General features: G+C 39.8%; 2 protein-coding genes across 3 annotated transcripts; one reads left to right on the forward strand and one right to left on the reverse strand.

Annotated features, from left to right (window-relative positions):
- Nucleotides 1-2672: 2672 nt before the first annotated feature.
- Nucleotides 2673-103759, forward strand: sema3fb (sema domain, immunoglobulin domain (Ig), short basic domain, secreted, (semaphorin) 3Fb). Of its 2 annotated transcripts, XM_036559443.1 has the most exons (19): nt 2673-3065; nt 11246-11409; nt 71243-71403; nt 71718-71780; nt 73087-73206; nt 74897-74986; nt 80840-80933; nt 84060-84179; nt 84380-84519; nt 88783-88897; nt 91928-91997; nt 92490-92634; nt 93112-93334; nt 98207-98295; nt 98912-98953; nt 100206-100363; nt 100935-101002; nt 101440-101573; nt 102614-103759. In XM_036559443.1, exons 2-19 carry the CDS (start codon nt 11298-11300, stop codon nt 103043-103045), a joined length of 2376 nt encoding a protein of 791 aa, XP_036415336.1. In that variant the 5' UTR covers nt 2673-3065; nt 11246-11297; the 3' UTR covers nt 103046-103759. The 2 variants fall into 2 exon arrangements, with proteins under 2 accessions (XP_036415336.1, XP_036415337.1); XM_036559444.1 differs by lacking the exon at nt 74897-74986.
- A 19769-nt stretch (nt 103760-123528) lies between these two features.
- camkvb (CaM kinase-like vesicle-associated b) lies at nt 123529-234761 on the reverse strand. Its single transcript, XM_036559518.1, has 11 exons — nt 234610-234761; nt 141753-141851; nt 139667-139798; nt 135914-135988; nt 132778-132916; nt 130888-131008; nt 128480-128555; nt 126467-126603; nt 125751-125829; nt 125544-125631; nt 123529-124063 (listed from the first exon to the last, which is right to left on the reverse strand). Exons 2-11 carry the CDS (start codon nt 141845-141847, stop codon nt 123674-123676), a joined length of 1332 nt encoding a protein of 443 aa, XP_036415411.1. The 5' UTR covers nt 141848-141851; nt 234610-234761; the 3' UTR covers nt 123529-123673.
- Nucleotides 234762-288358: the final 53597 nt, after the last annotated feature.

The raw sequence follows: 288358 nt of genomic DNA on the forward strand, positions 1-288358 counted from the left end.
GCAATGCCAAGTGCTGGCTGGAGGGGTGTAAAGTACACTGCTACTGGACTAGTGGAAACATGTTCTCTGGAGTGAGGCATCACACTTCACCATCTGGCAGTCTGATGGACAAATCTGGGTTTGGTGGATGCCAGGAGAACACCACCTGCCTGAATGCAGAGTGCTGACCGCACAGTTTGGTGGAGGAGGAATAATGGGCAGAGTCTGTTTTACATGGTTGCTCATTTAGTTCCAGTGAAGAGAAATCTTAATGCTTGGTGATTGGTTGATTCCGGTGACTTTCTAATAATGTTGGTGGATAATCTAACGTGGTTCATCATTAGGTCTTCTCTGAAGGCCTAGAAGGCTCTGAGCTCTCCTCTGATGTAATATGTATGCAATGCGTAAGTAGCCATATAACAGTATTACTTTAATATATAATATACTGCATACATATGGCACAATATAATAAACAGATATATTTTTCCTGTTTCTTTAAATAATTAATTAAATAATGAAGATTAGATGTATATCAGTATTGGATTTTTCTGTTTCTGTCTCATCACTGAGTGTGTTGACATATATATGAGCTCCCCTCTGTCCTGCAGCAGGTCAGATACACTGCAGAAAGCTGCTTTAATCTTCTGCAGAAGCCTTTCCCACAGAGATGTCTGAGTGACCGTAACACTGGACAGTCCACTCCCTTCCTGCCGTAATTTACTGGCTCACTCACAGGGGGCCTGGTGTGGTCGCATGGGTGGATCTTGGACATGACATGCAGGATACATTACACACCCAGTCTTATTCAGTACTAAGTTCTGTGCTTCTATCCTCAGAGTTTGTCTCCTTAAATGTAAATTACACCCTTGACAATGTTGTAGAGTGCTTTGAATGAGAGTGCTTTAACCTTTGGCATCATTTGTTGGTTTGGCAATGCAACTGTAGCGCACTTGAAGCATTCTGTCCACTGCTAAATTGCTCTGAAGACATCTACAGATCCGGATCGCTCAGCAAAGATGAGAAAAACTCTCTCAGATCTGAGGAAGACAGTTTTTCGCAGCATTAGAGCTGCTATTTTCAGCCTGCAGACATGGTAAGACTTTGTTTAGAGGCTGCCTACTTAGGGAGTTCATGACACATGCATAAGCACTGAATAATGTATTTAATATTCAGTACTTGAGCATACAATAACAGTGTGTGCAAGATGTTTTATGATGTTAATGACTTTATACTGTGGCTTCACAATACTGGACCACAAGACCACTGTGATGTATGTGCTTTCTGCTGTACACTTACGTAAATAAAATACAGTAATCTTCTGTGTTTTTACAGAACAGTGATGCAACTCAGTAGCCAGTAAATTACTGTGAGTTTTTACTGGACCTATAAATGTTAATAGAAAAACAGTATCGATGAACACATTTATTCACCATGTTTTGCATCATATTTGCACAGAATAGCCCAAAAATATGCATATTTTAAAATACAAATACACATATAAATATGCATTAAAATACAAATATACAACAAACATTTTAACTTTGCTTAAAGTTTCCACAAACATTGGACTTGAACATTTAACTTGACTAAAATTAAGTTCCATTTTGTCACTACCGGAACATTACCTAAACTTTACCAAATGTTTCAGTAGAGATTGTTTCGGTAGTGACAATTTTAGCTCATTTTAAGCAGAATTGAAAAACGATGAACACTACATGAACAGCTTTGAACAGTTGTACACACATAAAATCATAATATTTTTCATTAAAACACAAAAAAAGTTGACTTATTTGTAGAAAGTAAGTGTTTCAGTAGTGACAACTCTTTCTTGATTTTCAGATTTGGGACACATTTTCTTCAAAGCAATGGGATCTAACTGCTCACCATGTGGCCATGAGGGACAAGGATGCAGACTCACTTCCTGCTCTAAAATACAGAGGCATATTCTTTACTTCATAACTTTCATCATGTCTATCATCATAAAACACTTTTTCTGTTCATTTAAAGGGAACTTTCACAAAAAAATAAATAAAATACATTTATTTCATGCAGTTAGTGAATAATTTGCCTTATGATTTGGGCATGTAAATTCAGATGGAGCTTAAGAGGTTAAATATATTAGGCAGAAATAAAAACAGACATAAATTAGGCAGAAATAAAAAAATAGACATAAGTTAAAGTATGAGAGAGAATTTATGAAATACATTGTTATTTTACGAATACTGACATAAACTGTTCATAAATCTCGTGTCGTTTATTAAATGCATTATTCAGTGCTTATACAGGTCTTATGAAGTCCTTATGAGGGCGGCATTCAAATAAAGTCAGCGAAGTGACCAAATTGGAATAAATAAATACATTTAACGCAGATTAGAAGTGAAATTAGTGCTTTTATAAATACAAACTCAGAATGACTTTATGCTCCCTGTCTTCATATTAGAACCTGATTCATTTCTTCTTCTTTTTGATCGATTAGTTTCAAACTGAACGAGTTTTCTGCCTGAGCTTTCCCTATGAGAGAGATAGCGCAGAGGGGGCGTGGCCTATGCAAATGAGGGCGTTCCACTTGCAAATACCACAGCGAGCCATATATGGCAGGCTCCGCCTGGTGGGCGTGTCGCACGCAAATGAGCCGACGGCGTCCACCTGCCAGGCGTTTTTTCCCCCAGCAGTCAGGAGCTCGTGCCCCGAGCAGCTTCGCCACTTTCTCACGGAGCAGCGCGCGCGCAGCACGGAGAGCGTCCGCCTGCCGCTCAACTCCGGCTTCAACTTTATCTCTCACTCTCGCGCCAACTTTAGCGTGTCTCGAGCGCCACGTTTCACCAGGGCTGGATTTTACACGCGCCGCCACAGGAGCTGGACGACAGAGAAGAAGCAGAAGAACCAGCACCAGCGCAGTAGCGGCGGAAGAAGCAGGAGAAGCACGAAGCTCAGGTGCTCCTGCCACTCGTAGGAGGAGGAGGAACAGAGCGAAATCGGTTAGAGAGTGAGAAAGAGAGGAGAAAGAGAAGGCAAGAGAGAGAAATCTGACTGGATTTGGCTTTACTTCTCACCGTTTGGACTCCAGGCTTCAGCAGAGCTTCCAGGTAAGGTGATCTGCCACTCTGAGTGGAAGGAGGTTGAGGGTGAGGGTGTTATTTTCTAGATTTACCAACTAAAAACCTAAAACATGCCCATCCAGATCTTATGGATCAACCTAAAGCCTCCATAGATCCCTCAGTGAGCCACATCAACGCTTCTGAAAGTGTAGGATAACTTTAATCTGCTGTGCTGTCAGTTTGAAACTTAGCTTGACTGCTGGTCTTCTACACTGGGCTGCTTTGAAGGTCTTGGACCTGGGAAAGGAGCTTAATTGAACTTCTTCATTACCTTCTTCTCCATGGATGTTTTAGCATTGACATCCATGTAAATTGTAGCAGCTCCTCCAGTGAGAAGCTTCATGCATTTGGGCTTTGATCATATGATCATTAGTGCTTAATACACTTCCAGAAAAATGGTCCTAAACTGTCACTGGGGCAGTTCCCCTCTTGTCTCTGGGGTGGTACCTTCAAGGGTGCACCTCAGTACCTTTAGTCAGGGAACCATAATCCACTGAAGGGATATGTTCTAAGCTGTACTGACTCCACACACCCCGTCTCGTCTCCAGGCTTTTATTTTACTGTTCTGTTTTAAAACATTTGCTTATGAAAAGGAACAAATACGAACTTTTCACCTGGAAAAAACTTATTTAAGGTTCACCACTGGACCTTAAATCCACTGTTGTACCTTTGAGGGAACATTTCCATTGTTTGTACCTTGATGAAGGAAAAATGTACCTGCACAGAACCTTTATTTCTAACAGTGTATGTTTGACGTTCCACCTCCAGATGCTTTAGAACATTCCTTCTAGAGCTGGGCAGGTGATAGTATTTATCGTTACTGTGATGAATTACATGATGATATGTCACAATAAGCTTTTCTGAGCATATCAGTGCTTAAAAATCACGTCCCAACTGCTTGTTTGGTTATTAAGAGAGCATAACTTGTCCTGTTTTTATTTAGTGCTGCACAGTGTTAAATGTTGAATACAAGAAATTGGATTCATAATTTTTGGTAGTATTCTTAAAATGTGGCCTTTACACCAAACATTGTGTATCATAAAACCTTCCTGAAGTATCGTGATATTACGTTCTGCCATATCGCCCACCTCTAATTCCTTCCTTGTGCTTTTGGCATAAATCTCCTAAATCTCTGAACTCAAGTGGTCAAAAATGTCCACTAAATCTGACCGAGAAAGTGTGTTTAGTGGAGCCTAAACGCAGTAGATGGTTTCCTAGCTGTTGTAATAGTTGCACGCTCAGTCTATAAGCACAGCAGGAGCTTTTGGCACTGAGTTTTAAGCGTTCAGAGGGGATCTATGCAAAAAGTAATGAGCACCAGCCCTCATCCTGGACATCTACCACCCTGCAGAGGTCAGTTTTGGCAGCTCTGGTCCAGCTGATGGAAGTTTTCTGCTTAGATTGGTCAGCTGGATCAGGCGTTTCACACAAAAGCTCTCTTTGGGACATTAAGTAAGCTCAGTCTTGGGCTAAACTGCAATGCCAGTGGTGTTTCCCAATTCAAAGTCCTGCTTAGTCTAGACTTGGGCTTAATCTGGGTGTGGGAAACCAACCATGCAGGTTGTAGGTTTCACAATATGGACAAAATAGCATATTTTGATTGTGTATTGCTGCATTATGTGCCTTACAATACAGTAAATGCACATTAATGAGTCGTTAATGGGATTAAAGGTCAGTGTACACTTTCTGTTAGTTTGCATTTGTTGGATCATTTGGATGCCTTGATTCACTGGAACATGCATCTGGGATTAGGAATTGGCAGTTTGCTATTGTAGCCTTTTGTGATACCAGTATAGCAAAAAACCAATGTTGCCATGACGATTAACAAATCATATATTGTGCAGCACTGGTCTATACTACTGTATTTGTGAATACTGAAATGGTCTGGACGGTCCATAAGCCACAACACGTGGTACACCATGCACACTATAAAAGCCTTTCTTTTAAATATCACTGCTGTTGGAAGAAAACGCTGTTTGTCATTTTTTGTCGTTTTTCAGTTTTTATCATAATTTGAAAAAGCCTGTTATCCTTTACATTTTGTGTAAATTTCTTGATGAATGGACCAACAGAATCACCCCAAAATGACTTGGAAAAAAGTCTGGTTCCATTGACTTACATTAGAAATAAAGTACGTTTTTTCCGTCTCCTGTAATGTTACCATTTTGGTGATACAAGGTTTTGTTCCTACAGCAGCGACATGGTATATATACATACGGTGTGTGTATATAAAATGTATGAATTATATATATTCATAACTACATAACTTCTAGATTAGCTTTATTGTAATTACTTGTGTTGATTTTTCAAATTTTATGTTGAGAAAGTCATTCTGAGTGGTTTAATGTGAAATGTTGCATTCCATACATTTAAAAAACAGGGTTCTTCAGGGTGGTTTAGTAAAGAAAATGGTTCTGTATAGAACCATGAACACTCAAAGAACCCTTTGCATGATTAAAGGGTTCTTTGCATCATGAAACGGTTCCTCAGACTGATGAAGTAAGTGTTTTATGGTTCTCTGTAGCACCTTTTTTGAAAAGGGTTCTGTATAGCACCTAAAAGTGTTTTTCTGTTGGTGCTATATATGGCTACAGCACATTCTCCATCAATCTGAAGAACCTTTTAATGATGCACAGAACCCTTTAATCGTGCAAACTGATTGTTTATAGTTCTACATAGAACCATTTTCTTTACTTGGGAACCCTTGAAGAAGCATAATTTTTTAAGTACGTATAGAAAAACTTACTGGCTCTGATCTCTTTACAGCGGTGGTGATAGGAACCAGGGGTCGCCATGACTACAACACAAATATAGCCATAGTGAAAAACCAGTGAACCTACCTGTGTCTTCTGAGTTTATATGGAATGTTGATGATAAAATAGTGATGATTCTGAAAATGATAAGTTTTCTTTGGGGACTATTTTGCGTCACAACACCCTCCTAATTAACTTTCTGTGAGGGAGCTTTTAGAGGGGGACGTCTGGTTCCTATCACCACCACTGTGAACAATCCTGACTCTAAAACGGAGCATTTCACACCAAACCACTCTGAATGACTCTGTTCACATCTGAAACACTTAATCATGCTGAAAATCTGGAAGAACTTCAAGACTGATGAGTGAATAATAAGCCTACAGTTAAGGGGTTAAACAGCCACTGGACTTACAGGCAGTAGGTCTGATTGTGATTATCACTACAGTAAAGTCTACAGTGCAGTTATTGGCTGTGAGCTGAGCTTCAGCTTCGACTTCATTAGCGCTGCGGTTGCTTTACTTACCTATTTGCTATTATATATGCATATTAAATTGCAAGCAGAACTGGGAACACGCGCGAAACCACCTGCCTTATAACAGTTCTTTTAGTCTTAGTCATAGTCCATCATGAAGATCAGGCGCTGTATCAGAATCAGAGCTGATCTTTACAGCTGATGAACAGTTTCTGTGTGTTTACATGGAGGAGTGTCGGCGCTGATGAGCTGCAGTTCAGAGCAGACGGAGTAAAAGGGGGAGAGAGAGGAGGAGAGTTTGTCCTGTTTTCACTCCCATTCTGTCTCTCTTCCATCTGTCTTGCTGTTTCTCTGTTCTCTCTCTTTCCCTCAGTCTCTCTCTCTTTCTGTCTCTCTCTGTTCTATCTATCTGTTCTACCTCTCTCTACCATTCTCTCTCTCTCTCTCTTAATCTCTGTCTCTCTCTGCTCGCTCTCTCTCCCTCTTTCTTATTCTCTCTCTCCCTCTCCTGTTCTCTCCCCATTCTGTCTCTCCCTCTCTCTCATTCTCCCTCTTATTCTCTTATTCTCGCTCTCGCTTCCTCTGTCTCTCTGTTCTATCTCTCTATATCTTTCTCTCTATAGATTTCTTTGTCATTCTCTCTCAGTCTCTCTCTCTCTCTCTGCACTCTTTCGCTCTCTCTTTTTCTCTCAGCCTCTCTCTCTTAATCTCTGTCTATCTCTGCGCTCTCTCTCTTTTTCTTACTCTCTCTCTCTCCCTTTCCCTCTTTCTTATTCTCTCTCTCTCTCTCTTCCTCTTTCTTATTCTCTCTCTCTCCCTCTTTCTTATTCTCCCTCCCTCTTTGTTATCCTCTCTCTTTCTTAATCTCTCTCCCTCTTTCTTATTCCCTCTCTCTTTCTCTTCTATTCTCGCTCGCTCTCTTTCTCTTCTATTCTCGCTCGCTCTCTTCCTCTCTCTCTCTCTCTCTCTCTCTCTGTATCTCTCTCTCTCTGTCTCTATCTCTCTCTCTTTCTCTCTCTCTCTCTCTCTCTGTGTATGTGTGTATGTGTATGTGTGTGTATATGTGTGTGTGTGTATATGTGTGTGTGTATGTGTGTGTCTGTGTATGTGTGTGTCTCTATGTGTGTGTGTGTGTGTATGTGTGTGTGTATGTGTGTGTGTGTGCGTGTGTGTGTGTATGCGTGTGTGTGTGTGTGTATATGTGTGTATGTGTCTGTGTGTGTGTATTTTTGTTTGTGTATGTGTGTGTGTGTGTGTGCAGTTTTGTGGTGTGTAATTGTTGTTTAATTTTCTCGTGCTCGTGTGAAGCAGAAAGGCTGTATATGTGGATAAACAGAGGGACACTTAACAAATTGCCTGCAAATAGCTGAGGTTTGAACAGCTGCTTTCACTCTGCTGAAGCCTCCTCCGCCTGCCAGGCAGCGCTGTGGCGGCCTCTCGCTCTCCTCCTGGGCTTTCTGGGTCCAACTGAAGATGCTCCCGGAGCGGATTTCACTTCTAGGAACAACTGAAATTTGTCTATACAGTCATTTGCAAAGTTTTGGCACCCCTGGCCTAATTCCATGGATTTGTTGATTTTCTAAGTGTAAATAAGTGAACAAGTCCTTCACAGAGAACACACTCCTGCACATTTTAACACACGGTCACTGTTTATTAGCTGAATTTAACAGACTGGAAAAAATCAACAAAACGTCATTATGTTTAATATAATGTTTAATAATAAACGTAAACATCAATTCACACCCAGCAAAAGTAAGAAAACATAGTTCTTTATAGAATCTATTGAAAATCTGTTGTGTATAGTCCTGTAAAGAACTAAAAAAAAAACCTTTTTATATGTCATAGAACCTTTTTGTGGTTCTATGTAGAACCACTTTCCTAAGATTGTAGCTTATTGCAGGGGTTGCCAGATCATTCTTTGAGAAAATCCACCAAACGAAACCAAAACAAGTCTGAATGAGTCCAATCCCAACCAACCAAAACCCATGTAGATAAACAAAGCCCAGTGTTTAAGAGCATAGTCCAGTAAACAAGGAAATAATCCACACAATATAATGTTTATAAGGTCATCTCACTGCTCCAGTTCTAAAACTGACCTGGACAGAGGCCAGTTTCCAGTGAATAGTTGCACTTACTCACTTCAGTGCAGTTTTGATGGATTTGTACCTTTTCAAATATTTTCAAATGATAATGCGTTTACTTATAGAAGTAAATCTTCTTTTAGTCATTTTCTGCTTTATAGGCTTTATTTCATTCTGTTGAGCTGATTCAGCTCCTGGACTGCTTTACTGTTCACTCCTCTCACTTTGGAGCTTTAACATTTTGTTTTTAGGCCAGAAGGAGAAGAACAAACCTGACTAATCTTGAGTTCTTTTGCTGATAGATACTGAATGCAGCTTGTAACTTTAAGTGTTTTTCGGATCTGATACTCCAGTTTGGTTTTGGTAGCAACATTTACTTCTGCTTGAGTCTTTATTATCATTATTTAAGCTCTTTTACCCACATCTGTCGTTGTTTCTGAATAAACTGAATCTATGTAATGTGATGTGGATCAACATATTGGTATGAGGAAATAAGCCCGATTTCCAATCGAAAATTGGTTAATAATTGTAAAAAGTTTTTAATGCCAATATTTATTTTCTGCACTTTCTGAAAAAAAAACAGTCGGTGGGGTGGTACCCTCAGATCAGTGGGGTAGTACCTTTTAGGTCAGTGGGATGGTGCCCTCAAATCAGTTGGGTGGTACTCTCAGATCAGGGGGTGGAACCTTCAGGTCAGTTGGGTAATACCCTCAGGTCAGGGGGTGGTACTCTCAGATTGCCAATATTTATTTTCTGCGCTCTCTGAAAAAAACAGTCAGTGGGGTGGTACCCTCAAGTTAGTGGGGTGGTACCCTCAGATCAGTAAGGTGATACCCTCAGATCAGTTGGGTGATACCCTCAAATCAGTTGGGTGATGCCCTCAGATCTGTTGGGTGGTACCCTCAGATCAGTGGGATGGTACCTTTAGGTCAGTGGGATGGTACCCTGAGATTAGGTCAGTGGGATGGTGCCTTCAGATCAGTGGGGTGGTACCTTGAGGTCAGTGGGATGGTGCCCCGAGATCAGTAGGGTGTTATCTCAGATCAGCGGAGTAGTACCCTAGTGAGGGTTAGTGAGGTGGTACCCTCAGATCAGTGGTGTGGTACCTTCAGATCAGTGAGGTGATACCCTTAGGTCAGTAGGGTGGTACCTTCAGGTCAGCGGGGGGGGGTAGCCTCAGGTTAATAGGGTGGTATCTTCAGGTCAGCAGGGTAGTACCCTCAGGTCACTGGGGTGGTACCCTCAGTAGTAGATGTTCTTAAAAATATGGCATCTCTCCAAAGAACCCTTCTTGCCACCTTTATTTTTAGTGCAGGTGTAAAACTGCTTTTTGTAGTCACGTCTGTCTATACATCTGTATTCATTTGGCTGAAAAAAAGCTACATTTGATCTTGGATCAGTTAAATGTGAGATTTTTGGATCAGTCATACATGATGAGATTTTCGAGGTATGTGACAGCATCCATAAATCCATATCCATAAATCCATGTTTCTTGGGAATGTTTCACATTATGTACACAACATCTCTACTAATGAGTTTATTGCACAAGAGAAATTCACATTCACTGTCTCATCTTATCAGAGGCCTAAAGATAAGACAGCTGAAAGTCTTTAAAGTAAGAAGAAAAGCTCAGAGCTCCAGAAAACCTGTTCTGTGAGAAGAAACTAAAAAATAGGAATTTTACTCTATTATGGTGCACAGTTAATGACGTTTAAGGATAATTACAGGTGATTGTTTTAGTTAGAAATCAGATGCAGTGAAAGCTGAGGACAGTATCATATTTCAGTTTTCTTTACAAAAACAGTCACAGTGTTTGAAAATGATACGAGCGTTCGTTTCTAAGAACAGCAAGTGATTTATATTTGAGAGGGGTGTTTTTTGCGAAGGCCCGGCAGCAGCAGCCAAGCGCAGAGATGTAGATTTAAAGGGATAAGGAAGGTTTTGAGGTGAGAGGGTCAGACAAGGTTCCTCCACTCAGCAGCTGCTCGTGCAGTTGGACGGTTTCAGCCGGGCGTTATGACAGCTCCACTTTGTTTTGGTCTGAACTGTTGCGCCACAGGGTTATAGCTGCGGCTGATGCAAGCAGCTACTTTTTCAGCAGTTGGCTCCTATTTTTCTTGATGCATGTCTTGGGAAACAGAGGGATGCGGTATACATTAGGAGTGCAGGGATGCATCAGTTCATCGTGATGCATCAGTTTGAAAGTGGTGATGCAAATGCAGTGATTTTGGATTTTGGAGTGTAATAGTAATCAAGAAAGTATGCACTGAATTTTTTGGCTGAAATCAAATTCTCAGACTATTTTCAAATTTGTTCAAAATATGAAATTCTGATTGTTCAATATTGTGATTTAAATTCTTTAAATGAAACAGAAGGTCTTTTTTCACTTCTTTTGGCCGTGAGGCTTGAAATTATTAGGTTAAATTTCTCCTCTTAAACCTTGTAAATAATGTAGGATAGAATTTAAATGGCAGCACTTGAGATTTGAAAATTGCAGTCTTTAAAATGACAGTTTCAATATTATATTGTTTAATAATTCAGCCCTATTTTCAAACATAAAAACAAAAACACTTACATTTGTACTGTTTTACTGTCTACATTCTGCTACTGTGCAAATAGCTCTTCCTCTTTGTGTATTAGATGTATTTTCCAAAATCATTTTGAACCGTCTCAAAAAAATGGAACTGAATTTGGTCAAATTTGGTTGGTGAGGTTTGAGATTTCATGATACACTGAATTGTTTTCAGAATAGCAATCAAATTGATTCATTGAGAGTTACTTTTTTCTGTCCTACAGTATCGCCTCGCTCTGAGCGCAGCACCTGTTAAATGCACAGAACGCATGTCTTTGTTATTTCCGCAGCATTCCCAGGAGTTCGTTTTCTGGACGTTTGTGGAGCTGAAGCTGGTGCACCATGCTGTCGGACGGTCTCTGGGCGGTCCGGACCCTCCTGCTGCTGTGTGTGCTGGTCCCGACTTCGGCCAATGACACACTCTCAGCCCCCCGTGTCTTCCTCTCCTTTAAAGGTAAGAAAGTGCACATTTGGGTCACTTACATTGCCTCCATGACCTGGTTCTGGCTTTCTTCTGGTTGGGTTGACGTTGTGGTCTGGACTGTATGTGTGGTCGGTTTTGGTTTATGTTAGAGGTTCAAAATGGTCACTTTACAGGAGACGGAAAAAACATACCTTACTTTTAATGTAAGTCAATGGAACCAGACTTTTTTGCAAGACATTTTGGGTCATTCCTGTTGGTACATTTATAATGAAATTTACATATTAGGTAAAGGACAACAGGCAGTTTCAAATTATGCCAAAAACTAAAAAAATGACAAAAATGGAGATAGAAGGTTTTGTCCCGACAGCAGTGATATATTACCCTACAGCAAATGCTTACCAAATATCATTGTGGCCTTCCAAGAGGCACCAACTCAGCTTTGTGTGTCTTTTAATTATTGATATTGTCTTTAACAGCCTATAATCTACTAGTTAGCATTTGCTTAGCATTGCATTTTGAATGGTTATAGTGAACAGCCACAGTACATCTATTTTTCATTATGAGACTTATTTTTAGAGGGTTTAACTTGTTTTAAGTCATTTTATCTTGTGAATGTGTCTTTTTACATGGGTAGGTAATTTGACCTATTTTGGGAAATAGTATTCGAAATGAGCGATTATCTGCCAATGGAACATGTAAGATAAGCTTGATGAGTGTAATAGTAATCAATAAAGTATGCACTGAATTTTTGGCTGAAATCAAATTCTCGGACTATTTTCAAATTTGTGGAAAATATGAAATTGTGATTTTTCTGACCAATATTGTGATTTAAATTCTTAATATTTCCCAATTTTTGGCCGTAAGGCTTGAACTCATTAGGTTAAATTTCTCCTCTTAAAACTTGTAAATAATGTGGAATATAATTAAAATGGCAGCACTTGATATTTGAAAATTGCAGTCTTTAAAATGACAGTTTCAATATTAAAATGTCTCATTCAGCCCTATTTTCAAAATAACTACATTTACGTTTGTGTTCTTTATTGTCTACATTCTGCTACTGTGCAAATAGCTCTTCCATTTACTCTGTGCATTAGGTGTATTTTCCAAAATTATTTTGAACCGTCTCAAAAAATTGAATTGAATTTGGTCAAATTTGGTTGGTATGTAGGATGTATTAGGACATATTTAGAACATCCACTGTACTGATATTGTGACAAAGCTGATGATTGGCTAATCAGCAGATCCTCGCTTTGTGATAAATGCTTCAGGATACAGTGGAAGAAGTTACAGCGCAGACAGATTCTCCAGTTTCACCGCAGAGAGAGAGAGTGAGAGAGCGCAGATAGAAATCAGGCACTTCTAAATGGTTTCGCTCCTTCTTCCAGCATCCTGGCTGCACTTCACCAAACAGCTGCTTCTACTTGCGAGCTGTGTTAGCATAATTAAAAACACAAACAAAGGCTGAGGAAGAAAAACCGCCAACAGATCGAAACCCTGGGACGACACTCACTCCGAGAGGAGCTTACACGGCTTCGGTTTCACTTGTTTTCTCCTGTTTAAGATCACTTTTTCCGGGATAATCAATGCCGAGCGCGGATCAGTGACATCCCGTTTGCCATCGCGGTGATTATTGCTATTATGCTAGCTCAACACTATACAGGGATCCATACAGCTCGAAAAGCCCCTCACCACAAGACTTTCCCCTTGATTAGGCAGGGCTGTGCCTGGGGAATTAAAGGCATTTCGCAGACTTAAATTGTCTAGAGCAGCCAAGCAGATCGCAGCGCTGGAGCAGATCAGGCCTGTGATTAGCGAGAGGGAGCGGCTATTCCCCTGTTTTCGCTAGCCTGTCCCAAATCAGCCTGGAGAGCAGTGGTCGACTTAATTACTTGGGCCAGCGCGGTCCATTATTAGAGCTTTTTCTTTTTTTTCTTTAATCAAGTCGGATTTAACACACCACTGAGTGCGTTTGCCACTCCTCTCCCATCGCTAATTTTTTGGGGGGCTAATTTGACCTGCGCTGGATTAGCCTGTGCTAGGCAGGCCATCTTTCTTCCTGATCGATTCCTAAGATTGTGCTTTCTCAAGCAGAACAATGAAATTGAGACCTGTTCAGTAGCATCTTAGGGTAAAAACACTCAACCATGTTCAACTATGTCCATGAAACTGAATACTGGTAATTGTAATAGTCATCAATTGATTCTAGATCAGCAATATTGTGTTAAAAACGGTCATATTAGTCATCTGATCATGTATCCAATGAGCCTGATGCTTGGTTGTGTTAATCTTTTCATTACAATCAATGCAAAAGTTGCTAAAGTGCTACAATTGCTAGCCAGGTTAGCTTGCTAGGCTGCTTTCAGATGCTAGTTTGCCCAAATCTGGCTAGTAGGGTTGGATAACCAATAAAAATGTCAAACATATGTCAGGAAAGAGATTAGAAATATGGCACTGTAGTCCACAGATGACCACAGTAAAGCTGGCTAGCTTATTTAAAGCTAGTCAGTTGCGTCCTGTGTCGGGACTGAACTGTGGTTCAGTCGTATCATAGTCACATTACTACTGGGCCGAACTGTGAACTGCTATGTGAGTTAAAATAGAGCTAATGCTTTTCTGTTGTGCGTTTTGGTCTGTTGTCAATACTTTCCAGCGTAAGAAGAAAAAGCTGATGAGTTAGCCTGTTTGTTCTTGGACCTGCTTAAGCTGGACGCAGCACTATTCAACACTTTTCTGCAGCTCTAGTGAGTTCAGGTCAACCAGAGCCTCAGAATTAGCTGTTTTAATTGCTTTTGGAGAACGACTGCGACACCACCTGCAAGCCTCACGCCGCCTTTTCTTCTCATGCTAGCCCACTTCAAAGCACATCACTGCGAATTAATGAATTATTAATCAAAGAAGCATATTGACATTTTGATGAGCTGTAATCAGAGGCCACTTCCATCATTTCTAGTCTATTGTCAGTCTGCTTACATTTAATCACAGCTGCTTTATTTTCCCCTTAAAAATGCTAGTTTTTGAGTAATTGGCTAAAGCCGTTTTTAGCAGAACTGCTCAAAAGTTTGGAATCACTTGTCGTAATAAGTTGATTTTTTCCGTAATCAAGCGTACAGTTAATGTGATTGAACGTAAATGTTATGATTGAATTATAGACTGAAATGTTATTAATTTTTCAGTGAGAAGTTACTGTTACTGTTATGCTGTAATGATATTAATTTTATAATATAATATAATATAATTTTATATATAAAAATATAAAATCTAATATAATTTTATAATTTTATTCTTGAAGCTGTACCGCTTTCTCAATTGCTATAGAATCATCTACATCTCTTTTTAGAACTTTAAAAACATTTCCAAACTTTTGAACAGCGAGTCCAAACTTTTGAACGTAATTCCAAACTTTGATTGCAACTTTTGGAGGTAATTTCAAACTTTTGATTGTAAATCCAGGCTTTTAAACATGATTCCAAAATTTTGAACGGTGATTCCAAACTTTTGAACATGATTCCAGTATTTTGAAAGCGATTCCAGGCATTTAAATGTAATTCCAAAATTTTGAACGTGATTCCAAACTTTTGAAAGTAATTTCATACTTTTGAACGTAATTCCAGGCATTTGAATGTGATTCCAAAACTTTCAATGGTGATTCCAAACTTTTGGACATGGTTCCAGTGTTTTGAAAGTGATTCCGGGCATTTAAACGTAACTCAAAATTTTTGAACGTGATTCTAAACTTTTGAAAGTAATTTCGTACTTTTGAATGTAATTCCAGGCGTTTGAATGTGATTCCAAACTTTTGAACTGTGATTCCAAATGGCGTCTCATTAAACTGTCCCCTCCTGGGAGACGTTAAGTTGATATTTTCCACTGTGTAACACGAGGTGCACCGAGTCAGACCAGACGAGACGCCTTCGCAAATCGATTTGCTCTGTCGCCCCACCTTCAGGTTCGGGGGCACGACCCCTCGCGCTAGAGCCTCAGCGTCCCCCGATGAAAAAGAGCCGCCCCACTCGGAGAGTTAATCAGGAACACCTTAATTGTTCTTTGAGCTTTGCGACTTCCTTCCCCTCCTGTTGCGCTTCGTCAAAACCGTTCCCCCACGGGGACGCCTCCCATGATGCCGAGGGTGAAGGTTCTAAATCAGAAGCAGCTGTGAAGCTGGTGTCGTGTGTCTGATTTAGGGAGAAACGGAATATTATTTAGTCTGGAATGGGAATGATCTGACATTTTATCTCGGCTAAAATCAGGACGATAAGGATCACCGCTGTGGCTGTTTGATTGTATCCAGATTCCAGCATTTAGAGCATCCAAAAGTCATTCTGATTGCAGAGCTGGAATGGTTTCAGAGTGATCATCCATAATTGCCAATTGGAAAAGTGAAAAAAAATGGTGTTTTGAGAAATTCACTGAGGTCTCCTGAGACACAGTGTACTTATATCCTGAATTGTTGGCTGACAGAACTGGACAAGTTTACATAATTAGTTGATTAACTTACAGTACTGTGAAAAGGTTTTGTTTATTTAATTTACAATAAAAACAACCACATTTTTCATGTTTCAATGTCAGAGAAATGCAGGAAACATATATTTAACAGGAAATTACACTTGAGCCTCTAACATCAAGTATAATATCAAACCTATCAGTATTTCATTTGTCCTCTGCTTTTGCACACTCTGCTGCCACTTCGGCCCAAACCCATTTCTTATTTTTACCCCTTTCCCTTGTTTTCGAGTGTCACTTTGTCCCTTAGAACTGAGTTACAAGGGATAGTGGTTGAAATGTTCCCTCTGAAATGGGACCCTCAAATAAAAAGAGCATTACTTCATTAACAGCTACTAGCGCTGCTCTGTAGGCGACCCTGCCAGTCTGCAGTGACATCAGAGGAGGGTAAAGTTCAGCTCCTCACTGCTGGGCTTTAGTTACATTTAGGGAATTATATGACTTCAAAGAGGGGGCAGTTATTTATTATCGTGCACCCCTAATTTTTCAGTGATATGAAGCTGAAGTCAGATATTCATCAGCTTCTTGTTTGACTTTCCGCCTTAAAAGGAGCAGCAGTTACATTTTGGCGCTTCAGGTGTCAGAACTGCTGGACTCTATATATTACTCTTTTATGCAGGATAATCCAGAAAGTGTGTAAAATCTAAACAGATTTCTATCAACATTAACATCGTAACCAGTACCCCATGTGTCTGTTCTCATATCTGTGCTAGAGGAGACGTGAAGTGAGGCAGCGTGGAGAATTGTTAATGGGCTTTAGGGGGGAATCAGTACACACAGACACAAACTGAGGCACATGACGAGCCCCGAACTTGTCGCCAGCAGCTCTCCAGGGGGTCCTGACCCTCCTGTTTAGATGTGTTCTCCTTTAATGGTTACAAGGTTGTCAACCCTCTCTGGTGCATCTTTAACATGCAGTTAGTTGCCACAGACAACCATTTTGATGCATCTCCCTGTACTAAAATCTGAAAACGTATTGAGTTGAAACACATTTATATTAGAAAGCAATGGACAGACACTGAATTACTGGAACAGTGAAAAGTAGTTCCAGTTAGTTTCCCTTTCCCCAGGGTCCTCTGGTATTTGTGTTCTATGAATCATACAGATTTACAGCTGAAGGATTCACAAACGTGTTCGAGAGAAAAAGGTGCGCAAATGTTTACTGACGTTAATCAGCAGCTGCCCATTGACTTCTATTGTAAGATTGTTTTGAGTCATCAGGTTTTCTGTTCTGTTTCATGAGCAGAGAATGCGCTGAAATTAGTAGCTGCGTTCCAAAGCCGAGGCTGCAGCCGAGGTAGGGCAGGTCCTCGGTATGACTGTCCTATGAAGACTCCTCCTCGGTAGCCTATTGGTCACACAAAGGGAACATACCTAACGAGGCTGCGTGGTGACGTCACCAGAAAGGTCCTGTCTGTTGCAGTTGCGGCACAAAACTTGTGAGGGAACTGGTGAGAGAAAATGGAGCCTGTTGCGTTGGGTTTGTTGCTATGGTAACTAATACGCCAACAAGCTTATGTAGTACGATAAACTATGTATATAAATACTTCTGATTAGAATATAATATATGGATGAATGATCACTTTATGAGGTAATGAAGACGAATTTAAGGACGTGAACAAGTTCTGCTCCAAAGGCTTTGTTTTCCAACATTTTTGTGAAGCTGTTTTTTTTCCTTCGTGTTGTCCGTGCGCAGAGAACTGTGGGTCACCGAAGGCCTGGAAGGATAATCATTATCACCTTGAAATCACTCAGAACGTAGGCTGCATTTCTAGGCTGTATACGAAAGATCCTTCACTTTGGAACAGACTTCTATGACGTAGCGACTGAGAAATGTGGCCTACCTCGGCTGCAGCCCAGGCTTTGGAACCCAGCTAGTATCTGTGGTGAGTACGCTACAGATGTGATAGATAGAGATTAGGTTGAAAAACGCAGGAGAACTCCTTTAACGTTGGACGCGAGCGAGACTTGGGCCTGAGGAGAAGAGACGCATAAATCTAGTCAGCACTAATTCCATACGGTTACCTGAGCAGAGCTGACTTTGGAGCTGCTGTTGCCAGTCTGGAACTGCCCTCTAGGCATTTTAAAACTCCAGGAGGTGAAAAACTAAATACAGGCTGTAAAAAAGTAAACTGCACACTCAAGTTTCAGCATAATTAACTCTTTTTTTTATTCCCATGAAGTTTTCAGGCTAGCATGGATTCGTTTTTGTGCTTTTGTGGCATGTAATGCGTTCGTTATATATTTTTTGCCAGAGCAAGGAATACCCCCCAAAATATTTAAGGCAGCTGAACAGAGGTGGTCAAAAGCAGGCAGTTTGCCAAAAAGCCCCCCTAAAGCCGTTCAACGTGACCCCCTGCCACACACCCGGCTTTCAAGCTGCCTGAGGGTGTAAAACCCATTTAGAAATGACAATGGATTTACTCTCTCCCTGCAGATTACAGCTTTTCATATCGCAGTTCATAATGCTGATTAAAACAGGAAAGGATGAAAGAAAAGGACTGTTTTATTGGATTGTTAAGCTGCAGTCTGTTTCCCAGGAGCGGCTCAGCGCTGATGTTTTAATCGGCCCGAGTTGTTATTGCGCGCTGATCCGGGATCAGTTTAATCTGCTTGAAACCCACTTTAAACTCTGATCAGAGGAAAACGTTAAGGCCGATTGGGGAACAGTAGTGAGTGACCGATTCTACAAACAGGTTTTAAGTTTTAGGTTGAACTGTGGCCTTAAATAACCCAGCCGTGGCCTGTTATCTCACTCGGGACACATTTTTTTGTGTCCGAGATAAAATTGCGTGAGATTACCATCCCGAAAATACTCACGTTAATCCTGCTACGGTTGTGTTTGAGCGTAGGTGGGCATACGTGCTGAGATGCATGTCGGCATTGCAATTGCGTATCTGCTCTGATATCAGATGTGCGGTGGTGTCCGTGAGATTTGGATGAAATCTCAGGAAATCCTGGAACGCTGGGAGCAGGCAGTGCTTAGCTAAGTGTTATCTGGTGGAATAACACTGTGAACACTTTACCACACTTCATATCTGTGTCTTCAAGAGCTGTAGTGAGTGAAGGAGCCTATTTTTACTCATGGCCTGTTTTAGCAGTAGAACAGTAAACGGTGGACACAACCCGTCCACTACTTTTTCTCCCTGTTTGATTAAAATTATGTGGTCCAGTGTTAAAAAGGCAAAGCACTGAACACTCTATAAGGGCTAAGTGTGCTTGATTGCCACCTTGTTCTAAGCATTTCGGCAAGATAGCATAATAAAAACATATATTTGGAATCATTCTTTATTGGCTACTGACACAAATTGACCTCATTTCGACTACTGCAACAATGCTAATGTCAGCTAGCACCTCTGTAGCAAGCTCACTGGGGTGTATAGTCACTTCCATTGGGCTTAATACCATGTATAGTAACTCTACCTCAGACATGGACGTCTTAAGGAGCATTCAACTAACATATTTGTTAGTTTTTATCTGAGTTTTACTGTGAATCTTTCAATAAACGCTTTAGCGTACTTGTAAAAACTGCTTGCTAATAGCTAAACCTTTTGGAAAAACTTCGGCCTGTTTAACGCAAAGGAGCCACAGCTTCATATGTTAAAATACGAATTTAAATGATTGAACATGCTTGTGAGAAATGATTTATTAAAAACCACAAGATGAATTCAGCTCAATATAGATCTCTGCATTAGTACAAGGGTGGGAGTTATTGGTTTTACTGGTATTTGTACTGTTAAAGTATACTGGAAATGTCTAAAAAGAACGTTGAAATGAGTTTGCCACATTGACAGATGTTTTATGAACCTCCCATACTTCTCTAGAACACAGCTAATCAGCCATAAATGTGAAATTAAACACTGCCCTGCTGAAAAAAACAGCACAGACCAGCAAGCATTTCATGCTGGTCTAAGCTGGTCTATGCTGGTCTATGCCATCCCAGGTCATGGTCATGCTAGTTGACCAGCATACCAGCATCCAAAACACAACATATGCTGGTTTTGCTGGTGACAGCCTTGCTAGTCTGTGCTGGTTTTTCTAGCAGGGTAAAGATCCTGGTGTGTGGCTTGCAGTAAATGATCCTACAATCAGAGAAAGTATGGTTATTCCTGGGTTTCCTACCACAGTATATCATTAAAATAAATATCCCAAACCTAATTCCAACATCCACCTCTGATCTAACTCGCTAACATTTAGATTCAAGGCCCTCAAAGCCTTGATTAGCTAATCCTGTTTTGTTAGCATTGGAACTAAACTCTGTAGAGTAGTAGACCTCCAAGAACCCTTTTAGGACTAGAGACTGATTGACCAGCTGAGCTGTATGACCTTCAGAAAAGACTTTGAACTGGCCTCTTTCAGTGTCCCAACTCAGTTACCTAACGTAAGGAATCATGTACCATAGCTATGCGAGTTAGCAGGCAGTTCTGAGAAAAAGATGTGATGGTCCACTGAACTTCCAGCTGGTGTTGGAGATATTTTATATTATTTTTTAACAGATTGATCTGATTAAATAAAGAATTTTGCGCTTTGCTTCTCAGCAAACAGTCAACAGGTTGGAAATCTGTTTGCTAATGCTAGCACATATATAGTGTATGGCTTTGCCTCAACAAGAAGGATTTAGGCTACAGGTGTGAGATAAAGAACTGAAACGGATACTTGTTATTCCAGAGGACGGGAGCGATTTGAGTCGCAGTGCTAGGATGATGAGATAGGCAAGGCTAGCTCTTTAGCAAAGCTATGGGGATTAGCGGCAGGGTTGGAGATAAAGCTGGAGGCATTTTACAGCAGAATGATATCAGTTGAGATTAGCGAACAGCTCTGTCACACACGGCCTGATACGGAGGCCTGAATCTGGGTCAGTAACAGTGAACAGACGTACAACTGGCAACGAAGACGTGTCTGAAGTTTGCCTCTTTAGTTTTGCACCAGAGCTACATGGCTAATGTAGCTAACAAGTAACGGAAGCTTACGTAAACTAAAAAAGCTGCGGAATTGCAGACAAACTTGCCTCAAACCATGTAAAGTAATCTCTAATAGACATATAGATAACAGTAGAAACTTTGCTATTACTTTTTTTATTATATTATACTTTTTTTAGTATTTCTTATTCGGATAATAATATCACTGTCATCGGAAGAAAACCTAGTATCTCCATTTTTGATGTTTTTCAGTTTTTGACATAATCTGAAAATACCTGTTACCCTCTACATTGTGTGTAAATTTCATGATGAATGGACTAAAAGAAATGACCCAAAATGACTTGGAAAAAATTCTGGTTCCATTGACTTACATTAAAAGTAAAGTAGGTTTTTTCTTTCTCCTGTAAAGTTACCATTTTGGAGGTACGAGGTTTTCTTCCGACAACAGCCATATGTAGGTTTGAAACCAAAGTCCTTTCGTGGGCTTGTATAGAAATCTGTGTTGTTATGTGTTGTTAAGTGACCCATGCAACCAGACACACTAGTTGTACCAAGTACAGTAGCAACTGAAAGTGCTTGGCCTCCTATTTTAGGCACATGGGGTCAGGAACACCCTCACAGGGTTAACAGCACCCCCCCCTGTAAAGGAATGCCAGAAGCCTTGAAGAAGATCTGAGTCGCCGGTTTCCCATGAATGGATAGGCTATCCGTGCAGACCCTTTCGTGAAATCCAAATAGCCACTGGGGAGATGATTTAGAGACATTGAGATGTATCTTCTCTCATCTTTTCTTTCAAATGGACCCCTTTGTCTTATCATCAGTCTGTCATAAACTCCTGCAGTCTCAACACGGTCCCCCTGTAGATCCCTCGGTGTGCTGCCCCCCTGCTGCGCACCGCAATGTTTAAGCGATTATCACTCCTTCAAGCACAAAGAGTCCAGTGTCTCCTCTGCGGGAGGATACATTAGCGCATGGATCATCCTGAACTAACTCCTGCTCAAATGACCTGATTTTATGTGATGGCGCAGCTTTGCCAGTGAATATCTCATTACCCTTCAGCGTTTGACCAGAGCGCTGCTGTGAGAACTCAGTCTGAGACTTTTCAGCTCAAACTGGACAGTTGGCCTGTGGGTTTTACTAGATACGTGAACTTTTAACAGATGTACATCACAGCGAGTGGAAGCTGTACTCAGACAAACTGTGTACAAAAAATGATAACAAGTGAAAAAATCTTAAAACTAGTCAGTATATCGAATATATCTCATTATTAGGTTGGTGTAAGAATATTATAATATCAGTTGACTCATTTCCTGACATTTTTCTAGTTATTTTATCTCATGAAAGTGTCTTGCTGCATTGCCAGATAAATAATACCACTTCATAATAAAATTACTTACAACAAATTTAAATATTAAAAAAGTAGGCTAAATAATCTTATAATATTCCTCCAACAATGCCATAATTTGAAATATTAGGTACTGACTAGATGTGTTTCACTGTAATTTTTTGCAGTGTGTGACTTTACCCATGGATTTTGCTAGCAATGTGAAATTTAAATAGCTTGTTCAGCCAAGCTAATGTGGGTAACTGTGAGCAGATGCTAACTGAGTATGTGATTTTGGGCTTTTCTAGCATGTTTTGCTATGTGATATTTAAACAGTTCAGCCAAGCTACTATGGCTAACTGTGCTAACTGAATATGTGTGGTTAGTTATACTAGCTATGACAGTTTTATCCAGCTAATTCAGCTACGCTAATATAAATAACTGCCCCCAGACACATTCAGCCAAGCTGCTGTGGCTAACTATGCTAACTAAGTATGTGTATGTGATGTTTTACTAGTTATGAGAATTTTAAGTGGCTAATTCAGCTACGCTAACATAGATAACTGCCCTCAGATACATTCAGCCAAGCTACTGTGGCTAACCATGCTAACTGAGTGTGTATGTGGTTAGTTATACTAGCTATGAGCATTTTAAGTGGCTAATTCAGCTATGCTAATATAGATAACTGCCCCCAGATACTGTAGATATGCAGACTTTTGCTGGGTTAAATAGCTTTTTGAGCCATGCTGTTGTGGCTAACTGTGATTGAATGATTTAGACATGCTAACCATGCTTTGTGCCTTCATACCCTGCTTGTGTCCATTTTCTGTTAGCCGTTTTAGCATTTCTGACTACACTATGCTTTTGCTGTACTTGCGGCTGTAGTTTTCATGTGCTGTCTGCTATGGTGTGCCGCGGTATGTGATATTGGCTTGCCAATTACCAGCCTCGCAACCCACAGATATCCTCTTGCCAGCCCTTAAGCAGGCCTCTGACCACAAACTGCTCTGGCTTCGTCTTAGCTGGGCTGGTACAGAAGCAGGTGCATGGCAAAGAACGCTGTAATTAGCCTGCGTTCAGGCCACCTGTAATAATAATATTACTAATACTGCTGCTATTGCTAATAATAATTGTATTTATATAGTACAAAGTGTTGCAGAAGCATAACCAGTGCATAAAAATGTATTTCTGATTGCTGTGTTGAGTGTAAGGTCTAACAATATGGCTAATCCTAACCGCCACCGTGGCTTGTAACCCAGGCCACATAAAAATATTCCCCCCTAAGCAGATATATTTAGTCGTGGATGCTATTCTGAGCTAACAGGCGTATCTATGAATGGAGCATGTTTGTAACGCGGTGGTTGACTGTGAATGGAGCAGGAAGTGGAGGGTGTAGTAAAGGCTGCCAATTATAGCATGTGGTTTGGGGGGGGGACCAAATTATCCATGACTTTTCGACTAATAACTCCCACTCACTCTCTTTGAATCACTCACTCAGTGGTGGGTCATTTTTGCTAGGTGGCGGGGTTCCAATTATGAGCATGTGTGTGCATGAATGTTCAGAATGTAGATTTAGGGCTGGCACACTGTGCTCTTCAGCAGTGTGTCTTAAGTCATTGTCTTGGACACATACGCATACACACGCTCCCACACACACATACGTCCACGTTTGTAGCAAGAGCAGCACCAGTTGGACAGGAAGGCCCCATGTTGGAGTGAACATTCCTAAGTAACAGTGTTTCCAAAGGAAGAATATGCCAGTTTGGAAGCACGTTTTATCCTCATCAGCTTTGGTCATTCATATAACGAAATGGAAACACGTTTTTGTGTGTCAGGTAGTAGTGGGTCGGAATTCCAGTTGGAATCCTTCCTCAGGTGTGAGTCACAGTGTAACTGTTATACCGATATACCACAAAGTGCAGATAATGCGATGTACAAACAGTGCAAACCATGTTAATGTTATCCCATTTAGCTGAGTGGTTGCGTCAGGGGTGTTTCAGTTCCGTTTCAAATGAAAACGAAAATGCAGCAGACCTGCAATCGCCTCCCGCTGTCTACTCCGTTAAATCTGAAGTAGACCACCTTGATTTTGAGGTAGTGGACATAAAGGAATGGCCTTAGCACAACATGGACACCGGAGCAATTGTTTCCTCTCATACTTCCTGACTTGGTCAGCTGCATCAGACGATGTTGGGATCCATTGTGCAAAACCCACCTGGTGCTGAAGCGTAAATGACTGTAATGTTTTCCAAATTCTAGCAGTGTCTGATGCACGAATGTATGGAAAGCATATAAGAAGCTGAGGTTGGCTTCTTATTCCAATTTCCCATTCCACCTTAAATGGTGCAGCAGTTACACTCAATCTCCTGTACATACCTGCATTTTTCTCCGTATTGCTAATCCAATGGTACCCCAATTTAGATGTTTTATAAATGTATATCGCTGCTGTTGGGGGGAAAAACCTTGTATCTCCATTTTTGTTGTTTTTTAGTTTTTATGATAATTTGAAAAAGCCTGTTGTCCTTTACATTGTGTGTAAATTTCTTGAAGAATGGTCCAAAAGAAACGACCCGAAATGACTTGGAAAAAAGTCTGGTTCCATTGACTTACATTAAAAATAAAGTAGGTTTTTTTCCTTCTCCTGTAAAGTTACCATTTTGGAGATATGAGGTTTTGTTCCGACAACAGCGATATGTATCATCTACTTATTCAGCGTTGGCCCATGGCCCAAGATTCCCATATTGGTGCATTCCTTAAAAATTAGATGTTTGCCTTTGACCTTGAAACGGGAAAAAAGTCAGGAGTGCATGCACAAACAAGCACATAGTAAGTCATGTGTAAATGTAATTCATTACACAGTGCAATTATATGGTTAATTGTGTAATTAGGCAATTAAATTTAAGTAAGCTTGACTATAAATCAACGTATAGCAAAATGAAAGCAATAAATCAGGACTGAAATTAAAAACAGAGATGACATAGTAAGTAAGAAGCATTCCGGGTTGCTGCTGTGTCAGTTTTCCCAATGTTAATCACATTCCTGAAGCTTAGAAATGGATCTAAGGTCAGAATTATTTTATTTTTTATTTTTTTTTGCAAATCTCAAGAAAGACCAGCTTGTGTCTTGCATGTGGACGTGTCAAGGACGTTCTCAGCAGGACACGGAAGTGCGGACACTGAAAAGGAAAAGAGTTTTTCCTGCTAGCGTGTCTCTATTCTCCTCCATTCAGAGAAAGTATCGGAGCTTGAAGCCCTCAGTGGAGCTGAAGGCACTTGGGTGGTCTGCATTTGTCATTGGGAAGTGTGTGTGTGACTGTGTGTAAGTGTGTTTGGAACCATATGGAGAGTTCTGCAGGATTTATGATACTTGTGTGCACATGTGGGTCCAGATGCTTACAATGGAAGTTGTGGTGAACACCTGGCTAAGATGGACCATCTTCCATGTTACACAGACACGCTTTCTTGGTGGAGGTCTATCTTTCTCCTTCCATCTCTCTTTCTCTCCCATCTGACAATGAGTTTGCATGACAATGTCTTTACATTTACCATCATTGGCCACTTTATTAGAAACACCAACCTTACACTTCCACTCATTGACCATTTTATTAGAAACAACAACCTTGTACTTCCACACTGGCCACTATATTAGAAACACTAACTTTGTGCTTCCACTAACTGGCCACTTTATTAGAAACACCAACCTACCTTCACTCATTGGCCACTATATTAGAAACACTAACTTTGTGCTTCCACTAACTGGCCACTTTATTAGAAACACCAACCTTACACTTCCACTCATTGGCCACTTTATTGGAAACACCAACTTTGTGCTTCCTCTCACTGGCCACTTTATTAGAAACACCAACCTTACACTTCCGCTCATTGGCTACTTTATTAGAAACACCAACTTTGTGCTTCCACTCACTGGCCACTTTATTAGATAACACCAACCTTACACTTCCGCTCACTGGCCACTTTATTAGAAACACCTACATTGTGCTTCCACTAACTGGCCACTTTATTAGAAACACCAACCTTACACTTCCACTCATTGACCATTTTATTAGAAACACCATCCTTGTACTTCCACTCACTGGCCACTTTATTAGAAACACCAATCTTGTGCTTTCACTCACTGGCCACTTTATTGGAAGCACCTACCTTATGCTTTCACTCACTGACCACTTTATTAGAAACACCAACCAGTGACTTTGCAGTTATCCCTTTAAGTTATTGTTTATTCTTTCGTTCTTACAGTGATGTACAAGTGACTAAATATGTAGATGTTTTTAGCTCTTCATGCTACAGTTGACAGATTTAGGCCTCGCAGTGCAGTTCAGCCGGTTCAGCCTGTCTGTGTGTTTAAGACGATGCATAATGCGGTTGTTAGGATGTCTACAGTGGCGGCTATATCTGTATCGGAATGAGGAAGGCTTTAAGATTAACCGGCAGGGGTCTCCAGGCGAGTTTGCTCAGGATTAATTAGCCATTGACCTGGACATTGTTTTCAGTCTCCACAAACAGCCAGCGGGCGGCTGTGGAGGAATCTCAGAGATTGCTGCCTGTTGGTCTGTTAGTGTAGCTGTGGGTTATTATGCAGAAAACTGAAAACAGGCCTTTTCTGTGTGCATGTTTTTTGTTCAATAACTAGTTAAAGGCTATACTTAGGCAGTGAGAGTGCTCAGAAAAATCAGATATCAGAGATAATGAGGGTGCATTTCCAGTTTAGAGACACATATTTAATGTGATTTAGTAGATTCTACACTTTGATTGGTTTGATTTTATGCTATGTCTGAAGAAGTAAGCAGCGCAGAACAAAAGTGATTAATAGAGCTATTTAAAGGGCCCATTTCCTACGTTTTGTGCTTTATTTTACCCCAGTTGTGACATTTCTGTGTGTTTATTCACAAAAAATAGTCACAGGCGATTTTTACACGACCATTTTCCAACCTCTCTTTATCCCGTAGACTTAAACAGGCTTTTGTTACTGTTCCTTTAAGACGGAAATTAGCTCTGATCTGATTGGCTGTCCTCATTCTGGGCTGAAACACTCCTTATAACTTCAGCATGAATGGGCGGAGCTAAACTGCCGTAGACTGAATTGTCGGAAATGCATAAATGTGGTGTTTTTTTGTGACATCACAGAAAACCAGGAGTCCAAAACAGATTTTTGAAGCTAAGTTTGCATAAATGGACTGTATGGAGTGAAATGGTAAGTTTTGAGACTTTAGCAGTGTTTACATTCTGTATCATATCGTACGATATCATACCAAACTCTCTCAAAAAAAATAGTAGAAAATTTAGTTTTTCCCGATATGGGCCTTTTATGCGATGGGGTTTTAGGAACACTGTAAAAAAAAAAAAAAAAAAACTTCATAATAAAATCATAATATATTGTGAGATTAAAGTCATATTTTTTAGAGCAAAGTCGTAAAAAGTTACAAGAATAAACTCGCAATATTTCGAGGATAAAGTTGTAATATGTTGAGAATAAAATCGTAATTTAAAAAATATTTTTTTGAATTTGTTTTAAAAATTTATGATTTTATTCTCAAAATATTAGGACTTTTTTCTCAAAATATCGTACTGTATGACTTTTTATCTCAAAATATTACGACTATTCAAAGTCAATTTTTTTTTTTTTTAACAGTGGCCCTAAAAAGCCGTCGTACTTTTAAATGCTGTGTATTAGATTTGTTTTAAAAATATTGTATAACTAATTTAATACCATAACTCCTTTTTTTCTAGGTTTTATTTTACTAGAAGTGTTTCAGAATTGCTCAAATAGGGTCTCGTTACATCAGCGTACATTAACATAACGAAGGTTTTTCCCCTCCCCTGTAAAATCGCCATTTCAGAGATGTGAGGTTTTGCTTTGATATACAAAATGGCCCAGCTCTGTATGAGCTCAGGTCCTGGTGAGTTTTTAGGATGCCCCAGTCCTGTGAAACGTGTGGGTGAAGATTCTCTTCAGAGCTTGTGAAGAGGTCATGACCTCTAGGAGATGGGGTCAAGAGCAGGGACCCCTCTCCAACTAACGAACTCAGCACGTTTAATCAACCTCCTGTCAATCATGCTGCAATTTCTTTGGATGCTTTGACATAAAGTTGTAATAAAACGTCAGATCTCTGAAATGGGAAAAGGAAGGAGAAGGAAAAACATAAAAAATGGATTAATTCGTCATGAAATGCTGGAATTTTTCAAAAACAGAGTTTGAAAAAAGAAAAAACTGGACCTGATATGAAATTGCGTTCCTTTTTCTTCATGGTTCCTCAAAACGCTTGGAAATATTCCACAGAAAACATTCTGCGTTCGTTTCATGTCAGTTTGGACAGGTTGCTCATTTAGATGATGTTAGTTCTCTGGCTTGTTTCTGTTTTTTTGTCCTACTAATGCTTTAAAAAGCATTACATGACATTTCCTTGAAGGCTGAAGCCACTTTAGTAAATTGAGCTGATCTCTATTCAGAGCGCTGTTTAGATCTGAAGTGATTCCTCATGGATTCTCTCCACTTTGCTCTTTTGTAAGTCTGAAACATTCCGTGATAAACTGTGTAGGAAGAACGTTCGAGTGTTCCTGGTTATTGAAGCTGATGAGGGAAATGTGTGGGTTGCTCTCAGTGTAGTTAGAAAAGCAGTGAATGTAATCTAAGCACTATAATGTGAGTTTTCCTCCCTCAGTGTAAAGGATTTAAGCTGGAAGTATGGAAAAGAGATCTCGACCTGCAGATGTACAGGTCAAAGAAAGTGCACTCACTATTTCTTCAGGCTGTCGGCTTCTTATTCACGCTAACCTTTAAAGCAGCTATGTGACTGTGGCCGTTTTGGTGCCACGTTTATTTTGGGGTTCTTGCTAATATGCTATTTTTTTACCAAACGAAATGTAATTTTTACACAAAAACATGTTTTGGAGCCTAAAATTATTTAATTAAATTCAATTTGGCAAGACAAGGTTACACACTCTGCTTCAGAGCCTCAAAGCTGAAGAGTTAGCGATAGCTGGAAAACTAGCTTGGCTAGTTTTAGTAGCCTTAACTGATAGTTGGTCATGTTAGACAGAACATGTCATTCATCACAGGCAGCAGCAGTGGAGAGGTTTGATACTGTATATTGATATTGCTAAGGTGTTGCTGGGCCATTGCTGTAGTATCCCAGGTGGTTGCTAAGGTGTTGCTAGGCTGTTGCTGTAGTATTCCAGGTGTTTGCTAAAGTGTTGCTAGGCTGTTGCTGTAGTATCCCAGGTGCTTGCTATGGTGTTGCTAGGCTGTTGCTGTAGTATCCCAGGTGTTCGCTAAGGTGTTGCTAGGCTGTTGCTGTATGATCCAATTTGGGTTTCTAAGGAGTTGCTAGGCCATTGCTATAGTATCCCAGGTGTTCGCTAAGGTGTTGCTAGGCTGTTGCTATATGATCCAATTTGGGTTTCTAAGGAGTTGCTAGGCCATTGCTATAGTATCCCAGGTGCTTGCTAAGGTGTTGCTAGGCCATTGCTGTAGTATCCCAGGTGGTTCTTAGTGTGCTACTAGGCTGTTGCTGTAGTATCCAGTGGGGTTGCTAAGGTGTTGCTAGGCTGTTGCTGTATCCCAGGAGGTTGCTAAAGTGTTGCTAGGCTGTTGCTGTGGTATTCCAGGTGGTTGCTAAGGTGTTTTTAGCAAACTTTGGCCAAGTGTTGTGGTTTGAAAGCTGTAAAACAAGTAGCATTGCGAATGTTTGGCTGTAGATTAATACAAAGAAGAAAACAAAGAAGTGTAAGTCGTCTTTTTCAAGCCAGATCAGTGATAAAAGCCCCAGGCACACCAGACGAGGCTCTTGTAAAAATATTGTAGAAATCACTAGCGTTCTTTCAGTCTCTCTCCACACCATTCTTTCTTTCTTTCTCCCTTCACCCTGGCCATGTTTGAAGTGGTCATTGGCGGCAGTGGGGCTGTCCTCTTCCAGCCCGCCGTGCCGTGCTCGAGTGGTGTTTGGAGGGCGGTCCGTGTGTTGGAGTGCTCCTCAGCTTTGATGCCTTTATTGAGCTGCTGATTGTCATTCAGTGGGCTGAGTAGGTGCTGATTGTTCTTAAGAGGAGATGGAGACCGCCGTCAGCTCTCAGTGAAGGCCCTGCCAAACCCGCAGCCCACTCCGCACCCCCTACAGCTTCTGCAATGCAGCTTTTTCAGCTGCCCTCTGAGGTTTTAGAGTGGGAAGGGGGGGGGGCATTGCTTTCTCCTTTGTTTTTGTTGACGTTGTTGTTGTTGGTGGTGTCAGTGTCGCCCCCACACTCGTGGAACCCCCCGCCCCACCTCCTCAACCCACACACCACCCATTCATTTAAGTTCATTCTCATTCTGGGGGCAGCTGGCAGGGGGGCACGAAAGTGGCATTGGAACTTTTCTCATTAATGAAACTATAGCTTCCTATAGAGCGCTCTGTCAGCAGGACACACTCATGGGCACACACACACACACACACACACACACACACACACACACACACACACACACACACACACACACACACACACACACAGTCTTCAACCCTCAAATGTTCCCAAAGGTTTATATGTCTCCAAACGTAGCTTATTGAAACTAGGAGAAATTCTATAATTCTATATCATTAATAATCAAAATACAAGATATAAAATATCTTGTATGGTGATATTTGTTTTTTTTTATTTTTTAATCAGTTAATTCATTTAATGCCTGTATGTTTGTCGTGATAATTGAATTTTGTGTGTTTTACATATGCTGATGGCCTTCCAAGTCAAATTTGCATGTTTAACCTTTTAAAATCCCAGGCTTACTCCATCTTATGATCCAGTAATTACATGGTCTACATGCCAACTGTCTGAGTTATTCTTGAGTTGGTCCTGGTTACTTAAAGGTTAAAATCGCTTATAGGTGGGATTTAATGTAGACGTAGCATTGGAAATTATTGAATGCTGTATTGAACAGTTTACTGTGTTGTGTTGGAGAAGCGCTGAGGTCTTTCAGCCCCTCATGAGATCAAAGTAATGAAGAGGCATTAGATAGAGTGAGCCGCTCTGGCTGGTCCATTTCCCCGTGTGTGATATGTGCATACGGCTGTCCGCTCTGTCGGTGAAGCTCTTTTGTAGTGTAAATAGCCCCGAGGCCTGCAGTCTCTGTTTAACTCTGTTTAACTCTGTTTAACTCTGTTTAACTCTCTTTCTCCACTCTGCGCTCTGAATGGGGGTTAATGAATAGTTTATAGCTGAGCTGCTTGTTTGTATCTCACTGAGGGTATTTAATTTCCCCCCTGAAGACAGACCACCACTTTTCCCAGAGTATTACAGCAGCCTCTTTAGCATTTCCTTTCAGAGGGACTAGAGAGAGAGAGAGAGAGAGAGAGAGAGAGAGAGAGAGAGAGAGAGAGAGAGAGAGAGAGAGAGAGAGAGAGAGAGAGAGAGAGAGAGAGAGACAGACAGAGAGAGAGAGAGACAGAGAGACAGACAGAGAGAGAGAGAGAGAGATGGGGGGGGGAGAGAGAGAGAGAGAGAGAGAGACGGGGAGAAAGAGACAAAAGAACGAGGAGAAGGAGAGAAAAGAAAGAGGACCGAGAAAGAGAGGAACAGAGAGGGAGAGAGAGAGAGAGGAAAAAAGGAAAGAGGAAAGAGAAAACGAAGAGAAAGAAGAGAGAATGAGAACAGAAACAATGAAAGGAGAGAGAGAAAGAAAGAGGAGAGAGAAAAGTAAAGAAAGAGGAGAGAGAGGAAAGAAAGGAGAGAGAAAAATAAAGAAAGAGGAGAGAGGAAAGAAAGAGGAGAGAGAAAGAGGAGAGCGGAAAAGAATAAATAAAGGAGAGAGGGAAGAGAAAGAGGAGAGAGAAAAAGAATAAGGAAAGAAGAGAAGGAGGAGAGAAAACGAATGAGAGAAGAGATAGAGGAGAAAAGAAGAGGAGAGAAAAGAATAAGAAAAAAGATAAGGAAAGAGGAGAGTAGAAAAAGAATAAGGAAAGAGGAGAGAGAAAATGAAGAATAAGGAAAGAATAAAGTAGATAAAGAATAAAGATAAAGGAAGAAAAGAGTACTAGAGATAGAGAAAGAAAGAAGAGAGACTAAAATAATAAGAAAGAGGAGAGAGAAAAAGAATAAGGAAAGACTAGAGAGAATAAGAAAGAGGAGAGGACTAAAAGAATAAGGAAAGAGGAGAGAGAAAAGAATAAGGAAAGAGGAGAGAGAAAAAGAATAAGGAAAGAGGAGAGAGAGGAAAGAAAGAGGAGAGAGAAAAAGAATAAGGAAAGAGGAGAGAGAAAAAGAATAAGGAAAGAGGAGAGAGAGAGGAAAGAAAGAGGAGAGACTGAAAGATTAAGGAAAGAGGAGAGAGAGGAAAGAAAGAGGAGAGAGAAAAAGAATAAGGAAAGAGGAGAGAGAGGAAAGAAAGAGGAGAGAGGAAAGAAAGGAGAGAGAAAAAGAATAAGGAAAGAGGAGAGAGAGGAAAGAAAGAGGAGAGACTAAAAGAATAAGGAAAGAGGAGAGAGAAAAAGAATAAGGAAAGAGGAGAGAGAAAAAGAATAAGGAAAGAGGAGAGAGAGGAAAGAAAGAGGAGAGACTAAAAGAATAAAGAAAGAGGAGAGAGAAAAGAATAAGGAAACGGGAGAGAGAGGAAAGAAAGAGGAGAGACTGAAAGATTAAGGAAAGAGGACAGAGGGAACAGAAAGGAGAGAGGAAGGCGATAAGAAAGAGAAAAAATATTTCTGATTATTATTGTTTTCATACTGAGAACCTCTGCTGTTGAATATGTTCTGCTGTCAGACTTAAACTGTAAAATACTGTTTTATGAGCCTCACTGTACTTTACTGTACTTTACTGTACTTTACTGTACTTTACTGTACTCATATAATTAAAGCAGCAGATCTCCCCTGAATCAGACTGGAGTGAGTTGAGCATGTAGGTGTATAAATGAACATGCTGGTAGAGTGAGTCTCTCTCTCTCTCTCTCTCTCTCTCTCTCTCTCTCTCTCTCTCTCTCTCTCACTGCTTCTGACTCATGCATGTGTGTGTGTGTGTGTGTGTGTGTGTGTTTGTTTACTCATGTCTTGTCATCACTCGTTCTCTTGATTTTGTTTTCTTTAATATATAAGCAGTATGCAGCGTTAGCTGATATGATGATCACATATTTTAAACTCTCAAACTCATATTAAAGGAATAATACCTGACAGCAAAAACAAGAAACAACGAAAACAAAGCTAATTTTTCCAAGTTCTGTAGCTAAATACTTATGATAATGCTAGCTGGCTGATCTAACACCTCATGGCCTTCCAGGTCATCAGAGAAGGTCTAATAATTTCAGTGAAAAAAACCTGTAATTAAATGTTAAACATATAGAGTTAACATTGCAGTTGGCCACCCATCATTCAGCATACATGCTAACTGGATCTGCACAGAATGTACTCTATTATATAATTATTACTGCACATCTCCTCATAATAAGAATGTAAAATAAAGTTTAGAAATATTTAAGTAAACAATTGAACAAAAACTCCCAGCAAGCAAAAGCAGTGTTGCAATAGCATAATCTAGCTGCTATTAGCAATGCTAGCGTCTTTAGCTGAGCTCTTTTAGAGTGAAAGGTGAGCTGAATGAAATGTGTTTGAGGTAAGCAGAGCAGCTTTAGCTGCTGAAACGTAGCTTAGAGCGAATGTAATGATGCAGAGTAATTAGCGGTGGAGAGATAAACAGAGAAACGTGGACGCGGCAGCTGTTAATGACACTCCAGGGAAGGAAAGAGCGTAAATACATACACATACACATGCTGGCTGCAAGCAACTGGTCAGTTTCTTAGTGTTTTGTCTATGTCTGGTACATTTGATCACCATTTGCTGGAGTTTAACACAAGATGATGTAAGCTAGTAAGCTAGCAGCAGTTTTCTTGTCCCCTGGAAATCATTGTTTTGGAGATAAAAGATTGTTTATTTGAATCTTGGCAAGATGTTAATGGGCTGTGTAATTCAGACGTGATTAGTTTAGACGGGAGATTAATTTTCCCATCCCTGAAAGGGGCTGTCAGTCTTGCTAGAGTATCTGTTCCTGGCTGGAGGACATTAGCATGGGGTTTCTGATTGGGCTGAGGGTGTGTTAGCAGTGCGACGGCTGTTTGGCAGTGTTTAGAAGAACACGTCAGTTCAGCTTAACAACGTGTCGATTTTGCTTAAGAACCGTCCCAGTACTGTCTCAGTTAATCTGGTAAATTGTGCGTACATGTGTGCGAGAGAACAGACACTTGTGGGTTTCGTTGGTTCTTGATCTTGTTGTGGTTTTTTTGTGGTATCTCCAAAATGGTAACTTTACAGGAGAAGGAAAAACATACTGTACTTTTAATGTAAGTCAATGGAACCAGACTTTTTTCCAAGTCATTGTGGGTCATTTCTTTTGGTTCATTCATCATGAAATCATGACACAATGTAAAGAGCAACAGGCTTTTCAAATTGTGTCAAAAACTGAAAAATGACAAAAGTGGAGACACAAGGTTTTGTTCCGAGAGCAGCGATTATATATAGGGTTAATATATTTTTCATTGGAGGGGCTCAGTTGTCATTAGGAATTCTCAATTTATTAATGAAATTCCAAACCTTGTGTCTCTTCATACCTTGTGCTTACACTCAACCGGGCTCCTCGGAAGCTGGCTGAGGATCTAAAATTGAAGCTACAAAGCAGGAGACGGCTATCAGTCAGCTTGCAGTCTCCGCTGTTTGAAATGTCATCAAGAAATTGCAATTAAGGGGAACTGTGGATGTTAAGGCAAGATCTGGAAAACCAAGTAAACTCTCAGATAGAACTGGCCAGCAAGGCAAAGCGAAACACCCACATGACAGCAAAGGACCTGCAGGAAGGTTTACATCACACAGGAGTGGTGATGCAGCGTTCTACTGTGCACAAACATGAACTGCATGGAAGAGTCACCAGAGGAAAGCCTTACCATCACAAAAGTCCATGTCTGAAGTGTGCAAAATATTTTGGAAACAAGTGCTGTGGAAGTAAAAATGGAACTCTTTAGCCACAATCACCAAAGTATGTTTGTAGAAAAAGGAGCAGCATTTGATGAAAGGAACACCTTGCTGCCTGTTAAGCATGGGGGGTGGACCTGTTATGCTTTGGGCTTGTGTGGCAGCCGGTGACACAGGAAACATTGCACACGTAGATGGAAGAATGGATTCCACTAAATATCAGCAAATTTAGGACGCAAATGTGACACAGTCAGTCAAGATACTGAAGCTGAGGGTGACTTTTACAGCTGGACAATGATCTAAAAACATACTGCAAAAAGCAGCCTGAACTATTAGGTTTCAGAATGGCCGTCACAGTCCTCTGAAAAGCTACAGGTGGATATTGAACAGGTGAGCAGGTGTTTGCAAGTGGTTATGTCCTCAAATGGGGGTGTTAGGTACTGATTTAGTAGGGTGTCCAAACTTAGCACATTTTTATCATTTTTTAGTTTTTGACATAATTTGAAGATACTTACTGTCCTTTACACTGTATGTAAATTTCACAATGAACAGACCAAAAGAAATTGTGCTAAATGACTTGGACAAAAGTCTGGTCCCATTGACTTACATTAAAAATAAAGTAGGTTTTTTGTTTTTCCTGTAAAGTTAACATAGAAAGGTAGATACATAGATACACGGACAGATTGATATTTAAGTTCATTTGAAAAATTATGAGAAAAATCATTCTTATTTGCAGGAAACGTTACTTTTTAAAATGATGTCATTTGGCCAGGGGTGCCAAAACTTTTGATTATAACTGTAGCAACCTAGCGATGTTAAAACAGCTGAACTGGGTGAACTTTCTGCTTAGTCTGTCAATCAAATGTTTATCCCTAAAACCTTGAATCCTAAAATCATAATCTGTGCCAGCAGTGTGGCCTTTCACACGCAGAGCCAGTAAATGATATTAATAACACAGTAAGTTTGAGTATTTTTTGACAAAAACTGAATGTGCTTGAGTTTCTCATTAGGTTGAATGAGACTCTTGCTAATGGTTTGCAAAGCTTTTGATAGCTTTGATAACTCCTTCAGGAATTCTAACCACAATCAAGCCTAATATAAAGTATAAATTTGGAATCAGATAAAATGCCACCTTTTAGCCTCACTCAGAGAGCCTGGTCTCCAGGACGGTGGACAGTTTCCAGACTCGGGCAGCCCATTGGATGCTGTGTTCCAGTTGGCACTGCCATCGAGTTCCTGGTACGAATACGGAAAAACTAACAAACCGTTGTGAGTGAGGCCGCTGGCTCCGGCCCGAGTCTCGTAAGAGTGACTGCAAGGCGACCTCCAGTCTTCATGATTTATGATGTTTCATTAGAGTGGAGCAAAAAGCAGCGGCAGTTTTGTTGCAGGTCAGCCAATCCCTGGACCTTTTACTCCCTCTGCCAATGCCAACAGTGTGAAAACATATCGAGAGTGATTGAAAACCTCGGCGACAGTCTGATTCCTTCTGCAGTCGTCTAATGAACCTCAGGCCTGGCGGTGCTGTCACTCCATCTGATGCTGGATACGTTTTTGGCGAATGAGCTCAAATGTGCTTTTACCGTCGTGGATCATCTGATCTGTGATGATCAAATATGAAACCGGAGAGACGACCCACTTCTTCTCTTTCTGAGGCCGAACACATTTTTATAAAGTGTAATGGTCAAAACATAAAGCTAATGTTTTTCTGGCGTGCAGGTTTGACAGCTGAATTTAAAAAGAGGGAAAATAATCCAAATCTGTCATCCCGCGAACCCCCCCACCCCCCACCTCTCTCTCTAAAGGTAAACGCATTATTCCTGGCTGTGCTATTTGATGGCTTGAGTTTACGCTGTAATTGTGAATTAGTTTTGGCTCCTGTGGCGGAGTGGCCGGCCTCCAGCTGGCGTCCGAATGCCGCTAGGTTTAGTGTCCGCATTCTTTTATTAGTCTGATCTCTCTCCTCTACATGTGTAGAGGTCGCGCAAAAACGTAATGGTTTCAGACCAGTTTTACAGGTCGGAATTTTAAACAGCGCTTTGTAAAGACATGGTTGGCACGATCGTTAGGAGCTGCCATATATATATATATATATATATATATATATATATATATATATGTGTATATGTGTGTGTGTGTGTGTGTATATATATGTCAACATGGAGCATTCACTGCATTAACTATATATATTTAACTGTGGCTAATATTGTATTACTGATTACTGACCCTTAAAAAAACTGATGTTTTTATATTAAATGATTTAATTACAGTTAAAGTGTTATAGTAGTAATAACATGTTTATGATATAATTATTATTATTATATATTATATTATTATTATTATCAATTTCCCTTTTTCCAACGAGTGCTATTTATTTATTTCTTTAACTTCAATGTAGAATCCTTCTGTTCTCAGGCATGTAGCTCGTGTGATGCTCATGTTTCATAACATTCACAGCTGATCACTGTTACTTAATGTGACACAGTGAGAGAGACAGTGAGCTAACTCAGAGAGACCACCACGACCCGCCTGCAGCCCATCTCCAACACTCAATTCACCCCTCTCTCCATCAGCTCTTATATCTGGAACATCACCAAGAGAAATGTTTCACCTGTTACACACTTCTTTACATTTCTTACACCTCAACACTCAGACTGAGAGAGAGAGAGAGAGAGATAAATAAATAAGAGAGAGGGGGGAGAGAGAATAAGAAAAAGAGGGTGATAGAGAGAATAAGAGAGAGAGAAAATAGCAGGATTGAGAGAGAGAGAGAGAGAGAGAGAGAGAGAATTAAAATAGAGTCAGGAAAGTGTGAGGGGAGGGAAAGAAGGCGGGAGAGAAAAAGAAGAAAGGGAGACTTAAGAGAGAGAAGAGGAGAGAGTGAAGAGAGTGAGAAAAAAGAGAAAAAAACTCATTATGTACTAGTGTAAATCTCTCCCTCTCTCTTCCTCTCTCCCTTTCTCCCTCCCTCTCTCTCCCTCTCTGTCAGTTCTTTGCCTGAGGAGGTGGATTAAAGTGTTGCTGTCAGCTCTGTTGGGCGTGTTCAGATTTTGTTGCGTCTTGTTTGATTGTCGGAGCAATTAAAGCGTTTCTTTGAATTATTGCAAGCATGGAATTCCTGCCAGGCGATCTCTCTCTCTCTCTCTCTCTCTCTCTCTCTCTCTCTCTCTCTCTCTCTCTCTCTCTCTCTCGTACACACCTACCTGTTGGTTATCTCTGACGGAAACTGGAGAGCAAAACACAACAAACATGCAGTGGAGTGATTGGAGCTCTCCCAGATCAGTTTAGCCGCTGCTCAGAGTGCTGAGTGAGACAGAAGCTTCGTCTTGATAAGATAGCAGCTCCAGGTGGAAGTGGCCAACACTAACATGTACAAATCAGCGCGGATCGCATGCCTTAATGCGATAAAACACCAAGCCTCTTCCAGCTTTTCACACGCAAGACCAAAGAGTTACCACACACTGATGTGTACAGTGCTTATTTTTAGGAATACTTTGAAATACATGTAGTTTGGAATATATTGCAATGTACGTATTTTGAAATATTTTGTAATGCATGTGTTTTGTAATTTTTAAATAATAGAACCAAACACATTCTCCGTCAATCTGAAGAACTATTTCACTAAAGAACTATTTAAGCATGCGGTGGTTCTATATGGTTCTAAATAGAACCCTTGCCTGCTTAAATAGTTCTTTGCATGGTGAAATCGTTCTTTGGATTGATGGATATGGTTCTAAATGGCACCAAAAATGGTTCTGCTGTTGTTACATATAACAATATATAATGTACTCCGATGCGTATTATATAATATACGTATATTCATATAATATATTAATGTACTAGTTTAAATAAAGGGTGATTGGTTTCATGTTTATAGCGGAAAATGAAGGGCATAAATCTTTGGCCACATGCGTATGAGCGGGTGCTTTATTGAATATTTTTATGGTTGATTAAAATCATAACACTTCTCAGTCTGTGCAGTTCGTTCAGCTCCATCCACATTTACCTCAGTCAGAACTTATTTTGCAGCTCTGAAATATGACAGTGGCGTTTATAAGCGTTTCGTAAGTTTGGCCGAAGTTGACGTTGCAGCTTATTTCCTTCCTAAACTGACTGTCTGCTGTTTTATTGGCATGACTGTATATCAATGAGAGTTTATGAGGTTTTCGGTATTTAGTTGCCTGAACAGGCCGACAATAACACGGCATATTAATCGCTAACTCTGACGCCGGGGTTTTGTCCACGTTTGGCACCGGGTGGGAAATCCATTAATCTCGTCTGCGGAACAAGGGGGCGCTCTCAATGGACGCTGTTCCGCCCATTTTATGCTTCATTCTCAAAACCTCGACACGTACAAAGGAGTGTGAGAAAGAGGGAGGTTCCTCTTAAGTTGATCTCTCCAGAGCGTGACCAGAGACCCAGATAGAGAGATCTTCACACTAGACGCTGAAAAAAAAACACAATTTTGCTCTTTCGGCGGAACCAAATGTCTCATTATTGGTTTCCTTTATGACAATTTTAGTCTTTTAATTGTATCACGCAGTGAAGTTTCAGTATAGAGGTTTGTTTTCAATTTTACTGAACCTGCTGGGTCCCTCATGGATGGTTCTTCAAGGGTTCTTTAGCAAAGGCAATGGTTCCATTTAGAATTTAGAGTTTTGTATAGAATTACTTCAGGCTTAAACAGTTCTTTGCATGGTGAGATTGTTCTTCAGATTGATGTATATGGTTCTATATGGCACCAAAAAGGGTTCTGTTTTTACAAACTCGACAGAACTCTTTTTGATGCTATGTAGAACCATTTTCAAAAAGGTTCTATATAGAACTGTACACATTCTCCATCAATCTGAAGAACCATTTCACTAAAGAACTATTTAAGCATGCAGTGGTGATGGGATTCATGGTTCTAAATAGAACCATTGCCTGCTTAAATAGTTCTTTGCATGGTGAAATCGTTCTTTGGATTAATAGATATGGCACCATCGTTCTAAATGGCACCAAAAATGGTTCTGCTGTTGTTACAAGCTCGACAGAGCTCTTTTTGGTGCTATATAGAACCATTTTCGAAAAGGTTCTATATAAAACAATAGAACCATACACATTCTTCATCAATCTGAAGAACAGTTTCTTCAGAACATAAATTTAAGACTTTACACTTGTAATTTAACACAGAGGGCAGTGACAACACCTGTTTGTATCCTAAAATGTACATACATTTGAATTGAACAAAATGAACACTTATTACATAATTATTACACATTTATTATGTACTTATTAAGCCTTCAAAAATATAAAATGTTATTACAGACAAGCTAAAACTTTCTAAGGGTTCACAGACACCCTGTGTGTTTCACTGGCTTTACGTTTTCCTCTCTGAAAGATCTGGGGGAGTCGCTGGGATCTCTGTGGGAAAACAGCGTCCGCTTTCAGACTCCGCTGCCCCACCTCGTCTCACATGGCTCTGCCCAATGGGCCTGACAGCTTAGGGTCAGAGGTCAGCCACGAGGTCACAGTTTAGGATGTCTGCCCTGTCAGTCAAACACGATTGGATGTCGTGTCTGTCAGTCAGAGCTGACTGGAATGAGCTCTGACAGGTTCGGACACAGCGGATTTTATTGGGGTGGAGATTAGAGCTCAGGTTTGATGGACGTGAACGTATTGGTCTGTCACTCTGGGCCTTTTCTGTTTATCTTTTACCTGGAAAAAGGCGAGAGTGGAGCCTCCGGCCCGGAGCACATCATCTCAACGTTCTTCAGACATTTCTGAACACCAACAAAGCCAGTCCAGGCCAGAGGTCTTCAAATCTCGATTAATCCAGACTGCAGTCCTGGAATTTGAAATCACTGGTAGTTAGTTGTTGATGTAAATTATTGGCCACCTAGAGTCACATTCCAGAACCGGAACCTGTAATCAGCGTCTGCATTTGAAGGCATCTGTAGGGAGTCTCTAGAACGTTCTTCTCCATTCTTATTGGTTCATTTTCATTCATTTCTTCAGGGGGAAGGACTTGAAGTAAATACTGCATATGACAAAAGATTTACTTCCTTGTAAATTTTGCAGAGAATATGATTTACAGGATCTCCTTCATGGTGGTGGAGATGGTCACGGAAGTCTGGATTGGCCATTAGGTGGCTGTAATTTTCTGCATTGTCTTGTCTTGAGACTATAAGATAATTGTCATGATCTCAAGATAACAGCTTTTGTCATCTCAAGACCACAAGATAATTAACATGCTCTCAAGATAATAAAGTTGGATCACAAGACAGTTAAGTTGTGGTCTTAAGATAACAATTCAGAAAATTATAACAGAAGATATTATTTTAAGACCATGACTTAATTATCTTGTGATCTAAACATAGCAACTTTTGCTATCTCAAGACTACATGATAATTGTTATGATCTTAAGATAGCTTCTGTTCTCTCTAGGTCACAAGATAATTGTCATCCTCTCAAGATAACAACTTTTGTTGTTATTACCACAAGATAATTAAAATGTGATCTCAAGATAATAAAGCTAGATCACAAGACAGTTAAGTTGTGATCTCAAAGTAACAATCCAGAAAATTATAACAAAAGTTTTTATCATAATTATCTTGTGATTTCAAGATAACAACTTTTGCTGTCTCGAGACCACAAGATAATGAAGACATGATCTTAAGATAACAAAGTTGGATCACAAGACAATTAAGTCATGATCTCAAGATAACAATACAGAAAATTATAACTACCTCATGTCCTCTCTGGACTTCCGTAGATGGATGATGTGATGATGCTTCACTAGCTGGTCTTCCTCTGCTGCTCTAGAGCTTTATATGTCAAAACCTGACAAATCTCAGCTACGCTCTAAAAAAAAAGATGGTTCTTTAAGGCATCCTTAGTAAAGGCAGCGGTTCTCTGTAGAACCATGACTTCTATATAGAACCATGTCTTACTTACAATTTTCCTGTTGATGGAGAATGTGTTGAATATGGTTCTAAGTAGCTTCAAAAAGGTTCTGCTGTTATTACAATGTGAAGCTTATAACAATAGCAGAACCCTTTTTGGTGCTATGTAGAATAATTTTTTCAAAGGGTTCTATATAGGGCGGCACGGTGGCGCAGTGGGTAGCGCTGTCGCCTCATGGCAAGAATGGCCTGGGTTCGATTCCCGGCCGGGCGACCAGGGTCCTTTCTGTGTGGAGTTTGCCTGTTCTCCCCGTGTCTGCGTGGGTTTCCTCCGGGTACTCCGGTTTCCTCCCACAGTCCAAAAACATGCAGTCAGGCTGATTGGGCGTGCTAAATTGCCCCTAGGTGTGAGTGTGTGTGACTGTATATGTCTGCCCTGCGATGGACTGGCGACCTGTCCAGGGTGTATCCTGCCTTCCGCCCAATGACAGCTGGGATAGGCTCCAGCACCCCACTGCGACCCAGAAGGATAAGCGGTTTAGATGATGGATGGATGGATGGATGGTTCTATATAGAATCATCAACACATTCTCCATCAATCTAAAGAACCGTTTCATCATGCAAAGAACCATTTAAGCAGGCAAATCATTGCTGTTGGAACAAAACCTCGTATCTCCAAAATAGTAACTTTACAACATACTTTACTTTTAATGTAAGTCAATGGAACCAGACTTTTTTCCAAGTCATTTTGGGCCGTTTCTTTTGGTCCATTCATCATTAAATTTACACACAATGTAAAGGACAACAGGCTTTTTCAAATTTGCCAAAAACTGAAAAACATCAAAAATGGAGATACGAGGTTTTATTCTGACAGCAGCGAAATGGTTCTTTGTAGACGGTTCTAAACAGAACCATTCCCTTTACTAAAGAACAGCCAGGGCTTCATACTTATTCAGTTCTGGTTCTCCCTTTAAATTTATATTCAGAAATATTTTAGTGTGATGTTCTAAAATAAATGCTTAGAAACTTTCAATTTTTGCGTACTGTTTTGTCTTTTTGACCCTTGGCCCACCACAAACATTGCAGTTTGGTACCCCGAGGCAAAGTTTTGGCACCCCTGCGTTAGAGCCAAGTTAACGTCACTGGAGGAATTCGCACTGTCAGCATTGGACGTGAATGTGGGTCACGTCAGAAGTGCTTCTTCCTGATTTGTTTTTTCTTCTGCTTAAACTTTCCTAAAGATCTGATAGGTGTCAGATGTGGAGAGCTGGCTTCGCCTGGCAGGCTGAACGTGGTCTTGTGTGCTATGAGGGATAAGACTCGCTGCTGCCCCACGGTTCACCCCCCCTCTCAGTGGATTAATGTCAGCCTCTGGCCCACAGCAGGGGAAAGAGTTTGATTCTATTAGAGCAGCTTTCTAGCTCTTGGGGAACGTGCCAGGGGATTAAGAGTTGAGGCAGAAAGGAAGTGGCCAGTCACCCTCAACCTGGACATGGAAACTGGATGCACGCAGAGTTTACTCAGATATCATCAGGACTTACTGGATCGGCCACTGCAAGACAAGCACTGGGATTACATACATAGATTATAGTAACTGTGTCTGATTTAATCTTAAAAACATGCTGTTGAGGGTTACAGATCATGACTGAGTATGATGCCTGCCATGACACGTTTATGGCTTGGTTATGTCAGTATTGTGTAAGATTTAGGGCAGGGGTCAGCCACATGTGGCTCTTTTACTGCCCTGTTGTGGATCCACTGCAGAATTAGATTCGTAGGTAAAAATAAAATAATCCTCCTTTCAACACAGTTTAACAATAAATGGTCTTAAACTCTGGAGTTAATGTACAGACTGTTGGTCACTATAGCAACGCAGACAAGAATCTCACCTAGCTAGTAGCTAATAAAAAGGTAAAGAGAAAGATTTTAGAACGACGATCAATAATTTGGAGATTAATGAACCTATTTGCATTAATAATCTCTTCAGCTGGTTTCTTGATACATTTAAAACGAGAAACTGTCAAACACTGAAAAGTTGCGAGGCTGAAGTCAGTCTCTCGTTTGCCAGCCTCTCGTTCAAATTTTCCCGTTCCACCTTAAATGGTGCCTGAGGCGCAAGAATGTAACTGCTGCATCAAGGTGGAACAGGAAAATTCGAGCAAAAAATCAGTCTCGAGAACATCGAACATCGAGAGACATTTTATTCTACTTTAATGGAAAAGTTTCCTGCCGGAGATGCGAGAAAAGCGGCTATAGCTGAGCTGAAACTTAAAGCAGAGCCACGTAAGTCTGCGTTTTTGTTTATATTATATTTGTTAGCCTTTACGTGAACATCAGCACATACTGAGACAGATTTACAACCAAGATGGTAAAATGGACATGAAATATTGTGGCTTCCAAGGTGGTTTGATTTTTGTTGAAAGGAAAAAAATGGCTCTTCTTAACATTTGGGTTGCCGACCTCAGATTTAGGGGGCTTTATTAGCAGAAGTGGAATATAGTCTACAAAACCATGTTTTCATTAGTGTTTTATCAGCTGCAGCTATGAATTGTAGTGTTTTCATTATATTAGAATGAGCCCTTTATATCTACATAGGGAGTGGCTCCTCTTCCAACAGAGGTCGACATGTTGCGCTGCCATGTTTCTACAGTGGCCTAGAATGGACAAATCAAACACTGGCTCTAGAGAGTGCCTTTCACGTTTTATCATTGAACTTGATGGCTCCATAGCACCAGTTGGAAGATGTAGAAAGAATAAGAATTAGTGGTTGTTGTCGATGCTGGCTAACAATTTTGTGTTTTGAAAGCCCAAATTTTGACTAATGGAGGATCATAGTTATCATTTAGCAAAGGAAAAAGCGGAGGGTGAATCCTTATCTTCAAAGAAGCGAAAACACGAAGCGCAGGGACAGGCGATGGTGGAAAACTTGATGGCCACCGTAGGTTCTACTACACACTTGGAAAAGTAGGGGTGAGGGAGGGGAATTCAGTTGGTTGCACCGCTAGATGCCAGTAAATCTTACACACTGCGCCTTTAAGGTTAAATCTGAAGCCTTATTAACCTGTCATGCTGCAATTATGGTTGCATTTCATAAGAACTGTCAAACCATGTGAACTACTCTGAACTGGGGGGTCAGTCTATTATAGGGACCCTCAAAAAACACCCATACAGTATACTAGTGGGGAACCCTCAGGGCCTTCTATGCTTTCGCAGAAGGCTTAATTCTTGATCTGGCGTCTTTATGTATGCTATGCTAATGCTATTATGGTAGCAAGTTGCCAGGGTGGTCAGCGGTGGTCGTTTGCGGAATCTGTCAGTCAAATTTGGAGCGAAGAAAGTAAATTGAATGCAGATCTAACTCATTATGTTGTTGGTGTAATTATATAATAGTATAAACAATACAGCAGAAGAGCAGTAAGGGTTAATTCTGTGCCGGTGTGAGCATGTGCATGCATATGCAGGTGTTATCGTCTCCAGTTGGAGGTCAGATGGAGGCTGATCCAGCAGCAATGGTTAGGCTGTTTGGTGGGGATTTAAATGATGAAGCTGTTGGTGGGGGCTGCAACTGCATGCCAACGCTTAACCCGAGGTGAAAAAATAAAAGGCCTGAAGTTATGAGGCCTTTCTAATCTGGGCAGATGTTTAGGAAGATGGATGGAGCTCCAACTCTCTCACCTATGGCCTTCATGAAGAAGCCTTATGAACTCTAAGTGCACTTGGGAGTGCGCTCAGTCAGAAGGGAGTGAACGAGGAGGTAATGGCATTTGGCTTTGTGTCCTAATACCTCCCCAAAAAAGGTCTCAGTAAATTCCTGCTGGAGCTCAGATAAGCCCAAGAGAGTTAGGAGCTCATATCTGTGTTTTGTTATGAGTCCTGTCCTATGGAGACGTGTTATAAGCCTGGATCGCATTGAATAAATGTTGTAAGCCTCAATGGGGGAATAACTAGTGGGTCTCTATCACCCAAAATCTCTACTAAACCTAAGAAAAGGGATCCATATTCAACACTTTTCTTGCATTATGTTTTTGAAAAAAACCTCACTTTACCTCCTACAGTTAAGCAGGCCGTGCCTTTAAGACAGATGTAAATATAAGGCCTCTGTTCTGATTGTTCTAAAGGGGCGGTCTTATGTAAATGGTTTCATGGTTGTGACATCAATTAATCTTTTCTCCCATATTTTCGACTCACATAACTCTGCTAATAGACTGCAATAACAACACTCCACACTGCTTCTTCAAGAATGGGCGGGGCTAAACTGCTATAGGCTGAAGGAGTGCTCATATGTGAGTAGGTTCATGGTTGTGACATCATTTAATCTGTTTCCTCATGTCTTCAACTCCGATAACTCTGCTTATAGACTGTCTGCAGGAACAATACTCCATATCACTTTAACGAGAAGGGCGGGGCTGAACTGCTATAGGCTGAAGGAGCAGTCATATGTGGATAGGTTCATGGTTGTGACATCATTTGATTTTTTCTCCCATATTTTCGACTCACATAACTCTGCTAATAGACTGCAATAACAACACTCCACATTGCTTCAACTAAAATGGGCGGGGCTAAACTGCTGTAGGCCGTAGGGGTGGCCGTATGTGAATAGCTTCATGGTTGTGACATCATTTAATCTTTTCTCCCATATTTTCGACTCACATAACTCTGCTTATAGACTGCAGGAGCAATATTCCACATTGTTTCAGCAAGAATGGGTGGGGCTAAACTGCTGTAGGCTGAATGGGCGGTCATATGTGAACAGGTTCATGGTTGTGACATCATTCATCACTTCCACTGTGCTACAGATTGCCTGCAGGAACAACACTACATATCGCTTCAACAGGATGTGGGTGGATCTAAACTGCTGTAGGCTGAATGGGTGTCTTAGGCAAATGTGATCATGGTTGTGACATCACAAGAGCAGGCTGTTTTTTTTTTCATATATGGACTGTGTGGACTGGGGAGTGAAGTTTTAAAATTGTTTTCAATAAATTCAGATTAAAAAACACCAGTTTTTCCATCATACGGGCCCTTTAATGCTTGAAGTAGACTATTTCAGTGAGAGGGTACTGAATTCTGTGATTTTGCTGGCGTGATTGTTTTGTATAAAGAAGATTACACTGCTCTCCAGTGATTGCTAAACGCCGCTGGGACTTCTGATCAACTCGCTCATGAACTCACTCACCTTAATGGAGTGCATTTATTGATTTACAGAGTGCAGTTTTTATTTATCAGCATTAAAAGGCTTTAGGGCTGCTCAGAAATCGTATTTTCTTTATCTGTCTCGGGACACTGGAATAGAGGACAATGGAGTGTTTTCCCCAACATTTCATCATAGAAAATCAATTTAACTTTGCCAAAACCCCCTGTTGCCTCTAAGCATGTCCTCAAAAGCTGTGCTGGGAGCCTTACAACATCGCAAATGTGTCAGAGATTGATTTCGCCAAAGAGATGCCAGCGCTGGAGCGTCCATTTGTCTCAGTTTTGTTTGGCATTTGCAGCTAGTGTCTGACGATAGCTGTGGGCAGTGTCCTGTTTTCTGGAGCCTCAGTTTGCCGTGGAGCCTCATTATCTGCTGCAGACAGTCTGTATTAATGGGCGTCCGTGTGTTTTGATCAGTCTCTGACCCCCTCTGGCTCCTGAACAGGGCAGCGATAGCCCCTGACCTGGCTAACAGTGCGACACCGCTGTATCAGGATTGGAAAGAACTGCATCAGAAGGAGTTTAAAGGGCAGTGAAAGCAGCGGAGACAGAGCCTGTTACAGCAGCAGCAGCCGGTCTGTACAAACTCCAGGCCTCAGTTTCACAGTGATGTCTGGATTCAGTGCGTCTTCACTGTGTGTCTGAGCCGATATGTCCAAAAGTTTGTAGACACCTGCTCGTCCAATGTTTTTGTCTGAAATGAAGGGTACTAATAAGGAGTTTACCCCCCGTTTCTGCTGTAACAGCCTCTACTCTGTTGGGAAAACTAATGCCAATGCCAAGCGTGGGCTAGAGGGCTATATAAAGCCCCCCAGCATTGGGCTGTGAAGCAGTGGAACTGCGTTCTCTGGAGTGATGGCGCTCCAGTACCTTTAGGATGAGTTGCAGTGATCCAGAACTGATCATCCAACATCAGTAGCTGATCAGTAGCTGAATACAATCAAATCCTCACAACAATGTTCCAGCGACTACACACTTGAAAAAATGGTTCTTCAAAGGTTCTTCAGTAAATGGCTCTGTTTAGAACAATGAATTCTATATAGAACCGTTTTATGCTTAAATGAAGTTCTATTGGTCAGAGCATGTCTATGGAGACTATCTAAGGTGTGTGTGCACCTATTTAACACCTGTGTCTGCTCAATTCACCAATTAGAAGATACTTTTGGACAAATAAACAATACTAGTTTATTAAAATGTGCAAAAATATGTTCTCTGTAAAGGATGTGTTTAACTTATTTTCACTTAGAACATCAACAATCAATCAATCAATCAATCAATCAATAAATGAATGAATGAATGAAAGAATGAATAATTTGACCACTAACTTTTGCATATGACTGTATGTAATTGCTTTATGAATTACATGTATATGTAATGAATTAAATGTTCATTTTATTTAAAGCAGGTTTAACTCTGCCCAGCTCTTTTCTGTTTGCTTTGATGTCATTTTTAGGTTATTTTTAGGATCCCCATTAGCTGCTATCGCGATAGCCGCTATTCTACTTGGGGTCCTGTCGACATACTGTACGTTACAAAATAGTGCAATAACAATCAACGAAACAAGTCACACAAAACACGGTTAAAAAGAAAAGAAAAACAAAAAGAAACTGAGAGAAAACAAAACATGAAAAATGGAAAATGACAATGTAAACATTAAATAACAGTCGAAAGAGGTTTGAAAATGGAAAAATCACAATGAAAGAAAAGGTAATTTGGTATAGCTCACAAAGAACTCTGGATTTTTTTTTCTGTAAACATTACATTGCAAGATTACAACATGCTTTACAGCCCACTGATAAGAAGAGTCATGCAGGTGTGAAGTTGATTCATTTATGTAAAGGTGATTCAGTTGTATGAAATTGACTGATAAATCAGTTAAGAGGTGACTTGTTTGAAGTTGGTTTAGTTGAATGAAGTCGATTCACTTGTTTAAAGTTCATTCAGTTGAATAAAGTTATTTCAGAGCTCATTCAGTTACATAAAGTTGATTCACTGGAATAAAGTTGATTAGGAGTTGGTTCAGTTTCAGAAACTTGATTTAGTTGAATGCAGACAATACTGGTGAATTAAGTTAATTTGCTTGTTTGAAGGTGGTTCAGTTGATTCATTTATATAAAGTTTATTCAGTTTTGAGGGTTTGTTCAAGGTTTGTTTGTTCTGTAAACATTGCATTGTAAGGTTGCAACATGCTTTATAGCGCACTGATGAGAAGAGTCATACAGTGTCAAAATACAACACTCTACAAGTCATTTCTGTGGTAATGTCAAGTAGAATGGCCAATAAAATGTTTGCAAAAGTACAACAAAGGGAAATTATCTAGTTTTCATTCCAGTGTTTTGATCCAGGAATTTACGTTAACACTAAGTTTTCCCGATAAGCAGTAAAAACATGAGCTCTTATTTGATCCTGTTGCCCTTCCCTGAACAGCAGGGCTGATTCTGTCCACTCCTGAGATGCTGTGGCCTCAAAGTGGAGGCCGGAGTGCCTGTAAACCCACGGCCTCTCTCCCCAGCGTCCTTTCCCTTTCTCTGAGAATAATTACTGTGTGTATTTGAGCCACAGCCTGGGCGTGAAAACATTTCTCATTCACTCATCGCCCCAGACCTTGGAACCGGACCTTCCTGCCCGCCTAAGCTGAGCTAACTCAGACTAGCTATTGATCATTATTACTAATGGCCCACTTAAGAGAATCACTTAACGGGGCTGAATCAGGGCCTAATCAATCGTTGCACCATGTTTATGGGGCTAAAGCTGAGAGCTGAAGGCCAGTTTAGGGCTTTAGGGCAGTTTTAGCATTGACTGAGAGCTGTCTCGCTCTGGAACAATGGACATTTAGCATCTCAGAGACTGACTGTACCAAAAATGCTGGAAAAGTGATGCTAATTCTTCCTTACAGTAGCATTCGAACACAAACAAGAATGAAAAATTCCTCTTTCTCCCTTCAGTCGAGTCACCTAGATTCCTGGCCGTACACCGCAAACTGAACGCTGACGAATTGCCTCCGTTCACAGACCTGTTTAGAGTTTAAACATGCGCTGAGGAGTTACTGCCGCTCTGCTGCCCGTTTCTCAAGATAGTATAACAGATGCTGCAGACTGTATCGTAAATTATCAAGTAGCGTGAAAAAATGTCTCATGTTTTCTTTACTTTTGGCCTTTTTTCTACTCAGATTCTTGGATCTATTTTCAAGTTCAGCCTTGTTGCATTACATCTCGTGCACGTACACTCACATTTGAGCACACAGAGACACACACACACACACACACACACACACACACACACACACACATACACACACATAATGTGTTTGTGTAAGCTGTGAGGGATTGAGCTGTAAGCCGTTGTTAATGGCGCCCCACGCAGAGAGTGACTGCACACTGAGTTGGTTGTTTATTAAACTGCCCTTAGGTTACCGTTTTACACAGCTGTAAACATTTATTTATTTATTTATTTATTTATTTGAGAATTCAGTTGAAAAAAAAGCTGATTAAGAGTTGCTTCAGTGGTATAAATTTGATTCAGTTCAATAGTGAAGTTGATCCACTTTTTTGAAGTTGATTCAGTTGTATGAAGTTGATTGAGTTAGTCAGGAGTCAGGTGACTTGTTTGAAGTTGATTTAGTTTAATTTGAATTGATTCGCTTGTTTAAAGTTCATTCAGTTGAATAAAGCTGATTCAGAGTTGGTTCAGTGGTAAAAATTTGATTCTGTTCAATAATGAAGTTGATTCACTTGAAGGTGATTCAGTTGTGTAAAGTTGATCCATTTGTATGAAGTCGATTGAATTGTATAAAGTTCACTCATTCATATAGTGAGTTAGGTGGCTTGTTTGAAGTTGATTTAGTTGAATGAAACTGATGAACTTGAACCGAAGTTCATTCAGTTGAATAAAGTTTATTAGGACTTGGTTCAGTTTCATAAATCTGATTCAGTTGTGTGAAGTTAATTCAGCTGAATCAAGTTGATTCAGTTCTGTAAAGCTGATTCAGCTGAATAAAGCTGATGCATCATGCTGATTCATTTGTTTGAAGATGATTCAGTTGCATAGAGCGGATTCGGTTCAATAAAGCTGATTCAGAATCAGGTCTGTGCCATTCGGGTCTAATGTGGGACGCTGTCTGAGAGTCATTTGGTCATTCGTTTATTTGATCATCATCCTCAGTCTTGTCCTCATCCTCAGTTGGCCTCTCGTCTTTGCCGTGGTCATGCTGGCTTCAGGAGATTACGGACCGCAAACAGGGAGAGGCTAAATCGGCTCGGTGAAACCCGCTGACCCTCTTATCCTATCTGCCTCATCACTTCCCCCCTTTCCTCTCTTTCTTTCTTTCTTTCTTTCTTTCTTTCTTTCTTTCTTTCCATTTCTGGTTTACCATTTGCGTTCTGTACGATTCAGTTCAATTTAAGTCAGTTCAGTTCAATTCAGTTCAGTAAGCTTTATGAGCTTCACCACATATAACATGAATATTACCAATTCATGTTATTTGATGAGAACAGAAACAAAAGACATTTAACAAGGAAGACAGTATCTACAACTCCCATCTCCTCTTCTTTTCTCTTTGGTTTCTATTGGAAATTTGGAAATTCATTGTCAACAAATGCCTTATGTGAGTGTTTTTTCATGCACCTGCACAAAGAGAGTCCAGAAGAGCCGCTGTGTGTTGTGTAAAGGACGTTGTAAGTAGGATTTGGACGGAGCCCAGTCTCCAGGTGAGTAAGCCGTCCCTGCACTTTTTCCCTCCGTCTGCTGCGGGACGGTGTCGCCGAGTTCATTTTCTCCCGTTTCCTCATTAATGTGTCTCATATAGCGGATAATGGGAGGCTCTTTAAAGCTGACGCGTCTTAAACAGGATTATCGATGAAGCTTCTAGCAAAGTCTCACTTCTGATCTTTGACCTGTGCTCCTGGGACAGAGCCGGTTCATCGAGGGTTAAGGCTTACTGTATTAGCTGTAGCTTACTGTATATTGCATTAACGTGGTGGCTTATATTCTTCTTAGCTTAAGCTTTCTGGTTCTCCTGCTGGGACATAACTGGTTCTGGAGCTGTTAACCCAGCAGGACTACTTCCTGGATAGAGTGGGCAAAAGAGGACAGAGTTGACCTCTTAACTTCTCTGGAAGAAGTTATAAGCTATGATTACAGTTTTCACCTCTGATGTTCATATGCATTATTCTGATGTATGTCTGACACCTCATTCAACATCTGTCAGAAACCAGCAGCTGTTAACCTTCTAGGACATGAGTCAGTTCTCAGGGTTCACCCTGTCAACCCTCAGTAATGGTAAAATATGAAATGTGAAGGTATTTTTGTAACCTGCTACGTAACATTGACATTTTTTTTTTTATTTCATCAATTTAAAAATAGAATTAACTTCTGCTGAGTGTTCAGTTCATCTTTATATCATCCAGTACCATAAAAATGTTTTTTATAGTTCTTTAAATATATATGTTGCCTTAAAGCAACATTGTGCAGCAATAGAATGAATGTAAAGGATAATGTATGCAGCCACTTGAGAGCACAGTTAACATTTATTTTTCATTTAGAATTTTTTATTTCTAAATAAAAATAATAAATATTTTTATAATAATAAAAAAATAAAAATAATATAGAACTATAACTGTTAACTGTGGGTATAAGTGATTATTTGGTGTGCAAGAAATCAAAACTTTACTTCAGTGTTGTCATAGTAACATGGTGTCTTTGAAAATGATGTGAAATAGAAATGACTAATTAAGAATGCCACGCCTCAAAGCCTATTTTTTTCAACCATTTTTGCATGTAAAGATAAACAAAATTATGCAGATACTTAGTTTCATTACAAATATTTACTTTTCATGTCATACACATTTCATTGCATTGTCACACAATGTTGCCTCAAGGCAACATACCCCAAAAGCATCACAACACACACTATTTAAAAAAAGTAGATTTTAATAATTTGGCCCATTTAAGCAAGAAAAGTGAACGAAGCGTAAACTCGCTGCTAGCATAGCGCTAATCTGTCATTGATGAATAGTCACACCTGACTCGGCCCTGATAGGGTAAAGTTGGGCTCCACTGTATTTGAATTTGTCACAAATTAAGAATGCCACACACACAAAGGGCCTCAAAGCCTATTTCTTTCAACCATTTTATGTTAAGATAAACAATTTATGTAGATACTTAGTATCATTACAAATATTTAGTGTTTTTAATATGACGCACATTTCTTTCCATTGTCACACAACGTTGCCTGAAGGCAACATACCCCAAAAGCATCCTAGCACACACTAAAAAAAAATTAATATAAAAAATAATCCGTTGTGCCATAACGCTAAACTTCCCAGGATGTTGCTGGTTCTGCATCGGCCTGGTTCTGTAGTGGAGCCCTCGTTGTTTCTGTAAGGGTTCCGTATGGAGTCACCTCCATAACAGTTAACCCTTCAGAACGTCTGATTCTTTAAGGGTTAACACTATGGATCTTCTTTCCCATGGGAGCGTGTGGCGTTGGCGAGGCGGCTGTTGACGAGGGGGCCTGATGGGGTCTCGTTGGACAATACTGCGGCTCTGTTTGTTAGCGGCTAATCGCCTTTCTCACAGACGAGCGCCTCATGAAAGAGACTCGGAAAACGATGAGGCTCGGATGGATGACCCTGTTGACACAAGCGTGGGAAAAAAAAACGGGCCCTCAAACCGTAATCTGACTTCCTTCCTGTCCGGCCTGGGAAATAGGGCAGTGGGAGTCCGAAACGAAGCGTAACCTCGCTGCTAGCATAGCGCTAATCTGTCATTGGTGACTAGTCACACCTGGCTCTGCCCTGATAGGGTAAAGATGGGCTCCACTGTTTCTGATTGGTCAGCTCGATGTGAACAGGAGTGGGAATTTGTCACAAATTAAGAATGCCACGCACACAAAGGGCCTCAAAGCCTGCCGCCCACGGCGGCCGCCTACAGGGCATGGGAGGGAAATGCTGACACTGCTTTCGAAGCAGCCGTTCAGTTGACGGAAAGATTTCGTGCACAATTGCCGCTGTCACAAACTGTGTTCTCTCGAGTGGACGACAGGAAGTGGCAGAACAATCTATCGCCCACTTTGGCCGGGTCGTGACCCCCCAGGGCCGCTGCAAAGATAACGCAGCATTCCGCACTCCTTGCTGGAAAGGACATGGGACACTTTCCCGCCTTTGGGGCCACTTCGGGTCACCGTCCTGGTCCTCGACGGCTGTAAATTCATTCTTTGAGTGTTCAGCTGAGCAAGAGTAGGTACAAAATTCAGGCAAGTGGCTGCTAGTATGGTTGTCCATGTCTCAGAAAGCACATTAGGAAGTCTATTAAAGATTACTGAAAAGAGAATTCTGATTTTTAATCATTTTTGTATAATTGAGTGGTCAAGATGTACAAAGTTAGTCCAAGCGGTTTGTTGGGAAACCCAGAATTGTTCCCAGTGCTGATGAATGGAACCAGACATCGGCCAGAGTTTAAAGCCTCTAAAAGCTCCCTCACAGAAAGATTTTGCATGGAATGATTATGAAAACATTGTCTGATGCTAGCTGATGATAGATTTGGCCTAAAATGTATTTTTTATCCATCCATGGCGGAGAGCTGCATGCATGTTGCTTTAAGGCAACAAAATCCTCAAAGTTATTTTTTTCAGATTTATCGCTACCACCTTCAAGATTACATATAAAAACTCAGAAAACTCAGACAACTCAGTTCACTGCTGCTTTTGGATAGTAAGAAAAAGCGACATCTGTGCTGTAGATATCATAACCCCTCCTACCACCACCAGTCTTACTGTATGTAACGTGTCATGACCAGTTCAGTGTATCTGAGGTAAGAGGAAAGCTGTGTGTATTTAATTTTTCTCTGAACTATTCCTTTAATTTTCTGTTCCTTCCATTCAGCACTTATTTTGCTGTATACCAAACCTGATACAACTCGCATGCAGTTGCCAAAGCCTTCCTGAGCTGAGAGGTCATTCTAGAGCAGGAAACGACAAATGCACAGGGCCTGAATCCATCGGACTTCTGTATGTCCACCCCAGGGATGTCACAGGATATGGTAGAGGGTTTTGGAAGGAAAACTGCTGACTCTGTCAACCTCCGCTGCTCTCCCCAGTAAAACCTGCAGCCTCCGTTTGTACACCCCCACCCCACCCCACTCTCTGACTCAGCTATAGCATCTCTCCCCAATCTCCTCCGCTTCCTCTCTTTTTCTGCCGCCCCGCTGGTTATTCGTGGAGCGTATTGTGTGAATGTTAACAGTGATGTATTGTCCTCTTCCTGCTAAACAATGCTGCCAATTGCTTCCTGGGTAGATTAGTTGTTTTTTCTTTTTTTAAGGACGCATACGCAGACATCCTTCCTCCAATGGGGTGCCAACTGTGGCCTCCCATGCCCAAGAATTTAGATCAAGTTGACAAGTAATTGCATCATTTGTGCTGTAAACATCATACATAATGTTGCCTCAAGGCAACACATTTTTTGTTTTTGCATATTTTGCATATGTAGCATATTTAATAACATTGAAAGGGTGACTAATGAAGAGGTGAGTTTAAATTAACCAATACAAATCTTGTATTTAGTGAAGACAACTTTTGCTGGGCCTTTTTACACCCCTCTCTAGTCTGGATAGTTTAAAGCATTAAAAAAATGTCATTGATCTAAAAATATAATTTGCATTTGTTTGAGTGAGAAGTTCATTTTTTAACGTTCAGAGTCATACAGATGGTATTTATGTTATGAAAAATTCCTTAAATATATATGTTGCCTTAAAGCAACATTGTGCGACTTTGGTTTGGATGTAGATAATAGAAGTTAGAGTGTCACTTATGCAGCCACTTGAGAAAACAGTTACCATTTATTGCTTTATTTATTTCTTAATTTATTTTATTTTACTTAAAATTATTTTTATATTTGCAATTATTTGTGTTTATTCACTTATTTAGTATTAAAAACATATGTAATATTAGATGCTGTAAGGAATATATAGGTGCATATATTTCCCCATATCTAAAATATATGTGCAGTGTATGTCACTATGTGTGACAGCTTAGCACTAAAGTTCCAAATATATTTACTGAATGTCGACATATTATTATATTTACATATATTTAAAATATATTATTCCTCTAAAATGTATTGTATATACATGTATGTATACAAAATATATTATTTATAGTATGTAATGGTGTTCATTTCTGATATTGACATATATGTCAAAAATATATGTGCATATATTTTTGTATAATTAACATGTTTTTAAAACATATGTAAATACATTTCCTTTATGTCACAAATATATGCAAATATATCTCAAAAGTTTTATTGCCATAGATTTTGTAAAATATATGTACATATATTCGATTTTTCATATAGGCTTAAGTGTCAATCTGTTCTTGTAGCAGTTAACGGTTTATTAGTACAGTCAGTTTTGTTTAGAATATGAGAGCCAGATATGTTGACTTGAAAGTTGCTTGATTGCTTTCATGTTTTAACGTGTCTCTAACTGTTAATTGTGGTTTTAAGTGTTTTTTTGGTTTGCACAAAATCAAAACATTACTTCACAATGTTGCATCATGGAAATATGCTTTTAAATATTTAGTGTTTTTCATATCATGCTTGTTTCTTTTAATAGCCGCAATATGTTGCCTCAAGGCAACATACTCCAAAAGCCTCCCAACACACATTATTTTTTTATTTTAATAAATGGGTCCATTTTATGCAAGTAAAGTGAATCTTTGAGTGTAGATTGATCTTATAATGCATGCAGTAGAGAAGGAATACTGCTGGATTTTCAGCCTAATTTCTGTAGCATACTTTGGTTTACCACAAGCTGTAGGGCAACAACAGAAAACAGAAAAGAACAAGAAGCCCGAATTAGAATAGAAACAGGCAGGTGCTTCAGTCAGCAGACTTTCCTGTTTTTTAAAATAAGTAGAGAAATCCAACAAAATTATGGTCTGTGATATTCCAGCATACACGACAGAGGCCTCTTATAGAAAGTTAGGTTCAAAAATACTCAAGTATTCTTTTAATACACTCTAGAGAAACAACTTTCTTTTCTGTCCAGGCCAAGTCCAGCAGCTCTTGGGAATAGAGAGGAAATGTGAAGGACCGTTCCCCATGTGGATTGTGTATAGGAAATACAGTAACTAGGGGAAATAGAGACCCACAGTCTTTGATTTGCAGGAAATGATCCATGTTAAATTGCGAAAATGGGGAAAAAAAGCAAGTCGGTTAATTGAAAATAATGTTAAAATTCATGTTTCCTTCATTTAAAGACCATTCGGAGTACTTTTTGGGAGTGGGTCACTAAATATAACAGCCATTATGCGCTTTCACTGACAGTGGGAATACATTCTCATCATGGTTGGAGTGTTTGGGTTTCTCTGGTCCACCTCCAGACCGCCCCGGGGGTCCAGATCCCCTGCGCACCCAGAGTCAGGCAGCCTTTCAGGGGCAAAGATTCAGGAAAAAAGGGCCTCCACATCCAGGTCTCCAGTATAACCCATAATAGTGGAAGTATTACTTTTCTTTTGCTGGAGTATTCTAATATAATTACACATATTTAATTATAATTAATTACATTTACATTTAATTAATATTCTGTATAGACAGGTTCTGTACTTTCAACACTGTTTCTCTGCTCTGAGTCGTGATTAATGTAAAATCACACCAGGAATCAGCAATAAATGCAACAAGAACTGCAGTGGACCAACATTAATAGGCAATTCCTCTGTTTTTTTGATGTGAAATGGTTGATTGTAGAGACTCTGATTTCTGTACAGTGCTGGTGATAGGAACCAGACGTCACCATGACTACAACACAAATTTAGCCATTTTATTTACTATCCAAAACCACCAGTGAACCTACAGGTCTTCCGAGCTTTTATGTGCAATGTTGAGAATAGTATGATAGTCATAAATTTGAAAAACATACTTTTCTTTGAGGATTATTTTGCCTTTAATGCCCCTCATGTACATCTGAGCCATGAATGGATTTAAACAATATATATTTTAGGATCAAAACTTTATCTCAAAACTGCTGTAAACGTCCTGTCACGACCACTGAGAACAATTATGCGGAGCAAAGCATTTTACATCAAATTTACTATAAATTTGTGTACACCTCAGCAATTCAGTCTTCAGAAATTTTGAAAATGGGTGGATTTGCCCCTTCAACACTAGAGGATGTTATAAGTTCAGTCTTTCGAATATGAGCACTTTTAAAAATCAGTCAAACTAAATAATATTACAAGGTTAGATTCCATTAGTGTCCCTGGCCTCTGGACACGGCTTCATGCTGATTGTGCCGTTTCTATGGAGACGGTCAGGAAAGACTAGGCCGGGGTTAGACCCCTGGGTTCAGGAAGATATGCCCCCTCTATCTCTGTATCTGTCTGTCTCTCATATGTGCTTTCTCACTTTCACTTTGTCATACATAATCTCTCTCTCTCTCTCGCTCACTCGCTCGCTCACTCTCTCTCTGTCTGCCTCTCACTCTCTCTCTATCTCTCTCTCTCTATATCTCTCTCTCTCTCTCTCTCTCTGTCTCTCTCTCTCTCTCTCTCTCTGATTTGGATTCCGCTCCTCACCGCTGTAATGCCTCTCTGGCCAGGAAATCCCAGGGTGCTGATTCTGCTCAGGCCTGGGCAGATGGCCTTTGACCCCTCGGAGGGCTAATCCCGGATTAATCTGCATCTCGGTCTGTGTTGCTGCCACCTCATGACCTCTGACCTCTGTCAGTGCGTGTCTGATGCATACTCTCTCTGACAGCTTTAGTATGCTGTGAGTGTTGTAGTGAGGATTGTGTGTTCTATACCTTAGAAAAGCTCTATACCTTCATTTCTACCCTCATTTTTATCCTAAATGTAGTTGATAAGCCAACACAAGTTCGCTCGGTCTAAACACTCACTGAAGGTCAGTGTGCAAAATGCCCCCTGGTATTCGGGGGTCCCACGTTGGATGGATACTGCAGCATTGGCTGTTCTAACTCGCTTGTTATAGCGTCACTGTTGTTTCATTGGCAACAAAATGTGGTTTGACAGTTCTTCTTCTGGAAGTGCTCTTTTCTAGATCTTAGATCCTCTTCTGTCTTCAGTTTGAGAAATGAGGTACAGTCACTTTTTCCTCCAGTCTCTTGGGAAATCGGGCAAGTTTTAACATTTACAAAAATGCTGTAGCATATCGTGAAGTGTTTCAGAGGGATCCCAGGTTTTGTTAGAGTTGCTAGGCTATGAAGGACCAGCTGGTTAAACCAGTTTGCTACAGCGCCACCCTGAGGCAGACCAGTGCTGCAGCTCTAGTTAGTTAAGAATACCAAAGACAGAAGCTTGCCGACTGTGGGTGAAGCAGCTAACTGACCATTACCTGAATTTGTATTTGAGTGTCTGTTTTTCCCAGACAGCATAATCTCCAAAATGATAACTTTACAGGAGAAGGAAAAAACATACTTTATTTTTAATGTAAGTCAATGGAACCAGACCTTTTTCCACATTGTTTGGGCCATTTCTTTTGGTCCATTCAAATTTACATATACTGTAAAGGGTAACAGGCATTTTAAAATCATGTCAAAACATGAGGTTTTCTTCCAACAACAGCTATATAAATATATATATATATATATATATATATATATATATATATATATATATATATATAAATTTTATCTCAGAACTATCATAACTATCATAATTCGTGAAGCATTTCACATTAAACCATCAAAAATAAATTTGTGTACATCTCAACCATTTCATTTGCAGAAATTTGGAAAAAATGGGTGGATTTTCCCTTCAACACTGAAGGATATTATATGTTCAGGCTTTCAAATATGAGTTCTTTTAAAAAGCAGTAAAACTAAATAATATTACAAGGTTAGATTCCGTTAGTGTCCCTGGCTGCCGGACACGGCTTCATGCTGATTGTGGTGTTTCTATGGAGACGGTCACCTTGTTCCAGGAAGAGCTCTGCAGCCTCAATACTGAAATTCCTGTCAGTCTGAATGTACGCCATTGACCTGAATTGACAAAATCCAGGCTACTGCTGTTATCAGCTATGCTGTGCACTTATGTATATCATGCATATACAAAAATGTCAGTGTCAGAAACGTCCTTCACCAAGTTTTGACTGAGGACAAAACGTATCAGCTTTGGAGCCTTTCAGGGTGATAAAGCGTTAATTCACAAAACTCCGTTCATTTCTTCCATAGTGGAAAACGGCTTGTTTTCTATAGTAGAGGGTTTGGTGTGGTGTGTTTGTGAGTGTTTGCGGATGTGCCCGATTTAGAGGACCCTCTGTGGAGAAGGGCCTCTATCTGTTAAACACACCTGTCAGTATCCAGACCGGCCTGTTCACAAAATTCCCCCCGTCCTGAAAGAAAGGGAAATATTTAAAGTGCAGTGACTTCACAGTCTGTTAGTGTTTGAGTGGAAAACAGCTGAACACTCTTTACCCTCCGTTACAGCCGCGGGTTTGTTCCTGTCGGGACTGGATTCAGTTCAGTTCGGACCCAAAAATCCTTTTACTCTCTTCCTGTCTGTCTCTTTGGGGGAAGTAAAAGTTTAGGAGCTGATCTTTAAATCAGAGAAAAATACAGTTAGTCTTTTTTACATTACTATTAAAATGTAAGCACATAAGTAGTTACATGAAGAATGTTTTTACATTCGATCTACGGTCTGTATCAGCAGGTTCAAGTCTGACTTTTCTGTTTATGAAGCAAAACTGCATGAGCAGCGTTATCTGGTAACACATAGTCGTATTCAAAAGTTTGAACACACCAGTCAAATTACATGTTTTGTTGATTTTTAAGGTGAAAATAACACTTAAATATGAAACGTCCTGCACATTTTAGTGCATTTCTGTTTAACATGTTGGGAAAAAAACAAAATACTAAATGTGCCTTAACTTTTGCACAGGCGACATTTTGTATTTTATTTTCCAGTATAAATAGACGTTGTGCATTAAAATGTGTGTCGTTGTGAATGAGAACAGGAATCAGAAGTGACTGTGAGTGAGTACAGATACTATTAGTGTGTGTGTGACTGTGTGAGTGTATGATACAGTGGTGGAGGAGGGGAGTGATAATGAGGTGCAATGGAGCAAAACATTGACGCTAAATGACATGGAGTGATATGAACACACACTGACACATACACACACACACACACACACACACACACACACACACACACAGATACAAACAGACACATACACCCACCCCCTCCCTCAGAGTGCAGTCTGTCTGAGGGCGTGTTTGAACAGAGGCTGATACAGACTGAGCTCAGAGCAGAAGAATTAACACAGATTCTAACCTACAGCATCAAACTTCCAATACAGCACACACATCTGTACACATCTGGAGCAGCGATACACAGAAGTGAAAAAATATATTGCATTATGTAAAAATTCTAAAAAAAAAATCTAATAATACCGTTTCTCTTCTTCTTCTTCTTCTTCTTCTTTCTTCTTCTTCTTCTTCTTCTTCTTCTTCTTCTTCTTCTCCTTCTTCTTGTTCTTCTTCTCCTTCTTCTCCTTCTTCTTCTTTTTCTTCTTTTTCTTCTTCGTAGCAGTAGTGGTGGTAGTAGTAATAGTAGGGGTCCAAGCACAAAATGCTCAAATGCATCTCAAATAGATAACATCATTGTTATTATTTTTACTGTTATTATTATTATTAGTAGTAGGAATTGTAGTTGTAGTAGTAGTAGTAGTAGCAGCAGCAGTAGTAATATTAGGGGTCCAAGCACTACAGGTTCAAATAGATCTCAAATATATATCCATTATTACATATTATTATTATTGTTGTTGTTGTTGCTGTTGTTGTTGTTGTTGTTGCTATAAAACAGAAATTAGGACTATATAAACATAGATTAGCATTACAGAGAAATGTAACATTTACTTCTGTCGGCTTACAAATGCAATAAATGAATAAAATTACGAGATTTAGCAAAGCAACCGAACATCACCTAAATGTTCTGCTCTTTCAGATCTAATCGGTTTGAAATATCTGTCAAATCTATACATCTGTTCAGTGTAGAGACCATTATGACTCTGATATATTGCATCCCTAAGTATTATTATTATTATTATTATTATTATTATTAGTAGTAGTAGTAGTAGTAGCAGTAATAGTTAAACTAGAAGTGAAAGTAATATTAAATAGAATTGATTGTGGTTTTTGAAACTGTAAGATGTATTTTTATCTATAAATGTAGACAAAAGTGTGTTTGCATTGCCAAAAACAATGAACAGTGATTTTTTTCTGTGCTTTTGTGTACAACGTGTGATGATTTAGACATATCAACATTATTGGTTAGCTGCGTTAACCTTGTAGCTTCAGTACAAATTTAAAGACACCAAACATGTTTTGGATGATCGGCTGCTTTGGGGTGAAGGGGGTAAAATAGGGTGAACATGATTTTTGGCTGAACTATTCTTTGCTCTAGTACCTTTCATTTCATCCACAGCAACAAGTCGTTTTTGTTTTTCCCCCATTTTTCCCAAAGCAGTAGGAATGTAAGTCAGAAATGAAATGAATGCATGTGTGAGCACACAGACTCATTTGAAGCTGAAGGGAGTGGAGTGCAGAGAAGAATGCAGGCTTTTTCAACACTACCCTTATCCTCTCTGCACAGCCTCTACAAGGTTTCAGCACATACTGTAGTGCCAGCTGGACGCTGTGCCTCAGTGGATTTGTGAGATTGCAGTAAACGGCCGTATCTGAGTGGAGCCCCTTACAGATTCTTACTTACAGTGACAGCTTGGCAAAAAAATCTAATTTATCCAGCCCCCCAACCTCAAATGTAGCCCATCAGCCGGGACATGATTAGTGTCTGAAGTTTGCTACTTTACTTTTACACTGGGACAGGTAATGAAAGCTTATGTGCACCAGTTAGCATGGGGCTAACTGCATCACCACACACTTCCCCGAACTGTGTGGAGCTGCTAAATAATCTATAAGATACCTGCTGGTGTTGTTTCTGACACTGTATAACAAACTGGCTATACTATTACTTATTCTATTCTATTCTGTTCTATTCTACTTTAGTCTTTTCTATTCAATTCTCTTCTGTTTAGTTCTATTCCATTCTACTCTATTCTGTTCTACTCATACCTATTCTGTTCTATTCTACCTTTGCCTATTCTATTCTATTCTATTCTGTTTTAGTTCTATTCCATTCTACTCTATTCTGTTCTACTCATACCTATTCTGTTCTATTCTACCTTTGCCTATTCTATTCTATTCTATTCTGTTTTAGTTCTATTCCATTCTACTCTATTCTGTTCTACTCATACCTATTCTATTCTATTCTATTCTTGCCTTCTGTTCTACTTTTGCCTGTTCTATTTAGTTCTATTTCATTTGTGTCTTGTCTGTTCTGTTCTATTCTATTCTACTCTTACCTTTTCTAGTCTGTTCTAGTCTGTTCTATTCTAGTCTTGCCTTTTCTATTCTATTCTATTCTGTTCCAATCTACTCTATTCTATTCTATTCTGTTCTATTCTATTCTACTTTTGCATATTCTAGTTTGTTCGATTCTGTTTTAGTCTTTTCTGTTGTTCTTTTTCCATTCTACTCTGTTCTACTCTTAGCTTGCCTATTCTATTCTATTCTATTCTATTCTATTCTATTCTATTCTATTTTACTCTGGTCTTTTCTGATCTGTTCTGTTCTTTTCTATTTTAGTGTAATTGACTCTTGTCTGGTATGTTTTGTTCTATTTTACTCTAGTCTATTCTAGTCCAGTCTACTGTACTCTTGTCTAGTGTGTTTTAGTCTAGTCTGTTGTAGTCTGTTCTCTCCCCTGTTGGTCTGTGATGCTCTTACATCTTAGAGCCAGTGTAAATTAGAGCAGTAGACTGGTAGACTTCTGTTCTCTGTGCTGTTCTTGTTGTCTTTCTGACTGTAGAGCTTTACAGAAGCATTCTTTCACCACGCTGTCATTTTCTGCTCCTTTTGATCAACAGAGCCAACAATAATGTCGCAACTTTGTGTGTGTGTGTGTGTGTGGGTGTGTGTGTGTTTGTGTGTGTGATGTATGACATGCGGAACACTCCCACTGAGCTGTAGCTGTTAACACCCTGTCTCATTTTGCGCTGAAACCCGATTGGCCGATTAAAAGCAGTGCTGAGATCTGATTGGTGTGCAGATTTCTTCACCTCAAATGAAAACAGCTGTTGAGATACAGATCAGATGCAGCATCCGGAACATTCCAGATAATCTACTGCTGCTGAGCTGCGGAGGAACGTATGAACCCGACCGACTGAACACACACACACGCGCACACACACACACAAGCACACACACACACACACACCTGTCAGTGTTATCAGCCGCTTCCTCACAGGGTTCTTATCTTCTCTTTGCAGGAAATTGAGGTGATAAACAATAAGAACAACAAGCGCATCATTGCATGCAACTGGACCACCGCCATCTCTCTGTGTGTCTTGTGGGCACAACAAACACACACACACACACACACACACACACACACACGCATCATAATGCACACAGTCGTTATGCTGAAGGTGTGCCGAAGTGTGCGCCCCCAGTCAAATCAAATGACATTTAGTTGATTTTCTAAGTGAAACTAAGTGAACACGTCTTCTACAGAGACACACTCCTGTACATTTTAATACACTGTTACTGTTTATTAGCTAAATTTAACATATTGGGGGAAACAAAAACATAAAATCTTGTCTGTGCAAAAGTCGCGGCACATTTTATGATTTATATATTTTTTAATGTCTTAAACTCTGCAAATAAATAGAAATTGTTCCACTCTTGCTTATTCTATTCTATTCTATTCTATTCTAGTCTAGTCTAGTCTAGTCTAGTGTAATTGATACTTGTCTATTCTATTCTATTCTATTCTAGTGTAATTGATACTTGTCTATTCTATTCTATTCTATTCTAGTCTAGTGTAATTGACCCTTTTCTATTCTATTCTATTCTAGTGTAATTGGCCCTTTTCTATTCTATTCTATTCTATTCTAGTGTAATTGATACTTGTCTATTCTATTCTATTCTATTTTATTCTATTCTAGTGTAATTGGCCCTTTTCTATTCTATTCTAGTGTAATTGATACTTGTCTATTCTATTCTGTTCTATTCTGTTCTATTCTATTCTAGTGTAATTGGCCCTTTTCTATTCTATTCTATTCTAGTGTAATTGATACTTGTCTATTCTATTCTGTTCTATTCTATTCTATTCTAGTCTAGTGTAATTGGCCCTTTTCTATTCTATTCTATTCTATTCTAGTGTAATTGATACTTGTCTTTTCTGTTCTATTCTATTCTATTCTATTCTAGTGTAATTGGCCTTTTCTATTCTATTCTATTCTATTCTATTCTATTCTAGTGTAATTGATACTTGTCTATTCTGTTCTATTCTATTCTATTCTATTCTAGTGTAATTGACCCTTTTCTGTTCTATTCTATTCTATTCTATTCTAGTGTAATTGGCCCTTTTCTATTCTATTCTATTCTATTCTAGTGTAATTGATACTTGTCTTTTCTGTTCTATTCTATTCTATTCTAGTGTAATTGGCCTTTTCTATTCTATTCTATTCTATTCTAGTGTAATTGATACTTGTCTATTCTATTCTATTCTATTCTATTCTATTCTAGTGTAATTGGCCCTTTTCTATTCTATTCTATTCTATTCTAGTGTAATTGATACTTGTCTATTCTATTCTGTTCTATTCTATTCTATTCTATTCTATTCTAGTGTAATTGACACTTGTCTATTCTGTTCTATTCTACCTGTGATGTGTTAGTATCACTTAGAAAATCAACAGCAGGTCATTTGAGTGGGGATGTTTAAACGTTTGTATACGACTGTGAATAAACATGCACAACTTTCACAACTTGTAAGAGTGTTTGGTTGATAAAAGACTCTTTTTATACGATGTTTCTGATGATGGCACAAATTCACTGCATCATATTCTCTCTGACCGTCAGGGAGACTTTACGGTCACAGCGAAACATGCTTGCACGCTTCTTGAACTTGGCTCACTTTTCCCTGCTCTGTTTTCCTGTTTTAGAGAAATAAATGCCTATTAAGGTTATAAACTGCAGGCTGTGCTGCCAGCTCTGGCTGCGGAAATGCGAAAATCATAAAGGAATACAGAGCGGGGTCAGAAACTGCGCACTGTAATGGACACTCAGCAGACCAGCTGCCTGCGCTTTACTGTGCCGCGTAAAATCATTGAGAGAGACGCTGTTTATTCTGGCTGTTTGTACGAGAGGCAAATGACATGTTCATGTAAAATATGCTTTATTTGCTAAATTTAACATATTGTGAAAAAAAACAAAACATAAAATCTGGCCTGTGCAAAAGTTATGGCACGTGTTATAATGTTTATATTAGTTGTATTAATTTTTTTCCGATATGTTAAACTGCAAATAAACAGAAATTGTGCACTAAAATCCACAGAAAAACACACATATTTAAGTGTTAGCTCACTTATTTTCACTAAGCGTGTCATTTGACCAGGAGTGTTTAAACTTTTGCATATGACTGTAATAAAGTATCAATACCAATTTTGATGTTTTAACATAATTATAATATATTTATAATATATTTATACTAACTTTCCTATGTTGTTTTGGTACATTAAGCAACGTTAACGTTTTTTTCACATTAAGTGTTTCAGAATGTCCCTTAGTTTCACCTACACGGACGTGTGTGTGTGTGTGTGTGTGTGTGTGTGTGTGTGTGTGTGTGTGAGGCAGCTGTGAGGCTGTAAATAAGTGTATGTGGTGTAACTATGTGAGACCTCTGCTGTAGATTTGTTCACGGCTCCAACAGCTCAGTTAATAGTACAGACTAGTGTGTGTGTGTGTGTGTGTGTGTGTGTGTGTGTGTGTGTGTGTGTGTGTGTGTTTGTCACCCCGTCAGAATGTGTGATCTACTTACCAGGCACACACACCCCCCACACACACCTGATGCTGTGAGGGACCCTGAGAGCAGCTCCAGTTTTATCTTTACAGCCTGCTTACACTCAATCATCCTAATCCTCTCTCTCTCTCTGTCTCTCTCTCTCTCTCTCTTTCTATGACTTTCTTTTCTCTTTCTTTCACTCTCTTATTTTTCTGTCTCTTGTCTTTTTGTCTCTCTCTCTCTCTCTCTCTATGACTCTCTTTTCTCTTTCTTTCACTCTCTTATTTTTCTCTTTCTGTATCTCTTCTCTTTCTCTCTTCTGTCTCATTCTCTCTTTGTTTTCTCTTTCTCTCTGTCTCTCTCTCCCTGTCACTCTTTTCTCTCTCTTTCTTACCCTTTCTCATATCTATCTCTTCTGTCTCTGTAGCTCCTCCCCTTTTGTATCCCTCACTTTCTTTCTCTTTCCCTCTCTTCCTATGCCTCTCTTATTCTTCTTTTCTTTCTGTCCTTCTTGCTCTCTCTCCCTCTATTTCTCTTTTTCTTCTTTCCTTTTTACTCGTTCTGTCTCTTTCTATTGCACTTTCTATTTTTCTCTATTCTTTGCTCCTTCTCCCTCTTTCCTTCCTTGTTCCTCTCTCTTTTTCATTTCTCTCTCTCTCACTCTCTCTCTTCTTTCTTTTCTCTTTCTCCCTCTCCTTCCTTCCCTGTGCCTCTCTCTTTTTCATTTTCCTCTCTTCTTTCTTCTCTCTCTCCCTCTCTCTCCCTGAGGCCGCTCTGGCAGTCGTGCAGTGTCTTGCTCTGTGCTGTTTGGCAGCGTTAGCTCTGTTAATGCACTCGGCCCTGAAACTGGAGGAAAGCGCTGATTTGGCTGCCGGTTTCCTGCTCGGCTGTTTCTGCCTGTTTGTTTTTGTAACAAAAAAGACAACTTCCATTTTTTTCCATGTTTTTTTTTCTCTCATTTCTTTCTCCCAATAATTCTCTTCACGTGAGAAGAACAGAGATGTGGTTTTGAGCTCTGGTAGGCGATCTGGCCTGGAATCTTTTCAAAGTGAAAGAGGGGTTGGGTAACGTTTCCTGCTCCGCACTCACACTGTACTTCAGAGTGAGGTTATCTTATCAGTGCGGCTGTAGGAGAACCTCTTTCCTCCGCCTTTAACACTTTACACTGTTTCTCTACAAGAGCGATAATGAGAGCGAAGGCCTGATGTTGAGCTTCTCTCCTGAGAGGTGTTTGTTTTGGAGATCGGAGTGCTGTCAGATCCATTTATCTACAGTAGGAACAGTCTGCAGGCAAACTGGTAGTGAGGTGGGATACAATGGTTCACTGCTTTATTGGATGAATCTATTTGGTTGAGTGATTTTGCAAGTAGTTAGATGAATCCAATAGATCCAGTGATCTAGTGCTTTGTCAGATGGATCCAGTGCATCCAGTGATCCAATGAATCGTTGGACAAATCCATTCAATCCAATGATTCAGTGCATTGGTGGATGGATCCAGTGGATCCAATGATCCAATGCATTGCTGGACGAATCCATTAAACCCAGTGATCCAGTGCATTGTTTGATGGATCCAGTGCATCCAACAATCCAATGCATTGTTGGACGAATTCATTAAATCCAGTGACCCAGCGCATTGATTGATGGGTCCAGTGCATCCAATGGTCCAATGCATTGGACGAATCCATTGGTTCCAGTGATTCAGTGCATTATTGGATTAATCCAGTTGATCTACCAATTTAGTTAGATTAATCAAGTAAATTTTCAGTTGGATGGATCTGATACATTTAGTGAATCAATGCTTTGTCAAACAGATCCAGTGGATTCAATGCTTCAAAGCATTGTTTTATGGATCATTTGGCTCTAGTTAACCATGATTCTTTAGTAGATACAGTAGATCACATGCTTCATTTAAAATAGACATCTAAATTATTTTGTTGGATAGATTCAATAGATATGGTGATTCAATTGGATGTATCCAATGGATCCAGCAATCCAGCACATTGTCGGATGGATCCATTGATTCAGTTGCATGGATTAAATGAATCCAATGCATTGTTACATGGATCCAGTGGAGGAAGTAGTCCAGAATGTTGTTGGGCCAATCCAGTGGGTCCAAAAATCCAGGGCATTGTTGAATGAATTCAGTGGATCCAATTGGTCCAAAACATTTTTGGATAGATCCAGTAGATTCAGTGGCTCGGATGAATCCATTGGAATCCATTTGAGGAAATGAGTTAATGTAAAGATCCCAAAGATCCAGTACATTGCAGTTTGAATGTAGTGGATCAAAAGATTCAGTGTATTATTGGGTGAATCCAGTGATTCAATTGCATGGATCCAATGGATCTAGTAATACAATGCATTGCTGTGTTGGGCCCATCCAGTGGGTCAAAATATCCAGTGCATTATTGAATTAATTTGGTGGATCCACTGGGCCCAATGCATTGTTAGATAGATCCAGTAGATTGCATTGCTATCAATTCAGCTTAGTAGCTAAACCACCTCAGAGCTGCTTCTGTAGTGTTTACATAGAAAACACACACACACACACACACACAAACACACACACACACACACACACACACACACACACAAACAGTCCACTACTGGCCACGCCCAGTCATCACCAACCATGAGATAAAGATTATAAATAAAGTCGGCTCTGGTGACCTGCGGCCCAAAAAGGTGAATCCGTATTTATCACAGTTCGTCACTCAGAGGCCCTAAATATACACCAGTGCTGTCAATACACACTGATTAACACCGTTACTGCTGTATTTCTACAGTTTGTAGGTCAGAGTTTGATTGACAGCTGTTGGGGGGGAGTTTTTCAGTTAGATTATTTGTGTTTCTCTCTCCTCTCTCTCTCTCTCTCTCTCTCTCTCTCTCTCTCTCTCTCTCTCTCTCTCTCTCTCTCGTCCATCATCATCCCCTCAGTTTCTGCTTGTTTTAGGAGCGGCTCTTGCTGACCACCTGCTCAGCCTGAATGTCCTCTAGCGCGTGTGTGTGTGTAAATATCTGTAACTCGTTATGTTTCTTGTTCAAATCTAAACTGATCATACATGCTGTTGCATAATTAGCCCTCGATTCCTTATGTATTTCGATCACTTCCTGTAACTGATATCAATAACAACATTTCTGTGATTTCAAAACAAGTTTGTTGTTTTGAGGTGCAATAATGCACTATTTTTATATTTCATGGTTTCGTGTTTAAAGTGTGTCTTTTGCGGATTGCTCCTCCTCCTCCTCTTCCTCCTCCTCCTCCTCCTCCACTGGTGTGTATATTTAGCTGTTTGTTGAATCATGAAAACACTTTGTGCTTTTCTTCTCTAATTTTGAACAAAACTGAAACGCTGTGACATGTTTGTGGACACAGTGCTGTAAATAGAACAGAGTAAATACACAGGTACTGTTTTGTTTTAGTGAAAGTGTGTGTGAGTCACATCATCACACTTCCTGACGAGTCGTCCTAGATGGGGGAGCCCAAACTTTTTTACAGGGCCAAAGTTTTTTTACAGGGCCAAAAAGACAAAACCATACCAAAACAAAGAAGATATTGAAGTTTTTTAAAAATATATTTCATTAAAGTAGCCACACTGTCTCTTAAATAATTAAAATACAATTTGAAAGAGAAAAATAAGACTTTAATATTTTATATGTAACTCTGAAGTTTGGCTGAAGTTTGCTAATATCACTATGAAATATGGTCTTAAACCGTTATGTTGACTTGATAAAGCAGTGCTGTGTTATTCCAGGTGGTTGCTAAGGTGTTGCTGCATTATCTCAGGTTGTTGCTGGGCTGATGCTGTGGAATCAAAGATGGTTGCTAAGGTTCTACTAGACTGGTGCTTTTGTATACCAGGTGGTTGCTAAGATATTGGTAGTCCATTTCTTTGTTATCCCAGGTGGTTGCTAAAGTGTAAACGAGTTGTCCCAGGTTGTTGCTAGGCTATTGCTATTGTGTCCTGGGTGGTTGCTAAGGTATTGGCAGAACTTCCAGAAGGACTACCGTGCCTCTTTTCCTTGCAAAATTGGTCTCATTGTAAATCAGAGCGTGATTGGTTGATTTTTCTGTAACTTGCTTATTATTTTGCTAGTTAATCTAACAAGTAAGGCCTTCAGTTCAGCTCCTGAAGTCCTAACCAATTGCAGTTACCAAAGTGGGCACATCATGGCAGTTGAAATGTTTGTTTACAGGCAGATCCAGATTGACAGTTTCTCTTTTTCTCTCTCTTCTCTCTGTAGAGTTGAGGTCCACAGGCACGGCTCATCATTTCTCCTTCCTGCTCAACACATCTGATTACCGGATCCTGCGCATGGACGAGGATCATGACCGCATGTACGTGGGCAGCAAGGACTACATCCTGTCCCTCGACCTGCACGACATCAACCACGAGCCGCTCATCGTAAGAACGACAAATTCCCATAACACTACAGACCATTTAAAGTGGAACGTCACTGGTTTACACAATAAACTTTTTTTTTTTTTGATTTTTCTACAAACTAAGGCTTTGAGGATAAAGGAGCTATAACACATTTATAACTTGCTTATAAGTCACATATACATTTATGAGTTATTAGGTAGTTTATAGTGGATTTATTAGCAAGTTATGAATGTGAATGAGATTAAGTTTAGATTGAGATTTAGTTTAAGATTATTGTAATGACAGTCTCTCTCTCTCTCTCTCTCTCTCTCTCTCTCTCTCTCTCTCTCTCTCAGATCCACTGGCCAGTTTCTCTGCAGAGGAAGACCGAGTGTGTTTTAAGTGGAAAAGACACCAATGTAAGTGTTTCTGGCTTCTGCTTTGTCCTCCAACACTATCAAAATGTAGGTGCACTGTTGCAGTAATGAACTCTCAGCAGTGCCGTTGATTTACAGGAACTCACACTGTAATTCACAAGCACAGAGTGTTACTGTCATCCAGAAATACAGGTTATTACTGTTTTTTTGTTTAACCCTTGTGTGGTGTTGATGTTGATGTTACTCAGTGGTCTGGTGGACCCACCACATTATTGTTTTATTAAATCAATACAGCCATAATAATTTATGTAAAAATACCAGATGTTTAAAATATGACAGGTGTCCAGCGTAGGGTTCTCCTTTAGCAGCTGTAGCCAGTCAGCAGCCTGTTCATGGTGTCCACCCTCACACACACACACACACACACACACACACACACACACACACACACACTAACAGCAGACCATGTAGGAGGAGAACAGAGTGAAGGACACAGCACCTCCACACTTTTACTCCCCGCAGGTTCACCCAACACCACATGTGTAATATAAATGTGTGGGGGGTGAACAGAGTGAAGACACTGAAAGTGGGTTATTTTATATGTTCTTCACAGAAAATTAGCAACGGCCAAAAATCTGAGGTTGAAATAATAATAAATCGCATCATTTTTTTTGGTAAAAACTGAAAATGGGTCCCACAGACCTGAGCACCACACAGGGGTTAAGGAGGTTAAATGTACTGTTTTGACAGTATCGTTTATATACAGCACCGTTGCGCCATACTGCAGTTCCTGTTTTCAGAGTAATACTGTAATTACATCATACAGCGGTCTACTGTAAACCTTACGTCTTGTTTAATTGTTCATAAGATTGATGGAGAATGTGTTGCATATGGTTCTATATAGAACCTTTTTAAAATGGGTTCTATATAGCATCAGAAGGGTTCTGCTATTGTTACAAGCTTGACATCGTAATTATAGAGAATTATTGAGAATTTTGCCATTTTGGATTTTGGAGATGGTCATTTGCGCCATATATATATATATATATATACTTGAATAGCATAATAAAGAAAAAAAAATGTGACGTGTTAAGCTAAAATATGAGACGCGCCGCTCAGGACTATTATTAACTATTAGTTATTAATATTAAAGAAAACAGTAAAGATAAGCTGCACAACTGTAGATTTCTCTACAAACTCAGAAGCGTCCAAAGGGCCCATATCAGGTTAAATCAAAGTTTCCTTGTTCTGTATAATAAATAAAGTAGTTTGATTATGATCATGATGTTCATCTCTCCTCTCTCTCTCTCTTTGTTTGTGTCTCTCTCTCTCTGTTCGTGTCTCTCAGGGCGAGTGCGGTAATTTTATCCGTCTGATCGAGCCGTGGAACAGAACTCACCTGTATGTGTGTGGAACCGGAGCGTATAACCCGGTCTGCACCTACATCAACAGAGGACGCAAGCCCATGGTACCGTACTCACACCTGAACACGCAACATACACAGTCCTCCTCTGTCTACTCCTCTCTCTCTCTACCTGCCTCTGTCTCTCTCTCTCCCCCTTTCTCTCTCTGTCATCTTCTCTCTCACTTTCTCATCTCCTCTGTTCTCTCTCAGTAGTGAAGACTGAGTGAGTGGTCTAGTTTGTAGAGGGCATGGGTCTGTGGGTCAGGCTGTGCTGGCCAGTCTGTGCTGGTCAGGCTGTGCGGGTCAGTCTCCGGCACTGTGATGTCATATTTGCGCACTGGTGTCTGCGGATCTGCATGTTTGGCTTCTCCTTCAGTTAAAGCAGCCGGTGCGTTCCCGTCTCCATATTGAAAGACCATATGTGGTCAGGCAGACGTATTGACTCAGGCTGTTGGCTCTGGACGCTCGCTCAGGTCCAGATGTGTGGACTAACGCTGGGTCACACTCAGACTGTCCCACTGCAGGAAGCTATCATAACACTGCTGCTGTTCCTACCATCTGCTCAAACACACGACACCAGACGGCCCACCGTCCACCACACACACACCACACACACGCACACGCACTCTCTCCAGACGGCCCTCACACACACTCAGCCTTTCTCTGTTTTATTGCTGAAACCACATAATCAGGTTCAAAGCTAATCACGTTCTTTACCAGGTGGGTGTGGGCGGGGCCTTTTCCCACAGGTGGATGGGGGCGGAGTCTTTGCAGGGGTGTTTGGTATTTGTGGTCCCGCTCAGATTTTGTGTCAAGTGAGCAAAATTACTCTTATTTTGTTGTTTATTTGACTTGCATTACTTCATTATTTATAACCATATCACTGCTGTCGTAAAAAACCTCCTATCTCCATTTTTGTCGTTTTTCAGTTTGTGACATAATTTGAAAAAGCCTGTTGCTCTTTACATTGTGTGTAAATTTCGTGATGAATAGATCAAAAGAAACAGCCCAAAATTATGTGTAAAAAAGTCTGGCTCCATTGACTTACATTAAAAGTAAAGTATGGTTTTTCCTTCTCCTGTAAAGTTACCATTTTGGAGATACAAGATTTTGATCCGACAGTAGCGATTTAATTAATTACATAGTTAAAGACAAACTTCACCTAAATAAAAAATGTAACCATCTCTTCATCTGTTGTAAACATGCCTAGTCCTCTTCTAGCAGTGCTGCACTAGTCTCTAGAATGAGATTTGCTGCTTTAAAGGCTAGAAAAGCCCCTCCTGATGATGTATCTTGAAGGTAGAAGTGAATTTTGCAAGACTATAACTGGGCAGTTCCTCAACTGAAGCTTTCATTTGACACAGAGAAAAGTAAAACTGAATGTAAAATGACACAGTAGTCCCTATTAAAATCATGTAAATCATGTACGCTTTGAGTGTTGATTTAAACATTCATGAACGTGTTATGAAGCGTTTATGTAAGATGTTATGAATGTGTTATATAAAGATTGATTCAGCTGACATTTTTCTGTTAGTTTCAATGAAAAAAACTGACAAAATGTCACAAAGTTCAATAGATCGTTTGTTCTTTCTGCAAAACATCACATCAATAAATTCAAATCATAAAATGTCTCCTTTTCTACTTACAAACAATGAAAGGTGGAGTGGATTGAAAGTTTCTCCGCTTGTTTTAATGACGTCAACCAAGGTTAATAATGTTAATGTAGGAACCGTCTGGGTTTGCTCTGTTTTAGACACTGTTGCACCTGCAGACGCCCCTGGCCAGAGGGAGGGCGAGCCGGGCGGCCGAGCTCGAGACTGTGACTGATGAGACAGGACTACAGGTGGGGCGAGGGGCGTGGCCTAATGCCCCAACTTCTGGGTTCAGGGTTTCCCCTCTCGTCTTAGCGCGCTGAGGGGTTCAGCATGCTGCCTCATGCCCGTCTGTCTGTCGTTTCTCATCTCACCAAAGGGCGGAGAGCGTTCGAGCTGACACTGCTGCATGCGTCTTGCATGTCCTCCATTTCTGTGCTAATGCTAATATCTAGGCTAGCATATACTGAGCGCTTTCTATCAGCTGTTGTAATTAAATGACTGTGTTAGGTGAGCGAGCAGGGCGACTTGACGTTTTAATGCTTCTGATAAAATTGAATGCAAAGTCTTCATTTCTACTTTTACTGCATGCACTGACTTTCTGGCTTCACTCTGTTTCTACGTGTTTTACAACTGAGTTTTTTTTGTTGTTGTTGCCTCTTTGTTCTAATCAAGTTCAGTGATAATATATGGTTCCTGCTAATTCTCCATTTTGTGTGGCTACAGTGCATGACTGTGATCATCTAGCATGACAGCTAATTCTCCCTCATTCATAGCTAAAAGGGAGTATTAGCTAATTCATAACTGGAAGTACTAGCTAAGTCATTGTCAAGGATGTACTAGCTAATTCATAGTTATAGGAATGTTTGCTAATTCAAAGCGAAGGGAACTGACTCAGAACTAGGGGAGAGTTAGCTAATTAATAACTGAGGACGTATTGGCTTACTCATAGCTAACATTTCATTTATACCTAAAGGGAACATTAGCTTATTTATAACTAAAGGAGAATTACTGAAATTCATAACTTGGCTAAGAATTGGCTAATTCAGAACTAAGAACGTATTGGTTGATTCATAGCTAAGGGAGCATTAGCTAATTCATAGCTAAGAGAGTATTACTGAACTCACACCTCAGGAGGAATTGGCTTATTCATAACTAAGTTATGAAAGTATTTATTGATTCCAAGCTTTATAACAAAGACTGTGTTAATTCATACCCAAGTAGCAAAATTTGCCTGGCCTGCTTGTGGGCCGCATCCTTTTGGGTTTGTTCTGGCTCCACTGGGTCCTCGGCCCAAATCTGGTCCACACACTGTAAAGTGAGTAGAGCTAACAAATGTGGCCCAAATCTGGCCCGACTACATTGTTGGCCCACAATATTCACACCAGAATTGGGCGACAAATATCGGGAAAACCGTACGCAGCTGTATGGTATCTGGCCCTATTCTGGCCTGCAAGCATAACATTTACCCAGTAATCACCCACCACCATGTGGGAAAGCCAGAATCGGCCCAAAGCTGTCTGCTATCTGGGTAGCTAAGAGAGTAGCTAATTCAAAGCTAAGGGAACATTAACTAATTCATAGCTAAAGGAGTATTAGTCAATTTGTAACAAAGGCTGTGTTAATTCATAGCTAAGGGAGTATTAGCTCATTCATAGCTAAGGGAACGTTAGCTATTAAGGGAGTATTAGCTAATTTATAACTGAGAATGTGTTAGCTAATTCATAGTAAAGGGTGTTTTCATAGCTAAGGGAGTTTCAGTGAATTTCTAGGAGGAAGTAAAGCTAAATCGTAAGAGTGTATTAGCTGAGTTTATCCCTTCTAGAAAAAAAACAGCACAGACCAGCATATGTTGTGTTTTGGATGCTGTTATGCTGGTCAACCAGCCTGACCATACTGAGTGACCAGACAAAACAGCACCAGACCAGCAAACCAGGATAGACCAGCTTACATCTGCAGAAAATCCATTATTTTTCCCCAGCAGGGATAAAACATGCTAACATCGGTCTCTCCTTGTACCGACGACGTCATGTCTTTGAGCAATCTTGCTAAAAAAGGTCTTAATGCTGTTAGGATTGATCCACATCAGCCAGCTTCACCACTGCCACAGGAATTTCCAAGCTAAGCTAAAGCCTCAATGTGGACTCATACTCTGTTCTTCCAGGACAAACACGAGGTGTCTGGGCAGTGGAGTGGGTTAGCGGTTATAGCTCCAGTGCTTCTGCTGTTCACATCACAGAAGGAAACATTTAGCCTGTTTCCAACATCAGCTCTCTGTAATCACACAGCTAGCATGGCTAGCAACATGCTGCAGCTTTTAACAGCCCTGTGCAGGTGGGTCTGCCCTGTCCCAGTGGGGACCCTCCAGTCAAACGTACTGTGTGACTGTCTCTCACAGCCGGACTCTCAATCTGGAAGCTTTTGGCTTTGAGCTGCAAACCTCATGTGGTCCAATCAGGACAGTTTCATGCTAGATAAATACACAAATCCTGCTGTTCTCCCAAAAGTCTCACTCCAGTTCCGCACTGGAGCAAAGGTGATGCGTTGAATTTACTTGATTCGAATATGTGCATCACTTCCACATGAATTAAACACATTACGTCAACACAGGTTAGCATTACGGTTTACTAACACTCTGAAAAGTGGCCAAAAGGGTTCTTTGGAGCCAAAGAAGAGCCACTTTTGGTTCTTCTAAAGAAGTTCTTCTAAAAAGTGCTGTAGCAAAATGTTAACATTGCTAATGCGAGGGTTTACAGGTGTCTTGCAGACTTTTGACATCTTGGAGATAAAGGCTGTTGTGCTACATAACATTGATTTAACCATGTCATAACTGTGTCATAAACATGTCATATGCTATCCTGAGTTGCCATGACAGATTTTGTTCAGTAATATAACTGTCATGTTACCATTATTGTTACTGGTCATGACAGATGACATAATGTTCGATGTGATGGCCAATTTTTGGTGTGGAGTTTGGCATCATAACATTAAACAATATGACATCGATCGTCACAATTAATCATTATTATTATAAAACTAGAAATAATCTGTTATAGCAACTCGTGAAACCATATATAATCTGCCATGACATGTTTATGGCATGATTATGTCAATGTTATGCAGTAAAGTAAAAGTAAAGTGCTAAAGTGTTATTATTAGAAATTAATGTGATAAAAAAAAGTCTGTTTAACAAAACCTCATAAATGTTTCAGGAGAAGAAAAAACATTATTAACTGTTATAATTTCTATTGATCCATTCATAAATAACATGTTCACAGAATGTAAATAGCAGCTGGCATTTTGAATGGCTGTCAAATAAAGACAACAACAAAACATGAATTTTTGATATGACAGTGACGAAGTCAATGAAGAAGTAAAGTTTTCACCAATATGTTGAGGAACATATGCAGCTAACTTTAAAAATCAGGCTGCTGTAAACAATATTGAATTAGCTTATGAATCTCAGTGTTAGCCCCTCTATGAGGCCCCATAGCTACATGGCAGATTTCGTGTTCCTGTCCTGAGGCACATCAGGGATCTGCCAGCACTGTGAGCCGCGTTTGCATAACTGAATTTAATCAAAGCTAAGAGGGAGCCTGTGCTATCTGGACGTTTTGGCAGGAGTCTCGGTCTCCAGTGTTGATGGATGGCATCAGCGATGTCTCTCTCTCTCTCTCTCTCTCTCTCTCTCTCTCTCTCTCTCTCTCTCTGTGGGGCGTGAGCGGTGACTGTATTCTGGTTCATTGTGAGGCTTCGGGGCATGTCAGTACGAGCTGGTGGCAAACCCCAGACCATGCATCCAAATAGCTGTCAAACAGACGCCTGGAGCATGCTGGGATTGGACAGCGTCAGTCACTGCGCTAACACCTTCGCTGCAGTGGATTATTCGGCTGCCAATTGGGCGCTGCTGCCACCGCTGTTGGAAACTTTCACGAATGTTTAGGTTCAAAATGTTTGGAAGAGCAAAACTTTTCTTTACACGATTAACAAGGGCTGGACTGAAATGTGACCAGAAGTCTTACCACCATATGTTTATTTCCATATAAAATCAATAGCAGTAATTATTATTATTATGAAAAAAAAACAAAAGGCTTACGCTGGTGTAGTATTTTGGAAAAATCGTGAGTGGGGATCCTGCAGGACCCTCACAAAAGGAGCTTGTCAACTAAAAATACATGTCTGTAACTTTTAAGTCATTTTTATTGAATACAGTCTTCATGCTTCTTGTATTTAAACTCTGAGAGTATTGTAGTAATACGTTTTGGTTGGAAAGAAAAGGATTAGAACCTTGAAACTTTCAACAGGAAATTGTCCAAACTATTTGGTATATAGGTAGATACAGCAAAGTGAGCTCTCCCAGATAGTTAATAATCTGATAACTGCAGGAAATCAGATTTTGTCAGTAATCCGATCAACGCATTTATATGCACTTCAGTAATCGGATAGTGGGGAAACTCTGCGTCTACATGAGTTAGACAATAATCAGATTTCTGCTTTGCAACCAGCCAGTAAACTCACAGAAGAAGACGAGACGTAAACGTAATGTTAAACTCAAACTAGATGCTGAGGCTTTTTCTTAAAAACATCGCTCCACTTTACCTGAACATATGAACATACATCATCTAGAAGATGAAGAATATTTAAATCCTTCATTTCGTCGAGGATGTAGTCGGTTTCAGCGTCGCTCCAAAAGTGTTCTGTCTCGCATCAGTGCTGCTTACATATTTCCGGTACCGCCGTCTGTTCCGCACATGCACTGACTGAGAAATCTGAAAGAAATCAGAGTAAGAGTTTACATGCACTCAGAAATCTGATTACAGAGCTAAAATCCAGCTATTTTTATCGGATTTCTTAATCAGATTTATAGATCGTAGTTTGGTGTCTACATGACCATTTAAATAATCAGATAACTGCAGAAATCCGATAATGATCGGATTATTGAGTACATGCAAACACACTCATTGGTTAGGCCTTCAGGAGCTGGACTGACGGCCTTACACGGTAGATTAACTACCAGCATAATTAGGAAATGACAGAGGAATCAACCAATCACACTCTGATTTACAACGGAACAAATTTTGTGATAAAAAAAATTACACTCTCGGAATTCTGGAAGTTCTAAGTACATCACTCACTGTGAATATAAGTCATAGTCTAACCAGGTTTCAGTTGGTTGTTAGGAATGGAAAACAGTGGCGACAAGGACCTTTACTGAAAGAGTCACTGTAAAACTGCTACATAGGGCAAAATATAAAACATAGCTTTGAATAAAATGTGTGGAATGGCTTTCACAAGCTTCAAATATCCATGCTTAATCCAAAATGACCAAAAAGTTTTTATGCACAACCTTTAGTTTAGTGCTAACATACTATTAGAAACCTCTTAGGTGTGCTAGTAGAAATTAGAATTTAAAGTGTGTTTTTTTCCTTGTTTTTTAACATTTATTGCCTGAACTGAGCCTTTGCTGCTTATACAATATCAGGGCACAAGCCATAGTCACTTTATTGAAAACCCAAATGTGCATGGATGATATTGAGGCTGAAGCTAAAGCCTAGCAGGCCAAACATGTCTAATTCAATTGAGAAACTTTAATGTAGTGCTAACATACTATTAGAAACCGCATATGTGTGCTAGTAGAAATTGGCATTTAAAATGTTTGTTTTCTCATTTTTTAACTGAGTTTTGACATTTTTTGCCTTAACTGAGCCTTTGCTGCTTATACAGTATCATTGCATCACTTTATTGACAATATCTCAAATGTGCATGGATTAAATTTGTGGATGAAGCTAAAGCCTAGCAGGCCGAACACATCTGATTCAGTTGAGAGTCACCCTAAAAAAGTGCAAATGGAGAAAAAATGCAAAATGGATGGTATACGTACCGGTATAAGTCCTATTTTTACAGCTAGAAACACCATCATGGCTGTATGCATGTCTTCCTCTGTGTTTACTTGTCCTGTCTCACTCCCTGTGATGCCTTATAGGTGCTGAACCACTTGCATGGACTACAGTGGCTGTCTTTCCAACACTAACACGATTCTAATATGCTAATGTTTACACTGTACTGGTTGGACTGATTCATATTTGCCACAAATCTCATTGTAGGAGTACGTCTTCCACTTGGAGCCTGGCAGAGAGGATTCTGGGAAAGGAAAGTGCCCATATGACCCAAAGCTGAACAGCGTCTCTGCTCTGATTAGTAAGTACACCAGAGCACACTGTCTTCCATGTCCTAAGTGAAAGAGCCCTCTCCCTCACTGCAGTGTCTGTGGTTTCTCTGGAGGATACGATTTCTCCCCCTGGACAGCATTTTCTTCCACAAACATGATGCTAAAAAGGGTCACCCACGTCCCCACGGAGCTCATTTAAATGCCCCTTTTGGCCGAGTCTCGCTTTGTTCGAATGTTTTATTACTGATCCGTGGCCTGGGAAGGCCGAGCGGTCTCTGTTTGCGCTTCATTTTTTCCCGGCAGATTTTGAACGGCTGTTTTTCTCATGAGGTTCAACGGCCTTTCGCCAACATGAAGTTGGAGATGGCAAGAAAGGAAGACATAGAACCATTACTGGTCGCATATTTTATCGGTGTAATATCCATTCCGAGATGTCTCTGGGATTCCTGATGGGAAGTGCAGATGCTGGAGGAGCTCAACATTAAAAACAGAGAAGTCAACGAAGCAGATCAAGTCTTTATGAGTCCTTTAAGTATGTGCTCCAGAGTTATAGGCTCGTTAGCTGAGTTATGACCATAATCGGCAGAATACAGAATATTCCGGGGATTTTTTCAGACGTAATTGAATAGCGATGAATCACAGCTACCACAGGTGTGCAGAACTCTAGTCTTGAAGCACAGTTAGGTGTTTTACCTCTGCTAACAAACTCTTCAGCTAATCATTCAATTTACACGTTCAGTTTTGTTCCAGAGGTACAACCTGGCCTTCAAAAAGGCAGCTAGCTTTGTAATTTTTCGTATTTTATCGATATTTTCATCCATAAACTACCCAAAAGTCATACTTTGCAATGACCGAGACAATCATAATCATAAGTGACCAAGAAACAAAGGTACTGTGAGTCAGAAGAGTAATCTAGTCTAAAAACTGGATAGATTATAAAACTTTTAGCTTAAACAACCTGGAAAAGCAGGCTAGCTTGTCAACAATCTATCATAAATAATAACTTGTGACTGAGAGAAAACAATATTAAGTTGTGCTGTTACTCCACAAGCCAGGACTTTAGCATCACTGTTTCATTCAGTGTAATTTGAAATGCTAGACCCAGAAGAGTTAGCTTTAATTAGACATGCTGAAGCTAATTCGGTTAGCGAGTCGACAGTGAATGCTAGCGCATTAGCAACCCGATTTAGCTAGATCTCTGTACACTGAGACAGTTACAGAGCGAAAGCGCAGGCTAAACAAGGTGTAAACATCGTGTTGGAAGCTCCTACGTTTGCACTTTCAGCCAGTCAAACCTCTCTCCACAAAGCGAGGTAGCTTAGCAAAGTCCCAACAATTTGAAGTTAACAAGAATTCGCTTTTCTTCTTCTGAATTAGCCAATAAGTTCCCTTTTTCGCACCGACTGCTGCGAAAAAAAATTGCCAATAATGAAAGCGAGCAACTGTGGTAAGCTAACTGAACTTACTTACTCTCATTTGTCATTAGCATGCTAGCATTTTTTGGTGAAATGTTAGTTTAGTAAACTATAAAAGAGTTTTACCACCCAGTCAACAGCGCAAACATGCCAGTCTAAGCCAAGTGTAGATGGAGGACGTTGCAAAGCTCCAAAACAACAAGACAAATTAGTGCATATGAGCAATCAAAGCCAAGCAAACGAGTTAGCTTGCTAGATTTAATAGAGTCGTCTGCAGTTAGAATTTTAGCACCACCTCATATGTTAGAGTTGTTTGATGGAAACTCTGTCTGAGTCTGACAGTTTGGCGCTTCGCGGTTTCCGTTCAGAATCAACAGCTGTAATCCGCGATCGGAAGAACAGCATCCGTGCCAAAGAGATGGCACCCAGAACGCTCACGGCGAGCATCTGTCCACGCACTTCCTTAACAAACACTGCGAGTTAACCCGGTTTCACCCTCGCTGCACAGACGCAAGCGTGGAGGGGGAGCATGTCTGGGATTCCTGTGAGATAGAGTTAATCTTTGGAGCCTGGAAGGCAGCTTCTTGGCTATGTCTTCGGCAAGCCCCCCACCCCACCCCACCCCCAACACACCCTCACCCTCTCTACTACCTACTGCAGTTCACGCACATTCAGAAGCTTCAAAAATGCATCATGACATTTTGCTATAAAAATGGTGATTTAACTGCAGTGAATTATGATACATTATAATTCATTTTCAATAAAGTATGAACTTAGAATAAAATTTGGCTTGTTTCAAGTGGAAGAAAACTTGTAACGGGACATTATGATCATTTGTAATGCTCTTATTAACCCTTATCAAGCCAATAGTTGCTAATTAACTGGATGCTCATTACTACTTTATTAGGAACTAAGCTGAAACATTTTCAAGAGCACTTTTATTTGTGTATTTTACACCATAATCTGATAAACATAAAGTGAGACACATAAAGTGATAAATCTGGAAAAAAAAGTTTTCTTTGGGGACTATTTTTCTATGTAGTGACCTGAATGTGCATCTCTGCCCTGAATATGTTTTTAAAAATGTTTTAGGCAAAAAGCTTCTGAAAACTATCAGTGTCTCACACTTGAGGCAGCACATTCAGAACTGTTCAGACGTCTGGTTCCTATCACCACCTCTGTGAACAATTCTGACTCTGTACATTTCCCTAGAACAGAGCATTTCACAACAAACTACTCTGAATGACTTTATTTACATTTTAACAAGTTAATTATGCAGAAATTCAGAAAAATTGGTGGATTTTCCCTTTAATAAGAGCACTACAAAGGCATTATAATGCACCTAAATACTGGGGGCATTACCGAAACACTGCACCACTGTGTAAAAAATTCAGTGCATTTATTTTTAAAAATAATTCTGAACTAAATGGAAATAATTGAATCAAACTGGTGAATTCTGAGATTACATGATCTCTTGAATCATTGTCTACAACAGTAATCAAACTGAATCACCCTGAAGGCACACACATACATGCACATAAAAAATGTGGTCAGTGGTTCTGGAAAAGCCTCGTGAAGGTCATGAGTCCTTGGACGGGGGGGGTGGTGGTGGCCGGGTTGTGGGGGGACAGCCAAAGGAAGACAGCCCACCTGCTTTATGCCAGTGAGTGTGGCTGGCATCATATCACAGAGATAGCAAACATGACTCAACTTACAAATCTCTCTCTCTCTCTCTCTCAGATGGAGAACTCTATGCGGGCGTCTACATCGACTTCATGGGAACGGACTCTGCCATTTTCCGAACGCTGGGGAAAAACACGGCCATGCGCACGGACCAGTATAACTCCAGATGGCTGAACGGTACAGCAAACGTCGTTCCAGTCCAGCGCTAATGACTGTAGGCTGGTGCATTTAGCCTCGTGCAAAATGTACTGTTGCATAGTTTTGTGTGCAAATGAGTCAGCGTAGAGGTAAAGTCATGAATTCACTTCCTCCCTCCCTCCCTCTCTCTCTCTCTCTCTCTGTCTCTGTCTCTCTCTCTGTCTCTCGCTCTCATCTAGATCCCACGTTTGTCCACGTGCACCTCATCCCAGACAGCGCCGAGAAGAATGACGACAAGCTCTACTTTTTCTTTCGGGAAAAGTCGTTGGAAATGGGCCAGAGTCCCAAATCGGAGTCCCGTATTGGGCGGATCTGCTTGGTGAGTCAGGGCGGCTGATATAGTAAAAACATACGCCATGCATGAAACATGTTAGGGCTGCACAGTATAGACATAAAATGCAGTGTTCAGTGAAGCTGCTTGATATCGCAGTGATATGAGAAATGATAAATGATTATTATTAAAATAGTGACTGCAAGTAGCAGAAAATGCAAAATTACATCCGCAGCTTTCACTATTGTGCAAAATATAAATGATGAAATACTAAAAGCTTCTTATGTCAGAACTGCAAGCACATTTTTTGTGAGGCTGATCATGGACACACAGTGTCACTGATGTGAAGAACTGCTCTTATGAAGAATCAAAAGCTCTTGGAGAGCTAACGGTGCCCTCTTGTGGAGAATCTGTAGCCTGTGAAATGTGAGTTCCATGAGGAGCTTCAGTCTAGAACAGTCTGGATTCCCTGCACTGCTTTTTCTGTTCGTGTTTGCACTCAGGCAATGAAAACAAATAAATATGTCATTTTTACTTTACATATAGGACTATTAAAACAAATCAATATCTATATTTAATGTCCTTAAAAAGCTCCTTATGGTGATGCACATTTGTTGTCACAGCAGCCATTACAGCTTCATTTGTATATGCATTTTGGGCACTGAGAGTGAGAATACTAATCACATTTAAAGCAGTTTTACAGGCTAGTTGTTCAGGACAGAGTGATTTTTGAGCTGTGCATGCGTGTAGTTTGTTGCTGACTGTGTAGCTGAATGGTTAAATCACGATAGGAAAGCAGGTTCAAGCCCAGCACGAGGAAGCGCTTATTGGGCTTCTAATCGCCTCAAAATCGTTGGCAATGCACATGTAAGAAAATTTGATCTGTAATGTGTTTTTTGTAATGTGATAAAAAATAAAATTTATGGAGCAGTCCTTAAAAAATAGTATTATAATGTTCACTAATCTCTAAAAGACTTGGATGGTCTCTGACATGCTGTTTTCTATAAAAATGAACAAACGTGCTACTTGTTAGCTGCTTTAGCCTCATAGCTCCAGTTGGAGCTAAAGAAGTGAAGTTCTAACTCTAGACACAAAACATGTCAGATTGATCGGCTACACTTGAGGTAATCGAAACCAACCAAAACTGTTGCTTTAAAGAGATTCTTAAAGTTAGAAGGGAACGTTCCACTCTGTCCTTCTCTGAGCTGCGGCTTTGCTGTTTACTTGCCACCGAAGTGCCGAAATCCGCAGATATCTGACCTTCCTTTGCACAATGGTTCTCTCTGTCCATCCGAATCCTGACCCTAAGACCTTCTGACCTCTCAGGTTAGCTACCCTAAACCTGTCGACATACCACAGAGTGCGGATTGGATAGTAGGAACATGTCAGATTTCAGCCCACCGACGGAAACGTCAGTTATTACGGGTGTTTTTCTGTAGTTTTTGATGTACATAAAAAAAAAAAACTATCAAATTCAAATAATAAAAAAAATCTCCTTTTCTACTTACAAACACAAATGTGGTCTGGATTGAATGTTTACAATCTGTACTCTCCACACTGTTTCTCCTCTTGTAACATTGAGTGATGAGTTGGAAACAATTGACATTAAAATACAGGATGCTTCTATTATCGTTAGTGATATCTGTGACTTCTAAAGGCTAATGTATTGCCGCTGGAGCAGGTGGTCCCAAAAGCAGCGCTAAAGTGCAGCTTCCTAATGAAAGTGGAGCCAGAGCGTGGGGGCTAATTGAGCAGAGCAGTAAAAACAAACAGTGGGAAAGCGGAAAACAGTACACTGAGGCGTGGTGCGCAGCCAAGGGCCCAGTTTACTCACCCTGAAAGCCCCGTGTTTATCTACAGGATTATAGTTTCAGTGTGTATAATAACACAAATGTGAATGCGTTTGTGTGGGTGCGTTTGTATGCGTATGCGAACTTAGATTTACGCAACTCTTGTTTATGAGTGTGGGTTCAGTCAGTGACCACCCCGGAAAACACACACTCTCCGACATCCGTTCTGCCCTGGGTCATGTTCCTATTCACTGAACTCCCGAAGCAAAACATACGGCTAAATAAAAGTGTCACATTTCTTATACCTTCAGATAAAATTGCACCGTTGTTGTTAAGTGTCAGATATTTTTAAAAATTTACAGAAAAATATAGCGCCTTTTGTTGTATTTTTCTGTCATTTTTAAAAAATATCTGAGCTACAATATCTGAGCTACATTAGCCTCAACGATCCCGTGCAAAACTAAGCAACTTGTGTCAGGATTGTAATCAGCAGAGATGTTTTTCAGCTGAATATGATGGTAGATTTGAGTTCTGAGCCGTTGCGTCAGCATAAACAAGCAGCATGGCTTAAAACCGGCATCATGTTTTCAGTAGGTAATGCTAGCTAACCTGCTGATGCTAGTTAGGTGCTACTTTTGTTCTTCTAGCTAATAATTGCAGCTGGCTATTCTGTCATACCAGTGCTGGTTTATGAGGAGCCTGGCCTCTTCCCGTTTCCCCCCGTTATATCAAAAACAGGCCTGCACAACAGCAGAGGGCGCCCACGAGCGAGTCCTCAGTGAATGGGGTGAATGTAGCTAAACAGCTAAATATGAAAAGTTAAATAGTTTCTAATCACTGAACCAGAACTTTCCTTTCATTTTAGACAGTAGAAGGATGTATTTCACTAAAAAAAGCAAAGAAATCTCACCTGTATGTTTCCTTTTTTCTACAGCAAACAGGTTTTGGGCAGCAGGACATTAGCATCACTGCTACTGAGTGCTGATTGGTTAGCATTACTGCTACTGAGTGCTGATTGGTTAGCATTAGTGCTACTGAGTGCTGATTGGTTAGCATTACTGCTACCGAGTGCTGATTGCTTAGCATTAGTGCTACTGAGTGCTGATTGGTTAGCATTACTGCTACCGAGTGCTGATTGGTTAGCATTACTGCGTATGTACACTATGATACCCCTCACATTTCTTCCTTCTTGCTAACAAAGCTGCATTTCGCTGCTGTCGGACCAAAACCTTTGTTTTTCAGTTTTTGACATAATTTGAAAGTCCCTGTTGTCCTTTACATTGTGTGTAAATGTAATGATGAATGGACCAAACAAACGGCCCAAAATTACTTGGGAAAAAAATTCTAGCTTCCATTGACTTACATTAAAAGTAAAGTATGTTTTTTCCTTCTCCTGTAAAGTTGTCATTTTGGAGAGAGAAGGTTTTGGCCTGACAGCAGCGATTCGCTACGTCCCTCACAGAACTTCTGTAAGTGCTCACAAAAACGTTCAGGCTGTTTTGCAGTCCAGTGTGAAGCTCACAGTCCTGCACGTCCAGCGGTTAAGATGAAATACGTCCTCAGAGGGAGATTATCAGTCAGGATTTGTGTGTGTTTGTGGGGTAATTATGACAGTGACAGCCCTCAGAGTTCAACACCTCAGACTTAGGAAAGAGAATTAATGACAGCGATACAGAAAACACTGCTAAATCATCCTCTCTCTGTCTCTCTCTCTCTGTCTCTCTCTCTGTCTCTCTCTCTCTCTGTGTCTCTCTCTCTCTCTCTCTCTCTCTCTCTGTCTCTCTGTCTCTCTGTCTCTCTCTCTCTCTCTCTCTCTCTGTCTCTGTCTCTCTCTCTGTCTCTCTCTCTCTCTCTCTCTCTCTCTCTCTCTCTCTGTCTCAGATGTATGTTATTCTGAGTGAATCAGACGGTGTGTTTAGCACTGTGTCTCATTCACAGCTAACTACTCTTCCCCCGTTTGTCTTTCCCTCAGAGCCGGAGGGCTTTATTTACCGTTTTATGCGGCGGCCGAAAAGTGACACGTATGACTTCATCTGACCGTGTTTAGTTTCAGCAGAGATTGATACAGACCGTCTAAACTCATACTGCGTGTGGCGAAACGTCCTGACTCTCTGAAGTGCTTTTTACAGAAGTTCAGTGTTTCATTTTTTAAAATGTCTTTTTTGGTTTTCCGTTTCTTTTTGGTTCCTGAGTTTAAAGATTAGGCTCAATCTCCATTTTTGTCGTTTTTCAGTTTTTGACATAATTTGAAAATGCCTGTTGTTCTTTACATTGTGTGTAAATGTAATGATGAATGGACCAAAAGAAACGGCCCAAATTTACTTGGAAAAAAGTCTGGTTCCATTGACTTACATTAAAAGTAAAGTATGGTTTTTCATTTTGGAGATATGAGATTTGTTCCGACATCAGCGATATATGTACACGCTCCTGTGTGTGATGTTCCTCCTGCCGTCTAATAACAGAGCTCTGCGTGTGTGTGCGTGTGCGTGTGCGTGTGCGTGTGCGTGTGTGTGTGTTTCAGAATGATGATGGGGGTCACTGCTGTCTGGTGAATAAGTGGAGCACGTTCCTCAAAGCCCGTCTGATCTGCTCTGTCCCAGGGGCTGATGGGATAGAAACACACTTCGATGAGCTCCGTAAGTCTGAACTCTCACTCTCTTTCTCACACTATCTTTCTTTCTCCTTTCTCTCTTTCTCACACTTTCTTTTTCCTTCATCTCTACCGCTCTTAATTTCCTATATTCTCTCTTGCTGTTTTTCTTTCCTTTTTTTCTTTTCCTCTCTTGTCTCTGTCTCTCTCTCTCCCTGTCACTGTTCTCTATTTCTCTCTTTTTCTCTCTCTTTCTCTCTCTCTCTCTCTCTCTCTCTCTCTCTCTCGCTTTCTCCGTCTCTCTCTCTTTCTCTGTCTGTGTGTCTCTCTCTTCCCCTGTCTCTCACTGTTCTCTCTCTGACCCCCCCTCTCTCTCTCTCTCTCTCTCTCTCTCTCTCTGTTCAAGTTTCTGGTTGGAGTTTATAGCTGTAACTCAGAGCTGATTAGATTTTACACTCAGAGCTTATAAACTATAACACACACGCAGAGGGTTTAGGTGTGTGTGTGTGGGTGTGTGTGTGTGTGTGTGTGTGTGTGTGTTAATGAGGCTGTAAAGCTGCAGAGTGGGCTGCACAGCTCTGCTAATGAACACACTCTCTCTGCGTTCACAGTGAGTGGAGTTATTATTCCAGGTGTTCAGTGTTTCAGTCTGTCAGCTTCATCACGCTGGACTGCAGGAGTTTATAACAGAGTAATAACTCTTACAGTTCACTCCTATTTTCAGGCATTAACACAGATAACTAATGGGCACACACACAGATATCACTGAGGGGAGGAGATTAGATAGAGAGCTGTAGGAGGTGGGCTCTGTCACACCTCTCTGTCCTCTCACACACTGAGTGTGTATATTATGTGGTATGTTTTATTTGTCACTTTTCAGCCACAGATGAATGTCAGAGTGAGATTTTATGATGCCGTTTAATGCTGGTGTTTTTGTAACGTGTCCAGCTGCCACAGTCACTGCAGCCACACCTCGTATTAAACCACTGAAAGCGTTTATAAATATTACAGTGCGTTATTTAAAGGCTGTCTGGCGCGTATGAATGTGTATGAATGTGTATGAATGTGTATGAATGTGGATGAATGTGTATGAATGTGTATGAATGTGTATGAATGTGTATGAATGTGGATGAATGTGGATGAATGGAGCTGTCGGTGCTGGTTGGCTCAGCGCTGTATGACTTAAGATCAGTTCATTTGGGGTTTCGCCACACTTTGACTGTTACAGACGTCACTAACAGCACTCAGAGTCAGACTCTACCTGAGAGCCATACTGATAAACTCTCACTTTCTGTCTCTCTCTCTCTCTCTCTCTCTTTCTCATTTCCTCTCTCTCTTTTGTCTCTCTGCTCTGCCCCTCTTTTCTCTCTCTCTTTCTCTCCCTCTCTCTCTCTCTCTCTCTCTCTCTCTTTCTATCTCACACACACACGCACATTCTCTTTTTCTCTTTTTTCTGTATTTCTTTCTCTTTCTCACTCTTTCTCTGCTCTGCTCCTCTCTTTTTTCTTTCTCTTTTTCTCTTTCTCCCTCTCTCTCTTTCACTCCTTCTTCTTTTCTCTTTATCTCTTTCTCATTCCCTCTCTCTCTTTTCTCGTCTCTGCTCTGCCCCCTTTGTCTTTCTTTCTTTCTTTCTTTCTTTCTTTCTCTTTTCTTTCTTTCTTTCTTTCTTTTTCTTTTTCTTTCTTTCTTTTTCTTTCTTTCTTTCTTTCTTTCTTTCTTTCTTTCTTTCTCCTCTCTCTATCTCTCTCGTTCTTCTTTTCTCTTTTTTCTATATTTCTTTCTCTTTCTTACTTTTTTGTCTCTGCTCTGCTCCTCTCTTTTCTTTCTTTTTCCTCTTTCTCCCTCTCTCTCTTTCACACCTTCTTTTCTCTTTCTCTCTTTCAGTCTTCTCTTTTCTGCCCCTCTTTGTCTTTTTGTCCTTTTTCCCTTCTTTCTTTCTTTCTTTCTCTCTCTCTCTCTCTCTCTCTCTCTCTCTCTCTTTCTCTGTCTCTGTCTCTCTCTCTCTCTCTCTCTCTCTGATCAGATGCGATGAGTGTACTGACAGTCTGTTAATCACTCTCAGGTGTTCTGCATGTGTTTCATCTGAAAATATCTTTATGATCTGCTGTACAGATGAGCTCTTTAATCTCCAGGCTTCTTTTGGTCTGTAGTCATTTTTGAGGGAGTGTGTGGTGCAAAATGAAATTTTCCCATTTCCCCCTCTTAAACCAATATTTTATTTTATTTTTATTTTTTTCTTTATTGACATTTTTATTTGAGTTAAACAAGTGTATGTTATAAAAAATAAAATGTATATGTTTTTATACACCATAATTACTGTTTTTTTAATGTTTATAGTAATTACATAAACTCATATATAATAATTATTAAATAACAATTGTATGGTAAGTGGTTCCAGACTTTTAAATGATGTTGTATGTTTGTGTCTGTGTACAGTGCTGTACGAAAATCAGAGATTCATTTAATATCCAGTCAGAACAGCCATTAGGTACAAGTTATTCATTTCTCAGTACTCACTTTCAGTTCCTCAAAGAATCTGCAGACACACCTCCAAAGTTCAGTCTTAGAAGCTGGTTGATCATTTTCTGAAGTAATCGAACACATTCAGTGATGTTGAGGTCTGGACTCTGGGGTGGTCAGTCCATTGTTCAGCTTCTTTGTTTGATGTGTCCGTCTCCTTTTCTCAGTGAGGTTCTTCTTGACAGCTACACATCCTTTCAGACCCACAGCGCTGAGTCGTCTTCTCACAGTGGAAGGATGGACAGAAACACCTGTGGATGTTTTCAGATCTGAAAGCAGCTTGATTTTCTCCTCTCTCTCAAAGATGAGAGCTTTAAGTGCTGTATATCTGATGGGGGCAGTTTTGGTGTCTACCAGGTCTTCCAGGTGGTCGTTTGGAGCCCCATTTTCTCTGTAGATTTCAATCATCTTGTATCTAATCTCCTGAGAAATATGAAAAATGAATAACTTGTACTTAATGACCGTTTTGACTGGAAATTAAGTAAATGAAGGGCAGCACCTGACTTTCCTTAGTCCAGCCATTCCGCTGAAGTGCCTGTGTTTGTGTGTGTTTTAGGAGACGTGTACATACAGCCCACGCAGGACACCAAGAACCCGGTCATCTACGGGGTCTTTTCCGTCTCTGGGTGAGTGTGTAGCTGCTCGGAGAAAGTGCTCCTCCATCTGCAGACGCCTCTTTTCATGTATAATCACTCCAGGCTTTACTGACCGTCATCAGAGCCATTCATATGTCATCATCTGACATGTATATTTCTGCAGTATGTGCTGCCCACATGACTACAAAGCCTTAAACAGGAAGTACTCCCCCTCACTTCCCCTGCAGGGGCGCTCTGGCTTTGCTCATGCAGCTGTTTGATGGAAAGCCATCAGTCAGTAGCTGTATTAGCCTTTAGAGCCTCTCTCAGGGAGAAACTCCATATCGTTCACCTCCCACCATACAGAATATACACAGAACACAGAGAAGGTAGCTTCACTATAGCCGTCATTTAGAGAACCACATGAATTTACACTGACAGCTCGTCAGGAAGGCTCCACGTCCACCGAGTTGTGGAGTGATTTTAGTCCAGTATGAATCTGCAGTGTTTGTAACCTGATGTTTTTCTGCGTATCTGTTACAGGTCAGTGTTTAAAGGGTCAGCGGTTTGCGTGTACTCCATGGCGGACATTCGGATGGTGTTTAACGGGCCGTTTTCTCACAAAGAGGGACCCAACTACCAGTGGGTGGCCTACACAGGCAAAATCCCATACCCTCGACCAGGAACGGTAAGAAACCCAGCGATCACTCAGGAAGGAGACTTCTGGTCAAAACTAGCACAAAGCTGACATGACCAGAAACTCATTAGACATAGAAAACATCTATTAATCATAATAGGCACAGAAATCCAATTCATAGTCTGTATTTGGTAGATATTTGTGGTATCGTCCTCTTATAGGCCTAAGAGAGAGTATAGACTCAGTTGCCTAGTTGCCAGTTTATTGGAAACATCTACCTTGCAGCTACATTCACTGGTCATTTTATCAGAAACACACAAGCCTTTCATGACAACATGCATAAACCGACATAAACATTTATAATGCTTATTTATAACAGCATCAGCTGCTTTTTTCAGCAATTTGTGTATTGAATGTGCACTGAAAAGGTCTTTCCAGTGAGGTTTCTACCCTAAATCTGTACCTAGAAGACCAGTATAGGACCGCAGTGGTGGAACCCATTCTAACATTCTTACTGTTCCTCTTAAGTGTCCTGGAGGAACCTTCACCCCCAACATGAAGTCCACGAAGGACTACCCTGACGAGGTCATTAACTTCATGCGCAACCACCCCACCATGTACAACGCTGTTTACCCCGTGCACAAGCGGCCCCTTGTGGTCAGGACAAACGTGGATTATGAGTTCACAACCATCACTGTAGACCAGGTGACGGCTGCCGACGGCAACTACGAGGTGCTCTTCCTGGGCACAGGTGAGTGTGTGTTATTTCCTATAGACACACCTGCCTATAAGAGGTGGAACTGAACTGGACTGACAAGGGCAGGAGATTCACATAGTGCAGTTTGTATTACGGCCACTGCAGTTTGCCTCATAACAAAGCTTTAATGTGACACGATAAAGACTGACTGAATTTAGATTTGTTCAGTCTTCTGAGTGACTCGATTCCTTAAATAAGTTTTTCCAGGTGAACAGTTCGTATTTGGGCCTTTACATAACCGAATTTTTTAAAACAGAACAGTAAAATAAAAGCCTGGAGGCGAGACGGGGTGTGTGGAGTCAATACAACTTATTAAATATCATTTCAGTGGATTATGGTACAGTTATGTTCCCTGACTAAAGGTACTGAGATGTACCCTTGAGGGGACCACCCCAGTGACAAGAGGGGAACTGCCCCAGTGACAGTTTAGCACCTAGTTTTCCTGAGACTGTGTTGTTCAGCTCTAGTTTGGAAGGAATTTTTAGAAAATTGAATTAATTAATAGTGATTTTTATCAACGTTTCTGCATAATTAAAAAACTGAGATGTTAGTGGTTCAGTGTAGAAACTCCAACTCTGATTTCTTTACAGTGGTGGTGATAGGAACCAGGGGTCATGATGTCTAGAAATATAGACATTTTATTTACTATCCAGAACCACCAGTGAACCGACACGTGTCCTCTGAGTTTTTACATTGTTAATGATAAAATAGTGATGAATTTGAGTTTTCTTTCTCCTGCAAGTAATCATTTTGTGTAATGGCATTCGGGGGTGGAGGTTAGGGATCCAGCCTTGTGACCAGAAGGTTGCTGGTTCAATCCCCTGAGCTGACAGTACATGACTGAAGTGCCCTTGATCAAGGCACCTAACCCCCAACTGCTTCCTGGGCGCTGCGGATAGGGCTGCCCACCGCTCCGGGCAAGAGTGCTCACTGCCCCCTGTGTGTGTGCATTCACTAGTGTGTATGTGGTGTTTCACTGCACAGATGGGTTAAATGCAGAGGTGAAATTTCCCCTGTTGTGGGATTAATAAGGGTCATTTGATCTAATCTAATAACTTTCGAGAGGGAGCTTTTACAAGCATTAACCTCTTCGTCTGGTTCCTGTCACCCCCACTGTGAACAATTCTGACTCTGTTATTTTCTCTAGAATGGAGCATTTCGCACCAAACCACTCTGAATGACTTTACATCTTAATGATTGAATAAAGCCCACATTTTGTAAAAATCAGTAGAAATACCCTCTAAAGTTTGTCCATCAGGAGAGAAGATGGCGCTGCTGAGCAGGACAAGGGTCTCTGATAATTATCCAACCAGCAATCACTCATATTTCCAACAAGAAAACCAGCCTTTTGCTTCCAGCAGAGCTTTTAAAAAATACGCAAGGCTTTTTTGGCTCTGAGGTACAGCGCCCTCTGCTGGACAGAAGAATCCACTTTAAAGACTATGCAGTCCTCATTAAAACGTCAGTCCCTGTTTATTTGACTTCGCCTGCTCCCTTTTTAAGTCTGACGCTCCTCCACGGGTTGAGTGATTTTTGGTAAGTGACTGTGGCCTCACCTCTCTGTGCACTCTGAGCCGTTACAGGCCGCCGCACCGCCGCTCTGTGGACTCTCCGTCTTCTCTGACCCGAGGCTGTTTCACCCTCTCTGCCTCTACTGTACGGCACCACAGTGTTTATCACAGGGCTGAAATGCTCGTTTAGAAACGTATGTTAAGCCTCTGTTCATCATTCATTCTGAGTTAAAAGCTTTGAAGGCTGTAAGTTCAGGGCAGTGGAGTTCGAGAACGAGGATCCGTCAAACAAACCGTACAGCTGGTGCCGCTAAGCTCCCTCATCTCTCTCTCTACCCCCCCCCCTCCTTTTTAGTATCACTCATTCTCTACCTCCATACCTTAAAAGCATGGATGACCTCATACAGGTTATTTTTCTTTGTTGTTGAAGTGAGTTAAAATAGAAAAGGGGAATTCCACCAAAGTTTTAAAATTTCTGCACAGGTAAATCATTAAGCTGTAAACAGTCATTCAAAGTGGTTTGATGTGAAATGGCTCATTGCAGAGAAAGTTACAGCACAGATATAGACATTTTATTCTCTTTCCACAACCACCAGTGAACCTACACGCGAGTTTTCACATGTAATGATGGAGCGGAAAATCCATATACAAGTTTTCTTTGCGGATTGTTTTGCCTCACAACGCCCTGCGTTTACATTCCACACAGTCAATGCTTGGAACTTTTTTTGCGCAGATTAATCACAACATCAGTTGTCATGCAAACAAAAGCATATTTAAATTTGAATGTTCTGATGTTTGCTATTCCACTTAGCAGCCAAAATTTAGCACAATTAGTTTTGATGAGCATATTATTATTAAATGTCATCATATAATTATATTTACATACATTTAGGTTATACAGTTAATCTAAAAAATATATATATATACACTTTGTTTATGCTGATCAAAAATATGTACATATATTTTAGGGTTTTTTATATGTATGTGTGTTTTTATATATATATATATATATATATATATATATATATATATATATATATATATATATATATATATTGTATGTAGAAAGTTATTAATCTTGCTCAAATATTTTAAATGATTTAGCAAAAAGGAAAACTGTCTTGGGCTGAGCCCTGTTCTCCCTGCTCTGATATTATGTTTAAAATGCTGATTGTGGGCTATTTTTCATAAGTTTAATCATGTTTTGATCAAATAATTTTCTGAAAACCATTATATCAATCTGGTAACCCTGATTCTGTGTTCCCAAACTGCATTTCTCAGCCATCAGGCACGCTCCCATCCCAGCATGCCGTGCTCCTGGGCGGGGCTGCTCTAAATACCTGAGCGCGGTACGGCAGACGCTGAAAGATGAACGACGTATGAAAAACCTGTAAAAACAGAGCAGACAAAAGGAGGATTTAGCAGGACAGGACTTTAAATGGTGGATGTGCGAGGTGGAGAAGTGAGAGGAGAGAGAGCGCGAGAGAGACACACACACACACACAAAAAGAGAGAGCCCTTGTTAAAGCCCTGCTCGAGAGGATATCAGCTTAATCTGACCTCAGAGCGGCCGGGCCTTTCAGATGTGGCTTTTACAAGGCGGTCAGGTACACGGACAAAAGAAACACAGATGAAAGGGAAGATAATATCGAGTAAAAGCCGTCTGAGAGTGGGGTTACCCTCAGGGTCCTGCCTCCCTGCTAGATTAGTGTGTTATATTACAGTAGAGAAGCCGTGTGGAACTGAACAGCTCCCAGTAAACTCAGCCGCTCTGTTTCAGAGGAACCCAGACTAGAACCACTTCTGTTTTTGGGCTCATTCACTAAAATAAAGCTTCATCTGTTTCACGGTTTCTCTTTAACCCTTGTGTGGTGTTCAGGTCTGTGGGACCCATTTTCAATGTTTACCAAAGAAAAAATGATGTGATTTATTATTATTTCAACCTCAGATTCCTTGGCCTTTGATCATTTTCAGTGAAGAGCATGTAAAACTAGGAACATGCCTCTCCTGAAGGAAACGCAGAACGGTCGCGCAGCTTAAATGGTTCCCACTTAATGCTCGGTTGCTAGGTGGCTGCTGTGGTATCCAAGGTGGTTGCTAAGGTGTTGCTAGGTGGTTGCTAAGGTAGCACAGGTGGTTGCTATGGTGTTGCTAGGGGTTTGGTATTGTATCCCAGGTGGTTGCTAGGCTGTTGCTATGGTATCCTAATTGGTTACTAGGGGACTGCTAGGTGGTTGTTATGGTATCCAAGGTGGTTGCTAAGGTGTTGCTAGGTGGTTGCTAAGGTAGCACAGGTGGTTGCTATGGTGTTGCTAGGGGTTTGGTATTATATCCCAGGTGGTTGCTAGGCAGTTGCTGTGGCGTACCAGGTGGTTGCTAAGGTGTTTCTAGGCAGTTGCTATGGTATCACAGGTAGTTGCTAAGGTGTTGTTAGGTGGTTGCCATGGTATCTGAAGTGGTTGCTAAGGTGTTGCTAAGCTGTTGCTATGGTATCCTAGGTGGTTGTTATGGTGTCCAAGGTGGTTGCTAAGGTGTTGCCAGGTGGTTGCTATGGTATCCCAGGTGGTTGCTAGGGGACTGCTAGGTGGTTGTTATGGTGTCCAAGGTGGTTACTAAGGTGTTGCTAGGTGGTTGCTAAGGTAGCACAGGTGGTTGCTACGGTGCTGCTAGGGGTTTGGTATTGTATCCCCAGTGGTTGCTAGGCAGTTGCTATGGTGTACCAGGTGGTTGCTAAGGTGTTTCTAGGTCGTTGCTATGGTATCACAGGTAGTTGCTAAGGTGTTGTTAGGTGGCTGCCATGGTATCTGAGGTGGTTGCTACAGTGTTGCTAGGTGTTTGCTATGGTATCCCAGGTGGTTGCTAGGGGACTGCTAGGTGGTTGTTATGGAATCCCAGGCAGTTGCTAAGGTGTTGCTGGGCAGTTGCTATGGTAACCCGTGCGGCTGCTAAATTGTTGCAGTTTCTGTGGTATATAAGGTGTTTCTTAAGTTGTTCATAAGGAGTTGCTAAGTGTTAGCTACATGTTGTTAAAAATGAATGGGAGTCTATGAGAGGAACGAGGGATGAAAAAACAACACATAGAGGAGTGCGGGTCAGTGTGGCTGTGGATTAGGGCTTGGGGATCTGCCCTGAGTGAGTACATGTACTTTGGTGGCTGTTGAGAAAAAGACAGATTAGAGCCTTGTCAGGGGGCCAGAATGAATGGGAGTCTATGGGAAGAACGAGGGATGAAAAAACGACACAGTGTGGCTGTGAATTCACTGTTATCTGTAAACATGGACTGACAGACTGATGTTCAGAGTGAATGAGCTGCTGTACGACTGTAGGAGTTAATACAAGCTGTGCTGCCCTGCAGATAAAGGGACGGTGCAGAAGGTCATCGTCCTGCCCAGAGACGACCTGCAGACGGAGGAGCTGGTCTTAGAGGAGGTTGAGGTCTTCAAGGTCGGCTCATCTTTTCTTTCTTTCTTCTTTCTTTCTTTCTTTCTTACTTTCACCTTTATTGTTTTTTTCTTATTCTTTTTTATTTTTCTTCTTACTTTCTGTTGTATTTCTTTCTTTCTTTCTTTCTTTCTTTCTTTCTTTCTTTCAATATCTAGCTCATTTTCTATATCTGTGCTTTTTTCCTTTATTTAATTTTCTTTCTTTCTTTTCTACTTTTTCATTTTCTTCTGTTTTCATTCTCTTTTTCTTTAATTCTTTCATTCTATGTATATTTGGCATTTCTTGCCTTTCTTTCTTTCTTTCTTTCTTTCTTTCTTTTTTCTTTCTTTCTTTCGTTCTTTCTTTCTTTCTTTCTTTCTTTCTTTCTTTCTTTCTTTCCATTTACATTTCTGCATTAGGCTCTGATCCATTATTGAATCACAGTTAACACTTCATTAATGTCACAGTGGTGGGTGAATGAGTTTTAACCAACTGGTGTAGTTTCTGTTCTCTGTCTGTCGTTTCTCTCTATTCTTCTTTGTTTTTTGTCTCTTTTCTTTTGTTTCTTATGTATCTATTATGTATGTGCAGAATGTTTGAATCTCTCTCTCTCTCGCTCTCTCTCTCTCTCTCTCAGGTGCCGACTCCTATAACAACTATGAAGATTTCGTCTAAAAGGGTAAGAATAAGAATCTGATACTCGCTCTGCCTCAAACATCAGCTCCTAAACCTTCATCTGCTTCAGTAAAATAACGGTTAAAGACTCTAAACTGTGTGTGAGTGAAGCTGTGGGTGGTTCAGCTGGTCGTCAGTTTGCTGTTAAAACTTTCTCACGTGTTAATCGAGTCTGTTTTTGCCAGAAGTGATGTGTGTGTGATGGATTTGAAGTGACAGATCTGTAAAAAACAAACAAATAAATAAAAATCACTAGCGTGTACGGTGGTGCGCTTCCCGCTGTGCTGTGGTGGGAAAAGGAATTTCAGTGTGTTTGCATTTTGTTTGAATTTATAGCCTAAAATCTGCCCAAATGATTCTTTATAATCAGAATCTCGTGTGGATCCTGCAGCGTAAACGCGCTATGAGCAGAACTCCTGCACCTCCGGGTGTTTTCTGAAAGTCGACTGTTTATTACAGCAAATATTACTCAGTTGCATCATATTTCATGCAGTGAAACAGAAAAATAAAGAAGCTTTTTGGCCTCGTGTTAGTAAACGAACAAAGGCGTGGATGGAAAAAAATAAGTGCTACATAATTTAATATCACAGAGTATCCAATATGGTTATCATGTAAAAGAGAGAGAGAGAAAGAAAAACTAATTATAATAAATAAATAACAAAAAACAATGTTAGTCATGTAAAAAAAAAAAGAAAATTCTAATAAATAAATAAATAAATATCCAATGTGGCTATCACATAAAAAAATGAAAAATAAAATTTTTTTATCAATATATAAATAAATATAAAAATATCTAATGTGGCTATCATGTAAATAAAGGAAAAAAATAAGAAACATTATAATCAGGAAATAAATAAAATTAAAAATATCCAATGTGGCTATCAGGTAAACAGTAAAATAATTTATAATAGATAAACAAAAATTAATAAAACAAAGAAAACAAAAATATCCATACAAAATCTTAAAAAGAAATAAAAAACAAAAAAAATGAATAAAAAATGAATTAATTACATTACATTAACAACTGATAGTATCTTATATTCATAGGATTAAATTTAAGTAAAAACGTGATCAGTAGATGATCATTCCACCGTCCTGAATCTGCAGTGCTACACTCAGGTGGTTGAATATGAACATAAAAAATATGAAGTGAACATTATTCTACTGTATGTATATATTCTACTGTATGTATATATTCTACTGTATGTATATATGGACATCCTCTGAGTGTTTTGTTCTCATGTTGTTGTTTACAGCAACAGCTGTACGTGGCGTCGGTGGTGGGCGTGACCCAGCTGGCCCTGCACAGGTGTGACGTGTACGGCGAGGCGTGTGCCGACTGCTGCCTGGCCCGGGACCCCTACTGCGCCTGGGACGGCAAGTCCTGCTCACGATACTCCGCCTCGCACAAGAGGTAAACACCAAAACACAACACAGTCCGATATAAACACTGAGCTCTCCGTACGGCACCCTGCACTGCTGGTACCGCCTGTGGGGGGAATTAAAGGAACCTTCATTTTGTGGTTCAGATCATGCCTTTAACATGGCGGTGGTAGTATGAGGGAAGACTGATTGAGGGAGGAGGAGGACTCTGAGAACATGGGCTGGAGTTCTGGGCAGCTTCTGCCTGTAGCCAGAAGACAATAGATAAAGAATTTTCAAACCATATAGCCCACCTGTCTGAGCCGGAGTGGGACTTTCAGACCAGGAGTTATATGATGCAGTCCAGCCCACCTTAAACTCTAACTGTATTTCTCCTGCCACACACACACACACACACACACACACACACACACACACACACAGCCACATAACTTTTTTCTAAAATCTGCAGTGAAGCTGTTTGTTATTCTAACATGTTATTGAAAGATTTCAAAGGCTGCTCTTTGTCCCACTCGAGATCAGAGACTTAAGTGGTCTTTGTCCCCCTCGAGGGCAGTTGAAAATAAATTTCTCTTATTTTGCGAATGTTGGCTGCCTTTTAGGCGTAGCCGGAGACAGGACGTCAAATACGGGAACCCCATACGGCAGTGTCGGGGGTACAACTCCAACGGTGAGTCCAACAGACACCGACACAGCAACGGTTACTGCACAGCAGCTTCTCAAACATACGGTCGTGTGTCAAATGACGTTTTGTTGGTTTTCAAAGTGAAAATAAGCTCCACTGCAGGAAACACACTTTAATACACATCACATTTTACTAAATTTAACATATTGGGGGGAAAAAAAACATAAAGTGTGGCCTGTGCAAAAGTAATGCCACATTTTTATGTTTTATTTTCTCCAAAATGGATGAATATAAATATTGTGCACTGCAATTTGCAGAAAATTTTAATATTTTTGGTTGTAACGACAACAAAACAGTTCATTTTGCACACGACTGAACCTGAACATCCTGTATCATGTTTCTTATTTAACTACTATGTTTGCGTCAAACTTTTTCTTTTTTTTTTTCCTCTATTTTCTGGAAACATCTTGGTCACATCACAGCCAATAAGAACACTCTGGAGACGGTGCAGTACGGGGTGGAGAGCAGCAGCACCTTCCTGGAGTGCCAGGCCAGATCTCCACACGCAGCTATTAAATGGCACCTGCACAGAGACAACAGTGACCGCAGGAGAGAGGTACACACACACACACACACACTCACACACACACACACACACACACACCCCAATGACGGGTGTTTTAAGAATGAACACGCTTTCCTTTATCAGTTTGCAGTAGTTCGCTGTATTAAAGCAGGTCCATTTAGAGAATATCAGGTGTGAGTATCAGTGACAGTAATAGTGACAGTGCTGCCGTGGGAATAAACCCCGCCCATTTTACCCTCTCACTGTGATGTCAGCGCTCATCAGCACTCAGACCTTTCAGGTGTTTAACCTCTCTATTAGTCTGTGTCTCTCTTTTTCTCTTTTTTTCTCTCATTCTCAATCACTCATTTCTCTCCCTCTCTCTCTCTCCCTCTCTCTCTCTCTCTCTCTCTCTCTATCTGTTATCTCAATAGATATTTTTACCTCTTGCTTCTCTCTTTCTTATTCTTTTTCTTTCTTGCTCACCTTTTCTTTCTAATTCTCTCTTAATGTCTCTGTCTCTCTTATATTCTCTCCTCTCTCACTCTCTCTAACACATTCTCTCTATATATATTTTTAACTTGCTCCCTTTTTAGATTCTTTCCCTCTTATTATCTCTCTATACTTTTCTCTCTTGCTTCTTTCTCTTTCTTATTCTCCTTTTTTCTCTCTTTTTTCTCTCTGTTTGTTTTTCTCTTTCTCTCTTATTCTCCTTTTTTTTCTCTCTCTCTGATTTTCTTTCTCTGTCTTTCTCTCTTTTTCTACCTCTTTTTTTCTCTTTCTGATTTTCTTTCTCTCTTTCTCTTTCTTATTCTCCATCTCTCTCTCTCTGATTTTCTTTCTCTTTCTTTTTCTCCCTCTTTTTTTCTCTCTGATTTTCTTTCTCTCTTTCTTTTTCTCCCTCTTTTTCTGTCTCTCTTTTTCTCTCTCTTTCAGTTTCTCTTGTTCTCTCTCTCTTATTCCATATTCTCTCTGTTTCTCATTCAGTTCTATTAAGCTTTACTGACATGACTGTAACTAATATTTAAAGATTTAAACAGTCTCTATTTGCTCTTTCTCTCTCTCTCTCTCTCTCTCTCTGTCTCTCTCAGGTCCGTTCGGACGGTCGAGTGCTGAAGACCGATCAGGGTCTGCTGCTTCGCTCACTGCAGCCGTCCGACTCGGGCACCTACGTTTGCACGGCGACAGAGAAGAACTTCAAACACACGCTGGTCAAGCTGCAGCTGGTGGTGCTGTCCAGCCAGGCGGTCAACAACGTCCTGGTGGAGACGGGGCGGCCTTCTCCGTCCAACCTGCAGGCCAGCGCGTGGACGCCCAGCACCGGGCAGTACAAGGACCTGCTGACCATCCTGAGCCAGCCGGAGATGGGCCTGATCAACCAGTACTGTCAGGACTACTGGCAGCTGGGAGACCAAACGAGCAGCAGCTTCAAACCCAAAGACCTCAAAGAGCTCAAAGAGCAGAAAAAGCCCCGCAACCGCCGGCATCACGGCGAGGAGGAGGAGGACGAGGAGGAGACATGAGGGGGCGTGGTGAACATGGGAAAGACTCGATAAAAACAGAAAAAAAAGAAAACCGACAAAAACTTCCGAACTTTTGCAAGACCGAAAAAAACAGACGTCTCCTTTTAACACATAAAGATATCATACACAGTATTTATTGTAGGTTGTAAATAGTAAAATCTGTGGATTTCTTTGTACTTAAATAGAGAACCGAAAAGACAGAACGCTCTTTGTGTATAGGGCAGATATTATTGTTATATCGTTTTTATTGTCATTACGAGATATAAAAGGAGAAAAAAAGAAAAGTTCCATTATTCGGGCATTGACAGCTGTTTGGACGACTGCCGTGTTTTGACGACTGTTGTTGATGCACAAGAGACTGGACGATGGAGCGGTTGTGGTGGAAGAGAGAAGGAGAAAAAGAATGGACTCACGGACTCGCACGAGAACCCACGGCCGAAGCCCAGTGTGTTGTGGTCGGTCTGCTACGGAGCAGCTCGTCATGGACTCCTGTACAGTCTTCCCATTTCGGACATCATCTTATATATATATATATGCACAAAACATCCATTATTGCACATTTTTGGCAGTTTGCAATATTAATCTCACGTGAACTGAAAGAAAGTTGGCTCAGTCACTGTTTCAAAGCCTGGAGGGGACTCAGCTCGGACCCCAGCATCGAGGGACTCAGCTCGGACCCCAGCGTCGAGGGACTCAGCTCGGACCCCAGCGTCGAGGGACTGAGCTCGGACCCCAGCGTCGAGGGACTGAGCTCGGACCCCAGTGTTGAGGGACTCAGCTCGGACCCCAGCGTCGAGGGACTCAGCTTGGACCCCAGCGTCGAGGGACTCAGCTCGGATCCCAGCGTCGAGGGTCTCAGCTCAGACCCCAGCTTTGAGGGGCTCAGCTAGGACCCCAGCCTCACTCCGGGTGGATTAGGTTCTTATTCACATCTCAGTGAGGTTCTGATTACATACAGTACCGGTCATCGATTTGGACACAGCTGATTACATGTATATTTTAATACACTTAAAAAAAGATGGTTCTTCAAGGGTTCTTTAGAAAAGGCAGTGGTTCTATTTAGATATGTAGAACCATTTCATGGTTAATTTGTTGAACGTTTCTCCAGATTGATGGAGAATATGTTTATGGTTCTATATAGAAACTGTTTAAAAATATTTCTATATAGCACCAAAAACGGTTCTTCTACTGTTGCGATGTCAAGCTTGTGATAATAGAAGAACCCTTTTTGGTCCTGAATAGAGCCACACATTCTCCATCAATCTAAAGAACCATTTAAGCATGAAATGGTTCTATATACTACTCATGGTTCTTTGTTGAATTGGTTCTATATTTTCCCCAAAAATGGTTCTGCTTCTGTTACAATGTCAAGCTTGCAACAGTAAAACAGCCCTATCTATAGAACCATATACAACACATTCTCTGTCAAACTGAAGAACCATTTAAGCATGAAATGGTTCTGTGTAGTACTTATGGTTCTAAATTGATACTGAAGAACCCTGGAAGAACCATCTTTTTGAAGTGGGATCCTAAACACACTCTTCAAAATAAAGGTCTCAAAAAAGGTTATTTGGAACAGTGCCATTGAAGAACCTCTCGATGAATGGCTCTGAAGAACCATTAAAAAAAAAAAGCATTTGAGTGTTAAAGTTTGAAGAGCTTCCACTTATTGTTAATGTTCTAGGCAACATCTTTTGGTATGGAACCTTTGTAGCACACTCTTTCATCTTCAGTAAAGGCAGTGGTCCTATTTAGATTATATAAAGCCTGTTTACCTAGAAGAATTTCATGCTTGTTTTGTTGAATTGGTTCTTTAGATTGATGTTGTATATGGTTCTATCTAGAACCTTTTTGAAAATATTTCTATATTTCCCCAAAAAAGGGTTCTGCTACTGTTATGATGTCAAGCTGGTAACCCGTTTTGGTCCTTAGAACCACATACAACACATTCTCCATCAATCTGAAGAACCATTTAAGCATGAAATGGTTCTATGTAGTGCTCGTGGTTCTAAATAGTACTGATGTCTTTAATGAAGAACGCTTAAAAGAATCATTTTAAAAATAGCAGAACCTTTTAAACAACATTTGAGTGTTAAAGTTTGAAGAGCTTCCACATATTGTTAATGTTCTAGGAAACATCTTTTGGTATGGAACCTTTGTAGTGCACTCTTTTGTCTTCAGTAAAGGCAGTGGTTCTATTTAGATAATATAGAACCTATTTCAGATTGATGGAGAATGCGTTGTATATGGTTCTATATAGAACCTTTTTGAAAATGTTTCTATATAGCACCAAAGGGGGTTCTGCTACTGTTACGATGTTAAGCTTGTAACAGCAGAAGAACCCTTTTTGGTCATATATAGAACCATATACAGCACATTCTCCATCAGTCTAATAATTTGAGCAGGCAATGGTTCTAAATAGAACCATTGCCTTTACTAAAGAACCCTTAAAGAACCATCTTTTTGAAATGTGATCCTAAGGACACTCTTCAAAATAAAGGTCTCAAAAAATTGTTATTTGGAATGATGCCATTGAAGAACCGGTAAAGTTCTTCTGAAAGAAAGTTCTGCTAAAGAACCTCTCGAATAGCTCTGCAGAACCGAAAAAAACAACGTTCGAGTGTTGAAGTTGAAGAGCTTCCAAATAATGTAAATGTTCTAGGAAACATCTTTTGGTATGGAGCTTTTGTAGTACAGTCGTTCTTCTTTAGTAAAGGCAGTGGTTCTATATAGAACCATGAACACTCATTTGAATGCATAGATGGTTCTCTATGATGGAAAATCACCGCGTACCACTTTACAAGAAAGCTACCTTCATAAAGTGTTTATAAATGGTTCAAAATGAGTTTATTACTGCTTATTAATAGGTCATAAATAACCAGAAGAGGTTCTTTTGAACTCCTTTGGCACCGTTAGGTTTTAAATCTGTGTTCTACATTAAGAAAAGCTGAAATAGAAGATTAGGGATGAACGATGATATCGTATCGTATCAGTATCGGCAGAAAACTGCTTAGAAATATATCAGAATTGGACAGATTTCAGTTTGGCCCATATTTCAAACAGGTATTTGATGATGTTTAGGTGAGGCTGGTCAGCTACACTAAAATATCAGTATTTCATTTTATTTTAATGCATTTGTAACCTGACAGAAATACATGTTACATTTCTCTGTAATGCTAATCCAGGCTAGTCTCAATCTCTACATTTAGTAAATGTCTATCGCTGCTTTCAGAACAGAACCTTGTATCTCCGTATCTCCGTATATTTTTCAGTTTTTGACATAGTTTGAAAATACCTGTTGTCCTTTATATTGTGTGTAAATTTCATGATGAATGGACTAAAAGAAACGGCCCAAAATGGCTTGGAAAAAATTCTGGTTCCATTGACTTCAATTGAAAGTAAAGTATGTTTTTTCCTTCTCCTGTAAAGTTACTATTTTGGAGATACAAGGTTTTGTTCCAACAGCAATGATGTGTAGCAAAGTTTATTTATATAGTGCTTTTTACAGCAGGTGTTGTCACAAAGTAGCTTTACAGAAAAATCAGTGTCCAAGCCCCCATGAGCGTCGCCAGTGGCGACAGTGGCAAGGAAAACCAAGACTCAGAAGGGGAACCCATCCTCCTCTGGTCGACACCAGTTAGCAAACAGTGTTAGTATGAAATATTATCGTACAAAACGGGGAAAAACAGGCGGAGCAATGGTTAATTAGATTAGTTTTAGTTTATGCAGCAGCAGCATCATCGGGAGGGTCAGTTCATGAGGGTGAGGTTTGCACAGCATAAGTATCAGTATCAGCAGATCAGCCCACAATCCTCCTTTTGGTGCATTGCTAGTTGTATTTGTTTAACACTGTTTTGGTTTCTGTGTAAGTCCATGTGTGTTATTTCACAGTTCACTCTAAAATTCACTGTTATTCCAACATGTGGAAAACCAGAAACAATCCAAATTTTGACTGGTACTGTACATTATAGGCCATTCTGTAGCAGTGTGGTCAGTAAAGGTCAGAATCCACAGGAGCACGGACACAGCCAAGCGATTAAAACCACTGTAGAGGACTTTGTTTTTCATGTTTGCCACTTTAGAGAAGAATAAAAGCACAAAGTGTCTCGCCACAGCGACGCACGCATCATCACCACAACTCAGCACAAGCATGAGCCCAACAGTGAGGAAACATCTGACCATCTGACCGTCTGACCATCTGACAAAAGCTACGTAAAGCCCACGCACTGTGGAGCATTTCGTCAGCGTTTTTCTGAATCTGCTCTTTGGGAAGCTGGCTTTTCACTGTGTGCATGACTAATGTATTTGTACTGTAATTAGAAAACGGAAAATGCTACGTTGTTATTATGATTATGATTATTTCATTTGCTCTTCATGTTTTGGTGCGAGCTCGATGTCAGCCAGGAAATCAAAGTTCTTCCATAAATCAGGAGGAAGATGCTCAGCTGAGGGAGGTGGTCTTTACCTGTGAACACCTGTTGACCTGTTCTTCGGTCAGTCCTGCAGTACAGGATGTTATATCGTTACTTTCCTGGGAAAAAAACAAACTGTCCCGAATCTGTCCTTCACCTCTGATTACAGCCGGAGGAAAAGATTGTAGAATTTACTGGTCTTTTTAAGATGTGTCTTTAGAAATGTTTGTGTTTTTTTTTTTTTTCTTTTCTTTTCTGTTTTATTATCAGACTAAAGACTAAATGCACAGCTGATGTTATTATTGTAATGACTGTAATGTAAATCACTTCCTGTCCCCTTTCTTGTTGTTGTTGCTGACTAATAAATTAAAGCTCTATATTTTATAGAAATCCAATAACTCATTTTATTTTTCATCACTGACTTGAAGGAGCCTGTAGACCATAAAGCATCAAATGTATTGTAATCTAAATGGAGTTATGTATTTATATACAGTCATGTGCAAAAGTTTGAACACCGCTGGTCAAATGTTTGATGTGTTTTGTTGATTTTCTTAGTTTCTTGTAAATAAGTGAACACATCCTCTACAGAGAACACACTTCAATATGACATTTTTCTGCACAATTTCTATGTATTTGCTTAGTTTAAAATATTGGGGAAAAATATTTTTATATATATATATTATATTTTATGACACATATATTATATATATATATATATATATATATAGTATATATATATATATATATGTATTGTCATAACTGTTGCTCAGGCCACATTTTATGGCTTAGAAAATCAGCAAAACACGTATTTTACCAAACGTTTGCATATGACTGTAAAAAAAATTAAAAAAAGGAATTTCAAAATTAAAAATGAACATAAACTATATGTGGACAAAATGTACATACACATATACTGTATACAGACAAATATATATGTTTTACCTATAAATTGTAGAAAAGTAACAGCTTTGAAAAACCATAGCATTTGCTATTCATTCCATTTACATTATGTAATCATCCTGTTATAGAAATAGAATTACATAATAATTACATAGGAAATTACCTTCACATTTTACTTGCATTCTGTATTTACAGTTTTTTTTTCCTGTACTTCTGGCTGTTTGTCAAGAAATGGCCAAAAATTCAAATCAAAACAAGCCTGTACACACTTCATAACACATGCATAAGTATTGAATAACACATCTATAAAGCAATTATTCAATATTTATATTTATGAACAGCTTGTGTCAGCAATTGCAAGATTACCTAAGATGTTTTATGCAGCAAATGACATTATATTGACATAAAGTGCCTTAAACTCAAATGATATGGACATGTGTTCCATTTATAACACTGTTATTATAATTACTAAGTTATTACCACTACTTAATTGAACCTTAGTCCTAGTAAAGAGCACAGTATATCAGTTCTATCGAATGTTTTGATGCCCTCAAACCTCAAAAAAGTGTTTGTCATTCATATTTTCCCATATGCAAGAATATACATATAAATACACATATTACTTGGAAGCTATGCCTTATAACATTGTTATAAATGTGAAAAAGTCACTTTAAGGTTTAAGGCCCTTTATGTCAATACAATGCCATTTACTTCAGAAAACATCTCAAGAACTTCATTAATACCCAAGCACTGCTTTATAAATACGCTCTTTACTGTTCGTGCATGTGCTATAAAGTCACTATAAAAGTAGTGAAATAAATGACCCCATTTTTCCTTTCTCAACAGTACAAAACAGCCTTGTGCCCTCCACAGACAAGCTTCTATTCTTGTGTTATCTGATTGGCTGCTCAGATCTGAGGCACTCCTTTCTGGGCTGTTGTGTCCAGTGCACTGCCCTGACCCTTGCAGATGTAACCACATCAATGTCCAGAAAGTGTCCAGAAAGCCTCAGTGCCCTCAGAAAGGAATTTCTGACCGAATGCCCACTCAGCACGGGACCGAATGTGGCTCAGTGTTCCGCTCTTATCTCGCAGAGCCATCGGACCGTGGAGCCGTCAGCGTCCAATCACGGAAGCCTTCTGTCCACTCACAAAGTCACTCTATTCACAGCTGCAGGCGGCTGTGAGGGCTTTTCTGTCCTTTGTTGTTGTTTTCTTGCTTTTGTTTCTGTCCATTCAGGTAAGCGGTCATAGCTGCTGTATGGCCTCGTCAGAATGGCATGAAAACAGCGTCTTTTAAGTGACATCATATTACTGTAAGAGTCTTTTATCTACCCCAGAAAGTCAGACTGAGGGTCAAACACACTGGCATAAGAACACGTCGGCCTGCCGGGTTTCAGACAATACGAGTGAGTGAGGTCAGACGAGATCAGACGATAAGCCTCTGTGGGCAGAGAAATGCAGCAGGGCCAGTCTGGCATCTCATGAAGCTGTTTATTGTCCAGCACTGATTAGGACACAGACATACATCCCATCAGTGTCGTAACAAAGTCTCAGAAACAGAAGCCTTATAGGAAAAAGTCAAATAAATATAACTTTAAGTTGATGTAACAAGATTTTATTCAAAGGAATTGTGGAGCATTTCTGTGTCCATCCATCACGAAATAGCCACGCAATGTAAAGGACAGCTGACGTTTTCTATTCGTGCAACAGAATAAAAGTTACGATGTTTAGCTTTTGCAATGACGAGGTTAGAAAACTAGCTCACCAGTAGAGGGCGCACTGCTGAAGCTACTACCACTCTATAAAATATGATTTCATTTTTAATTTACAAAACTTAGTTTTAAGTTAAAAAAGTAGGTTTTGCCTCAACATTTGAAGCTCATTGAACTGATATTAAGATAACAGAACAAAAACTGTTTCACATTCTGTTAATTCATTGTTTGAAGTTTAAAGAACAATATTTTAAGGCAAGCAGGTCAAAACACTATAGTAGAATTTAGTAGAATTACATTCATTTTTGTTGAACTTTGAAGATTTTTCTTAGTTATGTGACAGAAGATATTTTTGGATTTGTTTTCTTAATTTAATACATTTTAAATGTGAAATTTTACCATCTATAAAATACATATAATAAAAATAAGTCCACTTATACTGTGACCAGCAGTTTCTTATTAATCCATTCTGTGTGTAAGTAGTAATGATCATTTTAAATAATAATAAAGACAATAATTATAACAGCTTTATTTATACATTAAAAACTTTTTTTTTTTTTTTACATGAACTTAATTGTTTTTTATGTGAATATTTGTCTCCTTGCCCCTTAGAACTGAGTTACATGGGGTAGTGGTTGAAATCTTCCCTCTGAAATGGGACCCTCAAATAAAAAGAACATCACTTCATTAACAGCTACCAGCGCTGCTCTGTAGGTGACCCTGCCAGTCTGCAGTGACAGCAGAGGAGGGTAAAGTTCAGCTCCTCACTGCTGGGCTTTAGTTACATTTAGGGAATCAGATGCCTTCAAAAAGGGAACATAAGACGATTATTTATTATCGCCCACCCCTAATTCGTCAGTGATAAGAAGCTGAAGTCGGCTGTTCACCAGCTTCAGCAAGCTACTACTGAATTTTAGTGCTTATTATGAAGAAAAGGACAATTATAAATTGAAACAACATTAAACTAATAGAATGGTAATCGTAATTTTTAATGGTGAAAATTCTCACGTTTGTGGGTCTCTTTGGTCACTTGTGCAGCCATCTGTTTGGAGTGTGCCTCTGAAAAACCTCTGTTTGGAGGGTCATGTAGCCCTAACACTTCACCCTACTCCTCTATCTCAACAACAATCAGGACACCCTACTCCTAGATGACAACACACAAAGCAGAGGGCTAAGGGCTAAGTGGTAGGGGCGAGGGGTGAACTGGGATCAGGCCTTAATCTGCTGTCACATTTTCAACTCGACTCATCAAAGTTTGTTGAACTCGATTTATTAGTGTTGATGTAACTAATGTTGGTATGACTTTCCTCACTAGAGTTTCAAAGTGGACGCTGCAGTGGCCAGTCAGATTAGAGCCACACACAGTAGTAAACACTCACCATTACAAGGCTGGGTGATTAACTAGAATGTCAGCAGACACCCAGAAGAGCCTGTGAGGAGCAACAACTCAGAGATGGTTTTTGTTTTCTGCAAAGAAAAGTGTTGGTAGCGCTTTACAGGTCGGTAATGAGAGGGTAAGAACGTGGTATAACAATGGTTATAACAAGTTGCACTTGCAAAAAAATGATGTGCTAATTTTTAGGTTGTTACTAAATAACATTCATAATTGTAACTGTAACAAGGCGGTAATAAAATTTTCAATAATTATGTGCTATTTTATTATTCTACTTGTTAATAAATAATACATAATAATAAGGAATGTGTGATGTGTTTTTTATTTGTAAACTCAATCTATTTACTAATTCCTCAGTAAAAACCCTTTTACATTATTACCCACATTATTTAGAAGAACTGATGTTTTCACTTGATGTGAGATGCAGGAACTGATACACAAGACTCTCTACACTGTTACTGTAGCTTCACTGTAATCACAGCCTGTAACTATGTCTGTACATCATACAGAGCCTGAAACAGCAGAAACGAGTGAATCAGTGATTAACAGCACTAATATCTCATCATTTCAGCAGAATGACTTCACTGTTTTTGGGTTTATAACCATAATATTGTAAAATCCTATAAAGAAGAATCAGAATCATCTGTTCATTAAGCAGATATTATGCTGTAATAGTTGGACACCTTATCCCTATAAAATTTAGAAAAAAAGATTTTAACATTTTTCCACTTTTTAAAAAATTTGTTGCCACTACAATGACTAACTTATTATATATTAACTAGAAAATTATTATGTAATTTTTAGGTTAGTACAAGTTGTTACCATTACTTTTAACACTTTATTACCAACCTATTACGCTATAATTACTGATCAGTTATTAACAACTAGACCACGATCATGTAATTTTCATATTAATATAACTTCTTGCCATTTCTTTTCCATTTCATTACAATTACTAACTTATTGTTTAGTAACAGCTACAAAATTGGCATGTCATTTTTAAGTTAGTACAACTTGTTAGCATAATATTACCATATTATTACTCACAGATTACCGATCAGCAAAGAGCTGCCAAACTTTTTCCTAACATTTTTCCAATATAATGCATAAAAAACTATACTGACCCCATATTATACTGTGAATGTTAGTTTTTTATGAATTAATTCATGGGTAAATAACAATAATAATGATAATAATAATAATAATAACAACAACAATACTACTAATACTAATAATAATAATAATAATAATAATAATAATAATAATAATGCAGACATAACAGTGTATCTCAGATTGCTTCAGATTGAATTTAAGTAAAACAGTAAAACAAGCAGCCTTTTTAAAATCAAATCTTTTCTCCAAACTGTTAAACTTGTCTGGACAAAGGCTAAATGTTTACCTGTTATGACCTGTGTTATAAAGCTGATATAAGCTCTGGTTACACATACACTGTTAGCATGCAAACATATCCTGTGTATAGTGAATATTCTCTGATGTTCAAGTAATAAAAAGCCATTTTTTAAAATAATAAACAAGTTTGTTGCTGTATCAGTGACCGCTCTATCACTGGTCATGATGCTGAGATAACCGTTAGTTTCAGTCTGAAAGCTGGTGACTGGCTTGGCGTATAAATGAGAAGATGATGTTCAAGATGAGGATCATCATGTTTAAAGCACCACCATCCACTGCATACAACTGATGATAGACGAGCAAAGCGTAATGACTTCTATCAGCCACTAGAGGGCACACTTTAACAAGCTTTACACTTAGTTTTGGTCACCGACTCTTCAGCACTGTGAAATTAAAGCATGACTTAAAAAGTGCATTAAGTTAAATAATAATAATAATTTTAACTGACCTCATAGTCAGTGATCATATTTTATTATGGACATATTTAAGTTTGCTTTTATATATATATATATATATATATATATATATATATATATATATATATATATATATATATATATAAATATGTATATAACAAACTACATTTATGTAGTATGTTAATTTGCTTTTATTATTATTATAGACTATTATACAGCATTGGTAATTGCTTAAACTACACTTACTTAGTACATTTATCTGCTTCCTCAGGTGAAACTGATTCAGCTCCAGCAGGCCTTTACAGCGTCCAGTCCTCTTTTCTGTTTAACACTCTAGTTTTTCACCATGAAGCTGCTTTGAACCATCTGGCTCTGCTGTGTCAAACACCTCTACAGTGATGAGTGTTAATGCTAACAGAGCCTCGGAGGGCCTGGTTAGCATTATTAGCCCCGGCTTTATCCAGATGAGCGTCAGTCCCAAGACTGAAGGCTCAATGACGTCCTGGTACACTGCGTCACTGCGAGTGAGAGAGAAATCGACTCTCAGCACCTGCTGATCACCCAGCCCCCTCTGCACTCACTGATCACTGTCAGGATGAAGCTCTTCCTCTCTGAGTGCTGCACTCAGAGTCTAATCCTAAACTCACTCAGGAGTAATCCAGCACTGCTGAGGACAGAAACTCAGAACTGCACAAAACACAGAGACACAAAACACCCTTCATTTATTTCTAGCCAAACAGCCATTAAACACAAGATATTCATTTTTCTAGAGATATTTATGAGAGGAATGGAAAGAAAAATAACTGGAGTTCAAAAAATGTTTAAAAGCTACAGAGAAAATGGGGACTCCTAACAACCACCTGGAAGACCTGGTAGACCCCAAAACTGCCCCCATCAGATAAACAGCACTTAAAGCTTTCATCTCTGAGAGAGAGGAGAAAATCAAGCTGCTTCAGATCTGAAAACATCCACAGGTGTTTCTGTCCATCCTTCCACTGTGAGAAGACGACTCAGCGCTGTGGGTCTGAAAGGATGTGTAGCTGTCAAGAAGAACCTCACTGAGAAAAGGAGACGGACACATCAAACAAAGAAGCTGAACAATGGACTGACCACCCCAGAGTCCAGATCTCAACACCACTGAATGGGTTTGATTACTTCAGAAAATGATCGACCAGCTTCTAAGACAGCTTTGGAGCTGAGTCTGCAGATTCTTTGAGGAACTGAAAGTGAGTCTCCTGAAACGAATGGCCGCTGGAATAAAGGGAAAGACTCTGAATACTGAAAAATATATATTTTATTGTTGAGTCTTTTGTCTGATTTCCTGTTACATATATTTGTCCTGTTTTTTCCTGAACCTGTACTAAAGGGCCTGGTTAAGGATGGTCTTTTACCCAGTACTGTATGGGTCCAAAGGTTTGTAGACACCAGTGTTTCTTCTGAAATCAAGGGTATTAATAGTGAGTTTGCCCCCTTTCTGCAGTAACAGCCTCTACTCTCCTGGGAAGGCTTGATGTTGGAACATTGCTGTGAGGATTTGATTGATTGAGGTCAGGTACTGATGTTGGATGATCATTTCTGGATCTCCAGCTCATCTCATAGGAACTGGAGTTCCATCACTCCAAAGAACACAGTTCCACTGCTCCACAGCCCAAAGCAAGGGGGCTTTATACCCATTCTTGGCATTGGTCATGGTGACCTTAGGCTCATGGGCAGCTGCTCTAATCTCTGAGGGTCTCATTCTATTGCCAAAGCTTTTTAATGGAGATTATTACACAACTGAATGAAGTGTTGTATGGAGATTTCTGACCAAACAGGGAGTTTTTCCACTGCACATTCAAAAATAAGAACTGACCTAAACAGGAACAAGTAAAGCTGATTATTTACCTTCTTGAGAGACAGACAGAACCATCTTAATACCTGTGAGTAATGATTTTATTGTCTTTTTGGTCATTTCATGGCTTTCTAAAATGTCTGATGTGGCTAATTAGCCATCTTGCTTGCTAGTTATAGTTACCTTAACTTAATATCTGATGCAATGTACTGCACTTTTCTGTGCTCACACTCACACAAATGTCTACAAATGCTCAGAATCATGTGTGGAATCAAGCAACGTGCATATTTTTCTCTGTCGAGTGTGAAAATATGCCCAAAAACACTCTGTGGAGACAAGCATAATGCTAGGAGTGTTAACTTCTGGACTAGATGACCTTAGCTAACCCTTTACAAAGTAATAGTTCTGAAAATATCTATAAACATCAACATACAGTTGTAGTTTATATTGTGGTGCACTTAATGGTGAAGTAGTGAACAGTGCTCGGTGACTTTATCCTCACCTGGAAAAGTCAAAGAATTTCCTAAATTGTTCAAATGTCGCCAAAACAGAAATTTCAAAGGATTGAAATTTAAAGTGAAACATCAATATTCAAGATGCAATTTTGAACATTCATAACTTAAAAACTACATGGAATCCAAATTTGAAATTTTGCACGGTGCAAAAATTAGACATATTTTTTGAAGTTTTTCATGGAAATTCCTGCAGTGACCTGCCAGAACCTTTGTGTCCTGGTATGGCAGACATACAATAGAAAAAGTGATCTCAGCAGCCCGAAACACAACACACAGCAATACAATCCACACAAAAACCTGGTGGTGATTTTTGTTTATTTTTCATTATTTATTTGTATTTCTTTTGTTTATTACCATCAAACTGATGAAACTCAGAGGAATACAGAGGTTAAAGGTGAGAAAGACCAGAGCCCCATTAGAGCTCCACACATCCACGAACAACCACGGCATCAAATACACGAGAAAGTGCTGAAAAAAAACAAAAAAAACAACAGACAACCAACACAAAAAAATGCCAATGTTCTGTACTAAAAAAAGCATTGCTTTGAGTCGTATTAACACAGTATTTTGTCGCGGTCTAAGTGTACATGTATTCTGTAGTCTGTAAAAATCTTAATTATCAGACAAACATACATACAAATCATTCTTTTATTCTCGAACCCTCCTGGTTTTTAGCTTTCAAAGGAAAAAAGAACACAAATACAACAGATAATGTACTATTTCATTAAAAGTCTCAGGTTATAGTCGTCAAATAAATGTACAGAACAGGGAAGAGACATGAATTCATAAGACAAAAGGGGCAGGGGAGCTAAATAAATAAATAAATAAATAAATAAATAAATAAACAAACATACATATGCACTTTTTCTGTAAAAAAAACTGAGATGTGAAACACATTAAATCCAGATTTCAGCAGAAACTTGACTCACCCAGCCTTCCTCAATAAAACCCATGAATATAGCTTATAACTGCCCCCCAGGCCTTTTCGATCAAGTCTCAATAGGCTGCTACGTATCTAATCTCATTGAACAACAGCAGCTTTTTAGCGACTGTTGCTGAACACCACTGCCAACACCTCAATTTTTTTTTGCAGTTGAGTGTTAGCCACTACAGTAGCCCACCTAATTCTGCGCCTAAATTCCATGTAGCTGGCAACCTGTGCTAGACTCACTTTCACACAGCTTCCAGACCACTGGTGTTCATCTACTGCTAACTTTAGGCCCCGTTCACACCGGGCAGGAGCATATATCTTGGTGAACCCGATCAGAAGTGGACACAAGGTAGAAAATTTGGTCCGACAAGTGGAACTGACCAACGTCAGGAGGCTAAAACACACAGTGATTAAAATGCAACAATGGGTAAACAAGGTATGCCTACCATTCCACTTGCTGCATACAGTCATGTGCAAAAGTCTGCATTTGTTCAATTATGTTTTGTTGATTTTGAAGTTTTTGTGATGTAATTTATCATGATAACGAAATTGCCATGTTGCTTAACCACCCTTAACTGCAGTGCGCACTCACCAGTTACTTCTTCTGTTACTTAGACTTGTTAGCATGATGCTTTAGCTGTGTCACAAACACTTACGTAGCTAGCATCACCAGTAAGCACTGTTTTTTATTAGCTAGCTAGCTCAAGCTAAGTTAACACACTTTACACAGAGAGTAAACGTGAATAAGACATTGTTCAGCAAGTTTAACATATTGGAAAAAAATAAGACATAAAATATAACGTGCCATTACTTTTGCAAATTCTCCGTTGAGGATGTTCAAACATTTGCATATGACTGTATGTAAATATTAAATAATAATAATAATAATAATAATAATAATAATAATAATATCAAATGATATGAATGCCAATTGCCAATTACATTTTTTCCCCAATGTGACATTAAGATTCTTATTCTAATCTGTTTAAAACATTTTGCCAATATCTATAAATACAATGATTAAAAGAAAAAGAAAAAGACTGGACTATTAATAACTTTATGGCATAAACCAATGAATGTCAGTACAGTAAAGAAGTAAACGATCCGGGACAAAATAGCACTTCTTTCCTTTTCATCATTACTGACTACAAGTAAACAAAACAACAACCTATTCTGGCTTTAATTGGAGTTGACAGGGTTTTGTTGTAATTGTGTTTAATTGGAGTTGACAGCTATATAATTATTATATATAATAACTGATATCTATCAGCACTTTTGCAACTCAGCTATGTCCTTATTTCAACAACCATCTCCCAAAATATCTAATTTAAAAAAGTGGGATGGGGTGTGTGTCCCCCCGTCCACCCCTGAAGCACTAAGTACATGTGTACAGGTCCGACGTGTCTCAAAGACGTGATCTGATCACTCCAACCACCTTTAGAGGTGATTTTGGACGATTATGACCACATAACCTTCATAACGTCAGCATTACAGTGACTCAATGAGTCCCCGACAACAACAAAGACTATCAAGTGTGTCACCACAGCAGAGACGAAAGCAGCTTCTTCGTTCTTCACCTGTTTGTTAGCAAGTTAGTAAATGTAGCAGTACATTTCTGTCTGAGCAGCGACTGACTGATGTAGAAAATATGGTTGGTACCCTCCCTCAGTTCAGGAAGTCGTATTTGAGACACAATGGATGTGCCAGAGCTTTACGTCTCGCTGTCCAGATCACTCCAGACAGATGTTACTACCAAGTGTGAACAGGGCCTCAGATCTCTCAGCTGGCCTCATTAGCACGAATCTAAAGCTTATCCAGCTTAGAACTGCCTACAAACACCAGAGCCTGAGTTGAGTAATTCACCTCATTTACACGCTGCCTATTTCGCTTATTATATCACATACGAAGATTGGGAATGGAGCAAAGATCAACAACTGTCCAATCAACAACTGACACATCCCTCCTGCAGTTAGGGTTGGGCAATATGGCAATATAATTATCATGATAAATTATATGACAATATATCACAATATGCTTTCCTGAGCATATCATGGTTCTAGACACCAAATAACTGCATGTTTCGTTAAAATAAGAACTTAATCAGCCATGTTCACTTTGATTTAGTGCAGTGCAGTATGTAGAATATTTGATAGAAATCATACAAATTACATTTTTAAAATGAGGCACACAGAAAAAAGAAATATTGTGACACATCGTGTATCGTGAAATTTCCTGTAGTATTGATACTGTATCTTTGCCATATCGCCCAGCTCTACCTGCAGTGCACACTCACTTCATTTATTACGCTAACTTGTTAGCATGATGCTTTAGCTGTGTCACAAACACATTATGTAGCTAGCATCACCAGTAAGTACTGTTTTTCTATTAGTTAGCTAACTCAAGCTAAGCCCTAATATGACCAGCTACTTTGGCCTCATTCGCCTGTCACTTTGTCAGTTTTGCTAGCTGTGCAGAGGCCTGACTTACAGACAAGCCAGATAATTGAAGGTTTTCTATCTAGCTAATTTTGGAACCTTCAACACAGCCATTAATGTTGCCAGCGCTGATGCTAGCTAAACAATTTTGAATTGCACTGAATCAACTTTTCTATTTTTCTGAAGGAGCCATGTTTCCTCCACTTTTCCGTAGCTGGTGACTATGGCTATAACGTCACTTGCTAGCACCAAACAAGTCTAGCTAGCAGGCAAACTGCTAATGTTAAAGGCTGTGATGAAGGTTCAGAAATTAGCTAGTTAGCTAGATAGAAAACCTTCTATTATCTAGCATATTTGTAAAGCAGACCTAGCAAAATAAATAAAGTGATTAGCAAGTGAAGCTATAGGGATGGATAGTGTCTAGATGACTGTAGTGGGTCAGTATGGACAAACGTTCACGGCCAATTTTTGATCACTGCCTTGCTTCCACTCTGAGTGCAATGAAATAAATGGTAAGTCTTTATTTAAAGGCTACCTACATAGGGGCTTCATAACACATGCATAAGCAATAAACAGAAATAGCACTGAATAATTTTGTATTTTGTGTTCTATGTCAGTATTTATGAACATCTTATGTCAGTATTTAAGTTGCTTCTACACAAAGTAAATGGCATTGTATTGACATAAGGGCCCTTGAACTAGTTTATTTTCCATTTATAACGCTGCTAAGACGTATTATTATCATGTAATGGACCCTATAGGGCAGAGGCCTGAGAAAAAGGACATAGTTTGGCCAAAAATGAAATTTCTCACATACCCTTGATGTAGCTGGTCAGCCAAGACAGTAAAGACCTTGATCAAAAGAAGTTTCAGTGATGTATTTCTACAGAAATGATTTGGGCTATTTGGGTGACTATTGAGTTGTAGTTTAGCTACGTTAGCAACGTTAGCCTTGCCGCTCCAGTTCTAAACCAAAGAAGCAAAATGTGATCAACTACATCTGGGGGAAGTGGAAGAATGTGTAAATGTGATTTTTTAATGTAGAAAAACACAAAAATGATCAACCTATTTATCAATTTGCACTGACATACGGCATTCGTCACTAGACCACTGGCCTATTACCCTGGAGAGATGCATCATAATAGTGTTATGAATGGAAAAATTGTCCATCACTTTAGTTTATGTTCCATCATGTCAAAATAATTTTAAAAAATTATGCAAATACTGACATAAGCAGTTCATAAATGCTCAAGTCTTGCTTTTAGATTATGTTACTCAATGCTGATGTGTTATGAAGTCCCTGTGAAAGGTGGATTTTAAATAGTGCTACCAAATAAACAGCCATTGTGTGAATAAGGAGAATTACAGGAGGCTGAAGCAGGCTGACAGCACAGAGAACATCAAATCAACATTAACACTGATTAGTATAATCCAGTGTTCGCACAGACAGGCCGTTTGAACAGAGAACGCGCCACTCGGAGGTGGACAGCGGTCGTACAGGTGCCAGCTAACTGCAGGAACAGGCGTCACAGTATCAGTATAGTAGGTAAACTATTGCTCAGGTTTGTGCTGATAAACTCTCACTCCTCTAACTTTACCACACCTGTGTCTTCTCTCAGTCGTGGGGGCTGCGCTGGAGCAGGAGACTGAGCTAGTGAGTGTTCCAGTGTAATACTTCATGCTAGAATGCATGGAGATGTCTAAATACAAGCACTGTGCAAAAGTCAGAGACCATCTTCCTTTATTTAATTCATTTAAACAATAATACGTCATTCAGACTGGTTTGGTATGAAATGGTTCAGATGTCTTTACAGCTTTTAGAGGTGGACGTCTGGTTCCTATCACCACCACTGTGAACAATTCTGACTTGATTTCTCTAGAATGGAGCGTTTCACACCAAACCTCTCTGACTTTGTTTACATCTCAACCACTTATTTATGCAGAGATTTTGAAAAAAAAACAATGCAATTCCCTTTTAACAAACACAATGAAGTTATAATAATATGAATCAAATCTCAAGGTAGATTAATTAAGTATTATTGTTAGTCTGGGCACAGAAACTGACCTTAGAGCTTCATACAGTTTTAGAACCTTTAGATGTGTCCAAAAAGATGAATGGAGCTGGTTTAAACTGCCAAAAAATTTCTCTAGAATGGAACGTTTCACACCAAACCACTCTGAACGACTTTGTTTACATCTTAACCACTTAATTAAAAGGAACTGATTAAAAGTTACAGAGGAAAAAAAATGGGACTCTAACAATCACCTGGAAGACCTGGTAGACCAAAACTGTCCCTATCAGATAAACAGCACTGAAAGCTTTCATCTCTGAGAGAGAGGAGAAAATCAAGCTGCTTCAGATCTGAAAACATCCACAGGATTACTTGGATGGCAAGAAGCACAAAATGCTAAACCAGCTTCTAAGACTGAACTTTGGAGGTGTGGAAAATTATCTTTCAAAGATTTCTTTAAAAGCTGAAGGCGCGTGTTCCAAAAGGAACGAAAGCTGTAATGAAGCTAAAGTGTGGGCACAAATACTGAAAAATAAAGTGAATAACAATATTTAATGGTTGTTTTGACTGGAAAATAAATGAATGTATAAATGGTCTCTGACTCTTGCACAGTACTGTATATATGGAACATACATGAAACCAGGTGGGACATATAACTCTGTACATATCTGTATTATTAGATATCACATCTGAAAGAGGTCCCCCCCCCAAACTTACAAATACTTTTCATGCTCCATATCATCTAACTCATAATAAAAATATGGTTATCCATTTTTCCTCTCAGCGTGAGCCATATATTCTATTCTTTTTGTTCATCGCAAATATACTGCAGAGCATAAAGAAGAAAAAGAAACGCAACAGATCAGTCAGAATTATTAATAAACTCATTTAGACAACAAAACAAAAAGATTATTGTTATAAATAATTAATGCATTTTCTTTGTATGACACCACATTCGGTTTAATGGACATGAACTGTAACGCTGACTTTGAATGCATAGTAGCTAAAGTGGACCAAACACGTATTACATGAAGCCAACACTTAATGTAACTTAAACAATTACAGTATATAGTGTTGAGAACAGGGCAAAAAAAAGCAAAACAAACTCCACAGTGTCGCTTTCACATGGACTCGACGTCTTCCGAACACAGATCATCTAAAAAATCTAACGCGTGGTGATTTATTTATACAATATGACGATGACCTACTCTGAAAAAGAACCCTTTTTCTTGTTTACATGTGTCTAGCTACCGTGCAGATCCAAGCTGAATGTGGACTATATGATCAGACCCTTTATTTAATCGCTTTTCTAAAACTATCACAAGTGAAAATGCAAATAGCAGCCTAGATAGCTAAAGTATGTAGCGTGTGGTTAATTACTGAATGGCTGGACCAGGAGGGACAAATTCTCCATATAAGGCCAATAGTCGGACATCTTTCTCAACACGCAGATCGGCAGGACACGTATGAAATAAACAGCAGATCTCAAAAAGCATGCTGTTTTTGGCTACGTCTGTAGAGGTTAGTATTTACAGAAACTTTACAGTTCTTAGAGAGCCAGGCCACGCCTTCCTGAGCACCGGACCGAAGCAGTGCGAACGAGCTAGTCAACCAATTCAGGTGTTAATGTCTATTAGGATTCCAGGTTCGACAACAGTTTTGGGAAGTTTGCTCCTGTAGTTTCAAATTCAACTCCACATATAACACATTTCAAAGGACATTCATTTATTGGATCGTGAGAAGCAGAAAATGCAACCAGCTTCTACGACTGAGCTTTCAGAGTTCTGAAAAACACCCCTGCAGATTTCTTTCTGAAATAAAGGAAAATTTTACATTTTGGATTTTTGATTTTTTTTATTTCTTTTACATATTCATATATATATATATATATATATATGTGTGTGTGTGTGTGTGTGTGTTTGTGTAATTTTTATATATATAAATTCAAAAATTCAAAATATATCTAGTAGAAATTTTCAGGACATAATGCTGCTAATGCTTACTGCCACAGATATAATTAATTTATTAATTAACCATGTTAGAGGAGTCATCTCAATGGCATTAAAATTGTCCCAAAAGATAACTGGGGAAAAATCCACCATATACAAAGTTCATAAGCATTTTCCATCAATAAATGCAACTGTTTAAACCACTTATTTAATAACATGTATGGCTTGTTTGTTTAGGTCAAGACTTGATCTCTTTTTTTTTTAATTCATCCACAATTCCTCATAATTCCAAAGGGTGCACAAACTTTTTCTCACAACTGTGCTCTGAACAATTTACCAAAACCAAAGTCTGGTGTATGAATCTCATATTTTGCATGTTCTTACAGTGATCTGGAGCTTAACTGGCCAATAGAAAGTGACCATACTGGTTAGCTGAGTGTGCTAATAAAAAACTGGCTAGCATAGCGTGGCTTATTTGCGCGCAGGCCAGTGAAAAGTGGCTGTTAAGACTTTGCAGAGTGCGGGAAAGTGATTTACTCAATACTCAGGAAAAGACAGTGGCGAGGCTCTGTGCGACAACGCTGGCGATGCTAATGTTAGCATAAGAGCGAAGCAGGTTCAGGGTGACCATGCTAGCAGCTAATTTACAAAGCTGAAGGTTAAACGAGGGGACGTGGGGACATGGGGACGGGCCGACCGAGAGACAGAGTTTAACCATTCTGTTCATCTCCGGTATGTGTGGCTAATGGTGGGTTAGCAGGAGCCTCACCGTTGCACCGTGATGAAGAATTAGCTTCGGCCTGTTCAGCGGCTAAACCAGGCTGAGCTGGCTCGGCTGGTGGGTGTGGTGTAGCTGCTGCTGCTGCTTGAGCTTCTGCACTAGCGGCCTCCGGAGCAGCAGGGGGCGCTGAACCAGCGGTGTTGTTTTCTGGTGCTGTAGCATTGGCAGGAGCTGTGGAGGCCTCAGTTGGAGCCTGGGGATTTTCCTGGGATCCTCCCGCAGGGTTTGGGGCTCCTGCACCGGCCGCAGCCGCTGGGTCGGTGTGCTGGTGCTCGGGAGCTCGCAGCCTCTTCATGATGGTCGTGACTCGCACAGCTTTCTGTAGAATAGAAAGCATCTGAGCACAAAGACGATAGAGCGAATATCACACAGAACACTCTCTCTACCAGTTAACACCAACATGCTTTTGGGAAACTGGGCCCAGTTTGGGGAGATAACTCCAAATGATCTGCTATTATGGAGCATTCACTGTATCAGAGACGTTAGAAAGGAGCTGGGAAAGCTTGTAACGCTCAACATGCTGTCTGTTTATGGAAAGAGTCCTGACCTTCAATAAAAAGAGCCAATCAGCTTGCTGGTTACACCACTAGCAGGAAAAGCCAACCTACTTGAGTTGTGGAGATCCGCACAAATGCAGGAGCCAGAACTGAATTAATGAGCTAAATGCTACAAAGTATTTAGAAGGTTTATGTCAGATTTTACTTACTATTTCAAAAATGTTTTTGAAACGATAATTTGGCCATCAGTTTTGAGTATTTTGGTCTCTCCCCATTCAAACAGACAGGAGCCTGGTCTTGTATGGCTGGAAATAACTGCCCAGTGGTGCTGCAAAGATGGCCATTGAGTAAACAGTCTTTCCTATAAGGACTTTGACTGCATCTTGTGGCAGATGGTGGAAGGAAAAGTAGCTCCTATCCTACAGATTTATTTGCATTGATCATTATTTAACTTTTTAACAGTTTAATAATACTGATGTATATTCAAATTATCGATACTACAGAAGTACAAGATTTCAGTATCGATCCACCCATCTCTACTTCACTTTCATTACAGTGTCTTCCTTGGTATGAAGAGCAGGATTTACCAAAATAATGAGTCGACTGTTTTCCAAACTTTTGGTAAAAGCACACTCTGAAATGGGCCATATGGCAAAAAATCACGATACTTTATAGACATTACAATGTTTAGGTTTTCTGAGGTTTGATCAAGTGGAACAGACAAAAAAAACCCCTAAAAACAGAAGTGCAACATTTAAAAAGTGCTACTAAAACCTAGGAATAGATTCATTTTTATTCAGTATTTCACATACTGCACTGAGAATCCAAATACACTGGACTGTGCTCTCTTTGCAATGAAATTCCAGTTGACCAGTGCTCTTTTAGCACTGATGATATCCACAATAAGCTCAATAACACATCGTTCACAATACTGATTAATACTGTCATATCGCTCACCCCAATATTCAAACGGTTTTGGCCCAAAAGTGATTCAAACACCTCAAAGTTTTGAGTGCTGACCTCACAGCAAGGCCATGAAAGGGATGGCCATTTTTCCAGCTTAAATGACTAAACAACTCTAGTTGATAAATCTCAAGTTTACTACTACAAAAAAAAGTCAGCAAAAGAGGTGCTAGATAAATAACGTCCTTGCCGTAATCCATTTCCTTCAGAAAAGGAAAGAATGTATTCCCCAAATGTTCTGGCTGATGAATAAATTCTGAGCACGCAGTGATAAAAGTAGAGGACAAACCCAACTAGTCTATGACGGATGAAGAAAGTCATTTCCAATATAATTATTACCTTCCACTTCGCTTTTGCAAAATTCTTCTCTATCTGTGCGCACACGTTTTCCTTGATGTTCTTATCTGAGGCGGCGTTTCCAGATATCCTACGGAGGAAAAGGAAAACTCAGATAAGGCTCACAAAACTTTAGAGCATATTACTTACCTGCAGCCAAAAACACACACATCAGCAAAATGTGCTGAAAAGCGAATAAAATGTCAGTACCATTCGTGGTTGATGGCCTCCTGCGCTGTAAGCCTCTGATCTTGGTCAACTTCCATGAGGCGGGACACTAAACTTTTGGCTGTAAACGAAGAAAGATAAAATACACTGAAAAAAAGAGCAAAAGCCATTACAGACAAAGACTTTATATGCCTTAAGCCCAGCTGGATGAGTTTTACCTGAGGAGGTAAAGAAATTTAATCGAGAAGCAATTTTAATCCAGTATGAATCTGCAGTGTGTAGTTTTACAGTCTGACAGTAATAATTGTGGAGTGATTTTAATCCAGTATGAATCTGCAGTGTGTAGTTTTACAGTCTGACAGTAATAATTGTGGAGTGATTTTAATCCAGTATGAATCTGCAGTGTGTGTAGTTTTACAGTCTGACAGTAATGATTGCGGAGCGATTTTAATCCAGTATGAATCTGCAGTGTGTGTAGTTTTACAGTCTGACAGTAATAATTGCGGAGCGATTTTAATCCAGTATGAATCTGCAGTGTGTGTAGTTTTACAGTCTGACAGTAATAATTATGGAGTGATATTAATCCAGTATGAATCTGCAGTGTGTGTAGTTTTACAGTCTGACAGTAATAATTGTGGAGTGTTTTTTAATGTTAAAGCTTAAGATTAAAAGCTTAAGGCTCTAGAAAAACTTTCCAACAGTGAATAACAATAATAATCTAAATAAACTTTGATAGACACACAGTATATTAACGCCACCTGAGTCTGAGATATCGTCCCAGTACGGTGAATCAAACTCATAGTCTCCTGCCAGAATTTTGCGAAACAGGTTCTTGTCATGGTTTTCGTAATCATCATCATCCGCCTCATCATAGAACGGTGGGTTCCCAGAAAGTCTGTGAGCAAAACAGTGTGTGTTAAAAGGCAAGAATGACTAAAAATGTCTGCAATATAGTGGACAAACATAAGCCTGACCTTATAATGCTTTTGTTTATTAACCTTTCTAGCTTGTGTTCATCACTCTTTAAGAAAGTCTTTAAGAATATATTCTGCAGGCACTTGTATCCAAGGCACTTGACCATATTCTGGTGTTCCCCATAGTTTTGTGGCTGCTGGATGAATGTGCGAAATCAAACCAAGAGCATCTCTTCCAACGTTATTCAGTAGGAATGGGAGTTAAAATTTTAAAATCTACTTTACTGGCCTCATGTTTTGTGGTTATTGGACAGATAAGCATTACCAGGGCTGCTCTTGTGTAACCACTGGCTAGAGCTGTGCTTCTGGAGGTCGACCATCCAGCAGAGTTTGTTTCTAAACTTACTCTAAAGCACCTGCTAATCTAAAACATCTGACAACCAGACAAGATGTGTCTGATTAGGGCTGTAAGTAAAGTAGACACCCGGGAGAGACAAAGTTGAACAGGAGTTGTACAGTAATCTTTTAGGAGCCTGACTACAAGAAGGGTTATGTAATCATTGGCTCACATTCACAGGAACATTTTGGTGTCCATCAAAAATGCACCTCTGGTCACTGATTTCAATGAGAGCAACATGTAGATAACAGACACCAGTGCGCGCACACACACACACACACACACACACACACACACACACACACACACACATACTTTTTTATAACGTTTGTACAGCATATTTAAGAAACATTAAGCTTCAACCCCAGAAGTCCATACTAACTCCTACCACTCTCCGACCCCCCAGCCCATTGTTTTCCCCATGGTTACCCAAATAAAAGGATTATGTTATCAGCACAGGCCAGTGGAATATTGTGTTTGCTTGAAAATAAATCGTAGAATCTTAACAGACTAGTCCAGGAGTCGGCAACATGTGGCTCCGGAGCTGCATGCGGCTCTTTTACTGCCCTGTTGCGGCTCCACAGCAGAATCAGATTTGTAGGTAAAAATGAAATAATCCTCCTTTACAGTAAAATAAAGCTCTGCTGATCGTTCAACACAGTTGAACAATAAATGGTCTTAAACTCTGGAGTTAATGCAGAACTGCTAAATCACCCTTTAATCCTGTTGACTGGCACGCAGACTGCTGGTCACCATAGCAATGCAGACAATAGTCTCGCCAAGCTAGTAGCTAACGAAACGGCAAAGAGAGAGATTTAAGATGAACATCGATAATTTGGAGATTAATGGGCTCATTTGCATTTATAATCACTCCAGCTGGTTTCCTGATACGTTTAATCTGCAACAAGAGAAAAAAGTGACTAAATGTCAGCTTCTCATTTGAATTTTCCCGTTCCACCTTAAATGGTGCAGCAGTTACATACTCATTTAAGGTGGAACGGGAAAATTCGAACAAGACTTCAGCTTCATATAAAGTTGAATGTAAGAATCATTTTACAAGAAACCGTTCTACTTTTGAGGACAAGTTTCCTGCCGGAGATGCGAGAAAAGCAGCTATAGCTGAGATAAAGCTTAAACAGAGCAAAGTAAGTCTGTGTTTTTGTTTATATTTTTAGTCTATACTAGTACATCAGCACACACTGAGACAGATTTACAGCCAAGATGGTAAAATGGATATGAAATGTTGTGGCTCCCAAAGTGATTTGGTATTTGTTGAAAGGACAAAATGGCTCTTCTTAACATTTGGGTTGCCGACCTCTGACCTAGTCCAAATAGCACTGCAGAACAAACACGTTTTTTTTTTTTATGGAAAATTTTAATGTATGTGGCTTTAAATAGGTGCATTACAAGATGGGGGTTCTTGAAGTTGTGGATCAGGTGACGGTAAAATGAACACTCACAGTATGTACATGATCACTCCGATCGCCCAGCAGTCCACAGGACGGCCGTATCTCTGTCTACCAACAACTTCTGGAGCTAAAGGGAGATGAAAGAGGTTCAACTTAAGAAATGATCATCATCAACTTACCATCAACCCTGGTCCTGGAGATCTGCCTACCTGCAAAGTCTGGTTCCAATCACAGTCTGCCACACCTGCTTCAGCTAATTGGCTAATTGGCTAATTGCTTTTGATTGGCTGGATCAGATGCATTAGGGTTAGGTAGAGGTGTTGGGCCATAGATATACATAGATGCTGCATTACAAACACAGTACAATCACAAAATGGCACTATTTCAAGAGCGTTGCACTCAGAAAGTGGGACAGCCAGCAATTGGCATTCATGCTTGTGTGATGTTTATGCACAGATATAATCATGTGGTTGGTGAAGCACAGAGAGCTTGTTGGTGTGACTGGTTTTCCTCTGGATTTGTATTAAGCTTTTTTCATTTTATACACACTATATGGACAAAAGTATTGGGACACACCTCTTAATCACTGATTTCAGGTGATTCATGCAGTCTCATTGCCACAGAGGTATAAAATCAAGCACCTAGCCATGCAGTCAGCCTTTATAAACATCTGTGAAAGAGTGGGTCAGTCTAAAAAGCTCACTAAAGTTGAGAGTGGTGCTGTAAGAGGATGCCGCTGTTGCAACAAGTCAGTCTGCAAAATTTCTTCTCTCCTAGATGTTCTACAACTAACTGTGAGTGGTAGTATTGGAAAGTGGATGTGTTTATAAGCCACAGCAACTCTGTGTCAGACCATGTAAAGTTACAGAGCGGGTCGCCAGTGCTGAGGCACACAGTGCATAAAAGACGCTCTGCTGACTCAATAACTGCAGAGTTCAGACCTCCTCTGGCATCAACATCAGCACAAAAAACTGTGCACCAGGAGCTTCATGGCAGGGTTTCCATGGCCGAGCAGCTGCATGCAAGCCTTACATCACCAAGCACAATGCCAAGCGTCGGATGGAGTGGAGTAAAGCGCCGCCACTGGACTCTGGAGCAGTGGAAACGCATTCTGTGGAGTAACTAATCACACTTTTCTATCTGTCGGTCTGATGGACGAGTCTGGGTTTGGTGAATGCCAGGAGAACGTTACCTGCCTGACTGCACTGTACCAACTGTAAAGTTTGGTGGAGGAGGGATGATGATATGGGGTTGTTTGTCAGGGGTTGGTCTAGAACCCTTAGTTCCAGTGAAGGGAAATCTTAATGCCTCAGCACCAAGACATTTTGGACAACTGTACACTTCTAACTTTGTGGGAACAGTTTTGGGGAAGAACCTTCTCTGTTCCAGTATGACTGAGACCCCAGCGAGCTCCATTAAGGCCTGGCTGGGTGAGTTTGCAGTGGAAGAACTTGACTGGCCCTCACAGAGTCCTGACCTCAACCCCATCAAACACCTTTGGGATGAACTAGAATGGAGATTGTGAGCCAGACCCTCTCATTCAACATCAGTGTCTGACCTCACAAATGCTCTTCTGGATGAACGGGCAAAAATTCCCACATTCACTCTCCACAATCTTGTAGAAAGCTTCCCAGAAGAGTGGATGCTGTTACAGCTGCAAAGGGGGGACCAACTATATACTGGTATAATGTGTAGGTGACCCAATATTTTTGTCCATATAGTGAATATACCTTTATTTGTTGTGAAGCAGTTACACTATTTAATTCACTCTGTTAGTGCTGAGTAGGTGTGCACTGTAGGTACAGCATACATTTATTCATATGGAATATTCACTCTACACTTGCACCTTGGGACTTTGTGATAATTGATATAGCTAATAATTTATAATAAATAAAATTCCATGGCTGATGTTTCCAAGCAGATCTTGACCTTTCCAACATGGTGGACTTGCAGACGTACCGGACTGAAAACAACAGACAGACAAAAGTGGCATCTATGTATTAATATCTATAGTTGGGCAACACGTTTGATCCAAGTTGGAACTAAACTCTTCTGCCAACTAGATCTCCAGGAGGAGGGTTGGTGACCGCTGGCTCTACAGCAGTGGTCCTTAAACTAGTCCTGAGGGGCTGCATAGATGGTCCACGTTTTTGCTCCCTCTATGTGTTGTGAGATGAGATGAACCAAAATGTGGGGGACCCTGGGGATCAGTTTGAGAACAACTGCTTTACAGCACCAGTTAAATTTCTCATTTCTAGTTTTTTGCTTACTTTTTGAAAAACTGAATCTCACAAAGTTCTCCATGGACACCATACAAACACAGTCATCCACTCACATTTTGCAAAAACACATTCATTCCGAAACATTAAAGCATATTGCTGCAACACATTAAGTATCCAATCAAAACAGGCTGTATGGCAGCTATTAAAGACTTTAGAATTCCCAGTAAAAGCTCTTACCCAGATACTCTGGAGTTCCACAAGGCTCTTTAATGAGTCCATTCTCAAGCTTGGCCAGATGGAAGTCACTGATGACTATTTTGGAGTGCTTCAGGCGGTTGTAATACACCAGATTCTCCAACTGAAATGAGCAACAACAAGAACACAATGTAGAGTTAATGCCTGGATAGAATAACAGGATGTGCCTCTGGAAGAACTCATAGAATTTCTGAACTACTTTCAAATCAGACGTTCCAATTATACCACAGTTAATTCCGTCGCAGTCTGACTTGCTGAGAGGCGTTCTGCTGCATTTGGAAGCGGTAAACTTCACCTGTTTAGTTCACTATCAGAGCACCCAGACAGCAGAGGGCATAACACTTGTTATACAAGGTCCAGCAGCGTGAGCTTCTGGCCACATTAACACATTTCCTAGCCATGGTCTCCCACCAAAATCCAGAGCAATTCGTCTGTGTTTTAAAGAGATCTGTGCCAAAGAGTGTTTTCAAGGCGTTTTGTTTTCAGGTGTAAATCACAAAATCCAACCTTATATTACTTTAATCGCCATCTTGTTCTCTACAACGCACCACTGTTTTGAAGCAGCTGACAAGCTCACTGCAAGTGCTAGCTGGGCTCAAGTTCAGCCTCCGTACTGTGGGGTTAGTTGTTACACAGTGTTACAACTAAAACACCTTTAGTGAACAAAGACAAATAAAGTCAGTTTTGTCTTTTTATTCCATATGTTTACACAGATTTTAAAATAAAAATGAAAACATCTGAAAATGGATTTTCTTCTGCTTTATTAGTATCTTTCAGATGTCAGTATTTTGGTTTTAAATAAGTTTATTAATAAAACTGACATTATCAGCTGATAAAGCTGTAGTTATTCAGAAACAATGTTCCATATTTTACTGATGTGTGCTGTGGTTTTATTTGCTGTTCTTCACAATAAGTCAATCATTGTTTGACACACAGACTCACATCAATTTTCATATATAATTTGATGTGTATCTATCAGTTGCGCTGTCTGTCTGTCTTATAGGTGATAATATGTAATGCAGTTCGTTTGGAAAGTATATTTATTTCTTACTACATAGAATTATATTGAATGAACTTTGTTCGCATTGATTAATCAGACTTTTCCAACAGGTGTTTAACAGACCCTCTGTCTGTTATATTGAACCCATCAAAGGGCTAAACTGTAACACTTCACTTCCTGTCATTTCGGTGGAATTGTACATGAACAGTAGCTGCTAGAAACCTAGTTCATATGTTGGTTTGTAGCAGAGATGTATATGTCGCTTGTTTGAAAGCATGATTATTCCAACTGCCACCATTTTGGACGGCAACTCCCATGCTGTGGCTGTTTGTAATGAGATAATAAAGCCATAACTGATCCAGCAAAGGCAGTAAAACACGTTTTTAAACCTTTTTAATTTTTTTTAAAGCATATTAGTATTCGAGTGTACTAACTTGATTTCATTTGATTTGTTGTTGTAGTGATGACAGACAAAAGCTATAATCTAAACGGCTGTAATTCCCTGGCACGTAGTGTTTTCTGGAGATGAATCTAAAGTATCTACATGTTGTTAAATCTTTTTAGTGGTCATTCTGGTCTATTTTGGTTGGTTTTTATCCTCTTGCATGGTTGTAAGTGCAGTAAAGGCGATGAGACGAGCTCAATCAGAGCACAGTCAGAGTCACAACTTGCCTACCAAATTGGCGACGTGGTCTTCTTAATGACGCAATCGAATACTATGAACATTTGATGGCAGAAAACGTTCGGTTTGGTCCACTTAGTTGGACAATTGTGTGCATTCAAATGTCATTATAGTCTCAAAAATAAAAATAAATAGCAACAATGAAATGTATTTCATAGTCATGACCACCACAGGGCAGTGTGCTGTTTACCTTCAGGTTGCGGTGGACGATGTTGAGGGAGTGCAGATACGCCACTGCCTCCATCACCTGTCGGATCACATTGCTGGTGTCCTTCTCTGAGTAGTAGCCCTGGTCCAGAATCCAGTCAAACACCTCTCTCCCTGTAGCACTGCAAATAAATCAGACATCACAAACATAAAATGCTACAGGGTAAACTTTTTGAGCATGTAGCACAGGTGCTGGAAAAGCTGCAAGTGCTGTAGCACCAATTTAAATATCGTAGAACTAAAATAAAACACACAGTAATTCTTCTCAGAAGTAATAAACCTGATTAGTGGAACAGGTTGTCACTGTACCTGTGACAAAAACAGAAGCAGCAAATAATAGATTTGATTGTTAATATTCATTTTTTCTGAAATATACAGTTTTTTTTTTACACCACAATAATTCATATTCCTCATAAGGGGGCGCTAACAGCACCGAAGTAGCATTTCGTGTAGAGACCCATTGGCAGTTAGATGCCTTTTTTTTGCTTTGGGTCTCAAGTCTTTCTGAGTCATGAGGCTCAAGTCCAAGTTAAAGTCCGAGTCATTAGTGTTCGAGTCAAAGTCGAGTCGCAAGTCTTTCTCGATTTTGTTGAGCCAAGTCTTAAGTCATCAAACTCGTGACTTGAGTCTATCATTCGCAGCACTGGAGTAACACTGACGTGGTGGCGGTGTGTTAGTGTGTGTTGCGCTGGTCTGAGTGGATCAGACACAGCAGTGCTGCTGGAGTTTTTAAACACCTCAGTGTCGCTGCTGGACTGAGAACCAAAAATATCCAGCCAACAGCGTCTTGAGGGTGGCATCCTGTGACCACCTATAAAGGAATAGAGGATGACCAACTTTTTGAGCATGTAGCACAGGTGCTGGAAAAGCTGCAAGAGTTTTAGCAGAAATTTAAATATTGTAGAGCTAAAATTAACTATAGTAATTCCTCTCAAACGCATTAAACCTAATTAGTGGAACAGCTTTTCACTGTACCTGGAAAAAACAAAAGCAGCAAATAAAAGATTCGAATATTAATGTTCATTTTCTGAAATATACAGTTTGTTTCCCCACTATAATTCATATTCCTCACAAGGTGGTCGCTAATAGCACCCAAGTAGCATTTTGTGCATCAAAGACATGAAACCCAAGCAGGAACCCACTCCAGCAGGATCGCATATGATTGCTGTCAGATTCCAAAATGGAAAGCAAAACAGTTGAATGTTATTCAGTATAGCTCAATGTTACTTAATGGGTTTAATGACTTTTTTCTATGTTACTTTCTCTTTTCTTCACATGTCCTATGTTACCTTCTATATTTAAATGTTGAAAATTAAATATCAAAAATTCTGAATATTTATCTGCTGATGCAGCAAGGACAGCATGGGATGGACCAGCCTCTGAATCCAAAGACAATCCCAAATCATGGCTGCATTTACATATAACACTACTGCCACAGGCTTAACAACGTCCAGGCGTTTTGGAAATAGTGCCTTTGTTTTAAGACATTTGAATTCATCCTATAGCGTTTGAATTACTTCTTGGACTACAACTATAAACACACTAGCACCTGTAGTTTGCTTGACGACGCTGAGGAGACGGCTTGGGCAGGGGGAACTGTATTGTAATTGCACACACTGTGTAATAAGAACAATTAATGAACTGCCTAATTGACTACAAACACTAAGAGCACAAATATTTGAATGGATATTTCATTATGTACAGCTTGTATCTGCACTCACTGTCCATTTTATCAATCCCACTGACCACGCAGGTGCACTTTGTAGTTCTACAATGACAGACTGTAGTCCATCTGTTTCTCTGCATACTTTGTTACTCTGTTCTTCAGTGGTCAGGACCCTCACAGGACCCCCACAGAGCAGATATAATTTCGGTGGTGGGTCATTTTCAGCAGCGACACTGACGTAGTGGTGGTTTGTTAGTGTGTGTTGTGCTGGTCTGAGTGGATCAGACACAGCAGTGCTGCTGGAGTTTTTAAACACCTCAGTCTCACTGCTGGACTGAGAATAGTCCACCAACCAAAAATATCCAACCAACAGTGTCCTGTGGGCAGTGTCCTGTGACCACTGATGAAGGACTAGAGGATGACCAACACAAACTGTGCAGCAGCAGATGAGCTATCGTCTCTGACTGTACATCTACAAGGTGGACTGACAAGGTAGGAGTGTCTAATAGAGTGGACAGTGAGTGGACACTGTTTAAAAACTCCAGCAGCACTGCTGTGTCTGATCCTCTCAGACCAGCACAGCACACACTAACACACCACCACCACGTCAGTGTTCCACCACCCAAATAATACCTGCTCTGTGGGGGTCCATGGGGGTCCTGACCACTGAAGAACGGGGTAACAAAGTATGCAGAGAAACAGATGGACTACAGTCTGTAATTGTAGAACTACAAAGTGCTCCTATATGGTCAGTGGAGCTGATAAAATGGAGACGTCAGCGTTTACACCTCTAGGGGTCTTTGCGTGAGGCAGCTACGAGACAATAACATGAATAAGCCTCTTACATATTGTTTCATGAGCCTGGCTGTGCTTTGTAGTTTCAAGGTTATCAGTCCACCAATGATCTTTCATCTTTCATCTCAGACGTGCATGTCTTCCTTTTAAGATTAGCACGCTAATGGATCTGTCAGGCTAAGCTCATTTCAAAGGTTCCCAGCTAGCTAAGAAAAAGTAACACAAGTAAGTGCTGGTGCTTTTTTAAGTGTGAGGCAACACAATATGGCAAAAGTAATGAAAATAAGGTGTGTTAGAAATACAGAGCCATATTAATTCTAAATTATGCAAACATAACTGCAGGATTGGCACCTTCAAAGACTCTGTTTGATCATTGTTCAGGAGATACAGACACAGCAGAGGAGACAGAGAGAAAAAAACACAACATTAAAGGAATCCAGAGGTGGGAAAGTAACGAATGCAAATCCGAACCCGAACAGACAGAAGAGAACAGGAGGCAGTCAGACGGAAGCGTCTCGTGAATGAGAGAGAAGTGGCACTGAGAGTGAGAGATCAGTTCAGGGTCTCTATCTGTCACAGCCTCAGGACACATCTGCTCAAACCCCTCAGGCCCTGCCTCAGCACTGCAGGCTCAGCCGGGGGGAACGCGACCACTTACAGTTCAAGGAAGAGGAAGTACTCTTTTCTGGTCTCGTAAACGTCCACCAGCTGGAGGATGTTGGGGTGTTTGACCCTGAAAGCAAACAGAAAAGGGAATGAAGTACACTGAAACCGAAAATAAAGTTTTCTTGAGTTGAAATTGAGGCCCATCAAAAGTTTGAGAACACCTAGCATTCCAAAATGAGGCCTTCAACACTTTAAGGGTTCTTAGTAAAGAAAATGGCTCCATATAGAACCATCAACACTCAAAAAAACCCTTTGCATGATTAAAGGGTTCTTTGCATCATGAAAGGGTTCTTGCTGTAGATGGTTCTATATAGAACCTTTTTGAAAAGGGTTCTATATAGCACCAAAACGGTTCTTCTGTCAAGCTTGTAACAACAGAAGAACCCTTCTGGGTAAACATCACGAGCTTCAAATGTCAGAGTTTAAACTGGTGCTGCCATCAGTAGTGTTTTAACCCAACACAGGAAAGTCAATGTACACCACTGTTAGCTTGGTGCTAACTTAATATTGCAGATCCAATAGAATGCTAGCAGCAAACAGCATTACTGTAGTGATGATAATCGGACAAACAAAGACTACTTTCAAAGTGAAGGTTTCTAAGGGTTAATGTGGAGCAAATAACGATGATGGCTCTCTGCCTCTCACTCTCATGCACCACAGTAACTTCACGCAAATCCAATTGAATACATTACAAATACATAGAGAACCATGTGAGTCCAGTCAGAGTGAGATGAGCAGCAGTGAGCAGTGCTTGTGTTTTTAATTGCTTTAAAATGATGTCAGACTCAGGAAAACGTCCTTCACATGTCCTTATTAAAGAAGGCCGAGAGGAAGACGTCGTGTTCTGAGACACATAAGCTGGACGTCCGTCCCACCGCCGTCTTTTAAAGATCAGAGCATAAACTTCGTCTCCTCTGCAGACCAGTTTCTGCTCCGCCATGTTGAACGGTATAAACCTGTCGCTATGACGTGACGACACATGATCAGAACGGACTTAGACTTTCTGATTGGGAATGTAATCAGACACAGGCTTTTACACTGTTATTATTCTTCTATTTAACAGATTATTTACAGGATTACCCACCTCGATCAATCGGATAGAAATTGTTTTCTGAATGGCCTCAATCAGACTAGACTATTCCAATTGTTAGAGGGCGTTCAGGGAAGGGGCCTGATGGGTACTTGGTTTGCTGTGATGTAATTTAAAGTGAGAGCGCAGGTTAAGGAAAGCACACTGTAGTAATAACTTGGGGGCTGGACAGCTTGTTTGGGGCATTTGAATATTCAGGACTTAAGTCCTAAATGTCCAGCCCCAACAACAAACATGGTGAGAAATTAAATATTAGAAATGCAATGAAGTAAATAAACTTAGTCTCACTTTACTGACTGACTTCACTGGCACTGATAATATAACATGTTATTAACACTATATATAATGCATTTATAGTGCATGTCAACAATTCACAATGTGTAATAAACATGGCTATAAAGTGTCATTCATTTTTATAATGGGTTCATTATAACATTTTACTAACACTATTTATAATAAATAATTTTAACAATTCATAATGCATAATAAACATGGCTATAAAGTGTCATTCATTTTTATAATGAGTTCATTATAACATTTTATTAACACTATTTATAATAAATAATTTTAACAATTCATAATGCATAATAAACATGGCTATAAAGTGTAATTCACATTTATAAATATTTTTAGGCATACCTAAAATGCCTTATGAATGCATTATAACATGTTATTAACACTATTTATAATTAACAATGTTAACAATTCATAATGGATAATAAACATAGCTATACAGTGTAATTAATTTGCATAAATATTTATAGTCATGTTTATAATGCCTTACGAATGCATTATAACATGTTATTAACACTATAATGAATAATGTGAACAATTCATAATGCTTGATAAACATGGCTATAAAGTGCAATCAATTTACATGTTATGAATGTGCTTATGGATGTTCATAGACATGGTATTCACAGAAAGCGTTACAAACCTTAAACACTATTCAGAAAAAAATAATAGGCAAGGTGTCCTAAAACCATTAAGAGCATCATATGTTATGTTTGGATTAAGAATGTATGCATAAAATATTTACCAGCCAGCATTTAATAAAAGTGGCACAAATCTGCATTTTGCCACAAAAGCTACTGACCAGATGGAACAGGAAGAGTCTGTCAGCTAAAACAGCCACTTAAAATAAATTTTGCTTGCATTATCAAGATCAGATTCTAGTAGCAAATTCTGTCCTCCTTCCTATCAGTAGACATAAAAATGTACAGGATTTAACATGCAGATGTAACGGCTTTTGTAATAGCAGTGTTAAATAGTACAGCATAATAGCATTAATAACTCTACACTTCTAAGAGTTTCATTCTCTCGGGTAGCTGGTCAAAGTCGTTGCCTCGTGTGAGGAGCCTGAGGTAGCGTCTTATGCTTGAGGGGTTTAAGGCAGGCTGCTGTGTGAGAGAGTAAGCCGATTTCATGCCTCAGGATGGTGACAGGTGCTAATTTGAAAATATACAGAGAGGTGAACTCACAGAGAAGCACTACTCAAATGTCTTCGCCTCCAAAGCTAATTCCTATGCAGGGCTGGGTGAGCCATGTGAATATGAAGGTGGTCTTTTACACTAATTCAGGGTCATTCTGTAATCCAAACCCTCATCTCAGACCATCCACGTCCAGCAACTGGGTTAAGTATGATAAGGAATTGATGAAATTAATTGTGATTGTACCTTAGAAGAACATCCAACAGTAGCCATCTGATTTGTTGTTTAGTTATATGTTATTTCCATGCAGGGTAGTGGGGTACCCAATCAAAATTCTTGTGGCTGGTGCCACCACAGCTGAGATTAATAACCGATCAACACATTGATTTATCAGTCTACTCAGGCTTTAGCAGAGCTCAGTAACACTGAGATTAATAACTGATCACATTGATTTATCAGTCTACTCAGGCTTTAGCAGAGCTCAGTAACACTGAGATTAATAACTGATCACATTGATTTATCAGTCTACTCAGGCTTTAGCAGAGCTCAGTAACACTGAGATCAATAACTGATGGTTTTCACAAAAATCACAAAATCTTTTGTTTCAATAAAAGTGAGATAATTCAGTTTTCCATGAAATGGGCCCTTTAATGTTTTAAATCTTTAATCGTTTAATGCTTTTAAGTTAATGTAACGAGATTTTATTTGCATCATTTCTGGAGTGTTTAAATGGTGTTTGAATATACAAAACAAACAAAAAAGTTACAAGACAGTCACATCCTGCTGCTTCAGACTCTCAGTCATTACAGAATAATCAGAATGAAAGCCAGCAGAGAGCAGCTTTAGGCCTATTGTAAAGGACTGTACACAACAAGGCAGACAATGCAGTGAGGCGGCAATGAATCTGAGCCTCAACTGCTGTCAGTTTGCAGTACAATGAGGTCCTTACACTTCATCATAGAAATGATTTAAACACTTGTGCTCTTCTCTTTTCTCTATTCTCACCATCCTGCCTATTCAAACTGCTGCCTCTGCGAGAAAGCAAGCCCAGAAAGCTGAGACCGTCTATGCACAACTATAAAGCTTTCAAAAATACGCCGTTTGAGGGTTTTTTGCCTCTTCAAGTGGAGTTTAAACAACCTTTTTTTTCAAAAAGAGAAGCGGCTGTGGATCCTAAAATACACTCTGTAATTAAAAAAACAGACAACGTGCGTCTGGAACTCACATCTTCAGAATGAAAATCTCATTTTTCGCAGCCTTCCGCACTTTCCTCCCATCCTTCTTCAGGAACTTTTTGCAGGTGTACATTTTCGATGTGGTCTTGTCCTTCGCTCGGAAGATCTCGCAGAACTCTTCCCTTTGAGAAGAGCAAAATGTCAGAGGCTACGTTCACATTACCAGGCTGAAGTGGCACAAATCTGATTTTTGGCCCTAATGTGACTCAGATCTGATGTTTTCAGGGCTGTCAACATACAAATCTGACCTTTTCAGATCCGACTTGAGCCACTTTGGCTACGTTCACATTGCAAAGCCGATTTTTTGCTTGAATCTGATCTCTCTGACACGATGGTTCACACTCGTTTAGGTGATTCAAATCTGTCATTAATGTGATGAACCGGCGTCCTGAAATGACCCTCATGAGCACATCCTACTCAGTAACGTCACGTGAATGAATCACATGCATCATCAGCACAAACTAACGAGCAGAACGAGCTTCGCTGAGATCATTAACTCTGATCAGCTCTCAGCTTCATTATTAGAGCGAGACGAAGGAGAAAAAGGTGAGATGAGCTGCTTTTCCACCATTTACAGGCTTTAACGTCTGTTTGGTGCTGTTGCCATGGTAACGCTGAATGATGGCGCACGCGCAGTGGAAAAAAAGCACATGAATTCTGATCTGAGCATCACATTAAGGTTGCATGGCCATGAATCGGCTAAGTATCTGATCTAGGACCACATATGAAACTGGCTCAAGATCAGATTTGCTTTTCCACACAGCTTGGAAAACATCAGATCTGAGTCACATTAGGGCAAAAAATCGGATTTGCATCACTTCAACCTGGTAACTTGAACGTAACCTTTCATATGTGGTCGTAGATCAGATATGTATCCGATTCGTGGCCATGCGACCTTCATGTGAACACTCAGATCAGAATTCATGTGCTTTTTCTCCACTGCGTGTGCACCATCATTCAGTGTTACCATGGCAGCAGCGCCGAACAGAAGCAGCGCTCTAATAATGAACAGCTGAGAGCTGATCAGACTTAATTATGTTCCCAGATAAGAATGTCAGACTTTTCAGAATTTATGCTACCCACTTTAGGATAATGTCCATATATAAAGTAGGTGGTTAACTATTTTTACTACTCAAAAATTTCCATTTTTAAAAGAATATTTGCATGTCCTGCATATTATTATCATTATAAGTAAGACGCAAAACTGGACATTCATCTACTGCATGCAGCTAGCATAAGAAGTGACCCATAACTGGTCGATTTAATGATTTCTCTCTGTGTTGTGTTGATTTTCTGAGTCTGTCATCTATGGGAAACTTAAATACGGCAATATTTATGCAAATTCAACTGCACAATTTCTACTTATCTGCTGAACATATTGGAAAAAATAAAACATAAAATATAAAATGTGCCATAACTTTTGCACAGGCCAGACTTTATGTTTTATTTCTTCCCCCAATATGATAAATTTAGCAAATAGACATTAACTGTGCATTAAAATATAATATCAAACACATTTGAATACTTTAGGATTCATTTGTTATGTCAGTATTTGGCCTCTTTTCTGCTGTAGGGCTGAAACTGAAAAGCAATCAAATAAGTTCATCTCTCTGACACGGTGGCCGAAATAATGAAAACAGAAACATGTAAACATTCCATCACTGATAAATGCCAAACCATCCATCTAGCAACAATTGCTAAATGTTAATCGGTGCTGCTAACTAGGAGAGAGGAGCTGCTTAGCATTAGCTTAGCTGGCACACTACCAACTCTGCTGACCACAGAACAGGGAGAGTCTGGCTAACAGAAGCTACACTGACGCATGTTTAGATGATAGTGACTCAGATCTGAGGGACTGAGGTCAAAGTTGGAGGGAAAGAAAGCAAAAATTAAACCTGTTCTGCTGTGTTTGGATCCGTGGCCTGCTAGCTAGGCTAATGCTAGCCAGTCTCTTCAAGCCAAGCTTGTTTAGCTAGTGGGCTACGGATCCACAGGGACAGGTTTGTATTTAATATTTAATATTTAATTCTTTATTTTTTATTTAATATTTCTCTGTGTTATGAAAACAGTGCTTACGATTTAACGATCTGTCCCAGGTCATATCTGTCTGTGATCTCTGTAGGACTGTTATAGTCCTTCTTCTCCCCCAGAGTTAAACAGCCAAACGGCATCCTCCTGCAGAGAGGGAGAGAGAGAGAGAGAGAGAGAGGGAGAGAGAGAGAGAGAGAGAGAGAGAGAGAGAGAGAGAGAGAGAGAGACAGAGACAGAGAGACAGAGTTAAAAAGAGGAGAGACAGAGAACGAGAGAGGGTGAGAGAGAGAGAGTGAGAGAGAGAGAGAGAGAGAGAGAGAGAGAGTTAAAAAGAGGAGAGACAGAGAATGAGAGAGGGTGAGAGAGAGAGTGAGAGAGAGAGAGAGAGAGAGAGAGACAGACAGAGAGAGAGGGAGAGAGAGATTTAAAAGAGGAGAGAGAGTGAGAGAGAGATAGCGAAAGAGAGTGAGAGAGAGAGAGGTAAAAATGAGAGAGAGAGAGTGAGAGAGAGAGAAGTGAGAAAGAGGGTGACACAGAGAGAGAGAGAGAGAGAGAGAGAGAGAGAGAGAGAGAGTTAAAAGAGGAGAGAAAGAAGAGAGAAAGAGAGGGAGAGAGAAGAGATTAGAAGAGAGAGAGAGAAAGATAGAGTGAGAAAGAGAGAGTGAGAAAAGAAAGAGCAGGAGAGAGAAGAGAGAGAAGAGAGAGGGAGGGATAGAGGGAAAGAGAGAGAGAGAGAGAGAGAGAGAGAGAGAGGAGAAGAGAGTGAGAGAGAAAAGCATGAGAGAGAGAAGAGTGAGAAAGGGGAGAGAAGAGAGAGAAGAGAACAGATAGAAAGAGATAGAGAGAGAAAAAGAGAGAGAGTGTGTGTGAGAGAGTGAGACAGAGACAAAGAAAGAGATAAAGGAAAAAGGGATAAAACAGAGAGAAAGAGTGCGAAAGAGGACAACGAGAGAAAGAAAATAGAGAGACGAGGAGGAGAGACAGAAAAGAAAAAAGAGGTGGAGAGAAAGAAAGGAAAAGAGGTATAAATAGACAGTAGAGTGAAAAAAGATAAAGAGAAAAGACAGATTGAACGGGAGAGAAAGAAAAAGGAACAGAAACAGAGAAAGAAAGAGGTGCATAGAAGGAGGCAGTGAGACAGAGGGAAAATGAGGCGAGAGAAACAGAGGAGGCAGAAGGGAGGAGAGGAGAAAAGAGAAAGACGTATTAAACTTGTTATATTCAGATATTCCGATGTAAATTCAGAATCAGAGCTGGAGTCTAATCCTGCCCGCAGAGCCTCTGTGGGTTTTACCTGAATAAATAAACGGAATAAAATTCACATTATACAGTAAAATCCATCATTCTGAATTATTTCAACACTCAACGCCACTCAGATCTCGTTCTGCAGGATCTTTTCAGGTTCCGCCGGGAAATAAACGCGGTGCGCGAGCAGTGTTTACTCGTCCTTTCCTACACAAGCAGATCAGATTCAGAGCGCTGTAACAGCGTCTGCGCTGCCGGGGAATCAAACTCACCGGCAGATCTAATTTACAACTAAATGACTGGAGATGGAGGCAGAGGCGCTGTTTGACTCGCAGCAGCAGAGTCGGAGAACGAGTGAGTCAGAACTCGGGGGAACGAGAGAGCGAGGGAGATGGAAAGAGAAGAGGAAACAGCAGGAAGACCGAGAGTAAAAACGACAGACAAGGAAAAGATGTACACGTTTATAGAGAGATAGATTAGAGCTAGTAATGCTTTCTTTTACACTCCTTCACGTTCTAGATATCAACCAAATAGTGTGAGGTACTAACTCCACAGTACTAGGTAACTATTTTGGTAACATGATGGCAAGTTCAGAGAGTAAATTACACTTACAGGAGATGGTTCTTCAAGGGTTCTTTAGTAAAGGCAATGGTTCTACTTAGAACCATGAGTTCTATATAGAACCTTTCCATGCTTAAATCGTTCTTTGCATGGTGACATAGTTCTTCAGATTGATAGAGAATGTGTTGTATATCATTCCATAGGAAAAATGTTTTAAAGGTTGGTTCTTCAGGGGTTCTTTAGTAAAGGGAACGGTTACATTTAGAACTTACATGGTTCTTTGCATGGTGAAATGGTTCTTCAGGTTAATGGAGAACGTGTTGCATAAGGCTCCTTTTTGAAAAGGGTTCTATTTAGCACCAAAAGAGTTCTTACACTGTAGCAAGCTTGACATCTTAACAACAGCAGAACTCTTTCTCGTGCCACATAGAACAATTTTCAAAAAGGTTCTATATAGAACCATATACACCACATTCTCCATCAATCTGAGGAAGCATTTCACCATCCAAAAAACCCTTAAGCATGAAATGGTTCTATACAGAACTCTTGGGTCTAAACGGAACCATTTTCTTTACTAAGTACTCTTAAAGAACCACCTTTTTTTAAGTGTGTAGATATTAACTTTGCATGTGGTACAAACTCCCTAATACTGTCTAATTATTTTGGGATAAAAGTACCAGGTACACAATTAAAAATTATGGTTCTTCAAGGGTCCTTTAGTAAAGAAAATGGTTCTATATAGAACCATAAGAACCCTTTACATAATTAAGGGGTTCTGTGCATCATGAAAAGTTTCCTCATATTCATATTGATGTAGAATGTGCTGTAGATGGTTCTATACAGAACGGTTTTACAAAAAGACTTCTGTATAGCACCAAAAAGGGTTCTGCTACTGTTATGACGTCAAGCATGTAAAAATAGAAGAACCCTTTTGGGTGCTATATAGAACCCTTTTCAAAAAGTTTCTATATAGAACCATCTTTAGCACATTCTCCATTAATCTGAAGAACCCTTTCACGATACAAAGAACGCTTTAATCACGCAAAGGGTTCTTTGAGTGTTCGTGGTTCTACATAGAACCATTTCCTTTATTAAAGAACCCTTAAAGAACCATCATTTTTAAGCTTGCAGTTATAAAGCATAAAGATTTTACATGAAAGTGGAGAGTTTTATAAAGTATGTAGCTGTTTATTACCTATAAACAAAACAAAGCAATGATTCTTACTGCGGTTTTACTGGGTTCTACTTGGAGTTCTATGCAAGAATTAAATGTTTTGTTGATTTTCTAAGTTAAAACAACACATCTACTACAGAGATGTGCTTAAGTATGGAATGTGTCTGTAATTTTTGCAAAATTTGCTCACAATTACATTTTTTTGGAAAGAAAATAAAATATAAAACGTGCCATAACTGTTGGTTGATTAACCTGGTTCAACTAAGTGGCGTACAGTCAAATCTGATCGTAAAAATGAGTGCATGCAAATTTCACGTCTTTCATCTAGTAAATAACAACAAACTAATAATTTGTGCACATCCAATACAAACGTTTATGTACTTATTTTACCTGCACACTAGTATAAACAAGTGCTGCAACTATTCCTTGTTCCATTTAAAGCCTTATTACACTGTGCCTTTGTTTTATTCTACTGACTCCGCCCACAAAATAAACAACACAAAAACACAGCCAGTGTAGCAGCCTTTCATCCATTGCAATAATACAGGGTTTAAATATGTTATTTTAGAAAAATCATAAAAACAACTATGTGTTCTATTCTTTCCAGTTGTCATAATTTTAACAATATAAAGTTTGGTCAGTAGGGGGAGCAGTGCACGTGACCTCAATCTTCGCCTATGAGCACAGCCATTGGCCAACAAGCCACTAAATGCTGTCATATTATTAGTTCCCTACTGAAACATCCGCATGAATTAGGACGTGCTTCATGCAAATGATATGTAAATGAGGTGCTGGCTGGCTGGCGCTTGATTTCACGCACTGAAGCTGATTCATCATTTGTGCTCAAATCTCCACTTGCTTCCATTTAGTAAGAAACTCATGAATCATACGCAGAGCGGCTGGTACGTTATTAAAGATGGTAAAATATGCACTTTTTCACACAGTGTTGATCAATAAGGGCTTTATGGGGGATTTATGGAAAATTTGCTGTCAAAAATATCTCAAATAAACCTGGTTTATTTTCAACAGCCATCTCGTGACTCCAGGTTGACAACCAGTGTTTTATATCAGCATGAGCTTTTGGGATAATATTTATGGGAGCCCACATATGGATTATTGTATACTGTTACTGTTATATTGAAAAAAAATATGTATTAAATTTGAACATATTTGAATATTTCACAAACAAACGAGCAAAATTCAAGTGTAATTTTTGGGCCCTCTTGACAGGCCTTGCCAGTATGGTACATTTTCAGTTTGCAAAAAGTTAGATTCAACCCTGCATCTGTCTGAATGCGCTGAGGGTTTATCTGAAATATATTTCAGCAAAATAGTTTTACTGATGACACGTCAACATTTATTTTCTGTTATCTGCTTTCTCTCCTTTGGCTGTTTCGCTACTACACACTTCTACACAATGCAGAAAAACTGAGATATCTAATGTATGAAATTGAGAGAAGAGCTGGCAGCGATCACAGATAAACAAATTCATCAAAGCATCACGACTGATATACACAAATCCATCACAGTAGGACGTGATCGTTGTGATGCACTGGAGATGCCTGTCGGAATCTAACTACAGTGGCAGTTTGAAGATAAGTTTTAGAATTTAAACAAGCTGCAGTAAAAGCAAAGCTCAGCACAATGGAGGCCAAACCTACAGCTTAGATTTGGGTTTGAACCCCAGCTGTGGCATACGCTCTCTGTCATCGCTCTGTCATTATTGTATGATGCAGTACAGAAGCGCATCTGTTTGGCTGTTTTTAATTGCCAGCATTGAGTAATTTACCACTCCTTAAGAAGGTTTTCATCCATCAACAAAGCAGGACCACTTTAGTGTTAATGACAGAAATTCATAATATAAACATTCTTACAGAGAATATAACTACATGCTTGTAACTGACCTTCTATGCACGTTTAGCATCAACACGCTTGCATTTAAACTGCAAGTTTTGTAATGATATTCTTATTTCATTGTTATACTTTGGATGGAAACAGAAGGGTTAAAATCTTGGTATCTAGTATGTTGGTGAACCCCATGTCCAGTAAAGTTGGGACAATTAAAATGCAATAAAAACAAAAACTGTGATTCTCTTGAACCTTTATTTAACTGATAAAAGTAAAAAAACGTTTTAGCTAACCAACTTACTTGTATTTTGTAAATAAATACACATTTTGAAAAAGTTGGGATGAGGCAAAATAAGAGTGAAAACAGAATATTCATGTTACATGTTTTGAAACATTCCACAATGCGCCAAACTTCATAAGAGAATTGTCAAACAATTCAAAAAAGATTTTATAACACAAGATTGCAAAGAATTTCGGTCTTTCACCTCCTACCATACATAATATTGTGAAACGATTTGGGGAATCTGGACAAACCTCAGTCTGTGGAGGACAAAGCCAGAAACCACAGCTGAACGTGTCTGACCTTTGATTCCTCAGATGGCACTGCATGAGAAACCGTCATGCTATTTTGTTAAATATAGCCACTTGGGCTCGGGAGTACTTCAGAAAACCGCTGTCACTTAACAGAGTCCACCACTGCATCAGGAAATGCAGCTTGAAACTCTTTTACATAAGGAAAAGCCATAGTGCAGTTCTATGAAGAAACGCCGCTGAGTTCTCTGGGCCTGAGCTCATCTCAGAAGGTCCAAAAGAAAGTGGAAATGTGTCCATGTTTCAGCTTGTTTTTGGGGGAAAAAACAGATGTCGAGTTTTATATACCAAAGATGAAAGGGACCATCCAGACTTTTATCTGCAAAGGGTGCAAAAGCCAACATCTGTCATGGTATGGGGGTGCATCCGCGCCCATGGAATGCGTGATGAGGGTACCATTGATGCAGAGGCATATATTGGGATTTTAGAGAGACATATGCTGCCATCAAGATGACGTCTTTTCCCAGGAAGTTCATGGGTATTTCAGCAAGAAAATGCCAGGCCTCATTCTGCATGTGTTGTCTGTTTCTTCGTAGACAAAGATTCTAGAAAACATCCTGACTTTTCCAGAAATGGGGTTTGTAAATACAGCCAAACAAGCTCTGTCATTGGTTAGGACTTGAGGGGCTAGAACGAAGGCCTTACACGTTAGCTTAACTATTAAATGAAATAAGAGCTGAACAGTGGAACCAACCAATTACATCTGGATGTTCTAGATACGTTGCTGATTGTGAACATGAACTGTAGTCTAACCAGGTTTCAGTTAGTTGTTAGGAATGGAAAACAGTGGAGGAAGCGTTCTTTACTGATAGAGTCACTGTAAAACTGAGGTCAATCATATGTTAATGTCAGAACTTAGCTAGCAGAAATTAGCGTATCATAGCAGCAGTGACACTGACGTGGTGGTGGTGTGTTAGTGTGTGTTGCGCTGGTATGAGTGGATCAGACACAGCAGTGCTGCTGGAGATTTTAAACACTGTGTCCACTCACTGTCCACTCTATTAGACACTCCTACCTTGTTGGTCCACCTTGCAGATGTAAAGTCAGAGACGATAGCTCATCTGCTGCTGCACAGTTTGTGTTGGTCATCCTCTAGTCCTTCATCAGTGGTCACAGGACGCTGCCCACAGGACATTGCTGGCTGAATAATTTTGGATTGTCTGATCATCTTGCACCAGCGCAACACACACTAACACACCACCATCACGTCGGTGTCACTGCTGAGAATGACCCACCATGCAAGTAATATCTGCTCTGTGGTGGTCCTGTAGGGGTCCTGACCACTGAAGAACAGGGTAACAAAGTATGCAGAGAAACAGATGGACTACAGTCTGTAACTGTAGAACTACAAAATGCTCCTATATGGTCAGTGGAGCTGATAAACTGGACTGAATGAGTGAGTCTAGATACAAGTGACTGGTGTACACATCGCAAGCAAAGTTTTACACTCCAAATAAATATGTGATAATAGTGCATTCAGAAACACCATCACAGCAGATGGCTGAGGACACACAGGGGACACCAAAAGAACATAATTAAAAGCATTCATGTCCAATAGCTTAGGTCTACTTCATCTGTTACTCCATAGTGCAGCTGCACAGTTGATTTGATGAGAGAGTTTATTTTCTACAGGGATAAATACAGATAAATACCGCTAAACCCAGCTTCCTGCAGTCTCGCTGTGCTTTTTTAATGGCTCGTTTGAGAATAGCAATCAGCTCTGCTGGGAGCAAAAAATCAATTCCAAAGGTAAACAAGATCTAGAAGAAAGGACTCGAGGCAGCCTTTGCTCTGACCGATCCCAATTTAACTTCAGTCAGTGTTTTAGCTTTGATGCTCAGTAACATCTCCAAGGCACTGCCTACCTTGAAGGTGCAGAGCAGTTGTGTGTATGTATGCGTGCGCGATGCATACCGTGGCTTTCAATAAGAATCAATTATAATAATAATAATAATAATAAAAACATCAATAAGAATAAATATCTACCGGCAGTGGGAAAAAAAATGTTGCTGCCAAATCAAACCCTTGTTACTTTCTGTCATCTGTATGAATGTACAATGTATGGCCAAAAGTATGTGGACACCCCTCCTAATGATTCAGTTCAGGTGTTTCAGCCAGGCAGTAAGATGGGTCAGTGACTTTAAAGATGGCACTGTCAGAGGATGCCTCAAGTCAGGTTGTGAAGTTTCTAGGCTGCTAGAGCTGCCCTAGACAACTGTAAGTGTTATTGTGAAATGGAAGTGTCTAGGCGCAAAAACAGCTGTCACAAAGCGGTAGACCACACAAACTCACAGAGTGGGGTTTGCCCGAGTGCTGAAGCATGTAGCGCTTAAAAATGACCTCTGCTCCTCTTTCAGCGGTCTCTGAAAGCAACATCAGCACAAGAACTGTGTGTCAGGAGCTTTAGAAATAGGTTTCCACTGCTAAGCAGCTGCATACAAGCCTAAGATCACTACGCGCAATGCCAAGCGTCGGCTGAAGTGGTGTAAAACATGCCACCGCTGGACTCTGGAGCCCAGAGTGGTGAATCATGCTTCACCATGGACAAATCTGTGAAGATTTTGGAGGAAGCCAGGAGAACGCCACCTACCAGCATGCATAGTGCCAACAGTAAAGTTTGGTGGAGGAGGGATAATGGGCTGGGGCTGTAATGCAATTTATTAATACACACATTGGAATCAAGTGAATGTGAAGCAACACTTCTGTGGTGATTTCTTCCACCAAAAAAGTAGTTTCACAACAAACTTACACTAAAGTGACCACTGTGGTCAGAACTACTGTAGCTGTTCACAAGATTATATAAACCACAGTAAACAGACTGAATTCTACAGCCAAATTAAGACATACCAAAAAAGACAGAACAGATTATACGTTAGCGTCACTGCACAGTTTGTTTCTTTTGGAAAACTGATTTATAGATTCTTTTACAGGCTTTTAAAGGTAACGCCTTCACTTCCGACTGCCTGACAGGCTTGATGAACGTTGAGAATGAATAAAAAGCCGGTGAAGCCGCTTTCGGAGCTCTTTACACATTAATATTCGTCAGGCACCTACCATTAAAAACGCAGCCGAAGATGTATTTATACAGTTCAGCATTTTATTAGCACTTCCTGTTCTTTTTCTTATACTGTTTTTCTTACGTTTTTATATATAATCATATATATTTTTACTTCATCAACTGTTTTAGTTTTTTCTCCTCATTCTTTGTTTTTAATGCTTTACTTTCTCAGTAATTTCTCTTTCATTAAATTTATTAAATGTGTTTTAATTAGATTTTTACACTGATGTGTTGCTCTGTGAAGCACTTTGGGCTGCATAACTAACATTATTATAATAAATATACTGAATGCAAATAAAAAGGTGACAAAGAAAGAAAACAGAGAGAGAGAGAGAGAGAGAGAGAGAGAGAGAGAGAGAGAGAGAGAGAGAGGGAAAGACAAAAGAAAGAGAGAAAACGTAGAAAGAAAATGAAAAAGTACGCAGAAAGAGAAAAAGAAAGGAAGAGAAAGAGAGATACAGAGTGAAAATGAAAAAGGGAGACGTAGAAAGGAGGAGAGATAAAAAGAGGAAAAGAGAAAAAAAACAATGAGAGAAAAAAAACAGAGAAAAAGAAAGAGGAAAGAGAAAGAAGGAACGATAAAAAGAAAAGAGAGAGGGAGAAAATGTAGAGTTTAGAAAGAAATAAGAGAAAAGCAAAAAGAGGAAAAAGAAAAGGAGGCAAGAGAAAATGAAAACGAGAGAGAGAGACTGAGTTAAGGACAAAAGATAAAAGAGAGAACTTAAACATATATAGAGAGATAGAGGCAGGAAAAGAGAAAAAGAGAAAATGAAGGATGAAACAGAGAAAGGAAGAGATGAATAAAAAGAAAGAGAGAAAAAAGTAAAAGAGAGAATGTAAAAGAAATAAGAAAGAGGTATGAGAAAAAATGAAAAACGAAAGAACAAAGAAAAAAAACTCAAACAGAGAGAGAGAAATAAACAGAGACAGAGAGAGAGAGAGAGAGAGAGAGAGAGAGGAAGAGAGAGGGAGAGAGAGAGAGAGAGAGACAGAGAGGTGTAGGGTTTAGTGTATGTTTCTCTCAGTACAGTGAACCGGTGGCTGAGGTGGTCTGTGGGCTGAGCTGGATGATCCAGTGTGAATGCGGAGCGTCAGATCAGAGCTCAGACAGGGTTAAACAGGAGCCGCTGCTGCATCACTATGAGCTGTTTAACAGGAGTCGAGCGCTGAGGAGCCGGATTATTACTCCGGCTGACTCGCTGCTGATGCTGAATCCCTCTGCACAATTTAAACTGCAGCTTCCTGAGGAAACCTCTCATATCCATCAAACAAAACACAACCAACACTGGCTAAAACTTTATTTACAGAGCATACACCTCTATTTACACTGCACAATCACTGAGACGTACAGAAAAAAGTGTGAGAGCGGTTTGATGTGAAATGATTCACTGTAGAGAAACTTACACACTCAGATTTCTGTACAGTGGTGGTGATAGGAACCAGACGTTACCATGACTACAACACAAATACAGCCATTTTATTTACTGTCCAAACCCACCAGTGAATCTTACGGAAGTCCGGAGAGGCCATAAGCTGTTGCTATCATTTTCTGGATTGTTATCTTGAGATAACAAATTAAATATCTTGTGATCTCAAGACAACAAAAGTTGTTATCTTGAAATAATGAGTTACATATCTTGTCATCTCGAGAAAACATTTATCTTGAGGTAATGAGTTAATTATCTTCTTATGTCAAGACAACAAAGTTGTTATCTTCAAATAAGATAATAATTAACTCAAATAATTAACTTCTCATTACCTCAATGTTATTTATTGTTATCTCAACAAGTTATTTATCTTGTTATGTATCTTGTTATCTCAAAATAACAAAAGTTGTTAAGAACCATCTTTTTAAATAGTGAGTAATAATCAGATTGAAGTACAACGTGTTGTATATGGTTCTATGTGGAACCTTTTTGAAAATGGTTCTATACAGCACCAAAAAGGGTTCTTTTATTGTTAACAATGTCCAGCTTTTAAAAACAGAAGAACCAGTTTTGGTGCTATATATATATATAGAACCATACATTCTCCAACAATCTCCATGCAAAGAAGCGATTAAGCATGAAATGGTTCTATGAAGAACTCATGGTTCTGAATAGAACCTTTGCTTTTAATAAAGAACCCCTGAAGAACCTTTTTAAACAGTGTACAAATAATGAATAGTGTAGAAATAATGAATATAAAGTGATGGTTTGTGTTTGGTCATTGCTGGCTACTTCTTTAAGCTGGTTCTTTTTGTTGGTATGAAGGTCTTGATCCAGTTCTGACACTGAGAGACATCTTGTGCCTCACTGTTCCTAAAGTCTGTACACAGATATGAGGATCTGTATGAGCTTCACACATCGCGTTCAGAAATCCAGCCTCCAGCCCCCTGGATTCGATACCGGCGCTGGACTATGGTGTAGGACTGAGAGGCTGTAGGCTTATATAGGTCTCCTGCTCTTTGAAGTAACGGCTGAGCTTTGTGTTGAGTAATGCTTCACTCTGCGTCTGGAAAGCCAATATCTTATAACTCTTCCCTAACGACTCCCCTGAGTTTGAGCAGGAGTTCTTATACTCCATTCCTGAAGATCTACAACCCAGTACACTGTTTTCATCTCTGTAATACGCCACCTTGATAATGAACTGACAAATAAAAATAAGGCGCCCTGATTTTAGAAAAAAAACTATGGCTTTAAAAAAGCCTTAAAACGCTTCTGAGCTGAGCTGATCATTCATATAAAGCCTGATATAAAGCCTTATAAAGCTTCTGAGCTGAGCTCGTCATCCATATAAAGCCTTATAAAATATGTGAGCTGAGCTGATCATCCATATAAAGCCTTATAAAGCATCTAAGCTGAGCTAATCATCCATATAAAGCCTTAGAAAGCTTCTGAGCTGAGCTGATCATCCATATAAAGCCTTATAAAGCTTCTGAGCTAAGCTGATCATCCCTATAAAGCTTTATAAAGCATCTGAACTGAGCTGATCATCCTTATAAAGCCTGATATAAAGCCTTAGAAAGCTTCTGAGCTGAGCTGGTCATCCATTAAAGCCTTATAAAATATCTGAGCTGAGCTGATCATCCATTTAAAGCCATATAAAGCATCTGAGCTCCAGTGATCATCCATATAAAGCCTTATAAAGCTTCTGAGCTGCATTGATCATCTATATAAAGCCTTATAAAGCTTCTGAGCTGAGCTGATCATTCATATAAAGCCTTATAAAGCTGCTGAGCTGAGCTGATCACCCATTTAAGGCCTTATAAAACTGCTGAGTTGTTCATCCATATAAAGCCTTATAAAGCTTCTGAGCTGAGGTGATTATACATATAAAGCCTTATAAAGCTTCTGAGCTGCATTGATCATCCATATAAAGCCTTATACAACATCTGAGCTGAGCTGATCATCCATTTAAAGCCTTATAAAGCATCTGAGCTGCATTGATCATCCATATAAAGCCTTATAAAGCTTCTGAGCTGAGCTGATCATCCATATAAAGCCTGATATAAAGCCTTATAAAGCTTCTGAGCTGAGCTCGTCATCCATATAAAGCCTTATAAAATATGTGAGCTGAGCTGATCATCCATATAAAGCCTTATAAAGCATCTAAGCTGAGCTAATCATCCATATAAAGCCTTAGAAAGCTTCTGAGCTGAGCTGATCATCCATATAAAGCCTTATAAAGCTTCTGAGCTAAGCTGATCATCCCTATAAAGCTTTATAAAGCATCTGAACTGAGCTGATCATCCTTATAAAGCCTGATATAAAGCCTTAGAAAGCTTCTGAGCTGAGCTGGTCATCCATTAAAGCCTTATAAAATATCTGAGCTGAGCTGATCATCCATTTAAAGCCATATAAAGCATCTGAGCTCCAGTGATCACCCATATAAAGCCTTATAAAGCTTCTGAGCTGCATTGATCATCTATATAAAGCCTTATAAAGCTTCTGAGCTGAGCTGATCATTCATATAAAGCCTTATAAAGCTGCTGAGCTGAGCTGATCACCCATTTAAGGCCTTATAAAACTGCTGAGTTGTTCATCCATATAAAGCCTTATAAAGCTTCTGAGCTGAGGTGATTATACATATAAAGCCTTATAAAGCTTCTGAGCTGCATTGATCATCCATATAAAGCCTTATACAACATCTGAGCTGAGCTGATCATCCATTTAAAGCCTTATAAAGCTTCTGAACTGAGTTGATTATACATATAAAGACGTATCACTCATCCAATGAGCTGCATTGATCATCCATATAAAGCCTTATAAAGCTTCTGAGCTGGGTTGATCATCCATATAAAGCCTTATAAAGCATCTGAGCTGCATTGATCATCCATATAAAGCCTTATAAAGCTTCTGAGCTGAGCTGATCATCCATATAAAGCCTTATAAAGCTGCTGAGCTGCATTGATCATCCATATAAAGCCTTATAAAGCATCTGAGCTGCATTAATCATCCATATAAAGCCTTATAAAGCTTCTGAGCTGATCATCCATTTAAAGCCTTATGAATATTCTGAGCTGAGCTGATCATCCATTTAAAGCCTTATAAAGCTTCTGAGCTGCATTGATCATCCATATAAAGCCTTATAAAGCTTCTGAGCTGATCATCCATTTAAAGCCTTATGAATATTCTGAGCTGAGCTGATCATCCATATAAAGCCTTATAAAGCTTCTGAGCTGAGCTGATCATCCCTATAAAGCCTTATAAAGCATCTGAGCTGCATTGATCATCCATATAAAGCCTTATAAAGCATCTGAGCTGCATTGATCATCCATATAAAGCCTTATAAAGCTTCTGAGCTGATCATCCATTTAAAGCCTTATAAAGCTTCTGAGCTGAGCTGGTTATATATAAACTGTCTTACAAAGCATCTACACTGACTAGCTCAATTTTAAACAGTCTTATAAAGCACAGGGGGTAACTGGGTCACCCTAAAGCCTTATAAAGCATCTGGTGGTGAGATCTTTCTCACGAAGCCTTATAAAGCATATGGAATGACTTGATCAACCTTGAAAAGCCTTCTAAAGCATCTAGTCTCATTTCCTCAAAAAGCCTTACAAATAATCTCTGTACACTTTACTGTGTGGCAATAGGAAATCAGAAACTGGAGTCTAATTGAATTCACCATGAGTCAGGTCCAGAATAAAAAGCCTCTGCGTCGGTAATCAATGCTATTATCAGTGTACTGTGAAAGTAATTTTGTAAATATTCCTATAATTCAACAACTTTGTGTAGAAGTCAGGACGGCCTCCCCTGTGCAAACAGAGTTCTGGCCTCAGATGAATATTCAGCGAAACAGTTGGCGTTATTAGTGGGTAATTAGGCATGCAGCGAGAGAGCGAGGGAGAGACAGAGAAAGACAACAGAAAGAAAGAAAGCTACAGAAGCAGAAGCAGGGGCGCCGATGGTAATTCTGGTCCCCCTGAAAACTTCATGCGTGGGCCTCTCGCCTCTTTTCATTCGCCTGTCATAACATTAAAGCATGACACATTTTCATAATAACCTTATTTGGTTATGGCTCCATAATTCACACTCTTACTTTCACCATTATGCTGTCCGTATCATGCAGCCGGCTGTAGATATGAATACATGCATCGTGACTTTGCGTCAATGTACTGTAACTAGACCGAACTGTAATGTGTGCTGTTTGTCAGAAGTGCTGCGTCTTGGCTTTCGAAGCAAAATTCTACAATAAACTGTTCTGAACTAAAACAGGACAGATGCAGCAGTGAAACATACTCGTTTAGATTAATATAATCCAGAGTTATTTCAACATTTTATTTTATTGCATGGGATTAAAATAATCTGGAGTTATTTCTACATTTAACAGCATAGGATAAATATAATCTGGAGTGATGTGTACACTTTGTTAAATATCATGGGATTAATATAATCTGGGGTTATTTCAACATTTCATTTTATAGCATGTGATTAATATATCTGGGGTTATTTATACACTTTCTTAAATAACATGGGATTAATATAATCTAGGGATATTTCTACAATTCATTTTATAGCATGAGATTAATATAATCTGGAGTTATTTCTACATTTCATTTTAAAACATGGGATTAATATGTCTGGGGTTATTTCTGCACTTTCTTAAATAACATGGGATTAATGTAATCTGGAGTGATTTCAACATTTGATTTTATAGCATCAGATTAATATAATCTAGAGTTATTTCAACATTTCATTTTATAGCATGGGATTAATATAGTCTGGGGTTATTTCTACAGTTTGTTAAACAGCAAGAGATTCATATAAACTGGGGTTATTTCTATAATTAATTTTATAGCACAGAATTAACACAATTTGGAGCTGTTCCTACAGTTGGATTATTTTTACAGGGATTATTTTTACAGTTCTTTTTTTAGCGCAGGATTAATATATCTCTACATTTTTATTTATAGCATGAAATTAACATAACCTGGGCTTAAGACAACAGTTCATTTTACAGTGTGTGATTAACTTAACCTGGGTATTTTTGTACATTTTGTTCTACAGCATGGCATTAATCTAACCTGGGCTTATTCAGACACTGAGACACATCAGTAATAATGACTTTACGCCTCCGCATGTAAGACTATTCCCAGCTTGACTGTACTTCAAAAATATTACTGATGTGGAAGTCAATGACAAACCAGCACCCAGTGTGGGGTAAACAAACTACACACAGGTGGAAAACACTCATGAGTAGGCGGGGCATAGGAGGAGACTGGAGAGGGCGGGGCCAGAACAGGAATATATCGATTCCATAAGGGACACATGCACTTGACACATTTACATGCACTTGATAATCCGATAACTGCAGAAAATCAGATTTTGTCAGTAATCTGATCAACGTGCTTACACACACTTGGGTAATCAGATAATGGGGAAACTCCGGGTCTATATGAGTCAGACAGTAATCAGATTTCTGCTTTGCAACTGGCCAATAAACTCACAGAAGAAGACGTGACGTAAACGTAACATAAATACATCGTCTAGAATATGAAAAACATTTAAATCCTTCATTTCATCCAGCATGTATTTGGTTTCAGCGTCACTCCAAAAGTGTTTTGCTGCGTCTCGTGGCGACGCTGCTTGCTTATTTCCGGTACCGCCGTCTGTCTCGCACACGCTCAGACTGAGAAATCCGAAAGAAATCAGAGTAAGAGTTCACATACACTGAGAAATCTGATTACTGAGCTAAAATCCAGCCTCTTTATCAGATTTCTTAGTCAGATTTCTAGACCTTAATCCGATCTAAGAAATCAGTGCTGTTTACATGACCATTTAAATAATCAGATAACTACAAAAACATGATCGGATTATAAGTGCATGTAAACGCACTCAGTGTTAGTAGATTTTATGATCAGATTTTAAATATATAAATAAGGCTGCTGCTGCTCTAAATGCAGTTATTCAACATCTGTAAAGTACGGCTTTGTGTTGCGGAAAGCTTCAGAGACGTCACCTGAATCTCACAGAAAAAGAATGCGATGTTAAAAATAACCGTCTTCCATCGGCGCCTTGCTCAGCAGTAAATAAGAAAAGCACCCGTCTCTGCACCTCAGCCAGCAGAAACACGCATTAGTCCTTCAGCTAAAGCCATTAAAACGTGAATTATGGCATTTATAGATCTGCTATCACACCCCACGAACACGAACATGCAGCATAAGCACTTACGATAACCAGCGCGCTGAGCAGATGTGAAAATTTCAATTAACGTCAACGCGAATGAAAACTACACTCCCAACACTACATAGGAGCTAAAGAAGGCCAAATAAAGGCAATTCTTACAGTTGTAGCAAACAGCTGCATGACTTTAACCCCTTAAACGGCCCAAAGTTTTATTATACACTTCTATAAACTAAGAACAGCTCAACCAGTTTGCTTTGAAGTCCCTGTAGTTACTGAATATTAAGCCTTAATATGTAATAAGCCTGGGATTTTAAGGGGTTACCATCTAAAACAGAGCACTCGGGTTCAACATCAGAACTTTCACTGCAAAACATGGACCCTCACAGAGCAGGTACTATTTGGGTGGTGGATCATTCTCAGCACTGCAGTAACACTGACGTGGTGGTGGTGTGTCAGTGTGTGTTGTGCTGGTCAGAGTGGATCAGACACAGCAGTGCTGCTGGAGTTTTTAAACACTGTGTCCACTCACTGTCCACTCTATTAGACACTCCTACCTTGTCAGTCCACCTTGTAGATGTAAAGTCAGAGACGATAGCTCATCTGCTGCTGCACAGTTTGTTTTGGTCATCCTCTAGTCCTTCATCAGTGGTCACAGGACGCTGCCCACGGGACGCTGTTGGCTGGATATTCTTAGTTGGTGGACTGTTCTCAGTCCAGCAGTGACACTGAGGTGTTTAAAAACTCCAGCAGCACTGCTGTGTCTGATCCACTCAGACCAGCACAACACACACTGACACACCACCACCACGTCAGTGTTACTGCAGTGCTGAGAATGATCCACCCCCCAAATAGTACCTGCTCTGTGAGGGTCCTGTATATATACATGCAGTGAAACTACAATCATCAGCAGCATCGTGCAGTGCAGTGGCATTGAGGTTGGTACTCATTTCCCCTGCAGTCCTGAACTGACAGCTCTGTGTTAATTTTCCTTTTGTTTTGCGTATTAAAGAGGTGACACACCTTTAATATGAACTCAGCTTATAACTGTCGTTTTTACCTGTTTTATAACAAACTGTTTTAGTTAACATGGTGATCAATAAGCCTCCAACTCTGAAAAAGTGTCATCACTTTAACTGCATTAAACACCTGCTGAAGTGTTAGCGCATTGTTGTGACTCGAGTGCTCTTAGAAAGAAAAATGCTTTCTTTTCATTGAGCTGCTCAGTGTAGCACCGGACTTCATTTGTTAAAAATAAACTGAGTTAAGAACTGCTTGAGGGGAAAGAGAGAGAGAGAGAGAGAGAGAGAGAGAGAGAGAGAGGTATAAGAATATTCTACAATAAGATCATCGACCTTATTAGCACCTCTCTAAAGACAGCAGCAGCTCCAGGAACCAGAGAGCTGAACAGACAAATAATCTAAAAAGGAAAAAGTTCTGGAGTCTGAAGACTGAATACTAATCACACACTGACCACGACCAGAGCTTCATCATATTAATAACACCAACCTCTCAGAGAGAGAGAGAGAGAGAGAGAGAGAGAGAGGGAGAGAACAGAGAGAGAGAACAGAGAGAGAGGGAGAGAAAGAACAGAGAGAGAGAGGGAGAGAAAGAACAGAGAGAGAGAGAGAGAGAGAGAGAGAGAGAGAGAGAGAGGGAGAGAGAACAGAGAGAGAGGGAGAGAAAGAACAGAGAGAGAGAGAGAGAGAACAGAGAGAGAGAGAGAGAGAGAGAGAGAGAGAGAGGGAGAGAAAGAACAGAGAGAGAGAGGGAGAGAAAGAACAGAGAGAGAGAGAGAGAGAGAGAGAGAGAGAGAATAAATAGGGAGAAAGAGCAAGAGAGAAAGGGAAAGAGAGAAAACACAGAGGGAGAGAAAAAGCACGGCGAAAGAACAGAGAGCGAGAGAGAGAGAGAGAGAAAGAACACATACAGAAAGAGCACAGAGAAAAAGAGTGAGAGTGAGTGAGAGAAAAAGAAAGAGAGAGAGAGAGAGAGAGAGAGAGAGAGAGAGAAAGAGAGACAGGTTGTATTATATATGGTGTGTGAGGGTCTCTCTGGACCGCTGGCTCACATTCTCACCGATCTGTTTTATATCTTTATATGTATTATATACACTGTACATAATTATTTATGTCTGCAGACGCCTCAACAACCAAATATAATACTGAGTCTAAGTGTTTCACTCTTTATTACAGCTTCAGTTCTCTTCCACTTTCACTCACTTTGTGGAATACACTTCCACAGCTCCAAAGTTCAGTCTTAGAAGTTGGTTCCATTTTCTCCTTCTGATGATCCAGTTAATCCCAAACACACTCAGTGATGCTGAGGTCAGGGGTCGGTGGCACCAGCCATATAAAAGTTCAAATGTAGGTTAGTTATAACAGAAGTGTTTAATAGGTTCAAGGGTTATGCATTACTGAATCAAACTGGCTTGACCCACACAAACTCAGACTGGGTTATTAAATATTTACGCCTCCCTCTCAGCAGCTGTCAGTGTCGGGGAAACCAACAGAAACCACACAGAAAAGACTAAAAACAAGACTGTTCTGGTTAACTAAGCTAAAAACACAATGCTGTATGCTGTGATTTTACAAACCTGAATGTGGAGTGGAGCTTGGGTTTTCTCCTCTAATCTGATCTGAGGGGGGCAGTTTGGTGGTCTGCCAGGTCTTGCAGGTCCCATTTTTTATGGATTTTATCTTTTTCTAAATTTTCTGTATCTTTTAGAAAATGCCAGTCTTCACTTGTTTTTTTTTTTTTATTTTATCTAAGTGTCTTATTCCTTATGTGAGCAGATTAAGTTACATCTAAAACATCTAAAGTTGATATATAAATATATATAAAGTATATATATAGTGTGTATATATATATATATATAACACTTTTCCCTTTGTTTTCTCTGATTTTACGTTTTTTATCCTGTTTCATAGTCGCTCTGTATCTGTAAAACAGCTCGTCACAAAAACAATTTTCAACATTTGAGAAACCATTTTTTATATTAAACAATATTTCTAAGAGGTGTAACTTTAATTTGTATAAAACAGATTCATGTTTACTTTTTATATCATTAATGTTATACTACATTTTAAAAATACGTATTTTATTTAAAAGATTCATTTGTCTCAGAGATGCTGGTCACTGCTGTTACCAGGACTCTTATTTTACATTTTAACACAGTATTTTCAGCTCTATTAAACTGCTTCTTTGGGTCGACCCACATCAGAGTCCACACTCACTCACTATATTTCATGATTTCTTCTTTAAATAATTTTGCTTATCAGGCAGCACATAGTCAGCGTTATGTGCTCTAATGGCTGGGTAATTAAAATTTTGCCGTTTGTCATTTTTATTACTGATTTTAAATAGTTGCACAAGGTCACCTGACCAACAATGAGTCAGCCAATTAACAAAATCCTCAGTTTTAACCAGAATGTTACTGGAGTCACCGTCACTGGTGTCACACCATGTTCATACAACACCAGTGACTGTAAAATATGTTTGAATTAAGCTCTCATATATATATACATAATATATATGATAATAGGAGATGTTAATGGACATATTAAGATTATTTAGTTTTGGGATGAAAGAATTTGATTTTTTAAAAATGCATCCACCTGAATTCCCACTCCAAATGGTGAACGACCCATTTATATATATTTTCTAAACAACTTACAACTTTACCCTTAACTTTAGCAACCAAAAATAATTGATTTTTCTCTTTAACATTTTAATAATAAAACATATTTTTCGTAAAAACAGTCAGGCCCGTTTAGGTGGTCATGTAGGTCAGTCCTATTTTTCTCCAGTTTTACTACAGTCAGGATATTTTTGTCCTGGAACTGCATGAAAACGAACACTCCCTCTCTCACACACACAGGCTCCTCTGCGTTCTCTCCGAGCTCTCGCCTGCTTTGAGCCTCCCACCAGCTGCCTGAGCTGCTCTGCGTTTGGGCTGATGGATGTGTTACATCACTCATTTGCGAGGCAGACAGCTGGAGTCGGCCTCAGTTCTGCACTCGCTGCCTCGGAGCCACCCGCACGGCGGCCCAGGCCAAGGCTGTTTACATTAATCCAGGTTAGGAAGTGGATCCCTCAGGCTAACGGAGCTGCTCTGACTCTCCAGAGACTGGTGGCGTGATAGACTGCAGTGAGCGCCATCAGATTTCTAGAAAAAGACAGTTTAACAGCTGTGCTGATTCAGTATGAGGTCAGTAATGAACCTGCACTGGAGGTTTGGCTGGCGTTATACTGCTAGTACACAGTGCTGTGAGTCCCAGGCCTTTTTCTATTGTCTTGGACTTGAATTTGACAGCATTTGTGTTCCAGCTTGTCTTGGTCTTGAGCATCTGTCTTGCCAGGTTTAGTCTCCAGTCTTGAATGAGACCAACTAATAAAATGATGTTTATTTGTAGTTTCTTTCTTTTAACCTGTCACTAACGCACGCTGCCCTGTACTCAAGCAACTCCAATAAAGCAAGAAGCCATAAGAGAGTAAACTCCCCCTTTCCAGTGATAAAATAACTGTAACGTGCGGTCAGCAGACAACATAAAACACACATTTTTCAATGAATAATTTAAGTTTTTACTATTTTAAGTTTTACTATTAATAATAACTTAGAGAAAAGATTATTTCACCTAGAAATTTAGTTCCTTTACAGCATGTTATGGACGACGGAAGGCAATGAGAGCGTTCAGTCGTCCAGTTGTCTACTGCAGTCATCTCATGAACTTTGCTCACTTTTTGTCCTATCATAAAGAACATATTTTCACTGCCTAAAGAAAAGCAAGTATCTCCAAAACAGTACAGGAGAGGACAAACACGCTCTTTACTTTTACTAAGTTAATGTAAAGAGATTTTATCCTAAGCAGTTTTGGAGCATTTCTACTGGTCCGGTCATCATAAAATTCTCACACAATGCAAATGCCATGATGCAGAAAAGTGAGAATAAAATAAAAATGGAGGTGTTTTTCTTTGGCCAGTGATAACATCATCATAAAATAGTGTTTCATTGATTTTCTTTACAAGTAGTTTTTGTCCTCACTGTCTCAACACTCATTTCAACTAGCGCATCTATGCAATTTCCAGTCGTTTTTAGCGCCTAACTATGCTGTTAGTAAGCTAACTATGTTGAATGTCCCCTTTCTGACCCCAAGCATGAATGACTGACTCCCTTCTTCCTACAGTGAACTATGTAGGAATTGAAATACTGCACCCAAACAGTGTATAATATCCCTCACAAATAGTCATTTGTGGGACCCATTTTCAGTGTTTACCAAAAGAAAAAATGATGTGATTTATTATTATTTCAACCTCAGATTCTTGTCCTTTGCTCATTTTCTGTGAAGAACATATAAAATAACCCATTTTCAGTGTCTTCACTCTGTTCACCCCCCACACATTTATATTACACATGTGGTGTTGGGTGAACCTGCGGGGAGTAAAAGTGTGGAGGTGCTGTGTCCTTCACTCTGTTCTCCTCCTACACGGCCTGCTGTTAGTGTGTGTGTGTGTGTGTGTGTGTGTGTGTGTGTGTGTGTGTGTGAGGGTGGACAACATGGACAGGCTGCTGACTGGCTACAGCTGCTAAAGGAGAACCCTACGCTGGACACGTGATATTTCAAACATCTGGTATTTTTTACATAAATTGTTATGGCTGTACCCATAATACGGTGGGTCCACCAGACCACTGAGTATTAAAAACAAGGCAATGGTTCTGTTTAGGACCTTGAGGGCTACATGGGACCATTTCATGCTTAAATGTTTTTTTTGCATGGTAAAATGGTTCTACTTATTGATTGGTTGTATATGGCTCTTTTACATAGACCTGGATCATCACGTTTTTGGCCGCTGGGCACAAATGTTTGGTGGTCTCTTTTCTGGCTCTACTGTTTGGGTGGTCAGTGACTTTATTACGATATTACAGCAGGTTACACAAGGCCTATTTAGCACCATGTGTCACTGCTATAAGGGCATTTTTCTTTTCTTCCAGTTGAGACCATATAATAGCATGATTATGCACACATTAATAAGAGCACAGATTAATATAAACCCAACAAGCAATAAAACACCTCCTAATAAAGTATGCGTTCTCTGCTGTACGTAAAGACGGAAAAAAGAAGCAAACTTAAAAACCCGAGCTGTCAAGCATTCTAGCTGAAGCACACAGTCACGGCAAGCATGGAAAATGTTTTTATCCATATTTAACTTACAGTTCATTTTTTTTCTGCTGTGCTGCTATTAAAGTTCCCACTGCCAGTCAAAACAGCTGTTCATAATTGCTCGCAGGGGCCCCCTAGTGGCTCAGGCCTCTGGTCACACACCCATAAAACCCATTGGATGATTTGGGGCTGTATATATAGAACCTTTTTGAAAATGGTTCTATATAGCACAAAAAGGGTTCTGCTATTGTTACGGTATCAAGCTTGTAACGATAGAAGAACATATTTCGCTGCTATATAGAACCATATACGACACATTCTTCATCAATCTGAAGAACAATTTCATGGTTCTATATAGAACCACTGTCTTTACTTAAGTACTTTTTTTTAAGAGTGTAGATTTCAATAGATTGTTCATCAGGTTTGATAAGCTTGGAAAACAATATCTGCCCTGGAAGGCAGTGAATTCAGTCGTTGTGAAGCAGTCATGGATGTGTGTATATCAACCATTTTAGAACGTCTTTGGATGCGGCCGGTCAGATTTTAGGACCGGAACTGTTTTATAAGCCATGACAGTGCATCTGTTTGATTTAGTCACCCAGTGCTGGCTTTGGTTAGATACATTAAAAGTCAGCGCTGAACGCCAAGAAACTCAGGACGCTGATGCACGATCGTCTTCTGAGAAACTGTGAAAACCACATCTGACTAAATTTAGCAGCGAGCTGTTAAAGCCATATTCTAATGCGTACATTCAATCCATACCACACTGGAGAGGAGACACTTTATCAGGATTTGAATTAGATGAAAAGTTGTGAAAAGTTACAGAAAAACAAATGGAAAAAAAAGTGGAAATGCAGAAAGAACCTGTGGATACAGAACAAACTGAAAGGAAACAATATAATTAATTACATAATTATATAATCTAGTTTAAAGAGAATAACAAAATGAAAACAGCTCACTTCTAAACGACTCATCAAACAATTTGAAAAGACCAAGAAAGCAGGACTGGAAGCAGTTAAAGACTACACTACACGTAAAAAGATAGTTCTCCGAGGGTTCTTTAGAAAAGAAAATGGCCGTATATAGAACCATAAACACTCAAAGAACACTTTGTATCATTAAAGGGTTCTTCGCATTGTGAAAGTGTTCTTCGTATTGATCCAGAAAGTGCTGTAGGTGGTTTTATATAGAGCCTTTTTGAAAAGCTCTCTATATGGCACGAAAAAGGGTTCCACCATTGTTGGAAACCATTAGGGCATTAAGCCATTCCGAGTTGACCAGTGGGTTGTCTTGCATGGCTAGCTCATTATTTCAGTACGTACAGGTCAAAAGGCCTTGACCTTTTAAGCAGTGATCTATTATTGATTACTGCTTTTTTCTGCTACAACTTATTACTAAAGGCTATTACACTGAAGGCTCTCCTTTGATTGATCAGCTCAGAAAAACATGTTCACGTTTTCATGAACGTGTTCAAAACGGAGTTTCTCCTTTCAGTCTTGGTTCTTCTCAACTGTTCTTCCTCATGTTCTGAGTAAGTTTCTCCTTTTGAGTCTTGGTTCTTCTTAGTGGTTCTTTCTCATGTTCTTAGCGAGTTTCTCCTTTCAGTCTTGGTTCTTCTTAGTGGTTCTTCCTCATGTTCTTGGGTATTTCTCCTTTGAGACTTGGCTCTTCTCAATTGTTCTTCCTCATGTTTTTAGGGAGTTTCTCCTTTCAGTCTTGGTTCTTCTTAGTGGTTCTTCCTCATGTTCTTAGCGAGTTTCTCCTTTTGAGTCTTGGTTCTTTTTGGTTGTTCTCCCTCATGTTCTTAGGGAGTTTTTCCTTTCAGTCTTGGTTCCTCTCAGTGGTTCTTCCTCATGTTCTTGGTTATTTCTCCTTTGAGGCTTGGCTCTTCTTAACTGTTCTTCCTCATGTTCTTAGCGAGTTTCTCCTTTCGAGTCTTGGTTCTTTTCAGTGGTTCTTCCTCATGTTTTTAGATCATTTCTTTTTTTAATTCTTCCTAATTGTTCTTCCTCATGTTCTTAGGGGAGTTTCTCCTTTTGAGTCTTGGCTCCTCTCAGTGGTTCTTCCTCATGCTCTCCTGTTCTTCGAGTTTCTCCCTGAGTCAATATGAAAAAACTGACTGTGCTACAAGCCCCACCATCAAGCATTTTAAAGAAAGATGAGCTTTCTCCTGCTGATAGAGATGGGAATGTACATCAGTGCACCAAGAACCTACAGAACATAAATACGATCCATATTTATTTACCATTTCATGGTGGGGTTTGTCTCATACTCTCATGCAACTTCCAAACAAAGTTTTCGTTAAGAATTCTACAGTATTCTACCTTCATTTTGACCACTACACTGTAAAACACAAGAAGCTCACTTCACTGATCGCTTCATGTGGCCTAAACTGCTGCACCTTATTTTAATTGTGTAATTTATAGCTGTGAAGGGCAGCGAGGATGGATCTGAAAGGGGTCTGGAAGAGACTGAGGCAGTAAGTACAGATGTAAGTTAAAATTAGAACAAATGTTAAGGTTGAATTACGAGGGAATGAAGGTAATTACAGTCTGTGGGCCTAAAAGAACAGAAGGGATAAAAAAGGGAAAGAGCTAATGAGTTCAGTAGATTGTTTGCCAGATTTGATAAGCTTGATCTGGTGAGGAAGAGGATACCTGCCCTGGAAGGCAGTGAATTTTTCAGACGAAAAGGTGTGGGGTCAGCTCAGGAAAATTCAATAAATTCAATAGATCAATAAAGCAGCACGACCTGATGGAGTTACACTGACAGCGTTGAGGCGAGTGTGGATCAGTTGGCTTCTGTATTGCATCATCTTTTCCATCTGTCCTAATCTTGGGTGAAATTCGGGTGAGGTGGAAAATATAAGCTTTGAACACCGCAAGAGGTATATCTTAACAAGAGCATCTTATATCCAGCCAATACTTGTTTGAAGCACAATTTCAAGATAATCTGACTAGATAAAACTGCTTAACCCCTTAAAATCCCAGGCTTTTTACATAATAAGGCTTATTATTTAGTAATTATGATGACTTTCAATGCAAACGGGTTGAGTTATTCTCAGGTAAAAGAAGTGTGTGATAAAACTTTGGGTGGGCGCTGGCAATTTAAGGGGTTAAAACAAGATCTAACAATATCTAGAAATATGTTTAAGAATGTTATGATATCCTTACAACAGTCTCGTAATGAGAAATATAGATTCTGGATGATTTCTATAAAATGTGGGAGTGCCACAGGGTTCCGTCCTATTGCCATTTTTCTTTTTATATTGTACAGTAATGATTTCCAGAGTTGATGTTTTCTTTAAGAACATCTTTTCATAAAATCTTTTCATCCCTTTTCAGAGTGAAAGGGAAATTTAATTAAAGTGCCTGACAAGCTCAGCAAGATTACAAAGGCTGGAATGCATTCTTGGATAAGTTTCTGAGTAAGTTTCTCCTTTTGAGTCTTGGTTCTTCTTAGTGGTTCTTCCTCATGTTCTTAGTGAGTTTCTCCTTTTGAGTCTTGGTTCTTCTTAGTGGTTCTTCCTCATGTTCTTAGTGAGTTTCTCCTTTTGAGTCTTGGTTCTTCTTAGTGGTTCTTCCTCATGTTCTTAGTGAGTTTCTCCTTTTGAGTCTTGGTTCTTCTTAGTGGTTCTTCCTCATGTTCTTAGCGAGTTTCTCCTTTTGAGACTTGGTTCTTCTTAGTGGTTCTTCCTCATGTTCTTAGCGAGTTTCTCCTTTTGAGTCTTGGTTCTTCTTGGTTGTTCTTCCTCATGTTCTTAGCGAGTTTCTCCTTTTGAGTCTTCGTTCTTTTTGGTTGTTCTTCCTCATGTTCTTAGTGAGCTTCTCCTTTTGAGTCTTGGTTCTTTTTGGTTGTTCTTCCTCATGTTCTTGGCGAGTTTCTCCTTTTGAGTCTTGGTTCTTTTTGGTTGTTCTTCCTCATGTTCTTGGCGAGTTTCTCCTTTTGAGTCTTGGTTCTTTTTAGTGGTTCTTCCTCATGTTCTTAGGGAGTTTCTCCTTTTGAGTCTTGGTTCTTCTTAGTGGTTCTTCCTCATGTTCTTAGCGAGTTTCTCCTTTTGAGTCTTGGTTCTTTTTGGTTGTTCTTCCTCATGTTCTTAGTGAGTTTCTCCTTTTGAGTCTTGGTTCTTCTTAGTGGTTCTTCCTCATGTTCTTAGCGAGTTTCTCCTTTTGAGTCTTGGTTCTTTTTGGTTGTTCTTCCTCATGTTCTTAGCGAGTTTCTCCTTTTGAGTCTTGGTTCTTCTCAGTGGTTCTTCATGTTTTGAGTAAGTTTCTCTTTTTGAGTCTTGGTTCTTCTTAGTGGTTCTTCCTCATGTTTTGAGGAATAAATGTGGGAGTGCCACAGGGTTCGGTCCTATTGCCATTTTTCTTTTTATATTGTACAGTAATGATTTCCAGATTTGATGTTTTCTTAAAAAAAATCTTTTCATAAAATCTTTTCAGAGTTAAAGGGGAATTTATTAATGTGCCTGACAAGCTCAGCAAGATTACAAAGGCTGGAATTCATTCTTGGTTTAATCTGAAAAATCTGGATAATACAAATGTGGAAGGAAGTAAAATCAGAACTCTATCATTAATAATGAAGAGTCCAATAAGTTTTAATGAAACAGAAAAGCTTGTTTCATAAGAGCTTTATCATGCCAAAAATGTAATATGAAAAAAAAATTAAGAATATTCTATACTTCTAATAAGCACTGACTGCATTATGCGCTTTAAAAATCATCTTTCCAGAACTGAATTTTGGGATATAATGTTTCTATTGGTTGCTGTTGGTGGTTTTGGCTCTAGTGATGAAAAACATATGACCAATGAAATGCCACTATGACTAATCAGGCAAAAAACAAAAGTAAATCAAGGTACTACAAGACAAATGACTGACCACAGCCTATTCCCTTAACAAGGCCTTCGGAGTGATTGACCTTAGTTTGACCCTCATTAGTGTTGACTCTCTGGCCTAATCAACCTTGCACTAGCTGTAGAATCCCTTGGAGAAAAGTGAAAAACTGTAAGTGCTGTTTTCCATGATAAGGGCCCTTTAAGGTCAGTGCTAGGGCCCCGCTGAGAAGACATCACTGTTCATTTCATCATTAATGTTTTGTGTCTAGTTTATTCCATGTTCTTTTGCCTTAGACTGTATTTGTTCTGTGCACCTAAACCAAGAAAAATCCAATAATAAACCAGTTGTGATGGCACCACGTGAGCCAGCCTGGGCTGATTCAGGGGGTTCAGACTGTTCTGTAACTCAGCAGTAGACTGGCAGGAAAGTCGAGGCAGAAGGCAAATAATGAGCTGGAGGCAGGAGAAGTGTGTAGAATCTAGCAGAGCAGCGTGTCGGCTCAGTGTTGCTGCTGTTTCTCTGCAGCTCCACAACCCCACTGCACTGCACAATACTGCTGAGTATTATTACTGTTCACCATACTAAACACTACTGTACTATAATACTGCTCCTAAAAATGGACAGTTCCAGTCCTAAAATCTAATTGGCTGAGCTGCGTTTGAAGCCGCTGTAAAATCCACGATATACCCACGCCTATGACCGCATCACAACAACAAAATTGTGTATTACTGCGCCACAGCACGAAAAACCCTTGTGCTGTTAATGAAATAATCTCTAATGACTATAAATGACTCTAATGCTGCTCACATGGACCACCGAGTGCACTGATGAAGTAAGAACCTGTTTTTTTTTTTTAAACTGAGGGGCTGACAACTTATGTTCTTAACTAGAACTGGGCTGGTCAGCTAGCTAACAGGCTAAAAGACCCAACAGCCTAAACAACTCCATCAGTACGGTGTGATTAACTGTAAAACGACAGTATAAAAGTCTAAAGAATGTCACCTGAATGTCTGACACACTTCAAGTGTTCGTGTTTCAGTCAGAAGTTGTGTCAAACCCAGGCTGAATCCCAAACGGCTCTGTACTCCCTAAATAGTGTTCTAGCTATAAAAGTTTAGAAATTCTAGCTGCTACAGCCAAATAGAGCATCATCTATCGAGTGGGTGGGTCTGAGTCTCAAATGACTATTTCTTAGCTGTATTTGCAGGAGCCTGTATTTAAATTCCTATGTAGTGCACTATGTAGGGAGCAGGGAGACATTTGAGATTCAGCCCCAGCATGAGAAGAGGGGTGCTGCTGTTAATTTGGTGACCAAAAAGTACTTACAAAGGGAATGTTTTTGCATTAAACAGTGTTGTTATCATTGTTATACGACAAAACGTAAAAAAAAATCATGAAATGACCGCAATATACAGCGACAGGTGACCAAACTCTCTCCTCAGTCAGCTGTCCATGCTTGCTTGGCAATGATAGCGTACTCTACAGGAACAATATTTCTTGGCGGAATACTTGTTTATGTTGATTATTATTATCAATAGCTTAAATTATTATAATATTTATTTTATGTTGGCCGTTGTTTTATAAAAGCAATAAGCCACTGGAGGCTGTGCATTATTGCGATTTTATCATGGGAACAGCGTTTTACTTTTACTTCTGCGTCATGCGTACGAACACCCTTCCCATGATAAAATCACAGTAATGCATGGCCTCTCATGGCTTATTGCTTTATTATAATTATTACTGTTTACTACACTCAACACCACAGTACCATAAAACAGCTTATTATAACTACTGTTCGCTATACTCAACACTACTGTACAGCACACTGTAATACTAACCAATAAAAACGCTTTAAAGGTGATGACTATTCTCAGTCTGAGTGTCGAGTGTTAAATGTGAGAAGCAGTAATGGCTACTGTCACAACAAACTTGCATCATCATAGGGAATTCATTGATTTTTTTTAGCTTTTTGTAGGCGTACATAGAAAAGAAATGCGTAGAGAAAGCAGCTTAGTGCTTGCTTTTTGAAACATACAATGTGGCCTGTATTTAATTAAATACAAAAATATTTAATTATTCTTATTTCATATTTTACACAAAAGTGAACTGGGGTTTTTGCATTGTTTTGCTTTTTGCATGAAGGAATATAAAAAAATCAGTCTGTCCTTGCACATCCAGAGAAATGCTATTTTAATCAAATATTTTGCTTCTCATATCGACATCGCGATATCCAACAAGGTTACCAAAAGTCACATTTTATGTTCATATTGTGCAGCTCTAAAGCCAACCACCAATTTGTGTGTTTTTCTTTCTCTTCTCCAGATTCTAGAACACTCCACTGCTTTAGAAGTGTGTAAATAAGGATTCTACTGTATATTATATACAAAATAGATGAGTGGCTGGACTGGTACTTAGCTCAGCTTTATCTGAGAGTACAGAAGGATCTCTCTCCCTCTCTCTCTCTCTCTCTCTCTCTCTCTCTCTCTCTCTCTCATTCTTTAAAGCTGCTGCTGTACCTTCCTCTTCCTGTGCCGTGTAATCCCTCAGCCTGTCAGGCTGCGCTAATCGGCCTGTTCATGTTTTGTCCGTGACACGTTCCTCTCAGACTGACGGCAGAGTGAAGAGTCGTGCTGTAAACCGCCGGCAGCTCTGCCACCTGAGCCAAAGGACAATAACACCTCCTGCTTCATTTTCACACTGATTAATAAAGAGAGCGACGGTGCTGTAATAAATCAGGTATATTTACTGGTGGGCTGAATCTACTGAGATGTGATTACAGTTTGATACTGAACAACTTAGTCTTACAGTGAAAGACTTCGCTGTGCACGCCTACAGACAGTGGTCAGATTCTCCACAATGCTATTGTGTCTCCTCTATATCTGGACCAAGCCAACTCAGACAAGGCAATCTTCCAGAGCTGTTATTACACAATACAAACACTTCACAGCAGACAAGTCTTTTGGCCAGAGCAACGTGGCTATAGTCTGGTAAAAAAAACAAAAGTGCTGAACATTGTAAGCTCTCACTTCCTTTGCACTCCACCGATTCAGTCTGGCACCACATTTGTGCCAATAGCGATCCACCAAACGGCCATTTACGCCTTTGCCAAGCCCAGCAGCTATAAAACCTGAATGCTCTGTTTGTAAAGGGGTTTCTCCTCATGTCCCTGCAGTCTGAAGCCTGCACCAACACACCTGCTCAAACTCATCAGCTAATGAAGTCCTTCCTGAATTGAGCCAGATGGTGATAGAAAACAAGAAATAGGGAAGTCCCCGTCTTGTTTTTTCAGTCGGTTAATATTGGTTTTCTGGCAAAGGTGAGTGGAAGTGGCACCTACTTACTGCTTAGTAAGAAAAATCTTGAGAAATAACAAATTAAATGCATTTTAGACAACACATATCATAAAATCATGAAATATGTCAAAATCTACACATATCAAAGTTATGTTTAATGCAAAAAAATTCTTGAAGTTTACTTTGTAAATAGCCTGTTTAATCCTATTGCCACCATTAGCATCATGCTGACACCCCTATGGGGTTTTCTATGTTATGTTATGTAAGCTAGCACTGCTGTATATTAGATGTTTGTGTAGTCCTGCTTCCCGCCGCTCCTGCAAGATTTCATCCCGCTCCCACCTGCAGACCTGTTTAACTGGTTTCCATCTGCATTAACTACGACTAAAAATGACTGAAGCAGGTCAGACTTGCCTTTAGTCGGCTTTATTGTCGTGTACTTGCCTTTGTTAAGAGCACTTTCCACAGCTGTGGCCGTCTGACAGTCTGAAGGCGCCGTCACCTCTGTAGCCTACAAGAAAACAATTCATATGTTCATGTGATTGGTTGCTTCTATTTCGAAGCAGTTTATACAGAGTTAATTACTTTTCGCTCTTTTGCTGATAAATATTGTTTATATGTGCCAATTATTAAGTGATAGTTACCATATTATTTAGTCTGTTCGTTCATTTGCGGGATTTCTCTACACGTATATGTTGTCCCGCTCGCACTGCGCAGGTATTGAGAGAAATATCGCTGAATATGGAGACATCAGAACGGCAAACCCAGTCGTCCTCTGTGGTGTCACTAACTAAAGAGAGCTGACGTTTCGTGCAGTTACATATTTCCACCATAGAGGTCGCCAATTCCCCAAATTTGCCAAACTTACAAAGTGCAGCTTTTATTGGCATCATTTATCATTTGTGTTTATTATTATCTATTTTACTTTAATTTGATGAATGTTTTTTCTTCCCTCTTTGAAAATGTTGACATATAGTTTGTAAAAATCGATATTTCTGTAGCTGTACAGTCACAAAATACATGTTAGTAACTTTAATAATCCAATTAAGGTAAGATATCATAGTTGTCATAACAAATTCTCCATATTTCCAGAATAGTACATTTTCAGGAGAAGAAATAAACATTCTTAATTTGAAACTATATTATTATTACAGCTTTTATTTTTTGGTCTTCCATTAAATTCTCATTTTAAAAAAATTTAAAAATTGACTAAAACCCTTAAACATAAACCACAAACTGTTGGGGTAAGAGAGTGAACATTAAACAAGTCGTTAACCTGCACAGACATCAACTAAAACTGACAGTGCAGTAACTCAACCCTTCTGTCAAACGACAATACATTAAATGTACATTCTGTAATGTACTGACAACATTAAGCCTGTCGATTACACACTTAAACTCAAAGCCACATGGTTTCATTGCTCAGTTAAGTCAGGCTTTATTGTGTGGCCTTTTTTTTAAACTCTGACTACTTGATTAATTGCCAACAGATTACTATATTACTCTTTACATATTTCAGTAAACTTCATGTTTAGCTGTGCTCCAATCTGAGGGTCTTGCTTTGTAGAGGGTATTTTGTAGAAAGTGATCTGTAGCTTCAATACTGTGATTATTAGAAAACAGTGAACTGAAACTGCGCAGAGCCGAGGGTCTCCGGCGGTGAAACTGTTGGTGTAAAATATTAAATAAAACATGAGAACTGCGGATATGAGTGTGTGCTTTCACACACACACACACACACACACACACACACACACACACACACACACTGCCATGTAGAATGAGGGGCTCTGCTGTTTTTTCCGTCTCTGTCGTTTTATTAGCCCCAAACGCTTCTGTACTGATGTGTGTTCTAGAGACCCTTCACCCCCCAAACATGCCAGCCCCACCCACACCCCACCCACCACCACCCCAACACCCCAGGGCAGAACTGAGCACAAAAAGACGTGTGTGTGCGTACGAACGGTAGAATTCTACAAACTGCACTTCGGCTTGGAGACGCACAATTGTGGATGGCCCTGTACAAACAATCGTATGAAAAAATCGGGTCAAATTACACATTTTGTTGATTTGCTATGATATAAGGAAGTTCACACCACATCTGTACACAACACACATCTGTATGACACATTTCTACAAATGTTAATGCTAATTATTGCTTATTGGCTGAATTGAAACAGACGAAAACTGGATTTCCCTCACATTTTCTTTTAAATAAAAGAGTTTGGTGTGTGTGTGTGTGTGTGTGTGTGTTCTTGTATTACTATACTTGTGATGACCCCATGTCCTCACTATGATAGGACTATATGAAGTTTTTGTGTTGTTTTCCACAATTACTTTGTTTTTTGGAAACTAAAAGAGCAGAAAATTTGCCTTTTGGATACTGAGGTTAAGATTAGGTTTAGGTTTAGATGTAGTATTATTTAGCTACAGTAACACAAAAATCAATAGAAATCTATGGACGTCCTTATATGTATAGCAAGACAAACGTGTGTGTGTGTGTGTGTGTGTGTGTACGATAAAAACTAAGGTTATGGAAATTTTTAAGGAAATAAAGTTTTTGATATCTTCAGTATATTTCAAATTCAGCAAGCATATATAGAAATTGTACAATTAAAATAGGCAGAAAGTTGCCGTATTTAAGTTCCCTATAAAATAACGTCTTGTTTTTTCACTTTCAACATCACAAAAACATCATGTGTCTGTCTAATGAAGCAGACTGGAGTGATATGAATCTGATTACAGCCATTTAGAAGAAGCTTGTTTGTACAATGGAAGAGGCCATGAGTGTGAGGAGTGATCACAGACAGATCCACCCACACAATAACCCTCTCACACACACACACACACACACACACACACACACACACACCAAACTCCTCATTACCTTTAAAACACAGACCCTCTCTCTCTCTCTCTCTCTCTCTCTCTCTCTCGCTCTGTGTCTCCACAGTAAAGCAGATCAGACAGAATGTTTAATAGCAGCTCCTCCCTGTGAGCAGTGAGAGAGTAACAGCGGGAGTGAGAGACCCAGCAGATCACTCCTCTTCTGCTGCAGAGTCACGGTCAGCTGGACGCGTCTCACAGCCCTTTACACACTGGACTGGGACCAGGTCACCAAACCAGAGCCAACCAATCTCCTGCAAATGCACAGTATTTACACACACAGAGTGTCCACTTTATCACAGACAACTGCAAATAGATACACTTCAGTTTCTGCTCTCTACTGTACTTTACTGTACTCTACTGTACTTTACTGTAACTAATGTCTCGTTTTATTTCTGCCTAATTTATGTATGTTTATGTGTAATTATACGTCCTGCTACTGTAACACAGCCATCAATAAAGTTTTCTTTCTTACGTACTTTCTTTCTTCCATTCTTTCTTTATTTCCTTCTTTCTTTTTACCTTTATTTCTTTTTTCCATTATTTCTTTTTTCTTCCTTTTTCTTTTTTCCATTATTTCTTTCTTTTTTCCATTTCTTTTTTCTTTTTTTCTTCCTTTCTTTCTTTTTTCCATTCTTTCTGTCTTTTTTTTCTTTCATTCTTTCTTCCTTCCTTTCTTTCCTTCCTTTTCTTTCTTTCTTCCTGTTTTCTTTCTTTTCTTCTTTCTTTTTTCCTTCTTCCTTTTGATCTTTCCTTCTTTCTTTCTTTCATTTTTTTCTTCCTTTCTTTCCATCTTTCTTTCGTCCTTTCTTTCTTCCTTTCCTTTCCTTTCTTTCTTTCTTTCTTTCTTTCTTTCTTTCTTTCTTTCTTTTTTCCATTATTTCTTTTTTCTTTTTTTTCTTCCTTTCTTTCTTTTTCCATTCTTTCTGTCTTTCTTTCTTTTTCTTTCTTTCATTCTTTCTTCCTTCCTTCTTTTCTTCCTTTCTTTTTTCCTTCTTTCTTTCTTTCTTTCTTTCTTCCTGTTTTCTTTCTTTTCTTCTTTCTTTTTTCCTTCTTCCTTTTGATCTTTCCTTCTTTCTTTTTCTTTTTTCTTTCTTTCATTTTTTTTCTTCCTTTCTTTCCTTCCTTTCTTTCCATCTTTCTTTCGTCCTTTCTTTCTTCCTTTCCTTTCTTTTTTTTCTTTCTTTCTTCCTTTTGTTCTCTCATTCTTTCTTTCTTTCCTTCTTTCTTTCTTTCTTTCTTTCCTTCTTTCATTTTACCACGTACCATAAACACTGTGAGATACATTCTGAATTTGTATGAACTGTTATTTCCATTATTTAGTTGAATCCGCCCAGAGAAGCAAAATGGAGGAAAAACATCAAACCAAGCATTTAAAACATTCAGCAAACAGGAACTCGAGGTGACGGTGGGAGAAACAGCCAACAGGAAAAGATCCTCACTGGAAAACAAGATAACTGTGGGGTGATGGACGAGGACGAGGAGCAGCAGAGGCAGCGTCTGAGATAAATTTACATGCTCATCTTGCCAACTCTTACAGCCTGAGACAGTGTGAGGCAGTCGCAAGGTCAAGAAAACACTTTAGAACGTAATATTTTCAACAAAACCATGCGTTCTTAGAATCATTCTGAAGTGTTCGGAAAATAATTATGTTTTTACAATGTCGTAGCTTTATGTGGTTAATAAAAATACTCAAAATACTGTAAAGAGTATATAAAGCATTGTTTTAAGTTTGTCTAGTTTATAGCTACACTGTATTATTGAGTTATTACTGAATAACAAATCTTATTAAGACATGTGACCCCAAACTTTTGAGTGGTAGTGTATTTGTGTATGAGCAATATGCACATTTCTCTTCCCGCCAGGATACTTATTTTTTAACTGAGAGCAATAACTCCTGTATTTACGGCGTAGAAGAGCTCAAGAGATCAAACTTTACAGCACAGAATGAAAAAAACTACATTTCGAGGCGCATTTTGCTGAGTCAGCCGTTTCTCCATTACAGAACCTATAAAATGTTATATTCTCTGTTATGGCTGCTCACTTCTATATTACATTCATACTGGATCAAAACTACCCACAAATCCTTTTCTCCCTCTAATGACCATTTTACGACAGAATGACCGGGTCAGATTGATCCGCGGGCGGCTGAGTGATGTAAGCGCTTTCTCATCGACTCCAGAAGACACGTCCACAAACAGCCGCCGTAAATACGTCTCTGCTTTACGGAGGGAGGGGTTTATATTTGTGACCCCCAACAGCTCTGAGAACATAAGGCCGCTCAGAGCTCGCGTCCCATCAGCCTCGTCCTCCACTTCTGCTGCCTCAGCTATGCAGCGTTTTAATTGGTCGGCATAAAATCGTCACCGCCAGAAAGATCTGTCGCGGTGGAGGATCGTAAATAACAGCACAGACGGTGTTCAACACTGGAGGACCTGCTGGACTGTTGTGTTGTAGTGCTGGGACAAATTACTGACCAGTAAGTCCAATAAGATGAACAAGAACAGAGAGATTCAAACAGGCTTCTTTGTTTTGTTTTGTTTTTTTTTTGTTTTTCTACTTTGTTACCTTCTGTTTCTTACAGTCTTGTGCTAATTTGCTGATTGTCTGTGTGAAAGTAAGTTAACACATCCTCTACAAAGTACACACTTAAATATGGCACTTTTATGCAAAATGTGGTTCATGATTTATTTATTATTATTTATTATTTATTATTATTTATTTATAAATTTTTACATAATCTGTTTATCAAACATATTGGAAAAAAATAAAACATTTAATATAAATGGGCCACAACTTTTGCACAGGCCACATTTTATGTTTTTTTATTTTCCCCCAATATATTACCTTCGGCAAATAAACAGTAATTGTTTATTAAATTAATTTCACTTACACAATACACTACTGTATATTGTCACACACACAGAAAGAGAAGCAGTTTTATCAATAAGGGCATGATTAGGGCTGCATTGAATGATTATTTCTACCAATATTTACTTGATAATTATCTACTAATATTTAATTAACTAATATTTAATCTGCTCTAGTTCTGCCATTGTTGAAAGTTGGTCACCCATCTAAAGTAGACAATTATCACCCAATCTCTCAGCTGTCGATATTGGCTAAAATTCTGGAATCTCTAATTAGTGATCAGTTAAAAGTTTTTGAACATGAACAATATTTTGTCTGTCTATCCGTCTGGTTTTCGGAAAAAACAGCACTGTTACAACTAGCACTAAAGTACTTAGTGAGATAATTAATGCTCTCGGTAGTAAATAATCATGTGCCGCACTGTTCATTGATTTATCAAGAGCTTCTGACTCCGTTAACCATGACATGTCTGACAATGTTATAGGCTGGTTTAGAAATCATTTAGGTAACAGATGTCGGTGTATAATTTCTGATAGTGTTTTTTTTTTGCATGTGAAGCTTAGTATTAGAACTGGGGTGCCACAGGGTTCCATTCTGGGGCCCTTGTTGTTCATGATATACATTAATGACCTCTAGAATAATGTTTTAAATGCTAATATGCATTTTTATGCAGATGATACTATTATCTATTGTTCACTTTTTAAATGAAACAGTAGAAGCCATATCGCCCCCTACACTTCCTGTAGAGTATTACATTCTGTCAGAGTGACTGTGTGGATCATATGAACATTATAGAGGCTTTTTAAATGAAACAGTAGAAGCCATATCGCCCCCTACACTTCCTGTTATGTATTACAGTCTGTCAGAATGACTGTGTGGATCATATGAACATTATAGAGGCTTTTTAAATTAAACAGTAGAAGCCATATCGCCCCCTACACTTCCTGTAGTGTATTACAGTCTGTCAGAATGACTGTGTGGATCATATGAACATTATAGAGCTTTTTAAATGAAACAGTAGAAGCCATATCGCCCCCTACACTTCCTGTAGAGTATTACAGTCTGTCAGAGTGACTGTGTGGATCATCTGAACATTATAGAGGCTTTTTAAATGAAACAGTAGAAGCCATATCGCCCCCTACACTTCCTGTAGTGTATTACAGTCTGTCAGAATGACTGTGTGGATCATATAAACATTATAGAGCTTTTTAAATGAAACAGTAGAAGCCATATCGCCCCCTACACTTCCTGTAGTGTATTACAGTCTGTCAGAGTGACTGTGTGGATCATATGAACATTATAGAGGCTTTTTAAATGAAACAGTAGAAGCCATATCGCCTCCTACACTTCCTGTTATGTATTACAGTCTGTCAGAGTGACTGTGTGGATCATATGAACATTATAGAGCACTTTTAAATGAAACAATAGGAACTATTCAATCACTTTTCAATGTTTTGATGCGACAGCAATGATAATCCACAGCCTATGCAAGCACTGTTGCTGACTATGGCCGTTTTTCTTTTCATGGATTTCAATTGTTTTGAGCTTTTTAATGAATGAGGCATATCCAAACACTGAACAAGACTACAGTCGTCCTCTCTTTTTGAACAGCGCCTTTAAAAAGCCTCATGCAATTTGTGCAATATTTCGATGGACGTCATGCCACTTTAAACGTAGCAGAAAATCAAAGAGGAAAACAGCACAAAGAGAAAGTGCTGCTGTTTCAGAGAGCCGTGGAGCTCCAGTTAGGAAATGAAAGCTCGCTCCTCAAACACATAAACGCACAAACACAAGCCCTTCACAGCCCTGTCATATCAGCTACACAACTCTGAACAAACCCAGTGACACCCAGAGAGCCCTGCTGGAGATACACGAGCACCATTATGTCATTCCGATTGAAACGCGGAAAGCATGATTGCCTTCTGCAATATTTCACAGCATCAAAACCATCTGCTTGAGCGCATTATGGAAGGGGCAATATTCCCTTTACTGTCTCATATTTTTACAGTTCTCTCCATAGAAATAATACACTATTTATACAGTGAGGTCCAAATGACCACATAGGGAACATGGACTTTTTTCCATTTTAAATAAATAAAAATACAAAACAAAATAAGTTATGACCAGAAGAAATAGCCACGGTTCTGTACTGTTTCTAGGTCACAATTGGAAATTAAGCAAATGTGTGAAATTGACCATTTTAAAAAAGGTCAGACTGTTTTTGAGCTACCTCTTCCATTGAAGCTCGTACTTAGGTGGGTTTGATCTGCTCATCAGAGGCTTTTGCACAAACTCGTGGAGTTTTTCTTTAGGAGTACATGTGGTCATTAAAGTAAAAGATGGACATTCTGTACCAAATACTAAGAAATTAATGTTGGTGTTAAAATTTCGAAGAATCTTCACTCAGATTGTTATGCTGATAATATAATTTGGTATTAAATTAAAAAAGAAAAAAACTGAAGCATTTTCACTATTGATCTCAGATCCCACTATAAATATATCTAAAAACAAGTATCTCCACTTTTTGTGTCTTTTTAGTTTTCTGCATAGAGTTCAGCAGATGTCCTTTAGATTGTGTGAAGACTTCATGAGGATCAGACCAACAGAAATGCTTTAAAATTGCTTCAAATAAAATCTCTTTACATTAACTTACCTTGACAGTAAAGAACGCTTTTGCCTTCTCCTGTAAAGTAACCATTTTGGACAGTGACAATATACACACCTGGGTAAAAAATGGGCCGAGCCCAAAATAAAATGGTTTTTACTGATGGTTTGGCTGATCAGAGTCCAGTTTAATAGAGAATGTTTGGTCTCACATTAAACACAAACTAGTTCAGCAATGTTTTTCAGCTGTCTGAAGCCACCACTGCTGAGTGGGACAACAGAGACAGTAATAGTAATATGTGTGGAAGTTTACCCACAATCCTCCCACACTAACTTACCGCATCTATTTTTAATGATTTGTTGTTAAGACCATTAACAGTTTAATGTTTTGCCATTTTGGGCTTGGCACATTTTTTTTTTTTTTTGCATGGGGGTGTACATGTAGGCTATTTATACGAGTCAATACATCCTCTACAGAGAACACACTTGAATACAACATTGTAAGCAACCTTTACAGCACAATGTTTATTTACAAATTAGGAAAAAATAAAGCATATATAAAATGTAAAATATAAAATGTGCCATAACTGCTGTAACAGACACATTGTATGCCTTATATGATTCAGCAAATTCATCAGTAACTGTGAACGTAACTGTGCAGAGGTGTTTACTCTGTAGAGGATATTTTATAAGAGCCATGAATTTCTGCATTCGACTGTATATAAACACAAGACTATATACACGAGAGGGAAACAACACAACACGGCCAGTGAGGGAAATCAGTCACTGAGCAAACGAATATAACTAAATCATACAGCAGACACACAATCGTACATCTCCTAATGATAATAACACTCTCCTCCATCACTGTGGAGTGGTGCTTCTGAAAAACAGAACAGATTGTAGAAGAGAGGGGGGGGGAATAAAGAGGAAGAAGAAGAGGAAGAGATAGAGAGAGAGTAAGAAAGAAAGAGAAAGATGAAGTGTGTGTGAGAGAGAGAGATAAGAAGAAATAAAGAAGTGAGAGAGAGAGAGGAAGAAAGAAAGATAAAGATAAAGAGGGAGAATAAGAAGAGATAGAGAGTAAGAAAGAAAGAGAAAGATGAAGCTAGAGAGAGAGAGAAAGATAAAGAGGAAGAAGAAGAAGAGATAGAGAGAGAGTAAGAACGAAAGAGAGACAGGGGTAACAGCAAGATAGGGAAAAAAAGACAGGGACAAAGAAAGAAAGAAAGAAAGAAAGAAAGAAAGAAAAAAATGAGAGAGGGAGGAAAGAAAGAAAGAAAAAGAATGAGAGAGGGAGGAAAGAAAGAAAGAAAGAAGAGAGGAAGAGAAAGGGGAAGACAAAGAGAAAAATAAAGAAGAAGAAGAAGAGAGGGAGAGAGAGCAAGAAAGAAGGAGAAAGAAGAAGAAGGAGAAGGAGAGAGACAGGGGTAACAGCAAGATAGGGAAAAAAGACAGGGAGGAGAGAAAGAAAGAAAGAAAGAAAGAAAGAAAGAAAGAAAGAAAGAAAAAGAATGAGAGAGGGAGGAAAGAAAGAAAGAAAAAGAATGAGAGAGGGAGGAAAGAAAGAAGAGAGGAAGAGAAAGGGGAAGACAAAGAGAAAAATAAAGAAGAAGAAGAAGAGAGGGAGAGAGAGCAAGAAAGAAGGAGAAAGAAGAACAAGAGAGAGAACGGGGAACAGATTGAGATAGGAAGAAAAAAAAGAGAAAGAAAGAAAGAAAGAAAAAAGAATAAGGAGGTTGAGGGAAACAGTGATACAGAGAGAAGACAGAGGGAGAGGGAGAAGAAGAAAGAAAAAGAAGAGAAAGAAGAAGAGAGAGAGAAACAGAAAGATAGGAAGAGAAAGAATGACAGAGAGAGAGAGAGAGAGAGAGAGAGAGAGAGAGAGAGAGAGGGAAAGAGAGAGAGAGAGAGCGAGAGAGAGATGCTCATAATGAACCAACCAAAACCAACTTTAAGCATGAAGTTACATTTATGCTATACATTCAACTCACACTGCATGTTTATTTATAAATAAATACATAAATCGATGTAAACAACAAAAACAAAAACAAAGCTAATATGTAAAGGATGTGGTGTGAATGGAAAGTGTAGAACCTGCACTTTCAACACAACGTATCTGCTTCTGTCGATAAACTACGAGTGACAAGTAATTCGTGTAAAATTACAACATGCTTTTATCATCATCGGTGAAAACTTCCATTTTCTCCTCTGATCTGTTCTTCCTGGACTGCAGTGCTTTCAGGCCTCTGCCTGTCAACAGCTGGGCGTCCACTCCCAACTTAGCATCCGGGCTAAAAGTATCTCTCGGCTCTGTGAGGAAAACTTACCAAAGGAAATCGATAGCATAATCATTCGATGGCCACTCTGAAGATTATTCACGGCTAATTGCGGCCAATTTGCAGGAGATAATATGCTCTAATAATATCTCTTAGCTGACCAAGCGCAAAGGGTCAGTCGGCCTGAAAATGGCCATTAGAAAAGTATCACTTACATTAGGAAACGTTCGCCAAAATAATTTTGAGTAATGAGATGGAGCTGATGGATGTTGAAAGCTCTGAAATGCAGGAGTTGGAGTGTGAGTCAGGAGCGGCCCACTGTGGAGGCGTCCACTCTCTACTGCGTTTACCAGAGGGGCTTTATTTCTGTAGATGAAGGTTTTCGGTGACCTCGCTGCTCACAACACCTGCATAGGCATATATCACTGCAGTCAGAACAAAACCTCTCCAAAATGGTAACTTTACAGGAGAAGGAAAAAACATACTTTACTTTTAATGTAAGTCAATGGAACCAGAATTTTTTCCAAGCCATTTTGGGCCGTTTATTTTGATCCATTCATCATGAAATTTACACACAATGTAAATGACAGTATGTGTTTTTAAATTATGTCAAAAACTGAAAAACGAAAAAAAAAATAAAAATAGAGATACAAGGTTTTGTTCCAACAGCAGCGATATTCTCTGAGCTTATACTGTAAAAAATTTACTGTCAAAGTATTGTAAAATTTAACGGTCAACAGCTCAAAAATCTGAGTAATACGTGTTAATAAACGACACGTTGCTGCTGTTGGAACAGAACCTTGTGTCTCTATTTTTGTCGTTTTTCGGTTTTTGACATAATTTGAAAATACTTGTTGCCTTCAAGAACCGTCTTTGTTGTGTGTACCTTGGTGGAAAAGCACGGTGAGCTGCAGAACTCTTAAATTCTTCAAAAGCCTCCAGAAATTTGGTGGAAAAGAACCCACAGATTTAGAACTCTTTAGTTCCTTAAAAGGGTTCTTCTAGGTGCTCTATATCCTGAGCCACTAGCTAAGTCACTATATTTTGACAGGCTTCTTCTGAAGTTCTATATAGAACCATATACAACACATTGTCCATCACTCTGAAGAACCCTTATGTGATGCAAAGTACCCTTTAATCATGCTAAGGGTTCTTTGAGTGTTCATGGTTCTATATAATACCCTTATGTTTACTAAAGAACCCTTGAAGAACCATCATTTTAAGTGTGTAGGTAAAGGCCATTCAGGTGGTTTGCACAGTTAAACACATTGTCAGCTGTCTGACTTCAATAATGCAGCAACACTTAACGGCCTGGCTGTGTAATAAAGGCTCTCTCTGTGCTCTCGTTCGCTTTGAGGCAGCGAGTTTTGTTTCATTGGTGATTATTGTGCTGCACTGCCTCGCCCCGAGGGCAGCAATACATTCTCTCCACTGGAACTGCTGGTGTAAGTGGTCTAACAGGGGCTAAATCTGTCTTCCACGGATCCAAACCCAGAGGCCACAGGGAACTAATGAAGAGCATAATGATTATCTGATGAGAGCAGGTACAGTCTTCTCCGCAGTCTGAGAACCAGGTCATACACGGCTTAGAAAGACCTTCGGACTGTAGAACTCATTCAGATTTGAGCTGAATCAGGTTTGAGAGATTCGGTCCTCTGCAGTTCTCTGGTCCTCTGCTGCACACGCAGCACCTGTGGTAACGTGTGGATCGGAGACACATGAGCTGCTTTTTCAACTTTTATTCTTGTCTTACAAAATGAGTCAAAATATCTATGAGAGGCGGCTGAAGACCTGATTACGGTTCCAGAACTACAGGCACTTTCTTTCTTCAGAGTTCTGGAACCTTTTGAGGAACAACAGTTTTGAAAATTTAGGCACTTTCTTTCTCCAAGGCTCTGGAACTTTTTGAGGAACTACAGTTCCAGAACTATAGCCACTTTTTTCCTCCAAAGATCTGGAACCTTTTGAGGAGCTACAGTTTCAGAACTATAGACACTTTTTTCCTCCAAGGCTCTGGAACCTTTTGAGGAACTACAGGTTCAGAACTATAGACACTTTTTTCCTCCAAGGCTTTGGAACCTTTTGAGGAACTACAGTTTTGAAAATTTAGGCACTTTCTTCCTCCAAAGCTCTGGAACCTTTTGAGACAGTTTTCTTCCTGAGGAACAGGAAGTGTTTTTTTTTAAGAAAAAAAGGGTTCTATTTAGCACCAAAAAGGATTGTTCTATTGTCTAATGTCAGACCTGCAACAATAAAAGAACCCTTTTTGGTGCTATATAGATCCCTTATGAAAAAGGTTCAAAGCTTAATAGAATCATGTAAAACACATTCTCCATCAATCTGAAGAACATTTTCATGATACAAAGATCCCTTTAATCATGCAAGTGTTCATGGTTCTAAATAGAACTATTTTCTTTACTAAGGAACCTATGAAGAACCATCCTTTTTAGGAGGGTAGAACCAGAACCCTTTAGTTCCTCAAAGGTTTTAGAGCTGCTGTGGAGAAACGAAAAGTTCTCCATCAATCTGAAGAACTATTTCACAATGCAAAGAACCCTTTAATCATGCAAAGTGTTCTGTGAGTATTCATGGTTCTATATAGAACCATTTTCTTTACTAAAGAACCCGTGAAGAACCATAATTTTTTAAGTGTGTAAAAGTACTTTTCCACCAAGGAGATCTGGAACTATAGGCAGTTTTCCACTGCAGCTCTAAAATTCTTTGTGGAACTAAGTGGGTTTTGGATCTACAGGGGTTTTTCACATGGAACTTCACTCTGAGGAACTAAAGAGCTAAAGATCTACAGACATTTTCCACCAAGTTTCTGAAAGCTTTACAGCAGCCCCGACCCAACTTACTAAACAGAGACAGATAAAAAGACAAAGCAAAATGTGGACCGTTGGGGTCCCTAAGGGTTTGAGAACCACTGCTTTTGGGGAACTAAAGAATTCTGGAGCTATCCTAAACAAGTTCTGTGTTCCCATCACACCATGTGGACCGTTGGGGTCCCTGAGGGTTTGAGAACAACTGCTTTCGGGGAAATAAAAGAGTTCTGGAGCTATCCTAAACGAGTTCTGCGTTCCCATCACACCATAGATCTTTCCTTTAGACTAGATTCTCTTATGTTCGACCTCCCTCTCCAGTCATACCCTCCCTTTTCACTGAAGAAAGGCTTGTAGAAGTTAGTCAGTCAGTATGATGTCATCTGTCTAACCTGCCATCTCACTGATTTCCTTCATTACTAGTAATGCCATCCCTTCTGGCTAAAGTATCCGAGCACAGTCTTACAGCTTTATTTCATTATCAGCAGCATTAATACTGCTGGGTAAAGTATCCCTTTGACCTGCTTGTGTAGTTTTACTGCTTTTTGCCTCTTGGCATCTCTGGTGTCCTGGCAGCTGTTGAATCCTGAGCCACTAGCTGAGCCACTATATTTTGACAGGCTTCTTCTGAACTGTTGTCTCTGTGCTCGCTGGGGCATTTTCCTGTGGGAGGGAAGCAGCTCGCTTTGTTTTGGAATTTATCATGCCAGGTGTCAAGACAGCCAGGGGGAGAGAGATATTGCTTCTAAAACAGCAGATCTACAGTAAAGCCCGGCTTTTATTAAGCTCTCATTCTAGCTTTTTAACAGCACAGTGTCAGATGTGTGTAACATGTTCAGTCTTATTCTGTACACTAACGAGAGCTTCTTCAGGCAGATTTACTGAGGTACACCTTGCCCCGCCCCTTCCACGTGCTACATGAATACCTATACCTTATTTATTTATTTACTTATTGAGTGATTGATCGATTTAGCATCTGTTCTTTCTTGTGAAGTAATCAAGATGCTGCAAGGCTGTACCCTACAGGCTCTGGAACCTTTTGAGGCACATACCAGTTTGAAACTTTAGGCACTTTTCTTCTTCCTGAATTCTGGAACCTTCTGAGGAAATACAGTTCAGGAACTTTAGACACTTTTCTTTCACCAACGCTCTAGAACCTTTTGAGGAACTACAGTTCCAGAACTATAGGCACATTTTTTAGCACCTGAAAGACATTTGAATATTGAATATTTCAAGTGTTCACGTAATATTTCAGGCTCTACTACAAGTGTACAAGAGTACTTTTGGTCTCTCCTCTCTCAAAGACAGAGTATCTGGTCTTGTATGGCTGGAAATTACTGCTTGCTGGTGTTGCAAAGATGGCCGCCAAGTTATTAGAGTTTCTACTGGACTTTAACAAAACATAAAATGTGGCCTGTGCAAAAGTTATAATTTTAAACTCAGCAATAAGAAACTGTGCACGAAAACACCATTTAAGTGAGTTCTCTGTAGAGGACGTGTTAACTTCTTCACACCAAATCAACTAAAACATGAAATTTGACAGGGATGGGTTTCAAACTTCTGTTTTTCTGAGTATATGTTGGGTCTCATCTGTACTTCTAGAACACTGAACAACTGCATGGACCATAAAAGGCAGATTAAGGCCACTGAACGCTGGACACACACTGCCACTGACAATTGGTGTCGTCGTGCGTCGACTTCTAGCAATGCTCAATTTCTCCGAGTGCCACTCAGCACTTTCTCACTACTGCTTAAAACTAAACCCAAAGGAGACCACAGAAATTACTGGTAGACAAGGTGCGAAATATAGGGGATCCAGGGGGTCTGGGACCCCCAGTTAACCCCTTGGACTCATTCAATGTGTCAATTAAAAAATTCTGGGGGTCCCTGAAAATGAAGTTATGCTGTCCATTAGAAAAAAAAAACACTTGAATACAAATTCAGGGAAAGGTCAGCTGTTTATTTGCTTCACCCACAATTAGTCCACAGCCAGCCAACTTAGGACCCCATAAACTTCATAAACTGCATAATAACAAGTAGCTGACTGAACGTCAGCACACTACACCATGTTATTTTATACATTTCATTTTATCAAATGTTTGATTTTTCCTTCCATTTAAATGTGGCACATGTTAGTTGTTTCTATTTGTAAACCTTAAAAAACCCAGAGTATTGTGATGGGTATAAAGTGCAGTGAAAAGTATCCATCTGTTATTAGCTGTCATGACAGATTATGTCCAGTGTCATATTATTATTACTGGTAATTCTCATGACAGATGCCATAATGTTTGATGACTAACTCAGAACGTGACATAAGCTGTCATAACATCAAATGACTATTACCTATTTTAGTAGAATGATACTGAACAAAATCTGTCATGACAGTATATAACATCTGCCATGACATGTTTATGGCATGGTTATGTCAAAGGCTGTGTTTGGCAAGATTTTTGCCAAATCGATTGAATACATTCTGATTATAGATTAAGGCTGAGGTGTTTATGCTCACTCTACTCAACAGTCTGATGAAAATCTCTGTTGACATGCTCACTACAAGTAATCAGATCCAAAATAACGTGCATGCATAGAGAACCACTTAGTGTAGACGTTACCATGACAACCAGTATCACGTCCGTCCAGTCAGAGTGAGATGAGCAGCAGTGAGCAGTGCTTGTGTTTTTAGTTACTTTAAAATGATGTCAGACTCAGGAAAACGTCCTTCACAAGCTGGACGTCCGTCCCACCGCCGTCTTTTAAAGATCAGAGCATAAACTTCGTCTCCTCTGCAGACCAGTTTCTGCTCCGCCATGTTGAACGGTATAAACTTTAAATATGATGTGACGAACATGATCAGAACGGACTTAAACTTTCCGATAGGGAATTATTTACAGGATTACCCACCTCGATCAATCGGATAGAAATTGTATTCCGAATGGCCTCAATCTGACTAGTCTATTCCGACTGAGGTGTTTACATGGACGTATTCTATTCTGATTGAGCTACAAGTGGGACTATTAACGGATTATCAGGCTGCATGTAAACGTGGCTACTGTGATGTGGCCGGGTTCAAGTTGCCCAACCTTAACAGAGAAGAAACCCTTCTTAAAAGTGGACGCATGTGATTTCTCTGATATGAGACCACAGCCAAATGATCCTCAAATCCAACATCAGATCATACCATCTGAGGAACATCAGCAGCGGATGAAGGCCTTTAGTCCAACCTCCCTACGAGACTCAGAGGACCAGGCAGCATCTGGCCTGCACTACTACGAACCCAGTCCGTCCACAGAGACCCAAGGCGAGATCAGCACACGGAAGCGATAATGAGCTACGCTCCTCCACGCCTTCACCGTCATCCCCTCTGCGCTCAGACTGATCTTTTCCTCGACTGAAAGAGAAATCCAAATGAAAGCTCTACAAGGCAAAGCTTTCAAGATTCTCATGCCGAAGCAGCCTGGAAAGCCCTTTGATATTCTTTTGAAGGGAAAAGTCTAACAAATCTTTAACTAGAGCTGTCAGCAGTAATTAAACCAGTCTGACTCGACGCTTCTCATTGGTTTGGTCAAGCGGAGGGTGGGTGGTGGTGGTACACTGCAGAAATGATACTAAATTTATGATAATTTCACTTGCAAAAGTAAATATGCCTTAAAGTGTAACAGCCTTAAAATCATTTATAGTGGCTTCAGTTTGTGTTTACATGTTAGTGTTGACAAAAGAAACATTGTTTTTTCCTCATAGCAGACCTACAGTGGAAAACAGCCACGTTGCCATAGAGATAGCAATAGTGGAATAACAGCAGCATTCCTGCGCGTGTGCGGGACGGTGTAAGCCACGATTTTATCCTGAAAAGTGTTTAGTGTAAATACAAAAGTCTTTAAAGGTGTTTTGGTTAATGTTTGGTTTTGCTGTACATTAATTCCCCTTTTTCACAGTAGCCATAATTGGATTGATGCAATATATTTTGTTAGAAATGTGTTTGATTTACAAAATCTAAACTGTTTTTATGCTCAAAATCAAACAATTCTGTACGACTGTGTGCCATGCACCCGTACCCCAATGACAGCCTTGAGAAGGTGGGGCCTGAATCCCGAATACCGAGAGGACACGAGTGACGGCGGGAGGAGGACGTCAGCCACCAAAGAAGGGGACATGAGTCATGAACTCCGCCGCCAGGCCCCGCCTCCTGCTCCGCAGCGGTTTTTGGTTTAGAGAAAAAGACTGAAAAGTCTGGCTTGGCCAGCTTTTGATTTGAGTTGTTTGTGTTTTGGAGCGAAAATAAAGTTGAAATGGCCACTGCAGACGTTTCTCCTGCCTCCAGTATCCTTCCTAAACCCGGGGTAGCACAGGCTGTGCTACAGACTGCCACAATAAAAAACAGCACTAATAGAAACACTTTTTTAAATGTCGACGTCTTGCTTTCCTACAAAGACAGAAATCATTTTTGCTTTTGTAAATTATGTCACTGATATTTCTATTGAAATATTTACCATTGAATTTTAGGAAAAAAATGTGTGAAGCTCATCCGTGGAAATCCACTTCATGAAGCTCCCAGGTCTTGAGCTGTTGTTGCTCTCATACGCTTCCATTTCCCAGTAATAGCACTTACAGTTGTCTAGCGCAGCTCTAGCAGGGCAAAAATATCTGACTTGTGCCATCCTATGACAGCGCCACGTTTAAAGACACTGAGCTTTTCAATGTGTCCCATTCTACTGCCAGTGTTCGTCTACAGAGATTCCAAGGCTGTATGTGCTTAATTGTACACACTTGTTAGCAATGAGTGTGGCTGAAACACCTGTACTCAATATTTAGTGTCCACATACTTTTGGCCATTTTAAACTTTATTTTAATGAGTTTTCATTGTATATTTTATTGAAATCTTAGGCCTGTTATTTTTGTTTTTTTTTTATTATTTTATAAATATTTTAGTCTCACTGATTTTCATTTGTTTTAGCTGATAAATTTCAAGTTTTTCAATCCCTTGTAATTTGCTCAGCTATACTGTAAATGAGGGTCACCCTCAATGTACGTCTGAGTCAAAATAAAGGTTGACTGATTGATATATTATATCTTCTTACTCACTTTCTCTTCTATTTACAAACACAAGTGTGATACTGTTTGTTTTCAATGAGCTGCAAGTGAGAAATTAATAAGAACAGCTGTTTCAATGACATATATTCATGGGGGACCTGGGAGGGTTAAACTTATTCATTTTTATCGTTATTATTTAAAAGCACAGAACTAATTTATGTGCATATCACAGCATCATACAGACGTTGCCGCTCTCTACAGTCAACATCGGTAGGTGCTTTTCACGCTGCTTTATCTGGGTCAGCATATGGACAGCAGACGTCAGACGACTGTAGCAAACACTTCAACTGAAGAGGCTGGCAGGACGCGTCATTATTAGAGAACAGAGCTTGTCGTCATATTAGATGGTTTAAATGTGTCTTGTCAGCATCTAATTCAAAGTCACATACAGTACAGAGCATGATGTGGCTCTCTGGAGTCACTACAGTATCAAATATATTAGCCATTCTAATGACACCCACTGCTCGCTAATGGCAGCCAGCTTCACAGAGCAAAACGCCTGTGAACTCAGCCACTTTGAAGTAGTGGCAATGAGGGGTGGATAATGAGGAGTCCATTTGAGCTGCTTGGATGGCTCTGTTTTCCAGCAGAATCTATTTTGTAGCCTTGTTTTGTGCCTCTTCATGCTAATTTCTGCATCTTTCAGTGCCATATGTTTATCTTCTTCACTAAGCTAGTCGAGTTTCTGCTCATTAAAAAGGTAAATTCTGTGCAATAAATGCAACGTTTTTGTGGTAACACTCTAAAAACGATGTGTTGTTTAAACGTTAAAAAACAGTACTTTGATTATGGAATTAATTGAACATTAATCTCTTACATTAAGTTTAATAAAGTCAAAATTTTGCACGGATTAAGATGTAACCAAAGATGTAAAGAGAGTCATTCAGAGTGGTTTGGTGTGAAATGCTCCATTCTGGGGAAACTTACAGAGTCAGAATTGTTCACAGTGGTGGTGATAGGAACCAGACGTCCACCTCTAAAAGCTCCCTCACTGAAAGTTACTACCTGTAATGGTTATGAAAACAGCGCCTGGTGTCTGAGACACTGTTTTACAATAGTTCTGAGACAAGCTTTTGACCTAAATCTGGACTTTTGGAAATGTATGTCGGGGTGTTATGAGGCAAAATAATTCCCAAAAAATTGTTTCTTTATTTTTTTGTTTACATTTAATGGGTGATGGGCAGCTACAGACACGGGGGTCTAGCTTGCTAGCTTTTGGTTATGGTGGGTTAGCTTTAGCTCATTAAGTTTCTCTGACACTGAAACTGTTCTGTGTGGGCAAGAGATGCTGCCCTGTGATTGGTCAGGGGAATGTTTATGTAAGCGCAACCCAAGATTAGGTCCAACCAGTTTACATCGAGAGGAGAGAAAAATGGTGAAATATATCGATCGTTTATTGGTCACTGGAACATCATTCAAAGAGTAAACCTAGTACATGTTTATTGTTTGTCTGCAAGAACAAGATCAGCCTAATTTTGAAGAAAACACTGATTTAGGTTCACTGTGCCTTTAAGAAATGCGACAGCTGAGCATTAACAATTATATCAGCAGTGAGTAACTTAAAATACTGGAGACTGCACGATGTTTGACCCTATAAAATGATATAAACCAGTATTTATCAGAATTTTTGGCTGCCGTTTTCAAATCAGTTGTGCCCTCGCATCAAGAAACAGACAGAAAACCTATAACCTATTTTGTGAGTTTTTCACAGGAGACTCAGCATCACATCCTTCCACAACAAATCCCTTTAATGCTTTGATGCCTGCAAATTGTCTGCAAAGTAAACCAGAGCTTATCTGTAACTTCTCAGTTTCCGGGTATCGCAGGAGAGCAGCGAGATGCTGTAATTAGATTGGACAGAGATTCGGAAGACATTAGGCTGAGGAAGCCAAAGTCATAAATTCACAAGGCTTACTGGGGCCTTTAAATATTTCCATGGCCCGCGGAGTTCAGGTGCCGCCACAGTGCCAACAGACGATGATCCAGCCAAAAAATAATTCACAGAACCTTCAAAAAGCACCACTGCTGGTCTCCTTACGACCTTCAGACATCTACGCTTACGCACTGTTAATGAATTAGGAGACTTAGAGACTTTCACACTGCTATGAACAGGGCTTTATGGTGAGCTGTGTCATAAAATACTTATGAGTCATCAATGAATCATCATCATTAGGATGTGGTTAAAGTTTATCAGAGAAAAAAGCCGACCTTTGTGTAAGTGGACTTGATCATCCTTTGCTCTCATGTCACACATGAATTGGAAAAAAACATTAACAAACACATCTGCAACATCTGTATGTATTCGAGAAAGCAATTTTACAATTTCACACATGGATATAATAACAGGAAAATTACTGCAGTAGTTTGAGCCAAAGAGCCCATTTTAAGGCTCTGAAGTTGTAGTTATCACCGGTGATAAAAAACAAAAAACATATTGCAATTTATATGAATTATTTCTGATGGTTATTAATTCTGCAGATTCTAAAGTTTTAATCCAGATCATATTTGTGTTTGCAAGTAGAAGAAGACATATTTTATTATCATTCAAACCTATTGCTATGGAATGTAGCATTACTGTAAATGTAATGGATTATGTAGCTATGTAATTAACTGTATATATGTAATTGCTAGCGCTGTCAAAGTTAACGTGTAACAAGTTAAATTAATAACGCCACAAAAAAATGTAATGCCGTTAATGTATTTTCCTAGTTTCACCCATTAATCTGCAGCACAGGCTGAAGCTCAGCTGCAGCTCACTGTATGCTGCTCTGATAGAACCTGTGATTGTAAACTTCTTGTCCAAATACAGCTTTAAATGATGTTTAAGGAGAAACTGGACTAGACAGGAACTGAACCATTGACCATATCATATATATATATTATATATATATATATATATATATATATATATATAAATCGCTGTTGTCAGAATAAAATCTCCACAATGGTAACTTTACAGGAGAAGGAAAAAACATACTTTACTTTTAATGTAAGTCAATGGAACCAGAATTTTTTCCAAGTCATTTTGGTTGTTTCTTTTAGTCCATTCATCAAAAAATGTACACACAATGTAAAGGGCAACAGGCATTTTCAAATGATGCCAAAAACTGAAAAATGTCAAAATTGGAGATACAATGTTTTTTTCTGACAACAGCGAGATATTTATGTGTGTGTAAATATATTGGTTGGAACATGCAGATACTGTTGCTCTCACTGGATGTCTGAAAATTGTGTTTACTCTGTGGAAATCATGTGATTTCCATGTTCAGGTTCTGCATTCAAATGATGAAAATAATGTTAGTGAATTAGTAAAAGTTATAAAAACATTTGAACGAAGCTCATTTTGTCCAATCATGCTGTTTTCAAACAGAAAAAATCTGCCTTTAGGGTCAAATTTGAGCAAATAAGACTAATTCAATTAAACGCAAATAACTACACAGAATAATGCAATTAATCTAAGAAGGTTCAAATATCTGCATAGTTTAATATTAGTTTATAAGTAATTCAAAGTGGTTTGATTTGAAATGATGTGCTGTAGAAACTTTCGGTACAGTGGTGGTGACAGGAACCAGGGGTCGCCATGACTACAACACAAACATAGCCATTTTATTAACTATTCAATACAAAAGTATGTATATGTGATGATGATAGTGGTAAATCTGGAAAAATACATTTTCAGGCATCAGGCAGTGACTTCATGATAGATTTAGAGGTGGACGTCCGGTTCCTATCACCACCACTGTGAACAATTCTGACTCCTAGAACAGAGCATTTCACACCAAACCACTCTGAATGAGTTTGAATTCTGAAATATCAATGGACTTCCCCTTTAACTTCAGTCCTTGAGTACAGTGAGGAAAGGCAGCCTGTAAATGCTGGTGGGTACTGGAGCTGAGAGGGGGGGATGTAATGGCACTCGGGGGGCGCAGGGGGAGACCCTACAGATGGGTTTGTATCCCGGAGGATCAGCAGCGCCTCCTGCTCTCCGGCCCCTCCACCTGCTCCGTAACTGCTCCGGTTCAGCCGAGAGCTAAGCTGGAAGAGCGCACTGATTCATCCAGCCACACACACACACACACACACACACACACACACACACACACACACACACTGTGGCACTGAGGCGTGTCTTACACATGCTGTCAGATAATATTTGTCCCGGACACTCATTAGAGTGACCGCAGGCTTTCAGGCTTTTCGAAACATGTACCAGCCCACCCCCTTTACCCCTCTCTCTCTCTCTCTCTCTCTCTCTCTCTCTCACTCACTCACTCGCTCACTCTCATCATTTACACAATGCTTAGGTTGTTTTGAAAGAAAAAAATCTATAAAATCCATAAAAACAAACAAGATAGTACATTATCTTTCTGTACATGTGCTTTCTGTTTGGTTAGCACTGACAACACTGTGTGAAGTTCATTTTGATGAAAACAAAACAAAACAAAACAGACTCTCCAGTGACTATATTTTACTTAAACCCTGCGGCACAACACTGACACAATCATGTCATAAACAAAGATAGGAATTTTCAGAGCCTTCTAGGTGGTCAACATACATCTGCAATTTTTAGTTCATTTTTATTCAACAGAATCATGTTTGTATTTAAACTCTGCACTACAGAACTACTCTTAACTCATCAATGTATCTCATTACATGCACTTAATAATACGATAACTGCAGATTTTGTCAGTAATCCGATCAATGCGTTTACATGCACTTGAGTAATCAGATAATAGGGAAACTCCGGGTCTACATGAGTCAGACAGTAATCAGATTTCTGCTTTGCAGTCATCCAATAAACTCACGGAAGAAGACGTGACGTAAGCATAATGTAAAACTCATAATGTAAAACTTCATGCCGTGGCTTTTTTTTTTAAACATCGCGCCGCTTTACCTGAAAATATGAACATACATCGTCTAGAAGATGAAGAAAGAAAGACGAAAGAAATCAGAGTAAGAGTTCACATGCACTGAGAAATCTGATTACTGAGCTAAAATCCAGCCTCTTTATCAGATTTCTTAATCAGATTTCAAGACCGTCGTCTGATCTAAGAAATCAGAGTGTGCTGTTTACATGACCATTTGAATACTTGATTACTGAGTGCATGTAAACTCACTCACTGTTAAGCTCTGGATTGAAACAAAAGGTTAAATTCTTAAAACATGAGTGGTGATTTGGCCAATCAGGAATTGTTTTTCTCTGTGGTATGTGGGAAGACACAGCTAAGCGAGCTCTCCTGTTGTTCAGGACTTCAAAAGCTGAAGAGAAGTCCTTATTAACTATCAGCATAATTACGTAGAGACAAAGGAGTCAACCAACCATGTTTTGATTTAGGTCTAGGTCAGAGGTCGGCAACCCAAATGTTAAGAAAAGCCATTTTGTCCTTTCAATAAAAATCAAACCACTTTAGGAGCCACAATATATTATGGCCGTTTTACCATCTTGGCTGTAAGTATGTCTCAGTGTGTGCTGATGTACTAGTTTAGACTAAAAATATAATATAAATGAAAACACAGACTTACTTTGCTCTGCTTTAAGCTTTAGCTCAGCTGTAGTTGCTTTTCTCGCATCTCCAGCAGGAAACTTTTCCTCAAAAGTGCAATAGTTTCTTGTAAAATGTCTCTCAATGTTAAACTTTTTAAGAGGCTGATTTCAGTTTGTTTAATTTTCCCGTTCCACCTTAAATGGTGGATTGTTAGGAACTCAAAGCAGCAGCAGTTCTCTATCAGGCTTTTATTTTGAAAGAGTCACTGTGAAACTGCTACATGGTACAATATGTTAATATATCTGTCACAAACTTCAAATAGAAAATAGAAATTACTGTTAGCTTTGTCACTTTCTGGTACAAACTAATAGAATCCCATAGCGACGCTAGCAGAGTTAGCATTATCACTGAGGTGGGTTTTTCTCATGTTACACATGATCAGAACATGATACCCTCTGTGGCCAAAAGTATGTGGACACATAGTTTTGAGAGAGAGAGAATGTTAAAGAAACAAAGAAAGAGACTGAGTGGGAGTAAAGGAGAGAAACAGAGAGGAGAGAGAGAGAGAGAAACAAAGAAAGAGACTGAGAGGGAGTAAACGAGAGAAACGGAGAGAGAGAGAAACAAAGAAAGAGACTGAAAGGGAGTGAAGGAGAGAAACAGACAGGGGGAGAGAGAGCGAGAGAGAAACACACAGAGAGAGAGGGAGAAACAGAAAGAAAGAGAGAACAAGAGAGAGAGAGAGAAACAGAAAGAGAGAACAAGAAAGACAGAAAGTGATAGAGAAACAGAAAGAAAGAGAACAAGAAAGAGAGAAAGGGAGAGAGAGGGGGAAACAAAAAGAAAGAGAACAAGAGAGCGAGAGAGTAAGAACAAGATTGAGGGACAGGAACAGAGAGAGAGAGAACGAGAGAAACGGAAAGAGATAGAGAGAGATGGGGAGAGAGAGGGAGAGAGAGAGAACGAGAGACAGGAAGATGACACTGTGACACTGAGAGAAAGAGTGACAGAATGAGAGAAAAATAGAGTGATAGAGTGAGAAAGGAGATAGATAGATAGATAGATAGATAGAGTGAGTGAGTGAGTGCTGTGGAGACAGAAATAGTGTGAGAGTGTGAGTCAGTGTGGGGGGTCGGAGGGCAGTGCGGTGGGCGGTGTGGAGAGCAGTGAGCGAACAGAGGTGTGAAGCTGTTTGGGTAATGGAGGGAACGCCTGCACTGCTGCCTCACACTAATTGACTGCACTGAGCACCTCTGTGTGTGTGTGTGTGTGTGTGTGTGGTGTGTGTGTGTGTGTGTGTGTGAGAGAGAGAGAGAGAGAGAGATAGAGTATCTGACGCATGATCGGATCAGAACATCTATTTATGTCTCAGGTACAGGTAGAGCTCCTCCAGCTCAGCACACAACACCACAGCAGAGCTGCAGGACGGAACTGCAGCAGATCAGAACCACCTGCCTTCTCTCAGCATCGCAACAAATAACTGCACGACTGCAGAGCTGACAGACGCTTTCACTAATCGACTGCATTAAAATAAAAGAGTCAGCGTCGGGCCCAGTAGATCAGTTTAGAACAAATCATGTTCTAAAGGAACCCTTGTGTGGTGTTGATGTTACTCAGTGGTCTGGTGGACCCACCACATTATTGTTTTTATAAATCAATACAGCCAAAACAATTTATGTAAAAATACCAGATGTTTAATACATCACAAGTGTCCAGCATTGGGTTCTCCTTTAGCAGCTGTAGCCAGTCAGCAGCCTGACCATGGTGTCCACCCTCACACACACACACACATATATACAAAACACACACACACACACACACTAACAGCAGGCCATGTAGGAGGAGAACAGAGTGAAGGACACAGCACCTCCACATTTTTACTCCCCGCAGGTTCACCCAACACCACATGTGGAATATAAATGTGTGGGGGGTGAACAGAGTGAAGACACTGAAAATGGGTTATTTTATATGTTCTTCACAGAAAATGAGCAAAGACCAAGAATCTGAGGTTGAAATAATAATAAATCACATAATTTCTTTTGGTAAACACTGAAAATGGGTCCCACAGACCTGAACACCACACAAGCGTTAAAATCTAGTGGACCACTGTTGACTATTCACAAAATAATGATTGAACAAACTACTACTTAGCAACCGTCACTAAGCACTACTTCTTCCAACAAGTGAATAAAAAACTGTGGCACAACAAACCTGCAGTGAGAACGGCTATGGAAGTAAACTTGATCGAGGTGTTTGTATTTGCTAACATCCATATTAATAGCGCATCTAACAATAAATAACCTTTCAGATACTGCTTAGTTAGCTAGTTAGCTAAGTTAGCTTTTCTTAGGTTAGCTGTTGACATAGCTGACAGAATAAACAGGACTGCATGCTCGTGTTTACTGAAACATTCTCTTTGAAGATACATATTAAAGCAATCATATGTGTGCCATCCGTTGCATTCTTTGAGGTTTGCTGAAAGACCTCGTGTAAAAGAGGAAATATCTGACTGTCTAATCTATCGTGTGGGTGATATCTGTTCACTCAGATATCATTTGTTCATTCTGAATGTAGCTTTCAGATAAATTATGATAAAATAAATATATTTACGAGGACTTGCTGTGTTACTGGCCCACTAAACTGATTATTGGTCATTTGGGCCTGAATATATTAATTTGTGGCTGTAATATAATTATATGTGGCGTTAATATAGTAAAGTGTGGCCTCAACATAGCAATTTGTTTCCTCAGTATAGTAATTTGTGGCTACAATATAGTAATATGTGGCATTAATATGGTAAATCGTGGCCTCAATATGATAAACTGTAGCCTTGGTATAGCAATTTGTGGCCATACTTTATTAACAAGTAATAATTAAAAAAGTCACCTTAGGGCCTCCGTAATAAACTGTACCTTTCAGGGTATAAATGAAGTTATAACACCTTCAGTTAGGGAACATAACTATACCATTCTGATGTTATTACTTTGTTTAAACCCTCAAAATTCCAGGCTAATTACAGCTTATTATTCTAAGTAACTACATGAAAAACAAGGCAAACCTGCCTATGTTATAGAAATGTGTAAGAAAGGTTTGGTACAGGCCACTAATGGGGTTAAGCTGCACCCTGTCTGAGCTCCACTCTTTTTATTTTTCCTTTTGATAAAACTCAGTTTGGGACAGGTATAAATACCCACCTTTCGGTAACACTTTCTATGAATGTCACCTTTGTAAGCATCTATAAACACATTCATAACATGTTATAATGCATTCATAAGACATTATAAACATAGCTATAAATATTTATAAAAATGCATTATACGTTATAGCCATGTTTATTATACATTATGAATTGTTAACAAAATGCATTATAAGTACTGATCATAACAAATTATAAGAGCTCATAAGTCGTATTTTTCCGCTCTAAGTAAAGTGAAGCATACTGTACTAAAGCCTCCTCCAGTGTTCAGAGTGAGGCTTCAAATTGAAGTATTTACTGAAGGATTTACTGAAACACTAAAACATACACAGTAAAGCACATTACAGGCTTCAAATGTCAGATTTTAAACTAGTGCTGCCATCAGTGTTTTACCCAATGTGGGAAAGGTAATGTACACCACCGCTAGCTTGGTATTTGTCTTTACTTTACGCTGTCCAAGCTGGGACTGACTTTTTTGGCACTGACATTATAACATGTTATTAACACTATTTATAATGCATTATATTAACAAGTCATAATGTATAATAAACATGGCTATAAAGTGTAATTCAGTGTAATTCTTTTTTATAAATATTTATAACCATGTTTATAATGCCATAAATATATATATATATATATATATATTAATACCATTATACCATGTTATAAATGCGTTTATAGATGCTTACAAAGGTGACATTCATAGAAAGTGTTACCCACCTTTCTTCTGGGAAAGTGAAAGTAGTGAACCATTAAAACTAATTTAAGGTACAAAATTGGACTTTGAAATGACATTTACATTGATTGTAGCTCGAGGGACAAACATGTACCAGTACAGCAGCCTTTTTCTGACAGTGTAGATTCTAACAATGTAGATTCTTATTTAAGTGTAGTTAACAAAGCTATGTACACAGTGGACATGATTTAAATGGATCTCAATGCAGTTCACGCTGCACTTATGCAGGCAAACAGACTCAAAGTGTAAAGATGCAGCAGGATGGAGAGGCCACGGTTTAACGAACATAAGACCAGGGTTCAAACCGAGGGCGGCTGAGGGGATCCCATTACCCATTTCATTTTTTACTACCTAAATCAGACATTTTAACGATTTAACTGAGAAACGGTAGCCAATTACACCCACTTGCTGATGTGTCTTCTTCTCAGCTTCAGCTTCTATGTAATAAAGGGCTAAAATCATCGTTTTTTTCCTTCTTTCATTTACTTTACATTGGCTGTGTTTACATGCAAATATTTTTGCCAATCTGACTGAATACATTCTAATTATAGATTAAGACTGAGGTGTTTATTCTCACTCTAATCAACAGTCTGATGAAAATCTCTGTTTACATGCTCACTACAATAATCAGATCCAAAATGATGCACATGCGTAGAGCACCAGTCAGAGTGAGATGAGCAGCAGTGAGCAGTGCTTGTGTTTTTAATTGCTTTAAAATGATGTCAGACTCAGGAAAACGTCCTTCACATGTCCTTATTAAAGAAGGCCGAGAGGAAGACGTCGTGTTCTGAGACGCATAAGCTGGACGTCCGTCCCACTGCCATCTTTTAAAGATCAGAGCATAAACTTCGTCTCCTCTGCAGACCAGTTTCTGCTCCGCCATGTTGAACGTTATAAACTTATGCTATGACGTGACATTGGATACAGTTGTTTACGTGGATATTATTCTTCTATTTAAGGGATTATTTACAGGATTACCCACCTCGTTCAATTGGATAGATACTGTATTCTGAATGGCCTCAATCGGACTAGACTATTCCTATTGAGGTGTTTAAATGGACGTATTCTATTCCGATTGAGCTATCAATCAATCGGATTACTAACAGATTATTAGGCTGCATGTAAACGTGGATAATGAGAACCAGAAAGTATGCTGTAAGCATAAAAACATTTATGTTCATACAGGTACAACATTCTGCAGCCTTCATTTCTCAATATGTCTGAAAAAAATCCACAAAAATATATTGTGCAAATAGTATATAAGTCACCTCACAGTCAGATATCTAACCAGGAGACCCCCAAGTTTAAGACTAAATCAGGGGTACCCAAGTTTAAGACCCCCAAGTTTAAGACTAAATCAGGGGTACCCAAGTTTAAGACTAAATCAGGGGTACCTGCCCCATCTGATGGCTGACTAAAACGTATTTCAGTGGGAATTTGCCTTCACACTCAAAAACTCTCCATAAGTGTTTTTCTTCCAGACGCTAACTCTGTAGCAAAACCTCATTTCTAGGTCTCGCAGGTCTGGGACAAAAGCACGCGCTAACAGGTTCCAGGTCTGGCAGGGTGGCAGCGGTGAGCTAGGTGGCAGTAAGTGGCAGTAAGTGGCACAGCGTGACTCTCGCCGGGCCAATTTAGCGGCAGTGTAGAACTGCTAGAGCTCTTCACACGCTAATCGGACCATTCTGCTCTCAGGCCTGTATGTTGTTTGTTGCCGTGGTTACAGAATCCTTCAATGGCATCTTCGCTGTACAGTTTCAGAGCAAGAGAGAGAGAATAAGTCACATGGTTTTGGGGGAGGAGGATGTACGCTATGTTATGTGAGGCTAAATTTAGGAGCCTCCTGCTCTTGCCATCGTCTGAGAATTTGAACAAGGAGGGAAAACATTTTTATCTGAAATATTAGGCACTTGAAGCAGAGTACAGAGCATTTCCATACACAAGCACATGGAGATTTCTTTCAGAGTGGGCGAACAGCAGGAGACGGAGTGAATGAAGCAGGGCAGGCAGCGTCGTGTGGACATGCACCCGTTTAACCTTTACAAATCAGGAGTTATTACTGCCGATTTACTGGCGAGACAGCGCAGGTGAACAGGGTAATCTTTTAAAACAATACAAATCGCAGTGAATCTTTGCCAGCTAATATTCTTACAAGGATTTTTTGTATTAGAAGTTTTGAAAAAAAAACATGTCTACATACACTTAAAACATTATCTATTTAAACATGCTTAAAAAATCCAGTCTTGGGATGATGTTAGAATTAACCCTGGTGTTAACCCTGGTGGTGTTGGGGTCTGTGGGGCCCATTTTCAATGTTTACCAAAAGAAGAAATGATGCGATTTATTATTATTATTTCAACATCAGATTCTTGTCCTTTGCTCATTTTCTGTGAAGAACATATAAAATAACCCATTTTCAGTGTCTTCACTCTGTTCACTCCCCACACATTTATATTACACATGTGGTGTTGGGTGAACCTGCGGGGAGTAAAAGTGTGGAGGTGCCGTGTCCTTCACTCTGTTCTCCTACATGGCCTGCTGTTAGTGTGTGTGTGTGTGTGTGTGTGTCTGTGTGTGTGTGTGTATGTGTGAGGGTGGACAACATGGTCAGGCTGCTGACTGGCTACAGCTGCTAAAAGAGAACCCTACACTGGACACGTGATATTTTAAACATCTGGTATTTTTTACATAAATTGTTATGGCTATAAAAACAATAATGTGGTGGGTCCACCGGACCACTGAGTAACAAACACACCAACACCACACAAGGGTTAAAATTTCATTGGGAAGACACCCTACAGAGAAAGCCTTTGCACATAAATAGACTCATAAACATGCAGCACTACGACTTTGCCTAGTGTTAATAAAGCCTGTACTCTTACCTTTATCTGCACGCGTCTGAACCTTGCTGACTGGTTACAATGTGGTTTGGATTGAAAGTTTAGAATCTGCACTTTCTACACAATTTCTCTGCTTGATTTAATGAGCTACGAGTGAGAAATAAATCATATCAAATTACAAACTGCTTTTGTAATTGAGACTTTTCAGGGTTAACCAGAACATGTCCTGGCAGATTTACAGTATGTTATAAATCCAGCCACTCCTTCTTACTGCCCGACTGATCACATCAGGCACACCCTTCCAGCACAGGCCGTATCGATCCTGACAATACAGAAATCATATTACAGCTTCAATTATAAATGAGGAACATCTGCAGACAAATCAGCCTACCAAGCTTTCATCTAATAGAGTTAATCACAAATACAGCTGAACACACCTGGTCAAAGTTTACACTTTGCTTTTAACATTTCTAAGAGTAAGTAAGTTAACACATCCTCTACAGAAAACACACTTAAATATGGCCATTTTCCACCACTTTCAGAGCAAAACTTCTATTTATTTGGAAAAAAAATGAAATGTAGCCAGTTTGGTGTCTGAATTTTGCTTCTTTAGTTTTACATTGAATCTATGAGGCTTATGTAACTAACAAGTAATGGAAGCACTCATCACCCTGCTCAAAAAAGCAGCACAGACCTGGTCATCAGCAAAACCAGCATATCGCTGTTGTCAGAAGAAAACTTCAGATCTCCATTTTTGATATTTTTCAGTTTTTGACATAATTTAAAAACACCTGTTGCACTTTACATTGTATGTACACCAAAAATGATTTGGAAAAAATTCTTGTTCCATTGACTTACATTGAAAGTAAAGTATGTTTTTTTCCTTCTCCTGTAAAGTTACCATTTTGAAGATACGAGGTTTTCTTCAGACAACAGTGACCTGTACTGTTCTGGATGCCAGTATGCTGGTCAGCAGCAATGGAAGCTAATATGCTGATCACCACCAAAACCAGCATATTTTGTGTATTGAATGCTGGTATGCTGGTCAACCAGCAGGACCATACTGGGTGACCAGCCAAAGCAGCAACAGACCAGCATAATCTGTCTTTTTCAGCAGGATAAGTAGAAAGGTGCTAACAGCATGACTAAATCATCACATACTTTAGGGTGACCAGACGTCGGCATTTTCCGGGGACAGTCCCCGTTTTTAGTGGCCTGTCCACAACTGGAGCTGTCCCCGGGAATGTCCCCGTTTTTAACTGTGCTTTAAAACACACCACAAACTCCTACAGGCTGAGTTATACATTTACAGCAGAAAATTTCTCCTTCAGATTCATTCATTTTGAATAAGGCACTTTCGCGCATGGTGAGCGAGAGTTAAATTCAGAGGTATGCAGCTACGCCCCATGACAACGCGCATTTTTACTTATGACTTTATTTCTAAAAAGCAACAAGCTACAAATTTCACGAGGGGGAAAGAAAGAAATATAAATGTTTTAAAGGGCTATTGTAATTTATTCCCATGCTTACTATGTAGTCGGCAGCTCCTCTGGCAGCAGTGTGTGCACGCAAGAATAACTGATTTACTATGCTTATGAGAAACAGCAGCAATGATTATGTGTGGGGTGGTGCTGAACACTATTGGACCATTATAATTTGACCATTTTCTTTATTGAATGTTCCATAGTTTCAAAGCTTCACTTAGCATGCGAGGCTACAGTACGATTTCCTTATCCGGTTTACAAACTTACTTAGTATCCATCAGTGGACCTTCACCATAGTTTACTACAGTACAATAGTTACCACGGTCAAATGCGTAGACCCCTTTTTTGTTTCACAGATAAAACATTGGATATTTTCCCAGACAGCAAACATTGGTCTGCTGGCTTAATAAGGTCAGCACCCCTCTGACTGACTGCTACTGCTGGTCCACCCTCAGACCACCCAGTTTGTTGTCCTGCATACAAGGCCTAAGTACTTTTTAATGCCCTCAAACAGATTTTAAATGCACCTTTATTTAAGAAAATAAACTAAGACGAATATTACAAACAACAGAGAGAGGAAAACATTATGACTAGGCCTGTTATAAAATGCTTTTGTAGAAAATGTTGTTGATGCTGTGCTGGATTAAAATTATTTACTAAAATAATTTACAAAGTATAACTAAAGAAAGGAAGGAAGGAAATACAAGTTAGTTGGACTGTGAGTGGAAGCTGAGTGGTGATAAACACTGGTGGGCCGCCCGGAAAACGCTGAGCAAAACGCTAGTGGACCACCAGCTTTGCCATCAGGGGGCCAAAAGTGGCCCACTGTCCTCTTGCTATCAGGGTTTAATGATATAGTAACTGCCAAACTGGAAACATTGCCGGTTTTCATTTCAGAAGTCTGGTCAACTTAACATTCTTGTCCAAAATCAAACTGAGCTGTTCAGTAATCTAAACTAGACCTAGCCGCGACTGTTTTTAGCTATGCTAACGTACTTTTGTTCACGTTTAAGATACTGACAGATCACAGCGTGTCGTACAGCATCAGAAACCACATAAGAAGTTCTATTAGACGTTACTGAACAACTCCACGGTTTGAGGCGAGGGATGATTTAGTCATGCTGCTTGCATCATGCTAATTAGCAGTGATTAGCTTCCATTAGCCTGCTTGTTAGCTACATTAGCCCTGTAGCCCCAGTGCAAAACCGAGGAAGTAAACATGTTTTGCCTGATTTTGAAGCGGAAGAGTGCGTAAATTAGATCTTCCCCCACCTTGTTGCACCAAACCCAGTGTGACTGTAGTCTTTAAAGCCTTTATTTACCACAAGGTCAGCAGTAGCACCATTAGAAAAGCGGGTGACTACCTGTAGGAACGGGAGGGCTGCACCCTACATCGATTTGCGTCCATGCTGTAATGCTAACTGGCTGCGCACTCAAGACTGGTCATGCAAGTTTAATGAAAATGGATTTCTCCCTGTCCTTCACCTGAGATGTTGGTGGGGGGGCGGTGGGGGTGCTTCTCCGAGTTCTACATCATTCTATCACTCTGTGCTCTTGTAGCGAATCCTCTGACTGCACTGGTGAAATTAAATTGCACCATCTGTTGACAGTAATCTTAGCAAAATCAAGATAAGGAGTGACAATAAATTATATGGACATTTTAATATGTCGCTATAAATCAGAACCTAGAGAATCTGTCACTGAAAGTTACAGCAGATGGGGATGGTGGTGGGATCAATCCAGAAAGCGCACGTGAGACGCCTCACGCGTGATAAATGCTGCTGCTAACAGACTGTGAAATGGCGAAACATCATATGCTAGAGAAGTAATGAGGGAAGCAACATAGGGAAAAAAAAGCAACATCATCGCAACAGATTGCATTTTAAAGCTTAAACCGTGAGTCCAGTGAGCATAAAAGGCTTTTTTTGTACTACAACTACAGAGGCTTTTGAACGTGAAATCTGCCAGGAAGTGCGCTAGATTTGCCTGAAGCTAGGTGAGCCATCGCTCTGTCTTAAGTAACCTCTCTGCTTACCCACTTCCTGCCAGCTAGCCCACGCAAACGTAGCGTTTAGCAAACGTCCTGACTGACCCGTCTCTCTCTTTTTGCAGATTCGAGATTTTTCTCAGTCAGACAAACAACAACTACTGCCTTCTATGAGCAATTAACAACAGGCAGTGCTGCTAAAGCAGAATTAGCTTTGCAGCTACTCTGCTAAATTTCGGTTGGAGATGCTCAGAACCTGCATATGCTGCAAAATCACGTCACTGGCATGAAAAAGTACTGAAATTACAATCCAGCTTCAGAATCACACTCCTTTAGCACAGTCCTCAATCTCTCACAAGGCCGAGTGATTACTGATGGGTTTTGTCAGCTCCTGGCTGCCGGATTACACATTAGCCAAGGCTTTTTCTCTACTGCCTGATTTCAATCAGTGGTGTTTTAAAAGGAAAGTTAACCCCTACAAAAGGCAAACGTAATGTTGTATGAAAGCTAACGGGATATCAGCACACCTGGGGCTGTATTACAGAAACGTCCTATCTTTTTGTCTTAACTTGAGATCTGACAGGTCAACATAAGATATTTCACAAATTCTTATTACAGAAGCAAATCATATCTCGATTTAGGAAACTTATCCTACAGCATCTTATCTCAAGTTAAGAAAACTTAACTTACTCGATCGAAGTCGACAATCAACTGTCATGTCTGTTACCTAGCAACCGGCCATTTGTGTGCAGCTGAAACGTAAACACAATCAAAGTAATGTTAATCAAGCTAGTTAGCCAGGCAGCTAACATTAACCACAGTTACTGAGGTAAATAAAGGTCAAACGAAACTAAAGCGCGATAAACTGAGAGTTAAGAATGTTGTGGCAGAGCTTCGTGCTGTTTATCAGAGTCGCCGCTCCACAGTTTCAGTCTCCATTTCCCAAACACTTCAGCCGAGCACGCTAACGTTATTCCTCCTAATAAACAGACACGCGTTCAACTCTGTCTCCTCATTATTCACCACCATCACTGTAATATTTCATCATCAACGTTAAGGTAATAAGAGGGGACGGTGGAGATCGAGTCTGCAGCATCTGGGGCTTTAAAACACAGAGCTAGAAAAAGAAAAAATCTCTCAAGTCAAAGCAGCGTTTTCAGTGTTGATAAATGTAGCGTCATTATGCTGGTTATAGTGAACTATGCTGTCTATCACTGCATAAAACAATACAAACAGATGGTTAAAACAGAGGTTAAGACCCTCTGGGGTTTATCCTAAAGTTAGGACGGTATTTAAGAGATTTAGTCTATTTATGATGTTTCTCTTACACTGTTTTCCTATCTGGAGTTAATGGTTAAGATTATAAACTTAAGAACTGTTGTTCTGTAACAGCTTCTGTCCTGAATTCAGTCCTAACTATAGTTGTCATGGTGACCAAAAAGATAAGATTTTAAAGAATTCTGGAGTATTCTTTATTAGTAAAATACTAATGTATTGTAAGGTATTCTTGTAGTGGCTGGAGTCTCTGTTAGCAAGTGGCTGAAGTGTTTTTGTTAGTAAGTAGCTGAAGTACTTCTTAATAAGCTGCTCAAGCGTTCTTGGGCCTGTCCCAAAGTCCACACTTGCGGTTTGTGGTTTTGCTTAAGTGCACGTTAACATGACTGTGTCTAAATGAGCACTTAGAATTACACTAAGATGGATATGTAAGTTATCTTTATAGGGCATGCAGTTGTTTTCTCCATGCGAACTTCCCTCCCTCGTATTTCTGAACGTCACCAATGTGTTGAACTATGGTATGTACACTTCGCCCAGTGAAAGTGTGAGGTAGTATGTGTTCTGTGTGGTCTTGTGCACTGTGTTCTTGTATGTTTGAGGAATGGGACACATCTGAAAACTTACCAAACAAGCACATGCAGACCAGGACACAAAACTGCAAGTGTGACTTATTCTTAAGTGTTTTTGTTAGTAAGTTCTAAAGGTATTCTTTGTTAGCAGTCGGCTGGAGTTTATTTGTTAGTAAGTTGCTCATATATACTTGTTAGCGATAGGCTGTACTATTTCTTTAGTAAGTTCTTTATGAGTGGCTAAAATATTTTTCTTAGTAAGTTGAGTTATTTGTTAGCACTTTGCTGGAGTATTCCTTGTTAGCACTTTGCTGGAGTATTCATTGTTAGCACTTTGCTGGAGTATTCTTTGTTAGCACTTTGCTGGAGTATTCCTTGTTAGCATGCTGCTATAGTATTCATTGCTAGCACTTTGCTGGAGTATTGTTTGTTAGCACTTTGCTGGAGTATTCTTTGTTAGCACTTTGCTGGAGTATTCTTTGTTAGCACTTTGCTGGAGTATTCCTTGTTAGCATGCTGCTATAGTATTCATTGCTAGCACTTTGCTGGAGTATTGTTTGTTAGCACTTTGCTGGAGTATTCTTTGTTAGCACTTTGCTGGAGTATTCATTGCTAGCACTTTGCTGGAGTATTCATTGTTAGCACTTTGCTGGAGTATTCTTTGTTAGCACTTTGCTGGAGTATTCTTTGTTAGCACTTTGCTGGAGTATTCATTGTTAGCGTGCTGCTATAGTGTTCATTGTTAGCACTTTGCTGGAGTATTCATTGTTAGCATGCTGCTATAGTATTCATTGTTAGCACTTTGCTGGAGTATTCATTGTTAGCATGCTGCTATAGTATTCATTGCTAGCACTTTGCTGGAGTATTCATTGTTAGCATGCTGCTATAGTATTCCTTGTTAGAACTTTGCTGGAGTATTGTTTGATAGCATTTTGCTGGAGTATTCATTGTTAGCATGCTGCTATAGTATTCCTTGTTAGAACTTTGCTGGAGTATTGTTTGATAGCATTTTGCTGGAGTATTCATTGTTAGCATGCTGCTATAGTATTCCTTGTTAGCACTTTGCTGGAGTATTGTTTGTTAGCACTTTGCTGGAGTATTCTTTGTTAGCACTTTGCTGGAGTATTCATTGTTAGCACTTTGCTGGAGTATTGTTTGTTAGCACTTTGCTGGAGTATTCTTTGTTAGCACTTTGCTGGAGTATTCTTTGTTAGCACTTTGCTGGAGTATTCTTTGTTAGCACTTTGCTGGAGTATTCATTGCTAGCATGCTGCTATAGTATTCATTGCTAGCACTTTGCTGGAGTACTGTTTGTTAGCACTTTGCTGGAGTATTGTTTGTTAGCACTTTGCTGGAGTATTCATTGTTAGCGTGCTGCTATAGTATTCATTGCTAGCACTTTGCTGGAGTATTGTTTGTTAGCACTTTGCTGGAGTATTCTTTGTTAGCACTTTGCTGGAGTATTCTTTGTTAGCACTTTGCTGGAGTATTCTTTGTTAGCATGCTGCTATAGTATTCTTTGTTAGCACTTTGCTGGAGTATTCCTTGTTAGCACTTTGCTGGAGTATTCATTGCTAGCACTTTGCTGGAGTATTGTTTGTTAGCACTTTGCTGGAGTATTCATTGTTAGCACTTTGCTGGAGTATTCTTTGTTAGCACTTTGCTGGAGTATTCATTGTTAGCACTTTGCTGGAGTATTCTTTGTTAGCACTTTGCTGGAGTATTCATTGTTAGCGTGCTGCTATAGTGTTCATTGTTAGCACTTTGCTGGAGTATTCATTGTTAGCATGCTGCTATAGTATTCATTGTTAGCACTTTGCTGGAGTATTCATTGTTAGCATGCTGCTATAGTATTCATTGCTAGCACTTTGCTGGAGTATTCATTGTTAGCATGCTGCTATAGTATTCCTTGTTAGAACTTTGCTGGAGTATTGTTTGATAGCATTTTGCTGGAGTATTCATTGTTAGCACTTTGCTGGAGTATTGTTTGTTAGCACTTTGCTGGAGTATTCTTTGTTAGCACTTTGCTGGAGTATTCATTGTTAGCACTTTGCTGGAGTATTCTTTGTTAGCACTTTGCTGGAGTATTCATTGCTAGCATGCTGCTATAGTATTCATTGCTAGCACTTTGCTGGAGTATTGTTTGTTAGCACTTTGCTGGAGTATTCATTGTTAGCACTTTGCTGGAGTATTCATTGTTAGCGTGCTGCTATAGTATTCATTGCTAGCACTTTGCTGGAGTATTCTTTGTTAGCACTTTGCTGGAGTATTCTTTGTTAGCACTTTGCTGGAGTATTCATTGTTAGCACTTTGCTGGAGTATTCTTTGTTAGCACTTTGCTGGAGTATTCATTGCTAGCATGCTGCTATAGTATTCATTGCTAGCACTTTGCTGGAGTATTGTTTGTTAGCACTTTGCTGGAGTATTCATTGTTAGCACTTTGCTGGAGTATTCATTGTTAGCGTGCTGCTATAGTATTCATTGCTAGCACTTTGCTGGAGTATTCATTGTTAGCACTTTGCTGGAGTATTCATTGTTAGCACTTTGCTGGAGTATTCTTTGTTAGCACTTTGCTGGAGTATTCATTGTTAGCATGCTGCTATAGTATTCATTGTTAGCACTTTGCTGGAGTATTCATTGTTAGCATGCTGCTATAGTATTCATTGCTAGCACTTTGCTGGAGTATTCATTGTTAGCACTTTGCTGGAGTATTCATTGTTAGCACTTTGCTGGAGTATTCTTTGTTAGCACTTTGCTGGAGTATTCATTGTTAGCATGCTGCTATAGTATTCATTGTTAGCACTTTGCTGGAGTATTCATTGTTAGCATGCTGCTATAGTATTCATTGCTAGCACTTTGCTGGAGTATTCATTGTTAGCATGCTGCTATAGTATTCCTTGTTAGAACTTTGCTGGAGTATTGTTTGATAGCATTTTGCTGGAGTATTCATTGTTAGCACTTTGCTGGAGTATTGTTTGTTAGCACTTTGCTGAAGTATTCTTTGTTAGCACTTTGCTGGAGTATTCATTGTTAGCACTTTGCTGGAGTATTCTTTGTTAGCACTTTGCTGGAGTATTCATTGCTAGCATGCTGCTATAGTATTCATTGCTAGCACTTTGCTGGAGTATTGTTTGTTAGCACTTTGCTGGAGTATTCATTGTTAGCACTTTGCTGGAGTATTCATTGTTAGCGTGCTGCTATAGTATTCATTGCTAGCACTTTGCTGGAGTATTGTTTGTTAGCACTTTGCTGGAGTATTCTTTGTTAGCACTTTGCTGGAGTATTCATTGTTAGCACTTTGCTGGAGTATTCTTTGTTAGCACTTTGCTGGAGTATTCATTGCTAGCATGCTGCTATAGTATTCATTGCTAGCACTTTGCTGGAGTATTGTTTGTTAGCACTTTGCTGGAGTATTCATTGTTAGCACTTTGCTGGAGTATTCATTGTTAGCGTGCTGCTATAGTATTCATTGCTAGCACTTTGCTGGAGTATTCATTGTTAGCACTTTGCTGGAGTATTGTTTGTTAGCACTTTGCTGGAGTATTCTTTGTTAGCACTTTGCTGGAGTATTCATTGTTAGCATGCTGCTATAGTATTCATTGTTAGCACTTTGCTGGAGTATTCCTTGTTAGCACTTTGCTGGAGTATTCATTGCTAGCACTTTGCTGGAGTATTGTTTGTTAGCACTTTGCTGGAGTATTCATTGTTAGCACTTTGCTGGAGTATTCTTTGTTAGCACTTTGCTGGAGTATTCATTGTTAGCACTTTGCTGGAGTATTCTTTGTTAGCACTTTGCTGGAGTATTCATTGTTAGCGTGCTGCTATAGTGTTCATTGTTAGCACTTTGCTGGAGTATTCATTGTTAGCATGCTGCTATAGTATTCATTGTTAGCACTTTGCTGGAGTATTCATTGTTAGCATGCTGCTATAGTATTCATTGCTAGCACTTTGCTGGAGTATTCATTGTTAGCATGCTGCTATAGTATTCCTTGTTAGAACTTTGCTGGAGTATTGTTTGATAGCATTTTGCTGGAGTATTCATTGTTAGCACTTTGCTGGAGTATTGTTTGTTAGCACTTTGCTGGAGTATTCTTTGTTAGCACTTTGCTGGAGTATTCATTGTTAGCACTTTGCTGGAGTATTCTTTGTTAGCACTTTGCTGGAGTATTCATTGCTAGCATGCTGCTATAGTATTCATTGCTAGCACTTTGCTGGAGTATTGTTTGTTAGCACTTTGCTGGAGTATTCATTGTTAGCACTTTGCTGGAGTATTCATTGTTAGCGTGCTGCTATAGTATTCATTGCTAGCACTTTGCTGGAGTATTGTTTGTTAGCACTTTGCTGGAGTATTCTTTGTTAGCACTTTGCTGGAGTATTCTTTGTTAGCACTTTGCTGGAGTATTTTTTGTTAGCATGCTGCTATAGTATTCATTGTTAGCACTTTGCTGGAGTATTCATTGTTAGCGTGCTGCTATAGTATTCATTGCTAGCACTTTGCTGGAGTATTGTTTGTTAGCACTTTGCTGGAGTATTGTTTGTTAGCACTTTGCTGGAGTATTCTTTGTTAGCACTTTGCTGGAGTATTCTTTGTTAGCACTTTGCTGGAGTATTCTTTGTTAGCACTTTGCTGGAGTATTCTTTGTTAGCATGCTGCTATAGTAATCATTGTTAGCACGTTGCTGGAGTATTTATTGTTAGCGTGCTGCTATAGTATTCATTGTTAGCACTTTGCTGGAGTATTCATTGTTAGCATGCTGCTATAGTATTCATTGTTAGCACTTTGTTGGAGTATTGTTTGTTAGCACTTTGCTGGAGTATTCATGGTTAGCATGCTGCTATAGTATTGATTGTTAGCACTTTGCTGGAGTATTCATTGTTAGCATGCTGCTATAGTATTCATTGTTAGCACTTTGCTGGAGTATTCATTGTTAGCACTTTGCTGGAGTATTTATTGTTAGCATGCTGCTATAGTATTCTTTGTTAGCACTTTGTTGGAGTATTGTTTGTTAACACTTTGCTGGAGTATTCATTGTTAGCACTTTGCTGGAGTATTTATTGTTAGCATGCTGCTATAGTATTCTTTGTTAGCACTTTGTTGGAGTATTGTTTGTTAACACTTTGCTGGAGTATTCATTGTTAGCACTTTGCTGGAGTATTCATTGTTAGCATGCTGCTATAGTATTCTTTGTTAGCACTTTGTTGGAGTATTGTTTGTTAACACTTTGCTGGAGTATTCATTGTTAGCACTTTGCTGGAGTATTTATTGTTAGCATGCTGCTATAGTATTCCTTGTTAGAACTTTGCTGGAGTATTCTTTGTTAGCACTTTGCTGGAGTATTCATTGTTAGCACTTTGCTGGAGTATTTATTGTTAGCATGCTGCTATAGTATTCCTTGTTAGAACTTTGCTGGAGTATTGTTTGTTAGCACTTTGCTGGAGTATTCATTGTTAGCACTTTGCTGGAGTATTCATTGTTAGCACTTTGCTGGAGTATTGTTTGTTAGCACTTTGCTGGAGTATTCTTTGTTAGCACTTTGCTGGAGTATTCTTTGTTAGCACTTTGCTGGAGTATTCATTGTTAGCACTTTGCTGGAGTATTCATTGTTAGCATGCTGCTATAGTATTCCTTGTTAGCACTTTGCTGGAGTATTGTTTGTTAGCACTTTGCTGGAGTATTCATTGTTAGCACTTTGCTGGAGTATTCATTGTTAGCATGCTGCTATAGTATTCCTTGTTAGCACTTTGCTGGAGTATTCATTGTTAGCATGCTGCTATAGTATTCCTTGTTAGCACTTTGCTGGAGTATTCATTGTTAGCACTTTGCTGGAGTATTCTTTGTTAGCACTTTGCTGGAGTATTCATTGTTAGCACTTTGCTGGAGTATTCATTGTTAGCACTTTGCTGGAGTATTCTTTGTTAGAACTTTGCTGGAGTATTCATTGTTAGCACTTTGCTGGAGTATTCATTGTTAGCACTTTGCTGGAGTATTCTTTGTTAGCACTTTGCTGGAGTATTCATTGTTAGCACTTTGCTGGAGTATTCATTGTTAGCACTTTGCTGGAGTATTCTTTGTTAGCACTTTGCTGGAGTATTCATTGTTAGCACTTTGCTGGAGTATTCATTGTTAGCACTTTGCTGGAGTATTGTTTGTTAGCACTTTGCTGGAGTATTGTTTGTTAGCACTTTGCTGGAGTATTGTTTGTTAGCACTTTGCTGGAGTATTCATTGTTAGCACTTTGCTGGAGTATTGTTTGTTAGCACTTTGCTGGAGTATTCATTGTTAGCACTTTGCTGGAGTATTCATCGTTAGCACTTTGCTGGAGTATTGTTTGTTAGCACTTTGCTGGAGTATTGTTTGTTAGTAAGCTGCCACAGTATTCTTTGTTAACAGAGGCTGCTGTATCCGTTCGCTGTTGGCTGGAGTTCTCTTTGACCAATTTCCCATGTTTTCTCATGATTACAACAGAAAGATCAACATAGTAAAAACGACAGAACTGAAATGAAGTAATCATTAAAGCCAGACAGAAAGACCCCGTCATCGGTGGCAAAGAGAGGACACGGTCGCTCAAACCTCGAGGAACAAAAATCACCAGAATCACAGCATCAACGATTCAGCAAAGGCATGGAAATGTCTGCAGTGGCAGTGCGATTCAATACGGAGGTGAAATATTAATCAATTTTTGATTTAAAATTCTCCTTCAAATTCGCTATTTGCGGAGGGGATCAGCTGGAGCCGGGCTTTGAAGTCTCCCGACGCCACCAGTAGTAAACCTTTGAGCCTCTCTCTCTCTCTCTCTCTCTCTCAGCCACTCGTTCACACTCTCTCTCTCTCTCTCTCTCTCTCGTTCTCTCTATTCTTTCTCCAACTCTATTATTCTCTCACACACACACACTCAGACACACACACACACACACACAGACTCTATCACTCATTCTCCCTCACTCATTTTCATTTTTCTCTCTCTGTCACACTCTCTACCATTCGGCTTCTCTCCCTCACTCATTCTCTCTCTCTCACAGTTTCTTGCTGTCTCTCCCATTAGCTTTTTCTTTCTCTCATTCTCTTTCTCTTCCTGTCACTCTTTTATGCGTTCTTACTCTATCAGTCTCTCAATTTCTCTCACATTCCTTTTCTTTCTCTCTCAGTCTCCCACTACCTCTCTCTTTCTGCCCTTCTCTCACTTTCCATCTCTCCCTCATTCTCTCTCGTTCTCTCTCACCCTCTCATTCTTTCTCTATTTCTGTTATTCTCTCTCACACACACAAGCACTCTCTCATTATCTCACTTATTTTCATTCTTTCTCTGTCTATCACTCACTGTCTCTCATTCCCTCTCCCTCACTCAACCTCTCTCTCTCTCCTTCTCTCACTCATCCTCTCTCTCTCTCTGTTTCTCATTCTCTCTCTCTCTGTTTCTCACTCACTCTCTCATTACCTTTCTTTCCTTCGTCTCTCTATGACTCTCATTCTGTCTCTCTCTCTCTCTCACACACACACACACACACACACACACACACACACACACATTCTCGGTTTCTCCCCCTCACTTATCCTTTCTCTGAGTTTTTTGCTGTCTCTTTCTTTCTTTCTTTTTTCTTTCTTTCTTCATCACTCTTTCATGCTCTACATTCTGTTTTATGTGTTCTCACTATTAATTTTTCTCTCACATTCTCTCTCACCCTCATTCTCCCTCTTACTTTCTTTCCTTCTTCCTTTCTTTCTTTGTTCCTTTTTGTTTCTTTGTTTCTTTCCTTCTTTCTTTCTATCTTCCTTTTTGTTTCTTTGTTTGTTCTTTTGTTTCTTTCTTTCCTTCCTTCTTTCTTTCCTTCTGCCTTTCTTTCCTTCCTTCTTCATTTCTTTCTTTCCTTTCTTTCTTTCCTTCTTTCTTACTTTCTTCTTCCTTTTTTCTTTGTTCCTTCATTTCTTTCTTTCCTTCTTTCTTCCTTTCTTTCTTTCTCCATCACTTTTTCATGCTCTACATTCTGTTTTATGCATTTTCACTGTCATTGCCTCTCAATTTCTCTCTCACCCTCATTCTCTCATTTTTTTCTATCTGCTATTCTCTCTCACTCTCTCTCTCTCTTTCACACACACACACGCAGTCTCATCACTCTCTTATTCTCTCACTCATTTTCATTCGTTCTCCATCTGTCACTCACTGTCTCTCATTCCGTTTCTTTCCCTCACTCACCCTCTCTCTCTATCTCTGTTTCTCATTATCGCTCTTTTTACCTTTCTTTCCTTCGTCTCTGTACGACTCTCATTCTCTCCATTCTTTTACACATTCTTACTCAGTCTCCCCTCCCTCCCTCTCAATCTCTCTCTCTCTCTCTCTCTCTCTGTCCCTCTCTCTCTCTATCCCTCTCTCTCTCTGTCCCTCTCTCTGTCCCTCTCTCTCTCTATCCCTCTCTCTCTGTCCCTCTCTCTGTCCCTCTCTCTCTCTCGTCTTTCCGAATGTGAACAGGGGGATTAATGTCACTGTGACTAAGAGACTGAACTCTTTCAGTTGGTGTGACGAACGTCAGAGTCTTTCAGCTCTGTTTGTCGTGAAGAGTCTTCAAAGGAATGATTGACGTGCCGCGTCTGATATGATGCATAAATCAAGGCTTATCATCCTCTTCCTTCTTTCTCTCCTTCCTTCTTTCTCTCTCGTGTAAGCAGTAAAACCCGATGCTCAGTGTAACTCACCCTGCAGGATCTATTCTCAATGAGTCCATTTCAGTGACATAAAAGCATCAAACGTAAACGCTACACAACTTCTAACAAAGATTACCAGCTCAGTCTGTTGTTCCGAAAACTGGAGATTAAAAAAAAACAAACTGTAAACAATATAAATGCAAAAACAAAGTATCTTATCTGCAGATTCGCACCTTCTTCTGTTACACTGATCAGATTTAATCCCCGGCCATAAACAGCCGGAACGTAGCGCAAATTCAGCCTCAGCTTTTAATCTTTGCTACGGCAAAGGCTGTTTCAGTCTGAGCTTATCAAAGCTAATCTTCCCTCGCTTATTCAAGGCCTTTCTGCCGCATCAGCCTGACGGATCCAACAAGAAAAGAGAGAGAGAAAGAGAGAGAAAGAGAGAGAAAGACCAGGGGAGAGGGAGAAAGAAATAAAGTCTGTGCTACTGCAGGGTCAATAGATCCTCATAATAGCGACATTTTTCACAAAATACGTGACACGGTTCTAAAGCTGAGCGCATTTGGATGATGAAGGTGTTTGGGGGCTTGCAAATTTTTCCTTTGAGACGAAGAAATCAACAGATGAACACCCTCGGCTAATACTGCAATAACAGCCTTAGGTTTGAGGGAACTGACGTACTTCTCAGGGTTTTCTTTGCAAAGAAAAAGGACGTAGAAGCAAGAGAAAACATAAATCTACAAAATCAAAAAACTAAATGAATAAATAAACAATAGAAAATGATTTATAAATAAATCATATAAAACGGTATATTACAGATATAGATACAGATATTTAGTGTTTTAACTAAATAACTTCATTGTTTTTTTTTTCTTCAAGAAATTTTAACAATGCACGATATACTATATAGACAAAAGTATTGGGACACCTATACTTCACACCTACAGGAGCTTTTATGACATCCCATTCTAAATCCATAGGCATTATTTTGGAGATGGTCCCCTTTTGCAGCTCTAACAGCTTCCACTCTTCTGGGAAGCTTTCTACAGGATTTTGGAGAGTGTCTGTGGGAATGTCTGCTCATTCATCCAGAAGAGCATTTGTGAGGTCAGACGCTGATGTTGGATGAGAGGGTCTGGCTCACAATCTCTGTTCTAGGTCATCCCAAAAGTGTTTGATGGGGTTGAGGTCAGAACTCTGTGAGGGCCAGTTAAGTTCTTCCACTCCAAACTCACCCAGTCAGGCCTTTATGGAGCTGCTTTGTGCACTGGGGCTCAGTCATGCTGGAACAGAAAGGGTTCTTCCCCAAAACTGTTCTCACAAAGTTAGAAGTATATAATTGTCCAAAATGTTTTGGTGCTGAAGCATTAAAATTTCCCTTCTCTGGAACTGAGGGTTCTAGACCAACCCCTGACAAACAGCCCCATATCATCATCCCTCCTCCTCCAAACTTTACAGCTGGCACAGTGCAGTCAGGCAGGTAACGTTCTCCTGGCATTCGCCAAACCCAGACTCGTCCATCAGACTGGCAGATAGAGAAGCATGATTCATCACTCTAAATACATTTCCACTTTTCCAGTGGCGGCGTGCTTTACATACAGTGACTGTTATTCAATATGTGGCATACTGTGTTCCACTACGTCCAGTTCAATTTTGGTCTATAGTAATGAAACATGCAGTTGGTCAGTGTTCAATGATCAGAATAGCATAGTGTATTGTGACATAATTTATCATGATAACAATATATACTATCATATTGCCCAGCTGTAATGCTTACTGTGACATTTGACAGCAGAGTTAAAAAGGTATAAACATTTTAATAAAAACATTTGAAGCATTCTTTATTCTGACGATTCAGGTTTTGGTGTTTTAAAGCTTTTTTTAGACATATTTTATGCTGATTTTTGTATTTTTATTTAATTTCTATTAATTTATTGTTTAAATGCCACAACACTGAGGTGTTGACAAATGTTATTGTTTATCTTTTTTTCAGATATATGTTTGTGGTAATGTTTATGCGAACTCTAAGCAAAGTTAAACTGTCTGTTATAAAAGCATAAGATATTCTGTGCATAAACAGCACAAAATATGGTGGATAAATATTTACAGTTAATTACTAACAGTGTATTACTGTAAGTGTGCAGCAGAATGGAGCTATATCACAGTAATCGTATAGTGCAGGTGACCACAGAGTCACAGAGAAAGTTGCCAATTTTATTATTGTTATTTACCGTTAATATGGTTCAGTAAATTACTAAACCAACAAAACCAGTAGACAGTAATTTACTGTAATTTTACAGCGAATTTCTTTACAGCGTAGAACAACACAGAATTCCAGAGCCGCACAGCGCGAATAAACAGGTTCAGGCCAGGTTAACCCCAGACCAGCTTAACAAATCCAGGTGCTGCCTGAGAGCAGCTGCTTTTAGCAAATGGAACCAAAAAAACAACAATAACAGAAAAAAACCCAAAAAGCTCCCTCCATCATTTGCAGTGATAACCCCATGATGTTAGCACAAACAAGATCATTCCGCCAGACAAAAAGCTGCTGCTTCCACCACATTTGCTGATGGTGTGACATTTTCAGCTCGGCGGGTGTTTTCTCCCACCACCACCCCCCCCACTTTCCCGTTTCCTTTTTTATCGTGCTGCCAAATCGATACGTGCCCTGAGAGAGGGGGCTAAAGAGTGGGGGAAAATGATTAACCTCAGTTGTTATCTCTTGAGGAACATCAAAGGACGTAAACACAGAGAGCTGCTAGTCGCTCACCTATTGACTGAGCTCCTCCAAATAAATGACTCGAGTGATGGCAAATGACAACCAGGGGGGCTAATGGCAGGGACGCTGGCGGCTCTCGGAGGCGGGCCGGGATACAGTCACGAGCATGAACTCCATCTCTGGAAACCATATTGAGGACACGGCCCACTGGAGCTCACTTGAATAGCAAATGTTATTGTACAATGTACAATGTACAAAGACAGTTTCCCATGAGATCCCATCATTTTATCCAAATGGATCACTCCATAAACCCTCTAGACATTGTCAGGAACCTTACTACTGAGCTTCCCGCCAGGCGGAGGATAAGGCCAGAGAATGCTAACACAACTGCTTCAAGCTACGTTTCGAATGTTGTTGCATTCTAAAATGTGTCTTGATGCAATTCGTAATGCAATGCATATAATGACAGCCAAGCCTGGCCAAGCTGGCTTGTACTGCCAGTGGACCTCCTCCTTTATCTGCCATATCTCATAAACATCGCCTCTTCATTTCAATAGAACCGGTAGCAGCAGTTACTACTCTACGGTCCATTAGAGTAGTAACGGTGTAGTAGGTATGGCTGTTGGAATAACAGTAGATCCCATTTACAGACGCTCTGATTGGTCTTGAATGTGCCAGATTTTAACCTGTTGGGGAGGGGGTGGGAGCACACATTACGTTGCAGTGCATGCTGGGAACTGTAGTGCAGAAGGGCCAATACTAATAGAAAATTAAAATAATTTTGTGGGCCGAATAGGATTGTTCCACGGGCCTGACTTGGCCCGCGGGCCTTGTTTTTGACACACAGGGTCTAAGTAATAGTTTAGTCCAGCCTACAGCCCATTCAGCCAATGGAAACTGAATGCTGAAATGCTGGAAATAATAAAATAAGTTGTTCAAGTCTTAGTGATGTCATTTAAATGTCTAGTCTACCTTATGCATATCATATTTTTTTACTAATTTATATGTTTGTTGAAAATTTCAGTGAGTGAGCTCATTTAAAAATGTCCATGATAAATCAGCACACTAGCCAAAATAATCCGAAGGGGAAGTAATGATGATGGTACCGAGCTAACAAGCCTGTTAATGTCAGCCAGACTGCATACATACATACATACATACATACATCATCTAAACCGCTTATCCTTCTGGGTCGTGGTGCCAGACTGCATGTTTGACATCTAAATATATGGAAATGTAACCTAAAGGGGAGCAGATATTTCTGACCTTCCAGCTAAGTAGATCACACCTTATAATAGTTTGGAATTGTTTTGATTAGGTTCCTTGTAGTCTGCCTTGATTAAATTCTTGTTTAGTAGTTACAATGAAAATTCCGTTAACCTTTAGTCCAGACATGTCAAACTGGGGACCATCCAGGCCAATTCAGTTCATGAAGGCCTTGCTAATTAGCTGATAAGCTAAATCAGGTGTGTTTAATGAGGCAGTGTGTTGAAGCTGAATCAGGTGTGTTGAAGCTGATCATGGTAATGGATATAATTCATAATGGCTACACTTTACAGTTTATAACCACTTCTGCCAAGTTTTGCGAAATATGTTTTCTTTTTCTAGATTGTTTTTAATAAACTTTTCTCCTCTACATAAGAAAAATAAACAGATTTAAGGACTGAGGTTTACGTTTAAAGCGATTAAACTGATTTATTTGCCAAACCAATCAAAAGTTCTATGACTACTTGATATTATTATGAGTGCAGGACATGCATTCATGGATTTGTTGGTTTATTAATAAATCATAAGGTATATTTCAGTGTCACAGTCCCTCCCCCATAAAAATATGTAAAGAATAAACAATAAATAAGTAGGGTTCCCTCAGTAGAACCAGGCCTTTTCCACCTCTGATGACAGTACTTACTTTTTCTGAGGGGTGATGAGTTGGAACAGATAGAATGCACCAGCAGTGTTGCAGTTAAAATGAAATAAACAGTAAATAATGTTGTAAATAAATAATTTTGCTCTCTTTAATAAAACATGCAGTCTGTCAGTGTTTTGTAGTGTTCTGCTGAGTGGATTTTTAAGCATGGAACCAAACGACTTCCAGACTCACAGATCCTAAAGTCTTCATCCCCAGCAATTTTGGACAAACAGGTCAAAACCTGATGGCCACTGATGGGCCTACAAATCTACTGACAGCAAAACAGGTCAATCAGTGTCTCATGCTTAAGTTCTGCTTAATGGCTGCTTAATCCAGGAAGCATCTTTAGTAAAACAGCATGTTCTTAATCATCCAGGCTCGTCTAAATCCCCCAGTCGAAAGGGTTCCGTGGCACGTTCCCCAGATTTCATTTCACCTGTGCGACTCCCTCCAAGCACGCATGGCTGCCCTCATCATTCAAACTTCAATCGGGCAAAAGAGGCGTCTGAGGCTGCGTGCCAGAGCGACGCTGGGCGCTCTTTGTCTTTCAGCCTTTATATCGAGTGGCAAAAGCACACAATTCATCATCCCGAGAGAGCCGGCGTGGACGCCCTTGCTGATCAGAGGGCGGCCCACACGATGAAGTCTGCCAGACTGATGGAGGCTGACAGTCTATCATTACCAAAGCCCGCTGACTGGGACAGTTCCACTCGCCTCAAACAGCTACTGAAGGGGGAAAGTATAAGACGCACCACTGTCCCGAAATAAAACATTACTGACCGCATTAAGCACCATGGACTCAAACTGACCTCCAATACCAACACATCTCTAATGAATCGGTGTTTATACTGGGGCTGGGTGTTTCCAACTAGCTCACAATGCGATTCTCATCACCATACATGTGTCAATACATCATGATCAGCGCTGTGGCCATTGACTACATTAGTAACCAAACAATCTACTGATTATTCTCAGGATTAATTGAGTAAAAAAGGCCAAACTAATCAAAAGAGACTTAACAATAACAAACCATGGAGGGGCTTTGAACAATTCTACAATACTTTATGGGAAAGAGACTAAAAAAGACTGTAAAAAGATTTTACCCTGCCACACAGCACTGCGTGTGTTTACATGCACTCAATAATCCAATAACTGCAGAAAATCAGATTTTGTCAGTAATCTGATCAACACGTTTACATGCACTTGAGTAATCAGATAATGTGAAAAATCCGGCTCTACATGAGTCGGGCAGTAATCAGATTTCTGCTTTGCAACCAGCCATTGACCTCACAGAAGAAGACACGACGTAAACGTAATGTAAAACTCAAACTTCATGGCACGGCTTTTTAGCCACTTTAGCTGAAAATATGAACATACATCATCTAGAAGATGGAGAACATTTAAATCGTTCATTTTGTCAAGCCTGGGTTTGATTCCCGGCCGGGTCGACCAGGGTCATTTCTGTGTGGAGTTTGCCTGTTCTCCCCGTGTCTGCGTGGGTTTCCTCCGGTACTCTGGTTTCCTCCCACAGTCCAAAAACATGCAGTCAGGCTGATTGGGCGTGCTAAATTGCCCCTAGGTGTGAGTGTGTGACTGTGTATGTCTGTCTGTCTGCCCTGCGATGGACTGGCAAACTGTCCAGGGTGTATCCTGCCTTCCGCCCAATGACAGCTGGGATAGGCTCCAGCACCCCACCACGACCCAGAAGGATAAGCGGTTTAGATGATGTATGTATGTATTTTGTCAAGCATGTAATTGGTTTTAGAATCATTCCAAAAAAGTTTTGCTGCCATCTTGTGGCAACACTGCTTATTTCTGGTACTGCGGTCTGTTTTCGCTCATGCGCAGACTGAGAAATCCGAAAGAAATCAGAGTAAGAGTTCACATGCACTGAGAAATCTGATTACTGAGCTAAAATCCAGCCTCTTTATCAGATTTCTTAATCTTTACATCTTACGCCGATCTAAGAAATCAGAGTCTGCTGTTTACAAGACTATTTGAATAATCAGATAACTGCAGAAATCCAATTATGATCGGATTACTGACATAATAATGCCATAAACATGTCATGGCAGATGTCATATGCTGTCATGAGTTGTAATGGCAGGTTTTGTTTAGTCTTATAAAACAGATCCGGTTCAGAAATCTGATTGGCTGAGCCGCTTTGGAAGTAAAGTACTCAATGTATGCACACTGACAGCCTCACAACAACAGAAATCTGTATTACAGCGCCATGTCATGAAAGATCAGAACAAACATGCTAAACTCAAGCTTGATTAAAAGTATTTAACATATATGATTCACTATAAAACTGCAGTATGAAAGACTAAATAATATCACCTGAATGACTCACATGATTCAATGTCTGTGTTTCAGTCAATCTGCCTTAAGTAGTGTTAGTATCAACCCCAGGCAGAATCTCAAATGGCTCTGTACTCCCTAAATAGTGTGCTATCTATGTAGGTTCTAGCTTCTACAGCTAAATAGTGCACTATTTGTCCAGAACGGATGTGCCTGAAACCAAAATGGCTATTTTTAAGAGAGATTATGCACTGTTGGAATGCAGGAGTCAAATTCCTACATAGTGCACTATGTAGGGAGCAGGGAGTTATTTGAGATTCAGCCCCAGTGAGGGAAGAGGGCGCTGTTATTCTCATTGAGGCATTAATGGAAATTAGCATTGTTGTTATGGGGGTAATTTGGTGATTACTTATGAAGCGAAGACTTTTGCATTAAACATTGACTTTGATATGTTATACAACAAAAAATTAAAAAGTTCATGAAGTGACCACAATAAACAGTGATGGGTGACCAAACATGCTTCTCATTCAGCAGCCCATGGTTGCTTGGCAACAATACCATACTCTACAAGAACTACATTTCTTGGTGGACTACTTGTTTGTGTTGATTATTGTTAATAAGAACTAGTTATTTACTGAGAAATTGTGTATTTCATCATATTTTATGTCACACACTGTTTTCTAAAAGCCACTATATCGTGCCTAAGAACACCACTCCCCTGTGATAAACACCTCAGTAATACACGGCCTCTCATGGCTTATTGCTTAATTTTACAATAATTATTTCAGACGGCAGAAACTGACTGGTGGAGAAGCATTTGTGATATTTTATTTGTAATAACTGCACAGTTTTTTCACAATTACTGGAAGTAATGACTGCTTTGCAGCTATCCAAAGTACGCTTCTTCTGTGTTGAATGTATTGAATTAATGTATTTTAAAAATACCAAAAGTTTATATATACATATAATCTTACATATCATAAATAAATAACATCATATAAACATACATATCATAAAACAATATCTCAGGCATCAGCATTCAGTCTATTAACCGCTTCATGTAGTAACTTTCTGTGAGGGAGCTTTTAGAGGTGGACGTCTGGTTCCTATCACCACCACAATTCTGACTCTCTGAGTTTCTCTAGAATGTTTCAAACCAAACCACTCTGAATGACACTGCTTACATCTTATAGCAGACATGTTAAAATCAATGAGAATGAATACACAGATAAGTGCATAAATAAATACGGATGCAAAGAGAAATAAAAATCACAACTGGACGATTAATCGCAGTATCAGCGCAGCTCTAGTTTGTCCATATGAAGCCGATCTATAAAACAGACAGCCGGCATTTAGACAGACAGAGCAGATTCAGAGTCACATAATGGGAACAGATGATTTCCACATACTGACACATGATCCACACATTTTCCAGTCTGGATCTGGCCCAGATTCTAACACACACGAACACGCATGAGGCAATTTCTACACATTATCGCTTACCAAGGCTGGGTCAACACCCCTGGGAGAGAAAAGCAAATTTGACATTCTGCCCAGACTGCAGTAACACTGACAGACAGATGAGTCCATCTATAGCAAGATAAATATCATGCTACTGTAACAAAGCCTGTATCTCTGAAACTGGTGACTTTATAGGAGAAGGAAAAAATAAACATGCTTAACTTTAATGAATGGAAGAGATTTTACAGGTGGGTCATTCTCCTCATATATTTGGAGTGAGAATTGAGGTGGATACATTTTCCAAAAATCTATTTCATCCCAAAACTAAATCACTTTAATATGTCCATTAACATCTCCTATTATCATATATGCAGAAATGAGAGCTTAATTCAAACATATTTTACAGTCACTGGTGTTGTATGAACATGGTGTAACACCAGTGACGGTGACTCCAGTGACATTCTGGTTAAAACTGAGGATTTTACAAACTGGCTGACTCGTTGGTGGTCAGGTGACCTTCTGCAACTATTTCAGTAATAAATCAGTAATAAACATGATATACAGCATTATTTTAACAAAATCTTAATTACCCAGCCATTAGAGCACATAACACCGGTGACAAATAGAAGTTATGAGCTGCCTGATATACAAAATTATTAATAAATGAATGAAATATAGTGAGTGAGTGTGACTCGCCTTCTCATGCCTTGAGATGCTTCCTCTCTGATGAGCCTCGACTCAAAGAAACAGCTTAATAGAGCTGAAAATACTGTGTTCAAATGTAATATAAGGGTCCTGATAACACCAGTGACCAAAATCTGTGTGACAAATGAATTTTTTAAATAAAACACATAATTTTAAATGTAGTATAATGTTGATGATATAAAAAGTAAACATGAATCTGTTGAACTACATATGGGACAATTACAGTTTACTGTTTAATAACATTTGCTATTTTGGTAACACTTTACTGTAGGGTTCTGTTAATATGACACCTACATAGGCTTGTCATGACAACTGACATAACCTTACACAAACGTTTATAAATGCTTATTCCAGTAGGCATCATCTGTCATAAAGGCTACTTTTGCTAACTTTGATCAAAATTGGCAAATATAACCATTACAGCAAATTACGCCTGTTGGAATAAGCATTTATAAACATTTGTGTAGAGTTGTCATGATGAGCTTATGTATGTCATGTAGCCTTATGAACTGTACCCAACAGAAAGTGTTTCTGCTACTTTTTTACCATGTCATACATTCTTGCTGTTCCTGAAAAGTGGAATTCCACTCATTTTTAAATGTTCATTAAATGGCTAAAATGTAAACGAAGTCATTCAGAGTGGTTTTGTGTGAAACGCTCTATTCTAGGGAAACTTACAGAGTCAAAATTGTTCACAGTGGTGGTGTGAGTTTTTAAAAATCCATTCATGGTGGAGGGATGCATGCAGGGCGCTGTGGGATAAAATAGCCCCCAAAGAAAACATATTATTTTAGATTTATCACTGTGTGACCATCATCAACATTGCATATAAAACTCAGGTTCACTGGTGGGTTTGGATAGTAAATAAAATAGCTATATCTGTGTTGTAGTCATGGTGACCCCTGGTTCCTGTCACCACCACTGTAAAGAAACCTGACCCTCTACAATCAACCATTTCACACCAAACCACTCTGAATGACTCTGTTTACACCTCAACCACTGAATTATTCAGCAATTTTGAAAAAATGGGTTTAAGTTTTCGTGTCTACTTTACATTTCATCTCTAAATGTTTAATGTAAAGGGCATCTAACGCTTTTAAATGGGGTAAAACAATAAAAAAAAGTTACAAGGTTTTGATACGACAGCAGTGATATACAATCTAAACTCTATCTGTAATATTCAGTTTGTAAATGTATGTACGCATCTTATCCTTTGAGCTATATGTGTACACTCTGCCTACCCATGTGATATGAGGTCAGACTTTTCCCACTGGCAGCTCCTAAGGCCACCTGGGTCCCAGTATAGGACCCCTTCTGTCACATCTAACGTTACAGCTGACCTAATATCTGCATGCACTCTAGGAGGCTACGTGCCTTCAAGGTGCTCAAACATGATAGAATGAATCATGCATGGCTGCAAATGCAGCAGTGTCTTCAGACAAAGCCTCATCGCTTTCATCATGAAGAATTTAGGACCTCTAGTTGTTCCACTGGTGGAGCTTTTGTGTCTGCTATCACACTTTTACTGTAAAATCAGCAGCTTCTAGTTTTGTCAAGTATTATGATGAATTTCAATGCAGCTGCTGTCACATAAATCTTGTCATAAATATTTTTTCTGACTATATGAAAATATTAGCTGCTCTTTGAATGCACTCTAGGATGCATGTAAAGAGCAGCTAATGATTTCTTGTGTAACTATGTTTTATCACCTGTCTGTAAAGCACTTTGAGCTGCCACTGGCATTAAAAGTGCTATATAAATAAATATTATTATTAATATTATTATTATTGTTACACTGTGTGAGCATTTTATGATGAATGGGTCAATAGAAATGCTCCAAAATGACTTCAGAATACATTCGCTTACATTATTGGGCAAAATTTCGGCAAAAATTAGTCTGCAAATAATTAACTTTAAAGCCTAAATTTAAGAACGTGACCCATCAAATTACCAATTATAAAGCCCATAGTTCTGGTTCTGAAATCTCATTGGCTGAGCAACATTTGAAGCCACTGTAAAAGACTTGATATGCACACAAGAAGGCGGAGCTAACCCTTCATTAAAGCGCCCATATTTGACATTTTATTACATTTTAAGAGGCCCACCTATGATGCCTGTTTGGTTATGTGCCAAAAACAGCCACAGTTCATTTTTACATGACCAATTTCTAACCTCGCTTTACCCCTTAGAATAAAACAGGCTGTTTTTGTTACTGTTCCTTTAAGACTGATATATGTAAATGAGCTCTGTTCTGATTGGCTGCCCTGTATTGCACTTCATTGAAAAAAAAACTATCCAGGCTGAAACACTCCCTATAACTTCAATGTGAATGGGCGAAACTAGTCCTGATGGCTGAACAGGTGGGTTTATGTAAATGCTTTGATTTTTGTGACATCACAGAAACAGTGAATTCAAAACAGCCTGTTTTTTGCAGCTTGGTTTCTCATCTATGGACTGAGGAGTGATTTGTATGTTTAGAAGCACGAACACTGTTTATATATTACATTAATCTCTTTTACAAAAGCGAGGAAAATGAGCTTTTCCAGAATACGGACCCTTTAAATATGATGAGTTTTTGATTATGTGATCAAAAACTAAGAGAGTTGATGAAATGACTGGAATATATAATGATGGGATACTGAAAGTTCCATATTCTGAAGGTCTAATGTTACATTTACCACTCATCACTAGTCTAAGTTAAAAAGAACATTACATTGTTTCCCCTTCTATCATATAAATAGATAAACATGGTATGTCTATCGTATACATACCATTTTGGAGACATGAGATGTGCAATGTACATAAACAAAGCTACCAAAAAAATACAAACAAGTAAAAGGACTGAAAGCAAAGACTACGGCACCGTACAGTTCTGCTGCACTGCACTCTTGGCTGGATCACCAGCACACACCAGTGCTCAAAGCCTCACAGCCCAAAAACATCATGGCTAAAGAAGCAGGTTAAAATGGTAGAACGAGCATTGCTCTGACCACTCTCTCTAACAGCTGAGCACAACTCGGACGAGCTCTTAGGACACAGAACGCAGACCCCCCGCGGTCCGAGAACAAAGACTGAACAAAAGAAACTCGGGATGTAAAACCTTTAACTGGAATACAACCTTTACATTACATGGAGGTTCTTTAAACTTTAAAAACGTCTCATTTATGAAAACGGTTATCCATACTGTGAAAGTGAAGGAGTTATCTCCACTGATACCTCTCCATCTATAGAGTTATCTATACTGTTACCTGTCTATCCATAGCGTTGTCTACACTGTTACTTATCTATCTACAGAGCTATATACACACTGTTACCTATCTATCTATAGGGGTATATATACTGTTACCTAACTACCTATAGAGTTACATACACTATTACCTATCTATAGTTACATATATTGTTAACTATCTATCTATAGTTATTTATACTGTTTCGTATCTAACAACAGAGTTATAGATACTGTTACCTATTTATCTATAGTTATCTATACTGTTACATATCTATCTGTAGAGTTATATATACTGTTACCTATTTATCTATAGTTATCTATACTGTTACCTATTTATCTATAGTTATCTATACTGTTACATATCTATCTGTAGAGTTATATATACTGTTACCTATTTATCTATACTTACTACTATTATCTAGTTATCTATACTGTTACCTATCTATCTGTAGAGTTATATATACTGTTACCTATCTATCTGTAGAGTTATATATACTGTTACCTATTTATCTAGTTATCTATTCTGTTACCTATCTATCTGTAGAGTTATATATACTGTTACCTATTTATCTATAGTTATCTATACTGTTACCTATCTAGCTGTAGAGTTATATATACTGTTACCTATCTATCTGTAGAGTTATATATACTGTTACCTATTTATCTAGTTATCTATTCTGTTACCTATCTATCTGTAGAGTTATATATACTGTTACCTATCTATCTGTAGAGTTATATATACTGTTACCTATCTATCTGTAGAGTTATATATACTGTTACCTATTTATCTAGTTATCTATTCTGTTACCTATCTATCTGTAGAGTTATATATACTGTTACCTATTTATCTAGTTATCTATTCTGTTACCTATCTATCTGTAGAGTTATATATACTGTTACCTATTTATCTATATGCCCTGCGATGGACTGGCGACCTGTCCAGGGTGTATCCTGCCTTCCGCCCAATGACAGCTGGGATAGGCTCCAGCACCCCACCGCGACCCAGAAGGATAAGCGGTTTAGATGATGTATGTATGTATGTATGTATGTATTTATCTATAGTTATCTATACTGTTACCTATCTATCTGTAGAGTTATATATACTGTTACCTATCTATCTATAGTTATCTATACTGTTACCTATTTATTTATAGTTATCTATATTGTTACCTATTTATCTATAGTTATCTATACTGTTACATATCTATCTGTAGAGTTATATATACTGTTACCTATTTATCTATAGTTATCTATACTGTTACCTATCTATCTGTAGAGTTTATATACTGTACTATTTTCTAGTTATCTATACTGTTACCTATCTATCTGTAGAGTTATATATACTGTTACCTATTTATCTAGTTATCTATTCTGTTACCTATCTATCTGTAGAGTTATATATACTGTTACCTATTTATCTAGTTATCTATCTGTACCTATCATCGTAGAGTATTATACGTACCTAGTTACTATCGTTACTCTACGTACCTATCTATCTGTAAGTTCTATATACTGTTACCTTTATCTATAGTTATCTATACTGTTACCTATCTATCTGTAGAGTTATATACTGTTACCTATTATCTATAGTTATCTATACTGTTACCTATTTATCTATAGTTATCTATTCTGTTACCTATCTATCTGTAGAGTTATATATACTGTTACCTATTTATCTATAGTTATCTATACTGTTACCTATCTATCTGTAGAGTTATATATACTGTTACCTATTTATCTATAGTTATCTATACTGTTACCTATTTATCTATAGTTATCTATTCTGTTACCTATCTATCTGTAGAGTTATATATACTGTTACCTATTTATCTATAGTTATCTATACTGTTACCTATGTATCTACGGAGTTATCTATACTGTTATTTATCTATAGAGTTATCTATACTGTATTAACCCACTGTTAATCCTGTTAGCATTTCTGTCCAAACTTTCAGTTTAACGCACAAGACTCTTTCACTGAACTCAAATCAATAAATAAACACGTAATAGTGAATCAATCACTCAGTCAGTCCCGCTGTGTTCATAAAACTTGCAAATGTTTCCCCGTTAACATCTGCAACCCCTCCAGATGTGTAATCTGTAACAGACTAGGTAATAATGGGTGATGATGCTCCACTGGAGCTCCTGCCTTCTACTGAGAGAGTCCTGGTGTGATCAGTGACATGAGTGCCTGATTAAAGGGTCTGTTAGCTGGTGAGGAGTGAAGACTAAGCTGCTGCAGATCGAGCGCATCACTGACGCAGACGGAGAGAACGTACTGGAGCACAGCGCTGATTCAGTGCAGCTCTGTGTGTTCAGCACTTCAGCTCAGAGCACACACTGAGAAAAGCTCCATTCAGATACATATTTCATATTTCTGTTTAAGATAATATTTATATTCATATTTAAGGTAAAACATGATTGATGTGATTGTATTGAGGTGTAAATGATGTGCAGACTAGAATCACCTTTATGAGGAATAACTGTAGAAAACAGAGAGAAACCACAGATTTCATATATATATATATATATATATGATATGATATAAATGATATAATGTGTAATTCCAGGTGCTGTTGGACTGTCTTATGGTGATCCACTCTCGAAAATAAAGGATGTACAGTTCTAGGAAAAGAAACCTTTAAATGTTATAGAACCCTAACATTAGTTCTTCACACTCAGACTTCTTATTTACAAAAAAGTTCTCTAAAGAACCATCCACTAAAGAGTTCTTTATGGAACCAGAAATGGTTCTTCTATGGCACCATTACTTTTGGGCGACTATTTAAAAGAATATATAGTACTTGTGTCACTCTTAGCAAAAACTGTTCTACTTAGTACCATAATAGGGTTGACTTGTAACAATAGCGGAACCCTTTTTTGTGCTAAACAGGACCATTTTTTCCAAAAGGTTCCATTTACAGAACCATTTAAAAGTTCAAATGTTTTGTCAATCTTAAAATAAAGGTGCCAGAAAGGGTTGCCATAGAAGAACCACTTCTGGTTCCTTAAAGAACCTTTCAGTGGTTAACCATTTCTGTGAATGAGATGTGTCAGTGTGTAGAAAGTTTAAAAGCACCTCCACATAATGTCAAGGTAGGAAGAACCCTTAAACTGGTATAAACTCTTGCATTATAGGTTCTTCAAATCTTGAGAGGGTTCTTCACACTCACAAATATCTTTCCAAACACGGTTCTATGGAGAAACAAAAGTGGTTCTTGTGTGACACAGCTAAAAGAACCCATTTGCAGTATCTTTTCTAAGAGTGTTGAGTTGCCATACACACTTAAAAAAGACGGATCTTCAAGGGTTCTAAGGGTTCAAAGGTTCTATGCAGAATGGTTCTATGCAGGACTATGAACACAATGAAATTCAGTGCATGACTTTTTTCCAGTGCAGAGTTTCTCACTGTCGCACCAAACAGAGCCGACTGACGCTCTGCTCGAGCTCAACAGCACTCAGCAGCATCTGCACCCGCGCAGCGCAGCGCAGCACAGCCATGCAGCACGAGCTTCAGCGTCTTTCCAAAGCCTGCGTGAATGAGACTCACGCCACCGGCGCATCTTCTGCGCGCTCTGCTGACGGATCTCCGTGACGGAGGAGAGTTTCAAACACGTCTGCTTTCAACAAGTCCACCTCCCGACTCCAGCACCTCTAACCCCCCTCACACTGACGGAGCTGAGCTCAAACGCTGCTGCGCTGTTCTGCGCTGTTCTGCTCTGTTCTGCTCTGTTCTGCTGGGTTATATAAGTTTCCTGAAGCACGACTGCAGCAGGTACCGCCAGCGCCATTCACAAAATCTCTCAGCAGCACCACACTCAGCAGACGAGAACGGGTTCCTTTATCATCAGGGGTGGAAAACAGAGTTTAACAGCTGGAATGAAAACAAACACTAACGTTCTGCCATGAAGCTCCTCCAATCACGTTCCAAACACTACACAAGACTGTTCTTCAGTAAAGGCAGTGGTTCTGTTTAGCATTATGAGTTCCAGAATCATCTGCATCCTTATGTGGCTCTTTGCTTCGTGAAGTGGTTTCAGATTGATGGAGAATATAAGAATGGTTCTACATAGCACCAAAAAGGGTTCAGCTATTGTTACTGTGTCAAACGTGTAACCCTTTTTGTGGTGCTATCTAGAACCATCTGTATGCTTAAATGGTTCTTTGCTTGGTGAAGTGGTTCTTCAGATTGATGAAGAATGTAAGAATAGTTCTACATAGCACCGAAAAGGGTTCAGCTATTGTTACTATGTCAAACATAACCCTTTTTGTGCTATCTAGAACCATCTGTATGCTTAAATGGTTCTTTGCTCTGTGAAGTGGTTCTTCAGATTGATGGAGAATTTAAGAACGGTTCTACGTAGCACCAAAAAAAGGTTTAGCTACTGCCACTGTGTCAAACATGTAACCCTATTTGGTGCTATCTAGAACCATCTGCATGCTTAAATGGTCCTTTGTATGGTGAAATGGTTATTCAAAACTGACAGAGAATGTAAGAATGGTTCTACATAGCCCCAAAAAGAGGTTCAGCTATCGTTACTATGTCAAAGAAGCAAACTTTATGGTGCTATCTAGAACCAAATGCATGATTAAATAAGTTCTTTGCTTGGAGAAGTGGTTCTTCAGATTGATGAAGAATGTAAGAATGGTTCTCTATAGCACCAAAAAGGGTTCAGCTATTGTTACTGTGTCAAACATGTAATCCTTTTTGGTGCTATCTAGAACCATCTGCATGCTTAAATGGTTCTTTAGATTGATGGACAATGTAAGAATGGTTCTCTATAGCACCAAAAACTATTGCTACTAGGTCAAACATGTAACCCTTTGGGTGCTATCTAGAACCATCTGCATGCTTAAATGGTCCTCTGCATGGTAAAATGTTTATTCAGATTGATGGAGAATGTAGAACCATCTGCATGCTTAAATGGTTCTTTAGATTGATGGACAATGTAAGAATGGTTCTACATAGCACCAAAAAGAGTTCAGCTATTGTTACTGTGTCAAACGTGTAACGCTTTTTGGTGCTATCTAGAACCATTTTCTAAAAAAGCTCCTATTTACCACCATACACAACACATTCTCCATGAATCTGAAGAATCATGCAGCATGCAAAGACCCATTTAAGCATGCAAATGGTCCTAGAACTCATGATTCTAAATAGAACCACTGCCTTTACTAAAGAACCCTCTTTTTTAACGGTGTGGTTTCAGATCTAAACTTATAGAAGCTGGTTTTAGACACAGCGGCTCAAAGAAAACCGGCAGTTTTGCAGAAGAGACAGTTTCCCGTTTGGATTCAGCTTTAAAGTTTGCAAAGTGCGCAGGCGCCGCATCTCCAGCGCTGAAACACCTTTAAACCCGATCAACTCAGAGAGACGGTAACGCCGGAGATTCGGAGGCTTTGTGTCCGAACTACCGCATCCTCCAGTTGGGCAAACTTACTTCTGCGGTCGCTGAGCGGTCTGTGGAGCTTCTGCTGTCCCCCAAAGTCCTCCAGGGCTCCGCGCGGACGGCTGGGTGCTCAGCTCGGCTCTGCTGGAGTTCGGGCGGTAAGTCTCGGTGCAGATGCGCTGCCTAATCCCGCTGTTGCTCGCCCATCTGTACTGAGCGCGGAGAAACAGACGCTCCAGCTACTTTTTTAGCCACGCGAGGAGTCCGCGAGGCTGCGCACCAGCACGCGCTCGTGTTTACAAAGCCCCGCCCCTAAAGGATCAGACTGCGTTCCGATTGGCGAACGCGAGTTCAGCGTTCTGCATACCGGCGCACTGGTTAATTCACACTGTTACCAGTCTTTTAGAACGTAAAGGACAACTCCACCGATTTTTCAAAATTTAAGAACGAATTCAGTGGTTGAGATGGAGTCAGTTCAGAGTGGTTTGATGTAAAAAGGTGCAAGAGATTTTGCTGATTATTTACTATTATAGCCGTTTTGTTTACTACTAAAACCACCTGGGAACCTCCACTGTCTTCTGGGCTTTTATGTGTAATGATGATTGTGGTAAATCTGAAAATATACATTGTCTTTGGGGACTATTTTGTCTAACAATTTCTCTCCGCTCATTTTTTGTCTTGCTGTTTTTCTTATAATAATAATAATAATAATAATAATAATAATAATAATAACTTTATTTACACAGACCCTTTCATACATAACAATGCAGCTCATAGTGCTTCACAATGAAATCAAATAAAATATCAAAATTATGTGTGTAAAACAGCAAAAATAAAAAGAAAAACTACTGAAAGAAGTGCTTGTTTGATAAAAATTGTAATAAAGAAAGAAAGAAAGAAAGAAAGAAAGAAAACAGAATAAAATGAACATAGAATGAGAATGAAAAATAAGAACAATAAAATGAATAAAATGAGGTGTGAATTTGAATAAAAGAAGGCTAAGCTAAATAAACACAGCTTTAAAGCTGGTCACACAGGATGCCTGACGAATGTTCTTTGGTAGTTTCCACACAGAGCGCTGCTTCTCCAGCCTTACTGTGCTTCAATAAATCAGCACTTCACGATCTCAAAGCACGATGTGGAACATGTTCTCTCAGGCATTCCGAGATGTAGGTGCTAATCCATTAATAGATTCATAACCCAGTAAAAGAAGACAGGCAGCCGGTCTAACTGCGCCTCCTGTTCTGTCTTCCCAGTTATCAGCGGCATCCCATGATCCAGTCTGTGTGTTCTACTCGTCACCACAGGTTCCACTCCGCTCCACATCTCTAAGCTGCACTACTCACAGTGACATTTGCTTGTTTGGTTTCCCACCTGATTATTTCTGACTGTTTGGCCTTCTGACCCCACAAACGAACACACACACACACACCCCACAAACGAACACACACACACACACACCCCCCACAAACGAACACACACACACACACACCCCACAAACGAACACACACACACCCCACAAACGAACACACACACACACACTCACCCCACAAACACACACACACACACCCCGCAAACGAACACACACACACACACACACACACACACACCCCACAAACGAACACACACACACACACACCACACACACAACGACACACCACACACACACCCCACAAACGACACACACACCACACACACAACACACACACACCCCACAAACGAACACACACACACACACACCCCACAAGCGAACACACACACACACACACACCCCACAAACGAACACACACACACACACACACACACACACACACACACCCCACAAACGAACACACACACACACCCCACAAACGAACACACACACACACACACACCCCACAAACGAACACACACACACACACACACACACACACACACACACACACCCCACAAACGAACACACACACACACACACACACACACACACACACACCCCACAAACGAACACACACACACACACACACACCCCACAAACGAACACACACACACACACACCCCACAAACGAACACACACACACACACACTCTTTTCGTGTATTTTTATAAAGAGCTTAATCTGGGCTGCATTCAGGCTTAATCTGGGCTGCATTCAGGCCTGACAACACATAGCAAAGCGTTGATTTGAATGGAAACGGTGGTGCGTTGATCACACAAATGTTGAAACTACGGCAGCTCAGAAGGCCATTCTTGGCTTATTTTTTAAAGTATTTTCAGACTTTACAATAAAATACTTACGACAAATATCTCATGACGTATTTAACTGTTGCGCAGACTAAGCTACATGTGTAGAGGACTTCTTTAGAATCCGTTGTGTGCACTGCCTTTTCAGTATGGCAGGGTTTATACACACGTAGCACTGCTGATTGGGTAACAAGACAAAAAACACTTCAAAGCCTGTTTCACACTGTTTCCATGAAACCACTCGTTCAACCTGGACACCATAGCAAAACGGTGCACAATGTTTTGAGGTTGAACGTGCCCCGGTTTGGATTTAACTGACATTAAATTTGTGTTTTGGGTTTTTGTCTGTGTTTTGTGAGGGGAGTTAGGTAAACCGTCTGTCTTTTGTCTATTATTTTGTCTGGCTGAGGTTAGTTAGTGTCTCTCTTGGAGCTGGTGTGGGTTTTGCTTGTTGTTTTGGCCTCGGCCAAACCTCAAGACAAACTAGGGTTGGCGTTCGTGTGATACACTTTGGACGTATTCACAAAGCATACATTCACACTGCGCCATTCTTCTACGCCCTGACCCTAAACCGGGTCATAACAGAGATACAAAATTTTAAAATATATATAATTTAGGCCAAACTCTTCTTCAAAACTATCACAAAAGAGTGTCTCAGACATCAGGCAGTGAATTCATAACTATTTCATGTAATAACTTTCTGTGAGGGAGCTTTTAGAGGTGGACGGCTGGTTCCTATCACCACCACTGTGAATAATTCTGACTCTGTAAGTTTCTCTTTCTGTTGTGTGTCTCTTTGCCAAGCTGAATAACTGCCTATCCTGTGAGGTCTGATGCTGTTTCTTCATCTGCTTTGATTAGGTGCCCACTGGACGAGTCTGACCACCATGGAACTTCTGCTGTACAACACTGTGCAAACCTCACCTGCATGAACTGACCCTCCTGACGACACAGCTGCATTATTGTAATAATACACATTGTTACTCCTGCTTTTCCCATTTTCCATATCTTATACTGATGGTCAATCCTTATCCTCTGCTGTTACTGTGCTACTTTGTTTACATCTTAACCGTTTAATTATGGAGAAATTTTGTCAGTCGGTGGAATTCCCCTTAGTTAAGCTCAAACCAGTGGGTGGTGAAATACTATAAATACTAAAAATATATATAATTGTTCTATGTTAAGTAATATTTTAAAGATATTGACTTTACTCATGTATTAATTTCAAAAGCTATGAGGTTTTTCTCAGTGAAGTTCTCACACATTTTAATGGATTTTTTAATACCAAATTCATATTAATGTAAAATGAAACTGCCCACGACTGTGCTGATTCATCTTCGCGCACGACTTGGACTGTCTGCCCATTGCATCACACACCACCAAATAAAGGAAACATCCAATTTATATGGTAAAACATTTACTTTTTACCTTTATATACATAAGTATGTTTAAATGTAGGCACCTTTTGTGGAAGCGTGTATGTTCATACTTCATTTATATTGATGGAAATGATTTGTATGATGGAAAAATGCATGATTTACTTTAAGTTTATTTTCAGTGTTGTAGGTGAGCGAGTACATCAGCACTTATAGAAGTGTTTTTATTGTGTTTGAATGCTGATTATTACTGCGTCAGTTGGACAGGATTAGGATTGTTTGATATGAAGAAAGCTGCAGTTGACCGTTTTATCTCGGGCATTGCCCTCTTTGTGGAGAGGTGTAAATAGTTTTTCACAGCAAGGGGTTCTCACTCCTCATTGCTCGCTAGCAGCTCAACACAGTCACAGCAACTCACACACAGAGAGTCACATGGAAAAACTACTAGATTGCATTTATTAAATATCCTTTACTCTGGTGGAATGACCACTAGGGGGCCTCCAGAAAGTGGCAACACCAACTTTCGATCTAAATGTAAACCTACTACTCTGATTGTACTGAGCAAGTCCTCTGCAGGCTCCATTTTCCTTCTACTGTCCAATCTTCATCCACATGTGCTGGAAGTGGCTTAGGCATGTGATGACGGATCCCTCCAGCCATGAGGAGAACTTCCAATGGCTTGAGGTCTTCATGATGAGGTTCTTCACAGGCACCAGCTTCTCCATCTCTATCTGGAGTGCGTCCACACTGGCTATTACAGCCACTTGTCGCTCTGGGCAACGTTTCTGGTTGCTCAAGGCCATGATTTGCGTGTCTGGCTGGGCGAGTCCAGTTCTGCAGGGGTAAAAGAGGATTTCAGGCATGCAAGAGGGGCTATCTGCCCAGAGCCAGTGTGGAAGCATCCAGAAGCTGGTAGTCCAGCAGCCATGCTCTCTGCTGCATTTATCACAGCTCCAGTTTGGGGTTATGTGATAGACAGCAGCTCTGCTCCTTTAGTTACAGCACTATATTAAACACAGTTGCGAGTCCACTAGATCGCTTTCTGACAGTCTTTGTTGGGCTGTGTTTATGGAAGTTATCTTCTAGCAATCTTTCACATTCGTCTAATATTAGTCATTGGTTTAATGGACTGAGCTGTACTCTGTTTAACCACAGTGTCTCTGTTTATTCTCATTTCCTTTAACCCCTTAAATGGCCAGTGCCCATCAGTGGGCCCAAAGTTTATTACACACTTCTACACACTTCTTAAGTGGCCAGCGTAGGGTTCTCCTTTAGCAGCTGTAGCCAGTCAGCAGCCTGTCCATGGTGTCCACCCTCACACACACACAGACACACACACACACTAACAGCAGGCCATGTAAGAGGAGAACAGAGTGAAGGACACAGCACCTCCACACTTTCACCCCCCGCAGGTTCAGCCCAACACCACATGTGTAATATAAATGTGTGGGGGGTGAACAGAGTGAAGACACTGAAAATGGGTTATTTTATATGTCCTTCACAGAAAATGAGCAAAGACCAAAAATCTGAGGTTGAAATAATTACAAATCGTTTCCCCCAACACCATACAAGGGTTAAAAATGGTTCTTCAAGGTTCCACTCAATGAAACATTTGCATGATTAAAGGATTCTTTGCATCATTAAAGTGTTCTTCAGATTCATGGAGAATGTGCTGTATACGGTTCTACATAGAACCTTTTTGGTTTGGTTCTATATAGCATCCAAAGGGGTTCTGCTATTGTTACAATGTCAAGCTTGTGTCAACAAAAGAACCCTTTTGGGTGCTATATAATGTTGATGATGGTAAAATAGTGGTAAATCCTCAGAACAGCCTTAATGTATCCCTCCACCATGAACAGATTAGAACAAATTAAAATGTGTTTTAGGCCAAAAGTTGTCTCAAAACTACTGTGAAACGATGTCTCAGACATCAGGCTGAGTATTCATAACCATTTAATGTAATAACTTTCTGTGATGTATTTTTAGAGGCCGTTAGCTCTTCAGACGTCTGGTTCCTATCACTAACACTGTGAACAAATCTGACTTACTGACTTACTAAGTTTCTCTAGAATTAAGCATCTAGAATTAACACCAAACTACTCTGAATGACTTTGTTTTCATCTTAACCGTTTAATTATGCAGAATTTTTGACAGATGGGTGGAGTTCCCCTTTAAGGTCAGAACAGTTACAGGTGTCTCTTCTCTAAAGAAGCTCATTTTGGTGAACTCTGACTCTGATATGATTGCAAGAGCAGCACTCTTCCCAGTATGATGCATGATTTTGGTGACCTCAGCGCCCCTTTCGACTGTTTCTGAAAAGGACAAAAGAACGTCATCTGAGATTTAACTTCATGTCCCTCTAGAACAGCCAGGATCTGTAGAACCTTTACATTCATGACGATCACACTCCTCACTCCGCTCCCGAACTGATGACAGAGATAGACGGTGACATCACAGCGATCGCTGATGCACTGAAACATCACTGCCTTACACAAGCCAGCGTTACTATGGTTACAGATTATTACTGGCAAATATGCACAGCTTGGATCTCCACCGGTGGAACACGAGGATGAGAAGCAGAAAATGATTGTTTTCCAGGACTGAACAGCAGCTAACGGTGGTGTAATTGTCCTACTAGGGGTACAGTTGGAGTGTAATAAAAAAATGATAACAATAATAATAACTGCTTTGCATCTGCTCCATGTGCGGTCACACTGCACTGCGGCTGTGTTCCAGAAAGCTATGATGAAATGTGTTGCTCACCCTTTGCATTCCTGAAAAGGGGAAGTAGTCATGTTCTAGAATACAAGCAACCTTGCTGTATTATGAAAGTGAGTCATGCTAATTAGTCCTTGTAAACATTTATTAATCGTTAGCCACGTTAGCGGTCACAGATGACGTAAGATGGAATCTAAACAGTGCAGTGTTGAAGCATTAGTGGTGTATGATGGTCTGGAATATAAGAAACTGCTTTAGGCTTCAGATAAAGAGTCCTTTGGTTTATCAGAATCACAGAACTCCCTAAAGTTAGCAAGTTAACTTCAGAAGTTAACATGGTAAATATCCTGACTTTAAAAGGGCTCTCTGGGAAAAATGAAACATCTAACCTCTGTAAACACGTCTACTTCATACAGTGATGCACAGTGAATAGTCCAGAGAGTGTACTTTTCCACTTGAAAGACTAGAAAAATGACCATCTTGAAGGTAAGTGGAACTTTTGAAGCACTACTGCTGTGTCCCAGTTCAAGGGCTGCATCCTTCGAAGGCTGGGCAGACCCGCGAAGGCTGAACCAAAATGAGATGGTCTGCTCTACGGCGGATTTCCGCAGGGCTGTTCCCACCCTTACCTCTGCGTCACGAAACCCCTGCTCCTGTCTAGTTCTTTTAAAGTTCTTTAAAGATGGAGAAACTTTGTTTTTTTTTGTTTTTTTTCATTTATTAGAGCTGGAGATGCTTCGCTCTGTCGGCTTCTTGTTCCCTAAAACAAAACGAAACATTTGACTCAGTTTACACCCAATACTTACATTTACAGTGTCTCTTCAGCTGCCGTTCGCTCCTCTGCTGACGCTGCCATGTTCTCGAATCCTCCCCGCCCCGCAATGAACCTCGGGATATGTTGGCTGGTGAAGGATCCACCTGCTGGATCCTTCGTTGAAATGGAAAAGGAGCCTTCGAAATGGGACAGCCTAGTAGCGCTGTTATGATGCAAGCGGCCTTCGAAGCCTCCGAAGAATGCAGCCCCTGAATTGGGACACAGCTTAGCGGTTAGCGCTGTGGGTGATTAATCACAGGGTTGTGGTTGTTTCAATACTTGAGTCTATTAAGTTGCAACCATTGGACCCTCAAGCAAGGTGCTTAACCCTGTCTGCTCCAGGGGTGCCATATCACGGCTGACCCTGCGCTCTGACCCCAGCTTTCTGAACTGGGAAGTGAAAAGAACTTTGTTGTACTATGCAAGTGTAATGAAAATAAAGGTAGTTAACTTTGAGGCTGATGCTTGCAGATGGGCTGTTTGAAATTTTGGTATCATATTATTTTAAGAAATGCGTATTGGGGGTTAAGATCTAGTTCTTTGTTTAGTAAAGCCCAGATTAGCCTTTGTACACACAGCAGGTAAAAGTGGCCCAAATCTGATCTTTTTCTCCATAAGTGACACAGATGTGTGTCTGTGTGTCAGTGTGAACAGAAAGAAATTTGATTTGAGACGCTTTCATATGTGGTACTGAAAGTCCGATACGTATCCGATCTGCGGCAATGTGACTCAGTCTGAACAGGTAGATCGGAATTCATGCGGCTTTTATGTCAATCCAAAATGATACTCATCATAATTTCGCGCTGCTGAGACTTCAGAAACATTTGGGCTGATATTTCTGTACAAAAATTAGAAGAGACTCATCCAAAACCCTCCGTGTTCGAAGAGATTTTGATAGAAATGGCCAAAGTTGGCTGCAGGAGAACGAGGCTGCAGGAGAACGAGGCTGCAGCATCAAAGAACAGTTAAAAGTCTGAAAGCAAAGTTTACTGAATCCGAGGAAACGAACCAAAGAAGTGATCGCGCCCTTTTTACGGCTCCAACACATTCTGGGTGATGAGCCCAGCTTTCAGTCAGTGAAGCTTCATGATGGCTCCTGTGATGCTGGTGAAGATGAAGCTGATCCTCCGGGAGAGACTGGCGTTCGTTGGCAGTTATGACTGTTTACCTCTGGATGAGCCGCATGAAGCTCTGTTCTTTTGCGCATGTGGATCAGTTTAGGAGCTGATCTGTTCAGACTGATGTCGCATACAGGACACATTTAAAAGATATTGTGAACAGCCAAACCCAAAAATCAGATTCGGGCCACTTTTACCTGCTGTGTAAACGTAGCCTGAGACACTTCTAACAGTTATTAAGCTTTATCCGACATAACCTTTATGTAATTGGAAATCTGTTAAGAAAATTAATAATAATCACATTATAAATTGTAAAAATGAACAGTAAACACTGTGTGTGGATTGAGGGATGGTTTCATAATTCCAGTTATGGACAGCATATGGGTGATGTGTGGCTTTGGCAATAAGGAAGTAAATGATTAACCGATTAAGCATTAACAGTTGCAAGCAATTGTTGCATAAGGCCATAATAAACAGCTGGAGTCGTTGGACAGGCCCACTGAAAAAGGAAGCATGCAACCTAAAATAAAGGTGCTCAAGAGCACTTTTTTCGAGAGGATGATAGCACAATAACAACGATATATCTTTTCAAACGGTCACTAACACAACATCAATGGACAGCTAAACGCGCTTGGAGGAGAGCGCTAAATTGCAGTTCTGTTACGTGAGCTAACACACACCTGCGCTGGCTGGCATTGCACTAAGCGATGGAGGGTGGGGGTGCCCATCCTACCTACCCCAAAAGAATCAATGTCAACTGTGCTCTCTTGGACCCCTGGCCATGGATGGATGTCCATGTAGCATCACTGAGGATCTAACTCAAAATCTCCCAGTGATGGGGCCAACCTTAGACAGTTGAGCCACTCGGGAGCTTGAGTGGGCCTTGGCTTTTGTCTTACTATTCTGACTAACTCTTACGAGGAGCTCCTGCATGTGGCCAGTCAATGGTCAAGTGATGTTCTTTCCGCTTAATGATGGAGTCATTGGTACTTATAGGAACATTTAGGTCGGCAAACAGAGCCTTTGCTCCGCTGCTCAGCTGTCTTGTTGCGAAGACTCCAGAGAGCTTTTCGACTCTATCCATCATGGGACATTTTGTGTGTGACAGCTTTGTCACAAATGATTTCTTTGCTTAAATTCACAGATGGATTCCCCTTTTTCGTAGAGTGAGAGAACTAACTGACCAGCTTGCACTAACCCAGCTGAATGTAGAGAACTAACTAGTGGAATCAGCTGTTTTTTGCCTTTGTCCTTCCACTTTATTGCATGTAACTTTTTAATGGATTGTAAAGTTACAATTTCTTAAGCTGTGTAGCTTTACTAAGTTAACACCAGTGTCTGGTCTAAATGTCATGTGAATAGCTGCATTGGAAGTATGTTTAACCCCTTAACAAGCCATGGGCCAGCCGGCTGGCCCAAGTGTTATTATACACTTCTATAACCTAAGGATAGCTCCATTAGTTTGCCTTGAAGTCCATGTAGCTACTCAATAATACAACCCCATTTCCAAAAAAGTTGGGACACTGTGCGAAATGTAAATAGAAACAAAATTCAATGACGTGCAAATCATTTAAACCCTGTATTTCATTGAAAATCGTACAAAGACAACAATTTTATTGATTTGTGTTTCATCACCTCTTCTTTTAACAACACTCTGTAAGCGTTTTTTGAACTGAGGAGACACTGCTGTAGTTTTGAAAGTGAAATGTTTTCTCATGCTTGTTTGATACAGGATTTCAGCTGCTCAACAGTTCAGGGGGCTCATCTTTCATATTTTTCATTTAATAAAGCACCAAATATTTTCAGTGGTGACTGGTCTGGACTGCAGGCAGACCAGTTTAGCACCCAGACTCTTTTAATATAGAGCAATGCTGTTGTAATACATGCAGAATGTGGTTTGGCATTGTCTTGCTGAAATAATCAAGGCCTTCCCTGAAAAAGACGTCATCTGGGTGGCAGCATATGTTTATATACCATTCAGCATTAATGGTGCCTTCACAGATGTGCATGTCACCCATGCCATGTGCACTAATGCACCCCTAAACCATCATGAATACTGGCTTTTGAACTGTGCATTGATAACAAGCTGAGTGGTCTTTAGCCTGGAGGACACAGTGTCCATGATTTCCAAAAAGAATTTCAAATTTTGATTCGTTGGACCACAGGACACTTTTCCACTTCCCCTCAGTCCATTTTAAATGAGCTCAGGCCCAGAGAAGGTGCTGGCGTTTCTGGATCCTATTTATACACGGTTTCTTCTTTGTGTTTTAGAGTTTTAACTTCCATTTGTGGATGCAGTAATGAACTGTTTTCACAGACAGTGGTTTTCAGCAGTGTTTCTGAACGGCCAGCAAATACTGGTTTTTGTCCTTGTCCCTTGCATACAGAGATTTCTCCAGATTCTCTGACTCTTTTAATGTTATTATGTACCATAGATGATGAAAAGTAGAAGTTCTTTGCTGTTTTATGCTGAGAAACGTTATTCTTGAATTGTTGCACTATTTGATCGTGCAATAAAATAACAGTAAAATAAATAATAATTTTCATGCTTTAATGATTTTTTAAATATTTATTTTCCCCACTGTGTATCAAGTATTTTACAGTGGCGTTCAACGTGACCAATCAGATTTCAGAACCTGAACTATCCATTTTATGGTTTGACGGGTTGTGCCCTTGATTTTGGGCTTGTTGTTTTACGATCAATTGCCAGCTAATGACGGTCAGTCATCGCTCAAAAGTTCTGGCCAAAATTTGCATCCCCATTGGGGACACTGTGAGGCACTGATTATAATTTTGGATGCCTGATGGGCTCTGGGTTTTTCCTAGAACCATATGTACAAGCCAAGAACCATTAAAGAACCTGTATTTTAAGCGTGCAGAAGGCCACGGCCCTGCTTTTCTGCTTTTCTGAGATTAAACTTCTTTGTTAAGTTTCCTTTTCCCTTTTTTTCCCAGTCTAACCTCCCCTGAGACTTCGGTGGAGGTGCTTTTCCTGGAAACAGAAGTGAACGTCATCCATTAGAATGCAGCGGGTGAGCGAGCTAAAGTGGAACATTATGTGCTTGCTGAGATTGGGGGTACAGTTGAAGGTACTACAGACATTACTCACTCCTGTAATCCTTCAGGTTCGTGAAATCCCATTTCAGAAAACACACTCTGGCTCGGTCTCTCTCAGTCTTTCTCTCTCCCTCTCTCTCTCTCACTCTCTCTAATCCACAGCTGATCTGATAGCACCCCTCTCCGCCAAACCATTTCCTCTGAGTGGGCCCATTTTTCCTGCCAGAGATAGGCCCGCCGCAAAAAAAACTAATAATATGGTTTTGCAAGTCGAAGCATCATTACCCTCCTTTCCCTCCTCTCCTCTTCATCTTCCAGCCGACGAAGGAGTTCATATCTCTCCATCTGCGAGCCACTTTTGTGGTCAGCCAGCTCCGGAAAGAAGCTGTTAACCTGCGATGGACTCCTTCAAACTAGCGAGATCCATGTTGCTTTTATATTAGACTGTAATAAGCTACAGCATACAGTTCTAGTCAGCCTCTCCAAACTGCAGCCAATTACTGACCCTCAGAGCAGAACACCCATTCAAACTGCCCCCCACGTGCACTTTTTTAGGTTGCTCTCAAAATCAATACCAGCCTGAGAACTTCCAGTGAAATGAATGGAATATCTGAATGGAATATAAATTTCAACCTTAAGAAATATTCAGCTCTGAGATGCCTAGTGTTGAGGTGGTTACTCAAAAAATAATCCATTACAGATTATTGATCACTTCTTTTAATCTGCATGGGATTCATTTCCATGTTATTTCTTGGAAAAACATCTTATTTTACCTCTGAGTTTCTCTCTAAAACCCATTCAGATCTGGACCAACAAGAGGACATTCATTTTAGTGCCCCATTCAGAGAGAACAAACCAGGCCAAGTGGCTGGAGAGGTGAACAGCAACTATACACCTAAAAAGAAGGTTCTTCAAGGGTTCTTTAGTAAGGGCAATGGTTCTATTAAGGACCTTGAGTTCTATACAAAACCATTTCATGCTTAAATGTTTCTTTGCAAGATGAAATTGTTCTTCAGATTGATGGAGAATATGTTGTATATGGTTCTACATAGAACCTTTTAGAAAATGGTTCTGTATAGCGCCAAAAAGAGTTTTTCTTTACTCTTAAAAAAAGATGGTTCATCAAGGGTTCTTTAGTAAGGTAATGGTTCTATTTAGAACCATGAACACTTAAAGAACAGTTTGTATGCTTAAAGAGCTCAAATGGTTCTTTGAGGGTTCTTTAGTATAGACAATGGTTCTATTTAGAACCATGAGTTCTATATAGAACCATTTCATGCTTAAATAGTTCCTTGAATGGTGAAATGGTTCGTCAGATTGATGAAAAATGTGTTGTATATGGTTCTACCTAGAACCTTTTTGAAAATTGTTCTTTTTAGCACCAAAATGGGTTCTTCTACACTCTTAATAGGAGGGTGCTTCAAGGGTTCTTTAGTAAAGATAATGGTTCTATACAGAACCATGAACATTCAAAGAACCATTTGCATGCTTAAAGGGCTCAAATAGTTCTTTGAAGGTTTTTTAGTAAAGGCAATCATTCCTCTAGAACCATGAACACTTAAAGAACCCTTTGCATGCTTAAAGGGCTCTTTTCATTGTAAAATGGTTCTTCAAATTGATGGAGATTGTGTTGTATATGGTTCTACTTAGAACCTTTTTGAAAATTGTTCTATATGGCACCAAACAGAGTTCTTCTATACTCTTAAAAAAAGATGGTTCTTCAAGGGTTCTTTAGAAAAGGCAATGGATCTATTTAGAACCATGAGTTCTATACAGAACCATTTCATGCTTAAATGGTGCTTTGCATTGTAAAATTATACTTCAGATTGATGGAGAATGTGTTGTATATGGTTCTACATAGAACCTTTTTGAAAATGGTTCTATTTAGGACCAAAATGAGTTCTCCTATACTCTTTAGGTTCTTTAGCAAAGACAATGGTCCTATATACAACCATGAACACTCAAAGAACCATTTGCATTCTCAAAGGGATTGTGAAGTGGTTCTTCATGGAATGTATTATATACTGTTTTATGGTATATATATATATATATATATATATATATATATATATATATATATATATATATAGCTCCAAATAATAGGTTCTTCTATTGTTATTGTATCGTAACATTTCAACAAGGTTCTATATAGAACCACATACAACATCTGTATAGAACTATGTATAACTATATAATCCATATAGAACCATATACAACAATACGCAACACATGGTTCTTTATATGGTTCTATATATTTAGAGAGAATAAACCAAGCCAAGTGATGCACTCTTAAAAATGATGGTCCTCTAAGGGTTCTTTCGTGAAGAAAATGGTTCTGTATTGAACCACGAACACTCAAAAAACACTTTGCATGATTAAAAGGTTATTTGCATCATTAAATGGTTCTTCAGATTCATGGAGAATGCGCTGTAGATGGTTCTGTATAGAACATTTTTAAAAAGGGTTCTATAGCACCAAAAAGGGTTCTTCTATTGTTACGATGTCAAGTCAAGCCTGTAACAATAGAAGAAGCTTTTTTGGTGCTATATAGAACCATTTTCAAATTTTCATGTAATCATGCAAAGGGTTCTTTGAGTCTTCATGGTTCTAAATAGAACCATAGTCTTTACTAACCATTAATGAAATAAAAACAAACTGCAGTTTAGCTCACATGAAATAATAGCAGTAGGAATAGAAGGTCATGCTTGGGTGTGTCAGTCGTCCATCGTTCCGTGGGTATGTGACTGGACGCCCAATAAAGTTACTGCGTGTCCACATCTGTGTTGGTAAGTAGAACAATATTTTTATCACAATTTGAATTTGATGTAGAATTATTTTAAGTCAGAAATTGGAAGTAAAGGTAGAAGGAAAACGTAATTAATTGCGTAGCTCACTAAATAATGAAATACATATTTACATAATTATAACTGAATAGTACAGCAAAACAACAGTGATAACTCTCAGCTTCTAAGGGCAAATAATAATCCTAATCCTGCATCCTGTTGTCAGTGGACAGAGTGATTAACTCATTTCTTTGCTCGCTTTAATCACTGAACTCCTAATTTTTCAACATGTTCTGATTACCACAAGGCCTCAAATTGTACCTCCTCCAATTACTGTACATTCACCAATTACTGTAATAACTATCCACCAATTACTGCACATTATCCACTGAGCCGCACTTCACCTCTTACTGCATTTCATCCAATTGGTGTACGTCCTCCAATTACGTTATTTTGGAAATGGTGAGTCAGACACACAGAGGAGACTCAGCTCTCACAGAGACGGGCCTGGAACGTTTATACAGGAATACAAAGCACCATATGGCATGAATGAATGGTTGTTTTACTGGTTTTGGGGATGGATCTTCATTATAATATGGTATATACAGCTCCACTGATCGTATAGGAGCACTTTGAAGTTCTACAGTTACAGACTGTAGTCCATCTGTTTCTCTGCATACTTTGTTACCCTGTTCTTCAATGGTCAGGACCCCCATGGACCCTCACAGAGCAGGTACTATTTGGGTGGTGGATCATTCTCAGCACTGCAGTAACACTGAGGTGGTGGTGGTGTGTTAGTGTGTGTTGTGTTGGTACGAGTGGATCAGACACAGCAGTGCTGCTGGAGTTTCTAAACACTGTGTCCACTCACTGTCCACTCTATTAGACACTCCTACCTTGTCAGTCCACCTTGTAGATGTAAAGTCAGAGACGATAGCTCATCTGCTGCTGCACAGTTTGTGTTCATTCTCTAGACCTTCATCAGTGGTCACAGGACGCTGCCCACAGGATGCTGTTGGCTGGATATTTTTGGCTGGTGGACTATTCTCAGTCCAGCAGTGACACTGAGGTGTTGAAAAACTCCAGCAGCACTGCTGTGTCTGATCCACTCAGACCAGCACAACACACACTAACACACCACCACCACGTCATTGTTACTGCAGTGCTGGGAATGATCCACCACCCAAATAGTACCTGCTCTGTGAGGGTCCATGGGGGTCCTGACCACTGAAGAACAGGGTAAAAGGGGGCTAACAAAGTAGAGAACAGAGAAACAGATGGACTACAGTCTGTAACTGTAGAACTACAAAGTGCACCTATATAGTAAGTGGAGCTGATAAAATGGACAATGAGTGTAGAACCATAATGTCATGCCTGATCTGTGTATCACAGAAATTTTTAATTGTCTTTTTAAATTAACTGTCTTTAAAATTCAAAAGGTGCCAGTTAGTTACTAACAGCAATCTTAAACTCTTGACCACAGTTTCCCCCATTTCCTGTGCTAATACATCCATTTTCACTTCATAAAAGGCTGATGGTGATAAGCTGAGGAGTTGAGGTTCCAGAAAACACTCCAACATTGCAGCGAAGAGGCGACAGGATTGAGAAACGCTGTATTATTCTACTCTACTGTCACAGCCATCCTCAACAAATAAAGACTGTCACTGTACAGTATAAAGCAGCAGCCACCCATCGCTTGAGTCGATGCTCAATGACGGCTATTATTTTTCTTTTCCATTTCAAATCTTACAGTACAAAGCCAGCTAATCCGGGATGATTTACAGACTGATGGAGCTCACACAATGTGGAGAGTATTTCGGAGAAGGCAGCTGCTAGCAAATTGAAGAGATGGACCGCTGGCACTTCCCAGCTCGAGCTCACCAAAGCTGATTAAGCTGCTGCAGATAAGCTTGTTTGTATTGAATATTTAAAACATGATGGAGTTTGTCGCTCTCTCGAACGACGAGCGCCTGGCCGAGCGGCAGATCCACTCCAATCTCATTCTTGCGATGTCATGTGAGTGTGACAGACGTGCTCACCGTGGATTAGCTGTGGCATTTGTAGCTCCTTCTGTAGGCCCTGTATTAGTTTAAGGGTGCTTTTACAGCTGTGAGGTCTAAAAACTCACCATAGACTCAGTTTTAATGAAAAAGAAGCAGACAAAACAATTTGTTTTTCTCTAGAATTTCTTAAAGATAATTGGAATCAATTCTCCCTCGATATATTGGTCCTATTTCTCTATATATAGTCAGATTTATGAAGTGCTTTGTGGTCAGAAACATGCCGAATTTGCCAGCCAAGCCTATTTGGCAAATGTTACGTTAATGCAGATAGGTAGGCTGATCTAGTTTGGTATCTTCAACTTGTATTTATGTTAGCTACTTTAGCTACCTGATCGGCTTTGTTGTACGTTAGCTAGTTAGCTAGCTTGATCTGTTTTTCATACACATTAGCTAGTTAGCTAGCCTGTCAGAGGGCTGTTCGATTCCAGGAATGTTGTAGTCAAGTCCTATTCCGACTTCAACAATTCGAGAGTGTACCTAGGTTCCCATGGTCCTGTTCTCTCAATGTTCTAACTTCCCAGGGTTCTATGTTGAGTTCTTTATATGATACATCCTTAAACAAATATGGGACATTATGAGAACCTATGAAAGGGTTCCCAAGGTCAAGTTGATGGGTCATCAAAAGCCATACAGGGAACAATGAGGAGGAGATTTTTCAATAGGAATGCACTTCGCAGTGCTGAAATGCAAGGCAGATATTATTTTGCAATATATTAATATTATGAAGTTCTAATCAAATTATGACTAAAAACATTTAAATGACATTTATCAGTAAACAGGCCCCCAGTCTTGTTCACTGAAATGCTCAGTCAGATTGTGTGTTTGTGAGTTCAGACCATGCCTTCAACATGGTGGTGGTAGTATGAGGGAAGACTGATTGAGGGAGGGGGAGAACTCTGAGAACTCGGGCTGGAGTTCTGGGCAGCTTCTGCCTGAAGGCTGTACCACCCCTCAAAGCTGTAATAGGACTAATGTAGAACTGAGGAACAGGGAGGAGATGGGGTGGCGGTGAGGATTGAGAACACTTCGTCATGGGAATGGAGGGAATATAATTGAAGTAGTGTACAGGTATTCCCCATGGAAATTTCAATGGAGAAGCATAGGACCCTGGGAATATAGGGCTGTTTCCTTGAAATTTCACACAATAAACTTAATTAAAAAACCAAGACATAAGGAAGAACATTTGGCAGATACAAAGCATACAGTATGATGCATATAATACACATTATGATTGATGGTATAAATGATGAGAGATCTATTAACTCAGTATACTTCCATCAGTGGTTCCTCAGTTCCTCATTTGTATGTGTGGGTTACTTTGTGGAATTGAGTCCAAAGGTTTGGAGTTCACTCCTGATTTCTACATGCTTGGAATACTTGGAAACCAGAAAAATGAGCTAGCTAAGTATTTGGTAAATGCACTGCTAATGTGAGTTATTTAATTAGCTGAGCTAGATTTATTTTGGTGTTTTCCTAAAATTTTCTTTAACAGTAAAATTAACATAAAGCAACCAATGAGTACAGATATAAACTCTTTATAAACGCTATATAAATATCTATAGACTAATTGTTACTACTGAAAGTAAACTACATTGAAAAAAGTTAAGAATTGCTGACCACTGGCTGCTGAGATTTTTCTTTCCTTCATCATAATGAAAGGGTAACAAGTCAGAGGAAGCAGAATTGTTCCTGAAGTCGCCACTGTGTCACTATTTATGAACAGAAGGGATGTTTGTGTGTAACTTTTAAGTCTATAACACTAATTCTGACAGAACATGATGAAAGCAGTAGTTTAGGAATATTGAAGAAGTTCCTCTCGGAACAATGGAGACAGTTCAGGAACTAAAAATGCAAGCAGTGCAGGACTGAAAAGGTCAAAATGATTACTGGAACTGTATAAATATATAAATATACTGGCGCAGTGTCTACAAATACGTTTAATCCGTCTTTCAGACATGCCATTTTGCTTCACTTCAGGAACAGCTAACAGCAGCTTCGCTGCCCTCAGCAGTGAATCAATGAGGTCTAATCGTCCTCCCATGTGTCCAGAGTTTGATTGTCGAGGATTCAAATAGTGAGGAAGTCAAGAAGAAAATCCAACCAACCTGTCCAGACTGTCCTCAAAGTGCATGGTCAGCAAAACCTGCTTCAGGAACACTGTCCTTTATGACTACACACACAGTATATCACTGTTCAAGCCAAAGTGGTTACAGCACCCCAGGGTCGCTATTTTCAGAATGGCACACTGCAGTGACTCAAATAAGAAATGAATGTGGCATTTGGTCAAAAGTGAAACGTGCTATAAATTGGTGAAATAAAATTATAATCATTTAATTCTGTCTGATGAAATATAGAGTAGGAATAAGTCAGAATTTACAAATTGTAATGAAAGTTTAAAAACTTAATAGTAAATTCGAATTTTTGATAATAGATTAGCTTGTCTATAACATTACACATTATCATATTTTAGAAGTAGGAGACTTCTGAACTGTATACACCAGAGGGCAGTCTAGAATCGGAATCTTATGTTTTGATTAGAGGTTTAGTCCAAAGGAGGAAACACAGAAGGACTACTGTAGCCATCTAAAGCACAACAAGTGAGAAGCAGAAATGGCAGTTAAGGGGAACTGTGGAAGTCAAGGTAAGATCTCGAAGACCATGAGAACTCTCAGATAGAACTGCTCACATCCTGGCCAGAAAGGCAAAGCAAAACCCCTTATAACAACAAAGAACCTGCAGGATGGTTTTAGCAGTGGTGGTGCATTCTACTGCACTGTGTTGCCTGAATAAACATGATCTTCATGGAAGAGTCATCCATGACTCCATCACATAAGTCAACAATTGAAGCAGGCAAAACAACATCTAGATAAACCAGAGACGTACTGTGGAGTGAATAAGCATGGAACTCCTTCGCCACAATCAAAGGAGCAGTATATGATGAAAAGAACACCTTGCCAACTGTTAAGCATGAGGGTTGAGCTATTATGCTTTGAAGTTCTGTGACAACCAGTGGCACAGCCAACATTGTATGAGTAGGTAGAAGAATAAATATCAACAAATTCTGGATGGAAACACAGTCAGTCCAGAAACTGAAGCTGCAAACAGACTGGCTTCTACAACAGGACAATGATCCCAAACACCCCTCAAAATCCACAATGAACTGCTTCAAGAAACTCAAGCTGAAACTTCACCCTCACAGTCACCAGACTTGAACATCATTGAAAATCTATGAGTAGATATTGCTGTGTACAAAAGACAGCCCAAACATACTGGGGAAGTAGCAGCGTTCTGCAAAGAAGAGTGGGTAAATTCCTCAAACAAGAATCGAAGGACTCCTAGCTGCCCACAGAAAACATTTGCAAGCTGTGATATCTGCCCAAGAAGATGTTAAGTACTGACTTAGTATGATGTCCAAACCTTTGCAAATGCCACAATTACACTTTTAATGTTTTCTATTTATTAAATTAGGTTGTTTTTACTTCTTTTCACTTAAAAAAAAAACAAACAAACTGGTTTACAATCCTAAATCAAAAAAATATAATGCAAAAAAAGACATTTTAAAATAACCCACACACTAAACTTTCAAATACCAATTCCACTGGGAAAAAAAATCCTACATTTTAGTCATTTAAATTAGTTTGATTTTGTAATGTAAAACCAGTACAAATCGAAAAAGTATCCTGAATGGCAGATTGGCTAGTTTTTATATTCTTACTGCACTGGTGCACTATGGTGGGGTTCCTTGTATTTCAGAATCTAGATCCAGCACATTGTTTTCTTAGATTTATAAAATACAGATGCTGTTTTATGATTTATACATTATATTTTAACCTTAATGAGACATAGTAGTAAACGGGATGCAATGAATCAGCCACCCAGCTTTAAACTCAATGCTAAAACATTGAAGCACTCACGTCACTGCTTGTGTAAAAGTTTACAGGTGACACATGAAGGCCAGCGGGACCGGTAATGACCTCTGCTGACATACAGCACACTGTTTACAAGAACGGCAGCTTTATTAGCTCCCGGATGGCCACAGGCATCTAATTTATTGTCATTTCGCAGTTATAGGAGCTGATCGGGAGTTGATTTATTCGTACCGCTCGTCTAGCAAAGCATGCAAGAACAGAATGTCGGCAGAATCCTTTTAATTACATCTGATTAATCTGTGTATGTGAGAGACCCTGGCAGCCAAAGCTACGTTCACCAAACGCAGAGCCATTATAAAGGACGGATTTATAGCACAGAGCTCGGCCCCATTAAAAAAGTGGGAGGAAATATGGGAGAAATCTGTGAGCAAGATTTTAATTCCCTGCCCGGCAGCTGAAACCTCAGTAGAGTGCTCCAGTATGAAACAATCACTGTGAGATAATGAATCCAGTGGGAATGGCTAGTTATAGCAAGTTCAGCTTAAACCAAATACTTTTTTTTTTTTGGAATCTTCCAAACTTTGACACAGAGCTATTCAGTGCTGGTCATGGGTATGTGGTCACCATCCTGCCCTCAGTGCTGTCCTTTTTTTACTAGAAATGAGAGTGCTTATGAACCCTCTGGGGCCTGAGGGCATTTTCTCAATTTTTGCATATCTTCATATTTCCTTAAATTCTCCTTTAAAGGCTCTTGCATAAAACATGGCACCCATTTGTTTCATGTCACAATACTCCAGTATCTTTTTCACTGCTTTTCAAAAGTGCCGCGGCAACTTCAGCAGCTGTAAACTCTCTGCACGCCATTTCACATGTGTCTCCGATGTGGACTGAATGAAGAAAGAAGGGTTTCCGGCGTGATGGTCAGTCCTCAGTGATTTCCTCAGTGTCCATTGGTCAGTTTCTCACAAAGTGTAGACAGACACACGAATCCACCAATTACACATGGTGAGAGGCAGATGACGTGTATCTCAGCCCCTCTTCATAGGCTCATAACTCCGGATGTGAGTCTCGTATGATCTCATGATAAGGTGGAATAGAAAGGGCGACTCTGCAGATTCAGGAAGTGTTTGAACTGTGTTTCTGTGCTGTATTATTGCAAAGATAGAGAAACATATAAAGAAGCATTGAATTTGACACATGGGCGAGTGTGTGGACCCCAGGGTGTCAAAGTATTGTCATAACAAAAAAATTATAACTCTAATATTCACCTTATTCAGCTCCGCCCATGTAAAGAAAGTGCCTCTGTTTATGCTGTAAATGTCCTGTTTTACGCTGACCTCTATTAGAAAACAGTGAGAGTTTCTCAATACCAAAAATGACAACAACAAGCTTGCGTTCTTGGGAGGTACCTTCTGTTACCTTGCAAGAACTAACTAAGCATAATGTTTCTGGAAAAAGGAGCTCATAAGAACACGAGAACAGAGAACGCATGTATAAGAGTGCTGTACATGCTACTGAGCATCACTCTGAGCTCAGCACTAACATTAGAAGCCTAAAAGCTCTGAATATTAAGGAACAAAAAACACTTTTGTACAAAACAAATGGGTAAACTGAATCTGATGTGGCTGCTTATGGTCTAATGGGTTGTTTTCACTGCTATAATAAAGCCAAAGTTTGTTATTCCGCTGATATGGCCACTTCATCAGCCACAACAGCTGCAACAATTTTTGTTTAAATGTTTATGAGCCAACAGCATGAAAAGCTCTGATTAAAAGCCTATTTTTTTGGCACATTTATATAACTAATAAATACGGGACACAACTGGAAATGGAATGAGAGACGGTTCTGTGGCCATCACTGTAGAAACTCTTCACCTAGGAAAAGCACCAGAGCTGATGTAGAGGAGAACCAGGCTGAGGAGAAAGTGGTCTTCAGCCGTGGCTGTTCAGCAGTACGATTACTCAGGCATCATCTAAGCCACTTCTCTTCCTGGGTAGCGGGGGGTTCTGGAGCCTATCCCAGCGCTCATTGGGCAGAAGGCAGGAAACACCCTGGACAGGACACCAGTCCATCACAGGACAAACACACAGATTCACACCTAAGGCAATTTAGTATCTCCAACTCGCACACGGACACAGGGAGGACATGCAAACTCCATGCAGAAAGGACACTGATCGCCCATTACTTGAAGACCACTTTACACTACTCCAGCCAACACTTGGCATTGCGCATAGTGATCTTAGGCTTAGGCAGCTGTTCGGAGCAAAGTTCTTGTGCTAATGTTGCTCCCAGAGCCAATTTGGTGTGGCTGAAACATCTGAACTTACAGTTAGAAGGAATGTCCACATATCTAGGGCCTTATATTGTTTGTATCATGGTCTTGTCAATAGTGGTCTAAGCAGAGTCAAAGACAAATCGCATAGCATCTTGCTTCTTATGTAGAGATAGACATAATGAGCCATAAGGAGTCAAACCCAGGCCCTTATAGCTGTGAGGCGACAGCGCTACCCACTCTGCCACAGTACAATTAGCATGTGCAAAACCCTGTCTAGGGTCAGGCCTTAAGAAGGAAAAAAACAATGAATGTGTATGATAAAAACAACAACGTGGGTTTAGTAACATGAGTCATGGTTTATATAATGTTGGAAATGTATTAAATGTAACATTCAGGAACCGACTGATTATCCCTCCTCCACCAAACTTTACTGTTGGCACTACGTATTCCAGTAGGTAACATTCTCCTGGCATCCACCAACCATCCACTCCAGTCAACTCTTGGCACTGCTCATAGGCTTGTGTGTAGCTGCTTGGCCATTTCATGAAGCTCCTGATGCAAAGTTCTTGTGCTGATGTTGCTTGAGATAGAAGCTTTCCAGCATATTAGGCTGTTGGATTATCAGGACGTCACTGTTTCAACAGTGAATTTCATGCCTGGAACTTCTGAAACAGAAGGTTGTACTTCTGTTTTCTCATAGCTAATTACTGTAACGTGATAGAACCAGCCAGACACTCGCAGTAAAAAAACAAGAAATGAGACTTTACTTGTAAAGGGTTTGACAAGAATTGTATTCGGTGAACAAATGTAGGTCAAGTCCAAAAAAGACAAAATACAGAAAAGGATAGACATAACAAAGATGGCATCAGGCAACCAAATCCAAAAAAGGAGAAAGGCAAAAAGGCAAAGTCAGAAAATCAAGAAACGCAGTCGGGACACAATAAGACAGAGTAATGCACAGGAAACGCTAAATAAACGAAACTAAGGCTAGTCACATGACACACTGGTTGGAGTTAAATAACCTTAGCCCCCTCAGAACCCCCTGCTCCCTGAATCCCTGCACAAAGTAAGGCCGGATATTTGTCTGTACTAAAACTGTTCATGTTTGTAGACAACACCATGTCATACAGTGTCAGAAACCACAAGGTAGTCTATTAGAGACTGCCTAACAACTCAACAGTTTGAGGCAACTGTGATTAAACCATGAACCAACAGGGATGTTAGACTTACAAACTGAAAATATGTGGACGCTGAATCGAACTGTGTTGTCTTTATGTAACTGGTTTATATAAAATGGACAAAAAGTACATTTCAGTGAATGAAAACTGTTTATTGTTTAGAGAATCTAATTCCAGTGAAATTCCAAACAAATTTCACTGAAATGTTTCAATGCTGTTCCATCCATTTGCACTGAGGTAACGAAGTCTGTGCATACTGACTCACTTCGATTGAATGGAAATGTGTGGCATAATTGAAGTTCATACAACAGTTTAATTTTCTGAGTGCTGTTAGCACTGTGATAATTACCGCTGTACAAGCTTCCATCACTTGTTAGCTACATTAGCCTCATAGCTCCAGTGCAAAATTAAAGAATCAAACTTCAGACAGCAAATCTGCCTTGGCTGATGAACAACACTGTGGCTAAGAGGGGCATAAATAAGATTTATAGCCAAACTATCCCTTTAACACCTACAGCCTCAGTGAAATGTTCAGCAAGCCAGTACACTTTATGAATTATGCATGTTCTTGTCTGTTGAATGGATTTTTTCCCCCTCACCTGGGTTGCTATCCTGGTAAAGGTGCACGATCCCTGCAATTACACCATGTGTATTCTAATGGAGTCACTGTTGATAAGAAGGAGAGGGCACGGACACGGCTGCGGTCAGATCCGCACTGACAGGAAGCCTGAAGGGGGATGAATATTTCACGCAGCCCACTGAGCGACGGACCACCAGCTGAGCTGCCCAACAGCTGTCAGAGACGAGCAAGAGTGGGGGCACAGTGAAGGGAGGGGTTTAAAAAGGGATCCTGGGAAGATTTTGATGAAGTCCCTGACACAGATCAGCAGCTTCGTTTGAACCGAAATGAATTTCTGAGATGCGTATAAATCAATAAGTGACAAACAGTGTATGACACACTTGATTACAGTAGTAAGAAGTACAGTATTGTCAATATACACTGCTCCCCTCCCTGTTTCTACACTCACAGTCCATTTTATCAGCTCCACTGAGAGTATAGGAGCACTTTGGTTACCCCTTTAGAATAAGACAGCCCTTATAAAGTGTTAATGAATGATTTAATATTAGTTTATTAATGGTTGTTAGTAAGTCATAACAAAATAGATCATAACATTAAAACCACCTCGCTCTTTCTGCACTGAGAGTCCATTTGATTAGCTCCGCTTAGCATATAGGAGCACTTTGGGTACCACTTTAAAATAAGACTACCCTTATAAAGTGCTCATGAATGGCTTAAACTTAGTTTATAAATTGTTATTGGTAGGTCGTAACATAACAGATCATAACATTAAAACCACCTCCTTATATCTACACTCATTGTCGATTTTATCAGCTCCACTAATAGAGGAGCACTTTGGGTACCACTTTTGAATAAGAGAGCCTTTATAAAGGGTTAATGAATGGTTTAAAATTAGTTTATTAATGGTTAGTAGTAGGTAATAACATAACAGATCATAACATTAAACCACCTCGCTGTTTCTACACTCAGTGTCCATTGTATCAGCTCCACTTAACATATAGGAGTATGTGGGTACCACTTTAGAATAAGACTACCCTTATAAAGCCTTTATGAATAGTTTAAAATGAGTTTATTAATGGCTATTTGTTGGGTAATAAATAATTAATAAGCAGTTATAACACATTAATAAAAAGGTGAACTGTTATATCTGATAAATATGAATATGTGATGTAGCTGGCAGTTTAATGGTGACTGATGGAGACAAAGAAAGATCAGTAAACATCAAAACATGAGGTTTAACAGTATAAATGAATGTGGGTTCACTATTAGGCAAACGACATGTCAGTATTGGCTTTTTTATTTTTTGACCTGTTGGTTGCCTAATTATGAACCCACATTCAGTGACGATAGCTCATCTGCTGCTGCACAGTTTGTATTGGTCATCCTCTAGTCCTTCATCAGTGGTCACAGGACGCTGCCCACAGGACGCTGTTGGCTGGATATTTTTGGTTCTCAGTCCAGCAGCGACACTGAGGTGTTTAAAAACTCCAGCAGCACTGCTGTGTCTGATCCACTTGTACCAGCACAACACACACTAACAAAACACGTCAGTGTCATTGGTCTACCAAGGCTTCCAGGTCCCATTTTCTCCAGTTTTGGAAACTTTGAAAACTGCCTTTCTCTTTCCTTATGCAAGTAGATTATTTTATTATATATTATATATATATATATCCTCAGAAATATTACTGGAAAATAAATAAATAAAGGGAGGTCTCTGAATTTTGTACAGTACTGTACCTTATAGATCCACTTTGTAAGTGTACAGTTACAGACTGTAGTCCATCTGTTGCTGCACAGTTCATCAGCCGCCCTCTGTTTCTGACCACAGGACCACTGTTGTCCAGATATTTCGGAGGCGTTGCTGCTTTCTTTCCACATTTGTCCCTTATTGTCTTTGCAGGGTTGAGATTGGGTTTCTGAGACAACAGTTACCATTTATAACAGGATGGGAATGCTGTCACATGGAATTTCTGAACAACAAACCGGAGAAAACCCTGAAGCACCTGCTTTCTACACTTACAGTACATATGAATCAGAAATCATAACGCATTTTTCTTCTGTACCTTGACGCATCTTCACTCAATAGGTGGGGGTGGTGGGAGGTGGAGGTGAAACATGATGTTATGGGTTATTATCTTCTTTCCCCACCTGCCGATGCACTGAGATGTCATCAAAAATGAGAATCAGTAAAATCTGACATTTTGGGGCAAAAGTCATTGAATTTTGTTGGAGGATTACAGAAAAACAAGAATGTTGTCTTTTAAATGGCATGATTTGATGAATTGTGCTTAATATGACCACAGACATGAACTAACAAGGTGAAAAAGGACTGTTCAGGTTGATCCCAATCAGTCAACCCAATAATAATGAGGTAAAAAAAGTGTCTATTTCTGACATTTAATCTATTTGTCGCCTTTAATAATGTAATTTATCAGTCCTGTTTGCACATTTATCTTCATATATAACCAACACAATCTAACAATGCCAAAAATAATTGATTTATTAATAGAAACAAGTGATTAATATTCCTTTCACATAGCAATCACAGTGCCTCCAACAGTATAGCCAGCATGGAGCTTCTTTTATGCAGTGATAGGAAACATGTTAGCACAGAGAAAGCTCCAATTCCACATGCTGATCCATTTTACTATCATCAGCATGGATGTTCACAAATTACTCTGAGGGCTAGTGGAGAACCACATTAACCTAGGCCTTCACTTTGGGCCATAAATGTGAAATTCAGTCAAAACATTCCCTTTCTTTTCTTTAAAGCTTGTTTAGCTTGCATGTTAAGAGGCCAGTCACTGCTGTTTTCCATTCATAACAACTTACTGAAACCTGATTACACTACAGCTCGTATTCAGTGACATATCTAGAACTTCCACAAGGCCTAGAGTGATGTTTTCCCTCAGAAAATTGGTCCCACATATTGTAAATCAGAACATGGTTGATCCCTCTGTTACTTCCTAATTATGCTGGTAGTCAATTTAATATGTGAGGCCTTCAGTTCAGCTCCTGAAGTCCTAACCAATGGGAGAGCTCGCTTGGCTTTATCTGCTTAGACACCACAGAGAAAAAAATCTGATCGCCTCATTTTCCTTTCAGCTTTTTAAGATTTTAACCCTTTCGTTTCCAACCAAAAGTGATTAACTAAAAATTACAGACATATATTTTTTTAGTTCCCGGAAATCATTAGGCGGGTTCCCCACTAGTGGGGGCAGATTTTAATGAGCTACAAACAAAGACAAACTTTGAAATGCTTTATGAATGGAGTACATCATCTAAAACGTATTACAGGTTGTAGGCAACTGCCCTTTGGCTTCTATTCTAAGTGTGCTTTGAGTCTGTTTTTATGTTTGCTAACTATAGGAAAATACATTGCATGCATGTTATTGTCAATCAGCCATATGATACAGACATGGCAGCTGGACATTAGGTTAAAAAGCACTGGACTGTTCCTTCTAGCTGTTTTTTTTTTAACACCTGACCCTCTTTACACTTTAAAAACACATTATTAAAGTTGACACTTTTTAGGGTGTAAGATGGTCCCATACTGGCCTTTTCCCACCATTTCAAGTACAGTCACTGCCATTTTCACTCCTGAGTTATAATCTTAGTTTTAGATTGAAGAAAGCGGTCCAGTTTAGCCCCCTGGAGCTCCTCTCGGGTCCGGCTGGGTCAGCCACTCTCTAATGAGACCCCTTCAGCCTGCAAAACAAGTGCAAATGGAAACCTTCACTCACTGCAGGCACTCTGGCAAGGACGAGACACTCCAATCTTAACAAGCCTGCAAAACGCACCAGCTCAAAGACAGCTTTTACTGTCCGTATCATTACCCTGCGTCCCGGAGCCAAGTTTTTGGCCCAGCAGTATTTTTAGAATTTGTTAGCGTAATTGAAAATACCATATCAATGTCGTTTTGCCAACACTTTCTGACCTTGGAAGACAAAAACATGTTGTAAAGACTGCTGTTAGTCATCGATGGAGGCTCCATTTCTTATAGATACCTTCAATTAGTTTCCCATTTGCCTCCAAATGCTTTACGTTAGGCTGTTGTCGCAGCAGTTTTAGGGGCGATTAGGCCTGGATGTTTCAGGCTGTTAGCATTTCCCTTCACTCTGACAGCTCAGTTAACCTGTCTCTTCAGCCTGATTCACTGTCTCACTGCCAAAAATAGAGGCACATTATATACATACGTATATAGCTCACAGTGTATAAGCTCTCCAATGCTTAGAGGTGCATAGTTCCTTGTGAGAGTTCAGTGAATTACTTTAGCACTCGCAGTCAGGGTCATTAGGTGTTCATGGGGAACAAATTCAATTGCACATCCTGTTTACATGCTTTCAAAGCTTTCGTGCTGTGCCTGCCATCAAACACAAGTTAAAACAAATTGGTGAGATGAGAGTGAACAGCACCTGACTCTCACACAGAGTGAACACAAGCTTCACAAGTAGAGTTTAATCAGTTAGGTTTAATGAAATGGCTAGAATGAGCATCACTTGGCTATACATATTGTAGTTGAAATTAAATGATGAATTTGAGCTCAAAGTGCAGACTTACAGCTTTAATTTGAGGATATTTGTAATCCCGTTTCCAAAACAGTTGGGATGCTGTGCAAAATGTAAATAAAAACAAAATGCCGTGATGTGCAAATCATTTAAACCCTATATTTTAATTTTAAAGTACAAGGACAACATATCAAATGAAACGGTTAAATGGTTTTTGAAATATATATGCCCATTTTGAATTTGATGCCAGCAACATGTTTCAAAAAAGTTGGGGTGGGGGCATGTTTACCACTGTGTTGCATCACCTCTTCTTTTAGCAACAGTCTGTAAGCATTTGAGTTAGCATTTGGGAAAGTAACATGCTTTCCCACTGTTGCTTGATAAAGGATTTTAGCTGCTCAAAAGTTGAGGGGTCTTTTTTGTCGTATTTTTTGCTTTATAATGCGGCAAATGTTTTCAATAAGAAGAAATCCGGGTCCAAACTCCCATGAGCGTCACCAGTGGCGACAGTGGCGAGGAAAAACTCCCTAAGAGCTGGAGGAACAAACCTTGAGAGGAACCAAGACTCAGAAGGGGAGCCCATCCTCCTCTGGTCGACACCGGTTAGCAAAACATTGTTAGTATAAGGTATTGTAGTAAACAATGGGGAAAACAGGTGGAGCAATGGTTAATGGTTAGTTTAGTTTAAGCATCTGCTGCTGGACTCTTTAATTACAGAGCTATGCTGTTTTAATATGTACAGAATGTGGTTTGGCATTGTGTTGCTGAAATAAGCAAGGCCTTCACTGAAGAAGACGTCGTCTGGATGGCAGCATGTGTTGCTCCAAAACCTGTATATATCGTTCAGCTTTAATGGTGCCACAGATGTGCAAGTCACCCATGCCATTTGCACTAATGCAGCCCTATACCATCACAGATGCAGGCATTTGAACTGTGCACTGATAACAAGCTGGATATTCCCTTTTCTCTTTAGCCCAGAGGTCACAGCATCCATGATTTCACATTTTTATTTCCTGGACCACAGCACACTTTTCCACTTCTCCTCAGTCCATCTTAAATGTGCTCAGGCCCAGAGAAGTCAGCGGTGTTTCTGGATCCTGTTTGTATAAGGTTTTTTCTTTTCATGGTAGAGTTTTAACTTGCATTTGTGGGTGCAGTGATGAACTGTGTTCACAGACAGTGGTTTTCAGAGGTGTTTCTGAGTCCATGCAGTTATTCCACTTCAGAATCATGTCTGTTTTTAATGCAGTGCCGCCTGAGGGCCCGAAGTTCATGGCCAGCCAGTATTGGTTTTCAGACTTGTCCCTTGCATACAGAGATTTCTCTGGATTCTCTGAATCTTTTAATGATATTATGAAACATGCTAGTGAGTCTAGTTTAATTATTGGCTAATTATGCTAGCATGTTTTGTTTTTTTCTGGTTTTAAATGAATGCGAATAGTAGAACCCATAAAATTACGGGTTATGAATAAATATAGTCATATATAGTTGCTAAATCGATACCTAGACCATAGATCTATACCTATGGTTATAGGTGTAGTTGCTACATGTGAATCTGAATTTAATGAAAAGTTATTGCGACGTAGATAATATTGTTTTGCAGAAAACAACACTTTTGCTAGACATCGAAACAAGCAGAAAAAAGGCCAGAAGTGCAGATTTGAGCTACTAAATATGGAATTATCATTACATTTTAATAGCAAACAATCAAAAATCCCTGTCAAGTTATGTCATAATATGGTTAGATGTATGCCTAGCTCTGAAGACCTACATTAGCCCTTATAGTTAGTGCACATATAGTTCAGGCTGTGCTTTAACCAGCCTTTTTACAGAGGTTTTAGCTCAACTCTTCAGTTCAAACTCTATGAATGCAGACCAGATCCTTACCTCAGTCTGCCCTGCTAAAGCAGTCCCTGTGATAACACTTCAACAAACCCTCCTGCTTTGAAAGCTCACTTCAACTTCAAGCTTCTAAGGTAAACTTGTGGTGAGGAATTCAGATACATCTAACCTGCCGTGCTGTGCTTTGCTGCAAGTTCATCTACAGCTGAGACTAGCAGACTAGCAGTGAGGATTTTGGAGGCTCTATAGTGAAAACACACGCACACACACGCACACACACACACACACACACACACACGCACACACACACACACACACACACACACTTCTGAGTTGAAAGCTAAGACTACATTAAAATGCAGCAGCAGATGCTACAGAGTCAGTGTAGCTCCATGTTTTATATCATTTTAAACTGCTGAAATGATTATGTGTAGAGATTTAGATTAAAAGCTGTTAAATGTAAAGAAGGACATTATGAGTTAAATAAAGACTATTTTCTTGTATCAGTTTGACCCGTCTCCTGTCTGGTCATCTCCAGTTCCCAGTCCTGCTTCTGTCCCCACCATGGTCCAGTTTCAGTTCCCCTCCCTGTCAGTGTCCCATTCTCTGTCTTTGCGCCCATCTCGGTTACCATCTGAGTTTGTTTTCCTGTAACTGTCTCTGCTGGTCTCTAGCTCTGTCCTTGTCCAGTCCCATGTCCAATCATTTCTCTAGTCCCCAGTCTCTGGTTCCTTCCCTCTCCAATCTCCTGTCTCTGTCCAGTCTCTGATCTCATCCCTGTCCGGTCTCTAATCTCTGATCCCGTCACTATCCAGTCTCCATCCCTGTCTAATCTCCTGTCTCTGGTCTCATCCCTGTCTAATCTCCTGTCTCTGGTCCCATCCTTGTCTAATTCCCTGTCTCTGGTCCCGTCCCTGTCTAATCTCCTCTCTGGTCCCATCCCTGTTTAATCTCCGGTCTCTGGTTCCGTCCCTGTCCAATCTCCTGTCTCTGATACCGTCCCTGTCTAATCTCCTGTCTCTGGTCCCGTCCCAACCCAATCTCTTGTCTCTGATCCTGTCCCTGTCCAATCTCCTGTCTTTGATCCTGTCCCTGTCTAATCTTCTGTCTCTGGTCCCATCCCTGTCTAATCTCCTGTCTCTGATCCCATTCCTGTCTAATCTCCTGTCTCTGATCCTGTCCTTGTCTAATCTCCTGCCTTTGATCCCGTTCTTGTCTAATTTCTTGCCTCTGATCCAGTACTTGTCTGATCTCCTATCTCTTGTCCCATTCCTGTCTAATCGTCTGTCTTTGGTCTCATCCCTGTCTAATCTCCTGTCTCTGGTCCTGTCCCTGTATAAACTCCTGTCTCTGGTCCTGTTCCTGTCTAATCTCCTGTCTCTTATCCAGTTCCTGTCCATCTCCATGCTCTCATCCTGTCCCTGTCTAATCTCCTATCTCTGGTCTCATCCCTGTCTGATCTCCTGTCTCTTGTCCCATTCCTGTCTAATCTCCTCTTTGGTCCCATCCCTGTTTAATCTCCTGTCTCTGGTCCAATTACCATCCAGTCTCCATTCTCTTGTCCCAACCCTGCCTAATCTGCCTCTTGTTCCTCCAATCTCTGGTCCTGTCCACGTCCGGTCTCCAGTCTTCAAATGTCCAACTTCAACACGTCCTCTTTCTAAAGCTATAATCTAAGGCTGCCCTCCATGTAATGTTGGTATATTCCCCACTGAAAGTTCAGAAACCTGAGGATTTTACCACCTCAGGATGAATCAAACAAGTTCTGGATTCCTGACTTCATTTTTTGAGGCGTAAGGTTTTTTCTTCAAACACATCCGCGCTACACAGTTTTGCTCAGCCTAGCAAATTTATCCTAAAAGACAGCATCTCATCCCTGCCATCAGCCAGTTACATAAGCACACTTGAAGTGCTTTAATGGTCAGAAACTGCTTGCGTTCAGGCTGTCTGAGTAATGAGGTTCAGTTCACTTCACTCTGCTTACTTCACGCTGCCCCTGATCCCTCACATGTTTCTCCAGCAGCAGTCAGAAGGCCACGGCCTTCAACAAAGCACTGAATTAAAGAGCCTGTCTAAAACCAGCCTGGAAAACTGAGGTTTTGTCTGCTTTTTTGGAATAATTACATATGATGTTCTTCATCTATGATGATACTAAGCCTCCAGTCCGTACATTTTTCTTTACCAATTAAATTATTATCTTGGAACTCTACATCCAAGCGGAGAACCCTTTAGAAACCCTTATTTTTAAGGCCACTGTCCCTGCAGATAGTCTGTAGAGTGGAAGATGTGGGAAAACGATTAAACGTTCCTGGCTGTCAGGAACCAAATGGATCTTTGCAGCCTTCCAAAAAATCCACACATCCGAAAGGGGCTGAAGTTTATTATTTTCTTCTTTTGTCCAAACATAACAGTTTGTTCCATGTTTCAGCCCAGACTGCTTTGAACCAGGCATAACAAGGATAGCCAATGAGAACAGAGCTCATTAACATACATCAGTTTTAAAAACACAGTAACAAAAACACCCTAGTTCTAAGGGATAAAGAGAGGCTGGAAAGTGGTCACGTAAAAATGAATTATGACTGATTTTGGAGCATTGACACTACACACTTCAAAAAGAAGGTTCTTCAAGGGTTCTTTAGGTAATGGTTCTATTTAGAACCATGAGTTCTATTTCATGCTTAAATGGTTCTTCGCATGGTGAAGTTCTTCTGATTAATGGAGAGTGTGTGTATATGGTATGAAAATGGTTTTATATAGCACCAAAAGGGTTCTTCTACACTCTTAAAAAAGGTTCTTCAAGGGTTCTTTAGTAAAGACAATGGTTCTATACAGAACCATGAACACTCAAAGACCCTTTGCATGCTTAAAGGACTCTTCATTGTGAAATGGTTCTTCAGATTGATTAAGAATGTGTTGTATATGGTTCTATATAGAACCTTTTTGAAAATGATTCTACATGACACACAAAACAATATTCTATGCTCTTAAAGATGGTTCCTCAAAGGTTCTTTTAGTTAAGGCTTCTCCAACATCAAGCTTGTAACAATAGAAGAATCCTTTTTGGTGCTATATAGAACCAAATACAACACATTCTCCATCAATCTAAAGAGCCATTTTACCATGCAAAGAACCGTTTAAGCACAAAATGCTTATATACAGAACTCATGGTTCTGAATAGAACCATTGCCTTTACTAAAGAACCCTTGATGAACAATCCTTTTTAAGTGTGTAGGGATGTGCATGGGTACTAGAGTTTGGACAAACAGTATTTGTGTATTTTTAGGGGTCATCATGGTCAGAAAGAGTAAACAAACATGCTAACAATTCAGTGAAACACTGATTTTGTGTTTTAAACAGACTGTAAAATGAGACAGTTTTGCGAGTGAGTATTACACTTTCCTGCCATGAAATACGAGTGTCTGAATGTGAGCTTGACGCTGAGGACACATTGTTAAGAACGTGACTGAGGAGGTAGAGATAGCATTTTCTGCTAACTGAAGATATCTAGATCCAAAAACAATAAATACGTGTTTCTCTGACAAAGTAAGAGGTTAGCATTAGCTCATCTGAAGAGGCAGCAACCTTTACTTACTGAGTGTACAAACTTTTGCACCCCTGTTCATTTCTAAGGGGAAAAAAGAGGAATTTGATGATGATTGTACAAAAACAAAACATCAGATGAAGAAACTGTATCCAAGCACACCGTTCCCAAACAGACCAAACATCCCGGAGTTCAAACAGTATTGATATCTTGAAGACTGCGGGACAAGTTATCGCAGAGCAAATAAGAAAAAGAAGAATATTACATCATCAGATAACAATAGTTTGCAATATGTAATCATTAATTTCATCACAGTTAAAGAATTCTGAAATTCAGGGATGCCGCAGCCCCATTTGCGCCCCCATGACCCTGGATATGGACTACAGCAGCGTTTTCCGAATTTGCTTTTCTGTTTCATGGGTTTTGACTCGGCCATGACGTGATAATGTGAAGAACTCACTGCTTACATGTTAGCATACATCATCTCTGCTGTCAGAGGAAAACCTTTTATCTCCATTTTTGTTGTTTTCCATGTTTTTACATAATTTGAAAATGGCTACTACCATTTACATTGTATATTAATTACATGATGAATGGACTAAAAGAAATGGCCCAAAATGACTTGAAAAAACGTCTGGTTCCATTGACTTACATTAAAAGTAAAGTATGTTTTTTCCTTCTCCTGTAAAGTTGAGTTTGGAGATACAAGGTTTTCTTCCGACAACAGCTTTAAGTAAGAATCTGGGCCAATTTCAGACGGGAAAACATGGATGACTTGATGTGTTTCCAACATATGGCCTCAAATGGACCAGAATGGACAGAAATGGTCCAAAAGTGCATGGGATAAATTTGGTTACATTGAAACAGAATGTTTTTCTGTCTCCTATGAAGTTCGCAGAGAATTTCTTACAATGTCTATGAGCTGTTTGTGTGTCCTGTATGTTTTTAGCTCACGTACAAGGATGATTTAAATTCCACTGAGGCTGTATCCAGTGAGTCAGTGCAGCACAGCAGCTTTCCACAAAGCGCTGGAGTAAATTAAACAAATTGGTGTTTTACAGAGTCAAGCTCCAACACCTCTCCAGACCAAAAAGTCCGCCTCGGCTGCCAAACAGAAGCTTTTAGATTGCGTCTGTCCTTTCGGCTGGACTCCAGAAGGCCAGGCTCCGGCGCCAAAATGACGTCAGACTCTCAGTGGCCAGCCGAGGTCCACTCCACCAACGAGGAGACAAGTTTAACCCTCCTAAGTCACCCTGATTCTTACACTTTTTTCAATCATTTCTTCCTTATTTTGTCATTTTTTGACAACAAAACAAACAAATAAAAGCTGGAAGCTGCCCATACTGAATGTAACTCAAATGTTGAATAATTACAATGTAGTTACTGTATAATTATGTAATAATTATACAAGTATATAATGTTCATCATATGCACTATCGACAGGCATAATATAATGTAAATTATATAGTGTATGTAATGTATATAATTACATGTATAATATTAACTACGCAGTGTAAGTTGAATGTAGGCCTGTACCAAACAAATAACAAACGCTGGACACAGATTCAGGCTGGGACAATTTGTCAGCTCTCATGCTGTGTGGGCAGCAGGATGGGTCAGAGAGCAAGTGGTCATCTGCTGACGCGTCCAGATCTGGTATATGAGCTGAACTGGCGCCAGGTTCATCATTCAAGCCTGGCTTTTTCATGTTGTAGAGCAGAGATGCACAAAACTGCTTTCCTGGAAAGTGTGTCTCTAATCGAACAGCAGGTTTTCATTTTCAGAACCAATAAAACATGCAAACATTAAAGCAACACGGTAAAATATATAGTTTTCCCCTCTTAAACAGAAATGTAGTCAATCAGCCAAGTAGCTAACAATTAATGGAAGCTAAAAATCATCAGTTAGCATCATGTCTAAGTCATCACGCTCGCCTCAAACTGTATGGAGATGCACAGTCATCTCTAGTAGACTTGATTATGTGGTTTCTGACACTGTTATCTATAAACATTAACACTGTTTGAAGTTAAACAATGAGGTTTGAGGCAAGTGGTCAATGATTTAAGCACTGTGCTAATTGGTGGGTATAAGCTGCCATTACTGGTTGGCAGGCACAGAGACAGACCCCAGGACTGGCTTGAGCCCCTGACCTATTTCCCCTAGACTGTAGAGGAGCTTCATCACTCTTGGTGCAGTAACGCCACCCTGTAAAGATTTGGTCTCAAATGTAATCCATATGTAACAATGCTGTGTTCACTGTTCACTGAAGTTTTACAGTAGTACAGGTTATGCAAACACACGTGTTCAGTTTCTACTCAAGTACTTAGTAGCAATTGGTGCTATTTAGAGCCCTTTTCAAAAAGGTTCCAAATAGAACCACCTACAGCACATTCATTATCATTCTGAAGAACTCTTCATGATGCAATGAACCCTTTAATCGTGCAAAAGGGTTCTTTGAGTGTTCATGGTTCTATACAGAACTGTTTTCTTAGCATGCGCCAGCCCTGTAGAGGATGGACTGTTTTCTTAGGAACCCCAGTAAAAAGGGCATTGCAGTAATCAAGTCTGCTTGTAACAATTGCATTAAATGTTTCTCTGCATCACTCTGAGAGAAAAGGCCAGACTTTAGCCGTTTTTCTCAAATGATAAAGAGCTAGTTTTGTGACTGTGTTTACATGTGGGATAAAACAGAACTCAGATTTTAAGGCTTTGTTCATACAGCAGGTAAAAGTGGCCCAAATCCACAAAAACAGCAAAAACACACTGAATCTGCCATTTGTTCTGTACCAAAAAATGAGAGAAGACGCATCCAAAACCCTCTGTGTTCAAAGAGATTTCAAAAGAAATGGCCGAACGAGGCCGGAGGAGAACGAGGCTGCAGTGGCAAAGAGTTAAAAGTCTGAAAACGAAGTTTAAAGAATTCGGAGACACCAATCATAGAAGTGACCGCGCCCTTTTTACTTCAAGCTCGAACACGTTCTGGGTGACGAGCCCAGCTGTCAGTCAGTGAAGCTTCATGATGGCTCCTGTGATGCTGGTGAAGATGAAGCTGATCCTCCGGGAGCGACTGGCGTTCGTTGGCAGTTATGACTGTTTACCTCTGGATGAGCCGTGAAGCAACGTGAAACTCTGTTCTTTTGTGCATGCAGGTCAGTTTAGGAGCTGATCAGTTCAGACTGATGTCACATACAGATCACATTTAAAAGATATTGTGAACTGGCAAACAAAAAAATCAGACTTTGTGAGAAAATCAGGTTTGGGCTACTTTCACCTGCGGTGTGAACGCAGCCTAAGATTAGTGCACTTGTGTTCAGTGGCGGCTGGTGAAGATTATTCTAGATGGGGAAGCAAAATGATGTGTTTACATTGCTGCATCCAGCTAGCCAAGCCTTTCTGCTGTGCCAGTTACGAGAGAAGCCTTGCACGTATACTTTACCTTTTTCGCCAGCCTGCTGTGTGGTTTTTATGGCGGGTGTATCTGGGCCAAGCTCTTTCTCGTGTAGTTTTCTCCACCAAAGTTTTCCTCTAAAATGGATTTTGGAGAAGAAATCTTATTGAATTTGAGGGCAGCTGAAATCCTGAGTCTTGAGTCATCAGTGTTAATAAGGTCAGGTGTCCCTACTCCACCACTGACTGACTCTGCTTGGGGTGATAAATGAAACACGCTTTAGACATCAAATTTGAGGACGGTGATTGGCTAAAGTTATGCTGCTATGTATGTATCTTGTGTCAGCAATGGTCAGCAGTTGGCTGCACTGCTGCCCTGACTGGGCGATATTTCTATCGCCCCAGAGAGAGCGAACGAATGAGGAAGTTAATTTCCCCCAATATATTTTATATATTACACATGATGTGCATTTGTAACACACACACTTCAAATGAGTAGTTATTAATTATTATAGAAATGTGCATTTTAGAAAGAAAAATTAAATTTGCACCAGGGAGGTCGGCACCCTAGCGCCCTTTATTGGCCAGCTGCCACTGCTTGAGTGACATGGTGGCCAAAATTAGCCTCGCAGCTTCAGTACAAAACTAAAGAAGCAAGCTTCAGAGTTATTGGCTGACCAATTACATTTGGGTGCAAATTTGTATAAATTATTGCTAAATGTGTTGCGAATATATTTCTTCAATGATGTCTATCATGTTAGGTTAGTGTGCTGAAGTGCATGTTTTAATGCAGCATAGCTAAAAAGAACGGTCACCTCAAAAAGCAGTTCAGTCTTAAAATGTATCATGCCCTACATCCACATGTGAGTGCACTGAGAGCCAGTTTTTTGGAGGGTGGAAAATTTCAGCCGGAGCTGGAGCACACTCGAGCTTTGACAACAGGATGAGGAGCTGGCAAAACACCACATATGCAACCATGGAAACCGGGCAAAGAGGCCCGTACAGCCTTTCTCCCCACTTACCGATTCAGCTGGAAAAAAAAAAAACACAACCATCTCTGATGCGCTTTCGATTGGCCGTCATTCGAGCGTTCCCACGTCACGGCTAATTAAGTGTTACACTGCACGCTCCTATTAAAGCAAACCTCCTGCAGTATTTATCACAGAACGTTCTGAAGGGATTTCAAGGCCAAAGGGATGCAGATCGAACTAAATTAGATTCTCCGCTCCCTGGAGATTCTGCTCTGAGCATGTCTAGGGTGCATTATATTCAGGGATGCTTCTGAACATCTTTACCTCTCATATGTCGCTCATCGGTTGGCAGCGTGTCGTTATCCGGGCTTAAACTGCTCCATCTGTGCGGTTCTGTGGGTGCAGCGTACAGTGCGGTTGATTCAGCAGATGAAAGAGTGAGATCTTTGCTCAGGAGCTCAGAGGTGCCTGGCTTTGCTTTGGAGAAGATGTTTGAATGAAGCTCCACACAAGTGCTGCAGCATATCATCTCTATAACATCTCCACTCGGAGCAGAACGCACCACAGGACCACTGTACAGCTGACCCACCACACCACTGGCTAATGACCTGAGTCATGAGACAGGTGTTAGAGCAGAGGAGAACACTGACCTACAGTGATGTGGACCTGCAGTTTGACAAGGGTCCATTCCAGCAATTCTTCAGAACTTATTCACAAACTCAGTTCCAAAAAAAGTTGGGACAGTAGGCAAAATGCAAATAAAAAACAGAAAATAGTAATTTATAAACATACTTTGACCTGAATTTGAACCAAAACAGTACAAATGCAGGATATTAAATGTTTTATTGTATCAACTTTGTTGCTTTTTATAAATATTCAGTGCGACTTGAAAGTTTATGAATGAGAATTTTGAGAATTTCTACCCAAAATATGATAATTTAACTCAGAACAATGGATAAAAAGAACCAAAATAACCAATAACATAAAATGTATATAGTTTTTCTTTCATTTATTGAACTAAGTAGTTCAACATTAAAAGTATTTGATGGCGAAAGTGTGTGAACCTCTGTTTTCAGTAATTGGCATGACCTCCTTGAGCAGCAGTGACTTTAACCAAACGGTTCCTGCATAAGAACTGCTCAAACTGTTGTCTGTTGTTGGGCTTTCTTGCATGAGCACCACACATTAGGTTCTGCCACAGCATCTGTATTGTATTAAGTTGTGGACATTGACTAAGCTTTGCAAAATGTGACATTTCTTCTGCTTTGACCATTCTTTGTAGACTAACTGCTGTTTCTAGGGTCATTGTCTTTCTGCAAGACACACCTTCTGTTGAGGTTCAGTTTACAGGTGGATGCCCTAATATCCTCCTGTAGAATTCCTAGATACAATCCAGAATTCATAGATCCATCAAGTGGTGGCAAGCTATCCTGGTCCGAGAAGCAAAACACCTCCAAACTGTGATACTGCCACCACCATGTTTCAAAGTTGGGATGAGGTTCTTATGCTACAATGCATTGTTTGGCATCTCTCATGTAAGATACAAAAGTCCAATTTTGTCTTATACTTCCACATAACGTTATTTGAATAATCTTCTGACTCATCCAGGTGGTCTTTAGGAACCTTTAAGCAGGCAGAAATGTTCTTCCTGTAGAGAAGAGGCTTTCTCCATGCTATAATTTCATTCATAATATTCTTATTCTGTGTCTGAAAATAGTTTCATGTACACTGATATTAGCCAGTGTAAGAGAGGCCTGCAGATCTTTAGATGTTCCCCTTGGGGTTCTTTGTGATCTCCCAGAATATTATATATGCCTAACTCTTGGAGTCATTTTTGCTACTGCAAAAAATGCATCAGCACAAAGAACAAAAGTTTAAAATAATGTTCTTCAGCCAGGAATTGTAAGAATTTTAGCTATTTCACTCTCTATTCTGCAAATACCTTCAAAAGATTCAGAGAATCCAGAGGACCCTCTGTGCATAAAGTAAAAGGCTGAAAACCCACTGAATACAGCTCCTCAGACAGAACCAGCATGTTTCAGCTGTTGATAATAAACACCATCCATCACTGCATGCACAAATGCAAGTTAGGACTGTACCATACACAGTGCAAAGTCATGTCAGCAGCACCCAGAAACAACTTCTCAGAGCTCTGAACTCAGGCATCAAATATATATATATATATATATATATAATATATATATATATATATATATATATATAAAATATATAAGACAGATTGCTTGAAACTACATACTACTAAGATATAATAATTGGTCAATTAATGGCATAATAATCAGTTCACTGATTGTATAAATAATCATTACAAGTACGTATGCATTCACTAGAAACACCTACCTCATAGATCCACTATATATTTGTACAGTTACAAACAGTTAAAGCTTTGCTTTAATAGGACCATAGAGAGTGGAAGTACAAGGTAGGTGTTTCTAATAAAGTGGCCAGTGAGTGAGAGTACACAGTAGGTGTTTCCAATAAAGTGGCCAGTGAGTGAAAGTATAAGGTAGGTGTTTCTAATACAGTGGCCAGTGAGTGGAAGTAGAAAGTAGGTGTTTCCAATAAAGTGGCCAGTGAGTGAAAGTATAAGGTAGGTGTTTCTAATAAAGTGGCCAGTGAGTGGAAGTAGAAAGTAGGTGTTTCCAATAAAGTGGCCAGTGAGTGAAAGTACACGGTAGGTGTTTCTAATAAAGTGGCCAGTGAGTGGAAGTAGAAAGTAGGTGTTTCCAATAAAGTGGCCAGTGAGTGAAAGTATAAGGTAGGTGTTTCTAATAAAGTGGCCAGCGAGTGGAAGTACAAGGTAGGTGTTTCTGATAAAGTGACTAGTGAGTAAATGTACAACATAGGAGTTTTGAATAAAGTGGCCAGTGAGCAGAAGTAAGTGGACAGAAAGCGTAATTGCATTGCATACCGTTTATGTAAATCTGCCTGATGGCCTGACTGTTGTCGCAGATCCGGATTGGATGCTAAAAGTGATCGTTACAGCAGAGATGAGCGAATGAGAGGATCTGAGAACTTTTCTCTGTGGTGTTTTTCATTAAGCTCTGCTGTAGATGCCTACAGGCTCACAACTCTGCTCAATCAGCACAAACATACCACTAATGATCAGCCCCACACCACTTTATCTACTCCTCCTCCTTCATCCTTCCATTCTGCCACCTCTCTCTCTCTCCTCTCTCTCTCTCTCTAAAATGGTCTGTGCTGCTATCCAGGGAAAAAGAAGTAATGTTTAAAAACACAGAACTCTCCAGTGAACACAGTTACAGGTGTAATTAAGAAGCTGCGGTGGCTCCCAGGGGCCCCTGTTCTCCCACACTTCTGTCCTTTGTGGAGAGAGAGAGAGAGAGAGAGAGAGAGAGAGAGAGAGAGAGAGAGAGAGCAAAGAGAAAGAGACAAAGAGAGAGAAAAGAAAGTTTGTGTGTAATAGACAGAGAGAATGCATAGAAAGCAATGAAAGAGAGAGAGAGAGAGAGAGAGAGAGAGAGAGAGAGAGAGAGAGAGAGAGAGAACCTAGAGAACTGAGAGAGAGAGAGAGAGAGAGAGAGAGAGGACCTAGAGAGCTAAAGAGAGAGGGGAGAGAGAGAAAGTGAGAAAGAGCAAAGAGAGAGATACAAGGAGAGAGAAAAGATAGTGTGCATGTGTGTTAGAGAGAGAGAGGTGAGATTGTGTTTGTGTGTGTGAAAAAGAGAGGGAGGGAGAGAGAGAGAGAGAGAGAGAGAGAGAGGGGGGGGAGGGACCTAGAGAGCTAAAGAGAGAGGGGAGAGGGAGAAAGTGAGAAAGAGCAAAGAGAGAGATACAAGGAGAGAGAAAAGATAGTGTGCATGTGTGTTAGAGAGAGAGAGGAGAGATTGTGTTTGTGTGTGTGAAAGAGAGAGGGAGAGGGAGAGAGAGAGAGAGAGGAGAGAGAGAGAGAGAGAGAGAGGGTGAAGAAAGAGCCTAATTTCAGTCCGTTAACACAGTTGAAATAAATATAACAAAAAAAACTGTTCAGTTTTAAATGTGGAGTTGTTTGATTGTCTGCAGAGGCAGTGAAGACAGCAGTTTGGCACAGCAGATAATTGGGGTTTTAATTGCAGGGGCGAGTAAATCAACCAGAAAACAGTCCTATTTTTCTATTTTTTTTAATCAGCGATGTATTTATATTACATAATGACTATCCTTTCAATTAATTCACATTATTTTTCAAAGACACTGGCTAATTAGACACATTAGGATTAGGTTAGGAGGAATAATGTTAGCACGCTCGGCTAAAGTGTCTGGGAAATGAAACTGAAACTGTGGAGCGGCGACGTTCTGATAAACAGCACAAAGCCCTGTCAAGATACTCTTAACTTTCAGTTTATCATGCTTTAGTTTTACTTAACCTTGTTTACTTCAGTAACGGTAGCTAACGTTAGCTGTCTGGCTCCCAACTTGATTACGTGTTTATGTTTCAGCTGTGTGCGTATGTTCGGTTGCTAGGTAACAGAGATAACAGTTGACTGTCGACTTCAAGTAAGTTAAGATTTCCTAATCTGAGATCAGAAAAGATGCTGTAAGATAAGATAAGATTCCTAAATTAAGATAAGATTTGCTTCTGTAATATGAATTTGTGAAAAATCTTATCTTGACCTGTCAGATTTAAGTTGAGACAAAAAGATAAGAGTTTTCTGTAATACGACCCCAGACGTCTGGAGTTTAATACCTCCAACAGTTCTAACAGAAAGCTGTCTTGTCTTTTTCGCATATTTGACCCTAAAGATAGACACATGAATGTGTTCCGTTCTATCTGGCACCAAGATCTTAGTAGGAGACCCTTTAAGTCCTGTAAATTGTGGCATTCACCCGTCTCCCGGGCCCTGATGACAACTGTGAGAGCTGGCAGGAAGGCAGGGCCTGAACCCCAAGTGAGGACGAAGCCCCGCAAGGACAGCGGGGAAAGGAGAACCGCAAGGGGGGGGGGGCGTGCAAGTCCCAAGCCCCACCGCCCAGGCCAAGCCTCCTGTTCTGCACCCAGGCCGCTTCACTATACCTCACGTTCGAGGTGGCCGAGATGTGGAGCAGGGACGGTGACAGGGAGGCAGTGTTCGGGACTTGCATCCCACCTTCGTGCCTCTCGTGGCCGTCATCATCGTCATCATTGTCCTTCTCCTGCCATCACTTGCATCCCTTGGCGCTGTTCAGGATTTGGGCCTCGCCTTCCAGCCAGCTCTCGCGGCCATCATCGGATGTGAGGTGGACTTGTTGTTCCAGCACATTCCTCAGATGCTGGATCAGATTGAGATCTGGGGAATTTGGAGGTCAAGGCAACACCTTGAACTCTTCACCAGGTTCCTCAGACAATTCCTGAACAATGTGCAGTGTGGCTGGGCGCATTATCCTGCTGAACGCAGCCACTGCCATCTCCATGAAGGACGATGTTTAGGTCAGATACACTCCTTCTGAAGAGTTTAATGCCTGCACGTGTCAACTTGAATGCCTTGACCATTGACCCAGCAGAACATCACCCAGCGCATCACACTCCCTCCACTGTCCTCTTCTCACAGTGCATCCTGGTGCCATCACTTCTCCAGATAAATGGAGCATACATATCTGGCCATCCATGTGATGTAAAAGAAAACAGGACTCATCAGACGGTGAACGTCCATGTTTCCAAGGTCCACTTCCTGACATTTGCATGCTTATTATTTCTGATAGTTTAGACCAGACCAGATAGCCTTTGTTGACCCTGCTGCCAGTCTGTGGTTTGTCCCTCCTCACTGTCCACTGTCATTAGGAACTGATCACTACTGACGACCACACACATTTGGAGATGCTCCAACCCAGTCATCTGGCCATAACGATGCAGCTGGGCTTCAGTCTGCCCTACTGGTGGGTGTATTTATCTTCAACACTCAGCTGTTATAGATGTTGATTTGACAGTTTTCTTTTCCAAACTTCCGTTAAAAGCACATATTGGATTACTTTTAGCCCAACGGTGGTTTAAACATCTGAAAGGTCTGAGTGCTGATATGACAACAAGGACATGAAACAGGTATATTATTCCTAAGGTAGGACCTTTATTCTGTTCCTTGACTAGAAAAAGGCTGGATCTAAACACCTTTCTATTAAATATGTTATGCAAACCAATAAAGAAAACATACTCATTTGTTTTACAAACAGTTTTTTTTAAAGCCAGATGTCCCCAAACCTGTGACATAGCATTAAAGCTCCTGTCCTAGTTGCTGAAAACTCTTTCAGTTCTTTGCTGAAATCAGCTGGCCAGCTTTATATGACTAGGTCCTAATGCCATAAAGGAGCACCCTTTCCAGACTAGTGAGCACACTCATTAGGGAGAAGACGGCTGTGGGCGAAAGTTCACACTGCTGAATAATCGCTGTCTGAGCAGTATAGAGTGTTTTTTTGAGGGCTACAAAAATCAGCAGTGTGTGAATAATCATATCAACTACAGTCCAAGAACTGAAGAAATGCAATAACACAAACTCCACAGCCCAGATCATAGGTGGGAATTCATGGCAATAGGGATACAGCACTGATAAATTTACAGATAAAACTGCCAAGTTATTCATTTTTCAGCATCAAAAAAGCAGAAAACATATATTTAACATAACATATCTACACCAATCAGGCACAACATTATGACCACCTCCTTGTTTCTACGCTCCCATGGGGGTCCTGATCACTGAAGACCAGGGTAAAAGGGGGCTAACAAAGCATGCAGAGAAACAGATGGACTACAGTCTGTAACTGTAGAACTACAAAGTGCACCTATATAGTAAGTGGAGCTGATAAAATGGAGAATGAGCGTAGAAACAAGGAGGTGGTCATAATGTTGTGCCTGATTGGTGAATGTGTATATATATATATGTAAAATGAATGAACAGCTTTCTCATTCAATTTACTCTTTTTCTGTATCAACAGGTTGAAGTCTTTTTTGTTGTTGTTTTGTTGTCTGTTTTGATGCCAGAAACTAACAAAAAACATGTCAACAAAAGGTGCTGGATGTTTTTTCTTTTCACAAAACAAGACGGTACATCTAACAATAGCTTTTCATCAAATTCAAATCATAATAAAATATTCTCTATGGAAGAACTGTCAACAGCACAAGCCATCTAAAGAACTCTGAAGGCCATCTGAGGCCACTTCTGAAAGACAAATTAAAACCTGTAAGTCAGACAGGCCTACAGCAAATTTCTTCTCTCAGGTAACTTCACATGGAATGAATATCTTATGAAGTCTGAAGTTCAGACATTTCCATAAAATTGGAAAAAGTACATTTAGGAAAGTGAAACACACTTGAACTAATTATTTAATGTATTTTTATCACTTTTATAGCAATGAAGTAATAAAGTGCAGCGGTCCTAAGACTGAGCCCTGAGGGACTCCCTGTCAGGTTTGCTGGAAATTCTGCCCTGCTCCAATAAACCGGATTCAGCTGAAGATGAAGGTCTTGATAATTAGCTAAGGAGTTAAATAAGGTGCTCTAGAGCTAGGGACAAACTAATCTGTACTGGGGCCACACTCCCCGTAGGTTCCTAAAGGTTCTTGGCTTGGGTATAGGGTTCTAGGAAAAACCTTTACTTTTACATGTTGTTCTTCAAACTTTAAAAAGTTTCTGAACACTTTCACAACTCAGTTACAGAAATGTTTAATTTACTGCAAGGCTTTGTAAATATATGCTGTATATTCTTATATACTTGAGGTGCTAGCTAGAGGATCTACCACTCAGCTTTTCAGAATTCATTGCAGAAATAAAAATTGCTGTGCTGTTATGCAAAGGAAATCCCCAAAATATATATGGACCATTCTACTGAATGACTTTAAACTGCAATATTTACAAGGATGATGTTATGATCTATTTAAACCCAAGGCATTAATTGAGACAATAATAAGCTAAATATATACAAAATCATCATTTATAGGGAACTTTCTATTGGGAAGTGTCTGTCCCAAAGCCTAACCCTTATATTTCAACATTTGTAACAATAAAACTTTACTTTTTTGTACTTTTTCTGTTTTTTGTTTTTTTTATTTATTTATTTTATTTCTTTTAAGTTGAAGTTGAATATTTAGATTTATGATGAGTTTATTTTTTAAACAAAAAAAATGTATACAAAGAATGTCTCACATTTTCATGTCACTACGGTTTTGGTCCATAGGTGGAGCCTCATTTTAGCCACGCCCCTGGGATGAATTTCATATTTATAAATACAGTCACATGCAAATTGAATTACATGTACATCCTCTACAGATAACACACTTGTGCACATTTTAATGCCCACTTTATTTTTATTTGCTGAGTTTAACATCTTGGAAAAAATGAAATACCTCATTTTATGTTTTATTGTTTTTCTTGTATGTAAATTCAGCTAATTAACAGTAATTATGTATTACAATGTGCAGAAGTGTGTTTTCTGTAGAGGACATGTTCACTTATTTTCACTTAAAGGACCAAAAAAACATAGAATTTGACCAGGAGCCCCCAAACTTTCACATATGACTGTAAATGAGGAGCTCAATAAAGATTTTAGGGTCACGTGGTCAAGTGTGATTGCCCCTTCTGCCCCCTCAGTAGTTACACCACTGTATCATCACAAGTCCACATTTAGTTTTTGCTTTCGCCATTATAACATCCATATTCACTAACAGGGCTAAAATAGGATATCATTTTAAAAACAAACTCCATAACGACAGTGATAGAAATAGTATGTGTTTGTATTTGGGGAATAGAGCTGCTGCCGTGCTGTCAGCAAGCTTGTGCTGAGCTGGCGAGGCTTCAGATACGGCAGACTGAGCAGGCCATAAACGCAGCAAACAGTGTTTATAATGCAGCGCTGCTTAGATCAGACAGGACGTTAACTCATACTCTCGAGTGTGACAGCATCCATCATCTACAGCCTCTCTCTCTCTCTCTCTCTCTTTCACATTCATTCACCACACACACTCTCACCCCGCTTCCCTACGACAGTGATATCCCAGACTTCTGCTCAATCTGCTGTAAAACAGAGTGATGGAAGCATTAAGCCTCTGAGCGCTCAAACGTCTTCATCAGTCTTCCTCTCACTGGAGCCACATCAACCCATTTAACCTGCACGCCTCATAGCTTACCCACTGGACCCTCAGGAATCAGATCAAATAGACAGTAGCTGTGACGATACAGTCTTATTTGCCACTTTGAAATCATTCCAAGTGTGTTTTTGCCCTGATCACATCCAGCCGTACCACAGTTACAAGGTTGTGGTCAGTTGCGATTCTTTTTCCTGTCGTGCATCGGCACCAGCAATGTGATGATGTATGTGCAAGATGGCTCCCACCATAGATTTCTCATCACACCAGGGACTCGAGACTTGATTCAGACTCACACTTCAGAGACTCGAGATTCGACTAGGACCTGCACCTTCAGAGACTTGAGACTCAACTCAAACTCGCACTTCAGAGACTTGAGATTCTATTCGGACTCGCCCATCAGAGACTCGAGATTCGACTCGGACTCGCCCATCAGAGACTCAAGATTCGACTCGGACTTGCCCATCAGAGACTCGAGATTCGACTCAAATTCACACACAAGAGGCTCGAAACTCAACACGAAATCGCACTTCAGAGATTCAAGACTCAACTCGAACTCACACTTGACTCAAATTCGCACACCAGAGACCTGAGACTTGATTCGGACTCACACCTCAGAGACTCAAGACTCAACGTGGACTCGCATCTCAGAGACTTGAGACTTGACTCGCATTCGCACCTTAGAGACTTGAGACTCGCTTTGGACTCGCACTTCAGAGACTCAAGACTCGAATCAGACTTATCCATCAGATCCTCTAGATTCGACTTGGACTCGCCCATCAGAGACTCGATATTCGACTCAGATTCTCACATCAGAGACTCAAGATTCAACTCGAACTCGCATTTCAGAGACTTGAGACTCATCTCGAACTCATACTTCAGAGACTCAAGATTTGACTCAAATTCGTGCACCAGGGACTTGATACTTGATTCGGACTCGCACTTCAGAGACTCAAGACTCAACTTGGACTCACATCTCAGAGACTTGAGACTTAACTTGCAATTGCACCTTAGAGACTCAAGAGTCAACTTGCACTCGCAACTCAGAGACTTGAGACTCGACTCGTACTCGCACCTCAGAGACTCGAGACTCGAATCAAACTCATTAATCAGAGACTTGAGATTCGACTTGGATTCACACATCAGAGACTTGGATTCGACTTTGATTTATATGTCAGAGACTTGAGACTCGACTCAGACTCATGTTTAAGAGACTAGAGACTCCAAAGTGGCGCCGTCTATGCGTTGGCCCTATCATCAGGAGAGTGTGAGTTTGATCAAAGAGACTCAACTCAGACTCACAGTCTTAGAGACTCAAGACTCAACTCATACCTCAGAGACTCGAGACTCGACTCAGACTCACACCTCAGAGACTCATACCTTAGAAACTCAAGGCTCAACTTGGACTCGCACCTCAGAGACTCGACTCATACTTCAGAGACTCAAGACTTGACTCAAACTCACAGCTCAGATACACACATATTTCCTCTTCATCACATTTTAACAAATTGACATTATTAAGCGTCTTTAACTTGGTGACTCATTGATGTCTGCATGAGACATTTTTACACCCCCCCCCCGCCACCCCCCACTGCGAAACAGAACTCCTCACAGCCTTTCTATCTCTTCATTGCAGTGGCTTCCTCTCAGTATTTCTGCAGATTTACACAACTGCAGATGTACCAAACTGCAACTTTACACAAGTGTAACTTTACACAACTGCAGCTTTATCCAACTAAGATTTACAGAACTGCAGCTTTACACAACCAAAGATTTAAGCAACTTCAGACTTACACAACCACAGCTTTACATAACTGCATCTGTACACAACTGCATCTTTACACAGCTGCATCTTTACACAGCTGCAGATTTACATGAGTGAATCTTTACACAACCTTTTACACTGTGTGTAAATTGCATGATGAATGGACCAAAAGAAACGACCCAAAATGACTTGGAAAAAAGTCTGGTTCCATTGACTTACATTAAAAGTAAAGTCTGTTTTTTCCTTCTCCTGTAAAGTTACCATTTTTGACAGCAGTGACATATATATATCAAAAAAGCATCATTATAATTTAATGATATATTTGCTTAATTTTGAGTTATTTTAACACTGTGAATTCTTCTTTCACTAGTTTTTATCAGTTTGCCATGAAGCCAGATTTACTGCCAGCCATGAGGCTCGTTGGCAGTGCATGACCATGATTTTAAAGCAGCAGTGCAGAGGGAAAAAATAATAAAATAAAAAAACAGCTACAGAACATGAAATTTTAATATTCTACAGACACTACTGAACCACTGCGTTCAGTACACTGGGCTGAATGCAAAACACAGACTGCAGAAACAGAGCTAGAAACAGAGAAATGATGCTGAAAGATTCACTACAACGTATCTTGTAGTTAAAATGACGTGTTTCTGTGTAACTGTGAGAACAAATCTCTGCTAATACCTGTAATTCTTAGATGAACCCACCTCACACCCTGAACCAACCGCAATCACACACACACAGCGGAAGCTGTTAAGGCTTTAAAGTAACGCGTTTGTGACACATTAATGAGTGAATCCTCGCTCGAGCTGCGGCATCGCGCTTTTATTTGTTTGCTGAAATAAGCTGAAGAGATAACAGGCTTATGAATATGACAGAGCTCGCCGGCGGAGACGGAGAGGAGAGTGTTTATACAGCAGATTAACACCCTCCTCATTCAGACAGGATCACAGAGGAACGGCCTGCAGGTTCATCATCATCATCATCATCATCATCACACACCAAACTGACTGAGAGCACTGAGAGAGCTGAGAGTAACGAGAGCGACGTCCGCGAGGAGCAGGAGATTCCTGAAAACAACGGAGTAATCCACAAATGTGGAAAAGTACAGAGAGAGAGAGAGAGAGAGAGAGATAGAGAGAGAGATACAGAGAGAGATACAGAGAGAGAGAGAGATACAGAGAGAGAGAGAGAGAGAGAGAGAGAGAGAGAGAGATACAGAGAGAGAGAGATACAGAGAGAGAGAGAGAGAGAGAGAGATACAGAGAGAGAGAGATACAGAGAGAGAGAGGAGAGAGAGAGAGAGGTGCTGAATATGTAGATCTATGCTTTTGCTTTAAAAGCACCACTTGCAAAAACTATATACATATTCATAAAAGTCAGGTTATACTCTCTTTCTCTCTCTCTCTCTCTCTCTCTCTCTCTCTCTCTCTCACTCTCTCTCTCACTCTCACACCCCTTTTTCCACTCTTTCTTTTGTACTCATTCTCTCTATTCTTCTGTCTTTTTTCTTTCTTTTACATATATTCACTTTTGCTTTTCACTATCTTGTGCTCTCTCTCTCTCTCTCTTTTTCCACACACTCTCTTTTTTCACTTATTCTCTTTCTCTTTTTCTTTCTATATCTTTTTTTAACTCTCTCTTCTTTTATACAAACTCTCGCTCTCTCTCCTATATAAACATTCTCCCCTTTCTTTCTTTCACTCTCTTTTTTCTCTCTTGCTTTCTCATACTCTTTTCACTCCTCTCTTTGTCTCTTTTCATGCATCTTTTGCTCTTTCTTTTTTCATTCATTCTTTCACACACACTTTAGTGTTCTCTCTCTCTCTCTCTCTCTCTCTCTCACATTCTCTTTTTACATCACTTCTCTCTCTTCCTCTTAATATACTTGCTTTCTTTTTTCACTCTCTTTGTTGTTTCTTTTTTTCATTCTCTCTGCTGTACACATATTCACTCCCTCTCGCTCTCTTTTTGCTCTGTGTATCTCTCTCTCTCTCTCATTCTTTTTCACTCATTCTGTCATACATATTTTCACTCATTATCTCTCTTTTTTCTCTCCTTTTACTCACCCTTTCTTTTTTCATGCATTCTCTCTCTCTCTCTCTTCTCTCTCTCTCTCTTTCTTTCTCTCTCTCTTTTCCCTTTTCTTTTTTACCTCTCTTTTTCTTTCTCTTTTTTCTCTCTCTAATCTCCTTTTCTCTCTCCTTCTATCTCTTCCACAGATAGTGGGCGTCAGGAACAAGGACAGCATCCATGTTCCTGGGGGTCTTCGTCAGGAGGAGGATGGGAGGTAGAGGTGGGAAAATTCTATCTCTCTCTCTCTTTCTCTCTCTCTCTCTCTCTCTCTCTCTCTCTCTCTCTCTCTTTCACTCTCTCTCTCTCTCTCTCTCTCGTAGTGAAAAGTCAGCAGCTCCTTCAGGGGGATTTATTCCAGGCTGCAGTACATTCTCCTCCCAGTGGGGGCGCTGTTCAGCATCACAGCTCCACTTTCATGGACACATACTTTAATACAGTGTGACACGTAATAATCATTTTGGTGCCTGTGACACCCTCGTCATGCTCATAGAATATGCATAAAAATTCAAAATTCACTTATATAATATTTTTAATAACAAATTATGGAAACCAAAAAACATAATTAAGGTTAAAGGTTTTGTGTGCAAGTTGAATCAGTTACACTATTATGTTTTAACTATGGATGTACTTGGTCAACCCTCTTCTGCACGCATTATGAGAGCAATAAAAAAAAAAATCGATTCACTTTTCTTGCCTAAAATACATCTGATAATTAAATTCAAAAACATTTACAAAAATGTGTGCAGGGGTCCTTTTGGAGTATGTTGCCTTGAGGCAACATTGAGGACAATGAGAAGAATCAATATAGAGCCATGTTCCCTGAAGTGGTGAGACCTGGCTCGTGACTGGCTAAATCCATTCCACTGTCTCACAATGTTGCTTCTAGGCAACAAACATCCTTCTGCAAATTCTGCAGCTTTTTTTTTAAACATCGAATCACTTTAGTGGAAAAATTGAATATACATCATCTAGAAGATGAAGAATATTCCAATTCTTAATTTTGTCAAGAGTATAGTTGGTTTGAGCCTCGCTCCAAACGTGTTTTGTCGGCATCTCATGGGTGCTGTGTTAAATGCTGCTTGCTGTTTCCGGGACAGCGCCCTGTTTTTGCACATGCGCAGACTGAGAGAAATGAAAGAAATCAGAGTAAGGGCTTACACGCACTGAAAAACACAGTTACTGAGATAAAATCTAACTCTCTTTATCAGATTTCTAGGCCTTAATCCAATCTAAGAAATCAGCATATGCTGTTTACATGACCACTTGTATAATCAGATAACTGCTGAAATCTGATTATGAGCGGATCATTAATTGCATGTAAACGCACTCACTAATTCAGTGAGACACTAATTTTATGCTTTAAAAGGAAAAAGGGTCACAGTTTTGCTTGTATTTCAGATTAAGTACATACACTACATTTTGCTCCTATGAAACACGAACGCCTAAATGAGAACATTTTGCCAAGAGCCCATTGTTAAGGCAGTGATAATGCAGCAGTACTGCTAACTTGGCTAACTACTAAAGCAGATGTTAGCTGAGGCCAAAAGCACCTAAAATATATTTCTCTGGCAAACTAGCATATTGGAACACATGTCGACTGAGGAGAAAACTATGATCATTGATCAGTTACTGTTAGATCACTGGCTCATCTGAAGAGGCAGCCTTTATCACTCAAACCTACTTTTTTCTCTCGGCTGTTTTTGAATAACAAAATGTTTTAAATGTACTGTAGCAGTTTCACTACTGAAGAAAGGAGGAACTCAACTATTTACACGTCAGGTGCTTCATTGGGCTGTATTTGGCCACAGCTTGTCTCACACATGGTTGGAGTGCTAACAGCTAGCTCTCTAAGTTAGCCGTTGAACAGCCTGCTCAAGCGCTCCACCTTGACCGAACTGTTGTTCCCGCCAGAGCTCAAGATGGCGGCTCCCAATGCCGCTCTTCACAATAGAAGTCTCCTAGCAAAACACCCCAAAGTACCCCAAACACATTCCCTGAACACACTACAGTGTTTCTCCATGGGCTACCGATAACAGTAAGCTTACTTACATTTTATGTCGTTATTTTTTCCTTCATCTCATTTAACCAAATACTCATTCACCAACTCTTTTTAGAACATAACAAGTTCACAATTGTCAGAGTGAGACAGATGCAGTTTCCCTGTGAAACTAGAGATACTGGGATAACTTCCTAGTTAGCCAACTAGCTACGTTTGTCAATAATGACCACTTCCATCCCTCATCAAAAGCAAGAAGAGCCTTAATCTAGGTCTGAAAGAATGAAGACGGCCAACAAATCTGATTTGATCAAGGTCTACTCCTCTTATTTGACCACTCTGCAGAGTTTTCTGCTAATGCTAACAGATCTAACCGAGGTTTACAGGAGTATCTGAATATTTGAGCCAGTTTAGTTCACAATAAACTCCAGTAGATTTCCATGTGCATCACCAGGTGACTCTGGTCGAAGCATGTCTTCAGCACTGGGAGACCCAGCCGTGCTCTCTGAGTGCTAACCCTCCTGCAGAGCTCAGTTAATTTAACAGGGCTGATTTTACTGCTCAGACTGCAGGAGATGTAAAATCCCTTCCATGCTGATCA

The sequence above is a fragment of the Colossoma macropomum genome, unplaced genomic scaffold, assembly GCF_904425465.1.
Source record: "Colossoma macropomum unplaced genomic scaffold, Colossoma_macropomum, whole genome shotgun sequence".
NCBI classification, from domain to species: Eukaryota; Metazoa; Chordata; class Actinopteri; order Characiformes; family Serrasalmidae; genus Colossoma; species Colossoma macropomum.

What these genes read in the sequence shown, in the direction of transcription:
- camkvb (XM_036559518.1), bottom strand. Translation starts at nt 141,847, where the DNA reads ATGCCGTTTGGCTGTTTAACTCTGGGGGAGAAGAAGGACTATAACAGT. An exon ending in TACTTCCTCTTCCTTGAACT is followed by an intron (nt 132,917 to 135,913) that starts GTAAGTGGTCGC and finishes ATTTATTTGCAG; the next exon opens with TGCTACAGGGAGAGAGGTGT. An exon ending in TTGCAAAAGCGAAGTGGAAG is followed by an intron (nt 124,064 to 125,543) that starts GTAATAATTATA and finishes TCTATTCTACAG; the next exon opens with AAAGCTGTGCGAGTCACGAC.
- sema3fb (XM_036559443.1), top strand. Translation starts at nt 11,298, where the DNA reads ATGCTGTCGGACGGTCTCTGGGCGGTCCGGACCCTCCTGCTGCTGTGT. An exon ending in GGGGTCTTTTCCGTCTCTGG is followed by an intron (nt 91,998 to 92,489) that starts GTGAGTGTGTAG and finishes TATCTGTTACAG; the next exon opens with GTCAGTGTTTAAAGGGTCAG. An exon ending in CATACCCTCGACCAGGAACG is followed by an intron (nt 92,635 to 93,111) that starts GTAAGAAACCCA and finishes GTTCCTCTTAAG; the next exon opens with TGTCCTGGAGGAACCTTCAC.